The 243,793-nt window shown below is 45.5% G+C and overlaps 3 protein-coding genes across 3 annotated transcripts; 1 reads left to right on the top strand and 2 right to left on the bottom strand.

The window, feature by feature from the left end:
* Positions 1 to 1,430: 1,430 nt before the first annotated feature.
* slc39a9 (solute carrier family 39 member 9) lies at positions 1,431 to 36,861 on the bottom strand. The gene is made up of 7 exons (XM_052023728.1): positions 36,480 to 36,861; positions 25,122 to 25,230; positions 20,332 to 20,520; positions 14,777 to 14,845; positions 9,807 to 9,892; positions 5,723 to 5,857; positions 1,431 to 2,543 (listed from the first exon to the last, which is right to left on the bottom strand). Exons 1-7 carry the CDS (start codon positions 36,573 to 36,575, stop codon positions 2,316 to 2,318), a joined length of 912 nt encoding a protein of 303 aa, XP_051879688.1. The 5' UTR covers positions 36,576 to 36,861; the 3' UTR covers positions 1,431 to 2,315.
* A 219-nt stretch (positions 36,862 to 37,080) lies between these two features.
* Positions 37,081 to 60,457, top strand: LOC127574601 (enhancer of rudimentary homolog). The gene is made up of 4 exons (XM_052023742.1): positions 37,081 to 37,204; positions 45,161 to 45,248; positions 49,677 to 49,797; positions 59,870 to 60,457. Exons 1-4 carry the CDS (start codon positions 37,202 to 37,204, stop codon positions 59,970 to 59,972), a joined length of 315 nt encoding a protein of 104 aa, XP_051879702.1. The 5' UTR covers positions 37,081 to 37,201; the 3' UTR covers positions 59,973 to 60,457.
* A 15,889-nt stretch (positions 60,458 to 76,346) lies between these two features.
* On the bottom strand, positions 76,347 to 192,640 carry galnt16 (UDP-N-acetyl-alpha-D-galactosamine:polypeptide N-acetylgalactosaminyltransferase 16). Its single transcript, XM_052018211.1, has 15 exons — positions 192,394 to 192,640; positions 156,495 to 156,670; positions 131,509 to 131,607; positions 122,052 to 122,119; positions 117,230 to 117,295; positions 114,547 to 114,668; positions 105,790 to 105,877; positions 102,221 to 102,305; positions 98,023 to 98,126; positions 96,041 to 96,167; positions 92,475 to 92,567; positions 91,234 to 91,317; positions 86,682 to 86,826; positions 84,548 to 84,664; positions 76,347 to 77,041 (listed from the first exon to the last, which is right to left on the bottom strand). The coding sequence occupies exons 1-15, from the start codon at positions 192,583 to 192,585 to the stop codon at positions 76,889 to 76,891; spliced, it is 1,719 nt and encodes a 572-aa protein (XP_051874171.1). The 5' UTR covers positions 192,586 to 192,640; the 3' UTR covers positions 76,347 to 76,888.
* Between the last annotated feature and the right edge of the window lie 51,153 nt (positions 192,641 to 243,793).

Genomic DNA, 243,793 nt, shown 5'->3' with positions numbered 1-243,793 from the left:
TCTGCCACCACCTTCTGGGATCCTTGAACTTGTACACAGTGGCCCCTCTGTTCCTTAAAACTCTGTTCACTGTGTAGTTTCAGCTCAAACAAAACATTTAGCCTCATGCACCTTATCTGAAAGGATTGAAATACTCAGAGCATATGAGGAAAATATAGCATATTTTTGCACAAGATTTTCCACACAACATAGTTGTCAGGAGTTTAAAATCAGAACTTTGAATTTTTTCATCAATGTTTAAACATGTGAGATTGATTGGATAAGTATTACTATAACACCGTGTCACACACAATTGGCTTTGGCAAGCCAAGTCACTGACACAGTAACTTGGGGTCAAGCAGCTCCATAAGCAACAATAAAATGCCCAGAACAGCATTTGAATTTCCACCAAGTGATTCCGCATCCATGTTTTTCATTCCCTAGAAAACAAATTTTCTTTGAGTAAGAAAGCTTGCAGGAGAGTTTGAGTTGTGTCACTACCTTTGTTTAGCATTGTTGCTTGCCTATAGATTGGTGAACAACATGCATGTATGTGGATAAGGAATCTAGACAGAAACATAGCCTGGTCAACGCAGAACTTGGCTACTGATGAAGCCATCTCAAACGTTCTAGCAAAAAGGCATATGCAGAAATAGGCTGTGGGACAATGAAAAACAAAGAGACCCATCCACTAAACCCATCCGTAGCACAAGCAAGTAGCATCCCATTATTAAAGCCATATGAAAGGGCAATGCTCCTTGCACTCTCCATAATGACCCAGTTAGTCAGGCTGATTTGAGTGTTTATTAAGATGAAGCAAGATAATGGTAGGCAACATCTAATAAAACCAAAAAATGTAGTCAAAATAACAAAGGATGTTTTGAATTTTCACAAGCAACAGAGCCACTTGACCATGAGTGAAGATTATGCATTTTTTTTTAATGCACCTAGGTTCTGGCATCTGTAATGTTCATTCCACAAGGATGGTGAAGTAGAATCCTTTACAATATTTAAAGGGAACTGGAAAAATATTTGGAGGTGGGGTGGGGGAGGAATTTTGCAGGGCTACAGGGTAAGAGGAACAGGACTGAACTGAGTAAGAAGCTATAGGCTAGTACTTAAATTGCCAAGGCATTGAAAGCTTGGACCAAATGCAAGCAAATGAAACTTCTATAGGTAAGTACAATGGCTGGCATAGATATGGTGGGCCAGACAGCCTGTTTCTGTACTGAACGACTCCAGGACTTATGACTGAATAGCTCTTTCAAAAGAGCTGGCACAGCACAATCAGCTCAGTAGTCCCCTTCTGCAATGCAAGATTCCTAAGGGATTGTTGTTAGAAATACCTCCCCTTTTTTTGTGTGGAGATGTCGTCAAAGTAGAATGCTTTTTCAATTCAAAGAGGTCTTTATAAGAGATGGGATAAAAGAAAAGTTGTACAAAACAAAGAATGGCCACTTATTAAAAATTTATTTATAGATATACATCTTAAAAACAAAAAAAATCTGCAAGATCTGTTAATGTGTACAAAGAGTTGGAAAGATAAGGCCATTGTCAATGGAATGATTTCAGTTTACCTGAAGCAACTGAACAATGAATATTCACAAGTCAGCAAAGTCATAGCAATGGGATTTCATTCTTCATACTTCACTTCCATGGACCTAGGAAACATTTTGTTATCCTACACCCATCTACCCACTGCATGATATGTTTGACCATTAAAATTAATGATTCAGACAGTTTTTTTTTATTTCCTTACCCCATATACATTAACAAAGCACTTTGAACAAAAAAATTCTTCCCAAATACATTAGCCTGTCAAAAATCCTATCGTTTAAACACACAGACATTGAACTAGCAGGCACCAAGCTTACAGGCTAACAAACTATTTAAGACTGTACACTTATGAATAAAACCCAGTAAAAATTATTTCACATACTCAAACCCGATGTCAATTCCCTTGGCTTAATTAATGCCCTGGATTACCTCTAATGCAGCCCCAAGTTCACTGTTAATTTAGTAAGTGCCTGTACTTCATCCTTTGTAACTAGACACTATTTGACTAAAGTTACATTCTCTCATTTCGTTGAAACAAGTTCAGAAATTTCCATTGATATGTTAAACAAAACTCACTTTTCAAAATGGCTACATTGCCAGAATTCCTTCCAACTTATTTACAATTTCACTTAATTTATACTTCCAATCTATTTCATTTGGAATTTCACGGGGAAAAAAAAATGAAGGGGCAAAGCCCCAGTATGTGTAGTGATCCTGCCAACCAACATGGGAGTGCTGACAGACCCTTGTTATCCAGGTTCCTGCTGGGGTGCTGTTGGTTAATGCTGGTGACCCACCGACAGTACCAATGGGATCAAGCAGCCCAGGACGAGGGTGCAAACCTCAAGTCGACTGAGTCCCTTCCCACCCGACTCAGTCTTGTGACTGTGACCAGTGCCACCCACCTCCGGAAGCACGTGTACGGTGGCTACATAAAGGAAAGTTCCTGCTGAAAACAGCATGGCAATTCCAGTGGCATTCACTTCTGAAAGTGCTTCTTTACTGCTCTGCAAAAACAAACATTGAAGAGAAGGAAATGCACATTAGTATTACCTTGTTGGGAGAGCAGCAAACATCACAATGTTCAATTCTCAAAAGTATTTCAACAAAAAACGTCAATTTAAAAAAAAGTTCAAAAAAAAAACAAGCTGCTGGAGGAACTCAGCAGGTCAGGCGGCATCTGTGGAGGGAAATGGACAGTTAACATTTTGGTTTGAGACCCTTCATTGGGACTGAGAGTACAGGGGAGGTAGCCGGTATAAAGAGATGGGTGGGGAAAGAGCTCTGACCAAATTCTTTCTACTGTTTGTTCTCACCGAGACCCATTACCACAACCCCTCCCCTTTCACCTCTTTACACTGGTCATCACCCTACTCTTTCAGTCCAGATGAAGGATCTCAACTCAAAACATCGACTGCCCATTTTCCTCCACAGATGCTGCCTGATCTGTTGAATTCCACAAGTAGCTCATTTTTTTTGTTCCAGGTTCCGGCATCTGCCATACCTTGTCTCCTTTTAAAGTTAGTTGGTTAAATTGAGACCATATTAGGAAAATAAAATGGTAGATCACTCTCACATGAATGGCAATCAGGTCCTCTCAATCCAGATGCCAAGTGTCAAACTGTGTCTAACTTAATTAGCAACTAAACTTGGAAGTGGGAAAGAAGCATACCTCTGATGACATTGGGGGAAAAAATCTTTGCATTTCTATGGTGAAGACACTCTGAAGTCCTATCTATCCAACAAAGCACTTTTGAAATGTTGCTACTGTAACAATGTAGGAAAATGCACCTGCCAACTTACATAAAAACTGCAATTAAACACATCACCAATTAAAATGCTTTGATGTTTAATTGGATCCTGCGTCTTTCAGAAATTAGCAATCACAAAGGTTCAAATGCAGATACAAACTATGTCCTAGGTTATTAAAACTTGATTTGGAAAAATTCTAGCATGTTGAAATTGCTCCATACATTACAAATGAAATAAATTTCTTCCTCTGCCATTTGAACAGAAGTCTTAAAAGTAGGAAAACAGACTTTTTCCTTACATTGATAAACTGCTGGAAAGCCCTGAGAATGTGTAGAATTATCAATCTGATCATTAGTTTGCACTTGTTTTTACTGTCTCAATTTATAGCAAGATTTAAAAAAAGATTCTGGAAAGCTGACATTTCTATCTCAAATCAAAGGAGTGAAATTTACATTCAGATCTTTACTATCTCTCTCACCACCCTCCCCCCCCCGGACTAGTGTAGTCAGAAATAAAACACAAAACCTTACCAAGGATATACAGGCCTTGGAGTGACTGCATTGTAGATTCACCAAACAGTTTCAGGATTCAAGAGGAGGATATTACCGAGGGCAGTTTATGTTTCAGCCTTGAATATAGAGGATTATGGAGTGACCTGACTGAAGTTTGTATGATTAGGGGATTTAATAAGATAGGGAGGAATTATTTGCTCCAATGGGAGAACCCAAAGTAATTTTAAAATGAGAGCTAGACTCTTCGGAGGCAACATCAGAAGCCCCATTCTCAATAAAGGGTAGTGAAAATCAGAAATACTCTCAGATCATAGAATGGTTACAGCATCAAGGGAGACTATGTGGCCCATCATGTCCGTGCTTCCAGCAGAGCAGAAGAGATGTTGAGGCTAGGGCGCACAACTTACTATTTATAATCCAAAACCAATGGACTTTTGTCAGGCAAGATTTACAGAACTGAAGTAGGTAGGCGGAGTTAAGATACCGATCAAGCCACGATCCAAAATGGTGGAACGTGTGCTTAAACTGCTGCTCCTTTTAGAGGGAGAATGTAGTCAGTATGGGTTCTATGCTTCCACTGCTATCTCCTGATCTCATCCACAAAAGTCACCTTGGCTCTGATGCTGAGTTTTCACTAATGCACATACTGCTACACCAACACTCTTGGACAGCACCGAAGCAATGCTACACTGTTAGAGAAGCAATCGTTCAGATGAGGGGTTAACCTGAAGGCCTGGTTACATGATCAGATGGGAGTGAAAGATCCAATGATGAAACTCTCCGCTCACAAAGTTTTGCCAGAATCCTTGCCAACTTCATTCACTCAACTACCATCACCAAATACACAGATTAGCTGTGCATCACCAGCCATTTGGGGGATGTTGGCTGACATGCTTATCTACACCACAGTCATGTCTACACTTCAAAAAAAAAGGGTGCAAAATAGTCAGTAGTCAGAGGTTTCCCAGGACAATTGCTTTCTCTTGTATCCCTACTAGAAAGCATGCGAGACAGTTGGCTGTGATGTTGCATAATCACAGCATAGACTCGCATACCTGCAATAGTATGAAATATCAGCAGTTTCCCTGGCTACACAGGGCATGAACCTGTGGCTCAGCAAGAGTTGAAGGGCAGAATCAGGTTAAAGGCATTGTCAAGTTCCATTTTACAAGGGGACTGCACCAGAGACAAAAGCTTCCAGCACCAATGGAAACATTAACATACATCAATTCAGCTTCCTCACACCATGTCAGAAAACCCTAGGAGTCAGTGCACTTCAGTTAGACAGAGGTCTCACCATTTCAAAAACTGAAGACCTTAAAGCAATAAATGACAAATAAAACAATTTTTTTTACAGTGATCTAGTGTGAATCCCGTGGTTTAATGAGGAAAACCTCCCTTCCTTGAATTACATCACCTGCTCTGTTATTGTTTTATAGCAGATCAACAACAACAGCTTCAATTAACTACTACCTGAAATTCTACAATTGCCACATGATGGCTTGGCTCATTTGGCAGCATTCCCACCTCTCAGTCAGGAACCTTCTGTTCATGTGTTTTAGCAGAAGGTCAAAGTCTTACTGTATAATCTAAGCTGACAACTCCACTGGAGTACAGAGTGCAGGTCAGTCAGGCATTCCCCATCCTTGGATGAGATGTCAGACCAAAGGTCTCTCTGCTTCTTCAGGTTGAGGGTAAAGGTCTCAGTGCAAAACAAGCAAGATGTGTTTCTTGTGCCTTGATCAATAACTTCACAAACAATATTAAAACTCAATCAATTGATCATTCAGGTATTGGTTGTATGCAGTATGTTGCTGATGTAACAGTCACTCCATTGTGATTTCTTAGCATACTGCTTTAGCATGTTATGGTGAGAAAGTGCTATATAAATACCATTTTTTTTCCAGAAAAGCATTACATACCTTACTCAGGCCCAGGTAAGTGACCATGGAGAGCAGCGGTGCTGCCAAAGCAAACACCAGTAGGTGTTTTCTGATTCTATTCCTTTCGAGCCCTGCGTGCATAAGGAAAGAAACCAGACCAAAAGCAGCTGGAGCCTAAAGCAGAGGGAAAGAACACAATGATTGCAGTACACCATTAAACAGTCCATACATGTTGCTTCCAGTTGCATGAATCATAACATTTCCTCTGTGTAACCTTACGCCCTTCGCACCTCCCAAAGTGTTTCACTGTTGGTGCAGTACATTGAAGATGCAAGGCAAACTGTGTACGTAACTGGTATTGTCCACTGAGAACACAGGATCTTTGAAGAGATAAGCAATTTATGATATTTCCAAATACAAGGCTTGGAAACCAGAATAGGGTCCCAAATGAGGCACCTTTTCAAAAAAAGCTGTTCCTGTTGAAGGAGAGAACCTCTTCAGAACACTGTCACACATTCTTGCCCTAATAGTTTCCTCCCACCCTGTTCTTTTGTTACAGGAATCAAGGGGAATACTATCTCACTGTTACACCAGGAAAAATGCCACTAATTCTCTTTGGACCATAAGGGTCTATGGCTCTATAACTAAGTGGGCAGACAACACCTCATCTGATAGAATGCACCTCTGACAGTGCAGTCCTTCCACACTATTGCATTGAAGATTCTGTAGTCAAACCACTGGAATGGGCTTTGGACCCAACATTCCAACTGAGAAGTGAGAGATTTTAAAAAAAAAGCCATAAAGGAGGAATTTCGTCAAAATGCACATATAAATGTTGTCTCAACATCACTACAGAAAGGCTGCTGTAGATTTAACTCTGGAAAATAATCTAATTGCTTCAAACAGACTGAAAGTCAATTCAGAGGGGAGCAGGGTAATATTTACTACCCATCTCTAATACAGGTGGTGGCTGAGGTAGAATGGCTTTGATTGCTGGTGGCAATTTGCCCTTTTCAGAAGGCAGTTAAAGGTCAACAACTGAGGATAGAATTCTCTGGAGAGTATCACCGAACCACTTGGGATTTTACAACAATCTGACAACTTTATAGTTGTGTTTACTGATTCCAGCCCTCCCACCTTTTCTGGATCTTTATTTAAAGATATCTTATTTCACAAATGTTGAGATTAGAACCCTTGTCTGTGATCCTGTCCTCAGACATGACCCACTCAGACCAGACTTATCCATTTACCCTGGAACATGTCATTGGTTTCTTAAGCTGATACAGGCCTGATGGATAATGATGCAAGATGGCGAGTTCCAGGATTTTGACTTGTAACACACTTCCATGTCAGGATAACATCCAATGTGAAAAGGAACACGTTTCCATGCACCTGTTTCCCAGCCTTCTAAATGGCAGAATTTACAAGTGTTGACATACAGTCAAACAAAATCTCAGGAAATTACTACACTGACTCAAGCCTTATAGGTGGCAGTATTTATGCAGCTGGCTAAGTTTTTGGGCACTGGTGACTTCTAAATCTTTGATGTTTTGGCAGTCAATGAATGGCAATACTACCAAATGTCAAGATGGCATGATTGAACTCTCTTGTTAAGGCCAGACATCCTCTGGCATTTGTATGCCACAAATGTTATTTCCTGGAGACTGGACGTTATGAATTGAACACTTCCATGCAATCTTCAAACGTCCTCATGTCTGACCTCAGTGGACAGAAGATGAATGAAACATCTGAGGTCACTATGCTGAGGAACACCAGTAGTTTCTTAGATCTTGCCCACCAAAAACTATATCCTTTTGTGACAGACAAAAGTCCAGCCAATGGAGAGATTGTCCCAGTTCATGGCAACAAGATATACCAGGCCTCCCTTCTGCTACACACTGTGAAGTCCTGTCTTAATATCAAGGGCATTCTCTCTCATTTCATCTCGTAACTGAGCTCTTCTGGTCATGTTTGCATCACATGCATCACTCATTTGGAACTGCGTGCTCCTAGCAAAACCTTCACCAAGCAACAGTCAGCAGGTTAATGCAAGTGCCACTTGATTACCACCATCACTTTGCCAACAATTGAGAATAAATGAATGGGAAACTATTGGGTGGACTGAATTTGGTCTGAATTTTGTGGACAGGATGTACCCAGGCCATACCCAATTTCGTTAGAACTGTCCTGGCTTTTCCTAGAATACATCTTCAAGCCCTGTGTGTGTGCTCAATGAGTATTGCTGGGTCTCACAGGCTTTGCTCTATCCAGTGCTCTCAGTCATTTTATGATTTCAATGCAGTAATCAAATTGGCAGAAGACTGGCTTTTGTGATGAGACAAGAGGGCTCAAGTGGATCACTGATTTGAGTTTTCCATCCAAGATGTTTGCAAACACTTTAACCTTGTGCATTGCATTGATATACACAGGTATTTCTTCTTCCCCCCCACCCGAGGTTTCTCATTTAGTTATTCACCTATTATTCATAACTGGGTGTGGCAGGGCTGATGAGTTTGTCCAATTCTCTGGTTATATTTTATCAGCATGCTGCTGAACAAGCCTGAAGTCTTTTGTATTTGCCACAGTAAGATGGCACCTCATCTTTAGATGTGCCTAGTTCTACCTCTGGCATGCTCTTCTACATCTTCACTGAACCAGGCTTCTAGCTGAATCACAACAGCAGAACAATAGTGTCAGGCTGAGGACAGATGACGGTAGAATTCAATTACTCTCCTGTTGGTTGGCCACAATGCATCATTGATCTCAAGTCTGTGCTCCAATATTTACTTTGATTCTATCACTTGTTGTTGAGTGTCGTATCTACAAAACAATCTATATTAAAGACAGGATTTCATCTCTGCAAAGACTGTCTCCTATCAAGTCACATCTGTGGGAGGTGGACTAGTTAGAATGAAGTCAACCAGGTTTTTCCCTTGTGTTGTTCTCCCACAAACCATCCCAAATGGTAGCTATGTCTTTCAGAACCGTGTCATCATTGTCAGGGTTGGTAATACCAATCCACTTGGTGAAAGACAATGAAGTCCTGTCCCTGTCCAGAGTGCATTCTGTACCCTTGATACACTCAGTGCCTCCTCCAAGTTATGTTCATTGTGGAAGAATGCTCATAAATGATGGTGACAGGTGGTCATCAGGAGAAAATTTCCTTGCTGCCCATGCTTGACCCTGCAGCTTTCAGATTTCCTGAGGTCCAGAGCCTTTCCTTTCCCACTGTGCCACTACCATGGGTGGCTCTGTATTGCCAATAGGTACAACTCAGTTTGAAACATTTGGCCATTGTAGAGGAAAGTTAAGATTTGGCCACATTATTGTAGGTCTGGAATTGTACATGTGCCAGAGCAGGAATGGTGATAGGTTTCCTTCTTCAAAAGGACATCAGGGAATCATTCTGGCTTTTATTACAAGCTGACAGATTTTTAAATTCAAGTTCACATACTTCCCATAAAATAACTGCATGAACTCCACTTTCTCATTCTATCCTCTCAGCCCTTCACTCTTTACTCACTGGACAGCTTTCTCAGAGCAGGAATCCACTGCGTGAATGCGTTCCACACACCACCCTTCCCACACGACAAGCTTACCTTTCCTTTGGTAAGCAAGTCAAAATGGTGAACAACATTCCAGTTGTGGTACAATTGTAACAGGACTTCCTTACTGATATCACTTGCATTAAAGGTCACACATCACTTGCCATCCTATTTGCCTCTTAGTTTGTGGTGTGCGTAAAAGGACACCTAAATTCCACCAAATACTAACATTAACCGCTCTTTCACCTGTTAAGGAAATATTCTGCTTTTCCATTCTACCTCACACTGCACTCTGACAATCCAACTACCCATCACTTAACTAGTCCATATCCCTTACAGTTTACTTCACCTGGTGGGGTTCTCTCTGCCACCTCTGGATTAATAGTCCAGGCTGTAGGCAAATCCAGTAATACCATTACCACATTCCCATCTAAGACAAACTGCTGAATTCCTGGTCCACTTTATTAATGTATCCATATCCAAAAGGGAAAATGATCTGTTAGATCCAATCACTGAACATTTCTCAAACCCTCATATGGAATGCAGTAATAAAGGAAATCCAAATTTCCGATACTTACTTTGTGCAACATAATAGCTACAAATACAATCAACTGTACACTCGTCTGTGATGTGGAAGCTGCTGCACCCAATGCAATGCCATCCGCTGTAAGGGAGAGGAATAGATGAAGTCAAGTAGTACAGGGGAATGTGGGAAATACAAAAGAGAAAAATGCTGCTTTTTTTAAAAGTAGCAATTACTCCCTGCAATGGGAATAACAGACAAATTAAAAATTATTATTGTCACTTACAATTTGTTCAACTAAAGTATTTATTGCAGATTACATCACTGGGTAGTCAACTGGATTACTCTACAGGGCAGTGCATAGAGCACTTAAATTCTGACATTAGGTTAACAGGCAGAAAGAGGAAACAATGGGTTAAAAAAAAAAATCACACCACAAAATGAACAATCTTTTATTCTATATTAAATCAAACTAAATATCCTAAATCACACGTGTTGCCTTTTTCAGAATCTTGATTTGCATTCTAAAGAAAACAGGATCTGAAGTCAAGCAGCATAGACATCTTTTAAAGTTATGTCTTATGTGCCTGAAAAGACTGGGGTCTCAGTCAGCAGTGTTTCATCCATATTGGGAGTCAATCTGCAACTGCACACTTCACCGCTCCCACATAAGAACAAACTAGAAAAGTTAACTGGCCTTACAGGAACAGAGCAGAGAGTGGCTTAAAAGACAAAAACATTCAGGGTGCATTGCACAAAAAATTAAATGCTACATAAGTATTTGCTGGAGCACTGAGAAAGTTATAGTTATTTAGGAGTTATTCTGAAATGTGTAACAATAAATTGTCCGTGGTACTCAATTAATCCAAGATATCCAAATCTATATTTGTTTGTGTTTTGAATGTGTTTAGTTTTGATTTAGAGCATTTACAGGACTCCTAGTATTTAGAACATAGAACATAAAACAATACAGCACAGGAACAGGCCCTTTGGCCCATAATGTTGTACCAAACCAATTACATTCGCAATAAAATGCCCAACTGAACTAATCCCTTCTGCCTACACAATGTCCATATCCTACCATTTCCCTCACATTTATGTGCCTATCTAAGAGCTTCTTAAACACCCCAATCATATTTGCCTCCATGACCACCCCAGCAGTGCATTCTAGGCACCCACAACTTATGCAAAAAAAAACTTGCCCTGCACATCTCCTTTAAACTTTCCCCCTCTCACCTTAAATGCGTGCCCTCTGGTATTAGACATTTCAACCCTGGGGAAAAGATACTGGCTGTCTACTCTATCTATGCCTCTCATAATCTTATAAACCTCTATCAAATCTCCTGTCTGCCTCCACCCACTCCAGAGAAAACAACCCAAGTTTCTCCCACCTATACTCATAGCATATGCCCTCTAATACAGGCAGCATGTTGGTAAACCTCTTCTGCACCCTCTCCAAGCCTCAACATCCTTCCTGTAATGGGGCGACCAGAGCGGAATGTAATGCTCCAGATGCAGCCTAAGTAAAGTTTTATAAAGCTGCAGCACAACTTCCTGACTCTTGAACTCAGTGCCTCGACTAATGAAGACAAGCATGCCATATGCCTTCTTTACCAGCCTATCAACCTGTGTAGCCACTTTCAGGGATCTACGAACTTGGACCCCAAGGTCCCTCTGTTCATCAACACTAATTAAGGGTCTGGCCATTAACAGCGTACTGTCTTTTTACATTTGATCTCTAAAAGGTGCAACACTTCACATTTGGCCGGGTTGAACTCCATCTGCCATTTCTCCACCCATATCTGCAACTGATCTATATCCTGCTGTATCCTTTGCCAGTCTTCTACACTATCCACAACACCACCAGTCTTCATATCATCTGCAAATTTACTAACCCACCCATGTACATTTTCATCCAGGTCATTTACATACATCACAAACAGCAGAGTTCCCACTACAGATCCCTGAGGAACGCCATTAGTCACAGACCTCCAACTATAAGTCCCATCGACCACTATCCTGTCTTCTACGGGCAAGCCAGTTCTGAACCCAAATGGCTAATTCGCCGTGGATCCCATGCATCTTAATCTTCTGGATGAGCCTCCCATGAGGGACCTTGTCAAATGCCTTACTAAAATCAATGTAGCCAACATCCACAGCTCTACCTTAATCACCCTTGTCACCTTGTCAAAAAACTCAATCAAGTTAGTAAGACAGGACTTGCCCTGTACAAAGCCACGCTGACTGTCCCTAATTAGGCTATGGTTTTCTAAATGCTCATAAATCCTATCCCTAAGTATCCTCTCCAGTAACTTCCCTACCATTGACATGAGAGTCATCAGTCTATAGTCACCAGGTTTATCCCTGTTTCCCTTGATGAATAATGAAACAACATTAGCTACTCACCAGTCCTCTAGGTCCTCGCCTGTGGCTAGAGAGGACACAAAGATATTGGTCAAGGCCCCAGCAATCTCATCTCTTGCCTCTCTCAATAATCTGGGGTATATCCCATAGGTCCTGGGGACTTTAATGCTCTTCAAGAGATCTGACACTACTTCCTCCTTTATCTCAAAATGCCCTAGCATATTAGCATGCTCCACACTGATCTCCCCATCCTTCTTCTTGGTAAATACTGATGCAAAGTACTCGTTAAGGACCTCACCCACCTCCTCCGCTTCCAAGCGCATGATCCCTCCTTTATCCTTGAGTGGTCCTACCCTCTCCCTAGTTATCCTCTTGCTCTTGACGTATGTATAGAATGCCATGGGATTCTCTTTAATCCTACTTGCCAAGGACTTTTCACGGCCCATCCTGGCTTTCCTAATTCCCTTCAAGTTCCCTTCTGGCTTCTTTATAATCCTCAAGTGCTGCTTGATCTTAGCTTCCTAAACTTTACATATTTTTCCTTTTTCTTCTTAACTAAATGTGCCACCTCTTTCAACTCCCAAGGTTCTCTTACCCTGCCATTCTTGTCCTTCCTTCTTACTGGAACATACGTGTACAGTCGGTCTTTAAACACCCTCCACATGTCAGACGTGGAGTTGCCCAAAAACAGCTGTTCCCAATTAATTCTCCCTAGTTCCTGCCTGATGCTCCCATAATTTGCCCTGCTCCAATTTAATACTCTCCTGCAAGGTCCATACTTATCCTTATCTATAGCTATCTTAAAACTTAAGGAGTTGTGGTCACTGTTCCCCAACTGTTCTCCCACTGAAAGATCAGTCACTTGGCCAGGCTCATTACCCTACACCAGGTCAGTATGGCCCCTCCTCTTGTTGGACTACCGACATATGAAGAAACCCTCCTGGATGCACCAATTCTGCCCTGTCTAAACCTCTTACACTAAAGAGGTCCCAGTTTATATTAGGGAAGTTGAAGTCCCCGCTGACAACAACCCAATTAGTTTTACACCTTTCCCTAATCTGCCTGCATACTGTTCCTCAATATCCTGGTGGCTATCAGCAGGTCTGTAGTGTAATCCCATCACAGTGATTGCACCTTTCTTATTTTTGAGTTTTACCCATATAGACTCAGTGGATGAGCCTTCCATTATGTCCCCTGTTATTAAATTGTCCCTGATATTGCTGATATTGTCCCTGATTAGTAGTGCAACTACCCCCCCCCCCCCCCCCACTACACCCACTACAGCACAATTCAGGCCCTTCAGCCCACAAAGCTGTGCCGAACATGTCCCTACTCCCTATCTTTTCTAAAACTTCAAAACCCTGGAACATTAAGCACCTATTCCTGTCCCTCTCTCAACCAAGTCTCTGTTTTCTTTGCAAAAATCCAACATTTGCAGGGCAATGGACAAAAAAGGGTGGAAAAGTGCTAATTGGAAATTTTTTCATTTCACTGGGACAGAGATAATTGCCTGATGTGCTGGTTTAGTCTCTATTATCAAGTGTTGTGATCTCAGTAATGAAAACAGGGATCTCCATTATGAACTCCATGTACACACATAGCCCAAGAACATAAGAAATAGAACTAACGCTGAATCTTCCTTCTCCACTTTCTCTAATCTCCATGTCGTTAGATTCCTCCATGTACAAAGCCTATCCATCCCAGTCTTCAATTCACTGCCATCTGGGTCAGAGAATTCAAAAGATTTACAGCCGTGAAAAAATCCTCCTCATTTCACTTTACAAAGGTGGACTCCTTAACCCATGACTGACACACAACCCTACAGTCACCTGCCAAGAGACGCACCCTCTCAGCATCTATCTTGGCCAGGCTTTTCAAAAGTTTTAATGAGACCACTTCTACTTTTCTGTTTAAGGCAATGTAAAGCAATTTACTCAAGTCTCTCCACATAACACAGGCCCCTTATCCTAACAGTCAAACTGGGGAGCTTCTATTAAATCAAGTGTACCCTTCTTTAGGGAAGGAGACCAAAATTTGATACTGTATTCCAGGCATGAGCTCCCCAAGTTCCTATTTAATTACAAGTTTAGTTATTCTCCAATTCTTTTGCAATAAAGCTTAACAATAATGCTCCTCCTGTTTGCTTTAGCTGCACATCAACTTTGTGATTTGGGTACAAGATTCTAGGACCTGTGTTCCTTTTAAGTTCTCACGAAACCCAGAATTTCCATTACACTTTTTATCTTGTCTAGCAAGAGGAAAGAAAGTATTTGTTTAAAACTTCTGGATTTCCTTATTCCCTATAATTCTCCATTCGCTGCCTGCATGGGGCCCGCATATACCCTCACTCCTTTTTCTTTTTGCATTGTTGCTGGAGCTCTGCGGTCTTTTTGCTGTTGGACAACAACTTCAAAGCAGCCATGATTGAATGTTTTAAGTCTACTCTTCATACTTCTCGGCAGGAGTCACAAGATAGTGACTACCCTGATAATACTTTTCTCTTCCCCTGAAGAGAGTGCTAAAGATTCAAATTCTCTATTTACTCTGAAGTAGAGATCTGGGTGGGATCTCTCTGAAATCTTGGAGTATTTTAGAAAGAATGGAACCAACATTGAAGTGATGCTTTTAAAGCTGTCACAAGGCATGTAGAATTAACATTACCTGCTGCATGAACCACCAGGCCAAGCGTGGTGGTGATCTTGCTATTTGCTGTTCTTGCAGCTTCAGGATCTTAAAGGAAAACAAAACAGAATCAAACACACAGATATCTTCTGTAAATTTGAACATTAGTTAAATAATTTCATTCATTTTTAGTTAAATAACTTCACACATAATGGTCCCCAACATCTCCATAGACACAGCTTCCACCCCCCACTTTATACCACCACTTACTCCCATGTCCTTTCAATTGTTGGCAGCCATAACCATTACCTTTTGGTAACTGACCAGCAAAATCTCTCTCACCTCAACATGCTGCAACCCTGCTATATTACTTGAGAGAGAAATACTGTTAGTAACTCTGACACTCATTAGTAACTCCTAAAAGTTTTTACCAACTTTTAATAGCCTTTAAACACAAAGTATTAACCTGTCTTTCAACAAATTTTAACACCCCAGATTTCTCACTTGGATAAAACAACCATAAAATCTGACAACTTGGGGAAAAAAATGTCTGCTACTGTTATACTCATTGGGAAAGTTGAGGTGAGACCAGTTCATGAACTAGACTACTAAATACAACCTCATGCTTCTGTTGGAAGCCTTCTCACACCAATAGAGAGCTTTTGTGATTTTGTAAAGAAAATGATTAAATATCACTAAAATAATATCAAGGTTTAAAGGATTAAACTTTAAAGATTGGTTGCTTGGCTTCTAATCCTTTGAGTGTAAATCTTACAGGGTCAATTTAATCTTTGTTGCACTCACATTAAAGCAAGAATATCCTTCCTTGGGTAAAAGGACCCAAACACAACACCAAGGCCCTATATAAATAGCAGCAAGACATCCTTGCTCTTAATTTCCAAACTTTTCAAAACAAATGCCAACAGACCATTTATCTTACTAATTACTTATTGCATCCACATATTAACATTAACACACAGATGTGTGTACAAGAGCACTCTAGGTGCATCTGAACACCAACATTACCCAATTTGTTATTTTAAAAATAAATTTGCAGTTCTATGTTTCCTACGAAAGTGAACATTTCATATTTTTCCCCATACTATATTCCATCTGCCATCTTCTATCTTCTTTCCCAGTCACTTAACCTGTCAATATCCCTCTGCAGCCTCGTCAACTTACCTTTATGCCTATCTTTGTACCATCAGCAAATTCCAATAAAGTCATACAGCTGAGACCCAAGCACGGGTCCTGGCAGTACACCACTATTTGCAACCTGCCAAACCAAAAATGAACCATTTATCCCTACTCTCTTCTGTTAACTAATCTTCTATCTATTGAAATCCTTGCCTCCCACAATCCTCCATCTGGACTACCATATTATCCCAAATCCCATGATACCTTCAGTTTCCAAGCAAACATCCTTTCTTTCTGCTATCTTTATCCCATCCATTATCACCCTTTTACCACGTCCATTTTTGCCCATTTCTCTTAAATGTCAAGTATCCAGAAACACATGGATCCTAACTACAATCACATCTTGGAATGGCTACCAACCAAACATTTAATTGTGCTAATAGGTCATCAATTTTGTTGATAATGCTTCAATCTTTTTCTATTCTCCCACTCCCCCCCACCCAAATACCACCATAGACTTATACTCTGTTAATTTTGTTTTGTTTAGACTCCTCTTCACTAAACATTTTTTTTATAAGAAGTATCTACATTACTACTTTTAACAGACACTGCATTACTCTTATTCCTTTTGAATTGACTCTTTCACCCCCACTCCTGATGAGATAAGTTGTTAATGCAATCACTGCCCACCCTTCAATAAAGATTTTATCAATTGTCCTGTTTTTGAATTGACAGGATATACCTGGTTTGAGTATTTTTCTTTTTTTTGACAGGACATTGAGATCCCTAACAAGGACAGATTATCCCCCAATCTGAAATTGTGGAGTTTGTTCAGTTTTCCAGAGGGTAGTTAACAGTCAACCACATTGTTGAGCTCAGCTGCATGCAAGTCATACAAGAAAAGGACCTTAATTACTTGTTGCATCCACATATAAACATTAGCACACTGATGTGTGTACAGGAGCACTCTTTGTTTTTAATGACAATTGGTTAATTACATGGTCACCATTACAACTATTGCCTCTTATTCCAGATTTAGTGAATTCAAATTCCCTTGCTGGTAGAGCATGCACTCTAACTCGGAAACTAATTCAATAATGCTACTCTTCTGTTAGGGAAGTTCCTTGCTTCTGGAACCCACCCTAGGGGGCCCTTTGCTATCAGAGCCCATCCAAATGGAACAACTTCCCTTTTCTCCAGCATTGACATCAATGTGCTGTAAATTGAAACCAGGTCTTTCACAATGCTTTTTACGATACACATTTAACCACCTGGGCCAGCACATTGATGAAGAAGGCTGGACAGTGCCTCGACTTTCTAACAAGCTTAAGGAGATCTGGCATGGCATGTCACCAAATACTCCAACAAACTCCTGCAGATGCACTGTTGAAAGAATGGTGGCTGGGTGCATCATGGCCTGGTACAGCAATTCCAACATACAGGAACACCAGAGGCTGCAGAGAGCAGTGGACACAGCCCTCCCCACCAATGACAGCATCTACAGGTGGCACTGCCTCAAGAAGGCAACATCTATCATCAAGGATCCCCAGCATCTGGGTCATGCCTTCTTCTCGCTGCTGACATCAGGCAGGAGGTATAGAAGCAGGTTTAGGAACCATCAGGTTCTTGAACCGACCTGCACAACCCTAACCCTACCTCAGCAATGGAACACTACGACCACCTCTTGCATCACCATGGACTTGTCTCTGTCTTTTTTTTACACCAAGGTCTTGCACTTGCAGTGCCTTTTTCCCCTCTCTCTCTTCATGGTCTTGTATAATTTATATTCTGTTTGTACCTATGTGCCTGTGATGTGCAAGTTTTTCATTGTACCTGTACCTCTCTGTACTTGTGCACATGACAAACTCGATTCAACTGCTAATCCATTTATACTCCTGTGAATTAGAACAGGGCTCAAGTAACAGACCACAGATCATTACACATGAAGATCAAGGTTTTAGTTTGAAGCCCAGCTCCTAAAACTCATACACTCTGCATGGCTTTCTGCCGGGTACCTTGGATTCCTCCCACCCCCAAAGGTAGGTTAATTGGCTGCTGTAAATTGCCCCTCGGTAAGTGGTAAAAAGAATTAAAGGGGGGGGAGGGGTTAATGGGCATATGGAAGAGAATAAGTTGCAGGGCTACATGGAAACAAGAGGGGGAATGGGACTGCTCTGCTGGGAGCTGGCATGGCCTGATGGGCCAAATGGTTTTGTTCATAAACCAGCCCAAGATCATTGGATCCTTTTCCACCCACTCCTGATGAGATACGTTCTTAATCCAGGCATCAGGCAGGCAACACAATTTTAAGAACTGGTGACGGTGACTGTGACTGCAACATGTACCTATCCTCAACCACATCCCTTTTCACTCCATCGGAGCATCCTCTTGTTCTACAACACCATGCTCAGTTGGCTCAAGACCCTGTGCACTATGTCCTCAACAAGAAAGGCAGGAACCTTCCATGACCAAAAACCAAGGAACCCCCATCTCTGTAACTGAGATTCCATTACCTGCCTGACTTTTAATTATACCTTCCTGTCCCTTACCACTAAACAAGTCTGTACCACAATCAAACCCAAGGATTATGACCATTTCCTGGATCAAAATACCCAGGGAACTCCTCCCCTGCCTGATGCCTCACAACAATTGCATTTCGGACTTTAGCTCCGGAATCTGAACTGAGATTCCTTAAGTCACCAATACTTGCAGTAGACGTGGGATTGCAATGCTCTCCACAAACTCCCACATGGTAAAGTTTCAGCACACCTTCCAAATACTGCTATCTCTATCCAATCCAGTTTAATTAAATCTTTTGTAGTTTGTGCATTTCATTATTGGCACAATTTTTAGCTTTATAACTTACTTTGTTGTGCATAGATTAAATTACGTTCCATGGACAACTTATCCATCTCCCCACTTTTAGTTATATCACCATGTTTTTTTTTTCCTCCTGTGCTATTCATAACCACTCACTCTGGTTTCACTTTTTTTGAAAATATCTGAAGTTCAGGATTATTAATCTTTTTAATGGGGGCAAACTTACAAAATTTGCAGGTGACATGAAACTCAAATGTAGTAAAAAGTAGACAGGCTGGTAAAATGGGAAGACATGAGATGAAATTTAACACCCAAACAATTCATTTTGTCAGGGAGAATGAGGAGAGACAACAAAGTAAACAAGTTTCACAGGGACATGAGGAATAGGATGGCAGCAGCATACATACATAAATCAATGAAGGTGGCAGGACAAGTTAAACAGACAATTAAAAAGCAATATAGAACCCTTAGATTTAAACATAAAGGCAGGGTAGTAAAGTAAGGATATTATGCTAACCATTTAAAAAAACCACAGTTGGATTTTTGTGATCAATCTAGGGCATCATACTTTAACACGCATGCAAACAACCAAGAGAATGCAGTTAATATTTGCAGGAATGGTGTCGGGAGTGAATGACAACTTGGCAGGAGCAGCAAATCTGGTATTGTTCTTCTACTGCACAGAAAATTAAAGGGGTGGAAATACTGGAGGACATGCAGATACGATACAGTGATCAAAGCCATTAAAGACTTTATTGGAGATAAATTGTATTTATACTTCCTTTCACTAAGACCAATGGGGAAGTTTTGATTTTGCAGACTATATAATCCGAAATGTACCAGCTGAAAGGGTTGTAAAAAGTAACAAGAAGGAATTGCATAGATGTGACGAAAAAGGGATAATTGGATAAGCTGACAAAAGGAAAAAGGGCCAATTCTCTTCACACATTTCTCTACCCATATTATAAACATTGTGCAACCCTCATTTAAGGCACCCTGTATAGGAAGACAAGAGAAAGAACAAAGGCCTGTATCCACCACCAACCCCCCTCCCCCCAACCTTGTCCCCCACACAGCAAACTATAAATATACTGGTTGTGATAGAAATGGCAGAATAGAACGTCAAGATGAGGAAGAGAAAATTAAACCAGTGCAGGGTTTGAGGGTGGGTGCAGTACTTCAACCCTACCAGTCTAAATACAGCACAAAAAGAACTATACCCTAGACTTGTGACAACCTAATTTGAAACATATGGCTGGCTAACATTGGAAGTCTCATTTGATAGATGCCTTCCAGACATTTTGAAACTTACCATTTCCAACCTTTATTTGAGAGTGCCCACAGACCATAACAAAACCTTGGATGCTATACAACTAGTTTGGATTTAGAACCTTAGTCTAGTGCTTCTTTAGCAAGACATCAATTTCTTTAACCTTTTGGCCGATCTCAACAAACCAAGCCTGAACCCCTAAACCCCCAAGGAGGAACTCAGAATCAGACATACTATACAACTACAGGCCAGTTAAGCTGAAAGTACCTTATATTAGCATACCACATTGATATTTTGCATCCTTTACATCTCGTTGTGTTGCATAGCATTATTCCTCAGAACAGCACTGAATTTTTGTGCCTCTTACCATCGCTGGAGTGCATATGAGAACTTCCTATCTGATCCACTAGAAGCATAAAAACAAATCCAAGGACCAGTGAAACACCAATGTATGCATGCAAAGCAACATGCTCGTGATCATGCTTGGTCTCTGCCGATTGTCCCGTCTTTAATGGACCCTCCGCTTTCCCCACTTCATCTCCATGGAGGTGTTTATCTAAAGAGTAAAGTAAATAAATAATTAATTCAGTGCCACTTCCCATGGTGCAGACTGAGATTTGTTAATTCTTCTCTACTACTGAAAGCAGAATATTGAAATCTTCCATGCAGGTGGGAATCTGAAATGTCATTCTTCAATTAAATCTTTTAACTACCTTCTCTATTCTTCCAAGTCAGTCAGCACTGCACAGGAACACAGCAATCCATCTAGTAGTTTACAATTTGCAACAAACCTATGCAGAACAGGTGATGGGAAACCAAAAGACTGCCATATCCTTCTGTTGTCTTCTATCAGTGACTGTAGCAGGCACAGTATACTACAATTCAGTTGTTCTATCAGATCCCGAGTAAGACCACTCCACCAATCGGGTCTCACTGCTCAGCATTTGAAAAACTATCCCCCATTATCACATCCATATTATGATCTGGAATTCAGTACTTTGGGAGAAGCAGTTTCAATATTAACTAACAAAAGGAAATTGGATGAAAACAAAAGGGTGGGGGGGGTGGTGGTGGTGGTGATATAGTGGCAACACAATAGACAGCCAAAGCAGCAATAATTGATGAATACCCATCAAGCCTGGTGACAATTCAGAAAGATGAGATTACTTTTGTGTGTATAAATCACATACACACCAATGCAATTTTCTAGAAAAAGTGCCACTTCATTGGGAGCTCAAAGGTTTGTGCTTCCCCCAATGACTTCCAAGTAAACTGACTTTGTTTACTGTACAAGAGACAGCTTACATCACCTTCAACTGATTGGCTGATACTTGGAAAGAAACTGCAAGGCTAACAGGAAAGAAGAAACTAGCAGTAACTTATTTTTTTCAGAACTGGTACAGACACGATGGGCTGAGTGATCCTTCATCCTGTGAGGCTCTGATTTTCATTAAGTATAAACAAAGAAAACCTAGGCTATATTTTCAGGTTCTGTAGAAACTGCCCATTGCAGTACACTCCATTATATTAATGGGACATTTATCACTACAATGCACAAAAAAAAAGTGCAAACATTCAACTGCAATAAAGAAGCTCAATGCATTAAGAACCTTTTGTCCTGATTAAGTGCTTCATCAAAAGTAACAGTCCCTCATGCATTATCTGGCAGCTCTGGTAAAAATTGCTTAGGTTTGCTGTTTCACTTTAATTAAAACTATACAGAATGACACCGCCCAGAATCACTTCCTCAGTGTGAATTATGTTGGGCATCATTGGAGCAATGTAGAGAGCAGAAGATAGAATTCCAACTGGAAATGGGATGGAAAATTAAAGTGACACACAACTGGAAGATCAGGCTCACCCTTATAGACTTAGCAGAGGTATTCCGGAAAGCAGTCAATTAATCTGTATTTAATTACTCCGATGTACTCACCATGTAGAAGATCATAGAAGCTAGGGAATTCAGGAATGAGAATGGTGATGACCTGAAACATTAACATTATGAAAGAGGATGTGCTGGTTGTCTTGAGGTGCACAAAGGTGGATAAATCCCCGGGACACAACCACCTGTATTCTAGGATGTTGTGGGAAGCAAGAGATGAAATTTCAGGGGCCCTGGCAGAGATTTTTGTATCTTTCTTAGCCACAGGCGAGGTACCAAAAGACTGAAGGGTGGCTAATATTGTGCCTTTAAGAATGGCTGCAAGGTCAAACCAGGGAACTATATGCCAGTGAGCCTAACATCAGTGGTGGGAAAGTTACTGGAAGGGATTCTGAGAGAGAGTCTATCAGCAAGGATTAATTAGGGGTAATCAGGATGGCATTGTACTTGGGAAATCATGCCTCATGAATTTAATTGAGTTTTGAAGAGGTGATCAAGAGGATTGACGAGCATAGGACAGTATTGTCTACATGGATTTTGACTTAAGCTTTAGACAAGGTCCTGCAGGCTAGCTCCAGAAAGTTAAAATACATGGGATTCAGGGTGAGATAGCAAATTAGATGCAAAGGTGTCTTGGTGATAGTGGAGGGCTGTTTTTCAGATTGGAGGCCTGCGACCAGTGGTGTACCGCAGGGATCGGTACCTGCGTTGTTCATCATCTACATTAACAATTTGAATGAGAATGCAGGTGACATGAATAGTAAGCCTGCCGATGACACCAAAATTGATTGTGTGGTGGACAGTGAAGGTAGTTATCTGAGGTTACAACAGGATCTAGATCATCTGGGAAAGTGGGCAAAGGAATGGCAGATGAAATTTAACTTGAAAGTGCAAAGTTAAACCAGGGCAGGACATACACAGTGAATGACAGGACCCTGGGGAGTGCTGTTGAACAGTGAGATCTTGGGGTACAACTACATAGTTCCTTGAAAGCGGCAATACAGGTGGATAAGGTGAAAGCAGCGTATGGCACCCTTGCCTTCATCAGATGGTACACTGAGTATGAAATTTGTCACGTCATGGTACAACTGTACAAGAGACCACACCTGGAATATTTTGTGTAGTTCTGGTGAATCTTTTCTGCACTCTCTCTAGCTTAATCACAAGGATGTGGCCAGGATCGGAAGGCTTGAATTACAAAAGAGAGACTGAACAGGCTGGGACTGTTTCCCCTGGAGTGAAGGAGGCCAAAAGGTAACCTTATTATAGAGGTTTATAAAGTTATGAAGGGAATAGAGAAGATGGATTGTCAGTCTTTTTGCAGGGTAGGGGAATCTATAAGTAGGGGGCATAGGTTTAAAATGAGAGGGGGAAGATTTAAAGAGGACCTGAGAGACAGGTTTCTCCTCCATACAGGTGGTGGTGGGTATATGGAATGAGCTACCAGAGGAAGTGGCGAAGGCAGGTACAATTACAATGTTTAAGTGACACTGGACAGGTACGTACTGTATATAGGAAAGGTTTAGAGGGGATATGGGCAAACGTGATGAACTCAGAAACACACCTTGCTCAGAAGGGACCAGTTGGGCCAAAGGGCCTCTCCCAACACTGTACAACTCTATGACTCTAATGTGGAGGATATCACATCACAAGCACCATATGTAATACACTAGGCTGGAATAAGTGCAAGTGAATTTCTGTTTCACCTGAAAGAGCTGTTTGAGTCCGTAAGTGGGATGGGGGAGTTGGGGGGGGGGGGGGGGGGGGTGGTGGTGGTGGTGGGAAAGAAAGAGGGGAGACAGAGGTAAAAAGGACAGATGCTGAATTTCCTGCATTTGCATGGGAAAGTGCTAATGAGAAGGGGACTGATTGGACCAGAGAGAGAACAGTCCTTTCAGAATGATCTATGGAGAGGGGAGGAGTAGATGCTGATGTTAGAAGCTAGTGGAAATCATAGAGGGTGATCCATCAAATGTGGAAACTGGTGGGTGGAAGGCGAGGATAAGGGAAACCTTATCCTTGTTCTGGCTGAGGAACAGGTGAGAGATGTGCAGGAGACATGGTTGTAAGCCATCAACTATAGGAGAAGGGGAAATCATGGTTAAAGAGCAAGGAGGACATCTCAGAGTGGTGTGGAAGGTCTTGTCATTAGAAGAGATACAACCGAAAGACTTGGAATGAGGCCCTTACAGGAAGCAGGGTGGGAGGAGGTGCAGTCCACAAAATAACAGCAATGAATACTGATTGGCTGCTGATCTTTAGCCTGAGATGGTAATGGAGGTACCAAGAAAGGCAAGAGCTAGAAATGTACCACATGAAAGTAGGAACAGGGTGAAAATTGGAAGCAAAGGTAATGAAATTTTCAATTTCCATAAGGAGTACAGGAAGCAGTAAAATGTCAAAATGTTCAAACAGTAAAATGTTAACTGAATTGTGTTTATGCCCTGGTCAAATTACCAGTTATTCTCTCATCCCATCTCAAATGATCAATACATTTCATTTCTACTTGTGTAGGACAGTAATACAGCCAAGTAATAATCCAAAAATAAAATGCTATTGATATTTGATGTTCCCAATTCGTCTATTGTGAATTGAACCTTACTTGCCTCTGGCTTTGTAGAGAACCGTCTTACAGGTTGTTTTATCTGATTTCTGTGCATGTGCATTGGAACATGAAAGCCAAAATGAGCTGGGATTTGTTCTGCACTGACACTAGACTCGCTACCGACTTCAGCAGCAGAGCACTATTGTGCTGAGGATAGAGGCCAGATCCACCTTGCCTGCAGCCCCTCAGCTTTATGTCACCCATGGATGACTTAAGTAGCACCACCTCATTCACTGAAGGGAGTTGCTGATCGTGAGTGCTTTTTAAAAAAAAACTACTTTTTTTGTTAAATTCGACTACTTTAAAGTTTTTTTAATTAGTTATTATTCTTTTGTCTACTCTCTTTGATTATTTCAGATTATAAACATCAAGGACATTTAAAAATCAGTTCAAAGATCTTTGGCAACACAGAGGTGTCCAAAGGCTATCTCAGAGATAACTTGGTTGGCTCTCTATATCCACAAGAGATTAATGAGACCACTATGCAGGCTGGATCCGGTAGATCCTGACCAATACCTATGACTGTTTAACCTAAACCACTAACTGTACTCTGGATTCTGATGGATCACTCCTAGTCAACTTTACTGAGCTTCATAGGCCATTCAATTACCTTTACTATGAGCTTTCCCATACTTTCAAAGCAACATTGGGTTCTGAGTCTAAAACTTACCATGCAGAGCATCCTCGTAGAGTGCATGAACACCTTCTGGAATGATGACTGCTAAAGCAGTGCCACACAGAAGCCCAGCGCCAAGAACTGTCACCACCTTCAATCTTTCCTGGAGAGAAATAAGCAAACATTTCACTTTTTGGTATCTTGAAAACTGCAAGGATGGAATTTTTGATAGAGAAGGCAACAGCATCTATGCTAACAGCAAGTGGAATTATTTCCTATCTTTTTAATACATAGAGTCAGAGTAATGCAGCATGGAAACAGGCCCTTTGGCCCAACACATCCATGCCAACCATGGTGCCCACATTTGGCCCATTTCTCTCTAAACCCCTCCTATCCATTCTTATCCAAATGTCTTTTTAAATATTGTTATTTTAGCTGCCTCAACCACTTTCTCTGGCAGCTCATTCCATATACACACCACCCTCTGCGTGAAGTTGCCCCTCAGGTCCCTTTTAAGTCTTTCCTCTCTCACCTTAAACCTATGCCCTCAAGTTTTTAGCTCCCCTTCCTTGGGAAAAACATGTGCATTCACCCTATCTATATCCCTCATTATTTTATATACTTCTATAAGGTCACCCATCAATCTCCAATGTTCCAAGGAATAAAGTCCTAGCCTGCCCAACCTCTCCCTATAACTCAGGCCCTCGAGTTCTGGCAACATCCTTGTAAATCTCCTCTGCATTCTTTCCAGTTTAATGATGTCTTTTCCTACAACAAGGTGACCAAAACTGTACACAATACTCCAAGTGCAGTCTCACCAACATCTTGTACAACTGCAACATAACATCCCAATTCCCATACTCAATATACTGACTGATGAAGGCCAGCGTGCCAAATGTCTTCTTCCCCACCACGTCTACCTGTGATGCCACCTTCAGCAAACTATGTACTTATACATCTAGGTCCCTCTGTTCCACAACATTCCCCAGGGCCCGACCATTCACTGTATACTGGTTTGACTTGCTAAAATGCAACACTTCACACATCTGAATTGAAGGCATTTTGCCAGTTTTCAGCCCACTTACCTAACTGAACAAGATCCCCCTGTAATTTTGGACAACCTACATATTCAAAGCTATTATTAAATATATATTAAAATAAGAGTTCAGGAAGCAGATAAATGTAAAATGTTAAAATGTTCAAACTGCAAAATGCTAACCAAATTATGTTTGTGTCCTGGTCAAAATTATCAGTTATCCTCCAATCCCATCTCACTTGATCAATACATTTCATATCTACCTGTGTTAGAGAGGATGGACACCAAAGGAGTAGTGCCAGATGATTGGAGGGTGGCAAATGTTGTTCCTTTCTTTAAGAAAGGAAGTAGGGATAACCCTGGGAATTACAGACCAGTGAGTCTTACTTCAGTGGTGGGAAAATTACTGGAGAAGATTCTTAGAGATGGGATTTATGGGCATTTAGAGAAGCATAGGCTGATTAGGGACAGTCAGCATGGCTTTGTGAGGGGCAGGTCATGCCTCATGAGCCTGATTGAATTCTTTGAGCATGTTACAAAGCACATTGATGAAGGTAGAACAGTGGATGTGGTGTACATGGATTTTAGTAAGGCGTTTGATAAGATTCCTCATGGAAGGCAGATTCAGAAAGTCAGGAGGCATGGGATCCAGGGAAACTTGGCTGTGTGGATTCAGAATTGGCTCACCCATAGAATTGGCGGTAGATGGAGCGTATTCTGCCTGAAGGTCGGTGGCCAGTGGTGTTCCACAGGGATCTGTTCTGGGACAGATCCCTGCGGATGTGGAAGGGTGGGTTTGCTGATGATACAAAGGCTGGTGGTGTTGTGGATACTGTAGAAGATTGCTGTAGATTACAACAGGATATTGATAGAATGCAGAGCTGGTCTGAGAAGTGGCAGATGGAGTTCAACCCAGATAAGTGTGAAGTGATACACTTTGGGAGATTGAATTTGAAGGCAGAATACAAGATTAATGGCAGGACTCTTAGCAGTGTGGAGGAACAGAGGGTCCACGCCCATAGATCCCTCAAGGTTGCCACACAGGTCGATAGGGTTGTTAAGGAGGTGTATGGAGTGCTGGCCTTCGTCAGGCAAGGTATTGATTTCAACAGCCGCGAGGTGATGGTGCAGCTCTACAGAACTCTGGTCAGACCACACTTAGAATATTGTGTTCAATTCTGGTCGCCTCATTATAGAAAGGATGTGGAAGCTTTAGAGAGGGTGCAGAGGAGATTTACCAGGATGTTGCCTGAATTGGAGAGCATGTCTTATGAGGATAGGTTGAGTGAGCTAGGGCTTTTCTCTTTGGAGAGGAGGAGGATGAGAGGTGACTTGATAGAGGTGTACAAGATAATAAGAGGCATAGATCGAGTGGACAGTCAGAGACCTTTTTCCCAGGGTGACAATGGCTAACATGAGGGGACATAATTTTAAGGTGATTGGAGGAAGGTATAAGGGGGATGTCAGGGGTAAGTTGTTGTTGTTTGTTTGTTTTTTTTTACAGAGAGTGGTGGGTGCATGAATGCACTGCCGGCAGAGGTTGTGGGGGCAGATACATTAGGGACATTTAAGAGACTCTTAGATAGGCACATGAATGATAGTAAAATAGGGGGCTATGTGGGAGGGAAGGGTTAGATAGATCTTAGAGCAGGATAAAATGTCGGCACAACATTGTGGGCCGAAGGGCCTGTACTGTGCTGTAGTGTTCTATATTCTAAAACTAGAGGGCATAGGTTTAAGGTGAGAGGGGCAAGATTTAAAAGGGACCAGAGGGACAACTTCTTCACACAGAGTGTGGTGGGTATATAGAATGAGCTGCTGGAGGAAGCTGTAGATGCAAGTACAGTTACAATGTTTAAAAGGTATTTGGGCAGGTACATGGATAGGAGAAGTTTAGAGGGATATGGGCCAAATGCAGGCAAATGGGACTAGTTTGGCATGGACCAGTTGGGCTGAAAGGCCAGTTTCTGTGCTGTATTACTCTATGACTCTAATATAGCCAAGTAATAATTCAAAAATAAGATGCAAAAAAAATATATAAAATAGTTTCAAGGCTGTTCATTATAAGCATTTTATATTCTTATAAACATTTATGAAATAGAAATCTAAACTCTTTTTTACCCAAAGAGTAAGCCATTTAGCTCCTTGAGCCCATCATTCACTGAGATCGTTGCTGATCCAAGATCCAACTTCATATACCAGACTTTCCTGATATTGCTTACACACCTGGCTTAACAAAAATCGATTTTAAAAGCTAATAACTAAGCTGTTTGCAGACAGGCATTCCAAACTTCAGTCCTGAAAGGGCTATCATTGAACTTCAGACTGCACTCCCATTTGTAGATTTCCCAAACTATAGTTCTCTTTGTAGTTTAATTTCTAAATTTCTCCAATAGAGTCACAGCTTGTATAGCCTCAACTCTAACCTCTCCATTCAAGTCCATGTATCGTCCTAGTAAAAGCACATTGCACTCCTCCTCAAGCTACCATGCCCAGATGTACCCTCAGGACTGCGGGTTTCTCTAACCAGTGATTTGTTTATATAAGATTTCTTTATTAAGTCACATGTACATCAAACACACAGTGAAATGCATATTTGCTTAGAGTGTTCTGGGGGCAGCCTGCAAGTGTCGCCACGCTTCCAGCACCAACATAGCATGCCCACAACTTCCTAACCTGTACGTCTTTGGAATGTGCGAGTAAACCAGAGCACCCGGAGGAAACCCACGCAGATACAGGGAGAATGTACAAACTCCCTATAGACAGCAGGAATTGAAACCGGGTCGCTGGCACTGTAATAGTGTTACGCCAACCGCTACTCTAACGTGCCTGCCCCTTAATTCCAGTCCTCCAAAATTAAATGTCAGCATTCTAATAGCTTTTTGATCCTTATATGTACCTGCCAATGATATTTTAACCAATAAGCCAAAAAAAGTGCTGCAAATCTGAAATAAAAGCAGAAAATGCTGGAAATACTCAGCTTGTTAGGCAACTGTTGTGGAGAAAGAAAGAGGGTTAACATTTTAAGTTGAAAACCTTTCATCTGTTTTGAGTCCTTGCATCTTATGAAAAACCTTATTAAATGCGTAATAGAAGTGTACATAACTAACATCCACCAACATACCCCCATCCACTACTACATCTCTTCAAATAATTCAAGCAGATTTGTCAAGTATGATCCACCCTTCACAAATTCACCCTAATCCTAATCATATGTTCATATCCTAATCATATCCTAATCCAAATCCTTTAATCATATGTTCTAGCTCTTTCCCAACAAAAGGTCAGATTACTAGATTGATTGAGATGGAAGTTGCCCAATGATGACAGGTTACATAGGATGTACAGTACAGAAACAAGCAGTTCAAACTGTCCAGCTAGTATGTGTGATCCACTCGAAGTTCCTCCCATAGTTCATCTAAATCCATCAAGAAAAAACCTCCATTTCCTTTTCCCCCATTTGCTTCTCCAGCCTTCCCTTGAATGTACATATATTACTTGCATCAACTTTCAGATTCCTGTATCTGCAGTTTTATTTGTTTTCCTTTATTAAATGGCAGAGAAGGGTGAGGGGGCTGTATGGCCTACTCCTCATTCTATGTTTTAAGTTCACAGGATTCTACAACATCTTATTTTTTTTCTCTCATTATTTTCCTTGTGTTAGCCCTGGATTTATTGGCACTTTGTCAACTTGCCAAGCAGGTGATCAGTGGAAAAAAAAACAAAGGAATCACTTTGTACATTCCAAAAAGAGGATACAGCAAATAACGTCCAAGCAGCATCTAAAAATTTAGGCAATATTTCTGTCCTTTTTCAGCCTGATAATAATGCCCAGCAAGGTACAGAAATATGAGGAATGTTACGAGTGAAGGAAATAACATGGGTGGGGTGGCGGGTGGGGACTGCTTTTAGAGCATTGAAGCCAATAATCGTAAGCATATTCTAAATGGTGACAAAAATAAGAGATTACTGCTGGATTGGCATAGTAGTATGGCATTGGAGAAACTAGTAGAAAATAAAGATGTGGAAGGCAACAGCAAGAAAGGTCAGTTGATAATTAAAACAGAAAGCAGAGCAACATGACTGCGTAAGAGTTCACTAGGTAGCACACAAATTGTTTAAAAACAAAATACAAACACACAAAAGCATAAGAGAGAATGAAAGACAAACAACATACAGGTCCTCCCCAGCTCACGGATGCCTAACTTATGTACAGCCCGTACATGCAAACGAACATTTGGGAGACCGGAGGGATGAATTTGCCGGCTGCTGCAGGCATCTTCTGCTGTCTGGAAACTGGTTCGCAGCTGCATTTCCAACTTGCAAACTGTTCGAGAAATGAACAATTCACATGAATGGAACCCTGCCATAACACGGAGAGTGACCTCGATTTAAATAGCTACTTCACACCAGCCGAAATGGAAAAGCCAATGATGCAATCATGGTCACAGGTCATTACAAAACTTGCACTGAACAGATGAATTTGTGACAGTGATGAGGGCCTGGCCACTGAGGCAGTCAGAAGCCTGTATGAGGTGTGATTGTTTTCCTAAGGAAAGCTTGCCTTCCTGTGCTTCTGAAGCCAGGTAAGAACTCATCAGACCCCAAGAGCTTTCAACCTATTTCTCTGCTTTGCCACCCCTGCCCCAAATTGATTCTGTCATTCTAGAAAAGTAACACGTCCAAACAGTGTGGTTTCCAGCAAACCACTAAATTATATCAAATATATCAAAGCTGACTAAGAAAAACTTGATTGCGTTGCTTTTAATCTACCTCCAGTGGCATATGACACTTAATTATTATATATTGCTTTGGAAAACCTACAATACGATGAAGAACCAGTTGATCCACAGGAATCAAACTCAGTGAAAATTGCTACCTTTATGCCAAACTCCAAGGAAAACCCAACCTCCGGGTCTGTAACCCAACAGCCTGTCCCAAGGAAGTGCATTGGCACCTCTGGTCTTTAACACTGAGACAAACAGTCATTCAATCTATCCAAACACCTATAGCTTTATCACTTCTGATGACATCAGCAAGCAAGATGCATCAGTCAGATGGAGCATACCATAACAGTTGCACCAGGCAGGATGACTGTTGACTGTGGTGCTAATTAATTTAGGACGGCACAGTGGCACAGCTAGTAGAGCTGCTGCCTCACAGCTCCAGTGACCCAGTTTCAATTCAGACCTCTATGTGTAGTTTGCATGTTCTCCTTGTGTCTGAATGGGTTTCTTCTTGGTGCTCCTGTTCCCTTCCACACTCCAAAAGATATGGTGGGTTGGTAGGTTACTTGGATGCTATGAATTGCTTGAGTAGTAGAATCTGGGGTGGGGGTGGGGGGGGGGGAAGTTGATGAGAATGTGGGAAGAATTTTAAAAAAGGGATTAGTGCAAATGGATGCTTGATGGTTGTCGCATACTCAGTTGGCTAGAGGGCCTTTTCCCATACTTTATCACTCTGTGCCTCAACCAAATGGCACTAACATCCCAAGGTTGATCTGTCCTGCCAGTGGGCCAGGACACACTCAGAGATTCTGATGGAACAGCTTGAGACATGGCCAGTATGGTATCACTGAGTGAGTATAACTCAATGCTAGTTTGTATGAACGGTTTTTTGAATAGCTTTCCCCAACTTAGTGAGGAGAACTCCAAGGTTGTCTAGGCTGGGAGCAAGTTTGCCTTTGGAAAGAAAATGTGCCACATATACCTTTGCAGGAGGAGATGATCACATTCCTACATTAATTTGATGACTCCCAGTCCTCCCCAAACTGCCCAAGCAAAACACTTGGTTGCAAAGAACAATTACTATTCCTTTTGTAAAGCAACCAGAGATGGACAATAAATACAACCCCATCGTCAAACTATTTTTTTGGGAAATTAAGATCTTACAGCACAAAACATCTATTATTATGAAAATCAATCCAAATCCTGGGTCATTATCAATTTACCAAATAAATTAAAATATACTTAATTCAATAAAAACTGTTAATCCAACACAAGACATCTTTTATCCCAATCACTACTGTGCTTGATCTTATACTGCTTCCTCTACCCAGTAATCCTTGATTTTAAAACAATGTTAATCTAAAACCAAAAGTGAGGCCTTCCCTAGTCCCATAACCCTCATATCCCAGTGCTTCAACTTGTCTCTTAAAGCATCCCTCACGTAGCAGTTAGCATAACGCTATTATAGCGCCAGCAACCCGGGTTCAATTCCGGCCACTGTCTGAGGAGTTTGTATGTTCTTCCTGTGTCTGCGTTGATTTCCTCCGGGTACTCCAGTTTCCTCCCCCATTCCAAAGATGTACAGGTTAGGAGCCGTGGGCATGCTATGTTGGCACCGGAAGCATGGCGATACTTGCGGGCTGCCCACAGAACACACTACGCAAAGATGCATTTCACTGTGTGTTTCAATGTACATGTGACTAATAAAAATATCTTATTTTCATTGGTCTACAAAACACAGAAAAACTGCAAATGCTGGTGTTCTGAAATAAACACCCAGGAGATATTCAACCTGCAGCATTTCTTCTGTACTCTCTTCACAGATGCAGCCTGATCACCTGGACATTTCCAACATTCACTTATTTGTCAGATTTCCAGCAACTGCTCTATTCTGTACCCACAGCTGCAGCATTGATTTTCTCTCTTTCGTCCTCATTAATTTCCTGCATACATCCAATAGCTTAGCCGTAATTAAAAAGCCTTCACACTCTCAGCTAGCACCACTACCACTTATATCATCCAGTGTTTCTTGGTCTCCACTCAATCATAGACATTCCCTTATTCTCTCCACACCTTCCTATTCTCTGCAATTTAAAACATATCCCAATTTTTCCTAGTTCTGATGAAAAGTCATTGAAACATTAATTCTGTTTCTCTCTCCAGATGCCACAGATCTGCTGAGCTTTTCCAACACCTTATGCTTTATTTCATTGCTGCACCACCGTAAGGTCATGTCTTCAAATGCATAGGTTACAAATTAGGAAATTCCCTCCCTAAAACTCTCCATGTGTATCTTTTATACCTGTCTAACCAATCTTTTCAGTGCCAGTCCCAGTTTTATGTGGTTTACTGTTAAATTTAGCTAGTGATAGTTTTGACCACAAGGTGTACAGATTTAGCCATTCTCAGCCAGCTCAGCATTAATTGCTGAGAAAATGCACAGGTATTCAGAGATTCCCACTTTTGATTATAATAGATATTTCCTGCATGAATGAATGGTCACTGAATGAGGATAATCAACACTTGGCTGTGAAGCCTCCATTGTCAAGTGTTCTGGCACTTACCTTCCAGATGCAAAGACTGAAGATTTGGCTTCAGTAATTAAAGATTATCAAAATCTCCATTACTGTCAGAGCCATCAAAAGAGGTAGAATGCCAAGACAAAGTGTGCTAAACTATTTTAAAAATATTAATTTGGTGAATTACTTTAGAACTGTGGCACAGTGGGAAGAATAAATTGCTTGATTTGAGAGGGCTTTGCAGAGAAAAAAAAATCTTTTAACTTCAGGTTAAATAAGGAATCTTAATTAAACTTTTTTTTAAGCAATTCAGTAGCAATTCATATAGCACTTCCTTCCTCGAATTTGACCATGGGTTTAAGCCAAAATCCAAAGACCCAAGCACAGATCTAAACTGACAGTCCATGAAGACTGCTGCACTCTGACATAGTGACAATTCCTTGCATTCCCATCAGCAAGCACCACTGTGAATGTATTTCTCACTATAAGTCAGCAGTTAGAGATAGTCTATAGATGTCCAGATTGTACATCTCCAACAATGTACATATCTGTAACACATGCTGAGTACTTTTCAGGCACAATGTTCCAGGCCCCCATCACTTTATAGATAAACAAAAATTCTCTCAATTTCCCTCTGAACCTTTCAAGCGATTACCTTAAATTTTGAAAAATAAGGAAAATTGCAAATGCTGGAAATCTGATCTATAAATAGAAAATGCTGGAAACACTCAGGTCAGTCAGCAAGTGTAGAAGGAGAAACAGTTCATGTTTCAGGTCCGGGATTCTTCATCAGAACTAAGGATTTTTTATTTCAGATTTCCAGTGGTCATAGTTTTTTTTAAACTTTTAATTTATATAAATGTAGTGGCCAACAGGGTATGGAATGCATTATTTTGATGCAAAATAAGGCATTGTGCGTTTTATATATTCAGGGTCCTTTGTAAAATGGCATTGTACAAGAATACCACACCTATTTCTTAAAAAAGGTTTACCCCAAAGCCTTACACCAACCATAATGAAAGTACTAGATGCAAAGAGGTGCTCCCACCAATACCAACAGAAGTCTCAATTCTCCAGGTGTGAAAGAAACCGGTTTATCAACAAGTTCTAGATATATCTGACCATTAGGGTTTGACAGATCTAGGATGATGGTGACACGTCAAATCTAGCCCATTGTAGTCGTGCATATACACCCAAACGTCTCAAATTCTGTTTCATTGCCAAAGACAGACAATAAAATCGATGCACATTTGAAACCCACTTGACCACTCTGGAAGACAGAATATAAAGTAATACATTAAATGAAAATAAAAGCCAATGCAAAAAGGGGAGAGAGAGCAGGACTGATCATGGTTTGAATGTTGAAAGCAAAAATAAGATAGCGTGATAGGGAGGTGGAGAGAAGGAAGAGGAGAATATGATGTGTAATATTTTGGGCAGGAAGGGTGGGGGAAAGAAGAAATAACACCAGGAGAGGTTGCAGACAACATTTTATAAAACCATCTGCATCTTCTTTAGTCAGAGATGGTAAAGCTGTACTGGTGGGGGGCAAGGGAGCACCAGGAGAGGGGGGGAGGGGAAAGAGTAGGGTTGCGGGGGGCAAGGGAGCACCAGGAGAGGAGGGAGGAGAGATGGAACTGGAGGATAAAAAAAGGGAGGTGATGGTGGAAGGGGGCCAGCACCGGAGTCGAGAAAGACAGGGAAGCAGCAAAGTGACAAAACATTGTTCCAAACATTACGTTTGGCAGGTCTTATCGTCCATGCGTAGCAAGGAACTGGCAGTGGTTTTAAGCACATGCCCGAGGTCAGACAGATTTTGATCTGCAGAGAATGGAAAAAATGATGACACTGGTTGCTACATGTAGCCTTGAAAAAAAGTGATTCCAGACTATTTGCAGGTAGGTGTACTCTGTTGGTCCATCCCTAGTTACAGGAAAATGGGAAATATTGCACAACTGTCAAACTACTAGATTATGCTTCATCACGTGCAAAGTTTAATCCAGTGTCCTCTTCTGGCACCATTCTGAAGAACTTCTATCTGCCTGGTTGAAAGTATTTAAAAGAGAAATTGCAATTCTGCCAGAAATCCCAAAAAATTTGTCTTTGTTGATTTCCTTGAAGATAATAGTTCAACATCTCAAGGAAAATTCTCCGGCTTTCCTGTAGGAATTACTCACAATGGCACAGTACTGACACGCTAACCGCTGTATATCGAATATGAGTAGACTATCTGATGAAGCATCACACCCAGATTATAAAACTTAACTCTGAAGCATATCTCAATGGATAACTATCAACAGAGTCTGCTCCGGGGAAAATACAAACACAGCCATGTATACATTAGTGGTTTATTATGACCATCTAAACACCATAAAACAGGAACTAGTCTAAAAACATGAATAACCAATTTTAAAATGACTTTTCTACATGAAATCAAACATACTCATTTAACTTCCAAATTCTTTTTCTCATCACAACCGTGTAAACACGGACTCAAGGACTTAGTAACACTTCCATGGGGATCACTGGTTACAGAACATACAACTGCAACAGTGCCCAAAATTAGCGAATACGTTGGCCTGCTCCACGAGAAAAAACAAAATTTTAACCCTCCTTACAAACCTTCTAAAATAAGCCTTGCACATTGCAAACAGATTGCTATTCAAAGTCGAGTTTATTGTCATACGTACAAGTACATGTACACACAGGTGCAATGAAAAACCTAACCAGTAAATAATGCCCTTTCACTAAATGTTTGAAGAATCCAGAATCCCTACTGCAACAGGTCTTTGAAAATATATGGGAACTTCCGAGCAACTTTCGGGCACAGAGGTTAGTCAGCATTACGTGCCTCAGCCGCAGCTGATACAAACGCTGGCACAGGACTCCGAGGGAATAGCTGGATTACCGTCGACTGCATTGTGCAATTGAAACCAAACGGAGTAAATGTCATTAAAGGGTAACCAGGTGGAACACATTCTTTTGGAAAGAGGTGGTTTGGGGAGGGAGGAAGAACTGGGTGTGGGAGACGCCGCCGCGGCGGCAGGTTAGGGAGGGAAGAAGGGAGGGAAGAAGGGAGGGAAGGTGGGAGGGAAGGTGGGAGGGAGGGAGTCCGTCAGCCCCTGCTTACCTCGGAGAAGTTGAAGGCCAAGGGGATGGTGCCTGCCACGTAACAGCCGACCAGCATGGCTAGGGAGAGCAGGCCGATGGTGCTGAGGTCGTCCATGCTGCGCCGCCGCCCGGGAGCGCTGAGAGGCCGAGGCGGGGCGGAGAGACCTCGGGACCCGCCCACAACAAACCCGGGGCCCGCTCACCCACCGCCCAGACTGCCTCAGCAAGCTGAGCGCACCGACGCCATCGCCACTCAGCTGGAGACGATGACACCCCGTCAGCGGCCCGGCAGCAGCAGGCCCGGGGCGACGGGCCGCCAACTTCCGGTCATCCGTCACATCCGGGACAGAGGGCGCCCAACCGCCAGTCAAACCCTAACGCCGCCTTTCCTAACGTTGTCTGACGGTGGGTAAAATCCCTCCGATTAAAACAAATGGCAATTTTAAACATCTGGGCATTTATTAGTTGAGATCTTTTTTAAAAATAATCCTTGCCCCTCACAAGGATGGCGGCGGCTGCCGTTAGCATTGGCCGATATAAGAGACTGCGGGTCGTGAACTGTCGGCCCTTCGGGTGTTGGTGTGTCTGCGGAGGGAGGGGGGGAGCTGCAGTTAGCGGCGATCTCTGGGGGGAAGGGAGTGGAGCTGCTGGTTGCTGTGCCCCGCACAAAGATGGTGGAGGAGAGGGGCGGGAGAGCGGCATCGGCGCGCTGTCCGGTCCCGGGTGCTTCAAGGCTTCAACATGGTGAGAGGGTGGTGGAGGGAGGGAGGGAGAGTGACGCTCAAGCCGCCCGCCCGCTTTCAGCGGGTAACTGAGTGTTGTCAATGAGGGAGGGACAAGAGGAAAGTGCCTCTTGGGTTTGTTGCACTTGTCATAGAATTATCCGCCAACAATAGGGGGATGTTCAGTAGTCGGGTATTTATGCTTTCTTCTTGGACAAAAAAAAGTGTGCTTAATGAAGTAGTGGAGTTTGTAGTTGTTAAAGAGAAGTTTAAAATAAACCGAGTTTACTGTTTTGCAAAATTCACGGCGAGTATTCGGAAGAAAACTAACCGAAGGTTTTGTTTTTGCATGTTCGAGCGTTGGTTTATTCACGATAGACTTCCTGTTGAGTTGTTTGGTGGGTGTCAAGTCGACTTTATTGTCACGTGTACAAGGACGGTGAGATACAGGTACAATGAAAAACTTGCATGAAAACTTGGGTTTCATGGAAAAAGACTTATTATTGTCACATGTACCGAGATGCAGTGAAAACTTGGTTTTCCATGCCACCCATACAGATCATTTCAAAACATCAGTCCATCAGAGTAGTACAAAGGGAAAAGCAATAGCAGAATGCAATATTCAAACAGAGAAAGTATTGTGCGGGGAGACAATAAGGTGCAAGGCCATGACAAGGTAGATTGTGATATCAGCAGTTCATGTTTATCGTACAACAGGTCCATTCAAGAATCTTATAACAGCAGGATAAAAGCTGTCCTTAAGGGTGGTGGTGCATGTTTTCAAGCTTTTCATTCATTAGCCAGGGGTTCAATGGCGTGGGATGTGGATTTGTCTGTTTTCCTTTAGATGTAATGATATGGAAACTTGTAGGGCTGAATCTAATGAAAGCCAACTTGTGGTTTTTGAGATAATTCAAGCAGTATGGTTTTTAGAGCTGATGGGATTTCATGTCTACAGTGGCAGGTCATAAAGGTTGTCATTTTTGAAGTAGTACCTTGTGGAATCCCACAAAATCTGGTGATTGGGCCTCAGCTATTTAGAATCTAAATCAGTGCCTTGCATAACTAACTGGCAGAATAAAGATATATGGGGATTTAAGGCATGGGGATGATTGCTACAAAGAGATATGGTTTACGTAATGAAGTGTCAGATGGTAAATGTACAGCTCAGGAGGAGGCCATTTGGCCCATTGTGTCAGCCTAATCCCATCTTCCAATTCTGAGTCCGTAGCCTCGCAGGCCACAGAATCTCTTAATGTAGAAGTGAGACCCTTTGAACCAACGAGTCTGTGCAGAGCATGAAACACCCTTTATGCTAATCCTGTTTTATTCTTCCTGCACTCCCCCAGGTTCTATCGCTCACCCACACACTAGAGGCAAATTGCAGTGGCCAAGTAACCCACCTACCTGCACGTCGTTGGGATGTGGGAGGAAATCATAATGGGGAGAATGTGTAAACTCCATGGACATTGTTGGAGGTTAGGATTGAACTTGGGCCACTGGAGCAGTGAGCCAACAGTTGTGTCACTGTGCTGTTCAAGGACACTTCCAAATGTTATTAAAATGTGATGGGGGTTTCTTCTAACACCCAGGCAGTGAACTCCAGGCCCTCACCACCATCTGAAAGAAACTACTTGATCATATTTTCCCTCTAATTCTTCTACCAATTACTTTAATTTTCTGACTCTTCTGTTAAGAGTGACAGGCCATTCCTACTCATTCCTTCTAAGCCTTTCATCATCTCTACACCTCAAGTGAGATTCCCTTAATCCTCATTGTTCTAAAGAAAACAGCACCATCCTATTCAGTCATTCTACATAGCCACAGTGTTCCAGTTCTTGCAATGTCTTTGTAAATCTCCTCTCCATCTCCTCCAATGCAATCACATCTTTTCTGTAATGTGGTGACCGGAACTGTGTACTGTATTCAATCTGTGACTTAACTAATGTGTATGTTCTAGTATAATTTTCTAGTCTTGTATTGAATGTCTTGGCTAATAAAGGAAAGTATCCCGTCTTTTTAATTACTTTAATGACCTGTCCTGCTACCTGTAAGGATTAGTGTATGTACTGTCCAAGATCCCTTTGTTCCTCCACACTATTTAACATCCTGCCATTTATTGTCTATTCCCTGAACATGTTGCACATCTCCTAACTATTATCCTGCACCTCTGGATTAAATTCCATTTGCCACTTTTCTTCCCATTTGATCAGGACCTGTATACCTTCCTGAGCTGAAAGCTTTTCTTCCCACTCTGTCAACCACATGGCCAATTTTTGTAACATCTGCTGATATTTTTATTATGTCCCATACATGTTGATCTAAATCATTAATCCATATTGCAGAAAGCAAGGAACCAAGTACGAGCCCAATGGAACCCCACAAGTAATAGTCTCCCAGTCAGAAAAATACCCATCAGCCATTGCCTCTGCTTCCTGTCACTAGGCCAATTTTGGATCGAATTTGCCACTCTCCCTTAAATCCCATGAACTTTTGACTTTTTTTTCCCTCGACCTATCATTTGGGACCTTGTCAAGAGCCTTGCTAAAATCCACATAGACGCCATCAAATGCACTGCCATCATCATCTCTCCTTGTCACCTTCTGAAAGCATTCAACTTCATCAGACACAACCTTCTTTTAATAAATCTGTGATGACTGTCCTTGATTAATCTGTACCTTTCTAACTGAAGTTTTATAGTTTCCCTTAAAATAGGTTGCAATAGTTTGCCCATCATTGAAGTTTAACTAGCTTCTAATTAGTTAGATTATCCATACGTCCCTTGGTATCTCTGGTACCACTTCCGTAACCAGAGAGGACTGAAAAGTTGTAGAAAGAGCCTTTGTTTCCTCTCCTAGTTCTTTTAAATTTCAGCCTAGAGCAAAAACTAGAACACTGGAGGAACTCAGCAGGTCAAGCAGCATCTGTGGAGGGAAATGGACAGTCGACGTCAAGATACTTCATCTGGACTGGAAAGAGTAGAGGGGAGATGGCCAGTATGAAAAGGTGAGAGGAAAGGGGTGGAGCAAGAGCTGGCAGGTGATAGGTAAATGCAGGTGTGGGGTGTTGATAGGCAGATGGAGAAGGGAAGAGTGGAAATTGTGATAGAAGCTGGGAGGTATAGGTGGAGGCAACAAAGGACTGAAGATGATGGAAGCTGATAAGGGAGGTGGGGAGGGCAGATGGGAACAGTGGGGGGAGGGGACCCAGTGGGAAGAGTGTGAGGGTGATGGGCAGATGGAGTGGGAAAAGAAACGGTGATGGGGGCTGGGGTGGGTGTGTGTAGAAGGAACTGGGTAGATAGAAGGACAGAGGGGGAAGCAGGCTACCTATAATTTCCCTGCACAGATGCTGCCTGACCTGCTAAGTTCCTCCTGCAGTTTTTTTTGCTCCAGATTCCAATATCTGCAGTCTGTCGTGCGTCCATAAACTTCAGCCTGATCTGATGACTTGTGCATTATCAAGGATGCTAAAATCTTTAATAATTTTTTTAAACCATGTTTATTCTATCTCATGTTTCGCACTTAAGTGCAACATTGGCATCATCCCCCTTTTGTTTTGAAGACTGTTGTTTAGTATTCATTAAGAATCTCATTCTTATCCTCACCCTTGTTTGTCCCTTAGTTATGCTCTTCCTCTTTATGAAGGTATGTGATGGATTTGGGTTTTGTTTAATCTTACCTGTCAGTATCTTTTCATACTGTCACTTTACTAATTTCCCTTTTGCTATCACTCTACACTTCCAGATGAAGTACCCTGCAGAGAAATACAAATTTTCTACTTTGTTATATATTTTTAAAAAAACTTATAGAAGCCTAAAACTAATAAATGTAATAAATATTTTACTACATTTATGGAGGAATTTAAGATAGAGGGATATGTGGGAGGAAGGGGTTAGATAGTCTTAGGAGTGGTTTGAAGGTCAGCACAACATGGTGGGCTGAAGGGCCTGTATTGTTCTATAGTTAGTATGCAGAGGGATTTGGGGCATTGCGCACAAATGATAGAAGTTTACAAGTAGGTATTGCATGTAGGAAGGCAAGTAGTACGTAGGACCTTAATGCAAGGAAGTTGATATACAAAAAATGAGGCAGTGATGCTACAACTCTACAAGGCTTTGCTGAGACAGCAGCTGGAGTTTTGACCTTCTTGCTTGAAGGAAGAATGTACCTGCCTTAAGGACATGCTTCATGAATTCCTGGAATGAGGAAGCTGTCCAATTAAAATAGATAAGATCGGTCTGTTTTCTCTGGTCATTGGAAGAATGAGGGGTCATCCCATTGAAAACTATAAAGTTCTTAGAGGCCTGACAGAGTAGATTCTGTGAAATCTTTCTCCTGCCTGAAGGAGAACTTAGGAGTCATACTCTCAGGATAAGAGTTTTTAAATCTCTCTTGGATGTGTATATTGCCGGCAAGGTCAGGATTTGACGCACAACCTGTTATTGGCTTTTCAGAAGGAGCTGCCTTCCTGAACCATTGCAGTACTTCCAGTGAAGGCACTCCCTCAGTACTCCAGGATTTTGACTCCTGCGATGAAAGATCATCGAAGTATGACTAACCAGGATAGTATGTGACTTGGAGGGTAACTGTAAACTTGTAGTTGTTAATGTGGCCTCTAGCCTTTCAGGCAGGTCTAGGGTTTGGGAAGAGTGTTTGGCAAAGGCATGGTGAGTTGCTGCAGTGCTTTTTGTAGAAGTGCTACAATGATTTACTTTAATATTGTTCATAATTCATAACCGTAATTCTATTAGTTTTAAAATAGTTGTGAAGAAGGATACGACCAGTTCACAAGTTAAGGTCCTGAACTGGGGCAGAGCAAATTTTGGGGCCATCAGGCAGGATCTTGCAGAGGTTGACTGGGTGAGATTGTCTGCAGGGAAAGGATCGTCTGCCAAGTGGGAGGCCTTTAAAAGTGTGATGTCAAGAGTTCAGGGCCTGCATGTTCCTGTTAGGGTGAAGGGCAAGGCTGGTAGGTTTCAAGAACATTGACAAGAGATATTGAGGCTCTGGTTAAGAAAGAGGGAGGCATACACTGCACCTAAGCAATTGGGAACTAGTGAATTTCTTGATGACTGCAAGAAGTGTAGGAGCGCACTTAAGAGAGAAGTTACCAGGGCAAAAAGAGGATGAGAGGGATCTGGCAGGCAAGAAGAGGCAAAATCTCAAGAGATTCTATAGATATATTAATAGTAAAAGCATCACTAGGGAGAGAATAGGTCCCCTTAAAGATCACCATGGTGTGTGGAACCAAAGGAAATGGGAGAGATTTTTAATGAATATTTCTCTTCAGTTTTTACTGTGGAGAAAACGATGGAAGCAAAGCAAATAGGGGAAATGAGTGGTGATGTCTTGGACCACATATGAATTAGCAGGGGGAGGTACTGGAGGTACTGGAGGCCTTGAAGTGCATTAAGGCCTGACCTGGTGTATTCTTGGACCTTGGTGGGAAGCTGGCGAAGAAATTGCGGAGGCCTTTGCAGAGATTTTTGCTTCATCTCTGGCCATAGCTGAGGTTCCAGAGGACTGGAGAGTTGCTAAAGTGGTACCATTGTTTAAAAAGTGTGGCAAGAACAAGCCAGGAAACCACAGGCTGGTGAGTCTAATATCACTGGGACAGTCAGCACAGCTTTGTTTGTGGGAAGTTGTGTCTGACAAATCTCTTGGAGTTCTTTGAGGAGGTAACCAAGAGGGTAGATGAGGGTAGGGCAGTGGACTTTACCAAGGCCTTTGAAAAGGTTCCTCATGGCAGACTAGTTTGAAAGGTTAAATTGCATGGGATCCAGGGGGAGACAGCAGATTGGATTCACAATTGGCTCAGTGGTAGGAAGCAGAGGGTGACGGTCAAGGGTTTCTTTCCTCAGACTAGAGGCCTGTGTCCAGTGGTGTGCCACGGGTTAGTACTGAGACCTTTTTTTGTAATTTACATAAGCTATTTGATGTGAATATACAAGGCATGGTAAGTAGCTTTGCAGATGATACCTAAAATAGGTGGTGTTGTAGACAATGTAAAAGGTTATGAAAAATTACAGGGGGATCTTGATCAGCTAGGTAAATCTGGTAGGAGAGGGCAGTAGACCATAGAATAAAGCTTTCTCTTTCCCCTCCCCTGCCCTCACGACCTGCCCATCACCTCCCTCTGGTTCCCCACCTCCTTCCCTTTATTCCATGGCCTACTATCCTCTCCTATTGGATTCCTCCTTCAGCCCTTTGCCTCTTCCACCTGTCACCTCCCAGCTTCTCACATCATTCCCTTTCATCTCCCCTCCCCCCCTCACCTGGACTCACTTCTTACCTGCCAGCTTGTGCTCCTCCCCCCACCTTTTTATTCTGGCTTCTGCCCTCTTCCTTTTCAGTCCTGACAAAGGATCTCGGCCTGAGACGTCGACTGTTTATTTCCCTCCGTAGATGCTGCCTGACCTGCTGAGTTCCTCCAGAATTTTGTGTGTTGAATAGTGTCATTTTCTCTGGTTTATATTCCTGGAGCAGTCTCCTCTGCCCTTGTAATATGTGCGTTCAGGCATACTTTCCTAATAGGGAGGCTCGAGCTGTCTGGCCATCAGGCATTCTCATTTGCCCAGTACCTGAAGGAAACTCGTTCTGCCATTCATAGGAATGAGCGTGTGTACATTTGTCGGACTTTTGAATTTATGGGAGCTCACTCTCATGTACAGGTGTATAAGTCAGGCATCTGTAACCCAGGCACAGCCTGTGCATGTATTGGGTGGGGAAACGGAGTTGATATCAACATTCAGTGGTGACATGGAATGCCAGGCATTCTTTAGCCTGGAGCTGCTGTCATGAGGTACTGTGGCATTGCTGTTGGGGATGAGCTTGTCTCCACCCCTTTGCTATAATGTAAATGCAGTAAAAGTGGTGGGGAGATATGGTGCTACCAAGATCTTGCCATTCAAATTTTCATTTGTTCTCAATAATGCCCCAGGGTATCCACATTTTTGGATGATTTTCATCCAAATTTGAAGGTTGTGTACTTGCCACCGAACACAACTGCTGTCCTCCAGCCAATGGATCAAGGTGTAATTACATCTTTTAAAGTATTTTATCTCTGTAAGACATTATCTCAAGCTATTAAAATAACTGATGCAGCAGAAAGCAATACTTCCAAGGTAATTTTGGGACATGGCTTTAGGGTGAAAGGGGAAAGGTTTAGGGGGAACATTAGAGGGAACTTCTTCATTCAAAGAGTGGTGGGAGTGTGGAATGGGCTGCCATCTGATGTGGTAAATGCGGGCTTGCTCTTAAATGTTAAGAGTAAATTGGATAGATACATGGACGAGAGAGGTCTGGAGGGGTATGGGCTGGGGGCAGGTAAATGGGACGAGCAGAATAATGTTTTGGCACAGACTAGAAGGGCCAAATGGCCTGTTTTCTGTACTGTAGTTTTCTATGGTTCTATCTACGATGCAATGAAGAATATTGCAGATGCTTGAGCTGATGTAAAGTAACACATATTAATGGTGTTTAGAGGAAACCTAGTTGTTTCAAATGTAAGTAGGGAAATAGCAAATCCACCAGTGTTTTTGTTAAAAGTGAGCATTTTTACATATGTAATAATATTTTTAAAATTTTTAATTAGTAACCAACAAATTTTGCAGTTGTAACTTGACAGTCTTTGAAGTGGGTTTAGAGTGTTGCAGCAAGGCTGTTAGTTCATCTCATTGTGCTTGTGCAGACTCTTTGCCCCCTAATGCTTTAAAATATCTCCTTATGAAGTATCTGTCCAATACTCTTTGATGCACTTTGAATATCGTCCTTAAATCTGATTCCAACAACTTTTCAAGCAGTACATTCCACGTTATAATAACACTGTTTAAAAATCAATAAAATTCTCCGTCTAATTTTAATTTGCATTGCAAATTTTAATTTTTTTGCTTCTCAGGTGGAAGAAGAGTGAGGGAACAAGAAGAGGATTAAACTGCAGAGCATTTAACATGATTCTTTTTGTTTTGTCTTCTCAGTCTCACACGATTTTGCTAGTTCAGCCCACCAAGAGGCCTGAAGGGAGAACATATGCTGATTATGAGTCAGTAAATGAATGTATGGAAGGTGAGTTCTCCTCCACTGTTTTGACAGCCTTGCTTAAGTGAACCTACATTTCTGTTTCTGCATTTTGTGATCTCTCTGCAACCCAATCAAGTACCTATATTGAAGTGTGGTCACGGTTGTATGAAATGCAACAGCCAATTTATGCACCACCAAGGTCCCACCCAAAGTAATTGGTTTATTATTGTTACATGTACTGAGGTACAGTGGAAAAAAAAACTTTTTTTGCATGCCATCCATACAGATCATTTCACATCCATCAGAACATTGAGGTAGTATAAGGGAAAAGCAATAACAGAATGCAGAATATAGTGTTATGGTGACAGAAAGTGCAGTCCCGGTAGACAATAAGGTGCAAGGCCGTGACGAGGTAGATTGTGAGGTCAACAGTCCATTTTTTCGTACAAAAGGTCGGTTCAATAGTCTTACAACAGTGGGATAGAATCTGTCCTTGAGCCTGGTGGTATGTGTTTTCAGGCTTTTGTATCTTCTGTCTGATGGGAGGGGGGAAGAAGAGAGAATGTCTGGGGTGGGTGGGGTCTTTGATTATGTTGTCTGCTTTACGGAGGCAGTGAGAAGTGTAGACGGAGTCCATGAGGGGAGGCTGGTTTCCATGATGTGCTGAGTTGTGTCCACAACTCTCTGAAGCTTCTTGTGGGCTTGAGCAGAACAATTGCCATACCAAGTTGTGATGCATCCGAATAGGATGCTTTCTGTGGTGCATCTATAAAAGTTGGTGAGGATCAATGGGGACATGCTGAAGTACCTTGGCCTCCTAAGGGGGTAGAGGCGCTAGTGTGCTTTCTTGGCCTTGACGTCTTCGTGGTTGGACTAGGGCAGGCTATTGGTGAGATAGTGAGATAATGGGTGGAAATGTCAAATACTAGAGGGCATCAGTTCAAGGTGAGAGGGGCAAGTTTTTGTTTGTTTACAGAGTGGTAAGTGTCTGGAACATGCTGCCAGGCTGGTGGTGGAAGCAGCCATGATGGTGGCATTTAAGAGGCATTTCGACAGGTATATGAACAGGCAGGGAATGGAGGAATATAGACCATATGCAGGCAGATGGGATTAGTTTAATTTGGCATCGTGGTCAGCACAGACATGGTGGGCCAAAGGAGCTGTTCCTGTGCTGTTCTATGTTCTAATGACCTGATTCAGAAACAACGTTCTAATAACAGTAGCTGGTCATGAGGAGGAAATACACTCCTTGGAATAGTGCCATCATTATCTTCTAATGTCATATTCAGAAGATAGTGCTGCAACATCACAGAGGCTATCTGTGTGCTTCTGTCATCAGCCAACACCCTGCATTGGAACTGGAATCCGAAACCTCAATACTCTGAGACCACGAATGTTCCCTGTGAACCACAGCTGAGACTGAAGAAGAAACTGCAGCTTGCTTAGCATTTGGCTAGCATCTCTTGCTATGTCTTTGCCACTCCTGCCCAGTTGAATCTCTTAGATGTACACTTTAAAAAAAAAATCCCACCGCACTTTCGGTGGAACAGGAGAGTTCCCCAGCCAGTATTTATTAACTTCATCTTAATGGTTTTTAAAATCTGTGAAGGCAAAGGGATGGTTGATGTTTTGAGTCGAGACCCTGCATCAGGACTGAGCGTACAGAGTGGAGGTGACCAGTATAGAGAGGCAGGGGCTGGCAGGTGATGGGTGGAGGCAGGGGAGGGGAATGATGGGCAGATGGAGCCATATGGGGGAGGGATGGGGAGGAGTCAGGAGATAGTGGTCAGAGGGCGGTAGGTAGAGGCAGATAAGGGAGGAAAAAAGTGGGCAGATGGAGCCAAGTGGGGCAAGGGTGGAAAGTGATGTGGAGACGCATGCTGCAGATGCTGGAATCTGATAAGTAAGGAGGGTGATTAAGTGGAACAAGGGAGGGACGATGGGCAGATGGAAACTGGGGGGTGAATAGAAGACCCAGTGGATAAAAAGAGGTGTGGATGATAGCAGATGGAACCAGATTGGGGGGGGAGGGGGAGTGAACATGAGTGATGGGGGAGATGCTAGAAAAAGTGGATTGAGAGAAGATGAGATGTTTATTAGTCACGTGTACATCAAAACACACAGTGAAATGAGTCTTTTTGCGTTACTGAGAATGTGCTAGGGGCAGCCCGCGAGTGTCATCACTCTTCCGCCACCAACATAGCATGCCCGTAGTTCCTAACCCGTACGTCTTTGGAATGTGGGCGGAAACCAGAGCACCCGGAGGAAACCCACGCAGACACAGGGAGAACATACAGACTCCTTACAGACAGCGGCAGGAATTGAACCCGGGTCGCTCGCGCTGTAATAGCGTTAGCCTAACCGCTACACTACCAATCAGAAGGAAAAAGAACAGAGGGAGTGTGGATTAACTGAAAATGGGAAATTCAATGTTCCTACCATTGGGTTGTAGACTACCCAGGAGGAATGTGAGGTGTTGTTCTTTTGGTTTGCTTTTGGCCTCACTGTGGCAGTAGAGAAGGCTGAGGATGGACTGGTTGGTGAGGTAATGGGAAAGGGAGTTGAAATGGCAATGAGGGTGGCCGTTGCAGCTGGATCGCAGATATTCTGCAAAATGATAGCTTGGTCTTGCCAATGTAGAGGAGGCCACATTGAGAGCACCGAATGCAGTTGAAGGAGGCGCTTGTTTATGAGGAGGACTTTGCTCCCAGCCCAGTAGACATTGCAACTTTATCATGTTGGAATTCAATGTGGAATGCCAATATCATATTTTTTCTCTTTCACTGTAGTAGCAAAGATACGACTGAGTGGCTTACTGGGCCACTTTGGAAGGTATTTAAGAATCAACTACGTGGGGTGGGTCTGGAGTTATATATAGGCCAGACTGGGTAAGAATGGCAAGTTTCCTTCCCTGAGAAATATTAGTGAGCCAGATTAGTTCATGTAACAATCCAGTATGGTTGTGGACATTATTGCCATGAATAGTAGCTTGTTTCTGAGTTTCTAACTGAATTTAAGTTCCATCCCTGTGGTTGAATTTGAACTCTGGTGTCTGGATTGTTAGTCCACATCTCTGGATTACTGGTCTGATAACTTAACTACCACTCCACCACCATAAAGAAATGTTATGAGATAAAATAAATGGGTATAACTATGTGAAATAGATTTCACTCTAAGTGTGTGAAATTCACTTTGGACTTTACAAGTAGTCTGTCTAACCTTCTCAGTGTTGAAAGGCTAGTAACAGTGGAGGTCCAAAGGTCATTAACCTTTCTGATATTTCCTTATGACACAGAAGAAACCCATCGAGTCTATACCAGCTCTGAGCATTCTCATTAGTCCAATTCCCCCACTTATTTCCCTGCATCCTATTTTCCTCCAACTTTTCCCACCCCCAATTCGCCTGTCATCCACCTACAGGAGGGGCAATTTACAGTAGACAATTAACCAACTAGGTCTTTGGCATGTGGGAGGAAATGGGTACACCATGTGATCACAGGGAGAATGTAAAAATTCCACACAAACAATGCTGGAAGTCAGGATTGAACCCGGGTCATGAGCTATGAGACGGCTGCATTACCTACAACACCCAACATTTGATACAACACACACAAAATGCTGGAGAAATTCAGCAGGTCAGGCAGCATCTAGGGAGGGAAATGAACAGTTGACATTTCGGGCTGAGACCCTTCATCAGGACTGGAAAGAAAGAGGGCAGAAGCCAGAAAAAAAAAAGTGGGATGAGGAGGACCATGAGCTGGCAGTACTGAAAAGGCTTAGCACAACAAAAGGTCTTTCATCAGGGCAGGAAAGATTTAGCAATGTGTAAGCAAATACAAAGGGAGACTGGTGATGTTCCTATCCTACAGGGCTGCGAGTTCAGAGGATGGCTCCAACTTCAGGATACAGATAATACTGACTGGTGTGGCCTGGAATAGTGGCTTTAATTTGAATGCCATAAACCTATTCCTTTTAGTTTCCAGCACTCAAAACTCCAGGAGCAGTTAGTCACAAATTACTGAGCCAGTGGAGCTGTTGACTCTTAAATCTTGCTGGTTTTAATTAGCAGCTAGAGAATATTGAGTAGTTATTCCCCTTTTATATAGAAACAATTTCTTGCCTTGGATGCAGCCTGTCCCATAACCATGTAATAATCTGATGTAATCTCTGATTTTGTTTGGTGGGTAATTTGTGCTTTGAGATTGTACAAAGTAATTTGACAATGGTGCCAGTAATGTTGTTTTATTTAACTGGATATGCTGACTGCAAACAGATTTATTCTTTAAGTGTTCAGGACCAATACCTGAAGCCTTTCCTCTGCAGGTGCTGACAGACTTGAGGCAGATCTACAGCGTCTTGGACTCCAAGTTGAGGCATATTGCTGTAGAGTGGGATTTCAGTATGAAATGTTGCAGTCACAAAAGTTAAATCTTTTCTCTTTTCTCCCCCCTGCCCCCCAACACCACTTATTAGGTGTTTGTAAAATGTATGAAGAGCATTTGAAGCGAATGAACCCAAACAGTCCATCCATCACATATGATATAAGTCAGCTCTTTGATTTCATCGATGATTTGGCTGACCTCAGTTGCCTTGTGTGAGTATAATCCACTTAAGTTTGTTGCTGAAATTAACTATCAATAATAGTGCTATATTGTAAGCTGTTGCTTCTACACGTGGAGTGGCACTATGCTGATCTGTCCAGCTCTTGACTCGCAGAAGCACAAATCTGTACCGAGTGTGGTATGTTTAGCAGTTCCATAAGCTGTCACCAGGTGGTGAGCATGCTCTGCCTGTGGAAGTGATATTGGACCTATTCATACTGTTTTCTTCAATGCAATAGGATCCAGTTTAATTTGTTAGTTTACAGTGGCAGCCACGCTGTATCCTGATAGGATGAAGGCTGTTCTGAATATGGGATCCAGAGCTGCCATTGTGCCCCATGTTTGTGCTGTGACATTGTAACAGCATCTGTTGTGGATCTACAGACACGACAGATGCTGATTCTCCTTCACGACGTGACAGATTCCCTTCCCAGTGCATTAAAGCCCATGTGAGAGGCATGTTGCACTGCCTGATAAATTTTTTTTTGTGACTGTCATTATTCACTCCTGGTAGGATCACATATGCAACTTTTTCTCTGTAAATGGTTGGCATAGTGGCGCAGCTGGTAGAGCTGCTACCTCACTGCTCCAGACACCCGGCTTCAGCCCTGACCTTGGGTGCTGTCTGTGTGGATGTTCCACACAGATGTTTCATGTTGTCCCTGTGACTGCATGGGTTTCCCCCAGGTAACCTGGTGTCCTCTGGATTAATTGGCTGCTGTATATTGCCCCTAGTGTGTGGGTGAGTGGAATAATCTGGGGGAGATGATGAGAACATGGGGAGAATGAGAAAATAGAATTAGTATAGAATTGGAGTAAGTGGATGGGCCAAAGGCTGTGTGAATCTACACTCCATGGACATGGCCACTACACTCATAGTGTTTGAGCAGTAGCCTGCAGAAAGCACACAACTCCTCCTTTAGCTCCACCTTGTCACTTCTGCCACTACACAGTCTCAGCACGACCTCACAAAATTCATGTGTGTGTGCTTCAGTGACTGGCCCTAAACATCTTTGGGATGTCAAAATAGTGGGCAAGCATCAAAGGCGTGCAAGAAGATCTCAAGGAAAGGAGACTCCAGGTGTCCCACCTGATACAGGAAGAGTTTTCAGCCAAGCGTTTTCATGAGCAATGTGCTCCGGCATCTACAATTTCTTGTGTCTCATGTTCATGTTCACTATTTTGCCTTCCTGCTACATAAAACAACATGCAATTTGCAGAGGGCTAACTGATTCTCCACCAACATGATCAGACCAAAGGTCTGCAGTCTGTGACATTTAAACAGCTTAACGGTTGAGGAAGGCTTTTAGAACAAGCCCATCCTCAGCGATGGTGGTGCTCAATGTGGGAATTTAAGATAAGGCTAAAGCATTTGCAACCATGTTCAGCCAGAAGTACTGAGTGGATGATTCGCCTCAACCTCATGAGATCCTCCTCATCATAGAAGCCTGTCTTCAGCCAATTTGATTCACTCTGTGGGTTATCTCAAAAGAGCTGAGGGCACGAGATATAGCTAACACAGTAGGACTGGTCAACACTGGATGTAGTACAGAAGACCTGTGCTCCATAACTAGCCATGCCTCTAGCCTAGCTGTTCCAGTTACTGGTATCTGCCCAACAATGTGGAAAATTGCTCAGGCATATCCTGTTCATGAAAAGCACAGCAGATCCAGTCTGGCTAATTACCACCCAATCAATCTACCAGCAGGCATCAGAAAGTGATGGAAAGTATTATCAACAGTGTTATCAGGCAGCACATACTCAAGTAACCTGCTCAGGATGGGTTTTGCCAGGACCACTCTACTCCAGACCTCATCGAAACCTTCGTCCGCACACTGACCATAGTGTTGAATTCCAAAGGTAAAGTGAGAGTTGACCGCCTTTGTCATTAGTGCAGCATTTGTCTAATTGTGGCATCAAGGAGCCCTGGTAAAACTAGTCAGTGGGCATCAAAGGGAAAGCATGGAGATGTTCCTTACACAAAATGTTCATTGGAAGGCAGTTATCCCAAGACATCTCTGCAAGAGTTCCTCAAGACAGGTCCAACCATCTTCAGCTGATTCCTCAATGTCCTTCCTTCAATCATAAGCTGACAAATGGGGATGTTCACTGATGACTACATAATGTTCAGTTCCATTCACAATACCTCAGCCCATGTAATGGCCTGTGTTTGCAAAGAGGAAGAAAACATTTAGGCATAGGCTGATAAGTGGCAAGTAACATTTTGCACTAATAGGTAACAAGCAATGACCGTCTGCAATAAGAGAGTCTAACCCCTTAACCCTGATATTCCATGGCATCTTTAGGTTGGTGGTATTTACAGGTCAGGGATCGGTATGTTATGATGAGTGACTCCACTCCTGAGACCGTGTCTCTCCACAAGGCATAAATTAGGAGCATAACAAAATACTTTCCACTTGCCTGGTTGAGCGCAGGTCCAAATTTTCTCAAGAAGCTCTACCTTCCAGGACAAAGCAGCCCACTTGATTGGAACCCTATCCAGCACCCTAAAATAGTCATTCCTTCCACCAACAGTGCACCATGGCTTCAGTGTGCATGATCAACAAACTCCACTGCAGTTACTCATCCAATTTACTCTGACAGCATCTCCCAAACCTGCCACTTCTACTTCCCTGGTCCTTATTGTTGGTAGATGCCTGGGAGCACCATCACCTGCAGGTTCCCCTCCAAGGTGCGCCCCATCCTGACTGGGAAATGTATTGCCATTCCTTCACTGCTGCTGGGTCTAAATCCTGGAATTCCCTACCCAGCACCTTTACCAGAAGAACTGCAGTGGTTCAAGATTGTGGTCACTGCAACCTTCTCAAGGTCAATAGGGGCTCACAAACACCTCACACTTGTCCAAATTAAATTCCATTTGCCATTCCTCGGTCCACTTACCCAGCTGATTAAAATCCCCCTAATTCCTGATGATCATCTTCACTGTCTACAACACCACCTATACAGAATGTGCATGCTCATTTGCAACATAGGTGGCTTCCAAAAGGACACAGCTTAATGGGCTGATTGTGATGCTTGGTCCATCCATTAATGACCCTGAGCTCTTCATGAACAAAATAGGGCTACTGCTCCCTCAATGTCCAGCCAACAGTCAACCACAGGAAGCTAATGACACCTTCCCAAGGACTCCTTCCAACTTCAGTCTAACCTGCACCTGTATTCCAGGGGAGAATCATCTGTATGGATAGATAGTTGGATGGTTATCCTCTCCAGATGTGAAAAGGAGCCTTAAGTTTCATGCCCAGCAAAGATGCAGTGAGGGCTGTGCCAAATACACAGCCAGTGGAGAATTCTGTAGGCATTTGAAGATGAGATTCACTCTCTTCACTGGGCAGTCTGCAGTAGTTGCCTAACCAGGTCTCTTAACTTGTTATTTGGGGCCCTGCTTCAACTATAAATGAAGCAGGGCCCTTGGTGGTGGATGTGCAAGAGGAGGGGGAGAACTCCTTGGAAGGGAGGAAGAGCCTGGGCCCACAACCTTGACAATTCCTCCCCACCCACCAACTCCCCGCAGATGCTGCTTGGCCTGCTGAGTGCCTTCAGCAGATTGTGTGTTGCTCCAGATTCTAGCTCCTGCAGTGTTCCTGTGTCCCCACTGAGCGTCTCAGCCCACCAGGTGACAAACATCCCTGCGTCTCCCCACGCCAAACCTAGAATTACTAGCCTCAGAGTTAGAGGTAAATAATTTGAATTTATCGAGTCTTGATTGAATTGCTTTCCAAAACGCATGGTCACCCATTTTCATCTGCAATTAAAATTGTAGTAAATGAAGTCTTATCGCACAGTTGTATCTTCTTTCAAAGTTCTTACCTCATTCACTGAAACCACCAACATCCATAGAGGTCCTGGCGGTAACATTTATCTTGTACAAACGCCTCATCATGTAGAAGAACTCCTAGATCTTATTTTAATATTTAGAATTCCCCAAGCACAATATTCAAACAGTCTTCAAAGATTTGGGCTCAAAACTAACTCATAAAGATCCTTCCCACAAACTCTCAGCCATTTTCTTATAATGTGACAATGGCACCTGCATTGCTGGTTACTGTACTGCCATAACTATTACAGTGCAACAGTGTTCTTTAATTTACTAATTTTACAGAACCTGGGCATTCGCTGGCAAGGCCATCTGTTACTGCCCATCCTTAATTGCCCTTGAGACTGTGGTGGTGAGCTGCCTTCTTGAACTGCTGCTGTCCTTCTGGTGAAGGTGCTTACGTAAATGCTGTTGAAGAGGGAGTTCTAGGATTTGGATGATGATGCTGAACCACAAGATATTGTTAGGTCAGGGTGGTGTGTGCGTGTGGTGGTGGTATTCCCATGCATTCACTGGCCTTATCCTTTGTGGTAGAAGTTGCAGATTTGGGAGGTGCTTTCAGAGTAGCCTGGGTGAACAACTGCAGTGCATCTTATGGATGCTGCACACTGCAGCCACTATGCACCAGCAGTGCTTAAGGTGGTGGAAGAGATGCTCATCAAGCAGGCTGCTTTGTCCTGGAGAGTATCAAGCTTCTAGAGTTATTGGAGCTGCACGTTATCCATCATGCTCCTGACTTGTGCCTTGTCAATCGTGGAAAGGCTTTGGGGTGTCAGGAGGGTACCCAGCCTCTGACCCATCCCTAAATGGCTGGTCTCGTTGAGTTTCTGTACAATGGTGATCCCCAGAACATGAGTGGTGGGAACTCAGCAAAGGTAATATCATTATGCGATCATCAACAGACATCCCCACTTCTGACTTTATGATGGAAACAAGGTTATTGACAAAGCAGCTGAAGATGGTTGGGCCCAGGATACTGCCCTGTGGAATTCCTGCAATGATGTCCTGGGGCTGGGATAACTGTCCTCAAAGAGCCACAACCATCTTCCTTTGGCACAGTATGACTCCATCCACTGGAGTGTTTTCCTTTTGTCTATTAATTTCAAGTTTTACTAGCACAATTTGATGCCTCAGTTGGTCAAATACTCTCTTAATGTCAAAGGCAGTAACTTTCACCTTGCCTGTGGACTTCAGCTCTTTGATCCATGTTGGACCCAACTGTGATGAGGTCTGAAGCTGTTTGGGTCGATGCCAGTGTTGTAACTAGTGGAACAGCTTGGCTAGAGGCACAGCGAGTTCTGGAGCACAGGTCTTCAGTACTACAACTGGGATGTAGTCTCATCCCACAGCCTTTGCTGTATCCAGTGCTCTCTGCTGTTTCTCAATTATCATGTTGAGTGGATCAAATTGGCTAGAGATTGTTATAATCAAATTAGCTGTGGTGATTAAAAAAAAACTCTGAAGCTGGGACAGATCACACTACTGCCTGAACATAGTTGCGAATGCTTCAGAGGATATGGGGCTAGAGGAGGCCTCTTTTGCTCCAGGGAAAACGGTCCCAGCCTATCCTTACAACTCCTCCTCCAATCCCATTAACATCCTTGTGCATCTTTTCTGCACCCTTCCCAGCTTAATGGCATCCTTTCTATAGCTGGGCAGCCAGAACTGCACTCAATACTCCAACAAGTGTGGTCTCACTAGTGACTTGTACAGTGACACGAACAGAAACCTCATCAAGCAGTACTTGGACATGCACTTGAAGAGCTGTGACCTGCAGAACTACCAACCCTGTGTTGTCTTTTTTTGACTGGCACAGGACACAATGGGCAAATAGACTATGTTGTAAATTTTCTATGATCTTTTGTTTGAAATCTGTTCTCTTAAAAACCCTGCTGTTGATCCAATTCTAAATAATTAAGTAAAAGACTGTTTTACCATCTACTAGAGATATGAATGCTGAGCTAAACGTTCCTTCACTCACACCGTACTTTGGAATTTACCAAGCAGATTTGGCTTTAGGTGTTTAGAAAAAGTCACTCTGTGCAGATAAGTTACTCTGGTCATAATGTTGCAATCTGATCCAAAATCTACTCAAAGTTGCCTCCTTATTGTGATTTGATTGAGTGAATTGGTCTTTTTTAAAAAAAGATTGTGAGTTTAACTCTTTACCTGTCAAACCATTTTGACTGGGGCTGTATTGCACAGTGACATCTCACTGCCCATGGCTCTGCACATGGGGAAACCCAAACTATGAAAGGTCAATACAAGATGCTTGCTAATAAACCCAATGGGGAATCCAGTGTGTTACTGGAGGGGTGGTTAAACTCTGGAACTTGCTTTGATATTAAGTAGTTATTTGAGATTCCATAGATGCATTTAAGGGGAAGCTCACCTACCACATGATCCACTTATAAAGGAGAAGGGAAGGGTTAAATCCATGTGTGGATCATTAACATTGACATAGACCAGTTGAGCAGAATGATCTATCTCTGTGCTGCTCTGTTCTGGAGTTCTGCATACTGTTGCTGAGGCACATCCATGGAATTGGTTATTTACCAGAAGGTGGCCCATTTCTTTGGATGACTGAGACCAGTTTTTACTTTTCTCCCTGAAGCCCAACTGGATTTGGAGCACAGTTGGAAATTCAAAGTGTATATTTTCCCAATTTTGTTATGGGAACCTACAGCTGACTTCAGTCTAATCCTGATTGGCTTTAATCCAATGAATTTACACTTGGCAATTTTCCCCAGTAAGACAACTGAATTGACTCAATAAGAGAGGAGAAGCTGGTGGCTACTTCCAAACTGCAAATCAGTTGTGATTGAAGCTTTTTGTAAGGGTCTGCGGAAGTGTAATTGATTCCCAATCATCTGCTGATAGCAGGATCCTGAGTCTGACCAGGGCTGCTGGGAGCTCCCCAAGATGCATGTCTGTGATAAATAAAAGCAAGGTGCGATTGCTCAAACACAAGGGCTAGCAAATGCACGGCTGCTGCTAGTCTCCCTCACAAAATAACCCCCATTTGCTCATCCTAATTTTGCCCTCCCCATCACCAAAAGCCAGATCTGCCAACGGTTGTTATAGCAACCATCTCCCTACAACTTCTACAATTCAGCATACCAACCAGCTATAGCCAATGAGGTAGAAAGGTGCAGGGTATGCAGAGAGATCTTATCATCCATGATAAGTTATCACCACACTCTTGCAGTCAGGTACTATAGGTTTTTACTATAGGTTCTCTGGATAGGCACTTTGATTGCTACTTTGCCTACTTTCATTGTAATGAATCTGGGAGAACAGGATCTCCAGCCAGTCCACCACCTCGAGGGCAACAAAAGATGGGGAATAAATGCCAGTCTTTATAATGAGAATAATGTGCTTAAAAAATGAGTCACAAGGCTAGGGCAAGGGCCCCTGTGTATATTGAATTGCTGCATTCATTAACTTAAATAGCTTGGTAGCATCCTTGCCTGGGTCTGATTGTGAGCTCAACCTTCACTCCAGCAATTTGAGCTGCAAATCAAGGACAAGGTTCCCAGTGCTGCTACTCAAAGTTGAGTTTATTGTCATATGCACAATACATGATGCACAGGCGCAATGGAAAAACTTGCAGCAGCAGCACAGACACATAGCATCATATAAGCAGCATTCACAAGAAAAACAAATTAAACAAAAGTGTGTTATCTGTGGGATGAGATATCAAACCACAGCCTACATTCACTTACTTGTACCAAACAGATCCTATTGCAACATTCAGAAAAAAGGAAGAGCATTATTTAGTGTCCTGATGAACATTTCGCCATCAAAAAGTACCATAGGTTTTTTTACTTACCATTTTCAAATAGCTGTCTGTGAGACCTTACAAACTGTGTCCAGATGTTGTGAAAGTTGCTATATAAATATGTCTATTAAATAATTTGTTGCATGTGTTTCTTGAATTGGCTGGTTTCCTGTAAACAATTGCTTGGCTGTTGTTTCCTGTTCCATGCCTGCCACTCCCACCCCTTGCTGGCTGGCTGTAGTCAGTGAAAAATTGCCTAAGTCTCTCTCTCTTGGCTTCCGCCAGCAGATTTTTCCTAATGTTCCTTCTGCAGAGTTTTTCTTTTAAATCATTTTGGTGAAATATTCTTTCTAATCTTCCTGCCTGCTGTATGAAAGAATTTTATATCTGACTACAATAACTTAACAGACCTCACTTGAAGACTTGTAGATATGATTCCCTCTGCTGGTTTGAAGGACTTAGTGAATGTGCATGTATGCAGGAGATAACTGTTCAAATGCAAGTTTCAAATTCAAAGTATTTGGAGAAAGTTGCTATGTTTTCAGCTGCCACCTTACCAGTCCTGGTGTGCACATGAATCCAGTCTTTGACCAATGTAGTTGACTCTTAACTATTCTGTAAAGTTGTCTAGGATGCCTGTTGGTCATTGTACCAAGCTACTCAAACTTCAAGTCAACTACCACCACCTAGGAGTAACCAGGCATGGGCAGTGCGTGCTGGCTTTGTTACTGGGCTGACCCCTGCTTATAACATTCCACTGACATTCTTAGCAAAGGAACAAAACTGACCTGTCAGAACAATCAACATATTGTTTCAAGAGATGCACTGAATAAATTCTGCCCCATATAAGCCCTGGCACGAAGGGAGTCCCTGTTGATATTGGGGAAGTTAAAATCACCCAGTACAAATAACCCCATTGTTTTAACATATTTCCATGATCTTCATTTACATTACAATCACACAGTCACCATTTAATGATGTCCTTTGGTTTATTGAAGCTGGAAAGGGTGCAGAAAAGATTCACAAGCATGTTACTGGGACTGGAGGGCTTGAGTTATAAGGAGAAACTGGATAGACTGGGGCTTTTCTCCTTGAAGCATAGAAGGTTGAGGGATGACCTTGTAGATGTATGTAAAATCATGAGGGGCAAAGATAAGGTAGATGGTCACAGTCTCTTTCCAAAATAGCAGAGTCTAAGATTAGGTGGGATCTGAGGGGCAAGATTTACCACACAGGGTGGTGAGTACATGGAATAAGCTGCCAAGAGGCAGCCGTAGAGGTGGGTACAATTACAACATTTAAATGATATTTAGATAGATACACGTATAGAAAAAGTTTAGAGGGATATGGACCAAATGAAGACAAATAGGACTAGCTCAGAAGGACACCTTCATCAGCGTGGACAAGTTGGACTGAAGGGCCTGTTTCCATGATCTATAACTATGAATCTATAATCATAATTCCCAGAAGGTCACAGACTAAGGCCAATTTTGTTCACCTTCGGCCATCTTTTGTGATCACGATAACAGTTGTTGACTAATCATGTCAACCTCTTAACAGGCTCAGATTTGAGATGAGGAAAATCCTTTTGATGGAGTCTTGGAAGCCAGGGCTCTGAAGTTACCTGTTCCTCCCAAATTTTATGTACTTGCCAGAGGTCAGCTGAAACTTGGGCAGCTTCTCTCTAATTGAATCTTCCTTCCTCTAGGTTGTGGGGTGGAACAATAAACTGAGGTCCTAAGTGTGGTCACCCCAGTGTTTTCTAGTTAGATATGGACCTTACCACATCCCAGCATAGATAGAAGAGTCTCTGGGCCTGTGCTTGATGGAGTTCAGAAGAATGAGGGGGGAGCTCATTGAAACCTACCAGATACTGAAAGGCCTGGATAGAGTGGACAAGGAGAGGATGTTTCCTGTTATATTAGAGTCTAGGATCTGAGGGCACAGCCTCAGAATAAAGGGATGCCCCTTTAATGCTGAGATGAGGAGGAATTTCTTCAGCCAGAAGGTGGTGAATCTGTGGAATTCATTGTCACAGAGGGCAGTGGAGGCCAAGTCATTGGGTGTATTTAAGGCAGAGATTGATGGGTTCTTGATTGGTAAGGGGGTTAAGGGAAGAAGTTGGTAGAATGGGGTTTTTAAAAAAAAATCAGCCATGATTGAATGGTGGAGCAGACTCGATGGGCTGGATGGCCTGATTCTGCTTCTGTATCTTATGGTCTTGTAGTACAGCACAGGAACAAGCCCTTCAGCCCACCATGTCTGCGCAGACCATGATGCCAATCCATGATGCAATTGTTTTATTCAGGGCTATTGAACACGGACAATGGACCCAGATGTCTTTCATGTACAACTTGAAACTTCAGTCATTTGACAGAAAGCATCATTGACGAAATCTATCTTGTTCTTTCTTTTCAATTCTCCCTGCATCATCCCTATCCTGTAGTTATCGAGCAGATACTCAGACATACCAACCCTACAACAAGGACTGGATCAAGGAGAAAATTTATGTCCTGCTGCGAAGACAGGCCCAGCAATCAGGAAAATAAGTGGAGCCCAGTCCCTGTGTTGAAATGAGCTGGTGCAGGTGGTTATACAGAAAGCACATCTGGAGTACACAGAGCTGTGAGCCCTCACTCTACAGGAGACTTGAACAGTGTTGCACAGCATCAGAATACACCTTTAGTGAATAAAAATCCTACTTTTCATACTGACCTGTAGTAGATGTTAGACGGTGGTTTCAAGTGCAGTTTTGAATTTTCAGTGACCATTGCAAGCAGCATATAATGACATACTCTGCATTTAGTTAGTGGATACCTCGAAGGCTTGCTTTTGGATGCCTCGTCTTAACTTGCTGCTACTGTGTTTCCAGTCCATGGTGTTTTGTTGTAAACAAACAGAGTAAAGCAATTTGCACTGGCATTTTGGAAGAAGTGCATGAAATAACATAGGTTGAAGGGTTCTGTATGCTGTGTAGTGTAATTAATGCAACTTTTGTAAAGTTTGAGCAATAAAACTTGATGTTGTACCTTCAGTTTCATTTTTAATCCATTGAGTTGGCTGTGTGTGATGTCCCATAGTTGGTCTAGTTCCTGTTTGCCTGCGCCTCTCCAATAGAACAGTACAGCACCAGATAGGCCATTCGGCCCACGATGTTGTGCTGATCTTGATGCCAATTTATACTAAATGTCCTCCTGCTGTTATCATCCATATCCCTCCATTCCTTTCACATTCATGTGTCAATCTAAAGGCCTCTTAAACTCCACCAAACTGCCTGATTCCACGATTACCCTGGTAACCCATTCCAGGCACCTACCATTCTCTGCACAAAAAAAAACTTGCCCCTCACAATCACCTTTAAACTCTTCCTCCACCCACCTTAAAAGCATGTCCTCTGGTGTTTGACATTTCTACCCTATGCCTCAATTTTAGAAACCTGTCAGGTTTCCCCTCAGCCTCTGATACTAAGGAGAACAACCCAAGTTTGTCCAACTTGTCGTTGTAGCTCATACCCTCTAATCCAGGCAGCATCCTGGTAAACCTCTTCTGCACCTTTTCCACAATCTCCATATCCTTCCTATAATAGCGTAACCAGGACTACACAATACTCCCAAATATGGTCTGAATAAAGTTTTCTATAGCTGCAGCATGACTTCCTTGTTCTTATACTCAAAACCCCTACCAATGAAGGCAAACATTGCATACACCTTTACCACCTCAGCCACTTGCATAGCCACTTTCAGTGAATAATGGACCTGGACTCCAAGATCCCTCTGTACCTCAATGCTAGTGCAACACCTCACACTTGTCTGGATTAAACTCCATCTGCCATTTCTCTGCCCATATCTGTAACTGATCTATATCTCGCTGTATTCTTTGATAGTCCTTTACACTGTCCACAGCTCCACCAATCTTGGTGTCATCCGCAAACTTGCTGATCCACCCATCTACATTTTCATCCAAATCATTGATATACGGATGTCCCGGCACCAATCCTTGCAGAACACCACTGCTCATGGACCTCCAGCCAGAATAACAGCCTTCCACCCCTACTCTGTCTTCTATGGACAAGCCAGGTCTGAATCCAAACTTGCAATTCACCCCAGATCCCATGCATCTTTATCTTCTGAATCAACCTACCATAAGGGACCTTATCAAAAGCCCTGCTAAAGTCCATGGAGCTAACATTCACTGCCTTATCCTCATCAAGCACTATTGTCACCTCAAAAACCTCCCATTGCAAAATATGACCTGCCCCACACAAAGCCATGCTGACTGTCTCTAAGCAAGCTATGCCTTTCCAAATGCACACAAATCCTATCCCTCAGTATCCTCTCCAATAGCTTCTCTACCACTGATGTGAGGCTCACTGCCTATAATTACCTGGATTATCCATGTTTCCCTTCTTGAACAAAGGCACAACATTTGCTACTCTCCAGTCCTCCGGGACCTTGCCTGTTGCTAGTGAGGACACAAGTATCCTTGTCAAAATCCCAGCAATCTCCTCACTTCCTTCCTTCAATATTCTGGGATACATACCATCAGGCCCTAGGGACTTATCCACCTTAATGCTTTTCAGAAGACTCAGCATGACCTCCTCGATCTCAAAATGTCCCAGCACATTAGCATGCCCCACTCTGTTTTCACTATCCTCCAATTCCTTCTTGGTAAGTACACAAAGTACTCATTTAGTACCTTCACCACTTGCTCTGACTCCAAGCACAAATTTCCTCTTTATCCTTGAGTGGACCTACCTTCTCCTTAGTTGTCCTCCTTAAGTATAAAATGCCTTGGGATTCTCCTTGACCCTGCTTGCCAAGGACATTTCATGGCCCCTCTTCGCCTTCCTAATCACCTGCTTCAGCACTTTCCTGCTATCATATTCCACAAGGGCCCAGTACAATTTTAGCTTCTTAAACCTTACATATGCTTCCTTTTTCTTCCTAAGTTCAGGACCTCACAGATCATCCAAAGTTCCCTTCCCATCCCTGACCTTACCAGAACATGCCAATCCTTATCTCTGATCAACAGGTCTTTAAACAACTCCCACATGTCAGGTGTGGACTTGTCTGACAGCAGCTGCTCCTAATTAACATCCCTTAGCTCTTGTCTTATCCTGTCGTAATTTGCCCTCCCCCAATTTAGTACCTTCCTGCAAGATCTGATTTTAGCCTTACTCAAATACCTTAAAACTTAAAAGTTGTCACTCTTCCCAAAATGTTCACCCACTATCAGGTCTGTCACCTGGCCTGGCTCATTTCCCAACACCAGGTCCAGTATGTTCTCTCCTCTAGTTGGATTCTCCACATACTGTTTCATGAACCCCTTTTGGATGCACTGAAGAAATTCCGCCCCACCTTTGCCCCTTGCATTAAGGAAGTTCCAATCAACACTGGGGAAGTTAAAGTCCCCACTATGACAACACTGTTCTTTCCATAATCTGCCTACATATCTGTTCCTCCACCTTTCGGTGGCTACTGGGGGCCAAAAGTATCATCCCATCAGTGTAATTGCACCTTCCTCATTTCTGAGCTCCACCCAAACTGCCTGTGTGGATGAGCCCTCCAGTGTGTCCTCTGAGTACTGCTGTGACATTCTCCCTTCTCAGTAGTGCAACGCCTCCACATCTTTTACCCCCTCTCTGTCAAGTTTAAAACAATGAAACCCAGGAACGTTGAGCTGCCAGTCCTGTCCCTCACACATCCAGGTCACTGTAATGGCAACAACATCATAATTCCGTGTATTGATCCAGGCTCCAAGTTCATCCTCCTTACCCTTAATACTCCAAGCATTGAAATAAACACAGTTCAGCCCATCAGTCACACCATGTTTATTCGCCTGTCCCTTGTTGTCCTTCCTTTCAGTCTTACTTGTCAGACCATCTTTTTTTTTGGCCTCAACCCTACCACCTGTTGCCCTGCTGCTGTGGTTCCCATCCCCCTGCCACTCCAGTTTAAACTCTTCCTAGTAGCATGAGCAAACCTCCCAGCGAGGTTCCCCTCCACGGTTCTGATCCAAACCATTTTGTTTGTGCAGCTCCCACCTGCCCTGGAAGAGAGCCCAATGATCCTAAAACTGAAGTCCTCCCTCCTGCACCAGCTGCTTAGCCACATATTGAACTGCACTGTGTATCTATTTCTCACTTCACTAGCACGTGGCACAGTTAGTAATCCTGAGATTACAACCCTGGAAGCCCTGCTTTTTAACTTTCTACCTAGCTCCCTAAAACCACTTTGCAGGACGTCATCCCTGCTCCTGCCCATGTCATTGGTACCTATATGGACCACGACCTCTGGCTGCTCACCCTCCCCTCTCAGAATGTCCTCCCCTAAGAAGGTCATTAGAAAAGAAAAGATGAATTATGAAAGGAAGTTAGCAGATAATATATAAAAGGATACTAAGAGTTTTTTTAAATATATGAAGAGTAAAAGAGAGCCACAGATAGATATAGGACCAATTGAAAACGGTGCGGGAGAGATTATAATGGATAACAGAGAGATGGCAGAGGAACTAAATGAGTATTTTGCATCAGTCTTCACTGTGGAAGACATCAGCAATATACCTGATAGTCAGGGGTCTCAGGGGATAGAAGTGAGTTCAGTCAAGATTACTGGAGAGAAGGTGCTCGGGAAGCTAAATGGACTGAGAACAGACAAGTCTCCCAGACCAGATGAAGTGCACCCTCGGGTTCTGAAGGTCGCAAATGTAGTTCCACTGTGTAAGAAAGGTGGGAGGCATGTTACGGACTAGGTTACTATTGGTGAATGTCCCTTTAAGATAGAGCATAGTGGGGTGTGTGTGTGTGTGTGTGTGTGTGTGTGTGTGTGTGTGTGTGTGTGTGTGTGTGTGTGTGTGTGTGTGTGTGTGTGTGTGTGTGTGTGTTGGCGTGGTTACGACAACAGAAGATAAATGATGTTTTTGAAGTAGTCAGTCGGAATCAGTCGGAGGAGAGAGAGAGAGAGAGAGAGCAAGCAGCCTGCTAGTCTCTATCAATGGATGAAAAACAGTAACTGTGTCTGTCACTACAATCCACATGTGGATTTTTGGAATAATCCAGTGGAGTCCACTTTGTCGTTAACCTGTAAAGGGAAACAGGTTTTTGTGTGGACGGCCATGTCTCGGATGCCTTTCGGGGTGGCAGATACTTCAGAACAAAGCAGTGGAGTTCACTTTGTTGTTGACCTGTAGAAGGAAACAGGTACTTGTGTGGACGGCCACGACTCGAGAGCCTTTCGGGGTGAGGCAGATGTGGTAGAGTAGTCACTGCTCAGTAGACACTGAGGTGTCATATGGGTTCCATCGTGGAATATTTGGATTTTGTAATTACTCTCTATTTTCTCTCTACATCTTGTCTTCAGTCAACGGTGGTTTTGAAGAAGCCTTTGCTCACATTTCACCTTATGGCTTGCTGAACTGAACTTTGATAACTATTCCTGGACTTGGAGTTTTGCCACACACACACTATGGGTTTAGTTTTTGGGGTTAATGTTTAAGATCTAACATTTTTACTTCTACATTCTAACATTTTTACTTTTATTTTTCTTATTATCATAAGTAGTTATTAATACAGTTGTTTTTAACACTGATACATGACTCGGTGTGTTTCTTTTGTTGCTGGTTCGTAACAGGCAGCATAAGGGAAATTACGGACCTATTAGTCTGACATCGGTGGTTGGAAAGTTATTGGAGTCGATCCTCAAGGATGAGGTTATGGAATACCTAGAGGTACAAAGCAAGATAGGCCCAAGCCAGCATGGTTTCATGAAGGGAAGATCCTGCCTGACCAACCTATTGGGGTTTTTTGAGGAAATCTCAAGTAGGATGGATAAGGGAGAGGCTGTGGATGTTGAGTATTTGGATTTTCAAAAGGCCTTCGACATGGTGCCGCACAAGAGGCTGCTTAACAAGATGAGAGCCCATGGAATTACAAGCAGGATATTAGAATGGGTGGAGTATTGGCTGATAGGCAGAAAGCAAAGGGTGGGAATAAAGGGATCCCGTTCTGGTTGGCTGCCAGTTACCAGTGGTGTTCCGCAAGGGTTGGTGTTGGGGCCGCTTCTTTTTACACTGAATATTGATGATTTAGATTATGGATTAAATGGTTTTGTGGCTAAGTTTGCAGACGACACCGAGACAGGTGGAGGAGTAGGGAGTATTGAAGAAACAGGAAGGTTGCAGAGAGACTTGGACAGTTTAGGAGCATGGGCAAAGAAATGGCAGATGAGATTCAATGCTGAGAAATGTGCAGTTGTACACTTTGGAAGGAGAAATAAATGGGCACATTATTATCTAGATGGGGAGAAAATTCAAAGTACAGAAGTGCAAAGGGACTTGGTGGTCCTCGTGCAGGATACCCTAAAGGTTAACCACCAGGTTGGATCAGTGGTAAGAAAAGCGAATGCTATGTTGGCATTCATTTTGAGAGGTATAACGTATAAAAGTAAGGAGGTGTTGATGAGGCTCTATGGGGCACTGGTGAGGCCTCATTTGGAATACTGTGTGCAGTTTTGGGCCCCTTATCTTAGAAAGGATATACTGATGTTGGAGAGGGTTCAGAGAAGATTTACGAGGACGATTCCCGGAATGAAAGGGCTTACATACGATGAGCAATTGTTGGCTCTTGGACTGTACTCACTGGAGTACAGAAGAATGAGAGGGGACCTCATAGAAACATTTCGAATGAGTAGAGTAGATGTGGCTAAGTTGTTTCCCTTGGTGGGTGAGTCCAGGACTAGAGGGCACAGTCTTAGAATTAGAGGGTACCCATTTAGGACAGAAATGAGAAGAAATTTCTTTAGCCAGAGGGTCGTGGATTTATGGAATTCGTTGCCACATACAGCTGTGGAGGCCCGATCATTGGAGGTGTTTAAGGAGGAGATTGATAGGTATCTAATTAGTCAAGATATCAAGGGATATGGGGAAAAGGCCAGAAATTGGGGCTAGATGGGAGAATAGTTTAGCTCATGGTGCCTGCACTGCACTTTCTCTGTAACTGTGACACTTTACTCTGCACTCTGTCATTGTTTTCCCTTGTACTACCTCAATGCACTGAAGTGATGAAATGATCTGTATGGATGGTCTGCGAAACAAAGTTTTTCACTGTACTGTACCTTGGTGTATGTGACAATAATAAACCAATTTACCAATTTAGCCAAACTATCACCTAGTTATCCTAATATGACTCTTTCACAGTCACTACAGTGCAGCAGGTAGTACTACAGCATCACAGCTCCATCCCAGGTTCAATCCTGACCTCAGCTGCTGATTTCCTCTCCCATCCCAAAACATGCTGGTAGGTTAATTGGCAACTGTAAACTGCCTCTAGTGTAGGTGGATGGCAGGAGAATCAGAGGGGATATGATGGACATGTGGGGGAAGAACTTGCAGGGAAAATAAGTGGGAGAATGGGGCTGACAGGAATGCTCAGAAAGCCAGCATGAGCTTTATGAGTTAATGGCTTCTTTCTATGTCATAGAGAAATACAAGAGACATAGGGGCAAACCAGATCTGAGGACTTAATCTTCAATAGTATTTTCCTCAGTTGCCAAAGCCAATTTTTCCAAGCGGTTGTGTAACAGAGGATTCTGTGAAATAGGGGCTGGTCCCATGGACACACTGAGATAGACATCAGCTGCTGTGGGAAGATCATCAACTCAGTGAAAGATGCACTTTGGTCTGCCCAAAACTTGTTGGTCTTCCAGTGTAAAGAGATGCCCACAGTGCTGCTGACTAGCATATTCCAAGGTTGAGCGTCCTGTCACCACAGGGCACTGAGGGGGCTGGGTCCTGTGTGGGCCGAAGGGCCTGGTTCTGTGCTGTATAACTCTATGACTCTATGGTGAGGTAGCAGAGCAGACTCAATGGGCTGAATGGCCTACTTCTGCTCCTTTGTCTTGCGATCTTGTGATATCGTGACCCACAGTAAGACATCCTTGATCCTGGCACCAGAGAGGCAACACACCATTCCAGAATCTCAACTGTGGCTACATGAACACCTATCTGCATTCCTTACTATCAAGTCCCCTAACACTGTCACTCTGCCTGACTTCCACTATTGATTAGAGAGAACATCACAGCAGTACTTAGAGAGGATATTCCTGGGGAATCATCCAGTGAGGCCAAATGGGTAGAATAGAAAATAAGAAGGGGGTGATCACTTCGATAGGATTGTACTATTAGTCCCCCAATTGTCAGCAGGAATTGAAATAGCAAATATGTTGGGAGATTACAGATACCTGTAAGAATAATAGGGTTGTAATAGTGGGTGATTTTAACTTCCCTAATATTGATTGGGACTGCCATATTGCCAAGGGATTTGATGGGGCAGAATTTGTTAAGTGTGTCCAGTAAAGTTTTCTCAAGCAATATGCAAATGGCCCAACTAGACAAGGGGCAACACTCGACCTCCTGTTGGGAAATGAGACGGGACAGCTGACTGAAGTGTCAGTGGGAGAGCATTTTGGAATCAGTGGCCATAATTATATTAATTTTAAAATAATTATGCAAAAGATAGAAATGGTCCACAAGCTAAAGTCCTGAATTGGTACAAGGCTAATGTTGAGGGAGGCTGCTTGCATGTAAAGAGACATCTGACAAATGGGGGGCTTTAAAAAGTGAGATAGGAGAATTCAGGGTCATCACGAAGGGCAAGGATTAGGGCACCCTGGTTGACGAGAGATATTGAGGCATTGGTCAGAAAAAGGAGCCATATATCATGTACAGGCAGCTGGGATCAAGCAAATCCCTTGAGAAGTATAAGGGCTGTAGGAATACACACGAAGGAAATCAGGAGGGGGTAAAGGTCACATGGGATATCCTTGGCAGATAAGGTAAGTATATTAGGAGCAAAAAGGTAACTAGGGAGAGAGTAGGTCCCCTTAAGAATCAGTATGGCCTATGTGTAGAGCCACGGGAGATGGGAGAGGTCTTAAATTAATGCTTCTCATCCATAATTACCTTATAGAAGGTCATGGAAGCTAGGGGTCTCAGGAATGAGATCAGTGATATCCTGAAACACATCGACAGTATGGAAGAGGAGGTGTTGGCAGTCTTGAGGTGCATAAAGATGGATAAATCCCCGGGGCCCGACCAAATGTACCCTAGAATGTTGTGGGAAGTGAGTGGAGAAATTACTGGGGCCCAGGCAGGGATTTTTGCATCTTCCTTAGCCACCAGGTGAGGTACCAGAAGACTGGAGGGTGGCTAATGTTGTGCTAACTTAAGAAAGGCTGCAAGGATAAGCCCTTTTGACAAGGTCCCGCATGGTAGACTAGCCCAAGAAGTCCAGGGTGAGCTAGCCAACTGGATACAAAATTCGCTTGGTGGTAGGAGTCAGAGGGTGGTAGTGGAGGGCTGTTAGTCAGATTGGAGGCCTGTGACCAGTGGTGTGGTGCCGGGATCAGTGCTGGATCCACAGTTGTTTGTCATTTACATTAACAATTTGGATGAGAAAGTGGGTGGCATGATTAGTAAGTATGCAGATGACACCAAAATTGGTGGTGTGGTGGACAGTGAAGAAGGTTGTCCAAGGTTACAGCAGGATCTAGATCAACTGGGAAAATCAGCTAAGGAATAGCAGATGGAATTTAACTCGGACAAGTGTGAAGCGTTGCATTTTGGAAAGTTAAACCAGGGTAGGACGCAGTGAACGGCAGGGCCCTTGGGAGTGTTGTAGAACAGAGAGACCTAGGGGTACAAGTGCATAGTTCACAGAAAGTGGAGACATGGATAGACGGGGTGGTGAAGAAGGCATTTGGAACATTTGCCTTCATCAGTCAGGGCATTTGAGTATAAAAGTCGCGACGTCATGTTACAACCTTACAAGACGTTGGTGAGACTGCACTTGGAGTATTGTGTGCTGTTCTAGGAAGGACATGATTAAGCTAGAGAGGGTGCAGAAGGGAATCCCAGGACTGGATTGCTTGAGTTATAAGGAGAGACCAGACAGGCTGGAACTGTTTTCCCTGGAGCAAAGGAGGCTGAGGGTTGACGTTATAGAGGTTTATAAAATCATGACGGGTATCATCAGGTAAATGGTCACAGTCTTTTTCCTAGGGTAGAGGAGTCTAAAACTAGAGGGTACAGGTTTAAGGTGAGAGGGGAAAGATTTAAAGGGGACCTGAGGGGCAAGTTTTTCCACACAGAGGGTGGTGGGTATGTGGGATGAGATGCCAGAGGCAGGTAGAATTACAACATTTAAAAGACATTTAGACAGATACGTGGATAGGAAAGAAGGGTCAAACAAATGGGACTAGCTCAGGAAGGCACCTTGGTCAGCATGGACAAGTAGGGCTGAATGGCCTGTTTCCATGCTGTATCACTCTGTGACTCTATGACTATGGCTCCATCAGGTCCTCCCTCAGTCCCTCCCTCCCTCCTAGGAAACAAACCCAGCCTTTTCCATCTCTCCTCGTAACTGAAATACTCCATCCAAAGCAACATCCTTTTGTTTTCCCTTTGTACTAACACAATGTACTTACGTATGGAATGATCTGTATGGATGGCATGCACACAAAGCTTCTCACTATATAAGATTAGTCACATGTACATCAAAACACAGTGAAATGCATCTTTGCGTAGAATGTTCTGGGGGCAGCCCACAAGTGTCGCTATGCTTCCAGCGCCAACATAGCATGCCCACAACTTCCTAACCCGTATGTCTTTTTTGGAATGTGGGAGGAAACCGGAGCACCTGGACAAAGCCCACGCAGACACGGGGAAAACATACAAACTCCTTACAAGACAGCGGCCGGAATTGAACCCAGGTTGCTGGCGCTGTAATAGGGTTACAGTAACTGCTACACTACCGTGCCCACCCTTCTACACTACCGTGCCTCGGTAATATAATAAACCAATTACCATTTACCATCCCGGTGAATCTCCTCTGCTCCCTTCCCTGTGCCATCACCTTCTTCCTATAGTGTGAAGACCAAAACTCTGCACAGTAGTACAGCTGTGGCCTAGCCAATGGTTTATAAAGGCACATAGATGTTCCTCTAATGTTATGCGCCTGTGATGCTGCTGCAAGTAAGTTTTTCATTGCACCTGTGCACACATTTACTTGTGCATATGACAATAAACTTGACTTTGACTTGACCATTTAAGATTTCTTTATCAGTCACATGTACATCGAAACACACAGTGAAATGTATCTTTTGCGTAGAGGTTCTGGGGGCAGCCCGCAAGTGTCGCCACACTTCCGGCGCCAACATAGCATGCCCACGACTTCCTAACCTGTACATCTTTTGGCATGTGGGAGGAAACCGGAGCACCCGGAGGCACGGGTAGAACAGCGGCTGGAATTGAACCCGGGTCACTGGTGCTGTAATAGCGTTACACTAACCGCTACACTACCGTGCAGCTTTCTAGGACATCATCCCTTATTACTGCATCACTCCTTAATCAATATTGCAAAAGAGGAGGTGGTATTACATTCCCCGTCATACCTGAGGATTCTAAATCATGAAATGAGTTGCCAGTTCTGCCCTTCTTTCAGACATGCTTGGTGATAGCAACAACAACATACTCCTTGCAGCAAACCAAAGCTCTCCGTTCATCTGCCTTAATGGTCAGACTAGTAGCAATATTAGTTGAAGGATAAGGTACTGGCTTGGCACAGGACACAGGAGACTGCAGATGTTGGAATCTGGAGCAACAAACAATCTGCTGGAGGAACTCAGCAGGTCGAGCAGCATCCGTGGGGAGGGGGGTGGGGGGAGGCGGGAAGGAATTGTCGATGTGTCAGTTCGAAACCCTGCATCAGGACTGAGAGTGGAGCCATTGCATAGAGGAGAGGGAGAATGCTGAGACAGGGGCCAGTAGGTGATAGGTGGACAGAGGAGGGGAGAAAGGTGACGGGCAGGCAGAGGCAGGTGGGGAGAGGGAGGGGTGGAGTTGGGGGACAGGTGCAGGTGGGTGATAGGTGGAAGCAGACGGGAAAAAAAGGCAGATGGAGCCAGGTGGTGGCAGGGGAGGGTGAAGGTGCAGACAGAGGCAGGAGGGTAATAAGCAGGAACACAAAGCACTGGTTGGCATGGCACTCCCTCTGAACTACACTGGATCATTTGTACGTGTCTGTGGTGTGGGTCTGAACCCCAGGAGTTACTGATTTAAAAGTAAGACTTCTCAGCCAGCCAAGGCTGAGAGCACAATTCACAAAAAATGTAGCGCTGTAAGTTATCGCTTTCTTGGCATGCCTTCAAACCTCAAACTAGGTTTGTGTATTAAAGTTTTGCAAAAACAAGTTTACCACATTGACGATACCAAAAGGGCTTCTCTGCAAGAGGAGAAATCAGAATTGACCATTTACTCTCCCCCCCTCCTCCCCCACCATTCTACAGCAGCACTCTGAATAAACCATACCACCAGCTATTCTTATTCTAGACTAAAAATCCAGTTTTGGAAAGCCATCCTCTATTTATCGACCCTTTGCGAGAGTTTTTTGATAAGGAGAAGCCACTCCCAATAGCAGGATAGCCAGTGATCAGACACCTAAATTTAAGGCAAATGGCGAAACAACAGACCAGATCTGGGGAGTTTGTACATGCAGTGAGATGTTCGGAACTCAAATGCACTGTGTGAAAGGGGTGGTCAAAGCAGGATCAACACGTTTTCAAAAGGGACTTGTATAACTATTTAAAAAAAGAAAATGTAAAACCTGATAGGGAGAAAGCAGGGGCTTTTCAAAGCCTCTTTCAAAGAGCCAACATTTATGGTGTGTGCAATTCTGTATCGAAAGGTTTGGGTTTGAATGGGCGAGTCACAGCTGCATGTGTTCCCCAGCTGTCAGAATCTAATCCCTATAATGAGATCCTCTGCAATAGCCAAGTCTTTTGGCCACTGCCTTAGAAGCTTTACGTGGGGCTGTTTCTTGATTGTACAAACACATCTGGAGACAACTATTACCCTGAATGTTCATGTCCTGCTCCAAAGAAGGTTGAAGATTGTAGTCTGGAATTAAATACTAGGGTGCATCAATTACTTAAGTGTTCTGTTTAATAAACTCAGTCTTGATGGTCACTTTCTCCAATAATGAGATTAAAAAATGCTGAGCAATAATGGCACAGAGGGTGTCTATATTTCACGATTGTGTATCTTCCCACTTTATCACTTTGGGGGTCCATTTACCATCTGACCACAACAGTTTAAGAAGGCCACCTTCTCAGTGTCAATTAGGGTTGGACAATAAATGGATGGTCTGGATGGAGGAACTGATGGCATTGTGGCCATGTTTGCAGATGATACCAAGATAGGTGGAAAGACAGGTTGTGTCGCGGAGGCAGGGAGTCTGCAGAAGGACTTGGACAGGTTGGGAGAATGGATAAAGTGGCAGATGGAATACAGTGTAGGGAAGAGTGGGGTTACGCACTTTGGTAGGAAAAATAAAGGAGTGGACTATTTTCTAAATTAGGAGAGAATTCAGAAATCAGAGGTGCAAAGGGATTTGGGAGTCCTAGCTCAGGATCCTTAAAGTTAGCTTGCAGGTTGAGTTGGTAGTAAAGAAGGCAAATGCAATGTTAGTATTCATTTGGAGAGGACTAAAATATAAAAGCAAGGACGTACTGCTGAGGCTTTACACGGCATTGGTCAGACCACATTTGGAATCATGTGAGCAATTTTGTGGCCCATATCTAAGGAAAGATGTCCTGGCCCTGGAAAGGGTCCAGAGGATGTTCACAAGAATGATCCCAGGAATGAAAGGCTTAACATATGAGGAGTGTTTGATGTCTCTGGGCCTGTACTCGATGGGAGTTTAGAAGGATGGGGGGGGGGGGGGGGGTGGTTCTCATGGAAACCTACCAGATACTGAAAGGCCTGGATAGAGTGGACGTGGAGAGGATGTTTCCATTAGTGAGAGTCTAGGATCTGAGGGCACAGCCTCAGAATAAAGGGACGTCCCTTTAGAACTGAGATGAGGAGGAATTTCTTCATCCAGAGTGTGGTGAATCTGTGGAACTTGTTGCCACGAAGGATGGTGAAGGCCAAGTCATTGAGTGTATTTAAGACAAAGATTGGTTCTTGATTCTTGATTGGTAAGGTGGTTAAGGGTTACGTGGAGAAGGGGGGAGAATGGAGTTGGAAAAATAAATCAGCCATGGTTAAAGTGTGGAGCAGACTCAATGGGCTGAATAGCCTAATTCTGCTTCTGTATCTTATAGTCTTGCAGTAGCAACACCTAGATCTCATGAATGAATTTTTAAAGGTATACTAATTTACTGGGGTTGTTTAATGATTCTGTTTAAACAGTCACAGGCTGTCCCCAGGTAATGAATAGGTTCCATTTTTACAGACATCCATAAGTTGATTTTGTCTGTAAGTTGGAAAATACACAAAAATCCCTCGATATGGTAACCATACCTCCACAGGATTGTAATGAATGCCATCCAAAGCAAATAAGACTGATAAGAAAGAACAATTACTAAGAGAGGAAACTAGTTCTGCCGTTCGTAGGAAAGAACATATTTATGTACGTCTGATTTTTGAATCTAATAGAATTGTGAGAGCTTGTTTGTAGGTAGGGGTGTCCATAAGTTGGGCTTTCGTAACCCAGGGACATTCAGCCCACACTTGTCCATGCCAACCAAGATGTATATTCAAGCTAATCCCATTTCCCAGCACTTGGCCCATATCCCTCTAAATTCTACTCATCCATATACCTGTCCACATACTTCCTATATGTATCTAATGTACCTGCCTCAACCACTTCCTCTACCACCTGCTATGTAAAAAGGTGGCCCTCAGGTTCTTACTAAACCTTTCACCTCTAACAAAACTGTGTCCTCCAGTTTCCAATTCCCCAACCCTGGAAAAAAGGACTGCTCACCCTATCTATGCCCCTCATGATTTTATACACCTCTATGAGATTACCTCTCAGTCTCCTATGCTCCAAGGAGTAAAAGCCCAGCCTGTCTAACCTCTCCCTGTTACTCAGTCCCTTGAGTCCTGGCAACATCCTTATAAATCTTTTTTGCACTCTTTCCAGCTTAATCACATCCTTCCTGTAACAGGGTGGCCAAAACTTAACACAATACTCCAAGTGTGGCCTCACCAACGTCTTGTACAATTGCAACATAACCTCCCAACTTCTATGTTCAATGCCCTGACTGTCCACCTGTAACTCCACTTTAAGGGAACTGTGCACCTGTACTCCAAAGTCCCTCTGTTCTACAACGGTACCCCAGGGCCCTTCTGTTCAATGTAAAAGTCCTACCTTGATTTGTCCTTCCAAAATGTAACACTTCACATTTGTCTGAATTAAATTCCATTTGCCATTCCTCAGCTCACCTACCCAGCCGATCAAGATCCCGCTGCAATTCTCGATACTCCTCTTCACTGTTTACAACACCACCTATTTTAGTGTCATCTGCAAACGTACTAACTATTCCTCATATATTCCCATCCGTATTGTTAATATAGATGACAAATAACAATGGATCCAGCACCAAACCCTAGGGCACACCACTAGTCACAGACCTCCAGTCTTCTGGAACGATCCCCCACCTGTACCCCAGACAGTCTTGTTTTGAATTGTACTATATTTCTATGCCCTGAATGGCTCAACTCATACAAAGTGACTGGGAGGATTGTAAATGTATCCACCCCCTCCCCCCCACCCAAAATGTTTCTCAGGAGCACATAGGTTGTTTAATGTTGTAGACCTATTTGGGGATATGCAGTTGGAAGGGGGCCGTGGTGGGAGTCTCCCCTGACGAAATGCTTGGACTCAGTGGTTACACAGTCTGAGCAGGAACATATTGGTGCATATTGGTGGGGGAAGGAGAGGCGTTCGGGGAGTGTATGCAGGTCTCTCAAAGGGGTGTTGGCACAGGCTAAAGCCTCCCTAGATCCTGGGTAACAGGTCAGCAATACAATTTTGACCCAATGGCAATGGCAAAAGTAACACTGTATGATTTTTGCTGTATGTTGGAAAGGGTTTGATTCCTGACACTGCTGAAGGGCTAATCTGGAGCACGGAAGTAAGCCCTTTGGCCCAACTCATCCATGCCGACCAAGTTGCCCACCTGAGCTAGTCCCATTGGCCTGCAGTTGGCCCACTTCTATTTGTGTCACTTCAGGTATGTGGAAATTTATTGAATATTGGTTAGGGTATTAAGTTCTAACACTCTTAATTTTAAATAATTTTTTTGCACGCCACACAACAAAAAGTAGTGACAATTTAACCTAAGAAGATCTGTTTAAATCATTACAAGTGAACAGGGAGCACCCAGTGAGGGAGGATTTGACAGTACATTTGCTTCCTGAAGCAACCTATCCAAACAAGCCACTACTCTTGCTTCAAACCTGCTTTAGTGTTACATTAAGTGATTTTGACAAGGTAATTAATCACGTCCAATGATATCAACAGACTGATTTGTGGAGCTATGTCTGGGCTGGTGGAAGAAGAATGTGCCGTCGATTTTGAAGGGGATTGGGTCTGCGATTGTGAAGGAGGAGAACTCACAGGGCAGTTCGGAAAGTGCGGAGCAGTGGGACTAAATGGACAGCTCGTTCACAGTTCCAGCACAGACACAGTCAGTGAATGGCTTCCTCCTTTGCTCTTTCATTGCATGATCCACAAAACCCATTAAAAATATATACTGAAGAGCTCTCAGAGTGGAATGCGCAGGGGCAAGTTGCCCATGTGATAAACGTGGCCTTATTTATTGGCACTGGTCAACTGAAGGTAGTTAACTTCTTGGAAACTTAACTTTTTCCCCTTCCATTTCTTTATAATTTATTTGTAGATTGAAATTTATGTTGTGGGATTTTTAGATTCCAATTTTTTGAGGATATTGCTGAAGGTCTCTGAAGTACAAACAGCAAAATTAAAGTCTATAGATTCTATGTTTCCATTGCATGAGATTTCAGATTTTTTTCTGAGCTTTAAAGTAACATGGATACTGGTGGATACCTTGGGGGATTTATTCTTTTGTACTTACTGCTGGGATATGAGACGTCAACTGATCATCCAAAGATTTGTCAACGCCAGCTATGATTTTATTTCCAGTCCGGTTGTGGACTCAACAAAAACTCACAAACCCGCCATGAGTTTAAACATTAAGAAGTGATCAAGGGAGCTGCTGTTTGCAGGAAGTGCTGTAATAACACTGCTTAAACAGCACCACCTTTGATGTGATCGGGTCAGCTTTTTGACCCTGGAACACTCTGCCCTCAGATATTGTGACTAAAGTTACCAAACCTCCGAAATCACTCTGGGGTCTCCAACTACGAAGGGAACCCCAGGGGAGAGAAGTCATAGAGGCATTTTGTTTGTTTACAAGTGAACTCCAGTTCCATTCATATCAAATCGTGTTGGGGCTCTTGACCCAACTTGTCCTCTTCATGTAGCTTATCATAGTGCCATCAGTGTTCAGTCTTACGTCTAGAGTGAAAATATATTTACACAACTTTAAAAATCCCAGTTCATGTCTATGCACGTTGATATGGGGGCACATGGCTTCTGATGTCACGTGATCTTCAACACGTCCCACTGTTGGCTGTGAAGCTTGGGCTGACAAGGTGTGGTGCCTACCCGGTTCGGTTCCAACTTGGCTGCTTGGCTGTCCAAGCAGGCGCCGGTTATAAGATGCTGGATTGCTCCTCCCTTCAACTTCCATTTCTGAAATTAACAATGAAGAAGCAATGATTATACATAGTTACTGACAGAATTTCAACAGCGTGACCTTGGTGCATCCCAAAACGATTCACAGACATAAGTAATTTTGTAATGCAGAAAACACTGTAGGATTTCATAAATAGCAATGTGCTAATGTCATTGTACTGTTAGTTGAGGTGCATTGTCTGGGACACTCCCCTACTTCTCCATGTAATGTCCATCTCTCATCTCATCCGACAGATGGTGCATGCTGTGATGGGGGTTTGGCAAATCTCCCACTGCCGAGTCATGAAGGTTGTGGGTAAAGGACATAATCTGAGTTGGCAATCCAGTGTGCTGCTGAGGGAGTGCTGCACTGTCAGAAGTGCCGCCTTTCAGGTGAGATTAACCAGAGGAACTGTCAGCTCTACCAGGTGGGTTGAAAAGATTTCAAAGCACCAGTTTTGAAAAAGAGCAGCAAAGTCATCCTGGTGCCTCAGCCACTATTTAATCCTTGATTTTTCCTACCAAATATAACATCAAATTATCTGGTCGTATTCATGTTGCTATCTGCGGAAGGTTGCTAACTGTAAATTGATTGCGGCATTCTTTGCAACAGTGACCAAACCTCAAAATGAGTTATTCAGTTAAGAAACACCCTGTGATGTCTGTGAGTTATGACACGTGCCTCAGAAATGATCGGCTTGCTTGCTTTCTTTGGTACAACCCTCCCTTTGTCAGCAATGGAATGGCAGCCTGGGTTTCGTGCTCCAGTCTCTGGAGTGAATTGAGATCCCATGACCAAGAGCACAGTTCCCCACCAAGCCATGACTGATGTCTGCTTCTTAATGGAATCTCAGCTCAGAAAAATGATCTTTACTTTTAGGCTCATGATCTTAAAGTAAAGGACAGATAAGTAAAATGCACACAGCAGATGACTGTTTAATTCCACTTTTTATCTTGTCCAAGTTCCTGCCAACAACTTTTAGTTGAGACAGTTCTATCCGCACTATTATGTTGGCAATGGCTTAATTGGAAAACCTCCCTTAATCTGAAAGGCCATTAAAAAATAATTGCCTGTTTTGTCAGCATGAATAATTAATGTGTAATTGAAGCAGTGTGTGAATATGTAGAATGGGGCATGACCATTCAGTCCTAAATATTGGTCTGGGCGATCTCAAGAGGATAAGGCAGAGAGAGGCGGGTGACAGCAAAACAGTTTGACTAGAAAGGAACATTGGGAAGTGTTCAAAAAAAGGATTCAGCTTAATGCAGGACATTATATGCTCCAAAGAGTACAGTCATTTATTGATCAAATAAAACAGCCACAGTCAACAAACAGGCTGAGAGAAACTCCAAATTTAAAGGAAAAAGCACACAGAAGTGCAGTGTAGAAGAGAGATGTTATTACAGCTAAAGAAGAAAACACCAAAATAGAACTTGAAGAGAAAGTTGAGAGAGACATTGAGATTAACACAAATTTTAAGACCTACTAGAAGGAAAATTATAAGAGTAATGCACGCTCTTTAAAAAGATAGGAGTAAAACTGCAGATGAAAGCTGGCCAACTTGTTGACTGGTTTGTATCAGTGTTCACCATAGGGAGAGGGATAATGGTCCTGACATTTCAGCAAAGCTAAAAATGAATCAGGGACTGGAACGCGGCAAAGTTAACGCAAGCAGGAAGAGAGTATTAAAGAGAAAAGGCAAACCCCCAGGGCCAGTTGGTTGCCATGGTGAAGTTCTAAAGGCAGAAAGTGAGGAAGTTGCAGATGCTTTAGCCATAATAGTGCTCTCAGTTCACCAGTTGGATATTTGGATTGCACATTTACATGTGCAAGTTTGCTTTTTTTTATATAAGGAAGGTGAGCAAGAGGGGCCAGGAAATTACGGCCATGTTAGTAATATTCATTACGGAGAAGTTCCTCTAATCTGTAATTAAGTACGAAGTGATTCTGAACTGATTAAACCAGTCAAGGAATGCATTAGTTTTAAACCTACCATCCTTGATTTTTAATCTCACTCCTCTCTATCCCTACAATCTTTTCCAGCCTACAGTGACACAGTGGCACAGCTGGTGGAACTGCTGCTGAACAGCTCCAGCGACCTGGGTTCAATCCCGACCTCAGGTGCTGAGTGAGTTTCACCCTGGTTACTCCAGTTTTCTCCCACATCCCAAGACGTGCTGGTCGGCAGGTTAATCGGTTACTGTCGTAGTGTGGTAGGAGGTTGGAGGACCAGCGGGGACTTGATGGGCATGTGAGAGAGAATAGGGTAGAAGGAAAGAAGCGGGGGAATGGATTGATGGGATTGTCTGAGAATCGGCATGGACTTGACGGGCCAAATGGCCTCCTTCCCTGTCATAACAAAATATGATAAATACTCTATAGCTGGGCAATGTTAATTCTAATCCCTTCAATATCCAAGTTGAACTGGAGACAAAAGAGACTGCAGATGCTGGAATCTGGAGCAACATACAAACTGCTGGAGAAACTCAGTGGGTCAAGTAGCATCTGTGGAGGCAGAGGGATGGTCGATGTTTCAGTCGAGACGCTGCATCCCTTTGACTCTGCAGATGCTTTTCAACCTAATTTGTTTTAAATTGAATTGGTCCACCATTGACATCTGTACCGTCAACTTCCAAAGCTCAGATCTGTGTAATTCCCTTTCATAACTTCTCCGTCTTTATTTCCTCCTTAAAGACACCTTTTAAAACATCCTATTGGGTGAAGCTTCTGGTCATCTGTCTCAAAAACAATGTTCTGTTTAGTAACACACTCATGTTGAGGCAGTACTTCACGAGATGGTATTGATGAGAGAGAAACAACAGAGAGATCCACCAAACATACTTTTAATTAAATTGAAGCCAGTGAAACTAAATCCCGGCGGGAAGCAAGGTTAGGTGAGAACAGCAGGGAATAGGGAGGATGGGGATGTACTCTTATATTAGGAAGTTACCAGAATGTTGCCTGGATTTGAGGGCCTGAGATTCAACTACAGCCTTTGTGAATAGTAGAGCAGATTTGTGGCACTGTAGGGTCAATTCCAGCTCTCATTTATGTTCAAATTAGTCATAGAGCATAGAATATAGAAGAGTACAACACAGGAACAGGCCCTTTGGTCCACAATGTTGTGCCAAACTAATTAAGCTAATGACCCCTAATCCCTTCTGTCTGCATGGTTCATGTCCCATGGTCCATATCCTTCCATTCTCTGCATATTCATGTGCCTATTTAAGAACCTCTTAAACGCCTCTATCGTATTTGCCTCCACCACCACCCCAGGCAGCGGATTCCAGGCACCCACCACTCCCTGTGTCAAAAACTTGCCCCATACATCTCCTTTCAACTTTCCCCCTCTCACCTTAAATGCATGCCCTCTAAGTATTAGACTTTCGACCCTGGGAAAAAGATACCGGCTGTCTTTATCTGTGCCTCTCATAATCTTATAAACCTCGATCAGGTCTTCCTCAGCCTCTGCCGTGCCAGATAAAACAACCCAAGTTTGTCCAGCATCTCCTTACAGCACATGCTCTCTAATCCAGGCAGCATCCTGGTAAACCTCTTCTGCACTCTCTCCAAAGCCTCAACATCCTTCCTGTAATGGGGTGACCAGAATTGAATGCAATACTCCAGATGTGGCCTAACCAGAGTTTTATAAAGCTGCAACATAACTTCCTGACTCTTGAATTCAATGCCTCGACTAATAAAGGTAAGCGTGCCATATGCCTCCTTTACCACCCTACTGACTTGTGTGGCCACTTTCAGGGAGCTATGGACTTAGACCCCAAATGCCTCTGTACATCAAAGATCAAATTCTAATTCCTGGGCATTAACATCTCAGATGACCCATCCTGGATGCTCACAGCACCTTTACTTTCTTAGAAGCTTAAGAAAATTTGGCATGTCACCAAAATACTCCATCAAACTTCTGCAGATGCACTGTTGAAAGTATCCTGACTGGGTGCATCATGGCCTGGTACAGCAATTCCAACATACAGGAACACCAGAGGCTGCAGGGAGTAGTGGACACAGCCCGGTCCATCACAGGCACAGCCCTCCCCACCACTGACAGCATCTACAGGAGGCGCTGCCTCAAGAAAGTGGCATTTGTCATCAAGGATCCCCTCCTTCCAGGTCATGCCCTCTTTTTGCTGCTATCGTCAGGCAGGAGGTACAGAAGCCTGAAGCCCCACCCCACCAGCTTCAGGAACAGCTACTTTCCTACGACCATAAGGTTCTTGAACTGACCTGCACAACCCTAACCCTACATCGGCAACAGACCACCTCTTGTACTATCATGGATTTATCTCTGATTGTGTCGTTTCACACTAATGTCTTGTTTTGCAGTCTTTTTCTTTACATTATGTTTTGTGTGATTTATGTATAATTTAGATTCTGTGTGTTGTCTGTACCTATGTGCCTGTGATGCTGCTGCAAGCAAGTTTTTCATTGTACCTGTACCTCAATGTACTTGTGCACATGACAATAAACTTGACTTGACTTGATCTCATCTAATGATTTCTGAGTGGGAATGTTGTCCCATCACTAAAACAAAAATCACAACAACATCACTGGCTTGTGTCAGTATAGAAACTGCAGTGTTTGGTATTTATTGCTTTCCATAAATTGGCACTGGTGTGAGCTGTTTGACAGTTCGTCCTCTGGAGATGTCAGTGAACAAACAGTCCACTGAATTTGACTTCAGATCTCACCATGGCAGTCTGAGCTTGTGAAACCAGTATGATTAATGTGGGAATGAGGAATCTGCTGTCAGTAATGTTAGGCACAAGAGACCACAGATGCTGGAATCTGGAGCAACACACAATCTGCTGGAGGAACTCAATGGGTCGAGCAACAAGGAAAAAGGAACTGTCGACATTTTGGGTGGGAATGCTGCACCGGGACTGAGAGGGAAAAGGGGAGGTGGCCGGTATAAAGCGAGGGGGAGTGGTGGGAAGGGGCCGGAGATGGTGGTGAACTGAGCAGAGGTGAAAGATGAAGGGCAGGTTGCACCAGGTAGGGGGCTGTGCTCAACACACAAAGCGCTGGAGCAACTCAGCAGGTCAGGCAGCATCTGTGAAGGGAAACGGACAGTCAACATGGTGGGTCGAGACCCTTCACCTGGACTGAAGAGGGGAGATGGCCAGTGTGAAGAGGTGGAGGGAAGAGGTGGAGCAAGAGCTGGCAGGTGATAGGTGGATCCAGGTGAGGAGGGATGATAGACAGATGGGGGAGGGGAAAGTGGGAATGGCATCAGAAGCTGGGAGGTGATAGGTGGAAGACTGCACGGGTGTAATTAGAAACCATCTGTAAAAGGGTGTCAGCCTTTCTGGCCGCTGTCTATCCGTGTTAGTCTACACAAGGCCCTGCATTCACCAATCATTTCCACTGTGGCCGCAGTCGCCCCAGAGTTAGGTCAGCTCCTCAAACACAGAGGACCCAACCACCACAATATATCAACCCACTTCCCACTTCAACTTCCACTTCAGTCCTGATTCAGGATTTCGACCTGAAACATCGACAGTTCCTCCCCCCCCCCTCCCCCCAACAGATGCTGCTTGACCACTGAGTTCCTCCAGCAGATCGTGGGTTTCTCCAGATCCCTGCATCTGCAGTCTCTTGTGTCTCCAGTTGACTTTGTGTGTCGTGTCGTGAGGCAGCCTGACCAGCCCCTGCCTTGTGTCGAATGGCTCAGTGGAAGTCAGCGCTGGGCCATGGGGACTCTGTCACCGGTGCCCACAGCCCAGAATAAACAGCAGCAAAACCGTTCTGGTTGGGCCAACTCTGGGTTACTTTGAGAAATAAAGGACTGCAGATGCTGGAATCTAGATGAAAAACACAATGATGCTGGACGCCTTATTGCATCAGCCCACTCTTATGATAATCCAGCAGGCAGCTCCTTGGGACCTAATGACCACTGGTCCCTGCTGCTTTATACTTTTAATGCCTCTGCTAAGAACTTATTTTCCATCATAAACTAAAGCTTTTAAGTACGTCCCCTGCTGCCTGTATGCTACAGCTATTGGGCAATGTGGCGCTTTATTATAAATACAAACCGCGTGTGAAAACTTCATAGCAGGAAGCTTCCGGAACATGTTTTCTATTAATGATTAGAGGGTTTTAAACTGTATGTACCACAAACCACCGCAGAGCCAACTTCACTTTGTGGTGTTGTGGTAAAATGAAAACGAATTAATGATGAATCTTGAAGATTTTCTTGGATGAGTTTGCCCTTGTCCTTGGGTATCATTGGTGGTTTTACCAGCTATTCTCCTTGCATCCTCCTGCACCATATTTTATCTAAACCATAAAATATAGGAGCAGAATCAGGCCATTTGGCCCATCGAGTCTGCTCCACCATTCAATCATGGCTGGGTTTTTTCTTTCAACCCCCCCCATTTTCCCACCTTCTCCCTGTAACCCTTAACCCCTTACCAATCAAGAAACTATCAATCTCTGCCTTAAATACACCCCATGACTTGACCTCCACAGCCCTTTGTGGAAACGAATTCCATAGATTCACCACCCTCTGGCTGAAGAAATTCCTCTTCATTTCAGTTTTAAAGGGATGTCCCTTTATTCTGAGGCTGTGCCCTTGGATCCGAGACTCTCCAACTAATGGAAGCATCCTCTCCACATCCGCTCTATCCAGGCCTTGCAGTATCTGGTAGGTTTCAATGAGAACCCCCCTCATCCTTCCGAACTCCATCAAGTACAGGCCCAGAGACATCAAATGTTCCTCTTTCAGAAGGGCCAGTGTCCGGTCTATGCCGGGTATAACGCACAGTGACCATGGCCGCAGACACTGGTACTTGTTGTGGGTTCAGTACTGATTGAGTACTGCACTGTCTGAAGTGCCACCCTTTGGACGAGATGTTGAGGCCCCTTCTGCCTTCATAGAACAGGAGATTTTCCCTGTGTCTTAACAAATATTGCCCAATTCAGACATAAAATACAGAAGGCTAGAAAAACTCAGCACATTAGGCAGCATCTGTGGAGAGAGAAACAGAGTTTCATCATGACCTTTCATCAGAACAAATTACATGAAAAGTCATCAACCTAAAACACTGACTGTTTCCCTCTACAGATGCTGCCTGACCCGCTGAGTGTTTCCAGCATTTTCTGTTTTTATTTCAGATTTCCAGAGTCTGTGGGGGTTTTGCTTTTCACCAATCCAGATTATCTGGTCAAAAACTAAAAATGCAGATGCTGGAAATCAAAAACAAATGCGGTAAACACTCGGCAGGTCAGGCAGCGTCTGTGGAGAGAGGCACAGAGTCGACATTTGTCAGGCAAAGGGACTTCAACCTGAAATGTTGACTCTTGTTTCGATTTCCACAGATGCTGCCTGACCTGCTGGGTGTTTGCAGATCATCCAGTCATTTTGCCATGTTCGTAACCTGCACACTGTCCTCGCTCTCAACACTCTCTGTGCTTCGGATCAGTGTTGCAGGGTTGGGGGACAGATTGCAGTCTGCCTTTCAGTGGTGGTGAGAGGGCCCTCCCTCTGCTTGTGCTCTGTCTCTCACCTGTCTGCCATCCCCTTGGTTGCACTCATCCAGCACGACCTGCGAATCTATGGAGAAGTTTGTAATCGCCACACACTTGTCACTCTGCTTGATCAGAGATCCAGACAAGACCCATTCCTGCAAAGAGTGAAACATCCAAACCCCAGTCAGAGCTCCAGTATAACCTGAATTATATCAGCAGCTTCATATGCCTATTTATATTATAAAAACCATTACCTTTTTCCCAGCTCCCTTCATATCTTGTCTGATCACAACATAGAAGTTGGCCATTCGGCCCACTGGCTCCAGGCTGGCTCCCACAGGATCAATCCCATCATCCCATTCTCCCCTGCTATGTTACTCCACAACCTACTCTCTCTCACACACAAGCCTTTCAACTCCCCATTGGTTCTTTCGACACTAGGGGCAATTAACCCACCGACCCGCATGTCTTTGGGAAGCGGGAGGAAATCAGAGCACCTGGGGGAAACCCACGTAGCTGCAGGGAGAAGGTGCAAGCCCCACACCAGACAGCACCCGAGGTCAGGATCGAAGCCGGGTTTCTGGAGTTGTGAAACAGCAGCACTAACTGCCGCACCACCTTGCCAACCCGCTGCTCTCTCCTGAAGGCAATGACCCTTCCCATCTGTCCATGGAATCAATCACAAGAAAATTTGGTCCAAATGATTTATTTTCATTGCCCTCCCTGTTCTAGTTTTCTGTTCATGCTCAGTGCTGCTGCACACTATGGCCATTGGCTCAGATCAGAGTTGGACTCACCACTGGATAGTGCACTAGGCCAGCAGCTATGTCCTCCACCTTGTCTCCAATGAAAAGTTAGACCTGGGACACATCTGCCCCGTGATTGGACCTTCTCCCTCCTCCTGAGGCAGCAGCTATCTCACACCCAACATCACCAGGGTAGGTTATCTAGCCTCTCTTTGCTGTGTCTGGGATCCAGTGTGAAAGTTGGGCTGTTGCATTTCCTGCAGTTGGGAGGGAGGTATTGTGCAACCCGGGGTTAGCGGAGGTGCTTTGGAAATGAAAGACTTTCTCACAAGAGTTCGGCATTCCCACTCCCGACCGTGCTGATTTATGGCTGTTCACAGTCACAAAGAGCAGCCCCGGTCAGTGAGATACCAAACAGTTGGGATGTCTGAAGTGGGACCCATGAAGATTCGTCGCCCTGCTTATGGGAAAGATGTCATTAAGCTGGAAAGGGTGCAGAGAAGATCTATGAGAATGTTGCCAGGACTTGAGGGCCTGAGTTATAGGGAGAGGTTGGCCCCTCATGATCTTATACATCTCTACAAGGTCACCTGAGGGGTGACCCTATAGAGGTGTGTGAAATCATGAGGAGCATAGATAGGGTGAATGCACACAGTCTTTTTCCCGGGGAAAGGGAACCAAAAACTAGGTTTAAGGTGAGAGGAGGAAGACTCACAAGGGAGCTGAGGGGCAACTTCTTCACCCAGAGGGTGGTCAGAGGAATTATTGAGGCAGGTACAATAACAACATCTACAAGACATTTGATTATTTGTAGGAAAGGTTTAGAGGGATATGGGCCAAATGTGGGCAAATGGGACTAGCTTAAGTGGGCTCTTTGGTCGGCATGGATGAGTTGGGCCGAAGGGCCTGTTTCTGTGCTGTATTACTCTCTGACTCTATTCAAGCCCAAAACTCCATATCCTAATTCACACCGAGCCATGCGGTCCCTGTCCATTGTAAGGTTCTTGCCCTTGGGTTGGGAATCCCTCCATGAGTTTGCCCCTTCCCTATGGCAGAAAGCACTTCAATCCTCTGGGGATTCTGTGCGCTAGCAATTCTGGCCCCTCTGATTTGAATCACTTCCCCACTGGCGAACATGCCTTGGGCTGCCTGGTCCTGAAAATCCCTGAACCTTTCTATCTCCACATATCTCCCCTCCTACCTCTTTGACCATCGGCCTCATGTTGATGTCGACACTCCCTGTTAAGCACCTTGGGATGTTTTTGGAGGCGGTACATCACAGAATGATTGCAACACGGGAGGAGGCTGTTCGGCCTATCCAACCTGTACTGACTCTACATAACAGTGATCCAGCTTGTCCTATTCCCCTGCCTTTCCCTCATGTAAACACAAGCCGTTGTTTGGAAATTTGGAGGCTGCCTCTCACCTGGCTGGAGGAAATGATGTTTTGAGTGTCTGAGCACAGACCCAGTTTGACAATGGGGTTGGCTGTTCCGTAAGGACTCTGAGGTTCCAAACACCTTCCTTTCTGCCGTATCATGACTGTTTCAAACAAGTCCTTCTCTGGGATTCTGAAGCAAAAATAAAAATGTGAACCTTACCCTCCAAGTAGACAAAATAGAAAGGAACAGTAGTTGCAAAAAAAGTTACACAACAGGGAAATACGCCTGTTACCAATTCCCGTCAACAGCGAACAATGAAGAGGATTCCGGAAAAGCTGAGGTTCCCATTATTCCTTACAGAGACCCAGGGAACAGAATGTTTTCAGGCAGATACTGACTCCAAAAGTTGCAGTGACTTTGAAAGAAGCTTCTTCATTGCAGTTGCAAGCCTTGTTGGTACAGGTGTGAGAGAGGGGTGCACAGCAGCAAAGCAATGGGAGGTGTTCTACAGAGTTCTAAGTAACCTGCCTGGAGCTCTGGGCTCAGTCCCAGGGTCCACACTTCAGGAAGTCTCTCGTATAGCATTGTAAAAAAAAATCACTAGAATTATACCAGGGTTAAATTATGAAGATGAATTCCAAAACACAGTTCTGCATTCCCTTAAGGTAAAATGAATATGGAGACACAAGAGACTGCAGATGCTGGAATCTAGAGATATGCACGAGATGCTGGAGGAACTCAGCGGGTCAGGCAGCATCTGTGAAAGGGAATGGATAGTCGAGGTTCTGGATCGAGACCCTTCACCTGGACTGAAAGATAGTGGGGAGATCGCCAGTACAAAGAGGTGAGGAGAAGGGGTGGAGCAAGGTGATAGGTGGATCCGGGTGAGGAGGGGTGATGGGCAGATGGGGGAGGGGGGAGTGGGAATAGCAACAGAGGCTGGGAGGTGACGGGTGGGGGTGACAAAGGGCTGCAGGTGATGGAATCTGACAGGAGAAGAAGGTGGAGCCTGGGATCGAGTGAGGGAGGGGGGGGGGCAGATGGGAACGGGGGGGGGCCCAGTGGGAGGAGTGTGTGCATGATGGGCAGATGGAGTGGGAGGAGGGGAAAGAAACAGGGTGATGGGGGCTGGGTTGGGCGTAGGAAGAACTGAATAGATCGGGGGAGGGAGAAAAGGGACAGAGGGAGTTGGAGAATTCAGAATAAGAATCAGAATGAGATTTATTATCACTGTCTTAGGACATGAAAGTTGATGTTTTGCGGCAGCAGTACAGTGCAAAGACATCAAATTACTATAAGTTACAAAATAAATAAATAGTGCAGAAAAAAAGGAATAATGAGGTAGTGTTTATAGGTTCATGAACCGTTCAGAAATCTGACAGCGGAGTTCATCCGTACATTGCCGTTCAACAGCAATGTTCATGCCCTTGGGTTGTAGACTACCCAGGCGGAATATGAGGTGCTGTTCCTCTAGTTTGCATTTAGCCTCATCTTGGCAGCGGAGGAGGCTGAGGACAGCCAGATCAGTGTGGGGAATTAAAGTGGCCGGCAACCAGGAAACGAACGTGGTGTTTAAGGTGATTTGAGATCGGAAGGGACCGAGCACAGGTTGAATGGAATGGACAACTGCAGGGTAAATGAGAAACAGAACTAAAGGAGGAGGAGCATATCAGGAACAAACCAGGCCTTGTAGCCTGGATAACAAGGGAAATAAACTATAACAACCAGGAAGCTTACTACAGGATTCAGGAGGGCAATTGTGGAAAATACAGAGGACTGATAAGGGAGATCTTTGCAGCTAAAAGCTAATGCATATAAAATCACTAAGAGTAGCGGGAAACTGGAAGATTGGTTAAACTTTAAAAAGCAACAAAGAACCACTGAGCAAACAATAAGGAAAGGGAAGATAGATTATGAAAGTGAACTGGCACAAAATATAAAACCAGATAGTAAAAGTTTCTATAATTATATAAAGCGGAAAAGGGTGGCTAAAGTGAACATACAGTAGGTCCCCTGGAAGATGAGAAGGGGGAATTAATATTGGGTATTGTGGAAATGGCCGAAGCCTTGAACAACTATTTTATGTCAGTCTTCACAGTGGAGACACATCTAACATGCCAAAGAGAGATGTTATGAATGCGATGGATACAATCGTTGTCACTAAAGAGGTAGTGATGAGCGAACTAGTGGATCTAAAGGTAGACAAGTCCCCTGGTCCTGATGGGATGCATCCCAGGGTACTGTAAGAAATGGCGGAAGTTATGATGGAGGTGTTTGTGATAATGTACCAAAATTCTCTGGACTCTGGGCAGGTCGTGGCGGATTGGAAGACAGTGAATGTCACCGCACTTTAAAAAAGGATGTAGCAAAAGGCAGGTAACTATCGGCCAGTTAACTAAACGTCTGTGGTCAGGAAAATGCTTGAAGCTATCATTAAGGAAGAAATAACGAGACATCTGGATAGAAGTGGTTCCATCAGGCAGACGCAGCATGGATTCAGGAAGGGCAGGTCCTGTATGACAAACTTATTGGAGTTCTTTGACGAGCGCAGTGGATAGAGGGGAACAGGTGGATGTTGTATACTTGGATTTCCAGAAGGAGTTCCGTAAGGTGCTGCATAAAAGACATCCATAAGGTAAGGATGCATGGAGTTGGGGGAAATGTATTAGCATGGATAGAGGATTGGTTAATCAATAGAAGGCAGAGAGCTGGGATAAATGGGTATTTCTCTGTTTGGCAATCAGTGGTGAGCTGGGTGCTGCAGGGGTCGGTACTGGGCCCGCAACTGTTCACGATATACATGAACGATGTGGAAGAAGGGACTGAATGTAGCCTAAGTTTGCTGATAACACTAAATTGAGTGGAAAAGCAAATTGTGCAGAGGATGCAGAGAGTCTGCAGACAGATATAGATAAGTGAGTGGGCAAGGCTCTGGCAGATGGAGTACAATGTTGGTGAATTGAGGTCGTCCACTTTGGAAGGAAAATTAGAAGATCAGATTATTGTTTAAATGGTGAAAGATTGCAGCATGCTGTTGTGCAGAGGGACTTGGGAGTGCTTGTGCATGAATTGCAAAAGGTTGGTTTGCAGGTGTAGCAGGTTATCAAGAAGGCAAATGGAATGTTGGCCTTCATCGCTGGAGGGATTGAAATTAAGAGCAGGGAGGTTATGCTGCAACTGTACAGGGTACTGGTGAGACTGCATCTGGAGTACTGTGTGCAGTCCTGGTCACCTTGCTTGAGTAAAGATATACTGATTTTGGAGGTGGTGCAGAGGAGGTTCACCTGGTTGATTCTGGAAATGAGGGGGTTAGTCTATGAGGAGAGATTGAGTCGCCTGGGACCATACTCGCTGGGATTCAAAATGAGAGGGATCTTATCGAAACATATAAAATTATGAAACTGATAGATAAGATAGAGACAGGAAGGTTGTTTCCACTGGTAGGTGAGACTAAAACTAGGGGACATAGCCTCAAGATTCAGAGGAATAGATTTAGGACGGAGATGAGGAGAAACTGCTTTTCCCAGAGAGTAGTGAATCTGTGGAATTCTCTACCCAGGGAAGCAGTGGAGGCTACCTCATTAAGTATATTTAAGACACAGCTAGATAGATTTTTGTGTAGTAGGGGAATTAAGGGTTATGGGGAAAAGGCAGATAGGCAGATCTGACCCCACGGCCAAATCAGCCATGATCTTATTGAATGGTGGAGCAGGCCTGACAGGCCAGATGGCCTACTCCTGTTCCTATTTCTTATGTTCTTATGTACCTTTGAGGACGAGATGGTTCAGGTGCAGTAGAGGCACGTTCACTTGAGGAGCACTGGTTACAGCAGGGAAGGCCATTCAGCCCACTGTGTCCAAGCCAACTCTTGTCAGAGCAACTCACTAGTAGCAGCCCCAGTCCATGCTCTGTAACCTTGCAAACTTTCCTCACTGTGTATGTACCTAATTCATTCATACCCTTAACTCTCTTCCCCTTTTGTACCGGTAAACCCTCCCTTGTCTTCAGAGGTGGGGGTCTGTACCGTTAGAAGATTGTTGCGTCTGAATGTGGGCCTGTGTCATTAGATGGTCCTTGGGTGGGGGTGGGGGTCACTAGAGGATCGTTAGGTGGGTGTGTGGGTCATGTCATTAGAGGATCCTTGGGTTGGGGTGTGAGTCATTAGTGGGTCCTTGGGTGGGGGTGGGGGTGTGGGTCGTTAGCGGATCCTTGGGTGGGGCTGTGGGTCGTTAGAGGATGTTTAGCTCGGGTGTGGATGTGGTCACTTGTCTCTGTGTAAAATCACTGCACAGGGACATCCTCAATACGTTGCTCCCATTGTAAATACGGTGACTGGTTTCCTTAGAGCAAGGTTCTGAGAGCAACGAAACAGCAGACTGAAAACGTTCAATATGTTACCGAGAGGTATGAAAATTCTTCTAACGCAGGGATGTGGTGCATGTGATAGCTGTTGGGTGCTGAGGTCAGGAGCAGAGTTGGTCTGGTGTGGGCACTCCTGTGATGGGAAGGGGGATCGTTGAGTGCTGTAAATACCAGTGGTGGGCTGACCACAGTGGGGAAAGGAGGGAGGTGAAGGGAAGCCAATGGTAATCCTACCGCAGTTCAGGGTAGATGTTTTCGAGGTACCACTGGAAGGACTTGCACTGCAACCTCCTGCGCAGCTCCACTCGATCGGCAACACTGAAACAAGAGAGTGCACGGTTACAGTGACCCCGGAAACAGCACAGGGGAAAGACTCTGGTCGGATGGATGCAACAGAGCAGCTCTCTGGAAACGTGGCTACCTTCATACCCTTCTTGCCTGTACCTTCGATAAATGGACCACATCCGGGCGTGGTTCTCCCTGAATGGGCCAGAAATTCCGAGTGCCTTCTAAGTCATAGTCATAGAGCAATACAGCGTGGAAACAGGCCCTTCGGCCCAACTCGTACGTGCCCACCAAAATGCCCATCTAAGCTATTCCCATGTCCCTGGGTTTGGCCCATGTGTGTGTAAGTTACGTATAATTTATTGTTAATTTAAGTTTACGTTAACTTATGTTTGTCCTCGTCTTGTAATGCACTGTGCTGCTACTGCAAGAAGCTAATTTCCATGGCATTTATACCCTGGGTACGTCTGCCCATGACGACAATAAACTTGAACTTGAACTATCCCTCTAAACCTTTCCTATCCATGTACCTATCCAAGTGTCTTTTAAATTTCATTATTGTACCTGCCTCAACCACTTCCTTTGGCAGTTCGTTCCATGTACCCACTACCCTCTGCGTGAAGAAGTTGTCCCTCAGGTCCCTTTTAAATATTTCCCCTCTCGCCTTAAACTTGTGCCCTCTAGTTCTTGATTCCCGAACCCTGGGAAAAAGACAGTGTGCATTCACCCTGTCTATGCCCCTCATGATTTTATACACTGCTGTAAGGTCTTCTTGAGCTTTCATACAGCTCCTGGATACAAAGAGGCAAGGCAAAAGGTTGGGAGTGGGTCATACCCTGTGGCCAAGTAAACTCTGCATTCTTGGACTCAGAAGGCCACAACTATTCTCCTGGTCCACACACCTCACCGCCCAGTGATGAGGGTGTGCTGCACTTCCGGACTTAAAGGTTCAGATCTTTAAAAACTCTGTTGTGGGTTTGCAGAACAGCAGGCAAAGAATGTTAATCCTTGCACCAGGAGAAAGGATCATCTCATCACTGAGGGTTCCCATTGCGGGAAATCCTGCTGATGGTCCACACAGTGAAATGTGGCCGCACTTTGGGCCAGTTGCTGTATCGAGGTAGATCTTGATTAATGAGTCGTAAAGAAAAAGGCAGAGGGTATGAAAGGAAAGGATCTTGCAGACTTACTTCCCATAGGGCTTGCCAACAGCTGCGGGGCGGGCTTCGTAGTAGTACTGTTTGTAATCATCCATCCAGACCTCCACAGTCCGCCTGGTGTTCCTTCGATGGAGGCATACAATAAAGGAACTTAAAGCATCAAATAAGACTAAGGGCTGACCAATGGCAGTGAATATTGGCATCCCAGACTAATTAATCCCTTTAGATAATTGTGGTGGAGTACATGCCCCTGTTTGCATCAATGTTGCTTTGGTGGAGATGGTTGAGAGCTTCATGCTCATAGGTGCAAATATCACCAATAGCCTGTCCTGGTCCTACCACGTGGACACTATGGCCAAGAAAGCTCACCAGCACCTCTGCTTCCTCAGAAGGATAAGGAAGTTTGGCATGTCCCCAATGACCCTCACCAATTTTTGTTGCATCTGGATGCATCATGGCTTGGTATGGCAACTGCTCTGCCCAAGACCACAAGAAATTGCAGAGAGTTGTGAACACAGCCCAGTCTATCACGGAAACCAGCCTCCCCTCCACTGACTCTTGTCTACACTTCCTGCTGCCTCGGGAAAGCAGCCAACATAATCAAGGATCCCTCCCACTCTGGACATTCTCTCTTCTCCCCCCTCCCATCAGGCAGAAGTTCAAAGGTTGAAAACATGAACCACCAGGTTCAAGTACAGCTTCTATCCCACCTCTTGTACAATAAAGATGTACTCTGGACCTCACAACCTACCTCGTCCTGGCCCTTACATTTTATCATCTGCCTCCACTGCACTTTCTCTGTAACGGTGGCACTATATTCTGCATTCTTTTTCCTTCGTACTACCTCGATGTACTTATGTATGGAACAATCTGTCTGTAGTGCATGCAAATCAAAGTTTTTCACTGGATCTCGGTCCTTGTGACAATAATAAACCAATTACCAATTCCAGATCCATCTCACCTGCCCTCTGCTCACATACTCTCTGCTTCGCACTGTGCTAGCCTTTGGTTTTGACGTTGCTGAGTCCTGTACTCAAGGAATAAAGCACCGTGACTTTGGGCACTGACCTCCCTTTAAACCCTGGGAGCAGTAGCTCCTCGGTCCCAGCCTACCGGGGTGGAGGGGATGAGGGTGAGTCCTGGGCCCATCAGGGTGCCCTCCCCACGGGCCCAGGCAGCCTGTTGTGCAGGGAACAGCACATCCCCAAAGCCTGTGTGTCCCTGGAGAGGGAGCCACTGGCTTGCCGGTCGACTGCAGGACCTGGTGGGACTGGGTCAGGACTTCATCGCTGAAACCAACAACCCCACTCCGCTCTCAGTCAACAGCTTCCTCTGTTTAAATGATCATTTGACACTTTCTGTAACTTAGAAAGGCGAAGCTCGCTACCTCTGACTTATAACAACGGTTGTGTTCCTGATTGGCAGATAAAGCGAAGGATAAGATAGATATTTATTTATTAGTCACATGTATATTGAAACACACAGTGAAATGCATCTTTTTGCATTGCTGAGAATGTGCTGGGGGCAGTCCGCAAGTGTCGCCACACTTCCAGCCCCAACATAGCATGCCCACATCTTCCTAACCTGTGTGTCTTTGGAATGTGGGAGGAAACCGGAGAACCTGGAGGAAACCCATGCAGTCATGGGGTGAACGTACAAACTCCTTACAGGCAGCAGCGGGAATTGAACCCAGGTTGCCTACGCTGTAATAGCGATACACTAACCGCTAGTGAGGGCCAGGCCTTAGTAGTTCAGGTTCACCCTGCCTGAGGAGGTAGCAGCTCCTTCCCCAGAGAGGGGTGGAGCTCAGTAATCGGCGCATCCCACACAGAGGGCCCGAATGTCCCAGGGAGAGCTGGATCTGCCCTTTCCACAGCTGGGGGCTACAAGGGACTGTTGGGCACAGTGCTCTCCCTATGGCGGGTGTGGGGGTGGGGAGGGAGAGGGGCATTTCCCACATCTCTTTCCCTCCTGACCCTCATCAATCCTGTTTTCCTTCACTTTCCCAGGACATCCCATGCCTCTCAGTGGTGTGGCCTGAATGGATTGTGGTGTGGAACAGGCTGGGTCTCGCCCTGGATCATGTTGCTTGTACAGTTGGTGTTTAAAGCCAGTGCTGCTGTCAGAAGAACTCAGTGGGTCAGGCAGCGTCTGTGGAGGCAGAGGGATGGTTGATGTTTCAGGTCGAGACCCTGCATTGGGACTGAGAGTGGAGAGGGGAGATGGCCCATGTAAGGGGCTGGTAGGTGATAGGTGGAGCCAAGTGAGGAAGAGGGTGATGGACAGATGGAGCCAGGTGGGGAGGTGTCTTCCCAGTTCGATCCCAGCTGGGATTTTGGGGATGTACAATCCATTCACTGCACCTCCCAACGGGTTTCCCTCTAATTGCTACCTTCTAGCCTCCCCTCATCATCTCATCATCTGGTTCCACTTATCACTCACCAGCCCCTGTCTCACACCTATGTACCGGCCATCTCCCCTCTCCAATCTCAGTCCTGATGCAGAGTCTCGAACCTGAAATGTCAACCATCCCTCTGCCCTCACAGATGCTGCTTGACCTGCTGAGTTCCTTTGGCAGTTTGTGTGTTGCTCCGGAATCCAGTGTCTGCAGTCTCTGGGGAGTCCATTGCTACTCTCATCCTTGTACTGGAGGTACACGGAGAACAGTGGGAAGCTGCCAGTGATCACCAGTGCAGGGGAGGAGAGCTAACCACGCTCCTGGAGTACACAGAGACACACACACACACACACACACACACACACACACACACACACACACAGACAGACACACACTCACACACAGACACACACACACACACACACACACACACACACACTCTCACACAGACACACACACACTCTCACACAGACACACACACACACACCCCTACCTAAACACAGATCCAGATGTTCCTATCAGTGATCCCCTGTTCTTTCACAGACTGGCCCCTTTTTGTTTTATTATGTTAAAGCCATGAATTGACTTTATTTACAGTTTTTCAAAGACTATTCATGGCATTCCCATTTCTACCTGCGTTCCAATCTTTCCTCTATTGATACAATACTTAAACAACATGAGTTAGAAGTGGGTGCTTTACTTACAAAGCAAAAACCTGCAGATGCTAGAAATCTGAAATGAAAACAATAAATACTAGGGATATTCAGCAGGTCAGGCAGTGTGTGGAGAGAAAAACAATGTATCACTGCATGTGAGCCATCACTGGATGTGTGGCTGTCGCTGGATGTGGGGCCATCACTGGAGGTGGACTGTCACTGGAGGTGGGGGCCATCACTAGAGGTGGCCGCTCCCTGTCCTCAGAGGGCAGCTCTGAACCTTCTAGTTTCCTTTTCGTTTGCTATGTCGATGTTAGTAAAGGACACTGTCCCATTAGGGGTGGAGAGGTGGGGAGATGTTTGGTAGGAACACCACCTGGCCCTGTGGACCTCTGCAAACACACCCTACACATTTGTTAATCTGCAAGTGGTTCAGGATGGGTTCACCCACTCAGTTCGATCTGAACTCCTGCTCCCTGTCTGATCCTCACGCCCACGTTATGTTGCACACCCCAGGGATTGCACCCTTCATGAGGGCTGACCTTATGTAGGTGAGTGCGTTGCCCTCGGGGAAGTCGTACGGATGCCGCTTGCGGAAGACGTGCCCAACACGGCTGCACGGAACAATTTCCAAACTTCCTCCGCACATCCAGACACGGAAAGACAGCTCTGAAAGTGAGCACAGGAACAGTGAATGTGATTAGCAGCGAGCTAGGGCTTTTCTCTTTGGAGCGAAGGAGGATGAGAGGCGATCTAATAGAGGTGTACAAGGTGATAAGAGACATAGTTCGAGTGGAGGGTCAGAGACTTTTTCCCAGGGCGAAAATGGCTAACATGAGGGGACATAATTTTAAGGTGACTGGAGGAAGGATCCAGAGGAGGTTCACATGAATGATCCCAGGAATGAAAGGCTTAACATATGAGGAGCATTTGATGTCTCTGGGCCTGTACTCGATGGAGTTCAGAAGGTTGATGAGGGATCTCATTGAAACCTTCCGGATACTGAAAGGCCTGGATAGAGTGGATGTGGAGAGGATGTTTCCATTAGTAGTTCTTTTATTATTATTATTATTATTAATAATAATAATAATTAAAATATATAATAAAAGCCATCAATTTAATAAATAGATAGATATATAGATAGATAGACGTATGGTTAATAACTAATTAATATATTACTAACTCCATTTGTCTCAGATCTGAGGGCACAGCCTCAGAATAAAGAGACGTCCCTTTAAAACTGAGATGAGGAGGAATTTCTTCAGCCAGAGGGTGGTGAATCCATGGAACTCAAGGGCTGTGGAGGCCAAGTCATTGGGTGTATTTAAGGCAGAGATTGATAGGTTCTTGATTGGTAAAGGGGTTAAGGGTTATGGGGAGAAGGCAGGAAGAAGCAGTTGAAAAATAAATCAGCCATGATTGAATGGCGCAGCAGACTCAATGGGCCGAATAGCCTCATTCTGCTCCTACGTCTTTTGGTCTTATGGCAGAGTAAGGGAGGGGAGAGGCCTGGAAGCAATTTGAAAATGAGGGTGTGAATTTAAGATAAGATGTCTTTATTAGTCATACGTACATCGGACACACAGTGAAATGCATCTTTTGTGTAGAGTATTCTGGGGGCAGCCCGTAAGTGTTGCCACGCTTCCAGCACCAACATAGCATGCCCACAAGTTCCTAACCCATACGCCTTTGGAATGTGGGAGGTAACCGGAGCACCCGGAGGAAATCCACGCAGGCACAGTGGATTACGGACAGCGGCCGGAATTGAACCCAGGTCGCTAGCACTGTAATAGCATTATGCCAACCACTACACTACCGTGCCTGCCCTATAGAATGGACACCTTGCCCTGGAAGCCAACGTGTATCAGTCGGCACAGAAGTAATGAGTGAACAGGGTGGCTTGTGTTAGAATGAGGGCAGCAGATATTTTGAGGGGCTCAGGTCTGTGCTATTTGTCTGCAGTGGTGAGACCCTCATACTTTACTCCTCCCTCTACACTTACCCAAAGACGTTTTCCCCTCCCCCACACTAGTAATGGCCTGGGACAAACTGTAGTCAACCTTAAGGGGCTGTTAAGAGCTGAAGGCTTCCTGATCCTTAACCAGAATCATTGTGCTTTTCCCAACCACAGTGTCAGTGATGGCTCGCTGTTGATGGAGTAAAACTCTGAGCTTGGGTCAGCCTGGAGGGAGCTCTGATTAGTATCCAACCCAGTGCATGGCACTCTTGCCATCAGAGGGTTTGAATCCCACTCCAGGGACTTGAGTGACCAACTCACGACCAACTAAGACCAACTGTGGAAGTGTGAGAGTGGCAGAGGTGAAACAAACCATTTGTCCTCACACTGAAAGCAAAGTACCCCATGGTCACAGATGAAGAGCTGGTGAGGACTTTTCTTCATCAAACTGTAAAAGTCATTCCCCATCCTGGAACAACTCCTCTGTAACCTGACTTTCTGAATGAATGTACTATCTTGTGCCAACAGACACCCATAAACCCAAGACCAGCAAATAAATAGCCTCACCAAAGTTTTCACCACCCCATATGTCCATTTGCGTGTCGTATTTTCCGAGGTGGTTAAACCAGGATTTATTCATGACAAAGATCCCTCCAGCGATAACAGGGGTCCTATGGAAACAAAGCAGAGGGGTCAGCCATGGTCTGGGTTCAAAGCCCACACTGGACTGTCGAGCATGAGATTTACACCACAGTGGGAGCTGTCAGACTTTAAATGAGTGTAAAGAGAAGGAACACTGCTGTATTTAGAAATGGGAAATGAAGCAGGATGGGACTGCATTGAGACCAGGCATAGACTTGATGACTGAACTTCGTAAGGAAATATAAGACATGTAAGGACTGAACAAAAGACCATGCTGTTGAAAAAGGGATGAAAACAAAACTAAGGGAAGTAAACTGAAACAATTTACTGAGAAAAAAAAGAGCAGCAGCGGTAACCCATGAAAACAATGATCAAACCAAAAGCAAGAACAAATGACCACAATTGACACACCATGGATCAACAAAAAAGTAAAGGCAATGTTAAAACTGAAGAGGTGCAGAAGAAGTTTACCAGGATGCTGCGTGGATTAGAGAGCATGTGTTATAAGGAGAGATTGGACAAACTCGGGTTGTTTTCTCTGGAGCAGTGGAGGCTGAGGGGAGACCTGATAGAAGTTTATAAGATTATATGAGGCATAGATTGAGTGGACAGCAGGTATCTTTTTCCCAGGGTCAAAATGTCTAATACCAGAGGGCATGCATTTAAGGTGAGAGGGGGTAAGTTCAAGGGAGATGTGCGGGGCAAGTTGGTGGGTGCCTGGAATGCACTGCCAGGGGTGGTACTGGAGGCAAATACGATAGAGGCATTTGAGGAGCTCTGAGAACAGCACATGAATATGCAGAGAATGGAGGGATATGAACATTGTGTAGGCAGAAGGGACTAGTTTAGTAGGCTTTTAATTACTAGCTTAGTTAGTTTGGCACAACATCGTGGACCAAAGGGCCTGTTCCTGGGCTGTACTGTTCTATGTCCTATGAAGATAAAGGCACAGAACATGTGACGACCACAGTGGAAGGATAAACACAGCAATACCAATGGGTTAAGAAAGGTCTAAAATATAATGAAAGCAAATAAAAATTACCAAACTAACTTATTTATTAAAATAGAAGTATTCTACAGACAGATAAAAGTGTCAGGTTGGGAATCGAGCCTTGAAGCTGTCCTTGCACACAATCAATTCACAGGTAATGACAGGAAGATTACACAATCACTGTCCGGTATCTATCAGGGAAGCTGGCATGGCGGGTGTGGGAATGGAAGAGAAGGTGTATGTGAGGATGGCTTGAGAGGACAGCCAAGCAGTGAATGTGATTCTAAGTATTAGACAAGTCCTGCAAACCACGGGCCAATTTGTTTACAGTCACTGTGTGAAAAGTTAATGAGATCATTCTCAAAGGAGATGATAGGAAAACATTTAAAAGCTGAAAATATAAGGAAGGTCTTTGATAAAGTCTCACACAGAAGATGCACAACTAAGGCCAGGCATGTGGGGGGATAAGGAAAGGAATGGACTGGGAGCTGGTTACAGGACAGAAAAGGGAGAGGAAGGTTTTACGATGTTGGAACAAAAAACTGCAGATGCTGGAAACCAGAAACATAAACAGAAAATGCTGGAAACGTTCAGCAGGCCACGCATCATCCACGGGGAGAGAAAGAGTCAACACTTTCGGTTAAAGACCCTTCACCAGAACCGGAAAAGCAAGAAGTCAAGTGTGTTTTAAGGTGCAGAGAGGGTTCATCTCTCTGCAAGGGTTTAAGGTACAGTGAAAAACTTTGTTTTGCATGCCATCCATACAGATCATTTCATCACATCAGTGCATTGAGGTAGTACAAGGGGAAACAATAACAGAATGCAGAATAAAGTGTTACAGTTACAGAGAAAGTGCAGTGCAGGCAGACAATAAGGTGCAAGGCCCTGACAAGGTAGATTGTGAGGTCAAGAGTCATCTTATCATACTAGGGAACCATTCAATAGTCTTATAATAGTGAGATAGAAGCTGTCCTTGAGCCTGATGGTACATGATTTCAGGCCTTTGATTCTTCTGCCTGATGGGAGGGTGGAGAAGAGAGAATGTCAGGGCTGGGTGGGGTCTTTGATTATGTTGGCTACTTTACTGAGGCAGTGAGAAGTGTAGACAGAGTCCGTGGAGGGGAGGCTGGTTTCTGTGATGTGCTGAGCCGTGTCCATAACTCCCTGTGGTTTCTTGTGTTCTAGGGCAGAGCAGTTGCCATAACAAGCCGTGATGCATCCAGATAGGATGCTTTCTATGGTTTGTCTATAAAAATTGGTGAGGGTCAACAGGGACATGCTGAATTTCCTTAGCCTCCTGGACAAGTAGAGGTACTAGTGTGCTTTCTTGGCCATGTGTCTACGTGGTTTGACCAGGACAAGCTATTGATGATGTTTACACCGAGGAACTTGAAGCTCTCAACCATCTCCACCTCAGCACATTGATACAGACAGGGACATGTGCACTGCCCCCCTTCCTGAAGTCAATGACCAGCTCTTTTGTTTTGCTGACACTGAGGGAAAGAAAGGTTGTTGCCGTGACAAAATGCTACTATGAAAGTATGCTTGAAAAATTTGTGGACCACCAAAATCTGAGTTGAGGTTAACAGAGCACCATGGCAGAGCAGAAGCAGACATTAATAAACCTGCAGAAAGGGCACATCATCAGCAAATGTACTTGAAGATAAACTGGAGCCAGTGCACAATGGCAGGAAGAATAATGGGAGAGACAAACGTGGTGGTTACTGAGGAACTGAGGAGCAGAGTAGTCCAGGGGTAAGGATGCCCAAATCACTAAAAGTAGCAGCACAGGAATGTGTCAGCAATGTGCCAAGTAGTGTGGTTCATTTCTGGAGGGACAGCTGAGGTGCTATATGAAACTTGTACAGAACCTCAGTTCAACCACCTCTGCCGTACTGTGGACAGCCTGCTTGCCAAATCATAAAGGGATGCACAGTGGATGTATGGCAAAAGAATGATATAAGTGGGGGCAGATCATACATCAGGGAAGGTCAAACAAGGCTGGGCCTCTTTTCTCGAAAGAAAAGAGAAAGTTGAAGGGTGACTTGCCAAATTTACGAAAGAGAACCAGATTTTATACAAGGCTTGGGCTCCAGAGCACAGCTGGACTCCTGACTATGTCCCAGGCCTGTGTTCCACAGCGCGAGCCAGCTTGCTGAAGATGTTGGGCATCAGTGCAAAGCAGACGGACTTGAACTGGCTCCATGTAACATTCTACGTCCTTTCCTTTTCTTTCTGAGAAATGGCAGATGGAGTTTAATCCAGACAAAAGTGTGAGGTGTCGCACTTTGGGAGGTCAAACGCAAGGGGAAAGTATACAGTTAATGGCAGGATTCTTAAAAGTGTTGATGTGCAGAGGGATCTTGGGGTCCATTTCCATAGCTCCCTGACAGTGGCTAGGCAAATAGACTGAGTGGTAAAGAAGACGTATGACATGCTTGCCTTCATCATTAGGGGCACAGAGCATAAGAGTCAGGATATCAGGTTGCAGTTCTATAAAACTTTGTTTAGGCCGCATTAGGGGTATTGTGTGCAGTTCTGGTCACCCCATTACAGAAAGGATGCGAGGCTTTGGAGAGGGTTTAGAAGAGGTGTACCAGGATGCTGCTTGGATTAGAGAGCATGTGCTATAAGAGAGGTTGGACAAACTTGGATTGTTTCCTCAGCATCGGAGTCGGAGGGAGACCTGATAGACATTTATAAGATTGTGAGAGGCACAGAGAGGGTAGACAGCCAGAATCTTTTTCCCAGGGTAGAAATGTTGAATACTAGAGGGCATAGCTTTAAGTTGAGGGGGGGGGGGGTAAGTTTACAGAGAGAGTAGTAGGTGCCTGGAACGGGTTGCTAGGGGTAGTGGTGGAGGCAGATACAAGAGGCTGTTCGACACAAACACATGCAGGGAATGGAGGGATATGGATCATGTGCAGGCAGAAGAAATTAGTTTACTTTGGCATCATGGTCAGCACAGACATTACGGGCCGAAGGGCCTGTTCCTGTGCTGCACTGTTCTCCCCCCGACTCAATGTTTGGGGGAATTAGAGGATGCAGTTAATTCAGTATCATTGCAGTTCTGTGACATTCGCTTGGCCAATTAGTGCTGGAGCGAATGTCACCCTCTCACCCACCGCTCACCGGATTGATTGGGTCGGATCCGGCCTTGCCATCTTCTGCTCAATGGACATCTGCTCCCATTTAAAGTGCAAACTCCAGTCAAATCCTATGAGAAGGAGGGAAAAATAGCAGGATAAGCAGAGGGAAGCCATGCTGAGAACCAACCAGCTAAACCCAGTAGAGGAAGGCCAGTGTCTCGGCTCACGCATCCAGCACTTGCCTAACCCTCCTTACATCATATTCTCTGTATGTATATTCGCAGGATCTGGGTATGACTGGCAGGTCAGCATTTATTGCCCATCCCTAATTGCCCTTGAGAAGCTGGGGGTGAGCTGCCTTCTCGAACCTCTGCCATCCTTCTGGTGCAGGTGTTTCCAACAGTGCTGTCAGGCAAGCAGTTCCAGGATTTAGACCCAGTGACAATGGAGGCCCAGCGATATATTTCCAAGTCAGAAGGTTGAGCCCCTTGAAGGGGAAGCTGCAGGTGGTGGTGTTCCCCTGCACCTGCTCTCCTTGCCCTTGATCATGGGTGGGTACTCCCAAATTAATCCAAGGTTTTTCCCCATCCCCAGAAGATCATTCCAGGACCTTGGGTCATTCATCAAAGCCAAGGAACTGCAGGAGGCAGGGGAATCAAGATACATACGCCCAATTCAATTCCAAATCATAAGGAAATAAAATGGAGAAACCTTGTTGATTACATTTACCAATTTACATTTATATTTATTAGTCACATGTACATCAAAACACACAGTGAAATGCTCTTTTTGCATTAAAAATGGGGATAGCCCGCAAGTGTTGCCACGCTTCCGGCACCAACATAGCATGCCCACAACTTCCTAACCCGTACATCTTTGGAATGTGGGAGGAAACTGGAGCACCCAGACGAAACCCACGCTGTCACAGGGAAAACGTACAAACTCCTTACAGACAGATTTGACTCTCTAGACTCTTGTGGCTTACTGTAAAAAAAGTGTTTGGGACAGAGTAAAGAGGCAGTTCCCATGGACCATCTGGATCTCCCGCTTGCCAGCCATTCTAATTCCCCTCCCCTTTCCCACACCGACATACCTGTCCTCGGCCTCCTCCACTGCCAGGGTGAGGCTAAACACAAACTAGAGGAACAGCCCCTCGTGTTCTACCTGGGCAGTCGGCATGAACATTGAATTCTCCAACTTCCGGTAACTGCTCGCCCTCTGTCCCTTTTCTCTCTCCTCCTGACCTACCCAGTTCCTCCCACACCCACCCCAGCCCCCATCACCCTGTTTCTTTCCCCCCCTCCTCCCACTCCATCTGCCCATCACCCACACACTCCTCCCACTGGGCTCCCCCCTCCCCCCCCCCCGTTCCCATCTGCCCCCCCCCCACCTCCTTCACTCGATTCCAGGCTTCACCTTCCTCTCCTGTCAGATTCCATCACCTTCAGCCCTTTGACACCCCCACCCATCACCTCCCAGCTTCTCTCACTATGTAGTGTAGCGGTTGGCGTGACGCTATTACAGTGGCAGCGACCCAGGTTCAATTCCCGCCACTGTCTGTAAGGAGTTTGTACGTTCTCCCCGTGTCTGTGTGGGTTTCCTCCGGGTGCTCCGGTTTCCTCCCACAGTCCAAACACGTACAGGTTAGGAAGCTGTGGGCATGCTATGTTGGCGCTGGAAGTGTGGTGACACCTCTGGGCTGCCCCCAGCACACTCTCAGTAATGCAAAAGAACGCATTTCACTGTGTGTTTCAATGTACATGTGCCTAATAAATAAATATCTTATCTTCTCTCCCCTCCTCCATCTGCCTGTCATCTCTCCTCACCTGGATCCACCTATCACCTGCCAGTTCCTGCCCCACCCCTTCCCCTCACTTTTTATACTGGCCATCTCCCCACTATCTTTCAGTCCAGATGAAGGGTCTCGACCTGACTGTCTATTTCCCTTCATCCATGCTGCCTGACTGGCTGAGTTCCTCCAGCAGCGTGAATAAAGCATCAATCCAACAGCAAGCTCCAGGAGATAGGAGGATGGCTATGGAGCAGTATCATCAGTTTGATGCAGGAGCCAGGCATGGTCACTCCATCTCAGAGCCTATCCACCATTTCATTAGATCACGCTAATCCGTATTTTAACTCCATCCCCCCTCCTTGATTCACCAGTTCCTAAAGGCACAGGCAATTAACCTCAGTGTCGAGACAGCCTGTTGAGTCCCAGCCATAACAGTGAGTCCAGGCACTGAGTTCCAAACTTGCTGCACCCTTTGTATGAAAGGGGTCAGGTGGTCCCCACCGAGCAGCGAGTGGCTGAACTATTGAGAGTTTTATTTATTCTTCTCTTAATTTTTTGGAGTCTGGCTGTTAGCTAGAAAGACCCGCATCCCTGTATAATTTATGTTTAATTTGCTTTCCTTGTGAATGCTGCTCATATGATGCCAGGTGCCTCTGATGCTGCTGCAAGTAAGATTTTCATTGCACCTGTGTGTACATGTACTTGTGCACATGACAATAAACTTGACTTTGACTGCCCTTCAGATGGTGGAAGTGGGTCGCTGCAGTTCAAGGGCAGCAGCCATGGTCTGCGTGGCTGATTGCACCAGTTCACAGGATAGTTAAGAGTCAACTGCATGGATGGGTATGCAGTGTGCCCCCACATACTTCCCCCTGAGAGGGGGACACCCCTACTGACTCGGTGGGGGGGGGGGGAGAGTGGGAGGGTTTGTCCCTGACCAGCGCAGTGTCAAGCAAGCACAGACCAGCCACCATCCAACCTGCTACCTCAGAGCTCCTCAACCTTGCTTGTCAGAGGAGAGGAAGGGTGAGGAGGGGAGGGGAGGGGAGGGGAGGGGAGGGGAGGGGAGGGGAGTGGGGGGCTCGTTTGGGCTCGACTGACTTTGAAGGAACCGGGAAGGGGGGTTGAACGAGGGGTTTAAATGAACGAGCCGTATGACGGGCAGACTTCCTCGATCAAGTGGGCGTTCCAGGGTCAGACCTGAACATAAAACACTGGGACACAAGAAATACTCCAGATGGTGGAATCTGGAGCAATACACAAAAAGTGCTGGAGGAACTCAGCAGGTCAGGCAGCATCTATGGAGGGAAATAAACAGTCGACGTTTCGGCCGAGACCCTTCATCAGGACTGGAGAGGAGGAGGGCAGAAGCCAGAATAAGAAGGTGGGGGGAGGGGGAGGAGCGCACGCAGGCAGGGGATAGGTGAGTCCAGGTGATGGAAGAGTCCAGGTGAGAGGGGGGAAGGTAGTGGGTGGGGGAGGGGGGAGATGTAATAAGCTGAGGGGTGATAGGTAGAAGAAGCAAAGGTCTGAAGAAAAAGGAATCCGGTAGGAGAGGGCAGTGGGCCATGGAGGAAGGGAAAACACTGGGGATGTATTCAACCTTCCTATCCCTGGGAAACCAAGGACTGGCTTTCGATGGAATGTATAATCAAGCAGCACTCAACAATGGGCATCCAGTTAAAATGAACCCTATGGTATATATGAGGGGCTAAAGGCCATTCTGGATCAGCCAGAGCCCACAATCGAGTCTTATGCTTGGTCGTTCCTGTCTTGTTTTCTTCGAAAGGGAGTAGCGATCATGCAGACACACTCTGTACCTCCCCTGAGATCAGCAGATGCAGCCAGGTAAGCAAAGGTGTCCAGGCTTATGACGTCGATGATGGGGCTCACCACACGTGTGTGATCCTGCGGGGTCGGGGAGAGAACAGAGGTGCAGTCAGCATCATTAACACAGAAAATGGGAATATTCTCAGAGCCTCCTCAATGCAGGAAAGAACTTGCATTGGTTGAGCGCTATAATTGCACCCTTGAAGCCTGTGCAGGTCAGAATTTAAAGACCAGTCACCACAACATCCATTGTCAGTAGGCTATAAACAAAAGAATGTGAAGAAAGACTTGGAAACTGTTCTGTTAATCAGAGAGAGCTTGCGTGACATGCAAAGGGTAAGTCTTGCCTGACTAACCAGAGTGAACATTCTGAAGCGTTGACTGAAGTAGTGGCAGGAATTAATATGGATGTTGTTTATATGGACTTACAGAAAACATTTGATAAAATCACTCCTAAGAACCTGGACTAAAGTTGAAGGTCATGATCTGACTGGGAAATTGTGAAATCCTGGCCATAACATTGTGGTTGCACAGCTTGAAAGTGGGGTGGAAGGAATGGCAATGTATAAAGATGTTATCGGATACATACTGGCAGTGGAAACATCTGCAGGAGAAAGCAGGATTGCTGAGGAGGGAATTATAGTGGGATTAATTGGATAACGCTTGAAAAGAGCAGAGACCATAGAGTCATAGAGCAATACAGTACGGATACAGGCCCTTCGACCCAACAAGTCCATGCTGACCATGGTGCCCACCCATCTCGTCCCAATTTCCTGCATTTGGCCCATATCCTTCCAAGCCCTGCCCCTGCATGTACCTATCCAAGTGCTTCTTAAATGATACTATTGTACCTGCCTCAATCACTTCCTTTGGCAGCTCGTTCCATATACTCACCACCCTCTGCATGAAAAATTTCCCCTCAAGTCCCTTTTAAATCTTTCCACCCTCTCCCTAAATCTATGCCCCTAGTTTTGGATTCCCATACCCTGGGGAAAAGACTGATACCATCCACCTTATTTATGCCCCTCATGATTTTATAAACCTCTATAAGGTCACCCCTCATTCTCCTACATTCCAAAGAATAAAGACCTAGTCTGGTCAACTCCTCCCTATAACTCAGACACTCTAGTCCTGGCAACATCCTCGTAAATCTTTCCTGCACTCTTTCCAGTTTAACCATGTCTTTCCTACAACAGGGTGACCAAAACCATACACAGTACTTCAAGTGCGGCCTCACCAAAGACTTGTACAACTGCATCATAAGGTCCCAACTCCTATACTCAGTGCCCTGACTGATGAAGGCAGCGTGCTAACCACCTTTTTCACCACCCTGTCTACCTGTGATGCTGCCTTCAATAAATTATGCACTCGTATTCCTAGGTCCCTCTGTTCCATTACACTCACTAGTGCCCTACCATTCATAGTGTAAGTCCTACGCTGGTTTGACTTTCCAAAACGCATTACCTCACACTTATCTGTATTGAAATCCATTTGCAACTCCTCGGCCCACTTCCCTAACTGATCAAGATCCCCCTGTGATCTACGATAACCTTCTTCACTATCAACACTTCCTAATTTTGCGTCATCTGCAAATTTGCTGATCAAGCCTTGTGCATTCACATCCAATTATTTATATAAATAACAAATAACAAGGGTCCGAACACTGACCCCTGCGGCACACCACTAGTCACCTGCCTCCATTCTGAGAAACAACCTTCAACCACCACCCTCTGCTTCCTACCTCCGAGCCAATTTTGAATCCACCCAACTAGCTCTCCCTGGATTCCATGCGACCTAACCTTCCAGACCAGCCTGCCATGCGGGACCTTGTCAAAGACCTTACTAAAGTCCAAATAGACAACATCCACTGCACTACCCTCATCTACCCATTTGGTTACCTCTGCAAAAAAAACTCTAAAAGGTTCATCAAGCACAACTTCCCACGCACAAAGCCATGTTGACTCCTCCTAATCAGACTCTGTCTAACCAAATGCTGGTAGATCCTGTCCCTCAGAATTCCCTCCAGTATCTTCCCCACTACTGACGTCAGGCTGACCGGCCTGTAGTTCCCTGCCTTGTCCTTGCTACCCTTCTTGGTATTGGTATTGGTTTATTATTGCCACTTGTACGTGAAAAGCTTGTCTTACAAACCGATCATACAGGTCAATTCATTACACAGTGCAGTTACATTGAGTTAATACAAGTGCATTGATGTAGTACAGGTAAAAAAAAATAACAGTACAGAGTAAAGTGTCACAGCTACAGAGAAAGTGCAGTGCAATAAGGTGCAAGGTCACAACAAGGTAGATCGTGAGGTCATAGTCCATCTCATTGTATAAGGGAACTGTTCAATAGTCTTATCACAGTGGGGTCGAAGCCGTCCTTAAGTCTGGTGGTACGTGCCCTCAGGACCTGTATCTTCTACCCGATGGAAGAGGAGAGAAGAGAGAATGTCCCGGGTGGGTGGGGTCTTTGATTATGCTGGCTGCTACATCAAGACAACGAGAGGTAAGTCCAAGGATGGGAGGCTGGTGTCCGTGATGCGCTGGGCTGTGTCCACAACTCTCTGCAGTTTCTTGCGGTCCTGGGCAGAGCAGTTGCCGTACCAAGCCGTGATACATCCAGATAGGATGCTTTCTATGGTGCATCGATAAAAGTTGGTAAGAGTCAAAGGGGACAAACCAAATTTCTTTAGCCTCCTGAGGAAGTAGAGGCGCTGGTGAGCTTTCTTGGCTGTGGCATCTATGTGATTTGACCAGGACAAGCTGTTGGTGATGTTCGCACCCAGGAACTTGAAGTTCTCAACCCTCTCGACCTCAGCACCATTGATGTAGACAGGTGCATGTACACTGCCCCCTTTCCTGAAGTCAATGACCAGCTCTTTTGTTTTGTTGACATTGAGGGAAAAGTTGTTGTCATGACACCATTCCACTAAGCTCGCTATCTCCTTCCTGTACTCTGACTCATCGCTGTTTAAGATACTGCCTACAACGGTGGTATCATCTGCAAATTTGTAGATGGAGTTAGAGCAGAATCTGGCCACACAGTTGTGAGTGTATAAGGAGTAGAGTAGAGGCCTGAGGATGCAGCCTTGTGGGGCACCAGTGTTGAGAATAATCGTGCCAGAGGTATTGCTGCCTATCCTCACTGATTGCAGTCTGTTTGTTAGAAAGTCAAGGATCCAGTTACAGAGGGAGGTGTTGAGTCCTAGGTCTCAGAGTCTGGTGACAAGCTTGCTTGGAATTCTTGTAGTGAAGGCAGAGCTGTAGTCAATAAACAATAGTCTAACGTATGTGTCTACATTAGCCACCTTCCAGTCTTCGATAACTTCACCAGTGACCAACGATGAAGCAAATATCTCCACAAGGGCCTCTGCAATTTCTTCTCTAGCCTCCCACAAAGTCCTAGGATGCATTCGGTCAGGCCCTGGGGATTTATCCACCTTAATGCACTCTAAAGCTGCAGATACCTCCTCCCTGGTAATATGAATATTCTGGAAAACATATCCACTAGTTTCCCTTATCTCTTGAGAAACCATGATTTTCTCCTCAGTAAACACCTAGGAGAAATATTCATTAAAAATCCCACCCATCTCCTGTGGCTCAAGACACAGGCGGACCTGCTGATCTCTAAGGGGACCTAATCTTTCTCTGGTCACCCTTTTACTCTCAATATAGCTACAGAACCTCTTGGGATTTTCCTTAAGGTTACCTGCCAGATCCATCTCATACCCTCTCTTTGCCCTCCTGATTTCCCTCAAGAGTATTCTTAATCTTTTTATAGTCATCAAGGGATTCTTGACCAGAGCCTCAATATCTCTCATAAGCCAAGGCTCCCTAAACTTACCAGGTTTACCCTTCCCCCTTACAGGAACATGTTGCTCCTGGATTCTTGATCTCAAACTCTTAAAAGCCTCCTCATTTCCATTCATTCCTTTCCCTTAAAATAGGCTCTCCCAATCTACCTCTGTTAGATACTGCCTAATTCTCCCAAAATTAGCCCTGCTCCAGGCAACTTTCCTGGACACATTTCACAAATTCCACTTGATCCAGGATCTTAATGCTCTGGGTAGTCCAGTAAACACCAAGGAAATTAAGATCTCCCACTAATACAACACTATTATTCTTACAACTATGAGCAATGATCAGCAACTATGACCAGTTGGCCTCCTGCCCTTAGATTCTGTTCTGTTCATTATGGTTTACTGAGAAAGGAACATCATGATTATCCACACTCAAGGTGCCTGAAGGGTTTGCAGTCGATTCTGGTTCCATTGGGACTGCCATTGTCCAAGCAAACACAGTTTTCCGACACAAGCACAACTTGATGGAAGAAAATCCAAGATCCAACCCTTTAGTTCCCCCACCTTCTACCACACTGCCAATTACATCGTACATAATTGGAGTTATTGAGCAATCCCAGTCATCAGTCCCTGTGAATTAGTCTTCAGCAGGGTAGGGGAGTCTAAAACTAGAGGGCACAGGTTTAAGGTGAGAAGCGAAAGATTTAAAGGGGATCTGAGGGGCAACTTCTTCACACGGAGGGTGGTGGGTATGTGGAATGAGCTGCCAGAAGAAGTGGTGGAGGCAAATACAATTACAATATTTAAAAAACATTTGCACAGGTGAATGGATAGGAAAGGCCTAGTGGGATACGGGCCAAATGCAGGCAAATGGGACTAGCTCAGGTAGGCACCTTGGTCGGCACGGATGAGTTGGGCTGAAGGGCCTGTTTCTGTGATGTATGACTCTATGACAGTTCTGGGCACCACACCATAACACAGACAGAATTACCCCATGAGTGAGTGTACCTTGGATTAAATGAGGACAATTGGTGTTTTCAAGATACAAAGGAAAATTAATAGGATGGGCAGAAAGAAACTATTTTTGCTCTGAGGGAATCTAAGACTAGGGGACAGAGTCTCAGTGTAAGGGCCGGGCCTTCTGGGAGAGAAAACCAAAAAAAACTGCAGGAACTGTTTCTGCAGAACTTTTGGAAGAGATGTTAAGAAAGCAACTTCTGCACGGAAACTTGGAACTCTCTCCTTCAATGATGGGGGAAGGATGGCTGTAGGAGGAAGAACAACAGGGAATGTTTCTACAGTGTGTCCAGGACGGATTCCTGTCACAGTATGTTGACAGGCCAACTAGAGGGAATGCCATATTAGATCTAGTATTAGGTAATGAACTGGGTCAGGTGACAGATCTCTCAGTGGTTGAGCATTTGGGGGACAGTGACCATCGCTCCATAACCTTTAGCATTGTCATGGACAAGGATAGGAGCAATGAGGACAGGAAGATATTTAATTGGTGAAGGGCAAATTATGAGGCTATAAGGCTGGAACTTGAGAGTGTAAATTGGGATGACATTTTTGAAGGGAAATGTACTATGGAGATGTGGACAATGTTCAGGGATCTCTTGCAGGATGTTAGGGATAAATTTGTCCCGGTGAGGCAAAGAAGGAATGGCAGGGTGAAGGAACCATGGGCGACAAGAGAGGTGGAACAACTAGCTAGGAAGAAGAAGGCAGCATACATAAGGTTTAGGAAACAAGGATCAGATAGGTCTCTTGAGGAATGTAGGGTAGCAAGGAAGGAACTTAAGAAGGGGCTGAGGAGAGCGAGAAGGGGACATGAAAAGGCCTTGGCGAGTAGGGTTAAGGAAAATCCTAAGGCTTTTTTCACTTATGTGAAGAGCAGAAGGATGACGAGAGTGAAGGTAGGACCGATTAGAGACAAAGGTGGGAAGATGTGCCTGGAAGCTGTGGAAGTGGGTGAGGTCCTCAATGAATACTTCTGTTCAGTATTCACCAAGGAAAGGGGCCTTGATGATGGTGGGGACAGTGTTGGTAAGGTTAATGTTCTGGAGCATGTGGATATCAAGAGAGAGGATGTGTTGGAGCTGTTAGAAAATATTAGGACAGATAAGTCCCCGGGGCCTATTGGAATATTCCCCAGGCTGCTCCGTGAGGCAAGGGAGGAGATTGCTGAACCGTTGGCTAGGATCTTTGAGTCCTTGTTGTCCATGGGAATGGTACCGGAGGATTGGAGGGTGGCAAATGTTGTCCCAATATTCCAAAAAGGAAGTAGGGATAGTCCAGGGAATTACAGACCAGTGAGCCTTATGTCTGTGGTGGGCAAGCTGTTGGAAAGGATTCTTAGAGATAGGATCTATGGGCATTTAGAGAATCATGGTCTGATCAGGGACAGCCAGCATGGCTTTGTGAAGGACAGATCATGTCACACAAGCCTGATAGTGTTCTTTGAGGAGGTGACCAGGAAGATTGATGAGGGTACTGCAGTAGATGTGGTCTACATGGATTTTAGTAAGGCATTTGACAAGGTTCTACATGGTAGGCTTCTTTAGAAGGTCAGAGGGCATGGGATCCAGGGAGGCTTGGCTGTGTGGATTCAGAATTGGCTTGCCTGTAGAAAGCAGAGGGTTGTGGTGGAGGGAGTGCATTCAGATTGGAGGGCTGTGACTAGCAGTGTCCCACAAGGATCGGTTCTGGGACCTCTACTTTTCGTGATTTTTATTAATGACTTGAATGAGGGGGTGGGTTGGCAAATTTGCAGACAACACAAAGGTTGGTGGTGTTGCGGATAGTGTGGAGGACTGTCGAAGATTGCGGGGGACATTGATAGGATGCAGAACTGGGCTGAGAAGTGGCAGATAGTGTTCAATCCGGAGAAGTGTGAGGTGGTACACTTTGGAAGGACAAACTCCAAGGTGGAGTACAAAGTTAATGGCAGGATTCTGGGTAGTGTGGAGGAGCAGAGGGATCTGGGGGTTCATATCCACAGATCCCTGAAAGTTGCCTCACTGGTGGATAGGGTAGTTAAGAAAGCTTATGGGATGTTAGCTTTCATAGGTCATGGGATTGAGTTTAAGAGTTGCAAGGTAATGATGCAGCTCTACAAAACTCTGGTTAGACCACACTTAGAGTACTGTGTCCAGTTCTGGTCGCCTCATTATAGGAAGGATGTGGAAGCGTTGGAAAGGGTGCAGAGGAGATTTACCAGGATGCTGCCTGGTTTAGAGAGTATGCATTATGAGGAGAAACTAAAGGAGCTAGGGCTTTACTCTTTGGAGAGAAGGAGGATGAGAGGAGACATGATAGAGGTATACAAAATATTAAGAGGAATAGATAGAGTGGACAGCCAGCGCCTCTTTCCCAGGGCACCAATGCTCAATACAAGAGGGCATGGCTTTAAAGTAATGGGTGGGAAGTTCAAGGGCGATGTCAGAGGGAGGTTTTTTACCCAGAGAGTGGTTGGGGCATGGAATGCGCTGCCTGTGGCGGTGGTGGAGGCAGGTACATTGGTCAAATTCAAGAGATTGCTAGATAAGCATATGGAGGAATTTAAAATAGAGGGATATGTGGGAGGAAGGGGTTAGATAGTCTTAGGCGAGGTTTAAGGGTCAGCACAACATTGTGGGCCAAAGGGCCTGTATTGTGCTGTACTTTCTATGATTCTATCTAAATGTGTTTGGACAGTCAGGACTGTTCTTGTGAGTATGTATCAACTGCTTGGAATCTAAAAGATAGTCAAACTGAACTTGCAACCCCACTTACAAGGATGTGAGTGGACAGGAATGGAAAGAAAATTATGTCCCACTGATAGAGCAAAGGCGCTTCATATAATTGCACAGAGGAAAACAATCTGACCCAGAGCAGTGACCTCTGAATAATCAAGGCATTAAAGTCTACGGACCATTAGCCAGTAAATGGAATTAGTAGCAATAGGTACTTGATGGTCTGCATGGACATGGTGGGCTGAATGGCCTGTTTCTGCACTGTATGATTCTAAGTACAAAGGTACCAGTCTTATGGGTACACCACAGACTCCTAGTTCCACTCCATTTCATAGAGTCATTGAGTTATACAGCACAGAAACAGGCCCTTCGGCCCAACTCGTCCATGCTGACCAAGATGTCTATCTGAGCTAGTTCCCTTTGCCTGCATTTGGCCATATCCTTCACAATCATTCCTATCCGTGAACCTGTCCAAATGTCTCTGCAATAAACATTGTAATTGTAACCCCCCCACCACCACTTCCTCTGGCAGCTCGTTCCATGTATCCACCACCTTCTGTGAGAAAAAGTTGCCCCTCAGGTCCCCTTTAAATCTTTCTCCTCTCACCATAAGCCTCTAGTTCCCTGCCCTGGGAAAAAGACTGTGACCACCCAACTTATCTACACCCCTCATGATTTTATAAACCTCTCTAAGATCACCCCTCAGCCTCCTTCACTCCAGGAAAAACAGTCCCAGCCTATCCAGCATCTCCTTATAACTCAAGCCCTCCAGTCCCAGCAACATCCTCGTGAATCTTTTCTGCACCCTCTCCGGCTTAATCACATCCTTCCTATAGCTGGGTGACCAGAACTACACACAATACTCCAAGTGTGGTCTCACTAATGGATTGTACGGCTGCAACATGACGTCCCAACTCCTACACTCAGTGTCCTAACCAATGAAGGTCGTGTATTATGCTGATCTAAAAATATATTGCCATTTGGTCATTATTGCTGGATCCCTATGTAACTGCACTGTGGGAGTCCATCACTATACCGATGACACAGGGGTCAACCACCTTCTCAGGGATGAGCTGTGAATCCTGATAGGGGACAGGAATGGTTTATTCCCAGAAATGACGACACTAATCTTAAGATGGGACACATACATTCCCACAGCCTTGCTCCCTGCCTTACTGCTAAGCCATTGAGAGCCACCCACTCAGACTCACCTCCTTAACTCTTTGCAGCAGGGGTTGTAGCCAGTCCTTGTTTACCTCGCAGTGACTATCCAGGAAGGTTAGGACCTCTGCAGCAGCGGCATCAGCTCCCTTCACTCGCGATCGGATCAGCCCTACAGAAGGAGAAGGGTTTTACAATGAGTCGACAAAAATAATCTGCTGTTAACTAAGTAATAGATCCTAGGGCTCTTCAAGGTTGGATCACTAGACAGAATCTGACAGCAATCCAAGAGAGAAACACTGGAGATGTTCAGTAAAAATCAGGAAATGCTGGAAATACTCAGCAAGTCAGGCGGCACCTGTGGAGAGAGGAACAGTGAATATTGCAGGTTGATGACCTTTGATCAGAACTGGAACAAGTTCTGGGTGGGGGGGAAACTTGGGGGGGGGGTGGGGAAGAAGGGAAGAGAAGAAAAAGTAATGTCTGTGATAGGGTGGAAGGTATCAGTGATTACATGATACTAGAAGAAGGTAGAAAATGGCAGGTTAAAGGAACGAAGCAACAAGAGATGGGTCCCCAGGAAGCACAGATGCAGAATAATTATCTGAGATTTCAGGGTGAAGAACTCATGTTTGGGACATACACCTTATTTTCTGCTATTGTTCTATTTCACATAGCTCCCTCCAGTTTATATATCTGGGGGCTACTACTTCATCCCTGGTCGGTAGCACTAAACATGCTATGTGGTCTCAAGAAGGCCTTGTGCACAGCCTCTGAAATTCATTCTATTAACTCTGGAGGGAGAGCTCATTGTGTTCATGTGACTACATAACATGTTTATTACTACTAGCTGGGACTGAACGGTTTGAGCTAAGAGGAGAGACCAGATAGGCTGGGACTTTTCTCAGAATCAGATTTATTATCACAGACGATGTGAAATTTGTTGTGTTGTGGCAGCAGTACTGTGCAAAGACATAAAGTTACTATAAATTACAAGAATAAATAAATAGTGCAAAAAAAAGGAATAACAAGGTGGTCTTCATGGGTTCATGGACCATTCAGAAATCTGATGGTGGAGGGGAAGAAGCTGAACCATTGAGTGTGGGTCTTCAGGCTCCTGTGCCTTCTCCCCAATGGTAGTAACGAGAAGAGGGCATGTCCTAGATGGTGAGGGCCCTTAATGATGGATGCCGCTTTTCTGAGGCACTGCCTCTTGAAGGCATCCTTGATAGTGGGGAGGATTGTGCCCGTGATGGAGCTGGAGGTAGGAGACCTTATGGAGGTTTATAAAATCATGAGGGCCATAGATAAAGTGGATGGTCACAGTCTTTTCCCCAGAGTAGGGGAGTCTAAAACTGGAGAGTGTAGGCTTAAGGTGAGAGGGGAAAGATTTAAAGGGGACCCAAGGTGCTAGTTTTTCACAGTGGTGAGTATATGGAATGAGCTGCCAGAGGAAGTGGTAAAAGTGGGTACAATTAAAATGTTTAAAAGACAGTTGGACAGCTACATGGATAGGAAAGGTTTAGCGGGATATGGGCCAAACACCGGCAAATGGGACTAGTTCAGGAAGGCACCTTGGTCAGCATGGATGAGTTGGGCTGAAGGGCCTATTTCTGTGATATATAACCCTGTGATTCTATGACAGTTCTGGGCACCACACCATAATACAGACAGAATTACCTCATGAATGACTGTACCTTGGATTAAATGAGGACGATTGGTGTTTTCAAGATACAAAGGAAAATTAATAGGATGGGCAGAGAGAAACTATTTCTGCTCTGAGGGAATCTGAGACTAGAGGACAGAGTCTAAATGTAAGGGCCAGGCCTTCTGGGAGAGAAAACCAAAAAAACTGCAGGAACTGTTTCTGCAGAACTTTTGGAAGAGATGTTAGAAAGCAACTTCTGTTTCCATGCTGTGTGGCTCTATGACTCTATAACCGGGAAGGAATTCCGTTAAATTTCTCTTTACTTTTTGTACCATTTCTGACCATTGCTTGACCCTTTCTACAGCTTTCTACACCTTCTATTGCTTTCTACAGCCCAACCAATAAAGCTGTCTGTCCTAACGAGCCATTCCATTCAGACCATAGGTTCAGGTTAGGCCATTTTCCTATACTACTTTCACCATCGTTCAACTTATCTCCAAACCATATTCCAAATTTCCTTACACACAGAAGGAAGCCATTTGGCCCATCGTGTCTATACCAGTTCACAGAGCAATCTTAGTGCCCATTAATTTCCCCTGTGATCTATTCTCCCCACATTCCCATCAACTGGCCCCAGATTGTACCACTCACCTACTCACTAGGGGCACTTTACAACAGCCAATTAACCCAGCAACCTGCATGGTTTGGGGATGTGGGAGGAGACAGGAGCATCCAGGGGAACCCAGGTGGTCACGGGGAGAACGTGCAATCTCCATACAGACAGCACCTGAGGTCAGGATTGAACCCGGGTCACTGGTGCTGTGATGCAGTGTATCAATTATCTGTGCCACTGTGCTGCCCAAGCCTCACACAGGCTCTAACCACTGTACCGTGTTGCCAGTTCGCACATGGCTTGGTGATCAATCTGAATCCATCTGTTGTCATGGTGCAGAAGTGAGCACGCTACTTTGGCTGTCAGACGGTAACAGACATTGTATGGAGACTGTATCCCAACCAAATGACCTTGTGACTCTGCCATAGGTAAAGTAAACAAGGACATGGGAAGAATTCGGATGCTGGCTCACCTTCCCGCTTCGTGGTCCTCAAACATCTGATCTTGGGAATCTTGGTTAAGAGCTCACAGTCCTCAGCTGAAAGAGAGATGAAGACAGATTGATATTTGAGAAAGGTACTGGATGCCTCAGGAACATATACGTCCGATCCATACACTGGCTCACTCTCTCGCTGTGGCTTGCACACCCATACATATGAGAGGTGAAATATATTAATATTATTTCTACCCCATCACTGTCCAGCTAATGTCTCAACATTTTTACCCTTTTATCAGATCCCTCCATCATCTTCCATCCATGGTGAGTGATTAAAATTGGCCAAAACTGGGCTCCAGACGTTGGACATTGGAAGATATGGTGGGGCCAGAATACAGGTCCTCCCCAGGATAAGAATGCCCGACTTACGAACACCCCGTACGTACAAGTGAATGTTTGGGAGACCGGCGGATGGATTTGCCGGCTGTTGCGGGGCTGCAGGCATCTTCTGCCGGGTGGGAACTCAGTTCACGGCTCTGGTACAAGGTTGGGATGACAGAACATAGATCATTACAGCACAGTACAGGTCCTTCAGCCCACAATGTTGTGCCGACATTTTATCCTGCTCTAATATCTATCTAACCCTTCCCTCCCACATAGTCCACCATTTCTCTATCATTCATGTGTCTATCTAAGAGTCTCTTAAATGTCCCTAATGTATCTGCCCCCACAACCTCTGCCGGCAGTGCATTCCATGCACCCACCACTCTCTGTGTAAAAGACTTCAATCACCTTAAAATTATGCCCCCTCGTTGTTAGCCATTTTTGCCCTGGGAAAAAGTCTCTGACTGTCCACTCAGTCTATGCCTTCTATCATCTTGTAGACCTCTATCAAGTCACCTCTCATCTTCCTTCTCTCCAAAGAGAAAAGCCCTAGCTCGCTCAACCTATCCTCATTAGACATGCTCTCCAATCCAGGCAACATCCTGGTAAATCCCCTCTGCACCCTCTCTAAAGCTTCCACTTCCTTCCTGTAATGAGGCGACAGAACTAAACACAGTACTATCTTCATAGGACAGGATACGTCCTATCTTCATTTAGCAAGAATGAAACAAACCAGTCCTTTATTCCAATCACAGCACATTACCGAATACAGATAATTGTTTTCCTGCAACAAAAGTATCATTGCATGTTGCAGAGAAATCTGAATAGTTGAGTTAAACGCCCTGGTTTACCTACACGTTGCCCTTGGTCAGCCTATGTTTCTGTTTAAATATATTGCTGGGCAGCCGCACTTCCGACTGACAAACTGTTCGGCCGCCTGCCATTTCTGCAGTCGGGAGGAGTCGGTGTATCATGTATATATGGAGTGTGAGAGGTTGCAGCCTCTGAGTATCTGAAGGGGCTGCTCAAGTTCTGGCTGCACTTCAGCCCCACCCAGTGCGGAGAGGGGGTGGGTGGGTCGGTCAGGGGATCTCCTGGTTGGTTTGCTCCTGGGCCTGGCCAAGGTGGCCATCCGCGGGTCCACACGGTGGGGAGTGAGCTGATTACCTGCCCCTCTTCTGTGCCATCTGTGCCCAAGTGTCTCTGGAGAAGGAGCACGTGGTATCCACGGGTACAACAGGGGATTTCCAGGGGTGGGCATGACAGGGACAGAGATGACTGTGTTATAATATGAAACTATTGACTGTAAATAGTGTGAATTGTGGAATACTGTAGTATTGTATTAACATGATGCTGTAATCACTGAATAAACTCCTTTGTAAACAAGAACTGTTCGGGTTACAAACAGTTCTCTGGAATGGAATCCCGTTGTAACCTGGGGACCGCCTGTGTTGTAATTAAGAGGAAAAATTGGATACACTGGGGATGTTTTCTTTGCAACAAAGGAGGCTGATGGCAAACTTGAGTGTATAAAATAACAAGGGACCTCGGGGGGATTTGGGAAATGAAACTAAATTCAACATTAATATCCCATGTTATGTTAAATAACATGACCCAACTCAGAAATCGGTGAGTGAGTTATCACTGTTGGATCAGGAACCTTGGGCCATCTCTCCCAAAGTTACCTGCAGTCCATTTCTTGGACCTGAAGCATTGTGGATCCCTTCCGTGTTTAAAGCAACTTTCTAGTTGATGAAAATGGGTGTATAAGTTTTGCCCCATTTACAGTATGGGGATACCCCAAAGAGCTTTGCAGCCAATGGAAAACAGGGTCCTCCAGGGCAACCTTAGTGAGATTCGTTCATGGGTGAATATTTACCAGGACACCAGGGTGAGGTCTCCATCATATCATAGAGTCGTGGAGTAATACAGCACGGAAACAGGCCCTTCGGCCCAACTCATCCTTGCCAACCATGGTGCCCCCCAAGCTAGTCCCATTTGCCCACGTTTGGCCCATATCTCTCTTAGCCTTTCCTACCCATGTACTTATCCAAGTGTCTTTTAAACATTGTTATTCTACCTGCCTCAATCACTTCCTCTGGCAGCTCGTTTCATGTGTGCACCAAACTCTGTGTGAAGAAGTTGTCCCTCAGATACTTTTTAAATCTTTCCCCTCTCACCTTAAACCTGTGCCCTCTAGTTTTTAGTTTCCCTTTGCTTGGAAAAATGACTATGTACGTTCACCCTATCTGTACCCCTCATGATTTGATACACCTCTATAAGGTCACCCCTTAATCTCCTACATTGCAAGGAATAAAGTCCTAGCCTTCCCATCCTCTCTCTATAACTCAGGCCCTTGAGTCCTGGCAGCATCCTTGTAAATCTCTGCACTCTTTCCAGTTTAATGACATCTTTCCTATAATAGGGTGACCAAAAGTGTACATAATACTCCAGTTACGACCTCCCCAATGTTTTGTACAACTGCAACATAATGTTCCAACTCCTGTACTCAGTGCCCTCAATGTACTATTGATGGGTCAGGGGCAGGAGGAGGCCACTTGGGTCCTCAATCTTGCCCTGCCATTTATCAAGATCATGGTTAGTCTGACTTTACCCTCAACCTGCAAGGACAAGCCAGGGAACTACAGGCCAGTGAGCCTAACATCAGTGGTTGGAAAGTTACTAGAGGGGATTCTGAAAGACAGGACCTACCAGCATTTGGAAAGGCAAGGACTGATTAGGGATAGTCAGTATGGCTTTGTGCATGGGAAACTGAATCTCACTAATTTGAGTTTTTTGAAGAGGTGACCAAGAGGATTGAAGAGGGCAGAGTGGTAGACGTTGTCTACATGGACTTCAACAAGGCCTTTGACAAGGTCCCACATTGTAGGCTGGTCTGGAAGCTTAGATCACATGGGATCCAGGGTGAACTAGCCAATTGGAAACAAAATTGGCTTGGTGGTAGGGGGTCAGAGGGTGATAGTGGTGGGTTGTTTTTTTTCAGATTGGAGGCCTGTGACCAGTGGTGCACCACAGAGACTGGTGCCGGGTCCCCTGTTGTTCATCATCTATATTAACAATCTGGGTGAGAATGTAGTTGTCACGGTTAGTAAGTTTACGGATGTCACCAAAATTGGTGGTGTGGTGGACAATGAAGAAGGTTGTCTAAGAGTACAACAGCATCTAGATCAGCTGGGGAAGGGGACCAAGGATTAGCAGATGGAATTTAACTCAGACAAGTGCAAAATGCTGCACTTTGGGAAGTTAAAGCAGGGCAGGACATACACAGTAAACGGCAGGGCTCCGGAGAGTGTTGTGGAAGAGCGAGACCTTGTGGTGACGCAGGTAGACAGGGTGGTGAAGAAGATGCCTGGCACACTTGTCTTTATCAGCCATTGACTACAAGAGTTGGGACATCAAATTACAACTGTACTATATGTTAAAGAGACAATACTTGGAGTATCGTGTGCAGTTCTGGATGCCTAGCAATGGCAAGGATGTCAGAAAAGATTCACAAGGATTTTTCTGGGACTGGAGGGCTTGAGTTATAAGGAGAGAGTGGATAGGTTGGGACCGTTTTCCCTGGGGCAAAGGAGGCTGAGGGGTGACCTTATAGAGGTTTATAAAACCATGAGGGGCACAGATCAGGTGAATGGTCGCAGTCCTTTTCCCAGGGTCAGGGAGTCTTAAAACTAGAGGGCATAGATTTGTGAGAGGGGAAAGATTTAAAGGGGACCTGAGGGGCAAGTTTTTTCACACAGAAGGTGGTAGGTATATACTGTAGAACGAGCTGTCAGAGGAAGTGGTAGAGGTGGGTATAATTATAATGTTTAAACAACATTTGGATGGATACATGGACAGGAAAGGGATATGGGCCAATGGGACTAGCTCAGGTAGACAGCTTGGTTGACATGGACGAGTTGGGCCGAAGGGCCTGTTTCCGTGTTGTATGACTCAATGATTCTATCACTCTATGAACATTCCCACCTAGCTCGTGACCTTTTACGCTCTCGCTTACCAAGTATCCATCTATCTCTGCCTTAAAATTGTCAAAGTTTCTGCTCCCATCGCCCTTTGAGTTCCAAAGATTCACCACCCTCTAAAAGAAAACATTTCACCTCATCCCCATTTTAAATAAGACAACCCCTCCTCATTCCAGTCCAGCTGAGAGGGCTGATGGAACGTGAAAGCCTCTGGTATTACAGCACTTTCACTGTACTCTGCGCTGGGGCTTCTGGTGTGGACTGGAGCCCATGGTCTTCCAACAGAGATGACAGCACAACCCACTGAAAGGCAAACCAGATCCTTCAGACCACAGTCTCCACTTTACACCAACTCTGTGCCTTGTCTTGTTGAAGGTGCCTTGTTGAAGTTACGAGCTGCAGCCAGGACATCTGGATACCTGACGGCAGCTGATTTCCCCCCCTCTGGTACTTAGCTCCCACCCCCCACTGATAACAAGACTGGTACTCACGGTCATTGCTGTAGTCATCCACAAGGATGATTTCCTGGATTAGTTTGGGAGGACTGCGGTTCAGGATGCTGTGGGAAGCAGGAAGGAGTGTAAATCATTACCAGGTGAGTGTCAGACATGCAAACCACCTCCCCTCCCCTCTCCCCCACCTGCTGACCCCCAGACACATGGCTGTGAACTCCAACTAACCCACAGCCCAAGTACCAGACTGTACCCATTGTATCGTTGAGGATACCTGCCACCCTGCTCATTCCCTCTTCTCTCTTCTACCTTCTGGGAGAAGGTACAGGAGCTTGAGAGGCCAGACAATCTGACTCAAGAACAGCTTCCTTCCCACTGCTATCAGACTTCTGAACCAATCACCTCTTTCACATCCCCTTGCCAGTGGTGCTGCCTTGTTCTCAAACCCCTCTCTTTTGTTACTTTAGTAATTCCTTTTGCACTACTTCAGATTGCACTACAACCTTTGCACTGTTCTGCTGTCTTGCACTTGTTGTTGTATTTATTGTCATTTTTATTATTACCATGTATACTCTGTGAGCTTCATGTGAGCAAGCAATTTCATTGCACCCTGGTGTGTGCGACAATAAATTAATCTGAATCTTCCAGCACAGATCAAGGCCATTCAGTCCACCATGCCTGTGCTGGCTCTATCCAATCGGTCCAATCTCCTGCTCTCTCCTCACAGATCAGGACAGCCGTTAGCCCATCCTGTTTTGAAACCTGCTCCCAATGCCCCATTGGCCAGAGGCAATGTTGCAGGGGAAAAAATCCCCCATCTCCCACTAGATTTCCTGCCTACGAACTGAGCGCTGGTGTCCCCTGGTTACCGAGCCTACCGTCTGGCTGAGCCTAACCAAGGGGCAACCAATCACTAAAGGGGTGAAAGGGTTCGACAGCGTCACAGTCATAAACCATGGATACAGGCTCCTGGGTCTACTGCGTCCACACTGTCAATCCCCCATTAAAACACTAATCATACATTAATATCATTTCATTCTCCCCCAGATTTCCATCAGCTCCCCCTGGATTCTACCACTCACCTACACACCAGGGGCAATTTACAGTGGCCAATTACTCTACCAATCTGCACGTCCTGGGGATGTTGGAGGAAAGCCACACTGTCACAGGGAGGAGATGCAAACTTCACACAGACAACACCTGAGGTCAGGACTGAATTGTAATGTTTGGTCCCCTGCAACAACCTGCATTATATAGACTTTAGGTCAGTGAACTGTCCCAATGCACTATGTGGGGAGCATTCCTAAACTAACTCTGACACCCAATGCAAAGATGAAGCTTTTAAGACAGGTGACAAGATTATGCAAAGTCATGGGTTTTAAAGAACACCTTGAAGAGAAGTTAAGATTCAGACACTTAACTGGCCGATGAGGTTCCAAAGTGGGGCCTGAAGAAGTGAGGTAATCAAGGACGAAAGGCAGATTGTAGGAGAATAGAAAAACCCAGGGAGGTGAGGTGTTGCATGGTCTGAGGTCCTGGGAAGGAATGAGTTAAACTGGCTTCTTCCATATGACTGCAAAGGTTTTAAGTGCTGCTTTAGCTGGCTATTTGAATACATTGCGTGGTGCTGTCATGATAACTGGCAATGACATTAAGCAACGGCCAACTGGAATGCAGTAAATGCTGCTTGCCAAGCAAGCAATGGTGAGATCTTTGGGAACTGTGGAGCAACCTGGTTTCTGGGGACAGAGTGGAATCTCATCGATTTAGTACCTGTATCAGTTGTATCACGGCATTGCCAGATCAAGGCAACCACTAACTCTTTCAACTCCTTCCATTCCTCCTCCTCTTCTTTTTGCACTCAGCTGTAGGTGTTAAGATGTCCAAGTTGATAAGAACATTTCTGGCTCCAACCAAACCAGAAGACAAGACATCCAAAGAGCTGGCTAAACCAGATGAACCTGATGAATTCCCCAGCCCAGTCCCAGGGAACAGGTTTAACAGCGCAATCAGTATCCAGGTGAAACTGTGGCAGCCTGTCGTGTGATCACACACATCATGCAAACTCAAGAGAAGCTGCTCTATGAGAAGGAACTGAACTTTACACAGGATACTGTCCAGGCAGTGGAGATGATTCACAACATCACCCTGTAAAGATTCGGGGTGTTAATGAGTTAGGAGCAAACTCTATGACAACTTCTCTCCTTTATTCAGAAAGGGAGGGAGACAGAAAGCAGGAAACAACAGACCACTGTACGTAACAGTGAGTTACAGATGCACTTTGACACACCAGAACTGCGAGTTATGTTTGGAAACTGAACTAAATCTTCTTGCTCAGTGACCCTTAAGAGGTGCATCATTCATAAGAAGAGCTGCAAATTTCACCTTAGACCTTTCGGTCTCCAAATACACAAAACGTCAGGAATCAGGAAATGAGTTTTTAATGTAATTAATGGTCCTGGAGATGTGCGAGCATTTTTGGATAAGGCTCAACTTTCATCCGTCATTATCCACGGTGTGTTCAAAGGCTGAGTGTAGTAAAGAGAGTTGTATTAGGATGCATAATGCACAGGATGGAAGAAGGGGCTCTTTGTGTACTCCATGCAGTACTGGACCACATCTAATGCACACTTAACATGGGAAGAAGTTTCGTCATTTTTTGTTAAATGAGGAAAGATTGATTTCAGCCTTAATACTTGAGATTTGACCACCTGCCCATTGTAGTCTTCAGCAGAACCCAACTCTGCCATCTGTACTCCAACTGGTCCCAAATCCTGATCAGTCACTCTCTGTCCAATAGGAATATGTCTACTCCCTGACCCAACAGAACATCCACTCCCCGTCCCAACTGTACATCCACTCCCTGTCTGACTGTACGTCCACTCCCCGTCCCAACAGTATGTTCACTCCCCATCCGACTATACGTCCACTCCCCATCCCGACTGCATGCCCACTCCCCGTCCAACTGTACATCCACTCCTCGTCCGAATGTATGTCCATTCCCCATCTGACCATACATCCACTCCCCGTCCCACCAGTACATCCACTCCCTATCCCAACAGTACCTCCACTCCCTGTCCGACTGTACGTCCACTCCCCATCCAACTGTACGTTCACTCCCTGTCCCAGCTGTACGTCCACTCCCTGCCCTGACCGTACATCCACTCCCTGTCTGACTGTTTGTCTGAACAGTACATTCATTCCCCATCCGACAGGAATACACCCACCAGGTGTACACAACAGCCCCAGAGGGAGATTCCAGCTCTCTTCCAGCTGCAGGGCAGAGCTGCTACAACAAACAAAGGCTTCAGTGATGGTATGGGTGTGGGCAGGGCAGAGGTAGGAGAGCACTCCCAAGGGTCAGTCTGGTGAGGAGCAGTTCCCCCATGAGGTACATTCCTTGTAGAAACCCCACAGATTCACTGCATGGCATTTCTGACAGGAGGCACCAAGGAGGAAGAGTATATCACATTCACAATCCACTCAGCTGGACTGGAAGTGACATATCCTTGACCCTGATGGACAGAAGAAGGGAGAAGAAGTTGGCAGCAACAACCTGAGTCCAGTCTCGGGATGTTTTCAAAGTGGGAAAGCCTGAAGTGCAGGAAGATGCCTGTGGCCATGTGGCCGACTCCAGTGGGCTGAGGGAAAACTGATGACATCTCCTCTCCTTCAGTCTGGAGGTTGGGTGACCTTCCTAATACAGCAGTGACGCAGCGTCCAATCAAGGGTTCCGCCCTAGCTTACTGCCTGCTCCCCTTCCGGGTTTACATTTGTCCCCATGTGTCCCTGGAGAAAGAGCACACGGTATCCATGGGGACACTGGAGTCTTTCCAGGACCGGTGGCCGCCACAGAGGCTCGAGTGCGTTCTGGATAGAGGTGACCGTGTTGTAATTTGATGTTATTGGTAAAACGATAAATTGGTTTACTATTGCCACATGTGCTGAGGTACAGTGAAACACTTTGTTTTGCATGCCAAAACATACAGACCATTTCATTACAACAGTGCATTAAAGTAGTACAAGGGAAAACAATAACAGAATGCAGAATAAAGTGTTACAGTTACAGAGAAAATGCAGTGCAGGCAGACAATAAGGTGCAAGGCTGTAACAAGGTAGATTATGAGGTCAAGAGTCCACCTTATTGTACTAGGGGACCGTTCAATAGTCACATAACAGTGGGATAGAAGCTGTCCTTGAGCCTGGTGGTACGTGCTTCCAGGCTTTTGTATCTTCTTCCCGATGGGAGGGGGGAGAAGAGAGAATGTCCGGGTGGGTGGGGTCTGTGATTATGTTGGCTGCTTTACCAAAGCAGTAAGAAGTGTAGACAGAGTCTGTGGGAGGGGAGGCCTGTTTCCATGATTTGCTAAGCTGTGCCCACAACTCTCTGCAGTTTCTTACGGTCCTGGGCAGAGCAGTTGCCGGACCAAGCCGTGATGCATCCAGATAGGATGCTTTCTATGGTGCATCGATAAAAGTTGGTGAGGGTCAACGGGAATATGCCAAATTTCTTTAGTCTCTGAGGAAGTAGAGGTGCTGGTGCACTTTCCTGGCCATGGGGGCTACGTGGTTGGACCAGGACTGTAAACAGTGTGAATCGTGGAATATTGTAGTATTGTAATGATGTGATGCTGCAATCGCTGAGTAAACCTGCTTTAAAAATACAGGAGTGAGCAGAAGATCATGAGGTGTGGCACCCGTCAGCTGTAGTCTGGCCTGGTGTGAGGCCAAGAAACCAAGAGCGATCGTGCAATACACAAAAAGTGCTGGAGGAACTCAGCAGGTCAGGCAGCATCCATGGAGGGAAATAAACAGTCGACGATTCAGGCCAAGACCCTTCATCAGGACTGGAGAGGAAGAGGGCAGAAGCCAGAATAAGAAGGTGGGGGGAGGAGGAGGAGCGCACGCAGGCAGGGGATAGGTGAGTTCAGGTGAGAGGAGGAAGGTAGGTAGGTTGGGGGGGGGGGAGATGTAATAAGCTGGGAAGTGATAGGTAGAAGAGGCAACGGGCTGAAGAAGAAGGAATCTGGTAGGAGAGGGCAGTGGACCATGGAATAAAGGATGGGGGAGGGGAGGAGAGAAGATGGGCAGGTCATCAAGGCAGGGGAAAAGGAGCCATAGGAGTAAGGGAAGACAAAGAAGTTGGGCGGCGGGGGGGGGGGGGGGGGGGGGGCAGCAAAGAAAAAGAAGGGGTGGGGTTACCGGAAGATGGAGAAATCGATGTTAAGGCCATCAGGTTGGAGACTCCCAAGGCAGAATATGAATGACAGTGACTCTTATCTTTGTGAGTGAAGCAGTGAAGGCACATTTATGAGGTTGGATTTGATGTCTTTGGAGGTCAGAGATCGCAATTAGGGTAATCAGGCAGTTTAAACAGATTATAAAGATAAAATATCGTTTCACGATCACATTAGTTTCCGCGGTGTTGAAATTAGCAGCCACTTTCCATACATTTCAGTGGTGACTGCCGGCTGAAACTATCTTCATTAGTTGTGACACAGTTTAAGACATCCAAAGGCATTTTTAAATACAGTTATCTCTCCTGTATTCTTCAGGGGACAAAAGGTTCTGGGGAAACAGGGTGTGCAGACGCTGGCTGCTCTGGGAGTAGATAAGAGCTGTCTTTTTATAGACCACTGCACTGGAAAATCTCTCTACAGACGAATTTTGCATTCCACCAGCACTGATGTCATTTGGGGGAGTTTAATGTTGAGAGCGCCAGGAAGAAAGAAATCCCACTGAAAAGCTCGGAGACAAATTCCCTAAAGGGTGCTCAGGCACCCAGAAACATGGGTGTGCTCAATCACTGTGCTCCTGGTTAGGTTGCTTTACCACAGCTCTTCACCGTCCATTGGAACTGAGCAGAGGAATTTCTAGGGCTGTGAATGCACAGTGCAGGATTTGCTGTTAATTAGTAACAGCTCTGACACAAAGCTGTCCAAAATCATGACCTCTCATAAAGATTCTTAATCTGGAATCACCTGGCACTTCCACCAGAGCCAAGATCTCTCATCTCGTGAACTCCGCAGGATTTGTAAAATAGATTGTAAGCATCTGTTCCACATTATCTCGCACTTTCTCAACACCAACATCTGCAAGCAGTTAAGGGCCAGATAGGATGATATATCAGGAGTACTGGTGACATTTATATCAGGTGAAAGGGAGGAGGATTTAAAGAGGGTTCTGGAGCTAGGGAGAGTTGGGGGTCACGGTGAAGTGGTTGGGACAGGCAATTTCAGACACCAACATGTCCGAATCAAATCCTGCCCCTTCCCCAACACGCAATCTGCTGGTGGAACTCAACAGGTTGAGCAGCATCTGTGGGGGTAAAGGAATTGTCAATGTTTTGGGTCCTTTTTTTAAAATAAATGTTTATTAGCTAAAAGCACTACAAAAGGACAACCAGTGTCAAAATACTACAACACATAAAAGAGAAGAAAAACAAACAATGCATCTACACAACTACAGCAATAATGCTAACTAACATCCCATAAATGCACATGCAACACAGCAGAGAAGAACTCCTGCTAAATGCACACACACTTCAGAGAAGAATCACATTTTCACCATCCACGACACACACAATCCCTTGAGGGGCCCACCAACGGCAGAACTCAACCAGGGTGCCTGCAGATACCGCATGCACCCTCTCCAAGGACACCCAACTGCAGATGTAAGCTCGGAAGACGGGCAGGCAGGCGGACCAGCCGGAACTCTCGGCCGCCCATCGCCTGGACCCGTGGGTGGCCAGCTTGGCCAGGCCCAGGAGAAGGCCCACCAGGAGATCCCCGCGCAACCCGCACCCCCCCCCCCCCCCCCCCCCCCCGCCACACTGGGTGACTGTAGGTCAGCAGCATCGGGCTGAAGTGCAGCCAGAACTTGAGCAGCAGCCCCTATGTTTTGGGTCCTACTGCAGGGTTTCGACCCAAAATGTCAACAATTGCTCCCCCCCCACAGATGCTGCTCGACACACTGACTTCCTCCAGCAGATTGTGTTTGCTCCAGATTCCAGCATCTGCAGTCTCTTGTGTCTGCAGCCCCCCCCCCCCCCAATGGAGAAGTGAATGGTCAAAAAAATGCAGGAGAGAAACGGAATTTTAAAATACCTTTGGATATCTCAAACTGGGGCACAACAAATGAAGATACTTTCAACCTGCAGTCACCGCTGAAATGTATGGAAAGTGGCTGCTAATTTCAACACCCCAAAACCTACTGAAGTAGTGACCAAGTATTTTGCTTCTTAGTGTTTCTGGTTTAGTGACGTCTGCTGAAAGATAAAAGTTGGCCAAGACACCAGGGCAGCACTGTGGCGCCGCTAGTAAAGCCGCTGCCTCACAGCTCCAGCAGCCCAGGTTCGATCCTGACCTCCGGTGCTGTCTATGTGTGGAGTTTGCACGCTCTCCCTGGGACCACGTGGGTTTCCCCCGGGTGCTCCAGTTTCCTCCCACATCCCAAAGACGTGCGGGTTGGTGGGTTACTTGGCCGCTGTAAATTGCCCTGGTGGGTGGGTGAGTGGTGGAACCTGGGGGGATTTATGAGAAAGTGGGGAGAACAAAACATGGGATTAGTGTAGGATTTGTGTGAACGGTTGGCCTGGACTCAGTGGGCCGAATGGCCTGTTTCCATGCTGTATGTCTCTCTCTCTCTCTCTCTCTCTCTCCTGCTCCTTGCATCGTGCCATGGGATCTTATGGGGTCCACCTGGGAAAGCAGGTATGGTGCCAGTTTAAGAAGTCATCCACAGGACCCACAACAGTGCCGCATTCCCTCAGTGGAGGGCCAAGGTGAGACTGGGCTGGTGACTTCCCCAGGCCGCAGCACCGTGACTGACATTTACTCCGAAGCACAGGTGGGTCGGGGTCGCGCCAGAGGTTAAAATGCAGAGAACAAAGGAAGTTCATCCACCTCCACTCTGCCCTCCCAGTATTGGGGGGGGGTGAGGCAGGATGGGAAAGAGGTGGCAGAGGTGGCAGTACCATGGCATAGAGCCAGCCCGGAGTCCTCCATACCCACCGGGCCCACAGCAGCTCATGGTCTCCAGCTGAACACCACCACCGAGTGCCCTCCTCGGCTGAGTGGTCCTCCTTGCCAAGCACCAGTTGGAAGAGGCGCCGGCTGGGGAGAGCAGGGGCCGCACGGTCCCTGGGTAAACTTCATAACCGAACACGGCATGGCGACAAGGATCTGCAGCAGTTTGTGAGCGAGCCAACGCCAGGGGTAAACCTACGGGGCCTCGTCCTCATACACAGCTGTCAACGAGGCTATTGGTAGAAGAGACCACGGCACAGAGCTGCTGGGGACCCAGTCCAGCCTCCGTAGTAAGATCACGCTCATGGTGCATAGGGCTGCCCTCCCCCAATGCCATCCTTCCCTCCCCACCCTCAACCCCTCCATCCCCAACCATTGAGCACCTTCGCTCCATCCGCCGTGGCCACCTGGATCTCCCGGTTGCCGGCCATTTTAACTGCCCTCCCCATTCCCACACTGACCCATCTGTTCTCGGCCTCTTCCACTGCCAAGTTGGTGCTAAACGCAAACTCCAGGAACAACTCCTCACATTCCAGCTCAGTAGTCTGCAACCCGGCGGCATGAACATTACATTCTCCAACTTCTGGGAACCGCTCTCCCCTCTGTCCGTTTTCTCTTTTCTCTCTCTCCTCCTGATCCACCTGGTCCCCGTCACCACGTCTCTTTCCCCCCCCCTCCTCCCGCTCCATCTGCCCGTCACCCACACACTCCTCCCACCGGTTCCCCTCCCCCCCCGTTCCCATCTGCCCCCCCCCACCTCCCTCACTCGATTCCAGGCTCCACCTTCTTTTCCCATCAGATTCCATCCTCTTCGCCTATCAATGCCCAGCTTCTGACACCGCTCCCACTCTCGCGCCCCCCATCTGTCCATCACCCCTCCTCACCTGGATCTACCTATCGCCTGCCAGCTCTTGCTCCACCCCTTCCCTCCACCTCTTTATACCGGTGATCTCCCTGATGAAGGGTCTCGGCCCAAAACGCCAACCATCAATTTCCCTCCATAGATGCCGCCTGACCTGCTGATTTCCTCCAGCGCTTTGTATGTTGCACCATCAGACCCTCCCCACCATCTCCTCACCCCTTCCCTCCCCAACCACCATCAACATCAGAGACTGGGACCCCACATCCTATGATCTGACACCCCGTCAGAATTTATCTCGCTCCCCAGCACTTTTCCTTGTGAAGCAGGCTTCTCTCCCAAGTGGGCAGCAACCCACTTAAAGGCGTCCTGGAATCAGATTCCAGAGGAGGGTGTGTGTGTGCAGCTCCCCAGGATTTGGGGTGGTGGGGGTCATGCCTCCTTCAGCTGGGAGGATGGATCCAACCACGAGCTCAAGTTGGGTGAATGTGGCTGGGTCCTGGGCCTCCTTTTGTCACCCCTTCCACACTCCCTGCTGTGGGACCTTTGGGAAGGCCTTCAGTCGGTGTGCCCCGAGTTTTACAGACACCTGCTGTGGTGAAGCACTGACCTTCTCACGGTGCGCAGCAGTGTGGAGCGGGCCTCGTTGTGGAAGGTGATGATGACACTGGTCGGTGGCAGGTTCTCGGTGTACGTAAGGGAGGAACACCTGAAAAACAGTCAGAGGGAGGAGCTGAGAGCTGGTGCTGAGGAAAGGTGGAGGGCAGCCGACTGACCACAGGATTATCCTCACCCTTCAACTGACAGATCTAGACAAAGTGGAAACTGTTACAACATTTATGGTGAAACTCTGAGAATCTGCTATCCCGTTGCTTGGCAATTAACATGGCTTGGAATCTGACTCACTGGGTGATGGTTACTGCACACCCTATAAACACACCGGGGCCCTGGTTCCTGCACACCCTATAACCACACTGGGGCCCTGGTTCCTGCACACCCTATAAACACACTGGGGCCCCGGTTCCTGCACACCCTATAAACACACCAGGCCCCGGTTCCTGCACACTCTATAAACACACCGGGGCCCCGGTTCCTGCACACTCTATAAACACACCGGGGCCCCGGTTCCTGCACACCCTATAAACACACCGGGGCCCCGGTTCCTGCACACCCTATAAACACACTGGGGCCCCGGTTCCTGCACACCCTATAAACACACTGGGCCCCGGTTCCTACACACCCTATAAACACACCGGGCCCTGGTTCCTGCACCCCTATAAACACACTGGGACCCTGGTTCCTGCACAACGTATAAAAACACCAGGTGCTTTTGAAAATATTATGCCACTGTGTAATATCTAAAAAAATGTGAATCAAAAGTGTGCTGTGATATTAACAAAGAATAACATCCAATCGTGCAGAAAATCTGCCAGTACACCACCAAAGCCCTTGTTTGCTGGATTATCAGAGTTCCATTGTATTCCCAAATTGAAAGATATATGTACAGTGCAGTACCAACAGCTTTGTGTCTACAGCCTCCCCAGAAACTGGGAAAACTGAATATTCAGCTTTTTCAGTTAAAGAACAAATTTTAAGTTTACCTCAAAAATGGCCAAGTGCCTGAATTTTGCTTTGTATCTCTCTCATCTATTTCTTTACAAGCACTTGTTGTTCAGTTCTTGCAGACTTAACTATTTTACGCAGCTTACAAGTCAAACGATTTCAGGTTGCTGATCCCTCATCCACAGAGTTTTCATCCTCACCAGCCTCCCGATCCACTCATTGATCTCCTGATGCGTTCTCTTCATCCATTTCCTACATGAGTTCCCTCAGCAACTTTGCTTATCCTTGTACTTCCTGAACAAGGAGGTTATTTGTAAGCAACAGAGTGCATCTGGAAGTGTACAGTTTAAATTAATAGCTTTCATGCATCCACAGGAAGTGGGCATGCTTGCCCAGGACAGCAGTTAATCCCCATCCCTAATTGCCCTTCAGATGGAGGTGATGAGCAAGTTTCTCGAACCACAGCAGACCGTGTGCTGAAGTTCCATAGTGCTGTTCAGATTGACAGCACTTAAGAGTCACAGAGTCATACAGCATGGACACGAACCCTTCAGCCCAACTAGTCCATGCCGACCAAGATTCCCATCTAAGCTGGTCCCATTCGCCTGTGTTTGGCCCATATCCCTCTGAACCTTTCCTATCCATGTACCTGTCCAAGTACCTTTTAAATATTGTTAATGTACCTGCCTCGACCACTTCCTCTGGCAGCTCGTTCCATATACTGACCACCCTTTGGGTGAAAATGTTGCCCCTCAGGTTCCTATTAAATCTACCCCCTCTCCCCTTAAATCTATGTCCTCTAGTTCTTGATTCCCCAACCCTGAAGAAAAAAACTGAGTGCATTCACCTTATCTATGCCCCTCATGATTTTATACACCTCTATAAGATCACTCCTCATTCTGCTACACTCCAAAGTAAAATGTCCCAACCTGCTCAACCTCCCCCCAAACTCAGTGCCTCGAGTCCCGGAAGCATCCTTGTAAATCTCCGCTGCACTCTTTCTAGCTTCATGGCATCTTTCCTACAGCAGGGTGACCAAAACTGAACAGAATATTCCAAATGCAGCCTCACCAATGTCTTGTACAACTGCAACATAACATCCCAACTTCTATACTCGATGCCCTGACTGATGAAGGCCAGTGTGCCAAAAGCCTTCTTCACCACCCTGTCTACCTGCGGCGCCACTTTCAGGGAACCATTGTACTCCTCGGTCCCTCTGTTCTAAACATTCCCCATGGTCCTACCATTCACTGTGAAAGTCCTACCCTCATTTTTCTTCCCAAAATGCAACACCTCACACTTATCCGAATTAAACTCCATTTGCCGTTCCTTACCTCACTTACCCAGCTGATCAAGATCCCTCTGCAAATCCTGATAACAGTCTAATCATTAGACTCTGTGACGATGAAGAAAGGGCAATATTTTTCCAGGTCAGGATGGAGGAGAACTTGCAGGGTTTGGTGCTCCCAGGCTCATTGTGTCTTTGTCCTTCTAATTCTATTATTGTTTTTACCCTGTACTACCTCAATGCACACTGTACTATATCAATACACTGTGTAATGAATTGATCTATACGAACAGTATGTAAGACAAGTTTTTCACTGTACCTTGGTACAAGTGATGATAATAAACCAATTCCAATACCAATACCAAATGGTAGAGGCATAGGTCTCTGTGGGTGCTGATGGGGGATGTCCTGCTGTATGCATTTTGGAACCTGCAGCTGTTGTAGGCTGGCACTGGACCAAGTGATTAGTGGAAGGGGTGTCAGTCAAGCTTCTTGAGGATGAGACAGTCATGTAGTACACAGAGAGGAACTTCAGACCACCATGTCCAAGATGACCAGCAAGTACGTATCTGTATTAATCACATTTACCAACTCTCAGTCTGTGGCCTTCTATGCCGTGGCAATTCAAGGGCTTACCTAGATGCCTCCACCAGCCCGTCAGGGAGTGTGTTCTAGATTTCAACTACTCTGGGTGAAAAAGTTCTTCCTCTAGAACTTTGTTAGAGGAATGTTAGACCAAAAAAGCTCTTACCCCTTCCCTTAAGGCAAGTAACCCACATGCCTTCTTCTCCACCTGTGCTGCCACATTCAAGGATCCTTAGACATGTACACCAAGGTCCCTCTGTTCCCTGGTACACTCGAGGAGCCTACCATCCTGCCATAGTGCATCATCTTGCACTTATTGGGATTAAGTTCCATCTGCCATTGCGCCACCCATTTTATTGTTCTGTAGCCTGTGACTCGCCTCCTCACTGTAACGCCACCACCAATTTTTGTGTCAACTGCAAATTTACTAATCCTACTTCCTGCATTTATGTCCAAGGGCCCAGCTCTGATCACTGAGACAGAGAAAAAAAGAAATACAGTCTCAGGAAGGCAACATACATCATCAGGGAAACACACATCCGGGCCAAGCCCTCTTCTCGATGCTGCCACCAGGCAGGAGGTACAGGAGCCTGAAGACCCACACCTCAAAGTTCGACGACAGCTTCTTCCCCACTGCCTTCAGGCTCTTGAACCAACTTGAGAAACCTTAACGCCATCTCAGACTATATTTCTTTTTTTTCTCTGTCTCAACTTGCATTAATGTCATTATGTTTATTTGGTCATGTAAGTCTTGTATAATTTATGTTAATTTACAATTATGTTAACTTAAGTTTGTCATGCACTGTGCTGCTGCTGCAAAAAGCTAATTTTCATGGCATTTATACCCTGGGTATGTACGCCTATAACAATAAACTTGAAATTGAATTTGAACTTCAAGCACTGGCTAATTCTGTCCCTCAGAGTTCTTTCTAATAACTTCCCTATCATTGATGTAAGACTCACTTGCCTAAAGTAGCTTATCCCTGCTGCCCCTCTTGAATAAACGTAACAAATCTGCAGTCCTCCAGTAATCTAGTATTCACATCGTACAGTGCTAGTCTGAGGAGACAGAGGAGCTTCTACGCAACTGCTTTCAGTCGGTAGACTGGTCCAGGTTCAAAGACTCAGTGGCCAATCTAAATGAGTATGTCACCACTGTCACAGACTTTATCAGCAAGTGTGCAGAGGACTGTGTACCAAAGAGGACAATCTGGGTGTTTCCAAACAGGAAACCATGGATGAATCGGGAGATCCACTCCCTTCTTAAGTCTAGGACTGCAGCACTCAAACCAGGTGACCCTGACCTCTACAAGAAATCGAGATACGACCTTCATAAAGCTCTCGGGGTGCCAAGAGACAACACCAGTCCAAAATCGAGTCCCAGACCAGCCGGCAGTTGTGGCTGGGGTTACGTGCTATAACGGGCTACAAAACGAAGTCGGGCAGCATCGCCGACAACAGCGCATCCCTTCCAGATGAGCTTAACGCACTCTGTGCATGTTCTAAACAGAAGGGGATTGGAATATCACCACCCACCCTGACAGCCTCCAATGCACCTGAACCCACAGTCACCATTGCAGACAAAAGGTCAGTCTTCCGAAGAGTGAATCCAAGGAAAACATCTGGTCTGGATGGAATTGCCAGCCATGTCCTTAGATCCTGCGCAGATCAGCTGGCGGGGGTATTTGCAGACATATTTAACCTCTCCCAACTTTAATCTGAGTTTCCCACCTGCTTTAAGAAGACCACTATCCTCCTGGTACCCAAGATAAACAAGGTAATGTGCCTTAATGACTACCACCCGATGGCTCTGACATCCACCATCACGAAGTGCTTTGAGGGGCTGGTCATGGCACGCATTAACTCCAGCCTCCCAGACAACCTCGACCCACTGCAATTCGCCTACTGCCAAAACATGTCTAGGGCGTACATCATCTCCCTGGCCCTACACTCATCTCTGGAGCATCTAGACAGTAAAGACACCTACATTAAGACTATTGCTTATTGACTACAGCTCAGCGTTTAGTACCATAATTCCAGGCAAACTCATTTCCAAACTCCCAGACCTGGGACTCAACACCTCCCTCTGTAACTGGATCCTTGACTTCCTGACTAACAGACCACAATCAGTGAGGATAGGCAGCAACACTTCTGGCAGAATTATTCTCAACACTGGTGCCCCACAACACTGCATCCTCAGCCCCCTACTCTACTCCCTATACACTTATGACTGCGTGGCCAGATTCTGCTCTAAATCCATGTACAAGCAGATGATACTACCATAGTGGGTTAAATCTTAAACAATGACGAGTCGTAGTACAGGAGACAGAGAGCTTAGTGGAATGGTGTCATGACAACAACCTTTCCCTCAATGTCAGCAAAACAAAAGAGCTGGTCATTGACTTCAGGAAGGGGGCGGGGTACATTCTCCTGTTTACATCAGCAGTGCTGAGGTTGAGAGGGTTGAGAGTTTCAAGTTCCAGGGAGTGAACATCACCAATAGCCTGTCCTGGTCCAAACACGTAGATGCCACAGCCAAGAAAGCTCACCAGTGCCTCCACTTCCTCAGGAGGCTAAAGAAATTTGGCATGTCCCCTGTTGACCCTCACCAATTTTTATAGATGCACCATAGAAAGCATCATATCTGGACACATCACGGCTTGGTATGGCAACTGGTCTGCCTGTGACCACAAGAAACTGCAGAGAGTTGTGGACACACCTCAGCACATCACAAAAACAAGCCTCCCCTCCATAGACTCATAGAACATAGAACAATTACAGCACAGTTCAGGCCCTTCGGCCCACAAAGCTGTGCCGAACATGTCCCTACCCTAGAAATTACTAGGCTTACCCATAGCCCTCTATTTTACTCAGCTCCATGTACCTATCTAACAGTCTCTTGAAAGACCCTATCGTATCAGCCTCCACCACTGTTTCCGGCAGCCCATTCCACACACTCACCACTCTCTGAGTAAAAAACTTACCCCTGACATCTCCTTTATATCTAATCTCCAGCACCTTAAACCTATGCCCTCTTGTGGCCACCAATTCAGCCCTGGGGAAAAGCCTCTGACTACATTTCTCACTGCCTCAGTAAAGCAGCCAACGTAATCAAAGGCCCCACCCCCATGGACATTCTCTCTTCTCCCCCCTCCCATCAGGCAGAGGATACAAAAGCCTGAGAGCAAGGACGGCTTCTATCCCGCTGTTATAAAACTATTGAATGGTCCCCTTGTACAATGAAATGGACCCTTGACCTCACAACCTACCTCGTCATGACCTTGCACTGCACTTGTCTGCCATTATTGTCTGCCATTATTGTCTGCCTGCACTGCACTTTCTCTGTAACTGTAAGACTTTATTCTTCATTCTGTTATTGTTTTCCCTTGTACCACCTCAATACACTGATGTGATGAAATGATCTGTATGGATGACATGCAAGACAAAGTTTATCACTGTACCACAATAATAAACCAATTTACCAATTTATGTGGCTGGTCCAGTTGAGTATCTGGTCAACGGTGACCCCCAGGATATTGATTGTGGGGACTCGCTGGTGGTAATACCATTGAATGTCATGGGTAGACGGTTGGAATTGTTGGAGATGGTCATTGTTTGGCACTTCTGTGGCTCAATGTCACTCACGATCATCGGCCCAGGCCTGAATGTTGTCCAGGTCTTGCTGCACCCAGGCATGGGCTGCTTCAGGTGTGAGGAGATGTGAACAGAACTGACCATTGTGCAGTCATCAGTGAACGTCCCCACTCCTGACCTTGTGATGGAAGGGAGGTCAGTGATGAAGCAGTTGAAGATGGTTGGGTCTAGGACACCACCCTGAGGAACTCCTGCAGCGATGTCCCAGGACTGGGATGATCGACCTCCCAACAACTACAACCATCCTCCATTGAGGGAGGTCTGACTCTAACCACTGGAGTGTTTTCCCTATGATGCCCACTGGCTTCAGTTTTACCAGGGCTCCTTGATGCCACACTTAGTCCAATGCTGTCTTGACATCAAGGGCAGTCACCCTCACCTTGCCTCTGGAATTCAGCTCTTTGGTCTGTGCTTGGACCAAGACTGTGATGAGGACTGGAATCAAGTGTCTGGGGGAAAGACACACTGGGCATTAGTGAGTAGGTTATTTGTGTGTAAGTGCCACATGATAATAATATTAACAACAGCTTCCGTCAGTTTGCTGATGTTTAAGAGTAGACTGATTATGCAGTGATTAGCCAGATGGGATCTGTCCTGCTTTTTGTGAACAGACTGTACCTAGGCAATGCTCCACATGGCTGGGCAGATACCAGTGTTGTACTGGAACAGCTTGGCTAGAGGTGCAGCTAGTTCTGGAGCAAAGGTCCTCAGTACCACAGTTGCGGTGTGGTCTGGTCCCTCAGCCTTTGCTGCATCCGGTGCTCTCTGCTGTTTCTTGATACCACGTGGAGTGAATTGAAATGGCTGTGATGGTTGGGACCTTGGGAGGAAGCTGAGATGGATCACACACTCGACACTGGGAGGCATGGAGTAATACAGCGGAGAAACAGACCCTTCGGTCCAATTCACCCATGCCGACCAAGATGTCCATCTAAGCTAGTCCCATTTGAGATAGTGCCCTTCTAAGCTAAACGTGGCTGAATGAGGTTGCAAATGCTTTAGACTTCTCTTTAGCCCTCAAACACTGGGTACCTCCTCCAATCTGCTGCTTATTCACCTATTATTATTCATGACCAGATGTAGCTGGCCTCCTGAGCTTCAATCAGATCCAATAGTTGTGGGATCACTGCTTGTTGCATGATACTTTTGCTGTTTTGTTTGTCCAGTGCTGCACCTTCATGCTTCTGACTGGAGGTGTTCTACATTGGGCCACCCCAGTGTACAGGAGACCACACCATGAACAGTGAGCACAGATAAGTAAATTCCACAAGGTATATGTGATTGATTGCTTCATCTGGTAAGGCTGTTTTAGCACAGAGGTCTGTTTTGTTTTGAATGCTGCATGCATTCAGATGCAGAACCTTTACCCTCCGAAGCAGACTACTCGGATGCTGATCTTATCAAAATTCGTGGGATATTTTCATCCTGTATAAATAGCGGTGGAGCTGTTATATTGGCACAGATATTAGATCCACTGCCTCACAACACCAGTGACCCGAGTTCAATCCTGATCTCAGGTGCTCTCTGTGTGGAGTTTGCACGTTCTCCCTGTGACCGCGCGGGTTTCTCCCGCGTGCTTCGGTTTCCTCCCACATCCCAAAGATATAGCCATCAGGAGGTTAATCGGCTGCTGTAAACTGCCCTTAGTGTGTGTGTGAGTGGTAGAATCTGGGGAGACTTGATGGGAATGTGGAGAGAATAAAATGGGGTTAGTGTGGGATTAGTGTAAATGGGTGGTTGATGGTTAGCATGGACTTGGTGGGCTGAAGGGCCTGTTTCCATGCTGTACCTTTCTATGACTCTGGGAAGGGAGAAGGTGAAAGAACAGGGGCTGCAAAAGCCTAGGCTGATACGGAGCAGGAGGCTCCATCCCATCAAGCACAATGCAACGGATGGACTTGGTGTGATCACTTCCCATGGCTCTGGGCTCCAACATAAACACAGCTCCACTCGTCTCTTTTCTTCCCCCCACCGCTCCTCCTTCTCTCTCTGTTTCTGCTCCAGCCGTGACAGTTTCTGACTGTGCCTTTGTAGCCACTAATGAGGGAAACTAATTGCATGCAAGGTGACCCTTTGCTCCCTCCCAGTCTGGACTTGGCATGTTTCGTTTTCCCATCGTCAAAAGTATTTTCATTACCAGGACGGTTATGAAGACGAGTGCAAATTTAACTCTCGCTGCCCTTGATGTATTCCCCAGTACAAGAATGTCCTGCTGTCAGTCACATGACAATGTTCCTCAGACCTCTTTGCAACACAAGATAACAGGCAGTGAAGAAAAGCCACAAAGAAAGTCACAAAGTCCAATAGTTGAGTTAATTCAGAATTAAGATGGCTTTGATGGCATGAATAACCATGGAGAAATGCTACACTGCAGTTTACACAGGATGAAAAGATTCCACGAATTTCAGTAAGATCAGCATCCATGTAATCTGCTTCGGAGGGTAAAGGTTCTGCATCTGAATGCAAGCAGCATTCAATACAAAACAGACAAAATGAAACCACAAATCAAAATAAACCTGACACAACAGCCACTGCAGAAACACCCCTGCGTAACAACAAAGATTGCAATCCAAATATTTAAGGGTACATGATATTTAGGAAGGGTGGGAAATTAGGAAAAGGTAGAAAGGTGCCTCTGTTAAATAATGGTGGTCTTAGAACAATGGGCAGGGATGATATTGGATTCAGGATTGGCTTGGCCATAGAGGACAGAGGGATGTTATTCTATCTGGAGGTCCATGACCAGTGGTGTTCCACAGGGATCAGTGCTGGGACCTCTGTTGTTTGTGATATATATGAATGATATGGATGAAAATGCAGATGGGTTGATTAGTAAGTTCGCAGATGACACAAATATTGGTGGAGTTGTGGACAGTGAGGAAGGTTGTCAGAGGACACAGCGGGACGTAGATCAGTTTGAAACGTGGGTAGAGAAATGGCAGATGGAGTTTAATCTGGACAAGTGTGAGGTGTTGCACTTTGGGAGATCAAATGTAGGAGGAAGGCATATAGTAAATGGCAGGACCCTTGGAGAGTGTGCAGAAGAGGTTCACCAGGATGCTGCCTGGATTAGAGAGTGTTAGCTATAAGGAGAGGTTGGACAAATTTGGATTGTTTTCTCTGGAACGTCAGAGGCTGAGTGGAGACCTGATAGAAATTTATAAAATTATGAGAGGCATAAATAGGGTAGATAGTCAGAGCTTCTTTTCCCCAGGGTAGTAATGTCAAATACTAGAGGTCATAGATTTAAGGTGAGAGCGGGGAAGTTTAAAGGAGATTTGCGAGGCAATTTTTTAAAAATTTTACACAGAGAGTGGTGGATGCCTAGAACGCACTGCCAGGGGTGGTGGTGAAGGCAGATATGATAGCAACATTTGAGAGGCACTTAGACAGACACATGAACAGGCAAGGAATGAGGGATATCGACCATGTGCAGGCAGGTGGGATTAGTTTAAATTGGTATCATGGTCAACACAGACATGGTGGGCCGAAGGGCCTGTTCTCTGTTCTGTGACCTAGGTTGAGGAAACCAGGATGCCAAAGCAATCTGGGTGGAGATAAGATAAAATAAAGTCACCTGTGGGAGTGGAGTTCAGTCTACCTAACCATAGTGATAGGTTGTGAATGGGCAAAATGTTGGCAAATGGAGTATAAAGTGGGGAAAATATGAAGTCGGAAAGAAGAACATTAGAACATCTTTTTATTTAAATGTGGAAAAATTACAGCGATCTGCAGCACGGAGGGATTTGGACGCCCTTGTGCATGGAGCACAGAAGGCTAGCATGCAGGTGCAGCACATGACAGGAAAAGCTGATGGGATGTTGGCCCTTACTTCAAAGGGGTTGGAGTATAAAAGTAGCAAAGTCTTACTGCAACTGGACAAGGTGAGACCACATCTAGAGTACTGTGTACAATTTTGATCTCCCTATTTAAAAAAAGAAATTATTTTGCTGAATTCACCAGGATGATCCCAGATATACACAGTTGGCTTATGAAGAAAGGTTATGAAAAATGAGAGGTATATATATATAAACATATACGATTCTTAAGGACTGGACAGGGTAAATAAGGACAGGACATGGTCTCAGAATAAGGGGACACTCATATACTGACTGCTTACCACTTGAGAAGTGTTTGTTGTCTCTGGGCCTGTACTCGATGGAGCTCGGAAGGATGAGGGAGGGATCTCATTGAAACCTACTGGATACTGAAAAGCCTGGATAGAGTGGACGTGGAGAGGATGTTTCCATTAGTAGGAGAGTCTAGGATCCAAGGGCACAGCCTCAGAATAAAGGGACGCCTCTTTAAAACTGAGATGAGGAGGAATTTCTTCAGCCAGAGGGTGGTGAATCCGTGGAACTCGTTGCCACAAAGAGCCATGGAGGCTAAGTCATTGGGTGTATTTAAGGCAAAGATTAATAGGTTCTTGATTAGTAAAGGGGATAAGGGTTACAGGGACAAGACAGGACAATGGCGTTGAAAAAATCAGCCATGATTGAATGATGGAGCAGACTCAATGGGCCGAATGGCCTAATTCTGCTCCTATATCTTGTGATCTTGTGGTCTTATGGACTGAGAAGAGGAAGAATTTTTTCTCTTAGACAGATCTAAGTATTTGGAACTCCTTGCCAAAGAGAGATGTGAGCACAGAGCATACTTAAGGTATATTTAAGGCCAAATTGGACAGATTTCTAATCAGTAAGAGATTAAAGAGCATGGGGAAAGAACAAAAAAGTAGATGAGGAATGTTGGATCTGTTATAATCCTACTGGATCTAATGGTCTTAAATAATGAAAGCCTGTCAGAAAGTATGGTGAGGATTTTAATCCACATTATAGATCGGAAAATCAAAAGAACAAAGGCAGTCCAGATGAAGGGTCTTGACCCAAAACATTGTCCATCCATTTCCCTCCACAGATGCTGCCTGACCCGCTGAGTTCCTCCAGCATTGTGTGTGTTGCTCTAGAAGAGAAGTTCAGTGTTTTCAGGGTAGTTTCATAAACCGTTCTAGAGCCAACCAGTGGGCAGGCTATGCAAGAGCTACAACAAGGTAATGACATCATCATGAAGGAACCCGTTGGGGAAAGTGATCACATGACTGAAGTTTGAGGAAGAGAAGTGTAGGTCCGGGACAAGTATTTCAAATTTAGAGCTGCTGAAGAGAACTGGCCGTGTGGGCCAAAGGAATAACTCAGTGATGGTGCACTGGTGACATTTAGTGATAGAACAGATACATTCCAATGAGAAAGGTAATCCAACAACTTATGGCCCAGCACCAGGAATGTTACCTGGTGCATCTGTCTGTGGCACCTTAAACCCCATTGCTATATTGGAAAAGAACAGTTACCTCAAGAAGGCGGCATCCATCATTAAGGGCCCTCACCATCCGGGACAAGCTATCTTCACGTTACTACCATCAGGGAGGAGGTACAGGAACCTGAAGACCCACACCTCAATTACTCAGAAACAGCTTCTTCCCCTCCACCATCAGATTTCTGAGCGGTCCATGAACACCACCTCGTTATTCCTTTCTTTTGCACTATTTATTTATTTTTGTAATTTACATAGAACATAGAACATTACAGCACAGTACAGGCCCTTTGGCCCACAATGTTGTGCTGACATTTTATCCTGCTCTAAGATCTATCCAACCCTTCCCTCCCACATAGCCTTCCATTTCTCTATCATTCATGTGTCTATCTAAAAGTCTCTTAAATGTCCCTAATGTATCTGCCTTCACCACCTCTGCCGGCAGTGCGTTCCATGCACCCACCGCTCTCTGTGTAAAATAACTTACCCCTGACATCCCCCTTATATCTTCCTCCAATCACCTTAAAATTATGCCACCTTGTGTTAGCCATTGTCGCCCTGGGAAAAAGTCTCTGACTGTCCACTGGATCTATGCCTCTTATCATCCTGCACACCTCTATCAAGTCATCTCTCATCCTCCTTCTCTCCAAGGATAAAAGCCCCAGCTCACTCAACCTATCCTCATAAAACATGCTCTCCAATCCAGGCAGCATCCTGGTAAATCTCCTCTGCACCCTCTCTAAAACTTCCACATCCTTCCTATAATGAGGCGACCAGAACCGAACACCATATCCTAAGTGTGGTCTAACCAGAGTTCTATAGAGCTGCAACATTACCTCGCGGCTCTTGAACTCAATACCCCGACTAATGAAGGCCAACACACCATACGCCTTCTTAACAACCATATCAACCTGCATGGCAACCTTGAGGGATCTATGGACCTGGACCCAAGATCCCCCTGTTCCTCCACACTGCTAAGAGTCCTGCCAGTAACTTTGTATTCTGCCTTCAAATTCGATCTCCCGAAGTGTATCACTTCACACTTTTCCGGTTTGAACTCCATCTGCCACTCCTCAGCCCAGCTCTGCATCCTATCAATACCCTGTTGTAATCTACAGCAACCTTCTACACTATCCACAACACCACCAACCTTTGTATCATCAGCAAACTTACTAACCCACCCTTCCACATCCTCATCCAAGTCATTTATAAAAAAATGACAAAGAGCAGTGGTCCCAGAACAGATCCCTACAGAACACCACTGGTCACTGAGCTCCAGGCAGAATACACTCCATCTACCACCACCCTCTGTCTTCTCTGAGCGAGCCAATTCTGAATCAACATAGCCAAGCTTCCCTAGATCCCATGCCTCCTGACTTTCTGAATGAGCCTTCCATGACAAACCGTATCAAACGCCTTACTAAAATCCATGTACACCACATCCACTGCTCTACCTTCATCAATGTGCTCTGTCACATCCTCAAAGAATTCAATCAGGCTTGTGAGATACGATCTGCCCCTCACAAGGCCACACTGACTGTCCCTAATCAGCCTGTGTTTCTCCAAATGCCCATAAATCCTGTCTCTAAGAATCTTCTCCAGTAATTTGTCCACCACTGAAATAAGACTCACTGGTCTGTAATTCCCAGGGTTATCCCTACTCTCTTTCTTAAACAAAGGAACAACATTTGTCACCCTCCAATCATCTGGCACTACTCCTGTGGCCAGTGAGGTCACAAAGATCATTGCCAAAGGCGCAGCAATCTCTTCCCTCGCTTCCCGTAATAACCTTGGATATATCTCGTCCACCCCTGGTGACTTATCTATCCTAATGTTTTTCAAAAGTTCCAGCACATCCTCTTCCCTCACGTCAACATGCCCTAGTGTATGTCATCCTCACAAATGTCAAGGTCTCGCTCTCTGGTGTATGCTGAAGCAAAGTATTCATTAAGGACCTCCCCTACCTCTTCCAACTCCAGGCACATGTTTCCTCTTTTATCCCTGATCGATCCTACCCTCACTCTAGTCATCCTCCTATTCTTCATATACGTGTAGAACACCTTGGGGTTTTCCTTGATCCTACTCGCCAAGGACTTCTCATGCCCCCTTCTAGCTCTCTTAAGTCCATTCTTAAGCTCCTTCCTGGTTACCTTGTAACTCTCCAGAGCCCTGTCTGATCCATGCTTTCTAAACCCTCTTGACAAGATATTCTACATCTCTTGTCAACCACGGTTCCTTCACTCTATCATCCTTACCCTGCCTCAGTGGGACAAACCTATCCAGAACCCCATGCAAGTACTCCCTAAACAATCTCCACATTTCTGCTGTGCACTTCCCCAAGAACATCTGTTCCCAATTTACGCTCCCAGTTTCCTGCCTAATAGCATCATAATTCCCCCTCTCCCAGTTAAATACTTTCCCATATCGTCTGTTTCTATCCCTCTCCAAGGCAATGGTAAAGGTCAAGGAGTTATGGTCACTATTTCCACAATGCTCTCCCACCAAGGGATCTGAAATCTGATCAGGCTCATTGCCTAGAACCAGGTCCAGTATGGCCTCTCCTCCAGTAGACCTGTCCACATACTGTGTCAGGAATCCTTCCTGGACACACCTAACAAACTCCTCCCCATCTATCCCCTTTAAACAAAGGAGGTGCCAATCAATATTACGGAAAAATTTATAGTCATTTTATGTTTTTGCACTACCGCAAAACAACAAATTTCATGTCAGTAATAATAAATCTGATTCTGATTAACTACAGCAGGGAATGTGGTTACAAGCTTGGCTGAGCACAGGACCCCTGCTTCAGTGTCGGAAGGTTGTAGGTTCAATCCCCAGCCTGACCTGGTACAATGAGCATGCTAGATTATTCCAAAGGCAACTACCCAAAGAGCACCAACCCCAGGGTCCAGCCTTCAGATGAATAGATCCAGTGTCACCCATTACCGAAGAGTGAAGTTCCTCTGGAATGCTGAGCTCCCTCAACCCCAAAGGGACATCCTGTTATTTGCTGACTGTGCACTAGCTGATTCATCACATGATTCCAGAAAGGAACATACTGGAATCTGGGCCTGGAGCAATTTGGGATGCAACCAGTGGGGAATGTTGTAGCCTTGGGTGGAACAGCTGGCTCTGGATCGCATTTCTGAGTTCTCCACCCCTGGGCTTTTTCTCCCTCAAGCCTGGCTCTGCTCATAAAGTCATACAGCACGGAAACAGGCCCTTCAGCCCAACTAGTCCATGCTATCCAAGGTCCCTACCTGAGCTGGCCCCATTTGTCTGCATTTCGCCCATATCCTTCTAAACCTTTCCTATCCATGTACCTGTCCAAATGTCTTTTAAACATTGTAGCTGACACTACCACTTCCTCTGGCTGCTCGTTCCATATACCCACAACCCTCTGTGTGGAAAAGGTTGCCCCTCTGATCCGTTTTAAATCTTCCCCCCTCACCTTAAACCTGTGCCCTCCAGCTTTACACTCCTCTACCTTGCTGAATATTAATTCACAAGGACTGATTACTGAGAATGCTCAATAACTCCAATGTGTTTTATTGTGTAATTGGTGGTGTGGTGGAAGGTGGGTGGATTAAAAGGATGGATCTTTGATTTTTTTTCCCCATCAAACAGTGCTCATGTTGCAAAAACCAAACAAGATGCTTGAGGAACTCAGTGGGTCAGGCAATGTCTGTGGAGGGAAATGGACAGTCAATGTTTTGGGTTGAGACCCTTCATCTGGACTGAATGATAGAGGGGAGATAGACAGTGTCAAGAGGTGAGGGGAAGGGGTGTAGCAAGAGCTGGCAGGTGATAAGTGGATCCGGGTGAGGAGGGGTGATGAGCAGATGGGGGAGGGGGGAGTGGGAATAGCGACAGAGGCTGGGAGGTGATGGGTGGGAGTGACAAAGGGCTGCAGGTGATGGAATCTGACAGGAGAGGAAGGTGGAGCCTGGAATCGAGTGAGGGAGGTGGGGTGGGGGGGAGATGGGAACTAGAGGGGGGGAGGGGACCCAGTGGGAGGAGTGTGTGGGTGATGGGCAGATGGAGGAGTGGAGGAGGGGAAAGAAACAAGGTGATGGGGGCTGGAGACACAAGAAACTTTGCAGATGCTGGAATCTGGAACAACACACAAAAAGTGCTGGGGGAAATCAGCAGGTCAGGTAGCATCCATGGAGGGAAATAAACAGTCGATGTTTCGGGCCGGGAGCTGGGGTGGGTGTAGGAGGAACTGGGTAAGTCAGGAGGAGGGAGAAAAGGGACAGATGGGGAGCAGTTTACAGGAAGCTGGAGAACTTACTGTTCATGCTGTCAGACTGTAGACTGCCCAGGCAGAACATGAGGTGCTCATGTTTCAAAACTGGTGCAGTGTTTGCTTGGACAATGGCAGTGCCAATGGAACCGGAATCCACTGGAACCCCTTCAGGCACCTTGAGTGTGGATAATCACGACGTTCCTCTGTGTGTAAACCATAATGAACAGAATCTAAGGGCAGGAGGCCAACTGGTCTCTGCTCTTTCAAGTGCTCCTCCAAGTAATCCCACTCCTCAGCAATCCCGTTTTCTCCTGCAAATGTTTCTGCTACCAGTATTTATCCGACGGCATTTTTATAAGTTGCCATTCCTTCCACTCCACTTACAGGCAGTGCAATCCAGGCCACAACACCACAGTGTTTGAAGACTCCCCCCCACGCAGCACCTCTGGAATGACCACCACTATAAACCTGCGTCCTCTGTTTACTGACACTTCTGCCACGGCCAACTCATTCACCCCCAGCAAAGCTCCTCAGAACTTAAGCAGTCCTGTCAAACCTCCTCCAAACCTTCTGGAGCCTTAAGGTAAACAGTCCCTCTCTGCAGACACAAGGGGCTCCAGATGCTGGGATCTGGAGCAACACACAATCTGCTGGAGGAACTCAGTGGGTCGAGCAGCATCTGTGGGGGGGGGGGGGTGGGGAGGGAAGGAATTGTCGATGCTTTGGGTCGAAACCCTGCATCAGGGGACTGAGAGTGGAGAGGTGAAATGGCCGGTTTAAAGAGGGAGAGTGGCAAGGAGGGGGGTGTAAGATAACAGGCAGGTAGTGCCAAGTAGAGGAGGAGAGCAGGGGTGGAGTTGGGAGACAGAGGCAGGTGAAGGAGAGATGAAGGCAGACAAAGAGAGAAAAAGTATATATACTGAGAGGCAGATGGAGTGAGGTGGGGGGAAGAGGAGTGTGAAGGTTGGAGACAGCAGTCCCTCTCCGCACGCTATAAAATCTCAGGTTCAATTTCTGCTCCTCACTGAACTTACTGAGCCCAAACCAGGTGATCTTCTTCCTGTAAATATTATTGGCCACTCCATGTTATGAAGACCTCCTACTTTCCTACAACCATTAGGTTCTTGAATCGACCTGCACAACCCTAACCCTATCTCAGCAACGGAACACTGCGGATCATCTCTCGCACAACCATGGACTTGTCTCTGCATTTTTTATTTTGCACTGTCTTGTTTTTGCAGTTTATTTGTCTCTCTCTTCACTGTCTTGTATAGTTTATGTATAATTTATATTCTGTGCTGTCTGTACCTACAAGCCTGTGATGCTGCTACAAGCAAGTTTTTCACTGTACCTGTATCTCACTGTACTTGTGTACGTGACAATAAACTCGACTTGTTCCTGACCACAAAGATCACATATTTCAACAGATACAGATATTAGTTTGAGATTCCAGGAAAATTAATTTCCGCATGATGCACAGTTGATTGTTGTCACATCAACCACTGTCACCATGGTGATTACCGAGGCGCCAGGCAACAAGACTGGGGTCAGCCACAGGCAGGCGGGAGATGAGATGACCTCAATGTCAGTCCTGACAAAACATCAAAGGCAGAATGTTTTATCTCAGTTCAATCGGGTCTCTTTCTGTGTTTAATTTATGTTTTTCTCATTAATGTTGTGTCTCTGATGTGATGTGCCTGTGATACTGCTGCGTAAGCTTTTCATTGCACCCGTGCATACTTGTACTTGTGCATATGACAATAAACTTGACTTTGAGCACGTAGACATAATCATGAAGAAGGCACACCAGAACCTTGACTTTATTAGAAGCTTAAGAAGATTTGGCATGTCACCAAATACTCCAACAAACTTCTACAGGTGCAGTGTTGAAAGTATCCTGACTGGGTGCATCATGGCCTGGTACAGCAATTCCAACATACAGGAACACCAGGGGCTGCAGACAGTAGTGGATACAGCTCGGTCCGTCACAGGCACAGCCCTCCCCACCACTGACAGCATCTACAGGAGGTGCTGCCTCAAGAAGGCAGCATCTATCATCAAGGATCCTCACCATCCGGGTCATGCCCTCTTCTCACTGCTACCATCAGGCAGGAGGTACAGAAGCCTGAAGTCCCACACCACCAGGTTCAGGAACAGCTATTTTCCTACAACCATCAGGTTCTCAAACCGACCTGCACAACCCTTACCCTACCTCAGCAATGGAACACTACGGACCACCTCTTGCACTACCATGGACTTGTCTGTGATTGGTTTTTTTTGCACTCTCTTCACTGTTCACTGTCTTGTATAATTTATGTATAATTTATCTTCTGTGCATTTTCTGTACCTATGTACCTGTGACGCTGCTACACGCAACATTTTCATTGTACCTGTACCTCACTATACTTGTGCACATGACAATAAACTTGACTTGACTTTACTTGACTTGGAGAGTGCAGAGAACGGAGGAAGTGTCTGTGATAGGGTGGGGACTAAGATGATCCAGGTAACACACCTGCTGTTGTTGCCATTTAAAAGAGTATAGTGTATGCTTGTTAATAATAGCCAGTCAAATGAGAGTAGAACTGCTGAGAATCTGAAATAAAAGGGAATGCTGGAAATACCCAACAGGTCAGGCAGCATCTGTGGAAGAAGAATAATTGTTAACATCACAGGTGTATAACCACCCATCAGAACAGTCCGGTGGAGACACAAACAGGGTGGTTATCTGAAACTGTTGAATTCAATCTCGACCTGAAAAGTCAACAATTCCTTCCCCCTCCCCCCACAGATGCTGCCTGACCCACTGAGTTCCTCCAGCAGATTGTCTTTTGCTCCAGATTCCAGCATCAGCGGTCCCTTGTGTCTCCGTCTTATATTGGGTTTTGTTGGAACATAGTAGGAGCCCAAAGACAGAGAGGTCAGAGTGGGAGTAAGACAAGTATTAAAGTGACAGGAGACTGGAAGCACAGGGTCAACCTTGCAGACTGAATGGTGGTGTTTTGCTAATGGTCACATTGAGACCACATTGTAAGCACTGAATGCAATACACTATATTCAAATAAATGCAAGTGAATCTCTGCTTCACTGCTTGGATCCCTGGATATTTTTCTTTCCACCGTCCTCATCCATCTCCCTCCACTTACACCTTCCCCAAACAGATTAGACCTTTAGTGTCATCTAGACAACCTTGGTCTCCACCCTATCACAGACATTCCCTCTGTTCTCTCTACCCCTCCTCCTCTCCTCAACTTAAAACACTTGCCCAACTGTGATGAAACGTTAACTCTGCTTCTCTCTCCCCTCCCCCTGGGTCTCAGTCCTGAACCTCCCTCTCCAACATTGCATTTTGGTCAGTTAAAGCAGGGCAGGACTTGCACTGTAAATGGTAGGGTCATGGAGAGTGTTGCAGAACAGAGATAACTAGGTATGCAGGTACACAGTTCCCTGAAAGTGGCGACACAGGTAGACAGGGTGGTGAAGAAGTTGTTTGGTACACTTGCCTTCGTCGGTCAGGAAACTTGAGTACAAGAGTTGGGACATCATGTTGCAACTGTACAAGTCGTTGGTGAGACAGACCACACTTGGAGTGTTGTGTGCAGTTCTGGTTGCCCAGCTATAGGAAAGATGTTGTTAAACTGGAGAGGCTGCAGAAAAGATTCACGATGATGTTGCCAGGACTGGAGGGCTTCAGTTATAAGGAGAGGCTGGATCTACTAGGACTTTTTTTCCTGGAATGTAGGAGGCTGAGGGGTGACCTTATAGTGGTTTATAAAATCATGAGGGGCACAGATAGGATGGATGGTCACAGTCATTTTCCAAGGGTAGGGGTGTCTAAAACTAGAGGGCATGGGTTTAAGGTGAGAGGGGAAAGATTTCCACAAGGACATGAAATCACTTAAAAGGGACCTGAGGGGAAACTTCTTCACAGAGGGTGGTGGGTGTATGGAACGAGCTACCAGAGGAAGCCTTAGAGGCAGGTACAATTACAATGTTTAAAAGACATTAGGACAGGTACATGGACAGGAAAGGTTTAGAGGGATATGGGCCAATCACAGGAAATGGGACCAGCACCTTGGTCGGCATGGATAAGATAAGATTTCTTTATTAGTCACATGTACATCGACACACACATTGAAATACATCTTTTTGCGAAGAGTGTTCTGGGGGCAGCCCGCAAGTGTTGCCACGCTTCCGGCGCAACATACAGTAGTACGCTCACAACTTCCTAACCCGTACGTCTTTGGTATGTGGGAAGAAACCGGAGCACCCGGAGGAAACCCACCTAGTCACAGGGAGAATGTACAAACTCCTTACAGACAGTGGCCGGAATTGAACCCGGGTCACTGGCGCTGTAATAGCATTACGCAAACCGCTACACTACCGTGCCTGCCCCCAAGGGCCTGTTTCCATGTTGTATAACTTTATGACTCTAAGACTCTATGAACAGCTGTGTGGGAACACCTTCACCAGAAGAACAGCAGTGGTTCAAGGGGGCTCATCACCACCCTCTCAGGGGCAATTAGGGATGGGCAATAAATGCTGGTCATTCTAGCAACTCCCAGATCCCAAGAATGAATCTTAAAAAGTGATGCTGCGTGACTTGCTGAGTCTCTCAGGCATTTTGTTTCGTTATTTGACATTCTTTTTTTATCTTCCAGTTTTGTGCTGTTTACCAGTCATTCCATGGGTGAGGTATGGCTCCCTGCTGGAGATACATGACGACCTTGCCAGGACTCTCGCTTCCAGCCTATCCCGGGGGAGAGGAAGAGGGTGAGTTGGAGTGTGCTGGAAGGGATCACAAACACAGGCACAGAGAGCCTGGTCAAATGCACTGGGTCTGTGGCTGCACATTATGTGGCGTAGGGTGACCTAGAAAAGTGTAGGAATCAGTGAGGGGAGAGAACAGCTTAGATGCCTGTCGGATAATCAGAAAAAAGTTACCGCTACTGAGAGCCTGATGAGCTACAGCTGCATGTATTCCTTTCTCATGGACTCCATGCCCTTGTGGAAAGGCAAATAGCACACTCACATATTGTTCCAATTCAGCCAATGTTCACGGTGTAATTGCTTACTCCTGTAAACCAGTCCCATTGAATGCACTGACTTTAATATGCAGCTGGCACCTGCCCGACCTTTGTTTAACAGCTAGAAGGTGTGTCCCCTGGGCAAATAATCTGGCAGACCAATTGCATGGCATCGGATAAAGGGGGCCAACAAACTGGATTGCTGCCTCAAGATTTCACCAGGTCTAGATCATGAGGCAGCCATTGCCAGCTCCATCAGGGTGCCACCATCGAGAACATCTTCAAGAGGCGGTGCCTCAAGAAGATGACATCCATCACTAAGCACCCTCACCATCCGAGATATGTCCCCTTCTTGTTACTGCCATCAGGGAGGAGGTACAGGAGCCCGAAGACCCACAGTCAATGATTCAGGAACAGCTTCTTCCCCTCTGCCATCAGATTTCTGAACAGTCCATGAACACTACCTCATTATCTTGTTTTTTTGCTCTACTTATTTATTTTTGTAATTTTTATGTCTTTGTATTGTACTACTGCCGCAAAACAACAAATTTCACGTCATATGTTAGCGATAATAAATCTGATTCTGATTCTCTCTCATCTGAGTCAAAGGTTGTGGGCTAAAGAGGCATCTCCTTCTGTATCCGGCCAACACATGGTACCGAGGGAGCATCTTAATGGTCAAACTGAGCCTTCGATCTCAGACTAATGTATGTGGTAGGGGAATCTAAAACTAGAGAACATAGGTTTAAGGTGAGAGGGGAAAGATTTAAGAGGGAGCTGAGGGGGAGGTTTTTTCCACACAGAGGGCGGTGGGTAAGTGGAACGAGCTGCCAGAGGAACTGTTAGAGCTGGGTACAATTACAATGTTTAATAGACATTTGGACAGGAAAGGTTTAAAGGAATATGAGCCATACACGGGCAAATGGGACTAGCTCAGGTAGATAACTTGATTGGCATGGACAAGTGGGCTGAAGGGCCTGTTGCTGTGCTGTATAATTCTATAACTCTACATAGTCCATTAAGAATATTTTAAAGAACAGCAGGCAAATTCACCCCTTAACAACATTTCTTCCTCAACCAATGTCACTAAAAAAAAATTGTTTGGTAATTATTTCTGTTGTTGAGGAATCTTGCTGTGCATTGATTGGTTGTCATACTTCTCACATTACAACAGTGACTACACAGCACCGCAAAGTGGGCGGCCCAGTGGCACAGCGGGTAGAGCCGCTGTTTCACAGCTCCAGAGACCCCGGTTCAATCCTGATCTCTGGTGCTGTCTGTGTGGAGTTTTCACGTTCTCCCTGTGACCCCAGCGGTTTCCCTTGGGTGCTCCGAGTTCCTCCCATGTCCCAGAGATGATCTGGTAGGTTAAGTGGCTGCTGTAGATTGCCACTAGTGTGTGCGTGACAGGAGAACTGGGGGAAGTAGAAGAAGATGCAAGTGGAAAACCAGGATGTGTAGATGGGTGCTTGACAGTTGATGTGGGTTGAGGGCCTTTGAGTCTGTAATCCATTGACTGTGATTTGCCTCAGGACATCTGGGAAAGGAGCAATGCAAATGTCTAAATTCTTCCTAATGGACTTTCCTTCTATTTTGCTTCTGAACTCCTCCTGGGATCTAGTTCCACAAGCGTTGGCTCTTTCTCCTCTCTTTGGTTTATTTTTTTTGTTATAAACATTTATTCACTAAAAGCACTACAAAAAGACAACCAGTGTCAATACACTACATCTAATACAGAAAAGAAGAAACTAAGCAACGACATACTACAGTAGAGAATGCAAACTAATACTAACGAAACACACATGCAACGGTACACCCGTTAACGCGACACGCGACGCTTCAAATAAGAATCGCGTTCGTACCATCCACGACACACTCGATCCCCTGAGGGGCCCACCGAGCGCGGAATTCAGCTAGGGTGCCCGCAGAAACCGCGTGCTCCCTCTCCAAACACACCCGCGCGCGCACATAAGCACGGAAGACGGGCAGGCAGGCAGACCTGCCAGTACCCTCGGCCGCCCATCGCCGCGTCCCGTAGATGGCCAGCTTGGCCAGGCCCAGCAGGAGACCCACAAGGAGATCCACTGCGTGCCCCTCCCCGCACTGCACTGGGTGCCCGTAAACCAACAGCGCCGGGCTCACTTTGGTTTATCCTACATGGTGAATGCCATGGGCTTGTTAGACTACAGGAGGCATCATACATGGTTCTGTCGGCCTGCACTCTCACTTGCTGGTGATCACCTGCAACTCTCTCCCCTCCCCTGCAGTGCCTAAAGCCCACTTCCTTAATCTAATAGCACTGAGGCCATCCTGCTCTAACTCTGTCAGGAATGAGCTAATTAGCCTGGCCTGGGCCAATCGGCCCGGAATTACCCAGCCGCTGTTGTGTGGTTCAAACACAGCCAACAGCAACCAAACCAAACCAAACCGGGTATGGTTCAGAGCAGGGGACAGACAGGGTCCTTCCAACATAGTGGGACGCCCGTACCGACAGACTGACTTGTACTGGCAACACCTTAAGCAAACTGGCCTTAAGGTAGTGCCTCAGTAAACACATTACAAAGATGGTGCACTCACAGATATTTTCTCTTGTAACTCAAGTTTATTGTCATTAATTAAAACTCTCTGAAGCATGCGCCTGTGGATAACTATATGTCTTTCATTGAAATGAGTTAACTAATCATTGTTTTAAGATTCAACAGGTCAATGGTTGCTGTTCCACATTAGCAAGACATGCCTACTTAAAGGTAAAGGCAGCAGATTACAATGACTGCAATATAATGATGAACAGCTGTATAATGTAAGCAGACCTCAGGGTGGACTCATTAACTCTTTATGTACAGCGGCAAGGAAGGGAAGTGCCATTAACCTGATCATTGCTGAACCAGGCTACGGACAAATCAGCCTTGTCTCCTTCAAAGAGTAGCTTTGGATGCAGATTCCAAATAGTCTCCTGACACTTGCCCACAGTGTGCCAGAGGAAGCAGAAGTCATGGGGCCTGAAAAGGAGCCCATTCATTCATCTCCCGACTCCACAGGGCATATCCACTTGCCTGAAATAAACATAGCTCCAGCAACACTCAGGAAGCTCAAACAATGCAATCAGCACATCGTCCACCACTTTAAATATTCACCCCGTCCACCAGCTGTGCACCGTGACTGCTGTGTGCATCATTCTTTGAGACCATCTGTGACCCCCTTCATCTAGGACAAAGGCAGGAGGCATAGATGAACCTCCCTATCTGCAGGTCCCCTTCCATGTCTTACACTACCCTGACTTGGAAATATATTGTCGGTGCTTCATCATCACTGGGTGTACAAGATGATAAGAGGCATAGAGGTGTACAAGTTGATAAGAGGCATAGATCCAGTGGACAGTCAGAGACTTTTTCCCAGTGCGACAATGGCTCACATGAGGGGACATAATTTTAAGGTGATTGGAGGAAGGTATAAGGGGGATGTCAGGGGTAAGTTGTTTTTTTTTACACAGAGAGTGGTGGGTGCATGGAACGCACTGCCTGCAGAGGTGGTGGGGGCAGATACGTTAGGGACATTTAAGAGACTCTTAGATAGACATGAATGATAGAGAAATAAGGGGCTATGTGGGAGGGAAGGGTTAGATAGATCTTAGAGCAGGATAAAATGTCAGCACAACATTGTGGGCCAAAGGGCCTGTACTGTGTTGTAGTGTTCTATGTTCTAAACCCTAGAACTCCCTCCCCAACAGCACTGTGGGAGCACCTTCACCAGAAGGACTGAAGCCGTTCAAGAAGGCAGCTCACCCCCACCTTCTCAGGATGGGCAATAAATTTCCAGTGACGTCCATGTCCTGCAAGTGAAATAATCAGGAGCTACTGGAAGAAGGCCTGGCCCTCAGGAGAGGAAAGGACGTTGGGAGAACTATCCGCAGCTGCCGGTACCTGTAGTGCCTGGTGTCACGGATCACCCTGTCACTGGCAAGCTTGTCACTCTCCTGCTGGTTGAATGCATGGTGTCCATAGGGATCTTCTCCGAGCTGCAGAAGCTTGCTGGAGAGATAGGCCTTCTCGTCGAAGGCCTGTACTTTATTCTTATCCAATGGCGGCGTTTTAGTTATCTGGAAAAAGAAAGGAAGAAGTTTCACTTTTCTCACACCTTTTGGGGTCTGGATGCCAGACCTCACTTCAAAGGGGTTGGAGTTTCACTGAGGAGCCTCCTACCTCCAGTCACCCCTGTCCATCAACAGCCTTGAGTAACCAGTGAACAAACTGGCCCAAAAGAAATGAAAATACAACTCTATTGCTTCCAGTGGCCCTTTGATTTTTCTCCTGGTTTGCCTGCAGAGTTGCTTTGGAGGTGAATCTTCATCTCCTGGTTGCCTACCACTGTGAGGTGGGGAAACACAGCTAGGTTTGTGCACAGAAAGCTCACACAGACAGCAGTGAGATAATTAACTGGATTATCTCACTGGGGGGCACAGTAGAGCAGCAGTTAGCGTAACACTATTACAGCGCCAGCAACCCGGGTTCAATTGCCGTCACTTTTCCTATGTTTCCTATCTTCCGGATGCTCCGGTTTCCTCCCACATTCCAAAGACCTACAGGTTAGGAGCTGCGGGCATGCTATGTTGGCGCCGGACGAGGCGACACTTGCAGGCTGCCCCCAGCACATTCTCAGTAACGCAAAAAGATGCATTTCACTGTGTGTTTCGATGTACATGTGACTAATAATTAAATATCTTCTCTGTTTTAAAGCAATCGATGGCTTAATATTGGCACAGGTTGATAAAGAGGGGATTAGTCACATGGTGGACTATCCCACAACTGCCCCGAGAATTTTAACAATATCTGGGACAGAGCTCTTATTGCACTGTGCTTCCTGCCTCCCCCTCTCCTTGTGTGAGCTGTGGTGTTGCTCAGTGCTGCTCTGACTTATCCCAACAGCTTGGCTCCAACTCTACAGGCGGGGACCTCCTCTCCAGGAGCTCACAGGAACGTAGAGTAAGTGGAGCCCAACCAACCATTCAGTGCAGTCTGATTGACTGACCCCAGTCTCCTGGGCGATGAGGCCAGCCATTTACCTGGTTCTAAATACCCTAGCCAGGAGAAACATCAACTCCACATCCATCCTGTTGAGCCCTGTAAGAATTTTGTATCTTTCAGTGACAACAACTCTCATTCTTCTAAAATCAATAGAGTTCTCTCCACCTTCACCCTCCCCTGCCCACACATGGCTCCTTCTGCCCTTGTTTTGTCTGCCTTCACCTATCATCCACCTGCCTCTGTCTCCCAACTCCACCCTGCCTCCTCCCCTACTTGCCTCCACCTGCCCATCATCCTTCACCCTCCTCGGTCCACTGATCGCCTCTGTCCCCCGTCTCCCCCTCTCCTCTTTATACCGGCCGTCTCTCCTCTCCACTAACAGTCCTTATACAGGGTCTTGACTCGAGACGTCGACAATTCCTTTCCTCCCACAGCTGCTGCTCGACCGGCTGAGTTCCTCCAGCAGATCGTATGCTGCTCCAGAGTACGGGTGCAGTCTGCTTAACCTCTCCTCATGCAACAAACCTGCCGTCCCAGGAATCAAGACAAAGGAGACTGCAGATCGCAGGAATCAATCTGTGCTTCCTCTATGCAATTATATCTCTATTGGGTACAGAGATTGGACCTGTACACAGTGTTCCAGGTGCAGCCTCACCAGGGACTAGATCAAGACATGATGTAACTAGACCAAGACATCTCTACTCATGCACTCAAATCCTCCTGCAATAAAGATCAATGGAACCCTTGTCTTTCTAATTGCTGGATGCATCTGAATGTTAAATTTTAGTGATTTACCCGGTGCCTCTGAACATCAACAACTGTCAATCTTCCAATATTTAACTCCTCTTTTCTATCACAGTGGATGACCCTTTCTCCGCATTCCATCTGCAATTCCTTGCCCAAAGACTTACCCTACCTATCTCTCTCTCTGAAACACTTCTGCATCCTGCTCATAGCTCACACTGAACCCAGCTTTGTACCTTTGGCAAACTTGGATACGTTACACTCGCTGCCCTCATCCAAGTCCTTGACTCACTGTTTAATGATGTGTGCCTTGCAGGTTCCACTGCTCCAGCTGGCCTGATACAGTGTAGCTTGCAATGAGAAATCCTCTGGTGCTTGCAGTAAGCTGACAGTGTGAAGGAGACGCACTCCCCCCCCCACCCCCCCAGCTGCCCCACGCCCCTCAGTCCTTGCTCAGTCCTCGTCTGAAGTGCCAGCCTGCATTATGCGATCAAACACCGAGGTGTGGCTTGAACCCACAGCCTTGTGGCTCAGGGTGTGAGTGTTGCCCAGGGTGGACTGAGGCTGAACAGCTCTCCTAGTCTCTCTGAGAATGAATATTTTTATTAATAATTGCATTGGCACTCTCTCTTTGTTCCCAATTACTTCCAACAGCCAATCCATTCTAGCTCAACACTAACATCTCAGAGGGTAGGAATTCCGCCCTGATCAATACATACCCCTCAGTCAGTGCTAGTTACAGCCTGCCTGGCCAGTTACACAGTCGTTCGTACATACAGAGAATGCCACCTATCTCAATTCTGTTTCTCCACTTCCAAAGGACTTTATTGGTTATAGATCACATTGGATGCCCCAAGATTAAGGAACATAAGAAGTTGCAGGGAGTAGTGGTCTCTGTCCAATACATCATGGGCACATCCCTCCCCACTATCGGTAGCATCTACATGCATCCATCATCAAAGATCCCCAGCATCTGGGCCATGCCATCTTCTCACAACTACCATCGGGCAGGAGGTACAGAAGCCTGAAGTCCCACCAGGCTCAAGAACAGCTACCATTCAACCATTTGGTTCTTGAACCAACCTGCACAACCCGAATCACTGCAGTTTAGCAACACTATGACCACTTTTCACTAAAATGGACTTTGTTTCTTTTTGTTCTAATTATGTTCTTTCCTGTAAAAACTGTGTATAATTTATGTTTAATTTATGTTTTTCTTGTGAATGCTGCTTATATGATGCAATGTGCCTGTGATGCTGCTGCAAGTTTTTCATTGCACCTGTGCAGACATGTACTTGTGCATATGAAGATAAACTAGACTTTCGCCTTTTTTTGACTTTTGAAATGGAACAGAAATGCAAGTCAAACTCTGCAAAGACATTTCACGCTTAATTAAAAACGAAGCTGGCACTCTCTATTTGGAGCGGGTAATTTGCTGGAAGCAATATAGGAAAAGCATTGAAACTGAAATGTGTTGCTGGAAACCAAACCAGATCTACTCCTCATCCTGAGGGGCGTCAATGCTGAGTACACTCCATGACAAAGCGTCCTACCATCCATCTCGGGCTGTTTAAAAAAAAGTACTGAGCAAATATTTTCCTTCTGTAATGGTCTTGGCATGAAAACAGTCACTGATTTCACCAAATGACTCACTGGGGTACTACATACATAATGCATCTCATGAGATGTGGAACTACACTGGATGGAAAATGTATATCGATCGTCTCTACCCTCAAGCACTTTCTCTCTCTCACATTCACTGAAGCATGTTTTCTCTGTTCTCCCATCATTTGCTCCCTTGTTTATTCTTGCTCTTTTGTCATCAGCCCTTGTTTTATGTGTGCTCTGTTCTCATGCAAAATCTCATTCATCTTAATAGGTGCTCTGCCTCATTTATTCCACTCACAGTTCTTCTCTCCCCCCTCTCTCTCTCTGTCTTCTCTACAATCCACTCTCTCCTTGTTTTCATTGCCCTGTCCCCTTTCCCTTCTCTGTCTCCTCATCGTCTTTACTCACCAACTCATCCCCACTCCTTTTGCTTCCAATCTCACTCTCTTGATCTCACTCCAAAGCCCAGTCCCCTTCACTCCCAATTCTTTCTCTCACACTTTCATCCTCTCTCTGTTCCACTTTGTCTTGCTTCTGTTCTGTCACTCACTCTGAGTCTCTCCAGTGTGGCGACTCACTCTGACCACTCCACTCAGAGTGAGGTTAGAGTGAACAATCACATTAAAAAAAATGAGGTATATTTTTTATGAGGCAGTCCCTCGGGATTGAGGATGACTTGCTTCCACTCCAGTCCTGTGGGTTCTGAGGTGACTAGTGAGGCCAATGTGGGAACCACAGACCCTTCCACAGACGGGGCATGCATTGACAGGGTGGGCAGGTGATTAATACTGGGGGGTTGATAGTTACTCCGTCCTTCATTGTGCTGGGCTTCTGGTGCATGGATGTTTGTTCTCACATTCTCTTGTACCCCAGCTCTCTCTCTCTCTTTCTCTGCCTTTCTATCCTGCTCTCCGTCCCTTCCTTGCTCTCTTCTCTCTCTCTCTCTCTCCTTCCATTCCCTTGCTTGCCGTCACTAACTTACCTGTTCACCATCTCCACCCTCTTATTATCCTGTAACTCTCCAAACCCCCTCTCCCACATCTTCCTGGATCCGCACCACTCTGACCTCCAGATCCAGCACCATAATTTGGTCTGCTGATTGGCCACACTGGAAATACTCCTTCCTTCCACCACCAGTACACAGTGCACCTTCTGTAGGATGTACTGTAATGGACTCAATGAGGTAACAGGGGAGGTATGTAAAACAATGTATACAGAGCTGTGAAAGAACAGGAGAGGCAAGTTCTGGAGGCATTCGGTATCAGGGCTAAAGGTGAGGCTTATATTCAAAGCACTTATATAGGACTTGCAAAGACTATTAGAGGCTGATTCATCAAAATGGTTCAGTTGACGAAGGAAGTTGTTGGGTAAGATCATTTCTCTTTCTTACCTCTAGTGGAGAGTTCAGTAAAAGGGACAAACCATTGAACAGCTGTTCAGGAGCAACTGAAAAGCAAAAGGCTGCAGAAGCTGAAATCTGGAATAAGAACAGGAAGTTGCTAGGTATAATTAGACACAGAGAGGTCTGATCCTCTGTGTCTGAACGCTTAACAATGTAGATGTACAGAAGGATCTTGGGGTCTGAAAGCTGCTGCACAAGTCAACAGGGTAGTAAAGAAGGCATATGATATGCTTGCCTTTATTAGATGAGGCATTGTGTACAAGAGTCATGAAATTATGTTGCAGCTTTAGAAAACTCTGGTTACGCCACATCTGGAGTATTGCATTCAGTTCTGGTCTCTCCATTATACACGAAGGATGTGAGGCTTTGGAGAGGGTGCAGAAGAGGTTTACCAGGGTGCTGCCTGGATTAGAGGGCAATGTACTATAAGGATAGGTTTGGACAAACTTGGGTTGTTTTCTCTGGAGCAGCAGGGGCTGAGGGGAGATCTGATAGAGGTTTATAAAATTAGGAAAGGCATAGATAAAGTAGACAGCTGGTACCTTTTTCCCAGGGTTGAAATGTTTAATGCTAGAGACCAGGCATTTAGGGTGAGAGGGGCCAAGTTCAAATGAAATGTGCGTATTCTTTTTTCACACAGAGTGGTGGGTATCTGGAATGCGCTACCAGGGATGGTGGTGGAGGCAGATACGATAGAGGTGTTTAAGAGGCTCTTAGATAGGAACATGAATGTGCAGAGAATGGAGGAACATGGCAGAAGGGATTAGATGTCATTAGCTTAATTAGTTCGGCACAACATGGTGGGCTGAAGGGCCTGGTCCTGTGCTGTACTCTTCTATGTTCTACATCTATGTTCTATCCACCTGGGTTCCCGGGACACTTTGTCTACTTTCAACCAGAGAACTTGTTTCTTCCTACCTTAAGATATTTATTGAAGATATTTATTTATTAGTCACATGTACGTCAAAACACACAGTGAAATGCATCCTTTTGTGTTACTGTCAATGTGCTGGGGGACACTCTTCCAACGCCAACACAGCATGCCCACAACTTCCTAACCAGGACATCTTTGGAACGTGGGAGGTAACCAGAGCACCTGGAGGAAACCCACGCAGACACGGGGAGAATGGACAGACAGCGGCGGGAATTGAACCCAAGTCTCTGCTGCTGTAATAGCGTTACCACCTTGACTCGATTCTTTGTGTCCTTGTCACTCCTTTCCCATGATGCCTCCCATGCTCTCCATCACTTTGACAGTCTCCTGGTTCCAATCTCTCCACCATTCCCTCTGCACCTCGAGCCCACATCAAGAAGGCCTGAGGGCCCTCACCCTTTTCTTGAACAGAGGCCTAAACTGTTCTGCTCCACCACTACCCTCATTCATCTGGCTCGACTCACTCTCACATTGAAGAATTCCTCCTTGAACTCTATTCACTACCTCCGCATCAAAGGTGCAGTGTAGGAAACAAGTAACACACCATTTGTTTGAGGATGCAGGTATTCAGTCCTAATCAGGTTTTCCCGCAGTGTTTTATTTCATTAACTGACAGATCCACCATAGGTTCATGTTCCAATAATGCCATCACTCATCTTCCTCTACTTACACCTCCTCAGACAGATCACCTACAATTAACCAGCATTCATGTCTCTCACTTAGATGGCACCATAAGCAATTCTGTCAACTGGACAACCCTCGTCTCCACCTTATCATGGACATTCATAGAGTCATAGATTCATACAGCACAGAAGTAGGCCCTTCAGGCCAACTGATCCACACCGACCAAAATTTCCATCTAGTCCCATTTGCCTGCATTTGGCCCATATCCCTCTAAACCTTTCCTATCCATGTACCTGTCCAAGTACCTTTTAAATGTTGTTAATGTACCTGCCTCAACCACTTCCTCTGGCAGCTCATTCCATAAACTGACCATCCTCTGGATGAAAAAGTTGCCCCTCGAGTTCCCATTAAATCTCTTCCCTCTCACCTTAAACCCTATGTCCTCTAGTTCTTGATTCCCCAACCCTGGGAAAAAAACTGAGTGCATTCACCCTATCTATGTCCCTCATGATTTTATACACCTCTATAAGATGCCCCCTCATTCTCCTACTCTGCAATGAAAGAAGTCCCAACTTGCTCAACCTCTCTCCATAACTCAGCCCCTCGAGTCCCGGCAACATCCTCATAAATCTCCTCTGCACTCTTTCCAGTTTAATGACATCTTTCCTAGAACAGGGTGACCAAAACTGAACACAATATTCCAAATGTGGCCTGACCAAAGTCTTGTACAACTGCAATATAACATCCAAACTTCTAAACTCAATGCCGTGACTGATGAAGGCCAGTGTGCCAAAAGCATTCAGATGAGGGCCAACGTTCCCCTTGTTCTCTCCACCGCCCCGCCCCCAACTCTCTACAACTTAAAACACACTTGTGTTCCACTTAAAAGATCTTTTTTGTATTTATCATGGAGAAGGACATAGAAGCCAGTGAGTTCAGGTAAGAGAACAGTGATATCCTGAAGCATGTTGACATTATGAAGGAGGAGGTACAAGAGATTCTGCAGATACTGGAATCTGGAGCAACACACACAAAATACTGGAGGAACTCAGCAGGTCAGGCAGCATCTATGGAGGGAAATAAACAGTCGACATTTCGGGTCAAGACCCTTCATCTGGACTGGAAAGGAAGAGGGCAGAAGTCAGAACTGATGAAGGCCATCCGGCTTCTGCCTTCTTCCTTTCTAGTTCAGATGAAGGGTCTCCACCCAAAACGTTGACCATTTATTTCCCTCCATAGATGCTACCGGACCTGCTGAGTTCTTCCAGCATTTTGTGTGTATTGATACGAAGGAGGAGGTGTTGGCAACCTTGAAGTGAGGTGTATCCCCAGATGCTGTGGGAACCAAGGGAGGTGATTTCTGGGACTCTGGCTGATAGTCTGGGACTGTTTTCTCTGGAGCGAAGGAGGCTGAGGAGTGACCTTATAGAGGTTTATAATGTTATGAGGGGTGGGTGGTCACAGACCTTTTCCCAGGGTAGGGGAGTCTAAAACTAGCGGGCATAGATTTAAGGCGAGAGGGTAAAGAGTTAAAGGTGACCTAAGGGTGGTGGGTATACGGAACGAGCTGCCAGAGAAAGTGGTAGAGGCGGGTACATTACAACACTTACCAGACATTTGGACAGTTACATTGATAGGAAAGGTTTAGAGAGCCACGGTCCATACACAGGCAAATAGGATTAGCATAGATAAATATCTTGGACAATATGGACAAGTTGGGCCGAAGGGCCTGTTTCCCTGCTGTATAACTCTATGAATCTATAAAATGAAGAACAATCGAAGAAGTCACAAGTGAGTGTAGTGCTTTTCTTATGGAGAGTCGGTGAGTGCATTGAGGGTTACAGAGCCAAGGTAGGTACATGGTTAATATCAGCTGATCTAACTGAATGGCACCTCCTATTCTTATGTTTGAGATGAGGAAGGTTTAATACATGGAAATTTAATCCAAAAAAGGAATACTTTGGGGAACATTAGAAATCACAGAGCAGCATCCTTTGGCAAATGTAAGCCTTGGGTTTTTATTGACTGATTCCCTGGAACAAGTTGCACAACCATTTCACAGAACAGAGAACTTCAGAAACAGTGTGAACTGTCAGAGCTCAGCTAATAAAACCCTTAAATGCTTTTTTTTTTGCATTGCATCAGCTCTGAGTTCTGCTCTTAATTCTATTCTCCAGTTGGACTTGTACTGCGCAAGACAACAACCTTTCCCTCAATGTCAGCAAAACAAAAGGGGAGCGGTGCACACATTCCTGTTTACATCAACGGTGTTGAGGTCGAGAGGGTTGAGAGTTTCAAGTTCCCAGGAGTGAGCATCACCAATAGCCTGTCCTGGTCCAACCACGTAGACGACACGGCCAAGAAAGCTCACCAGCACCTCTACTTGTTCAGGAGGCTAAAGAAATTTGGCATGTCCACTTTGACCCTCACCAATTTTTACAGATGTACCATAGAAAGCATCCTATCTGGATCCATTGTTATGGCAACTGCTCTGCCCAAGATCGCAAGAAACTGCAGTGACTTGTGGACACAGCTCAGCACATCATGGAAACCAACCTCCCCTCCATGGACTCTCTCTACACTTCTCGCTGCATCGGTAAAGCAGCCAACATTCAAGAGATTGCTAGATAAGCATATGAAGGAATTTAAAATAGAGGGATATGGGGGAGGTAGGCGAGGTTTAAAGGTCAACACAACATTGTGGGCCGAAGGGCCTGTATTGTGCTGTACTGTTCTATGATTCTATGAACATAATAAAAGGCCCCACCCACTCCCAACATTCTCTCTTCTCCCCCCTCCTATTGGGAAGAAGACACAAAAGCCTGAAAGCACGTACCACCAGGCTCCAGGACAGCTTCTATCCCACTGTCATAAGACTATTGAACAGTCCCCTAGTACGATAAGGTGGACGCTTGACCTCACAATCTATCTCGTTATGGCCTTGCACCTTATTGTCTGCCTGCACTGCATTTTCTCTGCAACTGTAACACTTTATTCCACATTCTGTTACTGTTTTCCCTTGTACTACTTCAATGCACTGATGTCATGAAATGATCTGTACGGACGGCATGCAAAACAGAGTTTTTCACTGTATCTCAATACGTGACAATAATAAACCAATTCACTACTACTAGTTGAATTGCTGCCTGCCTTTAGCTTTGTGATGCACTGCATGGGGGAACACCAATCAGAGTTGCAGTTGGAAGGGTATTGGACCAATGGTTGTGATGTGTGGTCAAGTAGTAAAGGTGAGAAGGCAAATGGGTGTTGGAGCTAGAACACTGAAAGGGAAAGGTGGACGAGGAGATTTATTCGATGGTGGAATCTCATTGAAGGTGGTGGAAATTAGGAAGGGTGATCTGTTGAATGTGGAGGCTGGTGGGGTAGAAGGTGAGGCCAAAGGGGAGCCCACTCTTGCCTCACAGCTCCAGTGACCCAAGTTCAATCCTGACCTCAGGTGCTATCCATGTGGAGTTTGGACATTCTCCTTGTGACCCCCAAGGGTTTCCTCTGGGCAGACGTGGGTTGGTATGTTAATTGGCAGCTCTAAGTTGTTCCTACTGTAGGTGGGTGACAGGAGAATTAGGTTGGGAGTTGGTGGGCATGTGTGTGAGACTAGTTATGGGAAGCAAGTGAGGGAATGGGATTATTCTGAGAGCTGGCATGGACTTGATGGGTTGAACAGTCTCTTTGTATGTCATGAGAAACGTGAGGGCCAATATGTGGGGGGAAAGAGGGGTGGTCGAGAGCCATGTCAACTATGGTAGAGGCTGATGGAAAATAAAGCCTGAAGCACACGAAATGAAGTACCAGTGTGGAAAGTGTCATCAGCAGAACAGACACAAGACACAACAGACACAGATTGTGCTTGATCAGACCATGTGGAGCACCTTAGAACACCTTAGCACAGGAACAGGCCCTTCTGCCCACAATGTTGTGCCCAAGTAATTACGCTAATCTCACCTAATCCCTTCTGCCTGCACATGGTCCATATCCCTCCATTCTCTGCACATTCATGTGCCTATCTAAGAGCCTCTTAAACTCCTCTATCGTATCTGCCTCCACCACCACCCCTGGCAGTGTATTCCAGGTACCCACCACCCTCTGTGTAAAAAAAACTTGCCCTGCACAATGCATGCCTCTAGTATTAGACATTTTGACCTTGGGAAAAAGATACTGGCTGTCTACTCTATCTATGCTCCTCATAATCTTATGAAACTCTATCAGGTCGCCCCTCAGCCTCCACTGCTCCAGAGAAAACAACTCAAGTTTGACCAAGCTTTCCTTATAGCACATGCCCTCTAATCCAGGCAGCATCCTGGTAAACCTCTTCAATACACCTTGGTACAATACAAGTTGCAGTCACAGTTACGGAACCACATGCCATCTGAGGTCCAGTATGCTGGGGGTGTTAGTTAACATCATAATCTCAAGACAATCCTATCCAAAAAGTGCTGCAGTTCAGCCAGTACTACGCTCAAACATCAGCTCGGAGTATATGCTGTTGAGTGAATCCATGACCAACCACTTCTTATCCTAGCGAACCGCCTCCATCTGTCTCTAATCAAAGAAATCTTTGCTTTATTCCAAGCTGATGGATGAACTTCAATGTCAGCAATGTTTTAATGGATAAAGAAACCCATCCAGAAACCACCCCACTCCCTCTTTAATATCGTCATTCTGCAAGCATTTATTTCTTTTACAGAAATACATGAAACAGATCAAGCTGTGACTTCATCTGGATCACCAAAGCCTCACAGAATATCAGGTTTCTTTTGGGATGTTTTCTGCACGATCACTCCCTTCCCAATATCACAGTTGACCTCATCTCAGCCTCAACTCCACTTTCCTGCAAGTTCTCAGCAACCCCTCAACAACCCTGAAGCCTAAGCACCCATCTCAGCTTCTAATGACCAGGCACCCACAGTTCTCTGAGATCAAGAAATCCAAAGGTTCCAGGACATGTTGCTTCTCCTGAGCTCAGTCTACCTGAGATTATGCCTCTTACCCCAGTTGTCCATGTCCATTGTTGGCATCTGGAGCTCTTCAATGGGTACAAACAAGTCCCATTAACAGGTCAAGAAGGATAAGGAGAGTTAAACCCCCATTAGTGCTCACAATATATTCTCCCTCACATCGGAGAGACCAAATGCAAGTTTGGTGACTACTTTACAGAACACCACCCATCAGTCCACAGGAGTGACCCTGAACTTCCAGTCTCCATCCCCTCGCATTCTGATTTGGTTCCCTACCCTGCTCCAATGACTGGTCGGGGAAGGTGATCTGAGCAGCTGAGAGTTTCCAACATTTTTTGTCTTTTTTTATTTTAGATTTCCAGCATCTGCAGTGCTTTGATCTTCAGCAGCATCTGATCTAGGCACATCACAGCCCCTGGGACTCAACAACGGATTCAACACTTTCGCCCATTCCAATATTAGATCTCTTATTTCCAGCAATAGGTTTCTCTCCCACTCCTCTTTTGGTGACTTCCAATTTCATTCGCTTCCCCCCAACACCTCCCCCACTCAACCTTCACCACCCCCTCTCGCCACCATGCATTCAGTCTCTCCATCCTAGCACAGACATACTCTCTCTACCCCTACCAGCTCTCCGCAATTTAAAACACGTTTCCCAGTTTCAATGAAAGTTCATCAGCCTGAAACATTAATTCTGCTCCTCTCTCCATAGGTGCTGCCTGACCCGCGGGGTGTTTTTGGCATCTGATCTTCTTATTTCAGTTTTCAAAGTCTGCGATATTTTGCTTTGGAGGGGTGGATTAGCTGGGAAGAGTCACATGGAGCTGTTTCAGTAGTGAGCTAGGAGCGGGAATTTGATCAGAGATTCAAGCGTGGGTTCTGTGAAACATTGGGCACAAGTCTGAGGGACACCAGCACGTTCAAGAGGAGGAGGAGGAGCAGACAGGAAAAAGAGGCTGAAAGGACGGAGCAGTCAAAGGTTGGTTTCTGAGGAGAGGATGGTTACATTAGATTTGAACCTGTGAATGCGTCCAGAGGTCAGGGGTGGGACTGGTTAGCTTATTGGAGGGATTGGTTAAGGGAGCCGGAGGTGAGTGGGACCGGATGTGCGTGAGGGCGGGTGGGGAGATAGGAGAGGTAGTAGATATAGGAAGGGAGGTGGGGGATCGGAGGGAAGATAGGAGTTGAGAGACAGGAGATGGGGATAGGAGGGGCAATTGGAGGAGAGATAGAAGGGGAGATTGGAGGGGAAATGGGGAGAGGGGTGATGGGGGGGAGATAGGTGATTAGAAGGGGGATGGTTGACAGGAGGTCGGTGGGGAGATGGGTGATGGCGAGGGACATGTTGGGGTAGGCGAGATGCGTGATGCGTAGGCGAGATGCAAGGAGAGATGGGAGGCGAGATGTGTGATGGTGGGGGGGGGGGGGGGGGATGGAGAAAGAAATGTTCAGAATGAGGTAAAGTTTACTGACTCAGATGTTACTGAACAAAGATCCAACACTGGATTAATGCTGATATCTGCTGCTGGAAAAGAAAAGAACATTTAAGCTGCAGTGAAATTAACCCAGAGCCTGTGGTGGCTGAGACAGCTGTCCCTTTCATCCTTCAACATGAACGCATATTCCCCCAGCTCCCCATCCTCCCAGTTACATCACAGCTGATTCGTGACCTGAACTCCATTCGCTTTTTACATCTTCCAGTCCACATACCCAACAAAAAGTGAAGGTGACGTATTAAAGAAACTCAGTGAAACCCCTGCAGTTTTCCAGAGCTGCCACCTGGAGGGCAAAGTTCATTCCTCATGACCTCCACGAATGGGAATGGATCAGCCCATACCTTATGGTTTGGGGGGTGGGGTGGGGAGGACTACGGGATAGGTTCCGGTCTAGCACATCAGTCCGTTTCCGCTCCTCTCATTTGTTTATCCAGCTGCCTGTAATCGGGTTAAATCTGCTCAAATTTAATCTGGGGCCCCTTGAGAAACATCAGATCCTGAGATTGTGGGGGACCTGGCTGGTGGATGGCAGCTGTTTTATCTGGTCATCAGGGATTCCACTGCCCCTAGCATTTCCTTTCCTTGCGGATAAAGGCTTGCAGCTGAAGATTTAATTAAGAATTTACCACCTCTTTACCAGAGAGAGAGAGAATGAAACCCCCCGAGACCTTGTGATATACCCCCCACCACAGCTCTGGGGGGGGGGGGGGGCTTCCACCATCTTCTGGAAACCTACCAATTGACATGTGCCGCAGGTGTCCAACCTTTTGTTTCTATTTCAGGTGTTTTTTTATATCTTCCTTGCCGTCATGTCCTCTTTGCCCGTGTCGGTCTACTTGTGCATCCATTCTTCATTGCATCATTGGGGTGACTTTCCCCAGCAATTTACAGAACACCGGAGGACTTGACCAGCACTTTAGGGAAGAGTAATCGCTGTGGCGGTGCGGCAGGCAATGTGCACACAGCAAAATCCCACAGGAAAAAAAACAACATGATCCCACAAAAAAAAACAATGGTAAAAACCAGATAGCCTAGTTTGGTAATGTTGGGTGAGGGATAATTATCGGCCTGGTGTGATACCAGTCCCATCCTTAAATCTTTTAAATCCACAGTGAGTGCTGGTGAAGCTTTGGTTTAACATCACATCTGACAATAGTATAATGCTGCCTCAGTACTGCACCACAAGGCCACGTTGCATTGGTGCTCAAGTCTCTAGAGTGGAGCTTCAGACCAAAACCTTCTCATCAGAGAGATCGCTGGCACCTTGCAAGGTAGTTCCCATTTCTTATCACAGTTCAGGTGAGGTGTTCCATGGGCTTCTGTCTCTCAGGTGTTCGTTAAGTCCCCTCCCCATTTCCACACCGAAATGTCTGTCCTTGGCCTCCTCCACTGCCAGGGTGAGGCTAAACACAAACTAGAGGAACAACACCTTATATTCCACCTGGGCAGCCTACAACCCGGCAGCATGAACATTGAATTCTCCAACTTCCGGTAACTGCTCCCCCTCTGTCCCTTTTCTCTCTCCCTCTGACCTACCCCGTTCCTCCCACACCCACCCCAGCCCCCATCACCCTGTTTCTTTCCCCCCCTCCTCCCACTCCATCTGCCCATCACCCACACACTCCTCCCACTGGGCTCCCCCCCACCCGTTCCCATCTGCCCCCCCCACCTCCCTCACTCGATTCCAGGCTCCACCTTCCTCTCCTGTCAGATTCCATCACCTGCAGCCCTTTGTCACTCCCACCCATCACCTCCCAGCCTCTGTCGCTATTCCCACTCCCCCCTCCCCCATCTGCCATCACCCCTCCTCACCCACATCCACCTATCACCTGCCAGCTCTTGCTCCACCCCTTCCCCTCACCTCTTTATACCAGTGATCTCCCCTCTATCTTCCAAAACGTCGACTGTCCATCTCCCTCCACAGATGCTGCCTGAACCGCTGAGTTCCTCCAGTATCTTGTTTGTTGCTGCCTCTCATAGAGTCGTAGAATCATGGAGTAGCACGGAAACAGGCCCCTTTGGCCCAACTTGTCCATTCCGACCAAGGTGCCCAATTAAGCCCATCCTATTTGCCCGAGTTTGGTGCCAGGAGGGTGTTTCCACTGTCTTCTGGAAATGGACCAATAGGAACACTCTCCTGGTACAGGCGACTACTATGACCCAGTTCAACTCTTTGGACATGGCACCAGAGGACCATCAGCATATGTGGAGCGCTAGCCCAACCAGCAGAGTAGTGAGCAATGTTTTCTCTTGCCCGACCACTGCTACTGTTCACCTGAGAGGGCAGTGAGGCCTCATTTTAATGCTTCATCTGTAAAAAGACACCTCCAACAGCAGCACATTTCCTCAGTCATATTTCATTACAATCTAGGAAGCCATTCAGTCAACCCAGTCTACTCCAGCTCTCAGAGAAATTCCAAAGCATTCCCCTGCTTATTTCCCTGTAAACTATTCTCTCGCACACTCCTATCAACTCCCCTGCCACCCACCTACACCAGAGGGAATTTACAGAAGCCAATCATCAACCTGCACACCTTTGGCATGTTGGAGAAAACCAGAGCACCCGGAGGAAACTCACTACCTGCTGCACCACATCGCTGCCCTATGCTGGATTGTCCAGTCTAGTTTATGCACTCGATAGAAGTATAATAAAATTATAAGAGGCACAGATAGGATAGACAGCATCTTTTTCCCATGGTAGAGGTATCAGAAACAAGAGGGCATAGGTTTATGGTGAGAGAAAGGAGCTTTAAAGGGGACTTGAGGGTGGAGATGATTGAGAACTTCAAGTTAGAACATAGAATATAAAACAGTACAGTACAGTGCGGGCCCTTTGGCCCACGATGTTGTGCCAACCTATGTTAACCTTATCTACATTCAATCTTTTCCCCTCTCTACTTCACCTCCCATAACCCTCCAGCTTTCTTACATCCATGTGCCTATCTAAGAGTCTCTTAAATGACCCCATCGTATTGGCTGCTACCACCACCCCCGGCAGAGCATTCCAGGCACCCACCACTCTGTATAAAACCTACCTCTGACATCTCCCCTGAACTTTCCTTCACGTACCTTAAACAGGTGACTTCTAGTATTGGCTATTAGCATGCTGGGGAACAGATGCTGGCTGTCCACTCTGTCTATGTCTCTCATAATCTTATCTATCATAATCATAATCTATCATAATCATAATCTATCAAGTCACCTCTCATCCTCCGTCGCTCCAAAGAGAAAAGCCCTAACTCGGTCAACCTCTCCTCATAACATGTCCTCCAGTTCAGGCAGAATCCCTGTAAATCTCCTCTGCATCCTTGCCAAAACTTCCACATCCTTCCTATAATGTGGCAACCAGAACTGAACACACCCTCCAAGTGTGGTCTAACTAGAGTTTTATAGAGCTGCAACATTACCTCGTGGCTCTTGAACTCAGTCCCCTGGCTAATGAAGGCCAGCACACCATATACCTTCTTAACCACCCTATCAACCTGTGCGGCAACTTTGAGGGATCTATGGACTTGGACCCCAAGCTCCCCCTGTTCCTCCACACTGCTAAGAATCCTGCCATTAACCATGTATTCTGCCTTCAAGTTCAATCTTCCAGAGTGCATCACTTCACACTTCTCTGGATTGAACTCCATCTGCCACTTCTCCGCCCAGCTCTGCATCCTGTCTATATCCCATTGCAACCTACGACAACCTTCTGCACTATCTACTACACCACCAACCTTCGTATCACCTGAAAACTTACCAACCCACCTTTTCACTTCTTCATCCAAGTCATTTATGAAAATCACAAAGAGCAGGGGTCCCAGAACAGAACCCTGCAGAACACCACTAGTCACCGACCTCTAGGTCAAATATTCCCCTTCTACAACCACCCTCTGCCTTCTGTGGGCAAGCCAATTCTGAATCCACGCAGCCAATTTACCATGGATCTCACACCTCATGACTTTCTGGATGAGCCTACCATGGGGAACCTTGTCAAACACCTTGCTAAAATCCATATACACCACATCCACCCACTCTACCTTCATCAATTCATTTTGTCACCTCCTCGAAAAACTCAAGTAGGTTCGTGAGGCACGACCTGCCCCTTAGAAAGCCATGTTGACTATCCCTAATAAGACTATGCTCCTCCAAATGCTCATAAATCCTGTCCCTAAGAATCCTCTCCAATAGTTTGCCCACCAACGACTATAATTGGTCATCACTGGTCTATAATTCCTGGGATTATCTGTAGCTGTGACACTTTACCCTGTACTGTTATTGTTTTTACCTGTACTATATCAATGCACTCTGTACTAACTCAATGTAACTGCACTGTGTAATGAATTGACTTGTACGATTGGTATGCAAGACAAGTTTTTCACTGTACCTCGGTACAAGTGACAATAATAAACCAATACCAATACCAATTATCCCTTTTACCTTTCTTGAACAATGGAACAAGATTTTCCATCCTCCAATCCTCTGGTACCACTCCTGTGGCCAGGGAGGACACAAAGATCATCATTAACGCTCCAACTATCTTTTCCTTCAGTGTAACCATCACCAGTAGCCTGACCTGGTCCAACCACATAGACACCATGACCAAGAAAGCGCACCAGTGCCTCTACTTCCTCAGAAGGCTAAGGAAATTTGGCATGTCCCCTTTGACCCTCACCAAATTTTATAGACGCACCATAGAAAGCATCTTATCCGGATGCATCACAGCTTGGTATGGCAACTGTTCTGCCCAAGACTGCAAGAAACTGCAGAGAGTTGTGGACACAGCTCAGCATATCATGAAAACCAGCCTCCCCTCCATGGACTCTGTCTCTACTTCTCACTGCTTCAGTAAAGTAGCCAGCATAATCAAAGACTCCATTAACACAGGACATTCTCTCTTCTCCCATCAGGCAGAAGATACAAAAGCCTGAAAAAACGTACCACCAGGCTCAAGGACAACTACTATCCCACCGTTATAAGACTATTGAGCAGACCTTTTGTATGATAAGATGGAGTCTTGACCTCACAATCTTCCTTGTCATGGCCTTGCACCTTATTGTCTGCCTGCACTGCACATTGGTTTGGGGGAGAGAATTACAGAATAAGGCTCAGGCCTCTCATGTCATTCCTGCCCTCCTCTTCATTCCCATTTGTTTATCCAGCTGCTTGTTAATTAGACTAAGTATGCTCAAAATGAAACCTGAGAAAAATCAAACGCTGATACTTTTGGGACATGGAAAATGCTGGAAACATTTCCAGCATGTTCTATTTTTATTTCAGAACCTTCAGTCATTTTGCTTTTGGGAAAACAGCCTCACTTTCACTCTTCCCACCTCCTCATGGCCCAGGAATGCATCTTTGAAAAAGTTTTTGCTTCTGGAACCATCTTAACCGAGAAACGGAGACACAAGAGACTGCAGATGCTGGAATCTGGAGCAACACAAGAGATGCTGGAGGAACTCAGCGGGTCAGGCAGCATCTGTGGAGGGAAATGGACAGTCGACGTTTCGGGTCGAGACCCTTCATCTGGTCTGGTAGTATTTGACATTTCCAACCTAGGAAAAAGATTCTCACCGTCTACCCTACCTGTGCCTCTCATCATTTTATAAACTTCTATCAGGTCGCCCCTGAGCCTCTGCTGTTCCAGATAAAACAATTCAAGTTTGACCAACCCCTCCATATAGCAATACCCTCTAATCCAGGCAGCATCCTGGTAAACCTTTTCTGCACCCTGTCCAAATCCTCCATATCCTTCCTGTTAATGGGGCAACCAGAACTGCACGCAATACTCCAAGTGCGCCTAACTAAATCTGCATCATGACTTCCTGCCTCTTGTACTCAGTGCCCTGATTGATGAAGGCAAGCATGACATTTGGCTTCTTTACCACTCTATCTACTTGATTTGCCACTTTCAGGGAGTAATGGACTTGGATTCTTTTGAATGAAGGGCTGAAATGCCCCTCCTGAGGTGGGGACGGGGGGTTCCCACGGGTCAGACAACAATGAGACTGGCATCCAGCGTACACAGCAATCTGAGATAGGTCTCCCACTGGGAACTAGTGCCAGTGGGAGCAGTTACTGTGGGGAGAAAGGTCCAAAGGAACCTCCTTACAGACAAAGCAACAACTTAATTCCTTACTTCACTCTTAATACCCCAATGGAGGGTGTCCCATTCCATGAATTGCCATGGCAGCCAGCTGACCAGCCCTTAGAGGAGAGGGGTTGATCCCCACCACTGTACCATAGCATTTGCCTGCAGAATGAGCTCAAGGCATGAGATTTGTTCCTTGACCACCTGACTCAGACAGAGTGATACTGATGGACACCAATTCTCAAGGTTTAAAGGGTCACGTCCGTGTAACCGCATTATTTCGTAAGGAGCCACACTATAGGGAAGATGTGATAGTGGTGGAGAGGGCGCTGACAAGATTCACCAGGATGTTGCCTGGGAAGGAGCATTTCAGTTATGAGGAGAGATCAGAGATGTTGAGTCTGTTCTCCCCGGAGTAGAGGAAGTTAAGAGGAGACATTGGATTTGGCTAGGTTGGATTAGTTTATTATTGTCACATGTGCCGAGATGCAGCCAAAAGGTTTGTTTGGATGCCAACCAGACAGATCACTCCATACATACAGTACATCGAGGTATACAAAATGAAAACAGAATGTAGAATATAGTGTTACAGTTACAGAGCAAGTGCAGTGCAGGCAGATTAATAAAGTGGTAGGTTGGAAGGTCAAGAGTTCATCTTTTAGCGTACGAGAGGCCCGTGAGAGCCTGATAACAGTGGGAAAGAAGCTGTCCTTAAGCCTGGTGGTACGTACTATCATGCTGTTGTGTCTGCCTGATGGGAGAGGGGAGAAGAGAGAATGACCAGGATGGGAGGGGGTGCTTGATTATGTTGCCTGCTTTCCCGAGGCAGTGGGAATTGATTAAAGGATATAAAATTATCAGGGTTATGATAGGGTAAACTGCAGGAAACATCAGAGGCAGATAAAACCAGAAAACATAGATTTAGGGTAAGGGGGAAGAGATTTAGCAGGGATTGGAAGGGAACTTTTTGCACCGAGAGACTGGTGATTACCTGGACCACTGGAGAGAGTGGTGGAAGCAGAGTCACTGACAGCATTTAGGAAGTGCCCAGACAAGCACTTGAATTGTCCAGGCATAGGGGCTCTGGGCCAAGTGCTGAAAGATGGGATTAATATGGACGGGTGCCACTAGCTGGCATGGACATAGTGGGCCGAAGGGTCTGTTTCCACGCTGTGTGGCTCTGTGAGTCTGTTCCCAACCCGAAACCGACATGAATTTAATTGTGCAGTTAGGATAATGAGAACTGTGTAGAGTTCTGGACCCTGCACTTTAAGAAGGAAGTGTGACAGCTGGACACTGAGTGCAGGGGAGATTACAGTTGTGAGGATAGATCGCCAAGGCTGGGGGAGGGTATTTGGATAGAGGAGGCTGAGGGGAGATACCTGTACTGAGGAGTATAAATGAGTGGCCTGGGCAGGGTGTAGAGGAAGGGCCTATTTCCCTTCACAGAGCGGGCAATATCCAAGGAACACAGTGTAGCCGTTAGCATAACACTATTACAGTGCCAGAGACTCAGGTTCAATTCCAGCCACTGTCTGTAAGGAGTTTGTACATTCTCCCCGTGTCTGTGTGGGGTTTCCTCCAGGTGCTCTGGTTTCCTCCCACATTCCAAAGACATGCAGGTTAGCAAGTCGTGGGCATGTTATGTTGGTGCCGGAAGTGTGGCGACATCTGCGGGCTGCCCCCAGAGCACTCAACACAAAAGATGCATTTCACTGTGTGTTTCGATATACATGTGACTAATAAAGATATCTTAAATATGCTAACTATTTGAAGGATCATAGGGAGGAGCTGAGGAACAAACTCAATGAGCAACGGGAGTCCAGAACTCACTGCCTGAAAGGGTGGTGGAGGCAGAAACCCTCCCCACGTTTGATTAGCGCCTGGAGAGCCCTGGCCTACTAGCCAAGGGCTGAGAGCTGGGAAGTGAGGCAAGCACAAAATCCATGTTTGGCCGATGTGGACACAGTGGTCCAAATGGCCTCCTTCTGTGCATTAAGTTGCTATGATTCCAAGGACAAACTTTCTAATAAACCCATGGGCCTTGACACAAATCTTGCAACAACAGATTTTGGATTCTAAATGTTAATGGTACTTTGACAGATCCTCTTGTATCCATTACAATTTGGACAGAGTCCAATGAGCTGGTATCATATAGTGTGCTCAGTCTAGTTTGGGATCAGCAGGGACTAAATTAGATTTAAGCTCCTGTTACAAAAGACTTGCTCTATGTGCCAGGTAATACACCAGGAGCCAATGGACAGAATAAAGGTGAAAAGGCTGTAACTGCCTTTCACAACCACAAGACATCCCGAAGGACAATAATAAAGCTCTCCGTAGTGCAGTCACATAATAGCAGAAATGCTGACACAAATTTGCATTCAGCAATATCCCACAACCACCAATCTGAGTTAAAGATCTGATAACGTGCTTTCTGATGTTCTTTAAATAGAGTCATAGAATTATACAGCACAGAAACAGGCCTTTGGCCCAACTCGTCCATGCCGACCAAGTTACCTACCTGAGTTGGTCCCATTTGCCTGTGTTTACCTCTAAAACTTCCCTATCCATGTACCCTTTAAACATTGTAATTTACCTGTTCCTATTACTTCCTCTGGCAGCTCATTCCAGAAAACAAATACTCTGTGCGTGAAAAAGTTGCCCCTCTTTAAATCTTTCCCCTCTCCACTTAAACCTATGTCCTCTAGTTTTAGACTCTCCTACCCTGGGAAAAAGACTATGACCATCCACCTTATCGATGCCCCTCACAATTTTATATACCTACATAAGGTCATCCCTCAGCCCCCTGTTCTCCAGGGAAAAAAGTCCCAGCTGATTTGGTCTCGCTGTATTTTCTTCCAGCCCCGGTAACATCCTCATGAATCTCTTCTGTACCCTTTCCAGCTTAATGACATCCTTCCTCTTGGCTAGGCAACCAGAACTGCACAGAAGTGTGGTCTCACTAACATCTTGTACGGTTGTAACATAACATCCTGACTCTTGTATTCCATGCCCTAACCTCTGAACGCAAGTGTGCCAAATGCCGTCTTCACCACCCTGTCTTCCTATGTCACCACTTTCAGGGAACTGTGTACCTATACTCCAAGGTCTCTCTGATCTACAGTACTCCCCAGGGCCCTGCCATTTACTGTGCAAGTCCTGCCCCAGTTTAACTTACCAAAATGCAATACTTCACACTTGTTTGAGTTAAATTCCATCTGCCATTCCTTGGCCCACTTCCCCAGTTGACCTTGATCCTGTTGTACTCTTAGACAACCTTCTTCCCTGTCTATAGATTGGAAATGCTGATGCAAATTTGTATTTATCAATACTCTATGACCACCAACTTGAGTTAAAGATCTGATAACCTGCTTCCTGATGTTAGTTAAAGAGTATAGAGCATACTTAATGCAATAGACTACATCCCAGGAGACAAAATATTTACACCAAGCCGAGGAAGGAGATGATAGATGAGATGACAAGAGATTGGTTATGTGGTTGGCTTTAAGGAGATGCACAGTGAGGGAAGTTTGGAAGACTACCCTTCGATAATAAAGGTTCACGGCGAGGCCCTGGAAAATGTGGACTACTTCCCACATCATGGGAGCCTCCTCTCAGTGAAGGTAGACGTTGATGAGTAAATGCAACACTGCCTGACGTGGTCGGGTGAGGAAAAGGGTGGTTGAAGGTCAAGTCCTCAGCCCTGGCACAAGCTTCATGGTCCATGAAGCAGCAGTGATCCTAGTCCTGTGTGCTTCTGAGACCAGGATTACCAGACTCCTGAGACAGACAGAGATTATAGGCAGACCGACAGAAAGATTCAAGGATTTGCCCACTGCCTGCTTGAGAAAAATTGCAGCATCCCTCTAACTCCTGGGAACCTCTAGCACACAACCGCTCAAAGTGGAGGGGGAGCATTGGGTAAGCTGCTGGGCCATGTATTGGGAGCACATGGAGCCCTGTGTAACCAGTGAGAAGAGTACACCACCTCACAAACCACCCACCCACCCACCTCTGGAAGGGTCTGCAGACCCCATACTGGCCTTATCAGCCCAACCTACATAACTAGAGCAGCAGCAGGTCATCCACTATCCCGTGGAACTGCCTAAAATTTTAAGGAGCATCCTAAAAGTGATGAGAAAGACTCAGCCAGCTCTATCACAGGCACAACCCTCCCCTCCATCGAGGACACCTTCAAGAGGCGGTGCCTCAAGAAGGTGGCATCCACCATTAAGGATCCTCACCACCCGGGACATGCCCTCTTCACGTTACTACCTTTGGGGAGGAGGTACAGGAACCTGAAGACCCACACCCAACATTTCAGGAATGGTTTCTTCCCCTCCGCCATCAGATTTGTGAACAGTCCATGAACCCATGAACATGGTCTCATTCCTCTTTTGCACTGTTTATTTTCGTAACTTATAGTAATTTTTATGTCTTTACGTCTTGCACTGTACTGCTGCCGCAAAGCAACAAATTTCAAGACATAATGTCAGTGATAATAAACCTGATTCTGATTCTGGGCCTGGGCAGTTGCAGGCAAAGTCACTGTAGATGGAGGGCAGAACAATGCAGAACTTGAGGAGTGCAGAGACCTCAGAGGACTGCAGGGACGGAGGAGGTCACAGAAACAGGAAGATCAGAATCACAAGGGATTTGATTGCAAGGGAAGTAGTTGTTTAAGTTCAGGCACCACTGAACTGGGAGACGAAGTGGGTCAGTGATCGCTGGACTGATGGGTAAATGGGGCCTGGTGTGAGTTTGGCCAGCTTTGGATGGGAGGTTTACAGAGGTTGGGGGTTACAGCTGACCAACGTGGCAGTGAAGTAACCCAGGACTGTTACTGACAGGAGCACAGACAATTGCAGCTTGAGCTACACACAGTTGGTGCACTAATGGCAAACCATTGTGGGATGAACAAATAACTTGCTGCAGTCCTAATGCAGTATCTCCACCCAAAACATTGACAATTCCTTTCCTCCATCAGATGCTGCTCGACCCGTTGAGTTCCTCCAGCAAATTGTGTGTTGCTCCAGATTCCAGGATCTGCAGTCTCTTGTGTCTTCATTGGGGATGAAATTGGGTCTATGGAAAACATTTCACTGCAGTGAGCAGAAAGTAATCCAAATCATAACATTATTCACAACGGAATTTGGAAACAACACAATAGTCTCCCAGCCAAGAAATGCAACAGACATTGACTTGGCCTGGTTTTAAACTTGTATTTTACAAGACATCTCCTTGGCTCCATGTTTATTTACTCTCAACCAGGGGACTGTTAAAATATGCCAGAAATTTCCATGCCACCCTTGGCACTCATTTCTTCAGACACACAGCATTCTTTGGGCATTAGTCCAGCCGGTACTTCATCAGTTCGTGTGACACTGGGCACCCAGCCAAGGGCACAGACCATTAACCAGGTCGTGCACAACCCATGACCTCAGATGGGTCACATTTGGGGGAACTGTGCACAATGCACGTTCCAATTTCTGAAGTTTTCAAAAATCCAAAAGCAAAGTCCTGCAGATACTAGAAATCAGAAAATGCTGGAAATACTTAGAAGGTCAGACAGCATCTGTGGGGAGAGTTAATATTTCAGATCAAAGACCCTTGGTCACCGCTCCTGTGAAGTATTTGAGATCGGTTTGAGTAGGTACTTCTTCTCAGGCAGTCCCTCAGAAACAAGGATGGATCTGCTTCCAGTGTGGGTTCTGAGGTGACTGATGAAGCCAATGTGGGAACCTCAGATCCTTCCAAATATGGGACAGGTGGCATTTGAAGAGATGGCGGGGCCTCTTGAGTGCTCTCAAAACACATGTACGCAAGATTCTCAATGTCATTCCAAATGCTCTTACTCCACTTCATGTGGTCATGGGTCAAAGATTCCCAGGAAGCCAATGAGGATGATGCAATTCCTCAAGATGACTTCACGCACATCCTTGAAGCTTCTCCCCCGCCCATCCAATAATTTCTTCCCTTGACAGAGCTCGGAATACAATGTCTGCTTTGGGAGTCAGGTGTTGGGTGGGTGAACAACAAGGCTGGCCCAATGTAGATGACAGTGTATCTTGAGCCTCAATACTGTGGTGTTGGTCCAATAGAGGACACTAACATCCATTCACTTAGGAGACACAGGGGACTGCAGATGCTGGAATCTGGAGCAACAAACAATCTGCTGGAGGAACTCAGCGGGTCGAGGAAAGGAATTGTCGACATTTCAGGTCAAAACCCTGCATCAGGACTGAGAGTGGAGAGGGGGAGATGGCCAGCGTAAAGAGGAGAAGGGGAGTGGTGAGGAAGGATTCCGAGGTGATTGGTAGACTGAGGAGGGGTGTAAGATGACAGGTAGGGGAGGTGATAGGGGGTGGAGTTGGAAGACTGTGGCAGGTGAATGAGAGATAGAGGCAGACAAAGAGAGAAAGTAAATATGGATAACAAACAGATGGAGCGAGATGGGGGGAGGGGAGTGTGAAGATGGGAGACAGCTGCTGGAGGGATGATAAGCAGGAACACAAAGCGCTACCAGTGCTGGACTCTGATAAGTAAAGGAGGTGAGAATGGGAACTGTTAGGGGAGAGATGAACGACAGTTGGAACTAGTTGGAGCACCATAGTACACAATCATCCTGCCTGGTGCAATTGCATGATCCATCTGAATGATGCCTCATCCTTACGCCAATGTCATCAAAATTGACAAAGCTACCGATGTTTGGATAGATTGAATGACTGTTTGTCTCAGTGTTAAAGACCAATGCACTTCCTTGGGACAGGCTGTTGGGTTACAGACCCAGAGGTTGGGTTTTCCTTGGAGTTTGGCATAAAGGTAGCAATTTTCGCTGAGTTTGATTCCTGTGGATTAACTTGTTCCTCATCATAGTGTAGGTTTTCCAAAGCAATTTTCGACGATTGACCATGTTATATGCCCATGGAGGTTGATTAAAAGCAACACTATTGATTAAGTTTATCTTAAATCTAGCTTTGATGTATTTGATATAATTTAGTGGTTTGCTGGACTAACATTGTTTGGGGGGGGGGTGTTACTTTTCTAGAATGAGTGAGGGTCAATTAGGGGCAGGGGTGGCAAAGCAAAAAAATTGGTTGAAAGCTCTTGGGGTCTGATGGATTCTTTCCTGGCTTCAGAAGGCATGCTTCTCTGAGGGAAACAATCACACCTCACACTGGCTTCCATCTACCTCAGCAGCCAGGCCCTCGTTACTGGCCTTAATTTCTTTACCTGTTCAGTGTCCATGTTAAAACAGAGTCAGAATCATGTTTATTATCACTGACATATGTTGTGAAATTTGTTGTTTTGTGGCAGCAAGACATAAGGACATAAAAATTACTATAAGTTACAAAAATAACTAAATAGTGCAAAAGAGGAACAATGAGGTAGCGTTCATGGACTGTTCATAAATCTGATGGCGGGGGGGAAGAAGCTGTGAGGGTCCTTAATGATAGATGCTGCCTTCTTGAGGCACCGCCTCTTGAAGATGTCCTGGATGGCAACCATGCAACCGTGCCATGGCTGTCTCTGCACTCACTTGAGGCAGGTCCAATTGAATTTTCAAAAGGGTATTGAGTAAATACCTAAGAAGTAGAAATGTGGGACAAAAGCAGGAGAGTGTCACTAAATGAATAGCTTTTTCTAAAGAACTAGCACAGGCACAATGGGCCAAATGGCCTCTTCCTGTGTTACGTGTGCATGTGATATATACAGCATTGTGCAATTCTGTACTAATGCACAATAGTTCACCTTGGTGAGCTGGTCAATATTTTAACCAAACATCATAAAGAACCCATTATCTAGTTATCATCGGACTGCAGCTTCTGGCATCCTGCTACTTATAATCTGCCTACTGTGTTTTTTTACGTTGACTACATATCAACAGATTTTATTCGCTAGGAGACACATTGCAATGTTCTGAGATGATAAAAGGCATCGTGCAAATACAAGTGCTTTCCCTGCGTGCCGGCAACTGCTTTGATGTGATGGGAGAATGTGGAATGCATCACTGGCATGTACAACCACGTTTTACTTAGATCTCTAGCTGAGGGTCAGAGGTCAGCCTCCTGAATCAGAAGCTAAACAAGAACAAATGAAAAGCGGCATGAAAACTGTTAGGATTGGAAAGGCAGATTGAATTAGTGACTGCAACCCAGTGACTGAGATCGGTAAAAGACTCCAAAGATGGAGGGAGCTTCCATTCAACCACTCAGTAATAACATGGAAGAATCCATAAAAACAATTCTTGCCAGCGATTGTTTGAAAAGAAGACTCTTCTATTCAAAAGTAACCAGAGAAATTTACAAGAAAGGATTTAAGATGGATTTTCACAGGGATCAATCTAAGTAAACATGACGTTTATTGGAAACTTAATTAAACTGAGATGCTTATGATGATCAAATGATTCAATGGGTCAGATAGTGGAAAACTATTTCTTCTAGTGTTGGCATTCTGTACCAAAATTAGATCTGGCCTATTCAAGAAGCACTCTTCATACAAGTACAAATCTGGCACAGCGACCAGCGAGCAATTTCAAAACTGAGACTGATGGGTTTTATTGGGGAAGAGGATTCAGGGATACAGAATCAATGCAAGTAGGTCAGGCTGAGACACAGATAAACCATGAACCAACTGTGCTGGGGAATAACTTTGTGGGGTTGGAGGCCATCCTCCTATTCCTAAGTAATAGGCTGTAAACCTCCTTGGCAACAGGCTTGAGAGCCTGCCCAAGGTTTTCCCTCATGTCCAAACACAAGGAGAGCAAGAAAAGAAAGGTCTTCTACCTTCCCAGTAAGATTCCAATCACTGCAAAGTTCCCATCAATGAGACTAATTGGGTTACTTAAGTCAATGTGCCCTTCTAACCACAGACAATGATATTATGGCAGCTGCACTAATTCTATTTGCAGAAGTCATCGTTGAGGTTTCAAGATGATATCAGAAAGACTAATATTCATTATTGTCCCTCAGGAACTTCCAAAGCACTTTACGATAACACTTGTTTGAAGTCTTGTCACTGGGATGAATATTGGCCAGGACATCTGGAGTAAATCATGTTGTGGGATCTGTTTTCCTCAACTGAGAGCCTTTGGGACTTTGGATTATTGTCTTGTTAAAAAGATGGTGAAGCCACAGTGCAGCATTCCCTCAGTGTTGGACTGGGAGTGTTGGTCTTTGTTTCTGCTCAGACATCCAGGAGTGGGATTTGAACCCACAACCAGCTGATTGAGTGCTAACCTACCTGTCTGCCTTGCAGAGGGATGCTGCCATTGTACCCTGAATCCCATGGCAAGAGTGATTGAATTATGTGACGGTAGAAGATGATTGAAAGCTGCCAGATTAAAAAGATACAACCGATTCACTAAGCAGGCAGCTCCCCGTTCCCCGGTTGATCAACCTGGCCTATAGCATAAGTGCACTTGGACATCACTTTGTGGCCATAAAGGATGGACAGAGGTGTTAAATGAATCCAAGGCAAAAAACAATACTGCTGTACTTAATGAACTGCAAGAGGCATCACATGCAAGAGAGGGGGGGGGGGGGGGAAATTAACCTCCAGTTCAATCTTCATAGGTCAGAGCACAATTTAAAGCAACAACAGGCAGATGTGAGGAATCGAGAGCTTCAGAACTCTGCATTCACCCAACTCCAGCATCTTGCAAACCCAACCCACCCCCCACCCTTTCCATTCAACTGCAGTTTTCTGCCCCTCCCTTCTGGTCTTGCCTACAGCTGCCACAGCACCAGTCTTGAACATTCCCTCCCCAAACCTTCTCTGCATCTCCTCCTCCTTTGGCCAAGCTTTTGGCCACCAATCTTAATCATCTTTGGCGTTCTCTGATTATAATCTGATGACACTCTTTGGGATCTTTAACAATGACCATACAAAATATAAATGGGCTGTGCTGAAAAGTGATAGAAGGCAAACAAAAAAGTTATACACAAGTATCACTCAGGGTTTGGAATTGCAGTGCTGTCTATTCATTGAAACATTGCTAAGATGGATTTTTTGTGTACATTTACGAGCTTGCTTTAGTAGGGCACCTCGGAGTTTCTGTCAGTGGACAGGGGCTTGACCCTGCATCCTTAAATTCAAAATCATTTTGCCCACAAAATCACTGTGCACACAATCTCAGGGGGACAAAGGGCAGAATGCAGGAGTTAGATAGATCAGGTGGTTGAGCGGTATCACAACAACAACCTCGCACGCAACATCAGCAAGACCAAGGAATTGATTGTGGACTTCAGGAAGGGGAAGTTGGGAGAACACACACCAGTCGTCATTGAGGGGTCAACAGTGGAAAGGGTGAGCAGCTTCAAGTTCCTGGGCATCAACATCTCAGAGGACCTATCCTGAGCCCAACACATTGATGCAATCACGAAGAAGGAATGCCAGAGGCTCAACTTTGTTAGGAGTTTGAGGAGATTCAGCATGTCACCAAAGACTCTTACAAATTTCTATAGATGTATGGTGGAGAGCATTCTGACCAGTTGCATCACCGCCTGGTACGGAGGCTCCAAAGTGCAGGATCACAAGAGGCTGCAGAGGGTTGTAGACTCAGACAGCTCCATCACGGGCATTGAGGACATCTTCAAGGGGCGGTGCCTCAAGAAGGCAGCATTCATCACTAAGGACCCTCACCACCCAGGACATGCACTCTTCTCATTACTACCATCGGGGAGGAGGTACAGGAGCCTGAAGAGCCACACTCAACATTTTAGGAAGAGCTTCTTCCCCCTCTGCCATCAGATTTCTGAACGGTCCATGAAACCATCAATACTACCTCGTTATTACTTTCTTTTTTGCACTATTTACTTACTTTTGTAATTTATAGTAATTTTATGTCTTTGAACTGTACTGTGCAAATTTCACAAAACAACAAATTTCACATTATCTAAGTCAGTGACAATAAATCTTATTCTGATGATGGGCATACAGAGCATGAGTGAACCATCCAATCGGAAGTGTGAATCACCAGCCAGGGCTGGGAAGGAAGATGAGAGGGTTAATCCAACCTCAAATCAAGTATGGAAATAAAGAGTAGATCAGAAAGATTGCATTGCAATACAAGAAAAAGGTAAAGAAATAATAATAAGTAACTTTTTAAAAGTCTTAATCATTAAATCTGAAGATATGCAACTCTAAATTTGTAGTTGTGAATTTTAGACTGAAATTTCATAAACAATAATCACTAATCACCCAACAACACACAAAGCACTGGAGGAACTCAGCAGGTCAGGCAGCAGCAACAGAGGGAAATGGACAGTCGACGTTTTGGGTTGAGACCCTTCATCTGGACTGCAGGTTTAAATATTGTTCAATAATGCAGTCCAGATGAAGGGTCTCAACCCAAAACGCCGACTGTCCATTTCCCTCCGTTGCTGCTGCCTGACCTGCTGAGTTCCTCCAGCATTTTGTGTGTTGCTCCAGATTCCAGCATCTGCAGTCTCTTTGTGTCATTATCAATCACCCTGTCGTTAAGAGACCTACAGCACTATTTGCTTAAATGTATAAGGTGGATTTGGTTCATGTCTACTGAGCAAATACAGCAGCTTCACAAACAAAACCAGAGAATAAGTAAAATACTCCGCAGGCCAGGTGGTATCTGTGGAGAGAGAAAAACAGAGATATTCCAGCTCAATGACCATTCTTCAGAACTCTATGATGAAGGGTCTTTGAAATCGAAATATTAACTCTGTTTCTCTCTCCCCAGACGTTGCCTGAAACTGCTGAATGTTTCCAGCTCTTTCTGGTTTAATTTAGATTTCCAGCATCTACAATGTTTTGCTTTTAGATTACAGCTTTCAAGAGCCAGATAGTGAGATGGTTCCTTTTGTGAAGCTGATGGTGGAATGGCAGAACTCAGACATCACTTTTCAGTGTTTGTATCTGAAGTCGCTATACCACTTGCACATTAAAAAATAACGGCACATGTCATGTTACAGGAAATACAAAGGAGCAATGTTTCTACTTCTTTACAGAGGGAGTGAAAAGCCACAGATGTTTCTTATCTTAATGAACCAATAAGAAGACCATGGGTTTCAACTCATTTACAAGAATGTTGCCAGGACTCGAGGGCCTGAGTTATAGTGAGAGGTTGGGAAGGCTTGGTCTTTATTCCCTGGAGTTCAGGAGATTGAGGGGGTGACCTTATAGAGGTGTTTAAAATCATGAGGGGCATAGATAGGGTGAACGCACACAGTCTTTTTCCCAGGGAACAGAAATTAAAAACTAGAGGGCATAGAAAAAGTGAGAAGGGAAAGATTTAAAAGGGACCCAAGAGGCGACTTCTTAACACAGAGGGTGGTGGGTATATGGAATGAGCTGCCAGTGGAAGTGGTAGAGGTGGGTACAATAACAACACTTAAAAGACAGGAGACACAAAAGGTTGCAGATGCTAAAATCTAGAGCAACAAACAATCTGCTGGAGAAAATCTGTGGATCTGTGGGAGGAAAGGAATTGTCAATGTTTCGGGTCGAAACCCTGCATCAGGACATTTAAAAGACACTTGGACAGATACATGGATAGGAAATGTTCAGAGGGATATGGGCCAAATGCAGGCAAATGGGACTAGCTTAAAGGTTCCGCATGGTAGGCTTCTTCAGGAGGTCAGAGGCCAAGGGATCCAGGGAGGCTTGGCAGTGTGGATTCAGAATTGGCTTGCCTGTAGAAAGCAAAGGGTTGTGGTGGAGGGAGTGCATTCGGATTGGAGGGCTGTGACTAGTGGTGTCCCACAAGGATCGGTTCTGGGACCTCTACTTTTTGTGATATTCATTAATGACTTAGATGAGGGGGTGGAAGGGTGGGTTAGCAAGTTTGAAGATGACACAAAGATCGGTGGTGTTGTGGATAGTGTGGAGGGCTGTCGAAGCTTACAGAGGGATATTGATAAGATGCAGAGCTGGGCTGACAAGTGGCAGATGGAGTTCAATCCGGAGAAGTATGAGGTGATACACTTTGGAAGGACAAACTCCAAGGCAGAGTACAAAGGTAATGGCAGGTTTCTGGGTAGTGTAGAGGAGCAGAGGGATCTGGGGGTTCATATCCACAGATCACTGAAAGTTGCCACACAGGTGGATAGGGTAGTTAAGAAAGCTAATATCCCATATGCTTTCTTAACTCATGGGATCGAGTTTAAGAGCCGCGAGGTAATGATGCAGCTTTACAAAACTCTGGTTAACCATACTTAGAGTACTGTGTCCAGTTCTGGTCACCTCATTATAGGAAGGATGTGGAAGCGTTGGAAAGGGTGCAGAGGAGATTTACCAGGATGCTGCCTGGATTAGAGAGTATGGATTATGAGGAGAGACTAAAGGAGCTAGGGCTTTACTCATTGGAGAGAAGGAGGATGAGGGGAGACGTGATAGAGGTATACAAAATATTAAGAGGAATAGATAGAGTGGACAGCCAGCACCACTTTCCCAGGGCGCCAGTGCTCCATACAAGAGGGCATGGCTTTAAAGTAATGGGTGGGAAGTTCAAGGGAGATGTCAGAGGGAGGTTTCTCACCCAGAAAGTGGTTGGTGCATGGAATGTACTACCAGGGGTGGTGGTGGAGGCTGATACGTTGGCCAAGTTCAAGAGATTGTTAGATAAGCATATGGAGGAATTTAAGATAGAGGGATATGTGGGAAGCAGGGGTTAGATAGTCTTAGGTGTGGCTTGAAGGTTGGCACAACATGGTGGGCCGAAGAGCCTGTATTGTGCTGTATGGTTCTATGGTTTTAAATGGGCATTTTGGTCAGCATGGATGAGTCGGGCTGACCGGCCCGTTTCCACGCTGTATAACTCTATGACTCTTAAGCAAACAAGGAAAGGTATGCTGAATATCTTTTCGCTCTCCCTCTTTGCAGAAATAGTGTGTTGTGTAACTTAGCCACAACTGTGTGAGAAATTCCTCTTTCTGACACAAGATTGATATAATATCTGAGCACCTCAGGTATTGTATATAAGGCACTGCAATTAAATGCTATTGTACCCAGGACTCAGGGAATGAAACTACTCTCAACCACTGTTACCAGCTGCAGGGATAAACTTGCCAGGTACTTTGCCCTTTGACCTGACAATGGTTGCTGTCCAGTAATTGTCAATGAAATGCTGCAAGACCCCACTGTCAAGTTGACTTCTAACCATGATTATACACAGAATTATTCATTGTCAGCTGGTTCGCTGATTTAAAAAGGGACCTGAGGGGCCATATCTTCACACAGAGGGTGGTGGGTACATGGAATGAGCTGCCAGAGCAAGTAGTTGGGGCAGGTACAATTACAACATTTAAAAGACAGTTGGACAGGAATATGGATAGGACAGGTTTAGAGGGATATGGGCCAAATACTGGCAAATGGGATGCTCTCCCTTCTCCCCTCTCCCATCAGGCAGAAGATACAAAAGCCTGAAATCACATACAACTAGGCTCATGGACAGCTTCTATCCTGGTGTTATGAGATCATAAGATATAGGAGCAGAATTAGGCCATTTGGCCCATTGAGTCTGCTCTGTCATTCAATCATGGTTGATTTTTTTCAACCCCATTCTCCCACCCTTTCCCCGTAACCCTTAACCCCCCTATCAATCAAGAACCTATCAACCTCTGCCTTCAATAGACCCAATGACTTGGCCTCCACAGCCCTTTGTGGCAACGAATTCCACAGATTCACCACCCTCTGGCTGAAGAAATTCCTTTTTATCTCAGTTTTAACGGGACGTCCCTTTATTCTGAGGCTGTGCCCTCGGATCCTAGACTCTCCAACTAATGGAAACATCCTCTCCACGTCTGCTCTATCCAGGCCTTTCAGTATCCAGTAAGTTTCAATGAGATCCCCCCCTCATCTTTCTAAACTCCGTCAAGTACAGGCCCAGAGATATCAAACACTCCTCATACGTTAAGCCTTTCGTTCCTGGGATCATCCTTGTGAATGTCCTCTGGACCCTCTCCAGGCCCAGCACATTTTTTGCTTAGATACAGGGTCCAAAATTGCCCACAATATTCCAAATGCGATCTGACCAGTGGCACATCCTTGCTTTTATAATCTAGTCCTCTCAAAATGAATGCTAACATTGCATTTGCCTTCTTTACTACCAACTCAAACCAACCCCTTGTACGATAAGATGGACTTCTGACCTCACTCTTGACTCTACCTTGTTATGGCCTTGCACCTTATTGTCTGCCTGCACTGCACTTTCTCTGTAACAGTAACACTCCATTCTGTTATTGCTTTTCCCTTGTACTACCTCAGTGCACTGATGTGGTGAAATGATCTGTTTGGATGGCATGCAAAAAAAAGTTTCTCACTGTACCTCCGTACATGTGACAATAATAAACCGATTTACCACCTTGGTCGGCATGGACGAGTTGGGCCGAAGGGCCTGTTTCCATGCTGTGTGACTCTATGGCTCTAAGTCACTGAAGGAACCTAGTAACAAATAGAAAGCTATCTGGACTCCTGTTACTTCTCAGCTTTCATCTAATCCTTGTGTATAAAGCCATGCAGACTAGGGTACCTTACAACTGGGATTTCATCCTTCCTCCATCTCTGGCCTCTTAGCCAGCTTCCCAGTTTAAGAGGCATTTAGACGGGCACCTGAACAGGCAGGGGATGGAGGGATAGAGACCATGTGCAGGCAGATGTGCAGCTTAAAGTGGCATCATGGTCGGCACAGACATGCTGGGCCGAAGTCTGTGGTTAATAATAAAATTGGTTTATTATTGCCACATGTACCGAGGTACAGTGAAAAACTTTGTTTCGCATGCCACCCATACAAATCATTTCATCACATCAGTGCACTGAGGTCGTACAAATGTTCCTCTCGCACTCACCCATCATTGGCGCCAGTGAGCCGGGCCCTCTGCTCTAAAATTCCCTCCCTTAACACGGGGGCCCCTCCTCTAATCCACTTTTAATAACCTGCCTCTTTAACCAAACCCATTTCTCAGCCGTCCGAATATCAGGGTAATTTGCTGGTGGGTAACACAGCTGGTCGGTAAATGCCCTTAACTTCAGCTCTCGTCGCCTTATCCGTTTCCAAAAAGCGCAGAGGAGGCGAGAGAGTACAGAAGCTGTTACTACCACGCTGCTCTCCGCTCTCCGCCCTGATGGTTTGGCCGCTTGCCCGCAGCGAGGTCGGCTCAGCACAGCCAACCTCCAACCCGGCACCGACTACAGAACCTGCTCTGTGCGCACCGGCTAAGCAGGGCGCCCGTGAACTGGCTTCAACAGAAACGCCGCCGTTAAATGCAAATACTAAATTATGGCAGGATTTGTGGCAGCGGCAACGGCTTCTATTATTTCAAAGAATCCCTGAATTCCAACATAATAGATGTTACACCTTCCGTGTCTGATAACCAGACTCATGGATCTTCCCCCTCACCCTCGCATCCCTGCCTCGGCCCGCTGCAACACAGATGCTGATACAGTAAACCCCGTTCAAGATAGCGATGGGCGCATTAAGCCGTAAATAGAAGCGAGCGACAGACATAGAGATGGGTGATAAAGAAAGGTAACGCAGAAAGATAAGAGCAATAAGGGAGATGAATGAGATGGAGGGATAGTGGCCAGGCATAAGGTGGAGGTAGGTAATGAACAGACAATGGAGAGAGAGTGTGGGATGGTAGGGATGTAATGGAGAGAAAGAGAGGAGAGATATAATGAGGGACAGAATAGTAGAGAGGTAAGAGAGAGGTGTAATAGAGTCAGGAGAGAAGTAACGGAGAGAGACCGGTAGGTAACGGAGAGAAAGAGGTGGTCTCGTTGCGATAACGGAGGTGTAGCTGATGATAGGGAGCGAGAGGGGGATGGTGGGGAGAGGGATGGTGGAGGGAGAGAGGATGGTGGAGGGAGGGGGGATGGTCGGGAGAGGGATGGTGGAGGGAGAGAGGATTGAACGGCTGGAATGGTCACTGCTCCCCTCCGGCACCCCGCTGCCGCCTCACTCACCGCCTGCCGGCCGCCGGCGCCCTGCCCGAGGTGCTGGGGCTGGAGCTGGAGCTGGAGCTGGAGCTGGAGCTGGCGCTCCCCAGGGCTGTGCGCTGCGGGACGGGGCTTGCCGCCTTGCCACAGATAGTAGAACAAGCCGAGGATCCAGGCGACGGTGAGCAGGGCTGCGGCGTTCACCCGCACCCTCCGCATCGTGGGCCGGGCGCTGCTGCCACCTCCCAGCCTCCTGCCCCTCACACCCTGCCCGGCACACAACCCTGCCGCAGACACAGCGCTGCCGGCCACCGCCGGGTCCTAACGCGCACCCCTGCATCCTACTCCATACATTCCTCACAACCCTGCTCCGGGTAACTCAGCAGCTGTGGTCCCGTCCCTACAAATAACCTTTCATCATTCCCGGCCCATCCCAGTGTCCTTCACCATTCCCAGCGGAATCCCTGTGCCTCCATTCCCAATAGATCCCTGTCCCTCTATTCCTAATCCACTCCCAATGGATCCTTGTACCTTCACCCTATTCCTAACCCATCCCAATGTGCCTCCTCCGTTCCCAGTGAATCCCCATCTCTCCACTCATTCCTAACCCATCCTAATATCCCTCCACACCATTCCCAGTGAATCCCTGACCCTCTACTCCGTTCTCAACCCATCCCAATGAACCATCACTTCAGTCCCAGTGGATTATTCTTCCTCTACTGCATTCTCAACCCATCCTGATGTCCTTCCTTTTCATTCCAAATGGATCCCATTCTTTCTTCTCCACAATAGCCCATCCCAGTGCCCCTCCACTCCTTTCCTGGCCAATCCCAATGTCCCTTCACTTCACTGCCAGTGGATCCCTACCTCTTTGCTCCATTCATAGCCCATTCCAATGCCTTTCCTTCCCAGCTCATCCCATTGTCCCTTGACTCTATTCCTAGCTAATCCTTCTTGCTCGACCTCATTCCCTGGCTCATCCCAATAGCTGTCCACTCCATTCCTGAATGATCCCTCTGTCCCTCCACTCCACTCCCCAACCCATTCCTATGACCCTCCCATCTGGTTCCACACCCGTTCCTTTCTTCCGTCCCCTCATTCTCCAACCACATCTCTCTTCCTCCATTCCATTTCTCAGTCCATCCCTGTGTTGCCTGGCTCATCACTCCATTTGCCTCACTAACCATCCATCACGGAATCATGGAGCCATGTATCCAGTCTTGGTGAAAAAATTCTACCTCACATCCGTTATACTGCAGTGACCAGAACTGTACACAGTGCTCCAGCTGTGGCCTAACCGATGTTGTATAAAATTGTACCAAGATCTCCCTGCTTTCATATTCAATGGCCAGCTCATGAAAGTAAGCATCCTGTGTGCCTTCTTCACTACTTTATCCTCATGTGCTGTCAGCTTCAGCAATCCTTGGACTTGTACACCAAATTCCTTTTTTCCTTAATATTCATTATGTATGTTCTGCCCTTATTAATCCCCCCAAAGTATATCACCTCACATTTATCAGGAGTAAAATCCATCTGCCATTGCCCTGCCCGTTTTACCAACTGATTGGTATTTCCCTGTAACCTAAAACTATCTTCCTCATTATCAACCACACCACCAATTTTGTATCTTCTGCATAGTTACTAATCATACACCCCTATGTTTCTATCCAAATATAACCAACAGAAAGGGACCTGAACCAATCCCCATTACTGGCTTTCAAAGACAAAAATAATCATCTTCCCATCAACAAGCCAATTTTGCCAACTTGCCTTGGATCCTATGGCTTTAATGTTTTGGGCCATTTTCCCACACCATTTCCCATTCCATCAGTTTTTTGCTCCACACATTCTCCTGTAGATTGCTGTCTACCCTCCATCCTCCAGCCATCCTTTTGTCCCTCTGCACCGTTCCCCACTCACTCTCCAAGCTTCTGCACCATTGCATGCTTGCCTTCATCACTAGGGGCATTGAGCATAAGAGTCAGGAAGTCATGATACAGCTGTATTAAATTTTGGTTAGGCTGCACTTAGAGTATTTCATGCAGTTGTGGTTGCCCCATTACAGGACGGATGTGGAAGCTTTGGAGATAGTTCAGAAGAAGTTTACCAAGATGCTGCCAGGATTAAAGGGTATTAGCTATGAGCAGAGGTTGGACAGACTTGGGCTGTTTTCTCTGGAGCGTCAGAGGCTGAGGGGAGATCTGACAGAAGTTTATAAAGTGATGAGAGGCATAGATAGGGTGGACATTCAGAATCTTCTACTGGGGGTAGAAATGTTGAATACTAGAGGGCATAGGTTTAAGGGGAGAGGGAGAACATTTAAAGGGGATATGTAGGGTAAGTTTTTTTACAAAGAGTGGTGGGTGCCTGGAACATGATGCCAGGGGTGGTACTGGAAGCAGATACAACAGTGGCATACAAGAGGCTTTTAGATAGACACTTGAATATTGCAGGAAATGGAGGGGTATGGATCACGCGCAGGCAGAAGGGATTGGTTTAATTTGGCATCATGATCAGCACAGACATTGTGGACCAAAGGGACTGTTCTTGTGCTGGACTGTTCTAAGTTCTATGTCCTATGGCCAGTCAGAACTTCCCTGACTAATTCACCAGTCCAATGAGCTTGGAAAGACTGGCCAACTGAGCTCAGTCAAAGATTTATTTTCTAAAAATATACTTCATTATAAATACAGTAAGTATAACCTGGGTATGTCTTTCCCTACACACATTTTGCCATCAATTCAATAATTAGAAACATAGAAAAACCTACAGCACAGTTCAGGCCCTTCAGCCCACAAAGCTGTGTCGAACATGTCCCTACCCTAGAAGTTACTAGGCTTACCCATAGCCCTCTATTTTTGTCAGCTCCATGTACCTATCTAACAGTCTCTTAAAAGACCCTATCGTATCCGCCTCCACCACCGTTGCCGGCAGCCCATTCCACGCACTCACCACTCTCTGAGTAAAAAACTTACCCCTGACATCTCCTCTATACCTACTCCCCAGCACCTTAAACCTATGTCCTCTTGTGGCCACCATTTCAGCCCTGAGGAAAAGCCTCTGACTATCTACCCGATCAATGCCTCTCATCATCTTATATACCTCTGTCAGGTCCCCCGTCATCCTCCGTCGCTCCAAGGAGAAAAGGCCGAGTTCCCTCAACCTACTTTCATAAGGCATGCTCCGCATTCCAGGCAGCATCCTAGTAAATCTCCTCTGCACCCTTTCTATGGCTTCCACATCCTTCCTGTAGTGAGGCGACCAGAACTGAGCACAGTATTCCAAGTGGGGTCTGACCAGGGTCCTATATAGCTGCAACAATACCTCTCGGCTCCTAAATTCAATTCCCCGATTGATGAAGGACAGTACACCATATGCCTTCTTAACCACAGAGTCAACCTGCATAGCCGCTTTGAGCGTCCTCTGGACTCGGACCCCAAGATCCCTCTGATCCTCCACACTGCCAAGAGTCCTACCATTAAGACTAATTCTTTTACAATGCACCTACACCACTCTAAGAATTGACAGAGGATTCACTGGTGTGTCTTGTTCAGTTACACATTCCCTTTGTTAAAAGGGCTGAAGAACTGGATGGTGGTCCCACACTGGGGCTGTGGTTGATTTGAGACTCTGTTCAGGTAAATGTTGTTCAGGTAAACATTATGGCAGACTCTGTGTTCTTCTCAAATTAAAAAGATAGCACACAAAGTATTAAAAGTTCTCACAAACATTGGGTTATGCAGATGATGAAAGGCAGCCTCCTGCAGGAACCCCACATTAATAGATTGCAGATGACATTTGCCCCCTCAGGTCTGTACCTCCATTCAACAAGATCATCGTCAATTTTCTACCTGAAGCTCCGTTTTCCTGCCCTAACCCCATATACCTTGATTTCCTTAAGACACAGAAATCAATGCAATCAGTGACAGAGCCTCCACTGTTCTCTGGCCTCTGACTGAAGAAATTTCCTCTTATCTCCATCCTAAATGGCCTACCCCTTGGTTTTCCAGATGGTACAGTGGTGTGTGGAGTTTGCACGTTCTCCCTGTGACCGCATGGGTTTTCTCCACGTGCTCCATGTGGGTTAGTAGTTAATTGCCTACTGTAAGTTCCTCCCTGTGTAGGTGGGTGATTGGAGAAATGGTGGGGGGGGGGGGTGGAATTGGTAAGCAAGTAAGAGAGACTAACCTATAGGGAAATAAATGAGGAATAGGATTGCTCTGAGAGCTGGCATTGATTCAATGGGCTTAGTGGCCTCATTCTGTCTCCTGAGGAAATATGGTTAAATGGAAATACAGTTCGACTCCTAAGCCAGGGAAACATCCTTACCTATCTACCCTATAGTGCTCTGCAAGAACTTTGTTCATGTCTGTGAGGTCATCTCTCATTCCTCTAAACTTTAGAGAACTGAGATCTAATCTACTCAATCTCTCCTCACTTGACAGACCCAGTCCCCCAGCAACCATTCACATAAAGCTTTGCTCCACTCCTTCTGCGGAAAGTTTATCCTTTGCTAGTTAAGGAGCCAAAATTGTACCTAATATTCCAGCTGTGATCTCAGCAAGACCCTATATAATTGCCTGAGGCACACTGCCACTTCTCTCATTGAAATCTACGTGGTATTTTCCACAAGTGCATGTGAAATACTTGGTTCTCATTACTCAATCTTACTTAGAGGTGATGTTTATACCATAAGATCAACCAGCAGACTTCTGCGTGAAAGATTCATTCAGCTGATCTGGAATGAATTCCCTGGTACAGAGAGTTGAAGGGCAACAGGATTGAAACTTTCAAAAATGTTAAGCAGGTGTGATCAGAGTCATAGAGTCATACAGCACAGAAGGAGGTTCTTCGGTCCATCTTGTCCATGCCAACCAATAAATAGCTATAGTAATCCCATTTAGCAGCACTTGGTCCACAGTCTTATACGCCTTGGTGATTCAAGTGCTCATCCAGAGGTTTTTTAACTGTTGTGAGAGTCTCTGCCTCCACCACCCCCTCAGGCAGTGCGTTCCAGATTCCAACCACTCATTTGCTGGAAAAATTCTTCCTCAGATCCCCTCTAAGCCATCCAGTCCAGATGAAGGGTCTCAACCTGAAATGTCGACTGTCCATTTCCCTCCATGGGTGCTGCCTGACTTGTTAAGTTCCTCCAGCACCTTTTGTGTGGCTCCAGATTCCAGCATCTGCAGTCTCTTGTGTCTCCCTCTAAATCTCTAACTCCTTACTTCTCTTAACCTGTGCCCTCCGGTCTTAAACAACTCTGCAATCAGGTATTGGTATTGGTTTATTATTGTCACATGTACCAAGATACAATGAAAAGCTTTTGTCTGCATGCCGTCCAGACAGATCATTCCATAAATTAGTACATCAAGGTAGTAAAAAGAAAATAGAATGCATAATAAAGTGTTACAGTTACAGAGGAAGTGCAGTGCAGGCAGACAAATAAAGTGCAAGGGCCATGATGAGGTAGATTGGGAGATCAAGAGTTCACCTTTTAGCGTATGAGAAGTCCGTTCAAGAGTCTGATATCAGTGGGATAGAAGCTGTCCTGGAGCCCGGTGGTACATGCTCTCAAGCTCTTGTATCTTCTGCCTGATGGGAGAAGGGAGAAAAGAGAATGACCAGGGTGGGAGGGTTATGTTGGCTGCTTTCCCAAGGCTGTGGGAATTGTAGACAGTGTTAGTGGAGGGGAGGCTGGTTTACTATCTACCCCATCTACTATTCCCATCATAATTTTGTCTATGTCTACCAGGTTCCCTTTCAGCCTCCTCTGTTCCAGAGGAAACAAAGCCAGCCTAGTGAGTCTCTCCTCACAACTGATACACTTCATCCCAGGCAACATCCAGGTGAATCTCCTCTGCACCCTCTCCAGTGCAGTCACATCCTTCTAATGGTGTGGTACCTCTCTATCAAACTACCCTCCTCACTGGAAGGTGGGGGAGTCCAAAATGGGGCACAATTATCACATTAAAACCAGTCACGAACATTCAGGAAATATTCCTTCACACAGTAATAATGGGGCTAGGCAGATCATGTCAGCATGGACTAGATGGGCTGAAGGGCCTGTTTCTGTGCTGTAGTATTCTATGACTCTATGAGTATGACAAAGGATGGCGGGAGAAACAAAGGACTGCAGATGCTGGAATCTAGATGAAAAGCACAATGATGCTAGAGGAACTCAGCAGGCCAGGCAGCATCCGTGGAGAAAAGCAGGTGGTCAACACTTCAGGTCAGCCCAATATATATGAGGGAAAAGCAGAGCAATGATATGTGGACAAAAGAGGGGAGGCAGGGTGGGCACAAAGTGGTGATAGGTAGATGCAGGGAAGAGATAGTGATAGGCAGGTGCGGGGGAGAAGGAGAGAGCAGATCTACCGGGAGATGGGTCAAAGATAAGGAGAGAGAGGGAAAAAAGGTAGAAAAAAAGAGGCTAGGAATGGGAAGAGAAGCGGGGGGAGGGGGTTTTGGGGAAGGGGGGGAAGAATTACCTAAAGTGGGAGAATTCATGCTGTTAGGCTGCAAGGTTCCAAGACAGAAAATGAGGTGCCGTTCCTCCAGTTTGCGCTTGGAATTCTGGCAGTGGAGGAGGCCGAGGACTGTCATATCAGTGGTAGCGTGGGGGGTGGAGGGGGGGGGGAGTTGAAGTGACTGGCAACAGGGAGATGCAGATCACGGTTACGGACAGAGCGCAGGTGTCCTGCGATGGTGGGAAACTGGCTCTCTCAAAAGCCTGTGTATGCTGGAGAAACTTAGGCATTTCAAGATTTTTAAGGAAAATCATTTCAAGATTTTTAAGGTGTAAGGACATTTGGAGTAAAGGTGAAGCTTTTGATTTATTTCTCCATGGGATTAAATAAAAATTACTGGCAGGACCAGTATTTATTGCCTATCCCTACTCTCCCTTGAGAAGGTGGTGTTGGCTGCGATGGCGTTGGGGAGGGAGTTCCAGGATGTAGTGATGATGAAGGAGCGGCTGGAAGTCTGCAAGTCAGGATGGTGCACAACTTGGAGAGGAACCTCGAGGTGGTAGTGTTCCCATGTGCCTGCTGCCCATGCTCTTGGTGCAGAGGTCACAGGTCTGATAGATGCTGTTGAATAGCTGGGTGAGTAACTGCAATGCATTTTGTAAATGTTACACACTGCAGCCACTATGTGCCTGTAGTGGAGGGAATAGATGATTAGGGCAGTGGATGGGGCACTATTCAAGCAGGCTGCTTTGTTGTGGATGGTGTCAAGCTTCTTGAGTGTTACTGGAGCCGCATTCATCCAGTCAATTCCATCACATGCTTAACTTCTCATGTAGACATAGTCTTATCGTGGCTGCTCAAATGATCTAAGGTGTCGATGGTCAGATCTCAGTGATGGTAATGCCATTGCATGTCAAGGGGTCGTGGTTATACTCTCACATAAGCTCACAATAGAATAAAAGTAGGGAATAGATAGGCGGAGTATTTTAAAATAATGAGAGATTGGAAGGTGTTGGTGCTTAGAAGTACTGAGGTGTTCTTGTGTATGGATCACTGTGAGTTAACATGCAGGGAGAGCAAGCAATTGGGAAGGCAAATGTTGTGCTGGCATTTACAAAGGTAGAGATGTCTTACTCCAATAGAACAGAGAGACCTAAGAGTACAAGTACATGGTTCCCTGCAAGTAGCATCACAAGTGGACAGGGTGGTAAAGAAGGTTTTTGGCACGCTGGCCTTGATCAGTCAGGGCACTGAGTATTGGTATTGGTATTGGTTTATTATTGTCACTTGTACCGAGGTACAGTGAAAAATTTGTCTTACAAACCGATCGTACAGGTCAATTCATTACACAGTGCAGTTACATTGAGTCAGTACAGAATGCATTGATGTAGTACGGGTAAAAACAATAACAGTACAGAGCTAGGGAGAAAGTGCAGTGCAATAAGGTGCAAGGTCACAACAAGGTAGATCGTGAGGTCATAGTCCATCTCATTGTATACGGGAACTGTTCAATAGTCTTATCACAGTGGGGTAGAAGCTGTCCTTGTCTGGTGGTATGTGCCTTCAGGCTCCTGTATCTTCTACCCGATGGAAGAGAAGAGAAGAGAGAATGTCCCGGGTGGGTGGGGTCTTTGATTATGCTGGCTGCTTCACCAAGACAGCGAGAGGTAAAGACAGAGACCAAGGAGGGGAGGCTGGTTTCCGTAATGTGCTGGGCTGTGTCCACAACTCTCTGCAGTTTCTTGCGGTACTGGGCAGAGCAGTTGCCATACCAAGCTGTGATACATCCAGATAGGATGCTTTCTATGGTGTGTCTGTAAAAGTTGGTGAGAGTCAAAGGGGACAAAGCAAATTTCTATAGCCTCCTGAGGAAGTAGAGGTGCTGGTGAGCTTTCTTGGCCGTGGCTTCTAAGTGATTTGACCAGGACAAGCTGTTGGTGATGTTCACTCCCAGGAACTTGAAGCTCTCAAGCCTCTCGACCTCAGCACCATTGATGTAGACAGGTACAGAAGCTGGGATGTTATGTTACTGTTGTACAAGATGTTGGTGAGGCCACATTTGGAATATTGTGTTCAGTTTTGGTCACCCTGCTGTAGGAAAGATGCCATTAAGCTGGAAAGAGTGCAGAGGAGATTTATGAGGATGTTGCCAAGATTCAAGGGACTGAGTTATGGAGGGAGGTTGGAACTTTTTTATTGGAGTGCAGGAGAATGAGGGGTGATTTTATAGAGGTGTCTACAATAATGAGGGGCATAGATAGGCTGAATGCGCACAGTCTTGTTCCCAGGGTTGAGGAATCAAGAACTAGCAGCCATAGGTCTAAGGTGAGAGGGGAGAGATTTAATAGGAACCTGAAGGGCAACACTTTCACCCAGAGGGTGGTAAGGTACAGTATATGGAATGAGCTACCAGAGGCAGTAGTTGAGGCAGGTACATTAACAACATTTAAAAGCTACTTGGTCAGGTACATGAATAGGAAAGGTTCGGAGGGATATTGGCCAAACAGAGCCAAATGAGACTAGCTTAGATGGGAATCTTGGTCGGCATAGACCAGTTGGGCCGAAGGGCCTGTTTCTATGCTGTATGACTCTTTGTCTCTTTAATTATGAAGGGTCCTGGTAAGAGTGCATCTGGAATATTGGGTATAAGTCTAGCCTCTGTCAATTACTGTAAATCTTTGCCCTTTGATTTCTGACCCTCTGCTAAGGCAAGCAGACCCCTCCAATTCACTCTTATCTCAGCCCCTCATCATTTTATACACCTCCATCGGTTCACCTCTCCACCCCCTCTGTTCCACAGAAAGCAATCACAGCCTGTTCAATCTTTCCGCATGGCTACAATATTCCATTCCTGGCAACATCTTAGTAAATCTCCTCTGCACCCTCTCCAGTGCAATCACACCTGTCCTGTAAATGTGGTGAGCAGGATCCGAGGTGAGGCCTAACCGATGCTGCACACACTTCTGGCATAACCTCCCTGCCCTTACACTCCGTGCCTCGGCTAATAAAAGAAAACATTCCACTGCCTTTTTAACTGGTCAGCTCACTTTGAGGATCTGCGGGAAGATACTCCAAGGTGTCTCTGTTCCTCCACACCTCTCAACATTCCTCTCGTTCATTATGGTGCAATAAATTGCCTTGTTGTGCCTCTCAAATTGCCCTCCCATGCTCCTCCCCAGATTAAATTCCTTTTGCCCTTTTCCTGCCCAATTGACCAAACCAGCCATATCTTTCTGTAGTCTAAAGCTTTCCCCCTCACTGTCAGCTACGTGCACAGTTGTAACATCTGCAAATTTTTTATCCACTTCATCTAAATCATTAACATATGCAACCCAAAGAATGGGACTGAGCCCTGTGGAACCCCACTGATAACAGTCGTCTGGTGAAAGTAACACCTGTTAACTATAATCCGTTGCTTCCTGCCACTGAGCCAGATGTGGATCCAATCAGTCATTCTCCTTTAAATCCCATGGGCTTTGATCAGCCAGTCAAGTGTGACCTTGACACACATCCACATAGATTACATCAACCGCACTGCCCTCATTTGACCCTCCTTGTTACTTTAAAGTGGGGCAGGAGATACAAGAGACTGCAGATGCTGGAATCTGGGGCAACAAATAAAATGCTGGAGGAACTCATCGGGTCAGGCAGCGTCTGTGGAGGGGAATGGACAGTCGAAGTTTCGGGTCAAGACCCTTCATCTGGACTGGCAGTGTTTTGTTCCTGGTTACATGGTTTTCAGATGAGACAGGAAGAGGAACAGTAAATGGGGAGAGGTGAGAGATTTTTAAAGCAATATTGCTTTAAAAATCTGTGAGAAGTGTCGATATGGAGACACAAGAGACTGCAAATGCTGGAATCTGGAGCAAAAATCAAACTGTTGGAGGAACTCAGCGGAGAAAAGTGACGCTGGAATGGGTTTGCAACAAAGACTGCTCCACATAGCCAGTGAAAAGGCAGGTGTAGTTTAGGGCCCATGCAAATGCCCTGACTCCATCTGCCAATCACCCCTTCTCACCCAGATCCACCTATCACCTGCCAGCTCTTGCTCCACCCCTGCCCCTCACCTCTTTATACCAGCTATCTCCCCAGTCCAGATGAAGAATCTCGACACGCAACACTGGCCGTCCGTTTCTCTCCACAGAGGCAGCCTGACCCGCTGAGTTCCTCCAGCAGGTTGATTTTTGCTCTGGAAGGGATGATGTGCTGGAAGGATCATCAAATGAGGCCAAAAAGATTGAAATAAAGAACAAGACAGCAGCAGTCCCACTATCAGGAATATGCTATGGACTTGCAGACACTGAGAAAATCTGTAAGCAAATTTCTGATGTGCAGAATGGCAAGGGATTTCGATCACCTTCATATTAACTGGGGTACAATCAGTTCAGAGAGCACAGATCCCATAAGCTGCTCTCAGGGGAACCTTTTAGCCCGCATGTAGCAAGACTAATGAGAGGATGGCAAATCTGGATTTAGTTTTAAGGACTGAAGCAGGCCAGGAGGAAAGAGGAAGCACCCGGTAGTGATCATAATTCAGTTAGATTAAGCATAGTTATGTAGAAGGAGAAAAGTAAAATGGGGGCAATGATTGGACTGGGGAAGGCCAGTTTTACTAGTCTGAGAAGTGGTTTAGCAAAAGCGAATTGAGATTATCAGAAACGTTTCTTTTAATTAGTTCGACACAACATCATGGGCCGAAGGGCCTGTTCCTGTGCTGTACTGTTCTTTGTTTTCTTCCAAAGGTTGGTTCAGGACAGGAACTCACTGGCTGAATGGGTGTAAGAGGCAGAATCTCTCATCATGTTCAAACAGTATCTGGATGTGTACTTAATGAGCCATGAGCTGTAGGGCCACAGACCCAGTGTTGGAAGAGCAAATTAATCTGGGTAGCTCTTTTTCAAGTGGCACAGGTATGATAGGCCAAATTCTCCTTCTGTGTCATAAATTTACTTTGATTGTAACTCCCCAAAGTGTTTAATTGTTCATCAGACATGACCTTCCCTGAACAAGTCCACGTTGACCATCCCCAATTAGCCTGTACCTTTCTGAATGGTTTTTACTGTCCCTTAGAGTGGAACCTAATAACTTGCCCACCACTGAAGTTAATGTAACAGCCTGCAATTACTAGAATTATTCATTCCTTCCTTCCTAAACAACAATATAACATTAGAACAAGTTCTGTTGCCAGAGAAGATCAAAACAATCATGCTCAGAGCCACCAAAATTTCCTCCCTTACTTTGTTTAGCAGCTTGGATATATTTCATCTGGGCCTGGCAGATTATCCACTTTCAAAGATGCCAAATCCTCAATACTTCTTCTTTTACTGTTTATCCCATTCAATTTTTCATACTCATTCATCTTAATTACAACACCTCTTCTGGAATGACACCTGCAAAGTATTGCTTAAGAACCTGAAAGAAATCCACAGATAAGTTACCTTCTTGAACTTAAAGGAGACTTCATCATATAATCTGAAGTTGTTGTTGTTTTTGTGGTTACATTTTGTCCGGGTCTGTGTTGAGATCTGGAGGTCAAAAGAAATCTGGCATGTCCCCTTTGACCCTCATCAATCTTTACAGATGCACCATAGAAAGCATCCTATCTGGATGTATCACGGCTTGGTATGGCAACTGCTCTGCCCAAGCTTGCAAGAAACTGTAGAGAGTTGTGGACACAGCTCAGCACATCACGAAAACCAGCCTCCCCTCCATGGACTCTGTCTACACTTCTCTCTGCCTTCGCAAAGCAGCCAACATAATCAAAGACCCCACCCACCCCAGACATTCTCTCTTCTCCCCTCTCCCATCGGGCAGAAGATACAAGTCTCTGAAAGCACATACCACCAGGCTCAAGAACAGCTTCTATCCCGCTGTTATAAGACTATTGAACAGTCCCCTAGTATAATAAGATGGATTCTTGACCTCATGATCTACCTCATTATGACCTTGCACCTTATTGTCTACCTGCACTGCACTTTCTCTGTAACTGTAACACATTATTTTGCATTCTGTTAACTGTTTTCCCTTGTACTGCATCAATGCACTGTTGTGATGAAATGATCTGTCTGGATGGCACACAAACCAAAGTTTTTCACTGTAACTCGGTACATGTGACAATAATAAACCAATTTACCAATTTACCATTCCCTGCTTGTTCCTGCGTCTGTCTAAATGCCTCTTAAACACCACTATCCTGTCTGCTTCCACCACCTCCTGGTTCCAGCACGTTCTGGGGACCTACCACTCTTGTGTAAAAAATACTTACCCCACACACCTCCTTTAAGCTTCCCACTTCTTCCCTTAAAGGTACCTCCTCTAGTATTTGTCAGCTGTGAGCCACTTTCTTGAATCCTGCCTTTTGATACAACCAAGGATCTAGCTGAGCTACCCCCATGTACAGAGAGAAGTGGTGTGGGCTTGGAGTTGCTTAACTGGTAGGCGGCCGTTTTTTTTTGTTTCCAGAACATAGTTGAACCAGTTGGGTTGTATGACAGTCCAGGAGTTTAACTTGTATTTTTTCCAGGTACCAGCTTTTTATTTCAAATGAATCATACAGCATGGAAACAGGACATTCGAGCCCCCACTGACCATCAAGCACCCACTTACATTAATCCCACTTTATTCTCCCCACACAGCACAGTAGTATAACGGTTAGCATAACACTATTACAGTGCCGGCAATCAGGGTTCAATTCCCGTCGCTGCCTGTAAGGAGTTTGTACGTTCTCCCTGTGACTGCATGGGTTTCCTCCGGGTGCTCGGGTTTCCTCCCACATTCCAAATATGTAAAGGTTAGGAGCTGCAGGCATGTTATGTTGGCACCGGAGGAGTGGTGACACTTGCGGGCTGCCCCCAGCACATTCTCAGTAACACAAAAAGACGCATTTCACTGTGTGTTTCGATGTACATGTGATTAATAAATAAATATCTTTTCTTATATCTTATCCCATCAACTCCCCAGATTCTCCCACTCACTTATACACTAAGGGCCCTTTACAGCAACCAATTAACCTACCAATATGCACGTCTTTGGGACACAGGAGGAAACCGGAGCACCTGGGGAAACTCATGGTCACAGAGAGAACATGCAAACTCTACACACAGGACCGGAGATCAGGACTGAACCTACGTCAGCAGAGCTGGGAGTCAGCAGCTCTACTCACTGCGCCACCGTGCCCCTATGTGTTTGATTAACTGGATTCATATTCACAGATGTTGGAAATAAAACTTGAGCGGGAGAAGCACACGAGATGCTGGAGGAACTCAGCGGGTCAGGCAGCATCTATGGAGGGAAGTGGATGGTTGACATTTCAGGTCAAGACCCTTCATCTGGACTGGTCTCAAAAGGTCTCAACCCAAAACGTCAACCATCCATTTTCCTTCATAGTTGCTGCCTGACCCACTAAGTTCTTCCAGCATCTCGTGTTTTGCTGTTGACAGAGAAACACTTGATCTCCCACATGGAACATAGAACAAAGAACAGTACGGCACAGAAACAGGCCCTTCGGCCCACAATGTCTGTGCTGAGCATGATCCCAAATTAAACTAATCCTTTCCACCTGCAAATGACCGGTACCCCTCCACAACACAAAATGTTGGAGGAACTCAGCGGGTCAAGCAGCGTCTATCAAGGGAAATGTACAGTTAACGTTTCAGGTTGAGATCCTTTATCCGGACTGAAAGAGGGAAGATAGTCAGTATAAAGTGGTAGAGGGAATGGGTGGTGCAAGATACCGCAGGCAATATGTGGATCCAGGTTAGGGGGTTGATTAGGCAGATGGGGGAGTGGGAATGGTGTTAGAAGCTGGGAGATGATAGGCAGAAGTGACAAAGGGCTGCAGATGATGGAATCTGATAGGAGAGGAAGGTGGAGCCTGGAATAAACGGAGGGAGGTGGCGAGGGCAGAGGGGAAAAGTGGGCAGAGGGGACACAGTGATTTGATTTGATTTGATTTGATTTGATTTCTTTATTAGTCACATGCACATCGAAACACACAGTGCAATACATCTTTTGCGTAGAGTGTTCTGGGGGCAGCCCGCAAGTGTCGCCACGCTTCCGGCGCCAACATAGCATGCCCACAACTTCCTAACTCATACGTCTTTGAAATGTGGGAGGAAACTGGAGCACCCGGAGGAAACCCACGCAGACACAGGGAGAATGTACAAACTCCTCACAGACAGTGGCCGGAATTGAACCGGGGTCGCTGCCGCTGTAATAGCGTCACGCCAACCGCTACACTACCGTGCCTGAGAGGAGTGTGTGGGTGACGGGCAGATGGAGAGGGTGGAGGAGGGGAAAGAGACATGGTGATGAGGGGCTGCGGTGGACAGACTGAGTGAGAGAAAGTTAGACAAGGCCAGGGATCAGGAAGATAAGGTTTTTGGTAGGCTGTGAAAAGTATTTAGTCTCTGTGGAGGAAAGCGTGTTTTTAATGATACCTGTAAAATCAGTCTTATTATGTTCAGATTCAAACTTCCTCCTTAAGGCAAGCCACCCGTAAACCCCTCTCATTCAGCATCGCAGAACTACATCACTCTCAAAGCACTTAGTGCCCCGGCTTTCCTCTGAACGCAGTCCCAGTTGGCAGCTGTAAAACAGACACGCTTACTAAATGAGAAACACTCTGAGGGATGGTCTGAGGAAAACGTGATGTTCAACCATTAACCAGTCCGTGGAGGGAACCAACAAACACTCCTCCAGCACAGCTAAGGCAATACATTAAAGTGGCAGAGTAGCTCAGTGGCTCGTAACCTCCTGCTTGGGATCATGGGTTCAAGACCTATGTCAGGAACGAGGCTGTCATTTCAGGGCAGAATTACTGTTTCCCCTCCCGTCACTCACATTATAATTCCCCTCCAACCATATTGAACATCTTGATCTCACAGATGAAATTAATGACTGGTTATGAATCTACAGATTGCGAACACTTGGAATTTAATTCGTACAGGATTACAGGGGAGAGTTTAAACTAGAATTGTTGGGGGGTGGGATCTGAACTGGAGAGACTGGGGAAGAGGCATTTGGCTCTCAACTAGAGAAAGCTTGTAGTCGGTACGAGAGGAAGGATAGGCAGGTGATAGAGAAGGGACGTGCTCAGACCGGCGGTTTGAGATGTGTCTACTTTAACGCAAGGAGTATTGTGAACAAGGCGGATGAGCCTAGGGCTTGGATAAATACTTGGAGCTACGATGTGGTGGTCATTACAGAGACTTGGATGGCTCAGGGACTGGAATGGTTACTTCAAGTGCTGGTTTTTAGATGTTTCAGAAAGGACGGGGAGGGAGGCAACAGAGGTGGGGGAGTGGCACTGTTGATCAGAGATAGTGTCGCGGCTACAGAAAAGGTGGACGTCATGGAGGGACTGTCTACGGAGTCTCTGTGAGTGGAGGTTAGGAACAGGAAGGGGTCAATAACCTTACTGGGTGTTTTTTATAGGCCGCCCAATAGTAACAGGGATATCGAGGAGCAGATAGGGAAGCAGATCCTAGAAAGGTGTGATGATAACAGAGTTGTTGTGATGGGGGATTTTAATTTCCCAAATATCAATTGGCATCTCCAGACAGTGAGGGATTTAGATGGGGAGGAGTTTGTTAAGTGTGTTCAGGAAGGATTCTTGACACAATATGCAGATAAGCCTACAAGAGGAGAGGCTGTGCTTGATTTGATATTGGGAAATGAACCGGGTCAGGTGTCAGATCTCTCAGTGGGTGAGCATTTTGGAGATAGTGATCATAATTCTATCTCCTTTACGATAGCACTGGAGAGAGATAGGAACAGACAGACTAGGAAGGCATTTAGTTGGAGTAAAGGGAATTAAGAGGCTCTCAGGCAAGAAATTGGAAGCTTAAATTGGGAACAAATGTTCTCAGGGAAGAGTACAGAAGAAATGTGGAAAATATTCAGGGGATATTTGTGTGGAGTTCTGCATAGGCATGTTCCAATGAGACAGAGGAGTCAAGAGAGGATACAGGAACCGTGGTGTACAAAGGCTATAATAAATCTAGTCAAAAGGAAAAGAAAAACTTACAAAAGGTAACAGAGAGCTAGGTAATTTTAGAGATCTGGAAGAGTATAAGGCTAACAGGAAGGAGCTTAAGAAGGAAATTAGGAGAGCCAGGAGGGGACATGAGAAGGCTTTGGTGGGCAGGATTAAGGAAAACGCCAAGGCATTCTACGAGTATGTGAAGAGCAGGAGGATAAGGTGCGAAAGAATAGGACATATCAAGTGCAGCAGTGGGAAAGTGTGTATGGATCTGGAAGAAATAGTGGAGTGTAGCAGTTGCTACCACAGAATGAACACAAGACCCTAGTCGTAGAGTTTCAGAACAGAACTGGTTTATTTTCCCGCCTTGCGCGGGCCTTTTAAGAGAGCCTGTTCCCACCCACTCAAAACGGCAATGACGTATACACCACATCATCAAACCTTTCCCACGCGCGCGTTCTCCCTGTCGCTCGGGGAAGATGAAGGCCCACCGCCATCTTGGGCCTCACTGCTTCAACAACGCACGACCCGACCGCCAAGCTGGTTCGCTTGCTCGGACAGTGAGTTGCTACACAACCCTCCCCCCCCCAGAACCGGCGATACAGTCCCCAAGGTCCATGGGCTGTGTTAGCCGCTGCTTAGGAGGTCGGTCTCTGCGTCGCGGTGTTGGGACCTCGACTGGTTGTTGTAGATCTAAATGGGCCGGTTTGAGGTGGTCCGTCATGAAGACCTGCTCCTTGCCCCCAATGTCCAAAATAAAGGTGGACCCATTATTCCTGATGACTCGGAACGGCCTCTCATATGGTCGTTGCAACGGTGCCCGAGGTGTGCCCCTGCGAACGAAAACAAACCTACAGTCTCGTAGTTCTTTGGGCTTACAGGACGGGGCTTGACCATGCCGCGAAGTGGGAATCGGGGCCAAGTTGCCGAGCCTCTCACACAGTCTTTTCAGGACTGCCGTGGATTGTTCCCCTTGGTCCCGAACGGCAGGTATGAAATCCCCTGGGACGACCAGGGGCGCTCCATACACGAGTTCAGCTGACGAAGCGTGGAGGTCTTCTTTGGTGGCAGTGCGTATGCCGAGCAGGACCCAAGGCAGTTCGTCGACCCAGTTAGGACCCTGCAGGCGGGCCATCAGGGCTGATTTCAGATGGCGGTGGAAATGTTCCATTAACCCGTTTGATTGAGGGTGGTAGGCCGTGGTGGTGTGCAGCTGCATCCCCAGGACGTTTGCTAATGCAGACCAGAGGCCGGAGGTAAATTGGATGCCTCTGTCTTAAGTGATGTGGGCTGGAACACCAAAACATGAGATCCAAGTTGTGAGCAGCGCCCGGGCACAGGAATCAGTCGTGATGTCAGATAGAGGGGTTGCCTCTGGCCACCTCGTGAACCGGTCAACGATGGTAAGCAGGTACCGGGCCCCTCTTGAAACCGGCAGAGGGCCTACGAGGTCGACGTGGATGTGGTCGAACCTTCTACGGGTAGGCTCGAACTGTTGTGGCAGGACCTTGGTGTGTCGTTGGATTTTCGATGTCTGGCAGTGCTGACAAGTCCTGGCCCACTCTCTGACCTGTTTGTGCAGGCCATGCCAGATGAACTTGCTGGCGACCAGCCGCATAGTTGATCTGATGGACGGGTGCACCAACCCATGTATCGAATCGAAAATGCGTTTCCGCCAGGCTGCAGGAATTATAGGGCGGGGTTGACCTGTTGCGATGTAACAAAGGAGGGTCTGCTGACCTGGACCAACTAAGAAATCTTGGAGCTGCAGGCCCAAGATTGCGGTTTTGTAGCTGGGCAGCTCGTCATCGGCTTGCTGTGCGTCAGCCAGGGCCTTGTAGTCGATACCCAGGGACAGGCTGTGGATGGTTGGTCTGGAAAGTGCGTCAGCAACGACATTGTCCTTCCCGGAGACATGTTGGAGATCCGTTGTGAATTCGGAAATATAGGACAAATGTCTCTGCTGACGAGCTGACCAGGGATCAGAGACTTTGGAGAAGGCGAAGGACAAAGGCTTATGGTCAGTGAAGGCAGTGAAAGGCCTGTCTTCCAAAAAGTACCGGAAATGCCGGACCGCCAGGTACAGCACTAGAAGTTCCCGATCAAAAGCGCTGTATTTCAGTTCGGGTGGTCTAAGGTGCCTGCTGAAAAATGCCAAGGGTTGCCAACTGCCTTCGATTAGTTGTTCCAGTACCCCACCGACCGCGGTGTTGGATGCGTCCACCGTGAGGGCAGTTGGGATGTCTGTCCTAGGGTGTACAAGCATCGTGACGTTTGCCAGGGCGTCCTTGGCCTTAACAAAGGCAGCCGCAGCCTCATCGTTCCAGGCGATGTCCTTGCCCTTACCAGCCATCAGCGAGAACAAAGGGCGCATGATGCGGGCTGCTGCAGGGATGAACAGATGGTAAAAGTTGACCATCCCCAGGAATTCCTGTAGGCCTTTGACCGTGTTGGGGCAGGTAAAATGGCGGATAGCGTCCACCTTGGCAGGTAGGGGTGTTGCTCCGTCGCTGGTGATTCTGTGGCCGAGGAAATCGATAGAGTCAAGCCCGAATTGGCACTTGGCCGGGTTGATCGTGAGGCCAAAATCACGGAGACGGGAATACAGTTGGCGGAGGTGGGAAAGGTGTTCTTGGCGGTCACGGCTGGTGATTAGTATGTCATCTAAGTAAATGAACACGAAGTCCAGGTCTCGGCCTACCACGTCCATCAGCCGCTGGAACGTCTGCGTGGCGTTCTTAAGACCGAACAGCATTCGAAGGAACTCAAAGAGGCTGAATGGGGTGATAATCGCAGTTTTGGGGACGTCATCCGGGTGGACCGGGATTTGGTGGTATCCCCGAACGAGGTCCACCTTGGAGAAGATGCGGGCCCCATGTAGGTTGGCTGCAAAGTCTTGGATGTAAGGGATGGGGTAGCGGTCTGGGATGGTGGCGTCATTCAGCCTGCGATAGTCGCCGCAGGGCCTCCACCCGCCAGTGGCTTCGGGGACCATGTGCAGGGGGGAGGCCCAGGGGCTGTCTAACCTGCGAACAATCCCCAGCTCCTCCATGCGACAGAACTCTTCCTTTGCCAGGCAGAGCTTGTCTGGAGGTAGTCGTCGTGCTCGGGCATGAAGTGGTGGCCCTGTGGTAATGATGTGGTGTTGCACCCCGTGTTTGGGCATAGAATTCGTAAACTGAGGTGCCAAAACTGATGGGAATTCGGCTAGGAGCTTGGTGAACTCATTGCCAGACAGGAAGATGGAGTCCAAGCACGGGGCTGGTAGGCTGGTTTCTCCCAGGGGGTAGGTCTGGAAGGTTCTGGAGTGGACTAGCCGTTTCCACCGCAGGTCGACTAACAGGTTGTGGGCCCAAAGGAAATCGGCTCCTAGGAGTGGTCGGGCGACGGTGGCAAGGGTGAAGGTCCAGGTGAAATGGCTGCCGCCGAATTGTAACTGAAGTGTACGGGTACCGAAAGTCCGTATCGTTGTGCCATTTGCGGCATTGAGTACCGGACCTTGTTGCCTGTTACGAGTGTCACGGCCAGTCGGGGGCAAAATACTGACCTCTGCTCCAGTATCAATGCCCGGACTGCTTGTCCTGAACGAATAGGAGGCTTTGTCGGTGGCCAGCTGCCGTAGCTGTTAGCGGCGGCTGGCACTGGTATTTCCCTGACTTGCAGGGTGGGCGGCATCGACGGGCCTCCGCGCTCCACCTCTGATGGTAGAAACACAGTTGGTTGCCATTGTCGTCGTCTGTGTTTCTGGGGTGTGGTCGCCCAGTTGCTGGGCCTGGTTTAGGCGGGCATTGGGCTCGCGGCCTGGTGATTTGGCCGATGGATGAACCACGCTCACGTTTGGCCTTCCACAGGACGTCTGCCCGGGCAGCCACCTCACGCGGGTTGCTGAAATCAGCGTTGGCCAACAGCAGGTGAATGTCATTGTGTAGTTGTTCGAGGAAGGCCTGTTCGAACATTAGACAGGGCTTGTGTGCCTCAGCCAATGCCAGCATCTCATTCATTAGGGCGGATGGGGATCTGTCCCCCAGGCGATCGAGATGAAGCAGGTGGGTGGCGCACTCATGACGGGAGAGGCCGAAGGTCCGAATCAGAAGGTCTTTGAAAGCCGGGTACTTATCCTCCGGAGGAGGAGACTGGATGAAGTCACTAACCTGGGCGGCTGTCTCCTGGTCCAGAGAGCTGACCACATGGTAGTACTTTGTAGAGTCGGAGGTGATCCGCCGAAGGTGAAATTGCGCTTCGGCCTGGTGAAACCAGACACTGGGACAAAGCGTCCAAAAGGTGGGCAGCTTGAGTGCCACTGCGTTGGATGCTGCGTTGTCGTCCATTGTGCAGGTCCAAAATCTGTTTGGACCATCAGGGTCACCAATGTAGCGGTCGCTACCGCGGAATGAACACAAGACACTAGTCGTAGACTTTCAGAACAGAACTGGTTTATTTTCCCGCCTTGTGCAGGCCTTTTAAGAGAGCCTGTTCCCGCCCACTCAAAATGGCAATGACGTATATGCCACGTCATCAAACCTTTCCCGCGCGCGGGTTCTCCCTGTTGCTCGGGGAAGACGAAGGCCCACCGCCATCTTGGGCCTCGCCGCTTCAACGACGCGCAACCCGACCGCCAAGCTGGTTCACTTGCTCGGACGGTGAGTCGCTACAGGAGGTACTTAATGAATACTTTACATCAGTATTCACTACAGAAAAAGATCTGGGGGATTGTAGTGAGGACTTGCAGCAGGCTGAAAAGCTTGAGCATGTAGATATTAAGAAAGAGGAGGAACATTTGGAAAGCATCAAGTTGGATAAGTCGCTGGGACTGGATGAGATGTACCCCAGGCTGCTGTGGGAGGCAAAGGAGGAAATTTCGGAGCCTCTGACGATGATCTTTGCATCATCAATGGAGACGGGAGAGGTTCCAGAAGATTGGAGGGTTGCGGATGTTGTTCCCTTATTCAAGAAAGGGAGTAGAGATAGCCCAGGAAATTATAGACCAGTGAGTCTTACTTCAGTGGTTGGTAAGCTGATGGAGAAGATCCTGAGAGGCAGGATTTATGAACATTTGGAGAGGTATAATATGATTAGGAATAGTCAGCATGGCTTTGTCAAGGGCAGCTCCTGCCTTACGAGTCTGATTGAATTTTTTGAGGATGTGACTAAACACATCGATGAAGGGAGAGCAGTAGAAGAACTGTATATGGATTTCAGCAAGGCATTTGATAAGGTACCCCATGTAAGGCTTATGGAGAAGGTGAGGAGACATGGGATCCAAGGGGACATTGCAACGTGGATCCAGAATTGGCTGGCCCACAGAAGGCAAAGAGTGGTTGTTGAAGGGTCATATTCTGCATGGAGGTCGGTGACCAGTGGTGTACCTCAGGGATCTGTTCAGGAACCCTTACTCTTTGTGATATTTATAAATGACCTGGATGAGGAAGTGGAGGGACGGGTTAGTAAGTTTGCAGATGACACAAAGGTTGGAGGTGTTGTGGATAGTATAGAGGGCTGTCAGAGGTTACAGCGCGACATAGATAGGATGCAAATTTGGACTGAGAAGTGGCAGATGGAATTCAACCCAGATAAGTGTGAAGTGGTTCATTTTGGTAGGTCAAATATGATGGCAGAGTATAGTATTAATGGTAGGACTCTTGGCAGTGCAGAGGATCAGAGGGATCTTGGGGTCCAAGTCCATAGGACGCTCAAAGCAGCTGCACAGGCTGACTCTGTGGTTAAGAAGGCATGTGGTGTATTGTCCTTCATCAATCGTGGAATTGAATTTAGTAATGCTATATAGGACCCTAGTCAGACCCCACTTAGAGTACTGTGCTCAGTTCTGGTCACCTCACTACAGGAAGGATATGGAAGCCATAGAAAGGGTGCAGAGGAGATTTACAAGGATGCTGCCTGGATCACAGAGCATGCCTTATGAAAGTAGGTTGAGGGAACTTGGCCTTTTCTCCTTGGAGCGACAGAGGATGAGGAGGGACCTGATAGAGGTGTAAAAGATGATGAGAGGCATTGATCGGGTAGATAGTCAGAGACTTTTTCCCAGGGCTGAAATGGTTGCCACAAGAGGACATACAGTGGCATGCAAAAGTTTGGGCACCCCTGGTCAAAATTTATGTTACCGTGAATAGCTGACTAAAAAATGACCTGATTTCCAAAAGGTATAAAGTTAAAGATGACACATTTCTTTAACATTTTAAGCAAGATTACTTTTTTATTTCCATCTTTTACAGTTTCAAGATAACAAAAAAGGAAAAGGGCCCGAAGCAAAAGTTTGGGCACCCTGCATGGTCAGTACTTAGTAACACCCCCTTTGGCAAGTATCACAGCTTGTAAACGCTTTCTGTAGCTGTCTAAGGATCTTTCAATTCTTGTTTGGGGGATTTTCGCCCATTCTTCCTTACAAAAGGCTTCTATTTCTGTGAGATTCTTGGGCCGTCTTGCATGCACTGCTCTTTTGAAGTCTATCCACAGACTTTCGATGATGTTTAGGTCGGGGGACTCTGAAGGCCATGGCAAAACCTTCAGTTTGTGCCTCTTGAGGTAGTCCATTGTGGATTTTGAGGTGTGTTTAGGATCGTTATCCTGTTGTGGAAGCCATCCTCTTTTCATCTTCATCTTTTTTACAGACGGTGTGGTTTACTTCCAGAATTTGCTTGTATTTAATTGTATTCATTCTGCCCTCTACCAGTGAAATGTTCCCCATGCCACTGGCTGCAACACAAGCCCAAAGCATGATCGATCCACCCCCTTTTTTCTCCAAACTTTCCTGCGTCCTCACCACAAAATTCAGCGTCAGAAGTTTGCAAAGGAACATATAAACAAGCCTGATGCATTTTGGAAACAAGTTTTGTGGACTGATGAAGTTAAAATAGAACTTTTTGGCCGCAATGAGCAAAGGTATGTTTGGAGAAAAAAAAGGTGCAGAATTTCATGAAAAGAACACCTCTGCAACTGTTAAGCACTGGGGTGGATCGATCATGCTTTGGGCTTGTGTTGCAGCCAGTGGCATGGGGAACATTTCACTGGTAGAGGGAAGAATGAATTCAATTAAATACCAGCAAATTCTGGAAGCAAATATCACACCGTCTTAAAAAAAGCTGAAGATGAAAAGAGGATGGATTCTACAACAGGATAACGATCCTTAACACACCTCAAAATCCACAATGGACTACCTCAAACTTTCCTGCATCCTCACCACAAAATTCAGCTTCAGTAGTTTGCAAAGGAACATATAAACAAGCCTGATGCACTTTGGAAACAAGTTTTGTGGACTGATGAAGTTAAAATAGAACTTTTTGGCTAAAGGTTTTGCCATGGCCCTCACAATCCCCCGACCTAAACATCATTGAAAATCTGTGCATAGACCTCAAAAGAGCAGTGCATGCAAGACGGCCCAAGAATCTTACAGAACTAGAAGCCTTTTGCAAGGAAGAATGGGTGAAAATCCCTCAAACAAGAATTGAAAGACTCATAGCTGGCTACAGAAAGTGTTTACAAGCTGTGATACTTGCCAAAGGTGGTGTTACTAAGTACTGACCATGCAGGGTGCCCAAACTTTTGCTTTGGGCCCTTTTGCTTTTTAGTTATTTTGAAACTGTAAAAGATGGAAATAAAAAAGTAATCTTGCTTAAAATGTTAAAGAAATGTGTCATCTTTAACTTTATGCCTTTTGGAAATCAGGTCTTTTTACTCGATTAGCAATTCACAGTAACAGAAATTTTGACCAGGGGTGCCCAAACTTTTGCATGCCACTGTAGGTTTAAGGTGCTGGGGTGTAGGTATAAAGGAGATGTCAGGGGTAAGTTTTTTTTACTCAGAGAGTAGTGAGTGCATGGAATGGGCTACTGGCAATGGTGATGGAAGCGGATACGATAGGGTCTTTTAAGAGACTTTTGGATTAGGTACATGGAGCTATGGGGAAACCTAGGAATTTCTAAGGTAGGGACATATTCGGCACAGCTTTGTTGTCCAAAGGGCCTGAATCGTGTGTTTCTATATTTCTAGGATCCAAAATGACATTTTAAGCACTAGGCAATTTCTTTTTCAGAAACTGAATGCTGAATTTGTACCCCCAGAGTTACCCATCTGTGTTTTATTCTGCACAGAAACTCACAAATTGCCCTTGTCCTATGACACAGTCCCAAGACACTGAAATCAAACTGCTTTTATTGTTACTGCTGTTTATTATGGTCAAGGTTCAGAAATGTGTGGTGAAGTTGCTGCCATTCAGATGAGACCTTTAAGCAATGAAACCTCTCCCTCTGAACCCATGCAGCATTATTTCAGTGAGGAGAAAGTGGGTAGTCCCTGATGACCTGGTTAGTATTTACCCTGAGCTGATACCTCCAGCAGTCTACATGGCCATTGCCTCATTGATCTTTGCCTAAGCTTAGAAACATAGAAACATAGAAAACCTACAGCACAGTTCAGGCCCTTCGGCCCACAAAGCTGTGTCGAACATGTCCCTACCCTAGAAATTACTAGGCTTACCCATAGCCCTCTATTTTTCTCAGCTCCATGTACCTATCCAACAGTCTCTTAAAAGACCCTATCGTATCCACCTCCACCACCGTTGCCGGCAGCCCATTCCACGCACTCACCACTCTCTGAGTAAAAAACTTACCCCTGACATCTCCTCTATACCTACTCCCAAGCACCTTAAACCTATGTCCTCTTGTGGCCACCATTTCAGCCCTGAGGAAAAGCCTCTGACTATCCACCCGTCAATGCCTCTCATCATCTTATCAGGTCCCCCCTCATCCTCCGTCGCTCCAAGGAGAAAAGGCCGAGTTCCCTCAACCTGCTTTCATAAGGCATGCACTGCATTCTAGGCAGCATCCTAGTAAATCTCCTCTGCACCCTTTCTATGGCTTCCACATCCTTCCTGTAGTGAGGCGACGAGAACTGAGCACAGTACGCCAAGTGGGGTCTGACCAGTGTCCTGTGTAGCTATAATAATACCTCTCGGCTCCTAAATTCAACTCCACGATTGATGAAGAACAATGCACCATATGCCTTCTTAACCACAGAGTCAACCTGTACAGCTGCTTTGAGCGTCCTATGGACTCGGACCCCAAGATCCCTCTGATCCTCCACACTGCCAAGAGTCCTACCATTAATACTATACTCTGCCATCATATTTGACCTACCAAAATGAACCACTTCACACTTATCTGGGTTAAACAGCATCTGCCACTTCTCAGCCCAACTTTGCATCCTATCTATGTCCCACTGTAACCTCTGTCAGCCCTCTATACTATCCACAACACCTCTAACCTTTGTGTCATCCGCAAACTTACTAACCCGTCCCTCCACTTCCTCATCCAGGTCATTTATAAATATCACAAAGAGTAAGGGTTCCTGAACAGATCCCTGAGGTACACCACTGGTCACCGACCTCCATGCAGAATATGACCCTTCAACAACCACTCTTTGCCTTCTGTGGGCCAGCCAGTTCTGGATCCACGTTGCAATGTCCCCTTGGATCCCATGTCTCCTCACCTTCTCCATAAGCCTTACATGGGGTACCTTATCAAATGCCTTGCTGAAATCCATATACACTACATCTACTACTCTCCCTTCATCGATGTGTTTAGTCACATCCTCAAAAAATTCAATCAAACGTGTAAGACAGGACCTGCCCTTGACAAAGCCATGCTGACTATTCCTAATCATATTATACCTCTCCAAATGTTGATAGATCCTGCCTCTCAGGATCTTCTCCATCAGCTTACCAACCAATGAAGTAAGACTCACTGGTCTATAATTTCCTGGGCTATCTCTACTCCCTTTCTTGAATAAGGGAACAACATCCGCAACCCTCCAATCTTCTGGAACCTCTCCCCTCTCCATGGATGATGCAAAGATCATTGTCAAAGGCTCCGCAATCTCTGGGGTACAACCTGGGGTACATCTCATCTGGTCCCAGCGACTTATCCAACTTGATGCTTTCCAAAAGTTTTAGCACCTCCTCTTTCCTAATATCTACATGCTCAAGCTTTTCAGCCTGCTGCAATTCCTCACTACATTCCCCCAGATCTTTTTCTGTAGTGAATACTGATGTAAAGTATTCATTAAGTACCTCCGCTATTTCTTCCAGATCCATACACACTTTCCCACTGCTGCACTTGATAGGCCCTATTCTTTCACATCTTATCCTCTTGCTCTTCACATACTTGTAGAATGCCTTGGGGTTTTCCTTAATCCTGCCCACCAAGGCCTTCTCATGGCCCCTTCTGGCTCTCCTAATTTCCTTCTTAAGCTCCTTCCTGTTAGCCTTATACTCTTCCAGATCTCTAACATTACCTAGCTCTCTGTTACCTTTTGTAAGCTTTTCTTTTCCTTTTGACTAGATTTATTATAGCCTTTGTACACCACGGTTCCTGTATCCTCTTATGACTCCCCTGTCTCATTGAAACATGCCTATGCAGAACTCCACACAAATATCCCCTGAATACTTGCCACATTTCTTCCGTACTTTTCCCTGAGAACATCTGTTCCCAATCTAATCTTCCAATTTCCTGCCTGAGAGCCTCTTAATTCCCTTTACTCCAAGTAAACGCCTTTCTAGTCTGTCTGTTCCTATCTCTCTCCAGTGCTAACGTAAAGGAGATAGAATTATGATCACTATCTCCAAAATGCTCACCCACTGAGAGATCTGACACCTGACCAGGTTCATTTCCCAATACCAAATCAAGCACAGCCTCTCCTCTTGTAGGCCTATCTACATATTGTGTCAAGAATCCTTCCTGAACACACTTAACAAACTCCACCCCATCTAAACCCCTCAGTGTCTGGAGATAGAACATAGAACAATTACAGCACAATTCAGGCCCTTCGGCCCACAAAGCTGTGCCGAGCATGTCCCTACCTTAGAAATTACTAGGCTTACCCATAGCCCTCTATTTTACTCAGCTCCATATACCTATCTAACAGTCTCTTGGAAGACCCTATCGTATCAGCCTCCACCACTGTTTCCGGCAGCTCATTCCACACACCCACCACTCTCTGAGTAAAAAACTTACCCCTGACATCTCCTCTATATCTATATAATAGATGCCAATCGATGTTTGGGAAATTAAAATCTCCCATCACAACAACTCTGTTATCATCACACCTTTCTAGGATCTGCTTCCCTATCTGCTCCTCGGTATCCCTGTTACTATTGGGCGGCCTATAAAACACACCCAGTAAAGTTATTGACCCTTTCCTGTTCCTAACCTCCACCCACAGAGACTCCGTAGACAGTCCCTCCATGACGTCCACCTTTTCTGCAGCTGTGACACTATCTGTGATCAACAGTGCCACTCCCCCACCTCTGTTGCCTCCCTCCCTGTCCTTTCTGAAACATCTAAAACCCGGCACTTGAAGCAACCATTCCAGTCCCTGAGCCATCCAAGTCTCTGTAATGGCCACCACATCGTACCTCCAAGTACTTATCCAAGCTCTAAGCTCATCCGCCTTGTTCATAATACTCCTTGCATTAAAATAGACACATCTCAAACCGTCAGTCTGAGCACGTCCCTTCTCTATCACCTGCCTATCCTCCCTCTCGTACCTACTACTAGCTTTCTCTATTTGAGAGCCAAACACATCTTCCCCAGTCTCTCCAGTTCGGATCCCACCCCCCAACAATTCTAGTTTAAACTACCCCCAGTAGCCTTAGCAAACCTCCCCTCCAGGATATTGGTCCCCCTGGGATTCAAGTGCAACCCGTCCTCTTTGTACAGGTCATACCTGCCCCAAAAGAGGCCCCAATGATCCAGAAATCTGAATCCCTGCCACACCCAAACCAGCTGCTGTGTGTCCTATAGTTCAACAGTGACCACACCTCATTGGTTGTTAATAACTTGGGATACATTAGGTTCCTGAGAGGTTTTACAGAAACAACAGACCTGTCTTTCAATAAACCATACCCTACACATCGGTTACAGTCAACTGGCAGAACAGTTAACACTTTTATCTGTAAATGTAATCATTTTATCACTAATTTCAGTTCAGTTACAATTTAATATCTACACATGATTCCAGTTAAGCTGCAAGCGTTCCAACCCAAGCAATTCTCCAGGGCGCATCAAGTTTCCAGCTAATCTTGCTCATATTTGAATGTGAAATATGAGCCTTACAACATACTCCAGGATTAGTCATCTTTTTGTTTTCCAACCAATGATGTTGTATTCCTTTCTCTTTCGATCATTTTCTCTTTATTTCTTGGCTTGTCCGCCCAGTCCCCGAGTTGGAGGTCCGGGACTCTGGGTGATAAAGCAGGAAAGTTCGGTAGAGCTGGTGAAGTGTTGTATCCCTGTCTATCAGGCAACATGTAAAAGCTGTCAAACAGAAAATTAGCCTTTTCCTCCTCATTGAACCAAAGCAGCAGAGGCATGCTGCATCAAAACTGTGCCGCTGTGAATCACAGGCCACCATTCACTTCATGCCTGCGCTCACCCTTGGAAAGAAAAGCTTTCACTTACACACAGCCTTTAATGACATAAAAAGCATCCCAAACAATTCACAGCCAATGGCCTTTGGAGTCTAAACAGCACTGTAATGTGTGAAATGGAGCAACACACAGCAAGATCTCAATGAGATGACAACCAGTGATTTTGGTTGAGGGGAAAATATGGGCCAGGCACCAAATAGATTTAATCTGGTCTAAACTGAATTGTGTTGTAAGATCTGATATGAACATCTGAGGAACATGTGGAGCTTTGCTTTTACCATGTTCTCCAAAAAAACAGCATCTCCAGCAGCCCAGAACTCTCCCAGTACCACAGTGGAGTGTCAAGGCTGTATTCTTTCTCCAGTCCTCGGTGTGGGTCTGAACAGTCTTTCAATACATTATCCAAATAATCTCTCCTAAGACAGTGAATTTATTTTTAAACTTGTTTGCAGTCTAACTTCCCCTGAACTGTCAATAATTTATGAAGGGTCTCTGACCTGAAATGTTAACTCCGTTTCTCTCTCCACAAACACTGCCTGACTTGCTGTGTGTTTCCACATTCCCTCTGGATTGATTTACCCAGTCTATTTCTTCCCAGGGAGCACCACTAGCTCCTCAGTTGGGGTCTTTGCTTTATCACCGAACTGCGATCATTAATATGGGGCATCAGGAGTGAACATCACCAGTAGCCTGTCCCGGTCCAACCACATAGACGCAGTGGCCAAGAAAGCTCACCAGTGTCTCTACATCCTCAAGAGGTTAAAGAAATTTGGCATGTCCCCTTTGATCCTCACCAATTTTTATAGATGCACCATAGAAAGTATCCTACCCGGATACATCACAGCTTGGTATGGCAACTGCTCTGCCTGTGACAGCAAGAAATTGCAGAGAGTCATGGGCATAGCTCAACACATCACAGAAACCAGCCTCCCCTCCATGGACTCTGTCTTTACTTCTCACTGCCTCGGTAAAGCAGCCAACATAATCAAAGACCACTTGCGCCCCAGACATTCTCTCTTCTCTCCCCTCCCATCGGGCAGAAGATACAATAGCTTGAAAACATGTTCCACCAGGCAAAATAACAGTTTCTATCCCACTGTTATAAGACTATTGAATGGTCCCTAGCATGATAAAATGGACTCTTGATCTCACAATCTACCTCGTTATGGCCCTTGCACCTTATTGTCTGCCTGCACTGCACTTTCTCTGTAACTGTAACACTTTATTCAGCATTCTGTTATTGTTTTCTCTTGTACTACCTCAATCATCTGTTGTAATGAAATGATCTGTATGGATGGCATGCAAAACAAAGTTTTTCACTGTACCTCGGTACATGTGACAATGATAAACCAATCTACCAATTTACCGGTTGTGGGTCTCTGCTTCATCTCTTGGGAGCACTGATGTTTCAGCATCCACCCACTAAATCAGTGCTGATTTGAGGACTTAAATCAGATTCAAAAGCCTGGATCACAGGACATCAGCAAAACCTTCACCCCTCCTGCCTCTCCTCACAACACAGGACTCTGGACAGGGATTTCAAATGGAACGAGAATGTCCACAGTTTACACGCACTTTCAAAACCCCATTTAAAGTACCTTTCTCTCCTCAGGCTATCCCTTGGGGTCAAGAATAACTTGCGACCACTTTAGTTCTAGAACATAGAACAGTACAGCACAGGAACAGGCCCTTCAGTCCATGATGTTGTGCCGAACTAATTAAACTAGTAAATTAAACATGCAGCTAAATTTATCCCTTCTGCCTACATGATGTCCGTATCCCTCCAGTCTCTGCACACTCATGTGCATACCAAAGAGCCTCTATCGTACCTGCCTCCACCACCACCCCTGATAGCTCATTCCAGGCACCCACCACTCTCTGTGTAAAACACTTGCCCCACACATCTCCTTTGAACTTTCCCTCTCTCACCTTAGGAGGAGGAGTGGAAGTTGTCAGTGCATGCTCTTTTAACACAGGATGGCCTCGCTCCAAAGGCAAGGCCCTATCCCTGCAAATTTACTGTCCGGTGCCCTTTCAAAAACCCTAATTGCTGCTATTTCTACCACCACGACAGGCAGTGAGGCCCAGATCATAACTACTCTCAGGGTGAACAAGTTTTTCCCCAGGTGTCTCTTGCTCACCCTTTTCAATCTGTGTCCTCAGTCATTGAAGCATCTGCTGAGTGGTTGGTAAGTTAATTGCCCACTGTAAATTACCCCTTGTATATAGGTGAGGGGTAGAGTTTTGGGGGGAGGAGTTGATGGGAATAGAGGAAGAATAGGTTGCAGGAAAAAAAAGTGGAGGGGGAATAGGATTGCTTGGTGAGCTGGCATGGATTGAATGGGCTGAATGGCCTCATTCTCTATCATATGGAGAAATGAGGATGCTTCCCTCTATCCTGCCTAAACCTGTCATGGTCTTATACACCACTGTCAAATCTCCTCTCAACCTCCTTTCGTAGTGTCAGAGTAAAATTCAGGCCCAGCTTCATTTGATAATTATTCTACCGTCATCATGGCTGCAGATTTTTATGGAAAAATGGAGAGAATTATGAAATACAACCCCCTAATGACTGATTAAAAAGCTTGGAATCCCAAATGTTAAATGTGGAATTTGGCCTAGTTAGTGCAAACCAGGGAGCCTAACCATCATTAGCATGATGAACTGAAACTCGGAAAAGCTGATGATGAATGTATCAGGCGAGCCAAATGTAGAAGCTGAATCTTGCTCAATACACGTTGACCTCATGCTAAAGGGAAGCCAGCTCCTTCTTATTGCAGATTTATGGAAGTCCGTAAGGCAGCTTAAGATGAGCGTTCTTTCACTAAATTAAAAATGAGTTGTCCTGTCAGAAAGGGGAGCAAGCTATGGCCAGCATCTTGCACAATGCCAGGTAAATGTTTTATTTTGTCATTTTACTTTATCCCATCTGGGACTGCTTGCAAAGGAGTAGAAATGTTATTGTTCAGCTGCATCCCATCTGGAGCCTTCTCTTCAGGTCTGGCCACTGCACCACAGGAAGGATATACTGGCTGAGGAGGGAGAGCTGTGGGGATCCACAGAATAAAACCAAGTTCGGACGCAGTGAATTCCGAGGGCACATTCTACAAAACAGGCTTATCTGCAAAGTTGAAACGCATGGCATAAATGGGACATTGATTGCGTGGATACAAAATTGGCTCTGTAACAGATAGAAGAGTTGAGGTGACTGCTTGTTTTTCAGACTGGAGGAAGGTGAATAGTGGTGTTCCCCAGGGTGTTGGGGCTATGGCTTTTTGTTTGCGTGAACATGAATGACAGGTGCAAAGCACAATTTCAAAATTTGAGCATGATGCAAAACTTGGCAAGTATTGAGAACTGGGAAGAGGATGGTAATAAGTTGCAGCAGAATGTAAATAGATTGGTAGAATAGGCAGATAAAGCCTAGAATCAGAATCAGAATCAGGTTTAGTATCACTGACTGATATGACGTGAAATTTGTTGTTTTGCAGCAGCAGTATAGTGCAAAGACATAAAATTACTATAAATTACAAAAATAAATAAATAGTGCATAAAAAAAGGAGTAACGAGGTAGGCTCGTGGGTTCATGGATCGTTCAGAAACCTGATGGTGAAGGGGAAGAAGCTGTTCCTGAATCACAGAGTGTGTGTCTTCAGGTTCCTGTACCTCCTCCCTGGTGGTAGTAACAAGAAGAGGGCATGTCTCGGATGTTGAGGGTCCTTAGTGATGTGAGATGATGCAGTTCGGTGAGAAGAATGAGGAGGGGTAATATAAAATGAAGGATGTTATTCTAGAAGGGGTGCAGGAGCAGAAGGACCTGGGGGTATGGGTGCACAGGTCATTGAACGTGGCAGGGCAGGTTGAACATAGAACATAGGACATTACAGCACAGTACAGGTCCTTCAGCCCACGATGCTGTGCCAACATTTTATCCTGCTCTAAGATCTATCTAACCCTTCCCTCCCACATAGCCCTCCATTTTTTTTGAGAAAGCAATTAATAAAGCATGCACAACTCTGGACTTTATTAATAAAGGCACAGAGTGTAAAAGCAGGGAAGTCATGCTGAACTTTTATAAAACACTCGACTGGAACACTGTGTACAGTTCTGGTCATTACAGGAAGAACATGGAGGTATTAGAGATGCTCCAGAGGAGATTTCCGAGAATGGTTCCTGGGACTACAGTGACGGGGAGATTAGAGAGGCTGGAACTGTTGTCTGCAGAGTGGAGGAGGCTGAGGGCAGATGTGAGAGAAGTCTATGTAATGAGGCGGGGTCTGGATGCAGTGGACAGCTGAAGATTGTTCCCATTAACGGAGGGGCCAAGGAATAGAGGCCACCTGTATAAACTAAAGAGAATTCAGTGTGACCCGAGGAAAATCCCTTCTCCACAGTGTGTGATTGGAATCTGGAGCACACTGCCTGCAGATGTGGTGGAGGAGGTTCCATCATTGCCTTCATTATTGAGAAGAATGCGGTGGAGGAAAATCTGCAAGGCTACAGAGAAAGGTTCAGGGGTTGGAACTCATGAGTTGCTCTGGTAACGAGCCAATATGGACACAATGGGCCGAATGGCCTCCTTCTGTGCTGTAACCTGTCCACGATTCAATGATTTTATGAAATTTGGCTTGTATTTTCTTCAGGGAAATCCAATCCAGCTGAATAAAATAATGAAAACTATTCCTTTGGGTAGTGACAGAGAAACAATTTCCTTTGGTAGTGGTATCAAGCAAAGGTGCGTACAGCCTTAAAGTTGGAGCCGAACCACTTTGGGGAAGACCAGTTTATCACACGGGGCTGGAGGTGGGGCACAGATCTGGAATTTGTCTCTTGAGTTAGAGGGTCCTGGGTTCAAGCCCATTCCAGAGACCTGGGCATGAAATCCAGTGACCACACTGTAGGGATGCTGCAGTATCGGTGTGAAGTCAAGTCAAGGCTTTGCTCTCAACTGGATATTAAAGGTCACATAATGATTTGGAAGGAGGGGGGAAGTGGAGGTTGGTCCTGCCTTGCATTTATACCACAACCACCATAGCTAGAACAAACTGCCTGGTCCCTACACATGACCCCTCCTGCTCTGGCCCTTTACCCTCCCGCAGTGCTGACCCCTCCCTTAGCTGAGGCTCCTCCTGGTTTTATTACCAGCTTTATAAAGTCACAGAGACATAGCATCCTAAAAGGCCCTTTGGCCCAACTCATCCAAGTTGCTAGTCCCACTTACCTGTGTTTGGCCCATATCCCTCAACCTTTTCTATCCATGCAACTGTCAAAATGTCTTCTAAATGTCATAATTATACCCGCCTCTACCACTTCCTCTGGCAACTCGTTCCATATGCCCACCACCCTCTGTGAAAAAGTTGTCGCTCAGGTCCCTTTGAAATATTTCCCTTCTCACTTTAAACCCATGCCCTCTAGTTTTGGACTCCCTTACCCTGGGGAAAAGACTTTGGCTATTCTCCTTATCTATACCCCTCATGATTTTATGCAGCTCTATAAAGTCACCTTTAGCTTCCTAGGGGAAAAAAAGGTCCTAGCTGATCCCATTAACCCAAGCCCTCCAGTTCCTGGCAACATCCTCCTAGATCTTTTTGTCCCCTCTCTAGTTGCCCATACCTTCTTGCCCCCGAGAAGGTGGTGGTGACCCACCTTCTAGAGCTTCTGCAGTCCTTCTGGTGAAGGTGCCCTCATAGTGCAACTGGGGAGGGAGTTCCAGGACTTAGATTCAGGAGTGATGAAGGAGAAGCAATATATTTTCAAGTCAGGATGGTGCATGACTTGGAGGGTAACCTACTGGAGACGATGTTCCCATGCACCAGCTGCCATTGTCTTCCTTGATGGTAGATGTAGCAGATTTGGGAGGTGCTGTGGGAGTTGACTAGGTGAGTAACTGCAATGCATTTTGTGGATAGTACACACTGCAGCCACTGTGTGGTAGTGGCAGAGGGTTGTTCATAAGGTGACAATCAAGCAGGCTGCTTTATCCTGGATGGTACTGGGCTTCTAGATAGTTACTGGAGCTGCACTTATTCAGGCAAGTGGAGAGTGTCCAATCACACTCCTGACTTGGGCCTTGTAGATGGTGGAAAGTCCTTGGGTGTCAGGGGGTGAGTCACCTGCCACAGGATCCCCAGATTCTGACCATTGAGGCTGTTCTAGTTGGGTTTCTGGTCAACGGTGACTCCCAGCATGGTGGGGGACTCAGCGGTGGGAATGCTGATGAATGTCAGGGTGGTTTGACTCTCTCTGAGAATAATGCCATTGTTACAGCACAGCAGTAGGCGGCTATTTTGCTGGCTCCTGGTGGAACAATTCTGACTATCCAATTTCCCCATTCATAGAGTCATAGAGTTATACAGCACGGAAACAGGCCCTTCTGCCCAACTCATCCATGCCAACCAAGGTGCCCACTAAGCTAATCCCATTTCCCTGTGTTTGGTCCATATCCCATTAAACCCCTCCTATACATGTACTTATCCAAATGCCTTTTAAATGTTGTTATTGTACCCACCTCAACCACTTCCTCTGGCAGCTCATTCCATATACCCACCACCCTCTGCATGAAGAAGTTGACCCTCAGGTCCCTTTTAACTCTTTCCCCTCTCACCTTAAACCTATGCCCTCTAGTTTTTAGTTCCCCTTCCCTTGGAAAAAGACTATGTGCGTTCACCCTATCTATGCCCCTCATGATTTTATACACCTCTATAAGGTCACCCCTCAGTCTCCTACACTCCAAGGAATAAAGACCTAGCCTGCCCAACCTCTCTCTATAACTCATGCCCTCAAGTCCTGGCAACATTCTGGTAAATCTTTTCTGCACTCTTTCCAGTTAATGATGTTAATATAAGTTAATGTAATTTATGTCTGTCATGTTTATAATATACTGTGCTGCTGCTGCAAAGAGCTAACTTTCAATGCCTTTAAACCCTGGGCGTGTATGCCCATGACAATAAACTTGAACTCGAACATGTCTTTCCTGTAACAGGGCTACAACAAAACACTCCTTCCCACTGCTCTATAAATTTTCAGACACTTTCACCTGTGGCATCTGGAACCCTATGGGTTAGAACTGAACTGCATTGACTTACTTTTGATCTAGATCTCAATTTAATTTAGTTGATTGCACTTTAAGTCTGATGCTTGCAAGTCTAAGTTCCCATGTGAGCTGTAGCTCACTGGTAAGGCATTGTCATGGTTGTGAGACTGAATTCATCACCCTAAGCTCATCACCAAAAAATTCTCTGATGAGACATCTGTTTTGAGGTATACAACGAGTGCCAATGTGTTGAATATGATGTGCACGCCCTAATTCTGTGCCAAAATAACATAAGGAATAGAAACAAGAGCAGGCCATTTGGCTCCTTGTTCTTTCTCTATCATTCAATAAGATCGTGGTTGCTCATTTACCTCAATGTCACTCTCCTGAACTATCCCCATATCCATGGTTCTCTTAAAATCCAAAAACATGTTGATCTCAGTCTTGAATACAGTGACTGAGCCTGCACAGTCCTCTTAGGTAGAGTGTTCCAAAGATTCCCCACGGTCTGGGTGATGATATTTCTTCTTCTCTCTGTCCTGAATGGCCATCCTTTAATTTGAAACTTTTCTTGACACTCTTGTCAAGGAAAAAAATCAAATCTGCATCTACCCTGTCCAGCTGTAAGAATTTTGTATGTTTCAATGAGTTTGCAGCAAATTCTTCTGAACTCTAGTGAGTATAGGTGCAGTTTGCTTAACCCCTCCACATATGACAACCCCACCATCCCAAATCCCTTTGCTGCACTCTCTCTATCACAGATACATCTTTCCCTCAGTAGGGAGACTAGACCTGTATAGAGTATTCTCACCAGGACCAAGACAGCTCTGATCTTCTACTCAAATCCTTTTGCAATAAAGGTCAAAATACCACTTCCCTTCCTAACTGCTGGATTGCTGTTTGCAAATGGTTCAACCTTAATTTTAGCACACACTTGCAGGACACAGGCATTACTGAGGATGGGGACATTGTAGGAGCCTCTTCCTGTTTACTGCTTAATTGTCCACCACCATCTATGACTAGATGCAGCAGGACTGCAGAGCTTTGATCTGGTGGGTGTGGGATCACTTAGCTCTGTCTATTGCATGCTGGTTTTGCTGCTTAGTAAGCAGGTAATGCTGCACTGCAGCTTCACCGGGCTGGCGTCTCATCACTTTCGGTATGCCTGGTGCTGCTCCCAGCATGCCCTTCTGTACTCCCTCACCGAACCATCAGTAACCAACCAGGGTTGATTCCTTGGCCTGTGTAATGGCAATATGAGGGATATACTGAGCCACAAGGTCACACACTGTGGCAGTGTACAGTTCTGCTGCTACATGAATGCCCACTTCTGAGACGCCAGATTTGTTCTGATTCCATCCCATTTAGTACAATTACAGTGCCAGACACCGTGATGGAGGGCATCCTTGTTGTGAAGATGGGAGTTTGTCACCACCAGGATCAAGAGCACCTGAGGTCCAGAGGGTTGAGAGTTTTAAGTTCCAACATCACCCATAGTCTGTCCTGATCCAACCATGTTGGCACCATGGCTAAGAAAACACACCAGCACCTCTACTTTCTCAGGAGGTTAAAGAAATTCACATCTCCCCTTTGACCCTCACCAGATTTTATAGATGCACCATGGAAGATATCCTATCCAGATTCATCACGGCTTGGGATGGCAACTGCTCTGCCCGAGACCACAAGAAACTGCAGAGAGCTGTGGACACTGCTCAGTACATCACGGAAACCAGCCTCCCCTCCGTGGACTCTGTCTACACTTCTCACTGCCTCAGTGAAGCAGCCAGCATAATCAAAGACCCCACCCACCCCAGATATTCTTTCTTCTCCCCTCTCCCACCAGGCAGAAGATACAAAAGCCTGAAAGCACTTACCACTGGGCTCAAGGACAGCCTTCTATCCCACTGCTATAAGGCTATTGAATGATCTGCTAGTAAAATAAGATGGACTCTTGACCTTACAATCTACCTCTTTATGGCCTTGCACCTTATTGTCTGCTTGTACTTGCACTTTATCTGTAACTGTAACACTTTATTCTGCACTTTGTTATTGCTTTTCCCTTGTACTACCTCATGTAGTGATGTGATGAAATGACCTGTATGGATGACATGCAAAACAAAGTTTTTCACTGTACCTCGGTACATGTGACAATAAAGAACTGATTTTACCAATTTACCAGCAGGACTGTGCACTAGTCACTTCTACCAACACTATCACAGACAGATGCAGCCACTGCAGGTCAATTGATGAAGATGAGCTCAAGTAAGTTTAGTTAACTGTACAGCCAGTCTGTTATCTCTGTCCTTCAAGCCTTAGCCAGCTTGGTCAGTACTGGTGCTAGTAAGCCTCCCTTCATGACTACACTCTGTGTCTTGCTACTTTTGGCGTTTCTTCTAAGTGTTGTTCAACATGGAAGAACTCCAATTCATCAGATGAGTGAGGATGCTTGGTGGTAATCAGGTGGAGGTTTCCTAGTCCATGTTTGACCTGATCCCATGAGACTTCATGGATGTTTGAAGTTTAGATCCTCTGGTTTCTCACTGCATTGACAGTAGTATAAATCTCCCTTCTGATCTCCATGATCCCCAGAGGGATGTTCTCTATTGTTCTGTGCTGGGGCTATATTCTACCACTTCTACCGTCACTAGTGGAACGTTCTGTCCCTGTTATGCTAGGACCTTACTGGAAAATTAGCAACTGCAGTCAGCCACCTGAATGTTCCAAGTTATGGACCCTCCAAGTCTAAGTCAAAGTTGAGTTTATTATCATATGCACAAGTACATGTCTGCGCAGGTGCATTGAAAAACTTATTTGCAGCAGCATCACAGGTACATTGCATCATATAAACAGCATTCAAAAAAAACATTAACTAAACATAAATTATACACAATTTTTAAAAGAAAGATCACAATTAGAACAAATAAAACAACGTCCATTTTAGTGTAAGGTGATCTATACTGTAGTGATTACAGTTGTGCAGGTTGGTTGGTCCAAGAACCAAATGGTGAAGGGTAGTAGCTGTTCTTAAACCTCGTGGTGTGGGAGTTCAGGCTTTTGTACTTCCTGCCTAATGGTATCTGCAAGACGATAGCATGCCCAGGATAGTGGGGATCTTTTATGATAGATGTTGCCTTCTTGAAGCAGCATCTCATGTGGATGCTGTCAGTGGTGGGAGGGATGTGCCCGTGACGTATTGGGCTGAGTCCATTACTCTCTGTAGCTTCTTACATTCCTGCACATTCGAATTGCTGTACCAGACCGTTATGTAACTAGTCAAGATGCTTTCAACAGTACATCTGTAGAAGTTTGTTAAAGAGTTCGGTGAAATGCATTATCTGCCTGGATTCAAACTCTCTGGCTGTTAGTGGGCTCTTCTTAACCATTTGTGGAATGGACAGGACCTTGATGGAGTCTGGCACTATTGGGGTCTCCAAGATAAGCCCGGCTGCATTTGCATTGTGGAACATTGATGTGGATGAATGCTTGCTGGCCAAGTCTGTGAAATGGACTTGCTCACCAAGCTTACTGTGTGTCAGTTTAGAACACATATAAATGCAAAGTAAAATAAATAATCAGTTCGTAGAAAACCTCTACTCTTTCTGACTGCAAGAACGTTCTTCCTCTATTTCAGTCTGTGAATATTTCCCCAGTGTTACTCAGGGAATTATCCCTCATTGGTAGTGATTCATTGGTAGTGACAGGATTCTCCCTCATTCTTAATAGGTAATCACTTATTCTTAGAAAAACATTCTCTTAAGGGGAACACTCTATCACTGTACCTTGGGTAAGGTTTTCTGGTTGTTCCATGGAGAATTTTGTTGTGGGATTCCTTCCTCAATGATGAAATCTCTATACAGGTTTAACAACTGCTCTGCTTCTCAAACCCCAGGGCTTTCTTTGCGTTTCTAAAAACTGCATTGAACTTTAGGTGATTTCTGTACCTACAAATCCCTCTCAGATCCTTCTGTCTCTCTATCTAACATAGAGATCTATCTTCTAAGGAGTATATGGTATCCTTATTTTCCCTACTAAAACCAATCACCTTTCACTGGGAATATATTATTCCATAGTGACATTTATTTGTTAATCACATACCCATTCTACAGGTGTGTGGACATTCAGCTTTAATTTGTTGCAATTTTCCTGTTATAATTATACTGCTCAAATTTGTATCACCACAACAGTGGTCCCAACATCAATATTCAAGGAACATTGCTTAAAATCTTTCTCCAGTCTTCATTATTAACTTTAACCATTAATATAAAATAGAAACAGAAATGCTGGAAACACTCAGCAGGTCAGGCAGTATCTGTGGAAAGAAAAACAGGAAACATTTCAGGAAGTGTTAACTCTGTTTCTCTTTCCACAGGCGCTTCCTGACTGGCTGTGTGTTTGTGGCATTTTCTGCTTTTATTTCAGATTTCCAGCATCTGCAGTACTTTTTTTATCTTTATTTAACTTTTATCACAACGTGGTCTTTTCTATATTATAGCCAACAATATCCACAGAGAATACAACATAGAACATTGAACAGTACAGCAGGTGAACAGGCCTTTCAGCCCACAATATCCATGCTGAATACGATGCCTAATTAAACTAAATCTCTTCTGCCTTTACATGATCCATATCCCTCCACCCCCTGCATATTCATGTATCCATCTATCAGCCTCCTAAATGCCACCATCGTATCTGCTTCCACCACTTCCCCCAGCAGCCCCTTCCAGGCACCTACCACTCTCTGTGTAAAAAACTTGTCCTGCACATCTCCTTTAAACTTCCCCCCCTCTCACCTTAAATGCATGTCCTCTAGTACTTGACATTTATACCCTGGGAAAAAGATTCTGACTGTCTACCCTGTCTATGCCCCCATAATCTTATAAACTTCTATCAAGTCTCCCATCAGCCTCCAACATTCCAGGGAGAACAACCCAAGTTTGTCCAACCTCTCCTTATAGCTCATACCCTCTAATCCAGGCAGCATCCTGGTAAACCTCGTCTGCACCCTCTCCAAAGCCTCCACATCCTTTCTATAATAGGGTGACCAGAATTGCACACAATACTCCAAGTGTGATCTAACCAAAGTTTTATGTATATAGTTGTAACATGACTTCCTGATTCTTATTCTCAGTGTCCCAACTAATGAAGGCAAGCATGCCATATGCCCTCTTTACCACCCTATCTACTTTCAGTGAGCTATGGACTTGGACCCCAAGATCCCTCCATACACCAATGCTTTTAAGGGTCCTGCCATTAACTGTATACTTTCCCCTTACCCCCCCCCCCCAAAGTGGAACACCTCACACTTGCTCAGATTAAGCTCTATCTGCCATTTCTCCACCCATATCAGTAACTGATCTACAATCTGCTGTATCCTTTGACAGCCCTCTATACTGTCCATACCATGTGTTAGTTGCTCCCTGTCCCCACACATGTTCTGATTTCAGCCTTGAGTGCCAGATCCTTACCTTGTCGATGACTATGGACACACCCCCTTAACTGCACATTCTGCTGCATTTTTGAAAAAATCAATGAAGTTTATTGTTGTGTAGGAGTGGTTCCCACATTGTTCTGAGTGAAAACTTCCTCTCAATGTTACTGGGGAAAAAAACTTTATTGTCAAGTGTTATTTTCTCATGAAATGCAGGGAAATGATTTCTCACTCTTAAAGAGTGAATGTTTTGTCATTGTTACAAGGGCATGCTTTGTTCTGTTTCAAGGGAAAAGTTGTATGATTGGGAGGAAAATGTTCTTATATCTTTACTAAGGATCAATCTCTCAAGGTTGCTAGAAAGTTGTCTCTCATTGTTGCTAAGGGAACAGTCCCCGTTTGTTACAAGGAAAACACTTCCTCATTTTATGATGGTAAGATTCTTTCATTACTTTGGGAGAAATATTCTCCCATTATTATCAGGGCAACATTTCTTCTTGTTACCAGGGAGATAGTTCCCTCATTGTTCTAACTGGGAACATATTCAGTGTTTTACAAGGGCTGTAATCTCTTATTAGGCAAAAGATCACCAATGGTTACTGGGAAACAGTCTCCCATGGTTACGAATAAAAAATTTGAACAATAATAGTAATAAGGAGTGAATATTCTCTCATTACTACAGAAAAAACCACTAATCTTCAAATTAGAGTACATCCTTTAGTTGTTATTCAGGAAGCATTCTCTCTGTGTTATTACTGAAATGCACTGGCAATGGTTTCTGTTCTTTTTTGAACGGTCCTTCATTGTTACTTGGGGACCATTTTATCACTGCTACAAAAGAGCACACAATGTTTTAATGTAATATGCTATCATTTTCATGCAAGTCAATCTATAAATATTGCCATGGTGAGCACTGCCTCAATGCTCGGGTGCGGAGGAGCTTTGTCTCAATGTTACAGTGGGGAATATTGCCATAATGTTACAGTGGGGAATATTGCCATAATGTTACAGTGGGGAATGTTGTCTCAATGTTACAGTGGGGAACATTGTCTCAATGTTACAGTGGGGAATATTATCTCAATGTTAGGGTGGGAAATATTGCCTTAATGTTATAGTGGGGAATATTCTCTCAATATTCCAGTGGAGAACATTACATATGGGGAACAGTAGGGAATAGTGGGGACCTACATGGGAGGGTACAATACTGGTCTTCCTTTTGGGGAACGAGGAAGGGCAAGTAACAGAGGTGGCAGTCAGGGAGCACTTTGGCTCTCGTGACCATAACTCTATTAGTTTTAAGATGGTGATGAAAAAGGATAAGACAGGTCCACCAGTTACGGTCTTAAACTGGAGCAGGGCTAATTTTGAGGGAATTAAGCAGGATGTTGACTGGGAGAGTCTGTTTGAAGGGAAATGAATGAATGACAAGTGGGTAGCTTTTAAGAGTGTGATATCAAGAGTCCAGAAGCAGCATGTTCCTATTAGAGTGTAAGGTAAATCTGGGAAGTTTGGGAAACCCTAGCTGACGAGAGATATTGAAGCTCTGGTCAAGAAAAAGAGGAAAGCATACATCGTGTTTAGGAGGTCAGGGACAAGTGAATCCTTTGATGACTATAAAAGGATGAAGAATACACAAGAGGGAAATCAGGAGGGCAAAGAGGGGTTATGAAATGGATCTGGCAGTTAAGGTTAAGGAAAATCCCAAGAGGTTCTATACAATATTGAGAGTAAAAGGGTGACCAGGGAAAGAGTAGGTCCCCTTAGAGATCAGCAGGGCCGCCTATGTCTCGAGCTGCAGGAGATGGGTGGGATTTTTAATGAATATTTCTCCTCGGTGTTTACTGAGGAGAAAATCATAGTTGCTCAAGAAATAAGGGAAACTAGTGGAGATATTTTGGAGGATATTCATATTACCAGGGAGGCAGTATTTGCAGCCTTACAGCACATTAAGGTGGATAAATCCCCAGGGCCTGACCAAGTGCATCTTCGGACTTTGTGGGAGGCTGGGGAAGAAATTGCTGAGGCCCTTGTGGAGATATTTGCTTCATCGTTGGCCACTGGTGAAGTTATCGAAGACTGGAAGGTGGTTAGCGTTGTTCTGTTGTTTAAGGAGCGTAGCAAATACAGGCCAGTCAGCCTGACATCAGTAGTGAGGAAGTTACTGGAGGGAATTCTGAGGGACAGGACCTACCAGCATTTGGATAGATATTGTCTGATTAGGAGGAGTCAGCATGGCTTTGTGCATGGGAAGTCGTGTTTGATGAAAAGAATCGTCTTTTAGATTCATCAAACTTCCATTTGAAAAGGTAACCAAAAGGGTAGATGAGGGTAGGGCAGTGGATTTTGTCTCTTTAGACTTTAGCGAAGCCTTTGACAAGGTGCCACATGGCAGGCTGGTCTGGAAGGTTAGGTCACATGGAATCTAGGGAGAGCTGGTTACATGGATTCAAAATTGGCTCGGAGGTAGGAAGCAGAGGGTGGTGAACCATAGAACCATAGAACCATAGAACACTACAGCACAGAAAACAGGCCATTCAACCCTTCTAGTGTGTGCCGAAACGTTATTCCGCTAGTCCCACTTACCTGCACCCAGTCCATAACCCTCCAGACCTCTCCCGTCCATGTATCTATCCAATTTATTCTTAAAACTTAAGAGTGAGCCCACATTTACTACATCAGATAGCAGCCCATTCCACACTCCCACCACTCTCTGAGTGAAGAAGTTCCCCCTAATGTTACCCCTAAACCTTTCCCCTTTCACCCGAAAGCCATGTCCTCTCATACTTATCTCTCCTAATCTAGGTGGAAAGAGCCTACTCGCATTAACTCTGTCTATGCCCTTCATAATTTTGTAAACTTCTACAAATCTCCCCTCGTTCTTCGACGCTCCAAGGAATAAGGTCCTAACCTGTTCAATCTTTCCCTGTAACTCAACTCCTGAAGACCCGGCAACATTCTAGTAAACCTCCTCTGCACTCTTTCAATCTTACTGATATCCAGAACTGCACACAATACTCCAAATTTGGCCTCACCAATGACTTATACAACCTCACCATAATATCCCAACTCCTATACTCAATACTTTGATTTATGAATGCCAGGATGCCAAAAGCTGCCTTTACAACCCTGTCTACCTGTGACGCCACTTTCAGGGATTTATGTATCTGAACTCCCAGATCCCTTTGTTCCTCCGCACTCCTCAGTGCCCTACCATTTACTGTGTTTGTCCTCCCTTGATTTGTCCTTCCAAAATGCAACACCTCGCACTTGTCTGCATTAAATTCCATCTGCCATTTTCTGGCCCATCTTTCCAGTTGGTCGAGATCCCTCTGCAAACTTTGAAATCCTTCCTCGCTGTCCACTACACCTCCAATCTTAGTGTCGTTAGCAAACTTGCTGATCCAATTTACCACATTATCATCTAGATCATTGATATAGACAACAAACAACAATGGCCCCAGCACAGATCCCTGAGGCACACCACTAGTCACAGGCCTCCACTCTGAGAAACAATCATCCACTACCACTCTCTGTCTTCTCCCACACCGCCAATTTCGAATCCAGTTTATGACCTTTCCATGGATACCTAGTGACTGAGCCTTCTGAACTAACCTCCCATGTGGGACCTTGTCAAAGGCCTTACTAAAGTCCATGTAGACAACATCCATAGCTTTTCGTTCATCTACTTTCTTGGTAACCTCCTCGCAAAACTCTACAAGATTCATTAAACATGATCTACCACGCACAAAGCCATGCTGACTATCCTTAATCAGCCCTTGGCTGTCCAAATACTTGTATATCCGATCTCTCAGAACACCTTCCAATAATTTACCTACTACTGATGTCAGGCTCACCAGCCTGTAATTACCTGGTTTACTTTTAGAGCCTTTTTTATACAATGGAACAACATGAGCTACCCTCCAGTCCTCCGGCACTGCACCTGTGGCTAACGACATTTTAAATATATCTGTCAGGGCCCCTGCAATTTCTACACTAGTCTCTCTCAAGGTCCGAGGAAATACCTTGTCAGGCCCAGGGGATTTATCTACCTTTATTCCCTGTAAAGCAACAAGCACCTCCTCCTCTTTAATCTCTATACGTTCCAATGACACTACTGCTTGTTTCCCTTCCTTCCATATCCACTATGCCAGTTTCCTGAGTAAATACTGATGCAAAAAAACTGTTTAAGATCTCCCCCATCTCCTGAGACTCCACACATAGATGACCACTCTGATCTTCTAGGGGACCAATTTTGTCCCTTACTATCCTTTTACTCTTCATATACTTGTAGAAACCCTTTGGGTTTACCTTCACATTATCTGCCAAAGCAACCTCATGTCTTCTTTTTGCCTTCCTGATTTCCTTTTTCAGTATTTTCTTACATTTTCTATACTCTTCAAGTACCTCATTTGTTCCTAGTTGCCTATACCTGCTATACACCTCTCTCTTTTTCTTAACCAGAGCACCAATATTCCTTGAAAACCAAGGTTTCCTATGTTTGTTAACTTTGCCTTTAATCCTGGCAGGAACGTGCAAACTCTGCACTCTCAACATTTCGCCTTTGAAGGCCTTCCACTTACTGAACACATCCTTGCCAGAAAACAACTTATCCCAATCCACTCTTCCCAGATCCTTTCTCATTTCCACAAAATTGGCCTTTCTCCAATTTAGAACCTCAACTCGAGGACCAGACCTATCCTTATCCATAATTAACTTGAATCTAATGACATTATGGTCACTGGACCCAAAATGCTCACCTGACCTGTCTGGTTCCCTAATAGGAGATCAAGTATTGCATTCTCTCTCATTGGTACCTCTATATATTGATTTAGAAAACTTTCCTGAACACATCTGACAAATTCCAAGCCATCCAGCTCTTTCACAGTGTGGTGGTTGAAGGTTGTTTCTTGGAATGAAGGCCGGTGACTTGTGGTGTGCCGCAGGGGTCAGTTTTGGGACCCGTGTTATTTGTTATTTAGATGAATGATTTGGATGCGAAGCACAAGGCTTGATCAGTAAGTCTGTAGATGACATGACATTAAGAGGTGTTATTGATAGTGAAGAAGGTTATTGTAGATTACAGGGGGATCTTGATCAGTTAGGAAAGTGGATCAAGGAGTGGCAAATGGATTTCAATACCGATAAGTGTGAGGTGATGCATTTTGGAAAGTCAAACCAGTGTCGGACTTATACTATGAAGGGTAGGGCACTAAGGAGTGTAATGGAACAGAGGGACCTAGGAGTACAAGTGCATAGTTTGTTGAAAGCAGCGTCACAGGTAGACAGGGTGGTGAAAAAGGTGTTTAGCACGCTGGCCTTCATCAGTCAGGACATTGAGTATAGGAGTTGGGACATTATGTTGCAGTTGTATAAGTCATTGGTGAGGCCGCACTTGGAGTACTGTGTATGGTTTTGGTCACCCTGTTATAGGAAAGACGTGGTTAAACTGGAAAGAGTGCAGAGAAGATTTATGAGGATGTTGCCAGGACTAGAGGGCTTGAGTTATAGGGAGAAGTTGGCTAGGCTAGGTCTTTATTCCATGGAACGTAGGAGAATGAGGGGTGACCTTATAGAAGTGTCTAAAATTATGAGGCAATAGATAAGATGGCTGGTAACAGTCTTTTCCCCAGGTTAGGGGAGTCCAAAACTAGGGGCATAAATTTAGGATAAGAGGGGAAAGATTTAAAAGGGATCAGAGGGGTAACTTTTTCACATAGAGGGTGGTGAGTATATGGAACGAGCTGCCAGATGAAGTGGTTGAGGCAGGTACAACAGTATAATTTAAGAAGCACTTGGATAGGGGCTTGGAGAGATATGGTCCAAGCGCTGGAAATTGGGATGAGCTAGTTGAACAATGTGGTCAGCATGGACTTGACTTGTTGGGCCGAAAGGCATGTATCCGTGCTGTATTGCTCTATGACTCTATGGCTCTATGATTCCAATGTTACAGTGGGGGACATTGTCTCAATGTTATGGTGGGGAACATTGTCTCAATGTTACAGTAGGGAGTATTGTTGCAGTGTTACAGTGGGGAGAATTGTCTCAGTGTTACAGGAGGCTAACACAAGGGGGCATAATTTTAAGGTGATTGGAGGAAGATATAAGGGGGATGTCAGAGGTAAGTTTTTTACACAGAGGGTGGTGGGTGCGTTGAATGCACTGCTGGCAGAGGTTGTGGGGGAAGATACATTAGGGACATTTAAGAGACACTTAGATAGCCACATGAATGATAGAGAGATGGAGGGCTATGTGGGAGGGAAGGGTTAGATAGATATTAGAGCAGGATAAAATGTCAGCACAACATCATGGGCCAAAGGTCCTGTACTGTGCTGTTGTGTTCATGTTCTATGTTACGGTGGGGAGCATTGTGTCAATGTTACAGTTTGGAGCATTGTCTCAATTTTATCAACAGTGTATCTCAGAATCAGAATCAGAATCAGATTTATTATCACTGACATGTGACGTGGAATTTGTTGTTTTGCAGCAGCAGTACAGTGCAAGACATAAAATTACCATAAGTTACAAAAATAAATAAATAGTGCAAAAAAACAGAATAACAAAGCAGGGTTCATGGACTGTTCAGAAATCTGAAGGCAGAGGGGAAGAAGCTATTTCTGAATCATTGAGTGTGTGTCTTCAGGCTCCTGTACCTCCTCCCCAATGGTAGTACCAAGGAGAGAGCATGTGCCAGGTGGTGAGGGTCATCGTCTCTTGAAGATGTCCTCGATGGTGGGGAGAGTTGTGCCCATGATGGAGCTGGCTGAGTCTACAATCCTCTGCAGCATCTTGTGCATTGGAGCCTCCATAGTAGGCTGTGATGCAACCAATCAGAATATTTTCCACCTCACATCTATAGAAATTTGTAAGAGTCTTTGGTGACTGAATCTCCTCAAACTCCTAATGAAGTAGAGCTGCTGGCATGCCTTCTTCACGATTGCATCAATATGTTGGACCGAGGATAGATCCTCCGAGATGCTGACACCCAGGAACTTGAAGCTGCTCACCTTTCCACAGTTGACCCCTCAATGAGGACTGGTGTGTGTTCTCCTGACTTCTCCTTCCTGAAGACCACAGCAACCCTGATAACAATCTTCCAGCTATATTTCCTATGTCCTGTCTGTCCATCTCCTGTCCTTTCTGCCACTCAAGGCTAATTTGTTTTCTCTGCTTCCGTGTTCTGACAGAGACTTTGACCTAAACCGTTAACTCAGCATCTTTGGAAGGGGAAACAGTCTTACCTGCTGAATGTTTCCAGAATTTTCTTACAATCAGAGGATGCCCTCTGTTGTACCATTGAGCAAATGCACACTGGTGTAACATTGAGAGGATGTTCTCTTCTGTTACAATGACATAACGCCCTCCAATGTGAGACTGAGAAAGTGCTCCCTTGCTGTAAGATTGAGAGGTTGTTCTCCAACTTAACATTGTAACAATGCTGCATGATGTAACACTGGGAGAATGCTTCCCACTGTAACAATTGGAGGATGCTCCACACTGTAATATCGAGACAATACTCCCCATTGTAACACTGAAACAATATTCCCCTCTAGAACATTGAGATAATACTGCCCACCATAACACTGAGACCATGTTCCCCACTGTAACACTGAGACAATCCTCCCCACTATAACACTGAGCCAATGCTCCCCAATGTAACATTGAAACAATGTTCACACTGTAATACTAAGAGAGTACTCCCCACTGTGACACTAAGAGGTTACTCCCAATTGCAACATTGAGGCAATGCTCCTCACTGTAACATTGAAACAATATTTCCACTGTAACCCTGCGACAACATTCCCCACTGTAACATGGAGATAATGTTCCCCACTGTAACTCTGAGACAGTTGGTATTGGTTTATTATTGTCACTTGTACCGAGGTACAGTGAAAAGCTTGTCTTGCATACCGATCATACAGGTCAATTCATTACACAGTGCAGTAATATTGGGTTAGTACAGAGTGCATTGATGTAGTACAGGTAAAAACAATAACAGTACAAAGTGTCACAGCTACAGAGAAAATGCAGTGCAATAAGATGCAAGGTCACAGCAAGGTAGATCATGAGGTCATAGTCCATCTCATCATATAAGAGAACCGTTCAATAGTCTTATCACAGTGAGGTAGAAGCTGTCCTTAAGTCTGGTGGTATGTGCCCTCAGGCCCCTGTATCTTCTACCTGATGGAAGAAGAGAGAAGAGAGAATGATCCGGGTGGGTGGGGTCTTTGATTATGCTGGCTGCTTCACCAAGACAGCAAGAGGTAAAGACAGAGTCCAAGGAGGGGAGGCTGGGGCCCGTGATGCACTGGACTGTGTCCACAACTCTCTGCAGTTTCTTGCAGTCCTGGGCAGAGCAGTTGCCGTACCAAGCCGTGATGCATCCAGATAGGACGCTTTCTATGGTGCATCCCTAAAGGTTGGTGAGTGTCAAAGGGGACATACCGAATTTCTTTAGCCTCCTGAGGAAGTAGAGGCGCTGGTGAGCTTTCTTGGCCGTGGCATCTACATGATTTGACCAGGACAGGCTGTTGGTGATGTTCACTCCCAGGAACTTGAAGCTCTCAATCCTCTCGACCTCAGCATCATTGACGTAGACAGGTGCATGTACACCACCCCCTTTCCTGAAGTCAATGATCAGCTGTTTTGTTGATGTTGAGGGAAAGGTTGTTGTCATGACACCATTCTACTAAGCTCGCTATCTCCTTCCTGTACTCCAACTCATCACTGTTTGAGATACGGCCTACAAAGGTGGTATCATCTGCAAACTTGTAGATGGAGTTAGAGCAGAATCTGGCCACACAGTCAAGAGTGTATAGGGAGTAGAGTAGGGGGCTGAGGACGCAGCCTTGTGGAGCACCAGTGTTGAGAATAATTGTGCCGGAGGTATTGCTGCCTATCCTCACTGATTGCAGTCTGTTGGTTAGAAAGTCAAGGATCCAGTTACAGAGGGAGATGTTGAGTCCTAGGTCTCAGAGTTTGGTGACAAGATTGCTTGGGATTATTGTATTGAAGGCAGAGCTGTAGTCAATAAACAATAGTCTAACGTAGGTGTCTTTACTGTCCAGATGCTCCAGAGCTGAGTGTAGGGCCAGGGAGATGGCATCCACTGTAGACCTGTTTCGGCAATAGGCGAATTGCAGTGGGTCAAGATTGTCTGGGAGGCTGGAGTTGATGCGTGCCATGACCAGCCTCTCAAAGCACTTCATGATGGTGGACGTCAGAGCCACTGGTCGGTAGTCATTGAGGCACGTTACCTTGCTTTTCTTCAGTGCCGGGATGATAGTGGTCTTCTTAAAACAGGTGGGATCTTGAGATTGAAGCAGGGAGAGGTTGAATATGTCTGCAAATACTTCTGCCAGCTGATCAGCACAAGATCTGAGCACATGGCCAGGGACACCATCTGGGCCAGATGCTTTCCTTGTGTTCCCTCTCCAGAAGACTGATCTTGCGTTCTTGACAGTGACCACGGGTTCAGTTGCATCGGAGACTATGAGGGTGGGTAGTGACAATCCACTTCCCTTCTGTTCAAAATGTGCATAGAATGTGTTAAGCTCATCAGGAAGGGATGTGCTGTTGTTAACTATGCAGCCCGTCTTTGTTTTGTAGCCCGTTATAGCAATGTAAGCCCTGCCATAACTGGCGGCTGGTCCGCAACCCTATTTTGAGTCAGTATTGCCTCTTGGCGTTCCTGATAGCTTTCCGAAGGTCATATCTCAATTTCTTGTACAGATCAGGATCACCACATTTGTGTGCAGCAGTCCTTGACCTCAGTAGGGAGTGGATCTCCCGGTTCATCCATGGTTTCCGGTTTGGGAACACCCGTATTGTCTTCTTTGGTACACAGTCCTCAACACACTTGCTGATAAAGTCTGTGACGGTGGTGGCATACTCATCTAGGCTGGCAGCTGAGTCTTTAAACATGGACCAGTCCATTGTCTCAAAGCAGTCACGTAAGAGCTCATCCGCTTCCTCAGACCAGCACTGCATGACTCTCTGTACCGGATCCTCCCGTTTCAGTTTCTGTATGTATGCAGGGAGAAAGAGCATAGCCTGGTGGTCTGATTTCCCAAAGTGA

This window comes from Pristis pectinata, chromosome 1 (genome assembly GCF_009764475.1).
Source record: "Pristis pectinata isolate sPriPec2 chromosome 1, sPriPec2.1.pri, whole genome shotgun sequence".
Taxonomy (NCBI): Eukaryota; Metazoa; Chordata; class Chondrichthyes; order Rhinopristiformes; family Pristidae; genus Pristis; species Pristis pectinata.
The sequence above is the reverse complement of the archived record's forward strand: the minus strand, read 5'-3'. Positions and strand labels throughout refer to the sequence as shown.

What these genes read in the sequence shown, in the direction of transcription:
- slc39a9 (XM_052023728.1), bottom strand. Translation starts at nt 36,575, where the DNA reads ATGGACGACCTCAGCACCATCGGCCTGCTCTCCCTAGCCATGCTGGTC. An exon ending in CTACGAGGATGCTCTGCATG is followed by an intron (nt 20,521 to 25,121) that starts GTAAGTTTTAGA and finishes TTTACTCTTTAG; the next exon opens with ATAAACACCTCCATGGAGAT. An exon ending in CCTGGTGGTTCATGCAGCAG is followed by an intron (nt 9,893 to 14,776) that starts GTAATGTTAATT and finishes TCTCCCTTACAG; the next exon opens with CGGATGGCATTGCATTGGGT.
- LOC127574601 (XM_052023742.1), top strand. An exon ending in AGTAAATGAATGTATGGAAG is followed by an intron (nt 45,249 to 49,676) that starts GTGAGTTCTCCT and finishes ACCACTTATTAG; the next exon opens with GTGTTTGTAAAATGTATGAA. An exon ending in GCTGACCTCAGTTGCCTTGT is followed by an intron (nt 49,798 to 59,869) that starts GTGAGTATAATC and finishes CCTATCCTGTAG; the next exon opens with TTATCGAGCAGATACTCAGA.
- galnt16 (XM_052018211.1), bottom strand. Translation starts at nt 192,585, where the DNA reads ATGCGGAGGGTGCGGGTGAACGCCGCAGCCCTGCTCACCGTCGCCTGG. An exon ending in CGTGACACCAGGCACTACAG is followed by an intron (nt 131,608 to 156,494) that starts GTACCGGCAGCT and finishes ACTGTTTTTCAG; the next exon opens with GTGTTCCTCCCTTACGTACA. An exon ending in TGCTGCAAAGAGTTAAGGAG is followed by an intron (nt 105,878 to 114,546) that starts GTGAGTCTGAGT and finishes CCGACCCCGCAG; the next exon opens with GATCACACACGTGTGGTGAG.